General features: G+C 42.5%; 2 protein-coding genes across 6 annotated transcripts; one reads left to right on the top strand and one right to left on the bottom strand.

Moving 5' to 3' along the window:
* Positions 1-54,368: 54,368 nt before the first annotated feature.
* Positions 54,369-86,362, top strand: FAM168B (family with sequence similarity 168 member B). 2 transcript variants are annotated; one of them, XM_084638822.1, is made up of 7 exons: positions 54,370-54,576; positions 61,013-61,093; positions 67,546-67,629; positions 74,578-74,720; positions 76,862-77,039; positions 78,584-78,709; positions 81,192-86,362. In XM_084638822.1, the coding sequence occupies exons 2-6, from the start codon at positions 61,024-61,026 to the stop codon at positions 78,694-78,696; spliced, it is 588 nt and encodes a 195-aa protein (XP_084494948.1). In that variant the 5' UTR covers positions 54,370-54,576; positions 61,013-61,023; the 3' UTR covers positions 78,697-78,709; positions 81,192-86,362. The 2 variants fall into 2 exon arrangements, with proteins under 2 accessions (XP_084494949.1, XP_084494948.1); XM_084638823.1 differs by lacking the exon at positions 81,192-86,362 and having other exon boundaries at positions 54,369-54,576; positions 78,584-80,933.
* Positions 86,363-99,872: 13,510 nt separating this feature from the next.
* Positions 99,873-278,467, bottom strand: ARHGEF4 (Rho guanine nucleotide exchange factor 4). Of its 4 annotated transcripts, XM_084638300.1 has the most exons (13): positions 276,440-278,467; positions 269,134-269,454; positions 262,608-262,737; positions 169,036-169,175; positions 118,461-118,640; positions 113,517-113,711; positions 112,148-112,327; positions 111,125-111,357; positions 109,113-109,242; positions 106,934-107,065; positions 104,993-105,236; positions 104,109-104,186; positions 99,873-100,930 (listed from the first exon to the last, which is right to left on the bottom strand). In XM_084638300.1, the coding sequence occupies exons 1-13, from the start codon at positions 278,357-278,359 to the stop codon at positions 100,773-100,775; spliced, it is 4,041 nt and encodes a 1,346-aa protein (XP_084494426.1). In that variant the 5' UTR covers positions 278,360-278,467; the 3' UTR covers positions 99,873-100,772. The 4 variants fall into 4 exon arrangements, with proteins under 4 accessions (XP_084494426.1, XP_084494427.1, XP_084494428.1 ...); XM_084638301.1 differs by lacking the exon at positions 269,134-269,454; XM_084638302.1 differs by lacking the exons at positions 262,608-262,737; positions 269,134-269,454; positions 276,440-278,467 and adding an exon at positions 249,678-250,042.
* Positions 278,468-288,358: the final 9,891 nt, after the last annotated feature.

Below are 288,358 nucleotides of genomic sequence, written 5' to 3'. Positions count from 1 at the left end.
AGGGGTCACAAGGCGGCTGGCCCCTGTAAATGAACTAGGTCCATCGCCTGTGCCAGGACAGGTGCTCCCGTTTCGCCAATTACGAGGGCAGGGCAGCACCTGGGAACTGAAAAGGATTATGAGGTGGGGGGCAGGGAGAACGTCCTAGTGAATTAGAGCAGAGTGGTTCAGTCAGAGTTAGGTGAGAGCTGCCAGAGACCAGGGGGACTTGAGGAGGTCCTGGAAGAAAGCAGAAGGTGTTTGTAGGGGAAGGCTGAACAAGGCAGGAGATGAGCCCCAAGGTGAGTTGCTGGCTGATATCCCCAAACTAGAGAGCAGATGGCAGCAGCAGAAGATGGAGATGTCTGCTGGCTCTAAGCTGGAGCTGAGGGCCAGAGAGGGCTGAAGGCAGGGGAGCAGTGGAGGAGTTTACCCGTGGACATCTCCAGGGCTGGAAAGCTGGACCCACAGGAATCATGATAGGGCCAAGGAGCATGAGGTTGCTCCCTATCAGAGAGGCTATAGGTGACTCCTATTTGGAGGAGTGAGGATTACACTCCAGTTGGAAGGGCTAGGGGTGGCTGTCCTGGTAAAAGGAGAGGGGAGAACTGACAGAGTCTGGGTGTGGTCAAAGGCACCACTGTGTGGTATGTAGGACAGCAGGCAGATATCTTGAGACAACCTGAAACAATAATTCTGAGACCTATGAACTGCTCAGTTCATCTCAGTGGGTGTTCTCATGGCCCTCCTGAATGCTTTAGAGCCTGTGATATGCATGAAGTATGCCTGCTCTCAGCTTCCCACCAGAAGGGGCAGGACTTCCTCAGGTCCTGGCTCACGCAGGGCCGGGGGCCTCAGACCCTCCCACAGAACCCGGCAAACGAGGGAGATGGGGGATCTAACCCCATAGGTGGGCACAGCCAGCCACCAGATCCTGGCACATTCATTGGAGGATAGATAAAGGGGCTCAGATGCCTCTAGAGGGGCAAGATCTCCTGTATCCTAGCTCATATGAGGGAGCAGAGAAGGGTGCTCAGGCCCCCTTAGAGAGGCATGAACCCCCTAGATCTGGGCACACACAGGCGAGGGGAGAATGTGGGGCTGTCAGGTGTTTTTGCCCCTATTCTCCACCAGTTCCCCGCCACTCACCCTCACATCCCCCTTCCCAGGTCCCACCCCTCCACTCCCCCCAACCTCCACACCTCCCCCATCTGAGCCCCACAACCATTCTCTCTTCCCCATAACACCCTCTCCTCATTGCAACCCCAAACCCATCTCTATTCCCCCACCCCTTAGGGCCCTTCTCCTCTAGGAAGCATTCACACATCTAATTTTGTACCCCAGATACTTGGATTATATTCCCTCCAAAATAAAATTGCCACCCAGAATTCACAAATTGTAGCAACCTCCATTCCCTCAGTCCAAAACTCCTTGTGTCTTAGGTGTGGGCTTGTGATTAATTTATCCTTAAATCTGGGTTAATTAAGGGTGAGCTCACAGCCATCAGTCTCAGTGAGGTCTGTCATCTGTGACTCATCCACTCCTGACTAGTATTTCTCAGTTCCACAGTGCAAGGCAGCAGAAACTGGTTGGGGTGGGGGAAGGCTGTAACTCAGGAAAATGACTCCAAATCTGGATTGCAAATGTTGTTACCCTGTGCCCCCCACCAGGCACACCAAATTTTAAAGCAATCTGAGTAACTGGTTAGATTTTAGAGCACTTACAAGAGTCAAGTTTTAGAACATATCAAATGGAGGAAACAGAAATCCTCTATTCCATTTTCTGCATTGGCACATGCACACTGTAAAAACAAATATCATTTTCAGTCTGGGACCCCCCCAAAGATTTAGTGGGTGCCATGCACAACCTTGGGTAAAACTTAACAGATTGAAACCATTTTGACTCGCATCAATAGTGAAATCTCTAGGTCTATGCAAAAGAATCCACTTAGAATCTTTTTTGGAGAATGGCTATTTTTGGGGGCTTATATCTCTGCAACCCCTAGTTCAGATTAACCCAAATTTGGATGACTAACTCTACCCTGCAGCCTCCTGAGACACACCAAATTTCAAAGCAATCTGACTAAGCATGTTGATTTTAGAAAGGTCAACCTTAAGCAAAAGTTGTGATGTAACCTTAACTATAGGGTGCTACTGTGCCACTATAAAACTTCCTACCATCAGTCTATCTTCCTTCCTAGGCCTCTGCTTGGATGATGATGAACCACTGATCCTTGTTCTGACTGTCAAAAATGCTTGTCATTTTGGTTTGTTATTGAAGGGTTACTCAAAAATATTAGAAAGGAAATTTCAGTTTCAAGTAGCCTTGTAAAGAACAGCAAGCACTGGGCATAGGATTTTCCTCAAGTACCTAAGGTAGTTAGGCACCCAACTTGCACTGGCTTGATAATGCCAATGGGAGTTGGGCTTCTTACTTCTTTAGGAATCTATGAAATATTTGGCCAAGATACTTGATATTTTGGGTGGGGGGAAAAATATATATATGCCCTAATCCAAAGCCCACTGAAGTCAATGGAGGACTCCTGTTGACTTTAGTGGGCTTTAGATTGGTCTGTATATATTTCTCCCCAACCAAACATCAAGTATCTTGCCCAAATATTTCATAGATTCCAAGACCAGAAGAGACCACCAGGATTGTCTAGTCTGACCTCCTGGATAGCTCAGACTATAGAACTTCCCCAAAATAATTCCTTGAGCAGATTCCTTGAGAAATTCCTTGAGAAAAATGTCCAATATTGATTTTAAAATTGCCAGTGACAGAGAATCCACCATGACTATTGGTAAATTGTTCCAATGGTTAAAATTTCCATTGTTCCATGGTTGGAAAAAAGGTATAAAATTTCAGCTTGAATTTGTCTAATTTCAACTTCCAGCATTTCTATGCCTTATTGAAGAGACCATTATTAAATATTTTGGTGTATAGACTGATCAAATTACCCCTCAACCTTCTCTTTGTTAAGGTAAATAGATTGAGCTCCTTGAGCCTATCACTATAAGTAGGGCTGCAGGTTTGTCATGGGTAGAGAAAAGAGTCCAGGATACTGTGATTTTTCTGTTTGGCCATGACTTTTTTCCTGTCTGTGATTTTCTCAAAGGGTGGGTCACCAGCCCAGTGTGGAGGGGAGGCCCAGGGTGGGGGAGAGGGTGCTGGAGAGTGAGCCCACCCATGTACTCACTTTGCAGTGTCGTTCAGGTTTGCTGCCCCCCCCCCCCATCATGATGGAGGAACAGTAGGGTCAAACTTCAGTGAGTGGTGTTGTGACCTAGCATGCGAGGTCATAGTGCCACTCAGGTTTGGCCCACCTGTTCCCCCCCCCATCATGATGGGGAGATCTGGGGTGGCAGCTGTTCAAACCTAAGTGGCCCTGCAACCCCACATGCTAGATTGGAATGCCCAGAGTGGGGCTCCAGGCCCAGCCTCAGGAGCTGCCATGGACCGGGGTGAGTGTAGGGCATGCTCCCTCCCCCAGCAACCCCTCCTCACTGGGCAGGGTTAGGGTTCCAGTGTCGCTGGGGCAGAAAATGTTGCTGTGGCTGGTTGGGGGCCCCTCAGCAGGGCAAGGAGGCTGGCATATTTTAACCAGAAATCCAGGAACAGTCCCAGTACTGCAGTAACCCAGGACTTTTACTAAATTTACCATGACAGTGTCATGATTTTTGATTGTGACAAATCTGCAGTCCCAACCGTAAGGCATGTTTTCTAACCCTTCAGTCATTCTTAGGCTCTTCTCCAAACCCTCTCCAATTTATCGATATTCTTCATGAATTTTTGACACCAGAACTGGACACTGTATTGTAGCAACAGTCACATCATTGCCAAATACAGATACTCCTATTCGAGATTCCCCTATTTATGCATCCAATGATCACATTAGCCCTTTTGGCCACAGAGTCACACTGGGAGCTCATGTTCAGCTGATTATCCACCAGGAAACTCAAATCATTTTCAGAATCACTGCTTCCCAGGTTAGAGTCCCCCATCCTGTAAACGTGGCCTACATGTATACATTTACATTTAACTGTGTTAAAACACATATTGTTTGCTTGCACCTAGCTTACAAAGTGATCCAGATTGCTCTGTTTCAGTGACCTTTTTCACACAACGCACAGTCAACCTGTGGAACTCCTTGCCAGAGGATGTTGTGAAGGCCAAGACTATAACAGGGTTCAAAAAAGAACTAGATAAAATTCATAGAGGATAGGTCCATCAATGGCTATTAGCCAGGATGGGCAGGGATGGTGTCCCTAGCCTCTGTTTGCCAGAACAGGTAACAGGGGATGGATCACTTGATGATTGCCTGTTCTGTTCATTCCCTCTGGGGCACCTGACATTTGCCACTGTCAGAAGACAGGATGCTGGGCTAGATGGACCTTTGGTCTAACCCAGGATGGCCATTCTTACGTTCTTATGACCTGTCCTCTTTATTGTTTACCTCTCCCCCAAAGATGCCCTTTGACTGTGAACCATTCTGATAGTTTCAAATTTATCATATCACAGTGGGAGTTTTTGTTTTGCTTCTGCCTTTTATTAGAGCAAACTCCAGTATCTGCATCTCCCAGAAGCCTCTTCAGTCCTTTTGATTAAGCAGTAGGAGCTATGGCCAAGGGCAGAGCTTAGCAAACACCAGTGTTTTGTTGTGTTGTGTTGTTTTGTTTTTTTGGCAGCCAGGCTCAGACAAACTGTCCCCAGCTGTTTTGGATTTTTTTTAAAACAAAAATGGAATCTGATGGCTCCTTTCCAGAAACAAATGTGAAACGAACATAGTGTAAAACATACACTGAAACATATACATTCTGAACTTGTTTCTATATAATGGAGCCGTCAGCCATACAAGCCAGCTGGAGCTAGATTGTAACTTGGATTACAAACCTGTGCAAAGAAATAAGCAGGGGCAAGAATCCCCCTTTGGCCCTGGTTTGCACTACCCTGACTTAGATGCAGCTATGTGGAAGTAAATAGGTGTTGAATGCCAAATTATGTCCAAGCACAAGTGAAGAGGGAAGGGAAGGAGTGGACAGAGCCTTAGTTCCACATTTCTTTGCCCTCTACCCCACTCACAAGCCACAGTAGTTGAGTTATCACTCACAGGGTGCTATAGTTTGCTGGTGAAACAGGCCGGGAGCAAATCATGCCCCTCCCCACAGCCCGGAAAATGCAAAGGAGAAATTGTGTGTCAGAGCTGTTTCACACAATCTGGCCATTTGCAAATAGCCCAAATAGAAGATTATTCATCCCACACACAGTTCCATCTCCCTCCTTATGACTGGATAGTTTTACCTGCATCTACGGTTCTGAAGCCATCACTGGCCAAAAAGCAGGGCATTGTTATATTTGTTCTCACAGGGCTGGATTCGGCTCTAACGTGCACCAGTTGTACTCCAGCTACTGATTTCAAGTGTCATTCCTGATTTACAGTAGTGGGAGTTAGTGCAGGATCAGGCCCACAGACTGCAGCTATTACCCAGTTCTAGCTGCTTATCTTTTTAGGTCTAAAAGTGTTTGCGATTTGCTACCATGCTCTCTAAAAACCGTAGAACTTGAAAAGTTTTTATTTTAAAATACTGTCAATACTTCCCACGTGTTAGTAAGCTGGGCCAGCATGTCTACTAGAAGAGAGCCTTTTTATTAGGATGCAGTGAGAAACCTTGCAAACAATACCAACTGTAATTGACAAATCCCCAAAGGATAGAGACATCTATGTTGTATGTACTTTGTATATTCAAATGTTTGAGACTATAGTCCATAATCACGTGTACCTACCTTGCAGAAAGTGAATGCCAGGAAGTCATGAATATTAAGAAGCACAATCCAGGCAGTTCTCAAATAGGGAATTGATTCTGAAAATATGTACAGGTTTGTTTTTACTAATAACTCCCTATATGATCAAGGCTTTTGAGCACTGGAGCTCTTTACCTGACTTGCAAGGCAATTATCCTAGCTAGTAGAAAGTAGAGATGAAAAGACCTATTATAATATCATCTAGAGGCCCATTGTACAAGGTGCTGTACATACACATAGCAAGAGACAGTCCCTGCCCCCAAGAATATATCATCTAAATAGACAAGGCATAATAGGGTTAATTCAGCCCAACTCCCAAACCCATTTGGCAGCTGAAGGCCGTTTGCTTATTATCAACAGGTTGATAAATTGGTTCCAAGACTGAAAGCTGTTTTTCAAAACCATCCAAACAGGAAAAACAGGTACAGAAACTTTAAATGATTGTGGCTTTACTTTGGTTTTGTTACCAGCTGTTTCAATATTTCAAGGTGAACCTCCTGGTTTGCAGCCAGAATACCATTCCATAAACATCCATGTCTTCAAAGGAATTAATTTATACAGAACGTCAACTAACCTGCGTAATAAGAGTAAGGGGAACTTTTTCAGGAATTTTCTGTTCCAGAGAACTTCGCACCAGGTTATCAATAAGCAAAACATTTAGAAAATTGCTTGTCTTACAATGTGTTTGTACAGCGCCGAACACAATGGAGCTTCAGTCTCAGTTTGTCTGCTAATTGCTACTGTGATACAGGCAGATCATAAAAAAAATGCACTCCCATAGTTTAAGTGCATGGTCACTCAGAATCAACCCTGTTTCAGATCTAATAACTTACGCCTTGATTCAGCAAAGTACGAATCATACGCTAACTGTAGGCATTGACTTCACTGGGACTACTCATATGCTTAAGTTAGTCACATGCTTCAGCACCTCACTGAATCAGAGCCTTAGAAAAGCGCATTGGCCAAAAATATTCACAGCCCATATTCAATCAGGTTTTACTTTTATAAAATGGAGTCTGACAACCGCTGTGAGAGCAAAAGCAGGTCAGACAACTTAGAAGTAAAGAATCTCTGTTCAGGAAACCCATCTTTCAATTCATTTGTACACCCTTCTAGGCACTTATGCCACCTGCATCACCAGAGTATCTAAGTACCTGCTTTGACTTTGCTGTGAGAGTGTTTGTACCTAATCAGACCAGTTCCTAATCAGATGCAGTTCCTGCCATGACACATGGAATATCATGAAAATATTTTCTGTAGATATGATCTATGCTGTTTCTTGATCTGTTCTTTGCCATGAACTTCAGATTCATATTGATGATGCAAAATGCCCAAGTGAAAAATCAATCCACAGCATTTCACGTGGCTTTATGCTGAAACAACCCCCCAGCACACCAAGCTGGGGGAACAAATTATGCTTAAAACAGAGTCCTTCTCCCAACTCCTCCTGGAACAGTGGCCAAAAAACACAATCTGGCTTTCACATTGTCATTTTAAGCTAGCAATGAAAATACTCTTCCATTTGTTGCACGTCTTTTACATGTTCAAGAGAGGAAACAGGAGCTTCTCTTTGGGACCTCATCCAAAGCCCATTGAATTAAACAAAAAGGTTTCAGGGTTGGAATGGGCCCTGTCCCACTCAGAAACCAGTTCACACAGAAGAGTTACCTTCAATGTAGACCTGAAGAAGAGCTCTATGTAAGCTCAAAAGCTTGTCTCTTTCACCAAGAAAAGTTGGTCCAATAAAACATGTTACCTCACCCACCTGGTCTCTTGTATTCTGAGACTGACACAGCTAAAACAACATTGCAAACTTCAATGTACAATCTGAATCAATGATTTTCATGATAGGTGGGATTCATTTAAAAATTATTTAGAGCCCAATCTAACGTGGGGCCCAATCTAAAGCCCACTGAGGTCAATGGGAGTCCTTAAACTGGACTTCAGTGGGCTCTGAATTAGGCCCACACTCCTTTCACCATAACTCATTTTTACTTTTCTTCATCTTGTCTAGCCTTCATGGGCAGCAGGTGAAGCTTCCCCTGGGGGAGGCTAGTTCCCTGTCCCACCTCTTCTGCCGGTGGCCCTGCACACTCCACTCCCGCTCCGCCCCAAGTCCCACCTCCTCCTCACTCTGCCCTCCCTGCCGCTGCTCGCAGCGTCCCTCTTCTCCTCTGCCACGAGGCACCTGCAGTGTTCCTCCTCTCCTCCTCCCCCACCCGTCCTGTGGGGGTGAGAGTAGTGAGGAGGGACACTGCGAGCAGTGGGGGGCCTCATGCGGGAGTGGGGCGGAGGAGAGGAGGGATGCGGCAAGCGGCGGGGACCTCCGGAGAGGGGGTTGGAGTGGAAGAGGAGAGGAGGGACTCACTAGGCAGCGATGGGTGCTTTGGTGAAAGGGCGGAGCAGGGAGGGGAAGAGGCAGAGCACAGGCGGAGTCACCACGAACCAGTTAGCAGTGGAGCAGCGGCAGCTGTGCCATGGGAGACTTAGCCTACCCTGGCCTATTATACTCGTCACCCATGCTATCCTTCCTTTTTTGACGATCTGTTTTCTTTTTAGTATTATTCTCTTTTTCAAGTTGATAATAGCCCTGATCCAAAGCCCCGGTGAAGTCAATGAGATTCTTTCCATTCACTTTGGGGGGCTTTGGATCAGTCCTAACGTGACTGTCACAGTTGTGCTGCTCTCCCTTTGCAGAGGAAGAAGGATCTCTGTATCCACTGTCTGTCTGTACTCCATTTATATAGAGATATAGAAGCTGTTTAAGAAGAGTTTATTAGATGGCCAAAAAGCCATGCTTCCACAATGGTGAAAAAGGACAACTTGGGGTAAAGGCCCATCTTGATTCAGTGGGGAAGTGGGAGCAGCAATTGGAATTTAAAAAACATATATAAAAAATGGAAAAAAGGGGAAGTAGGTTACAATGTAAATTAGAAGTTATGAAGTACAGAAAATTGAGAAGGGAAGCTAAAGACATGAGGGAAAAAATCATGGCTGGCAGAGCAATAAGAAGGAGGTTTTTAATAGTACCCACTATGATAGAACAATAGTACCTAACTCTTATATAGCATTTCTATTCAGTAGCACTTTACAAGGATATAAGCATCATTATCACCATTTTGCAGAAAGAAGCATAAAGTTTTGATCACTTTATTAAAAATGTTACTATCTCCATCTAATAATGATTCAGAAAAGGAAGAAGTGTTCTATAAATATTTCTGTTCTGTATTTGGAAAGAAACAGGATAATGTACTCATATCACATGAGGATAAACTGCTTTTCAGTTCCTTAGTAACTACAGAGGAAGTTAAACAGCATCTAATAGGAATAAACATTTTTAAATCAGTAGCCACAGATAACTTGCACCCAAGAGTCCTAAAGAGGTGGCCGAGGAGCTCTCTAGCTTGCTGATGTTAAAAATGAACAAATCTTGGAAAACTGGGGAAATTCCAGAAGACTGAAAGGGTGCTAACATAGTGTGAATATTCAAAAAGAGCAAGTGGGATGGCCCAGTTAATAGACCAGTTAGCCTGTAATCAAATCACAGCCAAAATAATGGAAAAGCTGGTATGGGATTCAATTAATAAAGAATTAGTTCTCTTAGTATTATGGAAAATAGGTCTTGTCAAACAAATATAATTTCATTTTTTGATAAGATTAGAAATTTGATAACAGTAATATTATCAATAAAGCACATGGATTAACAACAACTGGCTAACTGATAGATCTCAAAAAGTAGTTGTCAGTGGGGAATCATCATAGCTTTGGGGTATTCCTAGTAGGATTAGTAGTAGGCCTGAGCCTAGTCAACATTTTTATCAGTGATTGTGAATGACACACAGATTGGCGGAATGGTAAATAATGATGAGGATAGGTCAGTCATACAGAGCAATTTGGATCTCTTGGTAAGCCAGGCCCAGTCAAACAAAATGTTTTAATACATCCAAATGCAAAGTCATATTGAGGGATATTTGCAATCTGATATTTGCAAACACATGAATGACAGGAGAGATACCAGTAGAATGGAGAAGGGCTAACTTAGTACCCATATTTAAAAAAGGGAAAAAGGAGGACCCAGGGAACTGTAGACCCATCAGCCTAACCTCAATACCTGAGAAGCTACTAGACTAGAGCAATGTATAAAACATTCAATTAGTGAATACCTGGAGGATGAAGGGGTGATCACTAACAGCCAGCATGGATTTACCAAATACAAATCATGCCAAACCAGCTTGATTTCCTTCTTTGACAAGGTAACTGGTTTGTTGGATGGGGGAATGCAGTGGACATAATATACCTGGACTTCAGCAATGCTTTTGACACAGTCCCACATGACATTCTGATAAGTAACCTGGAGAAATGTGGGCTCAGTGGAACTACCATTAAGTGGATACAGAATTGGTTAACAAACTTTAAACAATGAGTAATTATTAATGGCATGATGTCAGAGTGGAGAGAGGTCTCAAGTGGGGTTTCACAGGGATCTGTTCTGGGTCCAGTGTTGTTTAACATCTTTAATAATGACCTGGATGTAGGAATAGAGAGCATACTGAGCAAATTTAGCTGGGGGGTTTGCCAAAACTTTGGAGGATAGAGCTAAAATTCAGAGGAATCTTGAAAAATTTGAGAACTGGACTATAGACAACAAAATCAAAATTGAACAAAGACAAATGTAAGGTGCTACACCTAGGGAAGAAAAAAACCAAATGCACAAATACAGAATGGGGGGTAATTGGCTTGTCAGCATTTTTGAGAAGGATCTGGGAGTTATGGTGGATCACAATTTCACCTTGAGTCAGCAAAGTGATGCTGTTTCAAAAAAAGGCAAATGAAACTTTAGGTTGCAGTAACAGAGCCATAGCATGCAAATCACAGGAGGTGATAGTACTGCTCTGTTCAGTTCTGGTTAGGCCTCAGCTGGAGTATTGTGTCCAGTTGTGGTCACCAATGTATAGAAAGGATATAGAGAAACTGGAAAGTATCCACAGCCAAGTGACAAAGATGATCAAAGAGATGAAATCCAAGCCATATGAGCAAAGGCTGAAGGCACTGGGTATGTTTAGTTTGGAAAAAAAGATTACCAGGAACATGATAGCAGTCTTTAAATATTTGAAAGACTGCCATAAAAAAGATGGAGAAAAGTTGTTCTCTCTTGTCATGGCAGGACAAGAGGCAATACGTTCAAACTACAGCAGAGCAGATTTAGATTAAATCTAAGGAAAAACTTCCTAACTGTACAAGCAGTAAGGCAATGGAACAAACTGCCTTGGTAGACTGTGGAAGCTGCTTCACTGGAGGTTTTCAAAAGGAGGCTGGATAGCCATCTGTCTTGGATAGTTTAGACATAATAAATCCTGCGTCTTGGCAGGGGCTTAGACTAGATTACCCTGGCAGTCCCTTCCAACCCTATGGTTATATGATTCTAATGAAGGATGCAGGTCATACCTCCAGAATGGGGCACCATATTCTGGAAAGACAGGACTCTGAAAAAGATTTAGGGGTCAGAGTGGACAAGCAACTCAACATGCGCGCTCAGTCTGATGTTGTGGCAAAAAGGTTAATGTAATCTGTCGATGTGCAAACAGCAGAATAATGAGCAGGACTAAGGAAATGATTTTACAGCTGTACACAGCACTGGTGAGACTCATCCTGGGAGACTGAGTACAGTTCTGGGATCCACATTTTTAAAAGGACGTTGAAAAATTGGAGAGGAATGAAGCCACACGAGTGATTTGAGGGCTGGAGAAAATGCCTTATAGTGAGAGCGTAGGCACCGACTCTGTGGGTTCTTCAGCGCTCAAGCACACATGGAAAAAAATAGGGGGTGCTCAGCACCCACTAGCCACAGCTGTTTGGCAGGGCCACCGATCTGCTGTTTGGTGGCTGGTGGGAGGTGCTCGGGGGAGGGCAAAGAGCAGTGAGCAGCAGGTGGGGCATTGCGGGAGGGGCAGGGGCAGGAGCCGGGGTGGGAAGAGGCGGAGTGAGGATGGGGCCTTGGGGCAGAGCAGGGGGTGGAGCACCCACCAGGAAAAATAAAAGTCAGCACCTCAATGAGAGACTTTGAAGAGCTCAATCTGTTTAGCTCAGTGGTTCCTAAACTGTGGGGCAAGCCCGCCTTGGGAAGGAACATTTAGGAGGGCATACAGTGGGGCCAACCAGCCCCACCATGGGGGATGAGGAGGAAGCACCACACAGCCCTGTTCCGCCCCCAGCTGCAGCTCCGCTCCACCCCACGCCAACCCCCAGTTATGCCCTCAGTCCCTCTTCGCCTCCAGGCCAGTTCTGCCTCTTGCCCCAACTCCTCCCCCATCCCCAGTTCTGGCCCCAGCTCCTCTGCTGAGCCAACTGTGCAGTAATGGGGGAGGAGGTGCGGACACATTCCATTACTGGGAAGGGAGGGGGTAACAGGGAAATTTTGGGCACCACTGGTTTAGCTGATCAAAAAAATAGAGTGATAAATGACTTGATTAAAGAGGTTCCTTCATGGGAAGTAAAAACTGGGTGCTAAAGGGCTCTTTAATCTAGCAGAGAAAGGCATAACAAAAACCAATGGCTGGACGCTGAAACCAGACAAATTCAAATTAGAAATAAGGCACATGTTTTTAGCAGAGAAGGGGGTTAACCATGGGAACAAGCTCCCAAGGGAAGTGGTAGATTCTCCATCCGTTTGTGTCTTTAGTCAAGACTGGATGCCCTTCTGGAAGGTATGCCTTAGCCAGACACAAGTTGGGCTTTAGTCAAACCCATGTTTTTGGGCTCAACAGAGGGAAAGTTAATACCTTGTGATATACAGCAGGTCAGAGTACGTGATCTTATGTTCCTTCCTGGCCTTAAAATCTATGAAAATTATTGCTACCCTTTCAATTTATCAACACACTAAAGTTCATTAAGAGCCTCATCACTCTTCCACTCTCCTCTTTGAACCCCAAAGCTATCATATTAGCTCAATTCTATTGCTGATGTAATGCCAATAAAGTAAGTCAAGTTATAAAATATTACCTGGATGTATCTAATTTCAGATGCTTACTACTATTTGCAGGCACTGTACAAACCCAGAGTAAAAACAGGACACTGTTGCTCCAAAGAGCTTTCAGTCTAATTTTCTAATTTAAGACAGGATACAAGAAGTATGTGTAACAGGATGGAACAGGAGGAGGGAGCATGAGGGGAACAATAACATGAAAACGTATTGACATGGCCAACTACATATTCAGATGATTTCAAGTCAGTTAACCAAATTCTCTAGAATGTATCAAAACACATAAGTTTGAAAATCCCTCAGGAGAAAGCAATAAAGTGACAGATTTCTGAGTGACGGACCCTGCAGACAGAGTACAGGCCCCACTCTCCCCTTGCTTTGGTTTGGAATCAGTAACACCATTGACTGCCCAAGGAGTTTCTCCTGACTAACTAGGGTAAGTGAAAGGACAATCATGGCCTTTGTGTGTATGGTGTTCTCACCCACAGTTACAGGCTCTTCCCCTTCCACATACAGAGTCTGTCTTTACACAAGGGGCCAGATTCACAGAAGGAGGCAACTCACTCCCTACCCTTCTTAGGTGCCTTTGTTAATGTCATTAGGTGCCTTTCTGCGTCTTTAGGTGCCTTCAAAGATCTGGTCCAAAATGGCTACTTCTCTGGGGTGCTGCCAACTCACCAGCATTGACTGGAGGGCCAGAATTGCTCTCTGATACCAGCTTTGTCTAAACCAGTGGTTCTCAACCAGGGGTCTGGGGCCCCCTGTGGGGCTGTGAGCAGATCTCAAGGGGTCTGCCAAGCAGAGGCAACATTAGACTCACTGAGGCCCAGTGCAGAAAGCCAAAGACCCACTACACGGATCTGAAGCCCAGGGCCCTGAGTCCTGCCACCTGGCGCTGAAGCCGAAGCTTGAGCAATGTAGTTTCACAGGGCCCCCTGTGGCATGGGGCCCCAGACAATTGCCCTACTGCTACCACCTAACACCTGCCCTGGCTTTTATATGCAGAAAATTAATTATTGTGACACAGGTAGGCTGTGGAGTTTTTATAGCATTAGGTGGGGTGAGGGGGCTCAGAAAGAAAAACATTGAAAATCTCTGGTCTAAACAATGTTTCTTCTTCTGGACAGCATATAGGCCCACTTGAGTCCATTATGTTGCATGTAAGTATTAATCCCCCCCAAATCATACCTACAAGTCTATTGGGGCAGGGGAGAGGGCTAAGAACTACAGACAGTACCTTTATTACCATGAAAATGGAGGTAAGCCTGGTACAGGCAGCAAAGTTCAAGAAAGGGAAATATATCTTCAAGGAGCGCAAATTAATTAAATCATCAATATTTATATAGCAGGTGAAATTCACATAGAGCAGCTCGCCGCAAGGTTTCATTTATTTATGCCACAAATATATTTACAGCCTGCTTCTCACATGCCCTATTCTTACCATGTTGACTCGTGCACTGTTGTATTAATCATTCTCAGAGACTTCTGTTGTTGTCTTTGATGTGCAGCTGCTGTCATTGCCAAGTTATGCTGTTAATTAACTTGCACGCTTCCCCTTTGTTTTCATCCACTGAACCTCTCTATGTCATTACTGCTCAAACCCCCAGCCTCTGTGCTTTGAATTTCTGAACAGATGTTGACAGAAGGAGCTGTAGATAGCCTCTTGCGATGCCCTCTCCTTGCAAGGAGCTACCTTGCATCCCCAACAATTTTCTTAATAATTTGTCCCTTTCCTTTTCTCCTTTTCTCCTCCTTCTCTTCTCCTTCTCATTCATATAATATGTATGAAGGAAAGAAACACACTAGGTATACAGCAAATATGATCAGGGCAGAAACATATCAACATAATGCTTTGTATTTCCTCTGAAAATTAATTTCTCCATCTTTGCTATCAATGCCCGCGCTACAGATCTGATTCTCCATTGCCTTGTCCTTGTAGAATCACTTATGTCAGTGCAACGGGGATTTTAAATGCTACCATAAGTCAGAAAGGGAGCGTTTTGCACAGGTAGAAGGTGATCGGTCACAGGGGAAGGCGGGGAGAATCAGGTTCTCTAGTTTTGATACAACTTTTTTGTGTAAACTGAAAAATCGACAGTGTCAGAATTCAAGTAATAGGGGGTAGCCGTGTTAGTCTGGATCTGTAAAAGCGGCAGAGTCCTGTGGTACCTTATAGACTAACAGATGTATTGGAGCATAAGCTTTCGTGGGTGGAAATTTCCAGAGGCAGGTATAAATATGATTCTTGCTTGCATATTTATACCTGCCTCTGGAAATTTCCACTACATGCATCCAACGAAGTGGGCATGCACTTATGTTCCAATCGGTCTGTTAGTCTATAAGGTGACACAGGACACTTTGCCGCAATGTCAGAATTGTATTTCTCAACCTCAGCTGTGAGAATTGGCAAGGAGTGAGATACCCATTGAAGTGATGGGGACAATGGTTTAATTATTTTGTTGTCAGTAAACGCACAGAGCTTGATCGTTTTACTTAGTCGTAAAAAAAGCTTCTAGGGGGGCTGGGATTGCTGGGAAGAATTCTCTTTTCTTCTTGATTTCTATTTTCTAGCACTCTGGCCACATTTATAAGTACTATTCAGATAGCTTCACAGCACTATTTATTGTTATATAGTTATATTTATTTACACATAAAGAAAAGATTATTGCAGTCTCTAAGCACCCTGCTAATTTCTTTTAAAAACCTCAATCAGTCCTATAGAAATAATAAATCTAGTGGATAACTCCTCCCCGCCTCCTGCCCCCCCATCATGAAAAAGAACTTCTTAAACATGCTAAGTCCAAAATACACTCTGCTTTAGAGCACTCTCTGAAGATCAACAGATTTGGCTGTTTCAGACCTAGCAGGAAGTGAATTCCAACATCATAGATTCCAAGGCCAGAAGGAACAATTGTGACCATCTAGTCAGATCTCCTGTATTACAAACATCATAGAACTTCCCCAAAATAATTCCTAGAGTAGATCTTTGAGAAAAACTACAAGTCGACCATGGTCGAGAATCCACCAAGACTCTTGGTAAATTGTTCCAATGGTTAATTACCTTCTCTTTTAAAAGTTTATGCCCTAGAGCTCTAATGGAGAAAACCCTGCCAGCAACAATTCCCTGTTATCTAAAACAAGGGGACCCCAGTTCAAGTTTCTTTAGAGCTGGCAACTGCATCCTTATCATAGACGAAGAGAGGTAGTCGCTCGAAGCCAAGTGGCAGCTGACTGGTGTGACATACTCATGGTCAGAGTCAACAGTCAACATTTCTACATGGTACTTCTTAACCAGAAGGGACTCTTCTCTCTTTCAAATTACAGAAAGTATATTGGTACACATTGTGAAGAGCAATAAGAGATGAGCAAAACCTACCTGGAGAAAGGAAATGGGGACCCCATATAGCCAGCAGAACCCCTCTTTCTCCTGCAGCCCCCGTCTTCCATTGTGGGGGAGCCAAGTCCCCACTCTGAAGGGGTGGAAAGAGTTGCTGGCCAGACCCAGGACCCATTTCTCTTGGCTCTCATAGCAGATCAATGTCCGGGTGGTCAGTTCCAGAGGCAGTGAAGCTGGTGAAGCTCCCTGCCTCCATTTCTCCAAATACTACACCCCCAGGGGGCAGAACACTTGGGAGCAAGCTGCTGAGGCTGTATTTGGAACTAATTTTTACCTGCTTCTCTCTACTGGAAACAGGGATGCCTGTACTTTCACTCCCTGTCATGGCAGATGTCACTGGTAAATGTCCTTTATCCTTTGAACAGTATGGCCTTTGCTGCTCCACTCTCCTTCCCTTCAAGATGCACAGGACCCTGATTCTGATCCCCACAACTGCAGATAGCTTCTTTTCAGCAGCTAGACCGTCTGCTCCTTGCTACTGCCATGGGCGAAGCTCTAGATGGTCCCACAGACAGAGCAAAGATTGGGAGAGAGAAGATCCCATAAACCCTCCCTCCAAAACAAAGTAATTTTTTTCCATAGAGTCTAGAACTGAACATAACCCTCAATATTTTACAAAGTGATGCTCAGGGATGCAGCAATATTTTAAACACATAGTGAAGAGAGTATTAAACTAGAAATTTAGGAGGTTTGCACTTTTCTTTAATGAGCTGATATGCCTTTAAGTACTCACCCTACTGCATCCATCAAATGGCACCTATGATCCACCGCAGAACTCCCTACTGATGCCAGCACATGGATCAAGGGCAACAATCAAACATGGGATACAGCACAGTGGTACTTTAGCCCTTTGTGTACGGCACACTTGAGTCCAGTCCAGGGTATTAAAGTCCAAAAATAAAAGAATGCTAAGTGTGACATTGCACTCCATATGTTTTATGGAAATATGATTATGAGTGTGAATATGATGTAACTGGAATATGCTTTATGCAAAAGGTCTCTTGTAAGGTATCATAACAAAGGTTATAACCTACTGAATATATTCCTCCTATTTGTATGCATGTATCATTCTTGTATCAGAAGCTAGAAATATGGAGTATAACTCTGAGGTCCTATTGTAATTATGCAAAGTGTGGGCCGCTAATGGTGGTTTAAAATCTTGATGGATCCCATTGACTAGGACAATTGGTTGTAAATGGTTTATTTATCTGCAAACCTTCCTGTGTACGTGTGGGCCAACCCAGGAAGAATGGAGACTAGGGGTCTTACAGTGACATGTAACCATGTTACATGATACTGGAATCCATATTAATCCTTGTACTTTTCCATTGATGAGGTGGGGAGTGGGGCAAGCACAGACAAAAGATTTGTGCCACAGCTATAAAAGGGGGTGGAACAGGACAAAAAAGGCTGTCAGTCATGAGAAAATCCCTGCTTACCACCTGAGATATCTGCTGGACCTAACAAAGACTGTACCGGGGAAAGGATTGGGCTCAGACTAGGAAGGAGTCTAGTCTGTGAAAGAAGCTTATTGGAACATCTTTGAGGGTGAGATATTACCTGTAATCAGTTTCTTAATGTATTAGGCTTAGACTTGCATGCTTTGTTTTATTTTGCTTTGTGACTTACTTTGTTCTGGCTGTTATTACTTTAAACCACTTAAATCCTGCTTTTTATACTTAATAAAATAACTTTTGTTTATTAATAAACCCAGAGTAAGTGATTAATACCTGTGGGAGCAAACAGCTGTGCATATCTCTCTATCAGTGATATGGTGGGTGAACAATTTCCGAATTTACCTTGTATAAGCTTTATATGGAGTAAAATGGATTTATTTGGGGTTTTGATCCCATTGGAAGCTGGGTGTCTGGGTGCTGGAGAGAGGTAACCTGAAAAGCTGTTTTTAGAGAAGTCTGAAGCTTTGGGGGTGTGGCCCAGACCCCGGGTCTGTGTTGCAGCAGGCTAGCAAGTCTGGCTCAACAAGGCAGGGTTCTGGAGTCCCAAGCTGGCAGGGAAAACCAGCTGAGAGGTAATTTCAGCACATCAGGTGACAGTCCCAAGGGGATCTCTGTGACCAAAACCCGTCATACTAGAACTCAAAATAGGGTCATCCAATGAGTCTTCAGCAATACCCTGCCATTTTAGCAAGGCAGAATCACTCCCCTTTCCTCTCCAGTTCTCTCTCACCAAGAATGTGCCAAGAATTTGAGGAATAAGAATTACCCAGAGCGGGCTCTGTGAGACCATTTCTATTCTGGGTGACAGAATCTGTTTTTCCACCAGCAAAATCTCACTTTCTTTGTGAAGAGACCAAGAAATAAAGGGTTCACTTTTCCCCCATCCCTGCAATGTTTCAGCATGCTATTCGCCAGCAGATTCTCTCTCATCGCTATTCTGGAGATCTGCCAGGAGTGGATGATATCATGATTCATGGATAAATATGAGCAAATAAGACCTCCAAATATGCCTCATCCTTTTACCTAAATAAAGCCAGTTATTGATATGTAGTTTATCTGCCTGCACTCAGGGTGGATAAAAAAAAATTAAAAATTTGGATTTTTTAAATTTAAATTGGATTTTTTTATAAAATGTTTTTTGAGGAAAAAACCTATCTAAAGATAGTTTTAATTAAGATACATTATAGCTCAAAGATATCTCATCATGGAATAGGGATTATAAATTCTAATTCTATAGTATGAGACAATATATTCATGTAATGTTTAAGAAAAGTTTTGTAAATGAGTTCCAATAGTTCATGGATTATGGACCCAAGTTTATGGGGTTTCACAGGCTTCTGTATAGATTTAGGTTAATCTTTCTATCTACCCAATGGGACTCAGTGCTCGGTCTAGAACAGCGGTGTCCAATAAAAATTCGATGCTAACCACACTGCTAGCTACACTTGTGGTTTTGAATTTTTCTTATTAGCCACATTATAAAAAAGCCACATGCATCAGCCACAATTCAATAGCCTATTAGCCACATGTGGCTAGTGGTGAACATATTGGACACCACTGGTCTAGAAGATACCATCAGAGATGCTTAGTTTTGCAGGTCTCAGGCTGTGGATTTGTTCTCCAGAGGTAACATGCTTGTTAACAGAAAAAATGTTTAAAAATAAATAAAATAAATAAATAGAGGTGAGAAATAAGACCTCAACTCTATTGTCCCTCTGCAAATTTGTGTACACAGAGTCAATCCCTTACCTCTCTCTAAAAGTGCAAAGTTTCAAAAAGTTCAATGAATAGAAGATTGTTGGGGGTATAATAGATCTGGACAAGGAGAAGAAGTCTGGAGATAAATGTAAGAAGTAAGGGACATATGCTTGTTTTGTCAAAATATTATGTTTGTTGAAGAAAAAAATTCAGAATACTTAACGTTGTTGTTTTAGTTAAATAAAACAATTTAAATGTCTGTCTGGTGATGTTCTCCTCCTAATACAGCATGGCAAGAAAATCCTTCAAATATTAATGATTAACCTGTTGAATTGGAGATAGTTCACCTCCCAATGGCTTCATAAATATCTGCTTCAGTTACTTTTGGTAAATGAAATAACCAATCATTCATTTTCTGATATAGCTGTAAAACTAATCTGAAAAGTTTTCAAAATAAATCACTGTTTAAAAATGTATAGTGTGTACCTTCTAAAAATGAAACCTACATCCATCTGTGAGTTGTGAAGAATATGTATTAAGGTTATAACAACCAACAAGAATGCACTTTTATGTAGAAAATCATGACTAAATCGAGTCTTCCTGATTAGTGATTTAAATCATGATTTAAATCTTGATTAAAATTAATTTCAATTTAAATCAAATCTACCCTGCCTGTACTAATCAGTAATTTGCCCAGATGTGGTAGGGCCTGCCTCCATGGTGACCATCATGGCCGAACAGGGCACTACTCACCCTGTCACCGGGTCACCATTGGTCAGTCACCACCTCTTACAGCTCAGGCACACTTAAGTCCCATCCCTTCAGGGGTATCAGAGTCAAAAAGTAGGAGAATGCTAAGCACTCAAAATAGGGTTATCTGCTGAGTCTTCAGTGGGACCCTGCCCTTGTACTCCAGGCCTGTCTTTAATTAGCCAGTCCTTTGGTTGATCTCTCTAGTTGTCTCATCCACTGGGACACTCATCCAGGCAGCAAACTGTCTCAAACTCTTGACTGAAACCAGTCATCTCGCATCAAAGGAGAAGCAGAGCTTTGCTCTCCTTCCTTTTAACGCCACACTTGACATCTGTACAGGGGCAGGGCCAGTTGGGTCCCCAGACCTTCTTTAAACACCTCCTTGTTGGTGTACAGACTGTACACCCCATCACAAACATGTTTCAGAGTAATAGTTTAGCTGTATAACTGCTATTCCTTTGTTTCCTGTGTGTATTACACCTTTAAATCTCTAAGGACTGTTCCCTGTAGCCATTTTGTGTTCTACTTAGTTCAGACTGGTGCATAGGAGACACTCTGTGCTCTGTCATGGGGACTTTACTTTTGTTCTTTCATATTTTGTTCTTTATTAATTATTGTCATGGAAACTGTTACCTCTTTCTGTATAGAGAAAAAAGAACAGTTAGGTTTGAACAAGAAACTGATTGGAAGTCGTACTTGGAGAAAACAGCTTAAATTTTCAAGAAATGACATTCCTAGATGGGTCAAATATGGGAATTAATCCAGGGACTTCTGGATTTAAAAGCATGAGCCTTTAAAGGAATCTACTGCAGCTAAATATACAAGACTGGGGCTAAAATGTTCAAAAGCACCTAAGTCCCACTGTTTTTCAACAAGCCTCAAGTCTGATCTATAGGCAGCTTTTGTACCACTTTAACTACATCTGTTTAGAAACAGATTCCGTGTATGCAGTTATACTAGAATAAAGGTACTTTTATCAGTATAGTTCATTCCCCTACATTTAGCAGGGACATTGCTCTCTGACGGTTGCATGTACACCCTGCTTCTGGGGTGGTTGCTACTACATCACTTTTCCCCATTCCTCTCCCACACTGTCCACTGTAGTACTGTGTCCCCTAGTAAATTCTCATTTATCTTGGTGGCTTCTTCGCTGGCCTTTCCTCTCTTCCTTGGGTGCTGCTGACCCCTCCCCTTCCTTTTCTCTGGTAGCTCCATTTTGAGATCAGGTGAATAATTAAGAGTAATTGGATTAAATTAAAAATCAGGAAGACTTCTTAACAAGGGAATCTCTTGCAAAGTGGAAAAAAATCACATCCAGAATGTATGCACCGGGATAATATGAAGTATTTTCAGAAGAAATTGGCCCTCTAGCAGAAAGTGTTCACCAGGTGCGAGAATCTTTGTTGTCTCTGGTATAGAGCTGATCAGAAAATTTATCAAAATGGATTTTCTTCAGAAAATGCTGTTTCAATGCAAGCTAAATTGACTAGAGTGAAATTCCTGCAAGCTGCATGGACACTTTTCAAAGACACCATAATAGAGGCTCAACTTAAATGTATGCCCCAAATTAAAAAACACAGTAAAAGACCTAAAAAAGAGCCACTGTGGCTTAACAACCATGAAAAGAAGCAGAGAGAGATAAAAAGGCATCCTCTAAAAAGTGGAAGTCAAATCCTAGTGAGGTAAATAGAAAGGAGCATAAACACTGCCAAATTAAATGTAAAAATGTAATAAGAAAAGCCAAAAAGGAGTTTGAAGAACAGCTAGCCAAAAACTCAAAAGGTTATAACAAAATGTTTCTTTAAGTACATCAGAAGCAGGAAGCCTGCTAAACAACCAATGAGGCCCCTGCAGAGAAAGTAATCACAGAGAAACTAAGTGAATTCTTTGCTTCAGTTTTCACGGCTGAGGATGTCAGGGAGATTCCCAAACCTGAGCTGTCTTTTGTAGGTGACAAATCTGAGGAATTGTCACAGATTGAAGTGTCACTAGAGGTGGTTTTGGAATTAATTGAGAAACTTAACAGTAACAAGTCACCGGGACAGATGGCATTCACCCAAGAGTTCTGAAAGAACTCAAATGTGAAATTGCAGAACTATTAACTATGGTTTGTAACCTGTCCTTTAAATCAACTACTGTACCCAATGACTGGAAGGTAGCTAATGTAACGCCAATATTTAAGAAGAGCTCTGGAGGTAATCCTGGCAATTACAGACCGGTAAGTCTAATGTCAGTACCGGGCAAATTAGTTGAAATAATAGTAAAGAATAAAATTGCCAGACACATAGAACATAAATTGTTGCGCAAAAGTCAACATGATTTCTGTAAATGGAGATCATGTCTTACTGATCTATTAGAGTTCTTTGACGGGGTCAACAAACATGTGGACAAGGGGGATCCAGTGGATATAGTATACTTAGACTTCCAGAAAGTCTTTGACAAGGTCCCTCACCAAAGGCTCTTATGTAAATTAAGTTGTCATGGGATAAGAGAGAAGATCCTGTCATGGATTGAGAACTGGTTAAAAGTCAGGGAACAAAGGGTAGGAATAAATGGAAAATTTTCAGAATGGAGAGGGGTAACTAGTGGTGTTCTCCAAGGGTCAGTCCTACGACCAATCCTATTCAACTTATTCATAAATGATCTGGAGAAAGGGGTAAATAGTGAGGTGGCAAAGTTTGCAGATGATACTAAACTGCTCAAAATAGTTAAGACCAAAGCAGACTGTGAAGAACTTCAAAAAGATCTCACAAAACGGCAAATGAAATTTAATGTGGATAAATGTAAAGTAAGACACACTGGAAAAAATAACCCCAACTATACATACAATATGATGGGGGCTAATTTAGCGACAACTAATCAGGAGAAAGATCTTGGAGTCATCGTGGATAGTTCTCTGAAGATGTCCACACAGTGTGCAGCGGCAATCAAAAAAGCAAACGGGATGTTAGGAATCATTAAAAAGGGATAGAGAATATCTTATTGCCCTTATATAAATCCATGGTACACCCACATCTTGAATATTGTGTACAGATGTGGTCCCCTCATCTCAAAAAAATATACTGGCATTAGAAAAGGTTCAGAAAAGGGCAACTAAAATGATGAGGGGTTTGGAACGGGTCCCATATGACGAGAGATTAAAGAGGCTAGGACTTTTCAGCTTGGAAAAGAGGAGACTAAGAGGGGATATGATAGAGGTATATAAAATCATGAGTGGTGTGGAGAAAGTGAATAAGGAAAAGTTATTTACTTGTTCCCATAATATTAGAACTAGGGGCCACCAAATGAAATTAATGGGTAGCAGGTTTAACACAAATAAAAGGAAGTTCTTCTTCACTCAGCGCACAGTCAACCTGTGGAACTCCTTCCCTGAGGAGGTTGTGAAGGCTAGGACTATAACAGGGTTTGGAAGAGAACTGGATAAATTCATGGAGGTTAAGTCCATTAATGGTTATTAGCCAGGATGGATAAGGAATGGTGTCCCTAGCCTCTGTTTGTCAGAGGGTGGAGATGGATCACTAGATCATTACCTGTTAGCAGGGCTAGATTACCCAATAGGCAGACTAAGCACATGCTTAGGGCAGAAGCAAAGCAGGGAGCACCAAAAAAAAAAAAGATTTTTTTTGAAAAAATTTGATAGTTGGTATTTCAAAAAAAAGCATCAAAGTAGTCATCATGGGAAAAATCACAACTTTGTTAGACTTCCTTACACTCCACTACACACTCTTCTCCCATTTTTCTGTTCTCTTTTTATTACTTATTCCCACCTAAACCAGGGGGGCGTCCTACTAACGTAGATCAAAATTATGTGAGGAAATCAGATCCTGTCATGTATTGCAATAAATGTATGTTTTATTATTGATATATTCTTCTGAGTTACACATACTTGTATCATACTTATCCAAGACAATATGTGATGAACTCATTGGTCTAATGAGTGACAAAGTTCGTTCAGCTATTGTGGACGAAATAAGTACTGCTGGGTACTTCAGTTTATCTGTCGACTCTACACCTGATCTTTCACATATTGATCAATTGAGTATTGTACAAAGATGCGTCTCCCACAGATGGAAAACCAGTTGAACGATTTATAACATTCCTCAATTTGAAAAGCCACACTGGTGAAGAAATGGCAAATCAAGTACTGCATTATCTGTGCCAAGTTTGCAAAATAGATTTCTCAAAGTGCAAGGTCAATCTTATGACAACGCTGCCAACATGTCAGGGCGTTATCAAGGACCGTGCAGAAGAAGCTTTTAGAACAGAACAAATATGCCATATTCATACCACGTGCTGCACTCTCTCTCAGTCTTGTTGGCCACGGTGCTATTGATTGTTGTCCGGTGGCAGTAAGTTTTTTCTCAACAGTCCAGTTACTTTATACATTTTTCTCTGCCTCAACACACCAATGGGCAGTTCTTAAAACATAACTGGGCAACGATCATGTGTTGAAATCTCTTTCTAATACTCACTGGGAGGCACATGCAGTGGAAACAAGTGCAATTTTGGAGTCCTACTCAAAGATTGTGGATGCATTAAAAGTATAGCTGAAGACCAATCACAAAAGGGAGAAACTATACGAGAGGCAGAAAACATTGGAAACAAGATGCAAGAACTAGAGTTTGTATTCATGTTGACCATGTGGAATGAAATTTTACAACGCTTTTACCACACAAGTCAAGCTCTCCAAGAAAAAGAATTGGATTTGAAAACATGTGCAGAGCTCTGTCAATTAGCAGACCACTTACACACTTTGAGGATTGATTTTGAAAGATTTGAAGACATATCAAAAGATATCTTGCCTGATACTAACTACAAAGAAGCCCAGTCCCACAAGCAAATCAGGAAAAAACAAGCAAATAAGAGCAGTGCAACAGAAACAGCATTGAATCCTAGAGACAGCACTGAATCCTAGAGACAAATTTCACTTATCTACCTACTATGCTATAATTGATACACTTGGAGCTCATATGAAGAGGAGAGGTGAAGTGTACAAAGAAGTATCAAGTAGATTTTCTTTTCTAAATGATATGGACTTATCTGACGAACAATATTCAAAAGGTTCCCAAAAGCTAGTTGACTCATACCCTGTTGACTGGAACATGAATCTCTGTGGAGGAGTACGGCAGTTCCACTGTTATATGCGCGCAAAGTTTAATGAAATAGGAAAAATGAAATTCAGTCACATTGATCTTCATGACACAATATTGAAAGACGGAATACAATGCATATTTCTAAATGTAGAGATCACACTACGTATTTTTCTAACATTGATGATTACTAACTGCTCCGCAGAACACTTTTTTTCTCAGCTGAAAAGAATAAAAAACCCTCAGAGAACAACAATGCGTCAGGACAGACTTGATTCACTTTCCCTATTGTGTACAGAAGCGGACATGCTTCTTCAAGTCAGATTCAATGAACTTATCCAGAATTTTACAATCAGAAAATCTAGAAAGAAGCTATTTTAATTTCAGCATACACGTACGTTTTGTGTCATTTTGAAAAATAAAATTTTATTTTACAGGATAGTATTGTTTTTATTTTGAATTACACGGGGGGGGGAGGCAACCATAATCTTTTCAGTGCTTAGGGCCTCTAAAGGTCTTAATCCGGCCCTGCCTGTTAGGTTCACTCCCTCTGGGGCATTGGCCACTGGCAGTAGACAGGATACTGGGCTGGGTGGACCTTTGGTCTGATTCAATATGGCCATTCTTATGTTTAAATTCTTTGTGAAATTGCATCGATTTAGACAAAATTGTTTGAAACAGTTGGAAAGAGCATTTCAAAATGGTGGAAAATGTCTTCTTTTAACACTTTCAGAATGAAAAGTTAAAACTTTTCATTTCAAAGTGACTTTTTGTTTCAAACCTTACTTATTTTTATATATAATTTTAAATATAACAGCTGATATAGAAACAATGTTTCAATTGACTAAACTTAAAAAAATGGAATTTCATTTTATGAAAAATTTCAAGGTAGGGAGAAAGACAGATTTTCCATACTCCTGAGTGACGCAGACTGGAAGGAAGTGGCTGGATCTGCAGCAAAGACTCCGCCTGGAATGATCAGATCTGTTACTGAGCCTGCAGCGGTCCCAGGGGTCAGTGTTTTTTCAAAGCGTTCCAATTCAGAATCCAAGACAAACATGCATCCCAGGAACAGGGAGTTAGCTGAAGCCTCCATTTGAAAAGGTTAATTTTACAGGGAACCTGAACCAACTCTTATTCTGAACTTTAGAATAGGTTGGATAATTTTATAAATCCTTTTCAATTTTTGTCCCTCTTCACTTCTGCTTATGGCCCTTGCCAGAAATATAAAGTGCCAAAATATTACAAGTAACATGTGTTCTCATGAGACTTCCAGCCTACTTTTACAGACTCCAGGTGTTAAGACAAGCATTTAAACTCTTGGCCACTTATCCAAACTTTTTCATTCCTATTTTCAAACTGAGACATTAGTTATTCACATGACCCCATGGAAGAGAAGTAGAGCTCTGCCTCATTTGGCAAGCATGATACAGTATACTTGCTGGAATAAACAGTGCACAGTATGCTCATTCGATACAGTGTATAGGGAGCTCTCCTACTTGTCATTTTTAAGCAGATCTTCCAAGTAACTCTGAAATCTAAATGTAAAATCTGGGACATCATGAAGAGGTGATCCAGGCTCCTGAGAATTCTGGGTCCATAAATCAATGACTGGATTATGCTGATCCATATAGAGCTTGGTCATCTGTGACAGATGCTAGAGTGATATTACATTTTATTAAGTCATCCAAGTATAATTCTGTGGAAGTTAGTAATAGTCTTACCTTTATGTAACAGTTTAAGAAGAGAACACACCTGAACAGAGAACACTGCTTATACAAATATAAAAAAAAAATGCTGTAATCTTTGCTTATTTCCTTTACATTTTGCAATAGGTTTAAGGAAAGTGTCACACTAGGGCTTGTCTACTGGAGCATGCTGCAAAGCTAAATGGCATGTCCTACTTTAAAACATCCACTGGCAATATGCCTTTTCCTTCAGAGAGCAGCATATCAGAATGTGCAGTGTTTTTAAATATGTAGTGGGAAGCCAGTCAGGAGAGGGGGCTGAAGAAGGTTCCAGGTATATGCATGAAGCAGAGAGCAAGAGCACATGAAGCAGAATAGTGATAACATTTTTCCTTATTCTAATAAAGTTCCTTGTTCAGTGTTCAAACATGGCAACTCTTTGTAATCCTTATCATTGGCACATATGGTATGACACTTGTCCCAAACTGTTATAGCTTGCCCTGCAAGACACTTTGAGTAGATCCATAATAAAACCTAGCTCTTACTTCTCGTTAGTAGATCTCAAAGTGCATTACAAAATAGGCCAGTATCACGATCCCCATTTTACAGATAGGGAAACTGAGGTACAGAGAGGGGAAGTAACTTGCCCTAAATCAGTGGCACAGTCAGGTATAGACCTAGGTCTGCTGAGTCCCAGTCCAGTGCTTTATCCACTAGGCCACACCAATAATTAAAGGGTGGTGGTGATGCAGGGATGGAATCACTGAAAGTTACCAGGGTCAGTGTACTAGAGGGAGGAAAGAGCACTTGAAATACACTGGAGACTAACCAATTTATTAGAGCATAAGCTTTCGTGAGCTACAGCTCACTTCCTCAGATGCATCTGAGGAAGTGAGCTGTAGCTCACAAAAGCTTATGCTCTAATAAATTGGTTAGTCTCTAAGGTGCCACAAGTCCTCCTTTTCTTTTTGCGAATACAGACTAACACGGCTGTTACTCTGAAACTTGAAATACACTGCCGCTGCAATTCCTTCAAAATGTCATGACAGTCTTGCCAGTAATTAATATTTGCCCTTATGCAGTAAGTCTTACAGAATACCTGCTCTACCACTAAGAGAGCTTAGAATAGGCACTGCTAAGATGAGTCTATTAAGTGTGACGGTTGTTTCTACATTAAAGCATGTCAAATGTTTGTCTCGGTGATACAGGTATCAAAGCAGACATGTGGAAGGCATTACCCACTGAAATGTCTCAGCTCTGTTCATTTTAATAATTTGGAAGCACTAGGAACACACCATGAGAAGTGACTCTGCCACAGGGCATTCAGCTGTCAAATTATGTAGCAATTGGAAGTCAGTGTGAGTATCCAAAAAGAAAAGGAAGATGTGTAGGAGTTACTGCAAGTTATTTGCCATATACAAAAGCAAATTCCTTGCCCATACAAAAACCAGAGATTAGGCCAGATTCCCAATTGGTATAGCTCTATTGAATTTAATGGCGTTATGACCATTTACACCCACTTGTGATGGACCCCATGGGAAGCCACCTGACATGCTGAGATACCACTGAGTCTACCTGTTCTGTCAGCATAGGCCCCCTTTAACCTGTCTTGCTGAGCCAGGCTCTTAAAACCCCCTCTAACACACACACACAGCCACACACAGCTGCAGATCAGCTCTGGGAAGACTCGCTTAAGGGACTTGCTTGAGCACTCCGATGTCCACCTCCCTTGGAGTACAGACCCAAAGATATATTATGAAATTTGCCTCCTCCCTCAATGTGGGGCAAGAAGTGTGCACAACTCTCCGCCCAGTTAGAAGTTACAGAAACTGGGTTTAATAAACAAAACAAGTTTTATTAACTATAAAAGGCAGATTTTAAGTGGTAAAAGGGGTAATAAAGAACAAAGCAGATTATTAAGCAAATGAAATCAAACATGCAAACTAAGCTAGTTTCACTAAAGAAATTGGTTACAAATAGTATTTCTTACCCTAGATATTGTTGCAGGCAGTTTGCAAAGCTTCTGTGGTTCAGTTATATTCCTTTTCAGACTAGACCTCTGTCTGAGTCTGGACTCCCGCCCCACCTTCCCTTTTGCAGTCTTTTCTCTTGGGTAGACAGGCCATGGAGAGGAGGAGCCCAGTTTGTCTTCCTCCCCACCCTTAAATAGTATTTACATGAGGTGGGAATTGTTTGTTTCCCCAAACTTGACCCCCGCCTTCCCATGGAAAGGAACAAGAAGTCCCAGGTAATGTTTTAATATCAGCCAACAAGACCACATGACCCTGTAGCATCACAGCGTCCATGAGTCAGTGGCAGTATGGAGCGTCCACAGGAAGGCCAGGCTTTTCAGTCCATTGTCCTTGCTGATGGGCCATCCACCATGTCTGGTTTTTCTGTTGTACCTGAAGTGTTAGCAGTGGGCATCACCCAAAGTAGCATACTTGAAATACAGATACATAGTCAATATTCCTAACCTCAGATACAGAAATGATACAGGCATACAAATTGAATAATCATATTCAGTAAATCATAACCTTTCCAATGTTCTCACATGAGCCACCTGGCATAAAGTATATCTGTTATGTCATATTTTCATAAGGAATATTGAATGCAATGTCACACCACCCTTTGCTTGTGTAATAAAACAAAGTAGATAATATGGAATGTGAAGCAGTATCAAATCTCATGGAAATATAAGTGGGCTTGGCAGAATGCAATTTTAAAAATAATGTTGATAAGCACGTTTTCTATTTTCAGAGTTGTGCAAAATTATGGGTTTTAAGCAATTTTTTGATCAATTTAAATTTTTACTGTTGTGGGAAAATTATGAGGGGCTGAGAGGAATCAGACAATTGTAATTTACTGACAATAGATTCAAGAGGATAAATTTTTATAACTGTTTAAACAAATTATATACCACTATGTACAAAGTAAATAGCCTTAAACCAAGTTCTAATAAGTTCAGTCTTTACATTTCAATCATCATCAAGAGATTGATTCATCAGTTTGTATGTGTATACAGTGAAATCATTTATCTGTATTTACAAAAATGTAATCTTTCCAAGCTTTTAAAGATTTAAGACAAAAAATAATCAACATATGGATGAAAGCAGCAGAGAGGACAGTCAACACAGAACAGGGCTTCTGGTACTTTTCAGAAGCTATATTATTAGTGGTGGGTAAAAATTGGACAGATAATTTCTCAAAACATTTTGAAAGTAATTTTCATTCTGCATGTTTCACAAAGGAACAGTGTGTTCTTTTTTAAAAAAAAAACTTTCTGTAAAAGAGTTTGAATAAAGTATCTAAAAATGTTTCCCTTCCCCTCCCCACTTTTCCCCCTTTTGCTCCTAAAAGGGGTGAGGGAGCACAAAGGGAGGAAAAGGAAGGGGTGGGGGATGAAAAGCCAGTAAATATTTGCCAGTTTCACAACCACCAACATCCCCCAAAATTTGTTTAATTCACAAAAATTTCCAATTTTGAAAAAAAGGCCAGTTTTTCAACAAAAAACCTTTTCCTTTGGAAAATTGACCAGTTCAACATATATTTTCAGCATATTCTGTTTGTAGAAGGGCATAAAATACTAGTATACATTTCCAAGGATGCTTTGCCACTGTATTCTTAGTAATCTACAGTCAGATGCCCTTACAGAAGCCCTCCTGTTGACAGACCACAGGCGTTTGGTTGGTATAACTGCCTCACTCAGGGGTATGGATTTTCCACACCCCTGAGCAACGTAATTATACTGACATATGTTTGTAGTGTAGACCAAGGCTGAGTACACTGAAATCAATGGGCGTACTCATATCATAAGGTACTGCTCACTATGAGTAAGGGTAGGACAATGTGGCCCTGTAGAGCATCTCAAAATAGGAACCTTAACCCTCTTTGGGTGTCTTCTGCTTAAATCTTTGCTGCCCCCATTGCTTTATATTCCATGGGCTATAGCATGGCTTTTAAGCCACAGCATACAATAGGTGGAGGGAGGGAGGGTTCTGTAGGGATAGTCCCTGGAGTGCTTGGGGTGCACCTGAGGAGCTCATACAGCAGCATCCACTGTTTTCCTCTTTAGTAGGGGGCCTCGCATGTTCCCCCAGAGATAGCTCAGCTCTACCATAATGTAGAAGGCTGGAGAGAGCCATGGGCCAGGCCCCGCCTTCCCCTTTTAGGGTTAGTAGTGTTGCTGCTGCCAATGCTAGACACTCCTGGTCTGTTTCCAAATGTTTAGAAGGGAGGACAAGGACTATAATTTGGGGCTGGCCCCTATGCAAGAGCTTAAGGGCCGGGGGGGGGGTGATCATAGGCATAGTTTGACTTCTATATTTGGGGGACAACAGGCTTAATACTGATGACCCAATTATGGGTCAATATGGTCCCATATGATGGAATTTGTTATATATTTTTAAAAAGCATACTGAAGAAAGACAACATCCCCCCAAAATAGGGTAAAAGAACAAGAAAGTGGCAAAGTCAAACACTCAAAAAAGTTAGGAAATGCCAGAATTAACAGTGTCCGTGAACACAGCACCATGAAAGTCTTTAATTACATGATCACATACTTTTTTTCCAAAGGACTCCTGAGTTCAGATCCTTTCAGAATGTAGCAAACTGCCATAGCCTTCTGCTTTTCAGTCTGTCTCTCTGACTTACGCTCGGCTAGATTTCATGCCAATGTTAACTATGAACATCTGAGATCTAAATCCCTGGGGCAAAAAAAAAATATAACTGATGACACTATTTACCCAAATAAATAAGATACAATGCACCAGTTCATTTCAATACTGAACAGGAAGTGAAAAAAATGGTGGACAAGTAAATCTACTAAAAGAGAGGTGTGTTTGGTTTTCAAACACATTGAAATAGTGAAATTAGGGTTTCTTGTCCACCTTTTTTAATAAGGTCTACTTCCCTAGCCTGCCTTGTACAACAGATGCATCAAATAAAAACGGGATAGCTCAATGACAGGATATATTAATGGGCGTCCTTCTCAAAATGGTATACCCTTCAGTCCTTTTTTCAGCTCCAAACCAATTCTCTGCCTGATAGAACATTCCTGTCACCAATCATGCCATCATTTAGGGCCTGATCCTAAGAGATGCTGGCAAATATAGGTGTTCAACAGCCTTCAGAATTAGGACTGATCAAATATAGAAAAAAAATATATATTTTTCCATGAATCTCTATAGTACCCATGAACCTCCAACCTCTATTCTACCAATAATATGAGGTTGAATGCCCCAAAATCATATTCAGATAAATTTGACCAAAAACTGAAAAATTCACCAAATATTCAATCAGCTCTACTCAGAATCAGATCCTTATACTGAAAAGTTCTGTGGAAAGGAATCTGTCACTTTTGTTTGTAAAGACCCAGGCATATTTATGAAACTGTAACAATGCAGCCAGTTTTCACTGTGCCGAAATCACTGCTAACAGCCTATATCTGGGAAAGGCTATGTTCCACTTCTGCATATGAAACTGAAGAAGATTGTCCCATGGGTTTTCAACAATTTAATGTTTGCTGGGGAGGAGGGGGGCGTTGATCCTTCACAGCATAAAAACAATGCTTCATAACCATGTTAATCAGCACCTCAGAGGTTCTCCTAACGTGGGCTCAATCTTGTTATTCATGTTTGGGCAGGGCCGGCCCACAACATTTCGGCAACTGAGGCGGGGAGCTCAAATGATGCCCCCATGCCCGCTTGCTTGGGCCAAAACTTTGAAAGGTCTCAATTCTGCTTTCTCCTGTCTAATCCTCTCATGGTACTTGTCGCAGGGCGGCAACTCACTGCTGCAGCACCTCCTACTGGTTGTCCAGGGAATTAGCTCTTTTCAGCCAGGAGCACCCTCTGCCAGTTGCTGTTTCACCTGCCGCTGGCCCTGTGCCCCTCCTGGACCCTGCTGCCCTTCTAGATTAGGGTTCTGCCCCTGGCATTACCCCCTCAGTCTGGGTCTCCCCTCTCAGGGGAATCCCCAACCCCCTATCCCTCCCATGCCTTAGTTACTATCTACTGGCTATTTACTATCTACCGGCTACTGTCAGTCATCATCTAGCCCCTGCTCCCTGGGGCAGACTGCCGTCTGTACCACTCATCATGGCCTCTGTCTACATCTGGGCTGCTCCTCTGCAGCCTTAGTACCCTTTCATGGGCCTTTACCTCAGCCTGCAGCTCTGCTAGGCAAGAGCTCCCCAGCTCTCTCTGCCCTTCCCCAGCACTGCCTAGGCCTACAGCTCTGCTAGGCTGGCACTCCCCAGCTCCCTCTGCCCTTCCCCAGCACTGCTCTGCCCTCAGTACCTTCCTCATGCTTCCCAAGCAGCCAGGTCCTCCTCCTCCTCCTCCTCCTCTCTCTCTCTCTCTCTCTCTCTCTCTCGAGAGAGAGAGAGCGCGCGCGCGCGCACACATCTCTCCTTCTGGCCCACTGCCCTCTTATAAGGGCCAGCTGGGCCCTAATTACACAGGCTACAGCTGTGGCTGTTTTCCCAAACAGCCCAGCTTTTTCCCCTCTCAGCCCTCTCTCAGGGCTGTTTTAAGCCCTTCAAGGCATGGCGGGGGGGAGGGGAGGGAACCACCCCACCACGGTACTGCTCTGCTACCTACCCCAATAAAGGAGAACTAACAACTTAAAATGCCTTCTTCAAAAATTTTAAGTAACACTTAACTTTCAAAGGCCTGAACAGCAAATGTAACTTTTCTTGTCTGCATAGTAAACACTGGCATTTTTATCTGTTTGAATAATCAAAGTGGTGCTTTGTGCCTTCTTGGTTGCAAAGACTTGAACTGCTTCCTCAAGCTCCAGTCTGGGCCAGCTCATGCTCTATTGAGATGGTTGCAAGGCTGACCAGCCTCTGTGTCATTGTGGAGCGTAGATGTGTTTATTAACTTCAGCTTGGAGAAGCTGCGTTCTCCACCGGCAACGGTTACAGGAAGTTTTAGAAGTATGCACAGAGAAACAAAAGCATTTGGAAAGAGGGTGTTCATCTTATTTGTGCACATATATTCCAGAACAGCCTTTGGAGTTGATCCTGCTGAAATGTATCTTGAAAGGGCTTTTAGTTCATCACCTAAATCACTTGCATCAATATTGTGCATGTCATTGTGTGTCACTGTCTAGTGCCCTGCATTGCTGGTGTAGGTCTTCTTCAGGTATAGTGAGGAGTTTTGGAATATCATACAACATCCTAAATATACTGCTGTGTTCCTTGAGCTCCATGAAAGTTCTTCAACTGACTATTGCACAATCTAGCACCTGGTTAAAGAATTCAGTTTTGAATTGTCGTTTGCGGTCTCTTATGGGATTATCCCGTGTCTCACAATCAAAATGTCGTCTTCTTCAGTGACTTGAATGGGTGAGAAAATAGCTTCAGTGTGAATTCCTCTACCAACTTCTGTGCACTCTTCAGAACGTTTTGAAATCCCTCATCTGACTGGTAAGACTTTGCTTTGTCCAGTTGTTCCATTGCTCCAGATATATCAAGGTCAACACCTTGGAGTCTCTTGCTTACAACATTTATTTCAGACAGTATGTCATGCCACAACACTAAGCCACACAGTAATTTGGAGTTAGGTACATTTCTGGTGATTCCATTTCCCTCTGCCACTGTTCTCCCATGAACAGTTCCTGTCATCGCATTATCCTCCATACTGGCAACTATGGCATCATCTTCCTTCCCAATTTGGTGTTTGATAGGCTTTATCGCCTCCACTCGACTTTCCCATCGTGTGGCTCTGTGGTTTCAGTGTCAGAGAGGATGTTCCCAGATGTTGCTTCAAAATTTGCCATCAAAGAGTTGATGCAGAGAAAAATACATAGATGCTTTGAATTACATTAAAAAAAATCAGCAGCCTCACTAGAAGCTGATGCTGCATCACTGACCACCAAGTTCAATAAATGAGAACTGCATAGTACAAAAAAAGCTTGAGGGTTTAACTCTTGGATCCGTGTCTGCACTCCTCTGTTTTCCTCTCATGTTGGCACCATTATCGTAGCCCTGACTTCTCAGGTCAGCTATCGCAATTCCCATATCTTCCAGCTTTTTAAGAAGCACATTTGTCATACAGCTCCTGTAGTATCATCAATGTCAATACATTCTAGAAAATGCTCTGACAGTCACCATTGCAGGGACATTTTCACTAGGTTCTGTTGTTGTTACAAAATGCACCATTAAAGTCATTTGTTCAGTATGGCTGATTTCAGGTGTGCAGTCCAGAATAACAGAGTAATATCTTGCTGACTTCAGATCTGCCACAATCTTCTGTTTGACTTTTGTTGCCAGTAACTGTATGATCTCATTTTGAATTGTTTTTCCAAGGTAGCAGTGTGTGTACATTTCTTGGGCGGTGACTCTTCTTAGATGCTCCTGGAGTACAGCATCAAACAGCCATCAGCTCCACAATTTTAAGGAAGTTTCCACTGTTTGGCACATACAGCTGATCTGAAGTGCCACGCAGTGCTAGGTTTGGGGTAGCAAGCATTCTCACAATGGCAATGAGACTTTTCAGAACATTTTGCCAGTAAAGAGACTCTGATGCAATCTTCTCTTGATGCTGATCATCTATGGTGGCCTTTAATCTTAGTCCTATCTCAAGCTCTTTCCACCTATGGAATGCTCTCTGGTGATTTGCTGCCTTCTCATGGCATGCCGGATTTCTAGCCAGATTTTTCCAGTCACTTGTTCCTGTAGAACCCAATGTGGCTGGAACATTAGACTGGAAGAGTTTGCAACAAAAACAGGATGTAGCATTCTGGGTTTGAGTACATAAGCCATGGCCTCTCCACTTTGTCACCATTGGGGATTTCATGCCAGTAATGCGTTGGATGGAAACTTCTATTTTCATTGTCTTTGGGGAACAGAAGTTTTTTACTTGCTGTGGCTCACGCAGTACAAGGAAGTCCCTCAGGCTATTGCTCAAGTGGGTCCACAGTCCTGCATCATCTAGACTTAAGGAACTAAACTCAGCAGAAGCTGTTTCTTGCACCTTCACCACATTCTTCTCTGATCTACACTTCTTCAGGAATATGCATGGTTACATCCATTTGAGATGGAGATATGGATGCTGCAGTAGCTGCCAGGTCACCTGCACTCTGACTAACTGGAAAATAAGGCATCTCCTCACCACTCACATCCTCACTGGGGCCAGAAGGCTCGCTGTGAACATTTGTGTCTATGTATCTCAGGAGATCTCCTTCCTGCTTGGATAGAAAAGCTTCTTTTGCTTTCTTTCTTTTTCTGAATGCTGCCCCAGAGGGGCGTTTTCTTCTTTCACTCATGACTGCTGTTCTGTGCCAGCTGTAGTGGCTTTCAACACTCAGTTGAAGGGGACAAAAAAGCAGGCTGGTAGCAGGGCCTAAGGGAGGGAAGATATCAGCATCTTAAGGGCCTAACTGGCTCTTCCTACTTCAGTTGCCTGCCAGTTCTCCTCAAGTGGGTTCAGGGAAGCAGCAGGAAACAGGAAGCTCCCTGAGAAGCTGGTGTTAATCACTCCAGGCTCCTGGGGGTTCTAGAGAGGTACATAAGAGGCTCCTCCTCCTCTCTCTCCCTGCAGCTCCTGCTGCTTTCTGTTATTCCCTTTCTTCTTTTCTCCTGCCTGCCAGTTATGTCTCTTGTGCCCTCCTTCCTCCAGCACAGCACTCCACCATCTCTGTGCATCTAGAGCAGAGAGAATACATATGCACCAACAGCAGACAACAATTTTCTACACCCTGGGTCCTAGTGGTGCCCCCCACAGTCTGGCACCTGAGGCAGCCACCTCAATTAGCCTCATGGTAAGGCCAACCCTGTGTTTGGGGGTTCTTACTACAGTATTAGGATAAGAAGCTTGTCAGCCACAGAGAGTAGGCTCACCACAGCCCAGATGGTGAGAAGTATTTGACCTGCTCCCTAAATCAAACAGAGGTGTATTTGCTGAGTAGCCTTACAGTTGCTCCATATTTGAGCAGGGCTGTATCTTTAGTCTATAAGAAATGTTCAGATATTCCTCAATAAAACTAGACATGATGGGGGAAATCCTGACTGCACTGAGAGAAAGCCCCTCGTCTTCAATTGAGTCAACATCTCACCCCTTGTGTTTAAGCTTATCTATGCATATACAATAGTAAAGGTGTCATAAGTGATCTTAACAGTGTATTTCCAGGTATTTCAGTGTTTGGTTCTATTATATTTACCCTTAACTCTGAAATTCCTGGTTTCCAATGTTTATTTTTTGATAATTACAAAGTTCTTGTCATGTCTTGTATTAATACATAGTTGTAATCTTAATTCCAGTGATACAATGTGTTTTCTGGTTATTTAATTACTTTAATCATATTATGGTTAAGTACTAGAGCCAAATTCACTACTGGTATAAACAGATGCAACTCATGGAGAAGGAAGAGGTGGAGAGTAGCTGAGATATTTTCATCATGCTGGCAATGCCTGAGGTAGCCATGGAATCAAAGATAGCTGAGCCTGGGTCCATTTCCCGTGTGTCCCTAGAACAGACCAAAAGATATGGTTCTGCTGGTCCATTGACCATTCATGCCTGGGTTCTCTCACCTGGTGTAGGTGTCTTCATGTATATTGTTCTCAATCACTTCTGTGGGCAGTCAACTGGTTCATTACTTCCAAATAGCTACAGATTCTCTGGGTATAACCCAGAATACCATGGATGCTACTACAGCCATACTCTTGACCTCATATTTGGATTTATTTTAGCTATTTAAGAAGTTCAGATTACTAATAGAATGGTCCAACCTTACATGTTTTGATACAGAGGATATTCCACACCTAAATTAGCACCAAAGGAAATTTGTTTGTTTACAGCCACAGAGATTAAGGAATCCCATTGATTTTTGTGGTCTCATTGGTGCTAGGCACAGCTGAACACCCACTGCCCTCCTTGCCCGAATATCAATCAGCTTACCAACACACATTAGTAGCTGTCATCCTCCATTGGCTGTTTCCTGTCCCTGGAGGTTTAATGGTGATCTGAGAGCTGCAGTACTTGGGGTACAGACTGGAGAGGACGTGGCTGTGAAGCAGCCCAGATTTGGACCTGCTGTAAGACATTTAATATTAGCTAAAGTGCTGTGAGGAAGGCCAAGAAATATATCTTGTTCTAGGCCATACAAAAATCAATCCAGCAGGTTAATCCAGACTGCCTCATCCCTGTAACTGTTACATTAACCAATCCCTATGTTGAGTTTGGCATTTTCTTTATGGATAATACCATATTAACTAAAAAGTACTCCCCTGAAAATCAGAATTTGCCCTGCACCCCCTTTATTTAATTGGTTAATTTAATTTTAATTTAATGAATTGGGTTTCAACATATCTGGAAACTGAAGTTTGCATTTCTAATATATAGATAGACAAATATGGTTAATATTTATTGAATAGGTTTTAATGAACAAGAATCAAAAATCTTTTTGAAAAAAATTGTTTACTAATAATGATTAACATTTTAATATATTGTTAGAGATTGAAGAAGACATTCTCAATATGGCATATTTTTCAGAACTAAATCAGAGAAATGGAGGGCTGTGTGATGGGGCCCACTTGCGAGTGCCCCTGCCAGCGGGCGAGGTGCATCTATCTCAGTGCCCTCAGTACAGTCTGTCTACAGCCCTGTCCCTGAACTCAATCCTCAATCAGTCCAACAGGGCCTATCACAGTACCCCAGTGGTCTCTCAGCCCCTTCTGGGCTCTCTCTCAATTATCCCTGCTCTGGTGTGGAGCAGTGCCTCCAGGGCTTCCTCCCTGGAGACTCTTCATCTGTTGTGCCCAGCTTTCCAGCTGAGTCACTCTTGACAGTTTAGTCCCCTTCTGGGGTGTTATCAAAAGTCCTGCAAATACTGACCCTCTTTCTGGGGCTTCAGACCCTTCCCTCGGTTACTTCCCTTCTCAGGGCTTAAGCCATTTCCCTAGTGGCTTGGGGGCAGAGAGCGGGGGAGGGAGAAGAGGAGAGGGAAGAGGGAGAACCTAGGCCCGCTCACTGCTCTGGGTCCTGACTCAGGGACCCTATAAGTAGCAGCCACTTATTGTGTCCCTTTACTAATTGCTGCTTTTCCCTGGGCCACTTCCCCACAGCCCCAGTACCTTCACCTTCACCCTTATCTCAGGGCCAAAGTCTTTCTTGAATCCCTGCATCCAGCCAGGAGTACCAACTTTGCTCCTCTTGCTCCAGCCAATAACTGAATGTGCTCTGTCCAACAGCTCCTTTTATATGAACTTGCTGTACTCTGATTGGCTGATCTCTGCAATCTCTCTCCAATTGGCTACTTCCCCACAGCTGTTCTGCACAGGTTGGAAGACTCACTTCTACTGCTCTTTTCCTGGGGCATGGTGTGGTAGGACACGAGGCCTCCAGCAGCAGGCCTCTGAGCTTGGTATACCCTGTCACATGCTGGAAGGGACTTTAAGTGTTCATCGACTCCAGTGTGCTGAGGCAGGATTAAGTATACTTCATATATAAATATTTACTTTAGCCCCTCCTGATGTTTTTTGGTTAGTGGTGTTTGGGTCCTGTCAAGGTTCCTCCCCCGCTCTGAACTCTAGGGTACAGATGGGGGGACCTGCATGAAAACCTCCTAAGCTTACTTTTACCAGGTTAAAACTTCCCCAAGGTACAAATTAATTTTATCTTTTGTCCTTGGAATAACCACTGCCACCACCAAACTCTAACTGGGTTTACTGGGAAACGTAGTTTGGACACGTCTTTCCCCCCAAAATCCTCCCAACCCTTGCACCCCACTTCCTGGGAAAGGTTTGGTAAAAATCCTCACCAATTTGCATAGGTGACCACAGACCCAAACCCTTGGATCTGAGAACAATGAAAAAGCATTCAGTTTTCTTACAAGAAGACTTTTAATAGAAATAGAAGTAAATAGGAGTAAAGGAATCACCCCTGTAAAATCAGGATGGTAGGTACCTTACAGGGTAATTAGATTCAAAACATAGAGAATCCCTCTAGGCAAAACCTTAAGTTACAAAAAAGACACACAGACAGAAATAGTCATTCTATTCAGCACAATTCTTTTCTCAGCCATTTAAAGAAATCATAATCTAACGCATACCTAGCTAGATTACTTACTAAAAGTTCTAAGACTCCATTCCTGTTCTATCCCCGGCAAAGCAGCATACCAACAGCCACACAGACCCTTTGTTTCTCTCCCTCCTTCCAGCTTTTGAAAGTATCTTGTCTCCTCATTAGTCATTTTGGTCAGGTGCCAGCAAGGTTACCTTTAGCTTCTTAACCCTTTACAAGTGAGAGGATTTTTCCTCTGGCCAGGAGGGATTTTAAAGGAGTTTACCCTTCCCTTTATATTTATGACAGGTCCCATCCCCCCCTTTATGTCTTTTGCCTTCAAGAAAAATTCAGTATCATCGGTGATTAAAATGAAAAGAAGGGGTTACAAACAATTGAACAACCTTCTACAAGGAGTCAGCTTATTCCTATTAAGACCATCCCGGATTTAGCATCCCTGACACATTTGATGTAACCAGTTCTGCTTAAAATAAATCTCAATAAGTGTGTTGAATACTGACCGTATCATAATGGTTCATTTCAGGCAACAGAAATTAGTCCAGTATCCAACCTTTCATTATTAGATTTTCAAACTAATTAAGCACGTGAACAAGAACTTATTTGCATGAATGGCCACCAATTGTGAATAACACCTATGGTTTTCAACAGTAGATCTCAAAGCACTTTGTAATCTGTAATGCATTTATCCTCACAACACCCAGTGAGGTAGGGCTGTGCTATTATTCCCCATTTTACAGATGGGGAACGAGGCACGGAGAGGCTAAGCAATGGAGCAGGGAATTGAAGCCATGTTTCCCAAAACCTAGGCTAGTGCCCTAACCACTAAACCATTCTTCCTCTCATAAGAGTTATGAATGGCAGTTGCTCAGAACCAGAACAAATGTTCAGAAACTCTTTTTGCAGTATTTGCCCAGCTCTGTGGACAACTGAAATTCTTCAGAGATTATTTAAACTAAAGACACCATACTTATGGATATTTATCACTCACTGGATTCTTTTTCCAGTCTTCTTGAAGTATAAAGATAGCTCTCTCCCCTGGCAAATGCACCAAATATCTACATTATCAAGATTTATCACAAATTAATTTGAGCCCATGGCACATGTTAGCTCACACTTTCATCACTGGGAGGCTCTATTACCACTAGAAAAAAATTTTAAATGGTTTGTGGTAGCCAGAGCATGGCATAGAAAAGCACAAAAAATTAAGACCACAGTCAATAACCACTCATGACTCCCTACATATGGCTGGAAGATGGTACTTATAGATATTGTTTAGAATTTCTCCAGCTCTGCAGTAGCTTCTAGATTCCACTGGGTGGTGATTAAACAACTCAGTGTTTATATTTCCCTGTTCAGGTCAGGGTCAGGTTGCAGATGTCCTGTGTGCAGGAGAACAAAGTTCAGAGTCCTTCCAGACCGGTCAGCATGAAGCTTGGGGAATCCTGAGCTATCAGAGGTGAATTCTTGTAGTCTGTTCTTTTCAAACCTTTGAAGCATTCTTTTATGAGATGAAGAAACAATTTGATGGGGGGGGAAGGGAAAGTATTATCTTTTTCTACACAGTATATTTATCTCCTTCCCTCCTACGGAGATTGTCATCAGTTCCAGAGCTGGAATAGCTCAACCATATTTGCTCCAAAAAGTGATTTCTGTGAATGTGACGACTGATTAGATCTGTTCAAAAACCAAAAAAGGAATAAAATTTCACTGCACTGAATGGCCAGAGACAATGTCCCAGATTCCTCAACAAATTCAGTCTTGTAAAGATAGTAATGGTAATGTTCTTTTTGTAACGGGGCGTGGGTCAATATTATAAACACTCAATTTACTGTAATAGCCGTCTGCTGCTGGCCAGCCTTACTGATGTATGTCAGTTATCAGCTCTGGAAGTGTGGTACTGTGAAAGGGAGACATTCAAGGAGAATTATTTGAAAACAGAAAATTGTCCTGCCTGTCAGAAATGTCAGAGAACTAAGAATTGGTTTGCAACACTGCCGAGGGGAGGAATGTCACATTTAACTCTGCTACTAAAGAAATGAAATCCTGTGAATGAAATTCCACAAAGGGTAAAAAAAAAGCCTTCCTTTTTATTAGTTTTTTTAAAATGATTTCCCAACCACGCTCATGGGTTTGGCTTTTTGGAGGGGGTCAGAGGGTGGGAATTGTGCTAGCCACAGCTATCAGTCCCATGTATACCCAATTTATAAATAGTACTTTATTAAAATCAGTTAGACATATCAGGGAGTGATGGATTTACATCTGTGCCATTAATAGAAGAGTTCAGATTGTTTGTTATTTTGCTTGGAACATACGGGTACATTTTTCACTAACATACAAATCACTAGACAAATATTTATTATTTAGACAGTTTTTATATAATTGTATCTAATCTGAATAATAAGCCTGTGCTCTGCATTAGCAATAGAAGCTGGGATGGTACTAAAGGATATTATATCCGTATTTAAACAGAACTAGATTGTACTTTCATAAGAAGAGGAGATTCTGATTTGGGGGACTGACACAGAAGGAGAGCGCTGCCTCTCAAACAAAATCCTCCCATTCACCTTGGGAGCTTGCAGAAGTTCCACAGATAGAGCTGCACATGATTCATTCTCTGTAGAAATCTATAGGCAGAGAAGGGAGTTGCAGAGGTGAAACAGGGCCAAGCCGTGCTGTGACATCATTTCCTGCGGAGGCCATGGATATCCCAAGAGATACGTGAGTCAGAATCAATGCTGCTTCAAGAAGCATTAACTGCCAGTGGGTCTGACTATGGCACACAAACAAGAGGGAGCTCACCAATGGCAAAGTCATTTCTGAAGGAGATGGGGGCCAAAAAGCACCACAGAGGGCTCAGGCTTGTGCCTTGTCAGATATGAGGCTTCCTTTTCCCTTAATTACATCTCTAAACTCTAAAACATTGGGAAGCCACTCCCCTTGCCACACCCATCTCCTCCAGATCCTCTAGGTTATAGCACAGTTACTTGGAATGTCTTCCAGCCTGTGGAATTTCTGGATCTCTCTGCCTCCGCAGCCAATGTTTTCAAGTGAAATGGGCAGGAGAACTGTCCCTTATTTTCTTTAATTGTTACCACTCCATCAGCCTCTCTAAAATGTTACCATCCTTCATGTACTGTTACGTACAACCCAGTTCTCACCATTAGCTGCATCTGTATTTGACGAGTTTTATTATACAGCTTTTAAGAAACCCAAGATGTTTTGAAACAATACTCAACTTAGAATTGGATGCTAGATTGTATACTTCCTATTGGAGAGTCAGCTGATGTCTTTTCCACCTGCTGAGATCTCTATTCACAAGCTGAGAGCAGGACAAAAAATCAGACATCTTTCCTCAGCCCCAGAAATCAAATTGTTTTACTTCATATTAGCATCAGCAAAAAATTAATATTAAGATCTCCTACCCACATGTTTGATCAAGCATATGCATTCTCTTTCCTATTCTCCAATTCTTGTAGCCTTATTAGAAAGACAAACCATAACATCTTGCATGGTTTCAAAGTATACCTGTGACAAAAGTAAATACTAACTTTAAAACAATTCACCTCACAGAAACATAAAAAGCAAAACAAAACAAAAATGGGTAACTACATTCAATTTTACCTTTGTGAGATGATTCTTCTCAGGGGTTTGTCATTTATGTAGTATTTGAATTCAGTATAAGACTACTCCAGTATATTTGTTTTAGATAATTGGTGTAAATAATTTACTTTGGATTGACACTGCAGAAGAGATCAGAAAGAAAACCGTTGACGGGTACATACCACTGGCAGATCTTCAGGTGAATCACCTCCTTCTCACCTCACAAGAGAAAGTGATATGCTGACAGGCTGACACTTTGGTTATATCATCCAATACTTAGCAGACACATGGAAAGACTTCCTCCCCATCCCCAATCTTTCATAATGGGAAAAAGAATTTGTCACTTGCAAAATATACTATCTACACCCCACCACAGTCACTGCTGTTGGAGAAGCAGACAAAGGAACAAATTAGTTTTTTAAAGAACTGAATTTATTTTAAAGACAATTTGGAAGACTTAGTTATCTGTTTAAACCAGATTTCAGCCTATTTCAGGCGTTCTGAAATTGTGGTCCGTGGACCACCAATAGCCCACAGAGCACTTCCTGGTGGTCTGCAGTGAGCTGGCTGATCACATGGTGCTGGCTTCTCCTTATTTCTTAAAATACAAGAAAAGACATTAAAATAATTGACGATAAAGTTTGCAGATGAGACAAAATTGGTAAAGTGGGAAATAATGATGGGGACAGGTCAATTATACAGACCAACCAGTCTTGCTGGGTAAGGTGAGGAACATGAATTTTAACAATATGCACTTTAAAACAGCCAAATGCAAGAAACAAAGAATGTAGGTCACATTTACAAGATGGGAGATTGCATCCTGGAAAGCAGAGACTCTGAAAAGGATTTAGTGGTCACAGTAAGTAACCAACTGAACAGTAGATAACTAACTGAACATCAGCTTCCAGTGTGGTAGCTAAAAGGGCAAACACAATCTTTGGCTGAATAATCAGGGTAATGTCATATAGTAATAGGGAGTGGTATTACGCTGTCTATGGCATTAGTAGGGTTGCCAACCCTACAGGATTGCCATGGAGTCTCCAGGAATTAAAGATTAATCTTTAATTAAAGAGTATGTCATGTGATGAAACCTCCAGGGATACGTCCAACCAAAATTAGCGACCCTAGGCATTAGGGAGGCAATTACTGGAATACTGTGTCAAGTTCTTGTGTCAGCACTTCAGAAAGGATGTAGAAAAAATTAGAAAGCATTCAGAAAAGAGCTAAATGAATGCTCATAGGTCTGAGAGACCTGCCTGATAGCAACAGACAAAATAAGCTCAATCTATCTAGTTTAGCAAAGAAAAGGTTCAGAGGTGACTTGATCACAATCTACATCGGGAAGAGATTTCTGTTAGTAGACCACTCTTTTATCTAGCAGAAAAAGGCATAATGAGATCCAATGGTTAGCTGCTGAATCTAGACAAATTCCGATTAGACATAAGGTGCAAAATTTTAGTAGTCAGGATAATTAACCACTGGAACAACTTATCAAGGGACACAGTGAATTCTCTATCACTTGCAGTCTTTAAGACAAAACTGGACATCATTCTTAAAAGATATGCTATAGCTCAAACAGATGTTATAGGCCTGATGCAGAAATTACTCCTGTGTTATGCGGGAGATCACACTAGCTTATCATAATGGCCTTTTGCAGGGGGGATTAAAAATGATCTCTTAAAAATTTAAATTGGATTTTTAAAATTTAAATTAAATGGAGTTTTATTAATAAACCTATTTTAAATTCTGATAACCTATGCTAAGGCCCAAACATATTGTAATCTGTTAAAATAACTTAAAGTAAATTTTAAAAAAATTAAGCAGCACATGTTTGCTGCCAACTTATGAAGAAAGTCAAACCACTAAACTCGTGTAAGTCACTGGCTAAGTACCTGGAACCAGAGTTTGTTGAAGTGTGAAACCAGCTTTTGACAGCAGTAGCCTCTTCCACAGGTGAAGAGAAAATATATTCTTCATTTCAGTTTATTCAACTAACTCAGTTCAATGATTACTTCATTCAAAGTTAAGAAACCAATTGGAAGTAGAAAAAGCAGCTAACTGGTTTCCTTTTCCAATCTATGTACAAAAACTAGGTGTGAAAGGACAAGATCTACTAGTTCTAAAATCTTGAAGGATATGGGGACCAGAAACAATCAGTTCAATTAATTAATGACAGATAATACTTACTTTGTTTAATAAATCAATCAGTTTAAAATGTAAAACATGTTTTGATAAACTGTTATTTTTATGTTTTCAGCACTTTTAACGTAGATTTGTTTAATAAAAAAATTAAAATGCTGTGTTTGTGTATTTTTAATTGAATGTTATTTTCCATCCAAACAGAGCTTGACACAAATCACAAGTAAACAATTAATCATCTAGTAAATCACCATTTTCTAACATAAAAATATATTAAAAAAAGAATCTCAATAAAGATAAGGTAAGCTATACGATTGCATCAGTAAATGTATATATATATATATATATATATATATAGTAAATCCTCTAGGTTAGCAAAAAGAAGCACTACATTTGGTGTTAAGGCTATATTTATTCACAAATGACATGTTTTAATTAGAGCTGTCAATTAATAGCAGTTAACTCACGTGATTAACTCAAAAAATTAATTGCGATTAAAAAATTAATCACAATTAATTGCATTTATAACAATAGAACACCAATTGAAATGTATTACATATATTTGGATGTTTTTCTACATTTTCAATATTGATTTCAATTACAACACAGAATACAAAGTGCACAGTGCTCAATTTATATTATTATTTTTGATTACAAATATATGCTCTGTAAAAATGATAAACAAAAGAAATACTATTTTTCAATTCACCTCATACAAGTACTGAAGTGCAATTACCTTATCTTACTTATGCAGATTTTTTTGGTTACATAACTACGCTCAAAAACAAAACAGTGTAAAACTTTAGAACCTACAAGTCCACGCAGTCATACTTCTTATTCTGCCAATTGCTAACACAAACAAGTTTGTTTACATTGACAGGAGATACTGTTGCCCACTTCTTATTTACAATGTCACCTGAAAGTGAGAACAGGTGCTCACATGGCACTTTTGTAGCCAGCATTGCAAGGTATTTACGTGCCAGATATGTTAAACATTTGTATGCCCCTTCATGCTTTGGCCACCATTCCATGCTGATGATGCTCATTAAAAAAATAAGGCATCAATAAAATTTGTGACTGTACTCCTTGGGGGGAGAATTGTATGTCTCCTGCTCTGTTTTATCTGCCTTCCGCATATATTTCATGTTATAGCAGTCTCGGATGATGACCCAGCATACGTTCATTTTAAGAACACTTTCACAGCAGAGTTGACAAAACGCAAAGGTACTGATGTGAGATTTCTAAAAATAGCTAAAGCACTTGACCCAAGGTTTAAGAATCTAAAGTGCCCTCCAATATCTGAGAGGGAAGAGGTGTGGAGCATGCTTTTAGAAGTCTTAAAAGAGCAACACTCTGATGTGGAAACTACAGAACCCAAACCATCAAAAAAGAAAATCAACCTTCTGCTGGTGGCATCTGACTCAGATGATGAAAATGAACAGCTGTCGGTCTGCACTGCTTTGGATCATTATCGAGCAGAACCTGTCAGCACCATGGACTTATGTCCTCTGGAATGGTGGTTGAAGCATGAAGGGACATATGAATCTTTAGAGCATCTGGCATGTAAATTTCTTGCAACGCCAGCTACAACAGTGCCTTGCAAATGCCTGTTCTCGCTTTCAGGTGACATTGTAAACAAGAAGCAGGCTGCATTATCTCCTGCAAATTGTAACTAATCTTGTTTGTCTGAGTGATTGGCTGGCCAAGAAGTAGGACTGAGTGGACTTGTAGGCTCTAAAATTTTACATTGTTTTATTTTTGAATGCAGTTTTTTATGTACATAATTTTACATTTGTAAGTTAAAACTTTCATGACAAAGAGATTGCACTATTGTACTTGTATGAAGTGAATTGAAAAATACAATATTTTTTTACAGTGCAAATATTTGTAATAAAAATAAATATAAAGTGAGCACTCTACACTTTGCATTCTGTGTTGTAAATGAAATTAATACATTTGAAAATATAGTAAACATCCAAAAATATTTAAAATACATGGTATTCTATTGTTGTTTCACAGAACGATTAATTTTTTTAATCGCTTGACAGCCCTAGTTTTAATGGTTGCCAACTAATGAAACTCAATCTTTCTTTAGGAAACTAACTATAAAGTACAAATTAAAAACATTATTAAAATTGATAATTTAAATCAAGATTTCCTGCTTATTGATTTAATTCATTATTAAAATTGGTGATTTAAAGTCCTTTGATTTAAATCATTCCACCCTAGTCCTTTGTGGCTCTAAAATCTATGAATTACTCAAAACGATGAACAAAAATACCTTTTACAAGATTCCATGTTAAGTCATAATCCTTCTAATTAGTATCCGAAAGGAAATACTTTTTACACAATATATAATTATCCAGTGGGACTCATAGTCACAAGATGTACATGCTATGGGCTAGATCTTCAACTTGTGTAAATTGTCACAGCTCAGTTGGAATCATGACAATGTACACTAGCTGTGGATTGGACCTTAAGATTTGAGATTGATAAAATACTTCAATAGGTAATTAGAACACCCATTGTTACAATAGATAAATTCAGAAGATATAAAAATACTCATGATTCATGGTATAACTCAACAACTAACTACCTTGGAATAAGCAAGAAACTTCCCTACATGGGTAAGTGATTTCATAATTGACCTTCACAGGGCTTCTTGAAGTATCAGGTACAGGTCACTGTCACGGACAAGATACTAGAATAGATGGATTGCTGCTTTGACCCATTACGGCAATTCCTATGTTCCTAAACAGGATATGTCGGTTCTTAAAATCAAAAGGTAATCTGTTTTAAACAGTGTACTGCAACACCAAGCAACAGTTTAGGGCAGCAAACGAAGATGAACAGTATATTGAATTGAAATTGTAGGGGGAATTTAGGGAGGCAGCCATAATTAGCTGTAATGTAATATGGCTAGGACAACAGAGTTAGATCGTATTTCTTATTAAAAAATGTCATATGATCCTTAATGACTACAGAGGATCAAGGGCTTAGTTGCACATCTCATCTGATCCATCAACACAGCACTTCCTACCATCCTACTGGGACACAGATTTTGTACATTTACATAGATGAACACTAAAAAGAAAAAAACACTAGGAAAGTCCATAAAAAAGAATTATGCTAACTGGATATAAGAAAGGAACAACAAGAAGTAATGGGCTTAATCAACAGCAAGGGAGATTTAGGTTAGATATTAGAAAAACTTTCTAACTTTAAGGATAGCTAAGCTCTGGAATAGGCTTCCAAAAGAGGTTGTGGAATCCCTGTCACTGGAGATTTTAAGAATAGGTTGGTCAAACACCTGTCAGGAATATTCTAGGCTTACTTGGTCCTGCCTCAGCACAGGGGGAATGGCTGTCTCCAGTCCCTTCCAGACCTACATTGTTATAGTTGCACAGTTAAATTGCTGAAACTCAGGAGAATCCAGAGCTAAGGTTGCAAGTACAAACTGTCCTAGACTTTGTCTGCATGGTACACAGAGTAGTCTCATGTAAAAGATGCAGCATGTGTTCCTAAGGCTGCGATCCTGCCATGAGCTGAGCATGGGCAGTATGCAGATGGCAAGCAGTGGAGCTCATGGGAGGATCATGACAGAAAAGTCTGTGAGATGCTGTGGTGCAATGTGAGAAGCTGCATGTGACCATATAACTGGGGTCGCTGTCATGAGTGATGGTGGATGGTTAGGACACATGCAAACTTCCCACCTTTCGAGTGTCCAATAGGCAACCCCTCATTCTGTGAAGTAGGGGTTCTGTATGGAATCAGGGCCTGGTTCTCAGAGACCCCTCAGCAAACCCTGCCCACAGAGGATGGCTGTGCCTTGGCTGGGGCTGTCCCCGCCCTGACAAGAAGGTCGCCTCCCCATGACCTCCTACCAGGGAGGTCATCCCTTGCCCTCACTGAGAGTGAGGGAGCATGCCAGGGGGCAGCAATGCTGGGCTATTCCATGGCTCCCTCTCCTCAGGGAGACCACCCCCAGCAGGGAATCGGGGAGAAGGCCACACTTCCCAGCTCAGCCATCCAAAATACAGGACCAGGTAGTAATGGAGGACTTTATCCAGACATCTGTTGGGAAAGTAATACAGCAAAACAAAATTTTCAGTAAGTTCTTGGAATGTATCAGGGACAACTTTTTGTTCCAGAAAGTGGAGGAAGTAATGGGCGGGAGGGGAGAGCCATTTTAGAGCCATTTTCATCAACAGAGAGGAATTGGTAGTGAATCTGAAGGTGAAAGGCAATTTGGGTGACAGTGATCATGAAATGATAGATTTCATGATTCTAAGGAGAGGAAGGAGTGAGAGCTGCAGAATAAGGATAATGGACTTCAAAAAAGCAGACTTTAACAAACTCAGAGAACTGGTAGAAGAAAATGGGAAGAAAATCTAAGGGAAAAGGAGTTCAGAGAGGTGGCAGTCCTCAAGGAGGCCATATTAAAAGCGCAACTGCAAACTTATTTAATGCAAAGGAAAGATAGGGAGAATAGTAAAATGCCAATATAGTTCCATGAGGAGCTCTTTAATGACCTGAAAATCAAATAGGAACCCTACAAGAAGTGGAAACTTGGCCAAATTGAAAAGGAGAAGTACAAAATAACAGCACAAGTATGTAGGGATAAAATCAGAAAGGCTAAGGCACAAAATGAGTTACACCTGACAAGGGACATCAAGGGCAATAAGAAGAGGTTCCTTAAATACATTAGAAGCAAGAGAAAGACAAAGGAAAGCATAGGTTCTCTACTTAGCAGGGAAGGAGTGCTAATAACTGATGGCATGAACAAAGTTGAGGTACTTAATGCCTATTTTGCTTCAGTCTCCACTAAAAAGGTTAATGATGACCAGATACTCAACACAATTAATATTAACAACCAAGGGGAAGGAATAAGTCAAAATAGGGAAAGAACAGGTTAAAGAATATTTAGATAAATTAGATGTATTCAAGTCAGCAAGGCTTGATGAAATTCATCCTAGGGTACTTTAGAAACTAGCTGAAGCAGTCTTGGAGCCCTTAGCAATTATCTTTGAGAAAGTATGGAGGACGGGAGAGGTCCCAGAAAATCGGAGAAGGGCAAAAAAGTACCTGTCTTTAAAAAGGGGAACAAGGAGGACATGGGAAATTATAGACCAATCAGCCTAACTTCAATACCTGGAAAGACGCTGGAGCAAATTATTAAACAATCAGTTTATAAGCACCTGGAGGATAATAGGGTTATAAGGGAATAGTTAGCATGGATTTATCAAGAAGAAATCACGCCAAACTAACTCAGTGTTCGTTTTTGATCAGATCACTGGCTCAGTGGGTTGGGAGGAAGCAGTAGACATGATATACCTAGATAGTAAGGCTTTTGATACAGTTCCGCATGACATTCTCATAAGCAAACTAGCGAAATATAGTCTAGATACAATTACTATAAGATGGGTGCTCAACTGGTTGAAAGACCATGCTCAAGGAATAATTATCAATGGCTTGCTGTTAATTGGGAGGGCATATGTAGTGGGGTCCTGCAGGGTCAGACATGGATCTGGTACTATTCAATATTTTCATTAATGACTTGGATAATAGAGTAGAGAGTATGCTTATAAAATTTGCAAATGACTCCAAGCTGGAAAGGGTTAAAAGCACTTTGGAGGACTAGTTTAAAATTCAAAATGACCTTGACAAATCAGAAAATTGGTCTGAATTCAACAAATGAAATTCAATAAAGACAAGTGCAAAGTACTTCACTTAGGAAGGAAAAATCAAATAAACAATTACTCTGGCTAGGTGGTGGTACTGCTGTGAAGAATCTGGGGGGGTTTGTGGGCCACAAACTGAACAGGAGTTGTCAGTGTGATGCAGCTGCAAAAGAGGTTTATATAATTCTGGGGTATATTACCAGAAGTATCTTACGGGGAGGGATAGCTCAGTGGTTTGAGCATTGGCCTGCTAAAGCCAGGGTTGTGAGTTCAATCCTTGAGGGGGTCATTTAGGGGATCTGGGGCAAAAATTGGGGATTGGTCCTGCTTTGAGCAGGGGGTTGGACTAGAGGACCTCCTGAGGTCCCTTCCAACCCTGATATTGTATGTATGTAAGATACAGGAGATAATTATCACACTCTACGTGGCACTGGGGGGTCCCCAATTGGAGTACTGTGTCCAGTTCTAAGAGCCGCAATTTCAGAAAGAGGTGGAAAAATTGGAGAGAGTCTAGAGGAGAGCAACAAAAATCATAAAAAGTTTAGCAAACCTGACCCATAAGGTAAGGTTACAAAAACAGGGCTTGTTTAGTCTTGAGAAAAAATGACTGAGGGTGACCTGATAACAGCTTTCCAATATGTTAAGGACTATTATAAAGAGGACTGGGCTCAATTGTTCTCCACATCCTAGGACAAGAAGTAATAGGTTTAATCTGCAGGGAGGGAGATTTAGGTTAGATATTAGGGAAAAGTCTCTAACTCTAAGGATAGTTTCAAGCACTGGACCAGGCTTCTAAGGGAGGTCACGGAGCCCCCACCACTGGAGATTTTGAAGTAGAGGTTGGACACACAGTGGTGCTGGAACTAGCGGTGCTGTCATACCCCTTAGCTTGAAGTAGTAATAACAAACACCAAATAGATGGTTTCCATTATTAGCACCCCCACCATAAAAATTGTTCCTGAACCCCTGTGGGCAAACCCCATCAGGGATGGACTGGGGGTGGGGGTCCTGTCTCAGTGCTGGACTAGCTGACCTTTTCAGGCCCCCTCCAGTAAGGGTTACCACCTGGCCAGCATTTGAGCAGCCTGGCCAGTTTCTGAAACTATAGTAAAAAACAAATTGTCAGACACATAGATGAACATAATTTGTTGGGGAATAGTCAACATAGTTTTTCTAAAGGGAAATCATGCCTCACCAATCTACTAGAATTCTTTGAGGGGATCAACAAGCATGTGGACAAGGGGGATCCAGTGGATACAGTGTATTTAGATTTTCAAAAAGTCTTTGATAAGGTCCATCACCAAAGGCTCTTAAGCAAAGTAAGCAGTCATGGGATAAGAGGGAAGGTCCTCTCATGGATTGGTAACTGGTTAAAAGATAGGAACCAAAGGGTAGGAATAAATGGTCAGTTTTCAGAATGGAGAGAGGTAAATAGTGGTGTCCCCCAGGGGTGTGTACTGGGTCCAGTCCTATTCAACGATCCGGAAAAAGGGGTAAAGAGCGAGGTGGCAACATTTGCAGATGATACAAAACTACTCAAGATAGTTAAGTCCCAGGTAGACTGTGAAGAGCTACAAAAGGATCTCTCAAAACTACATGACTGGGCAACAAAATGGCAGATGAAATTCAATGTTGATACATGCAAAGTAATGCACATTAGAAAACATAATCCCAACTATACATATACAACGATGGGGTTTAAATTAGCTGTTAACACTCAAGAAAGAGATCTTGGAGTCATTGTGGATAGTTCTCTGAAAACATCCACTCAATGTGCAGCGGCAGTGAAAAAAGCTAACAGAATGTTGAGTATCATTAAGAAAGGGATAGATAATAAGACAGAAAATATCATATTGCCTCTATATAAGTCCATGGTATACCCACATCTTGAATACTGCATGCCAATGTGGTCGCCCCATCTCAAAAAAGATATATTGGAATTGGAAAAGGTTCAGAAAAGGGCAACAAAAATTATTAGGGGTATGGAACGGCTGCCATATGAGGAAAGATTAATAAGACTGGGACTTTTCAGCTTGGAAAAAAGACGACTAAGGGAAGATATGATAGAGGTCTATAAAATCATGACTGGTGTGGAGAAAGTAAATAAGGAATTTACTCCTTCTCATAACACAAGAACTAGGGGCCACCAAATGAAATTAATGGGCAGCAGGTTTAAAACAAACAAAAGTAAGTATTTTTTCACACAACACACAGTCAACCTGTGGAACTCCTTGCCAGAGGATGTTGTGAAGGCCAAGATTATAACAGGGTTTAAAAAAGAACCAGATAAATTCATGGAGGACAGGTCCATCAATGGCGATTAGCCAGGATGGGCAGGGATGGTGGCCCTCGCCTCTGTTTTCCAGAAGCTGGGAATGTGAGACAGGGAATGGATCACTTGGCGATTGCCTGTTCTGTTCATTCCCTCTGGGACACCTGGCATTGGCCGCTGTCAGCAGACAGGATACGGGGCTGGATGAACCTTTGGTCTGATCCCGTATGGCCCTTCTTATGTTCTTTTTGTGGATTCGTCACTTGCCGGAAAAAATAATTTAATCCTCCACTTTTTTAATGTAGGTCTCAAAGCTTTTCACTAGTATCACAATACACTGGGATATGGAATGTTAAAGGCTTCTGCGTCCAGCTAAAGATGCTACGATGTCGCTGTTAAAAATAAGAAATGGCTGGAAACAGCAAATACAAATCCAAGACACAGACCCGAGGGGCTGCCTTTACGTGTGAAGGGCCAAAGCGGTCGCGCTCAGACCCGTAGTGAATACAGCGAATCAATGCCGTCCGGGGGAAATCATCTCGAGGACGATGGTCGAGATAAGAAAACCAGGTTATTGACCTGACATCTGTGTTACCGCTCTAGACTCTACAGGTGGCTGCCGGCGGGGGGGGCTTTTTGCCGTTCAAATGTGACAGCCCCTCCAGCTCCAAAGTCTATGATTTTACCAAGGGAATCTCCCTGTCACGTGGCAGGGGCGCCTCAGACGTTTCCTTGCACGTGACCCTCCTTTTCCTTCCCTGGGAGGCTTCCGGGCCAGGCGCGACCCCCCCCCCCCCGCCGTGCGGAAGTGACGTGCGGCCGCTCGCTTGCTGCGCAGCTCTCCGGAGAGGGACGGGAAGGCGCCGCCGGGACACAGCCGCAGGAGACGCAGGCCCCAGCCGCCGCTCTAGCTCCCGCCCCCTCCGACCGCGAGGCTCCGCCCACTCCCCCGCCTGCAGCAGACACCGAGCGACAGAGCCAGGGCCGGGGCCGCCACCACGAAGCGCCGCAGCCCGGTGAGTGCGGATGGCGCCGGCTTCCGGACCCCTCCCGCCCCCGGTGGAGAAGGGGGCCGGGGCCGGGGCCGCTGCCTCCCCTGCGGCCTGGGGGGCGGGAGGCGCGAGCCGCACAGCCTGGGGGGCCCCGGCGGATCCGATGTCCGGGAAGGGGGAATCGCCTCCGGCCCGGGGTTTATTTACCTCCGTGCACCCGGGTGCGCCGCCCCCCGCCCGGTCTGCGGCCAGCCCCTGCGCTCCCCTCCCTCCTGCTGGCGGGGGTGACAGCGGCCGGACTCGTCCAGCGCCCGCCGCCGAGGCCTGGGGGGCCGGGCGCTCTGCCCTTCAGGCGGGGAGGCCCCGGGCCGGAGAGGCTGCCTCCTCTGGGGTTGAAAACCCTTCGGGCGCTAGCGAAGGGACAGGCCGCTTCCAGCAGCCATCGCAGGCAGCAAGCACGATTCGCAGTCCCAGGAGGCTCCTGGGCACGTTCTGTAACAGGTGTCAAAAATGGCTTGGCCTGGAGGATGGTAGTGGCCAAGTGATAGGCAAGGCATCCAGTGGTTGTCAGCCATGTTCTTTTCTTAGGCCAAGTCTACTTTTAATTTGGCCCTTCGTTTTTCTCTCCCTGCCCCCAGAGAAAGTTACTGCCCTAGGGTAAAGTCTGAGAAAAAGTTAAGTTTTAAGCTTTCCTGCAACATATTGTTAGTCCTCTATTGATGTAGGCTAAATGACAGTCCTGCCAGGACCTTTATGAAAATGAGATTTGCATGCTACCAGGTGGTCAGAGTCAGCAAAATTATGTAAATAATAGTTACAGCAAATATTTCCAGTGCATGCTGAAGAATCTGCTTGCAGTTGCTGAATGTGCAGCCATGATTTTAAAAAAATCTAATACCAATTGTGCTTTAATTAGACATTCCCCTGCAGTGTTTGAGACACACATCACAATTTTCTGCTGAAAAATGTTTTTATTATTCCATCTGAGAAATTATTTTTCCCTTTAGTAAAGTGCTGTTGCTTCAGAGATCAATAGTAGAACTGCACTTTAATATGTATTATTTTACAATAAATTTAAGGTGTTTGTGATCTAATTTGACTAGATTTTGTCTGAATTAATATAATTTTGTAGTCTTCTAATTGCAAGTGTCATAAAACACACAGCTTCCCCACCTGTGCTTTTTGTGGCAGTAATTATGTATTTCAACTTCTAGGTTGAAAGACAGGAAGAATTAGAAATGCTTTTTTAGGTTCCATCTCTGTGGGGAACTCATGACAGTTGCTTCTCATTTCTAAAAGGTGTGCAGAATCAAGTGAAAACTGACTTTAGAAAAGCACCCTTGTAGGCTAATAACTTACCAAAAAGAAGAAATGTTGTCTTAAGTATACATATATATTGAAAGGGTTTCATTCTTTAAGTATTCATTTTTTCCCTTCCACCTGAAAATCTGTTAACTGCCCAAAATCAGCAGAGGGGGTAGGTTTTTTTGTAGGACTCTGATTATCAAGGAACTGGAGGCTCAATTACCCAATCATACTTTCTCACAAATTATATAACATATCTCATCAATTATCTCATGAGGCACAAAAAAAAAAAAATCCTGTTAAACTCTGATTCTATGTGCGATCGGTGTACCACTGGACTAGTCTGAGAGGACTTCGCTTCAAATGTAGCTAATGGAAATTCTACATGAAGTACTGAGTTGAGTAGGTTAGCATTTTTCTTATATAGGGAGATTCATTGCCATTCTTCTTGAGGAAAAATATCCTCCAGCTCTTTTGCATTACGTATTTACGCTGCTGGAAAGGTATAATAATGTAAATAAATTACAAATGGTGTTTGTTAATCCTCAGGTTCTTGCACTGCTTGTCAGCTTATACCACAATTTGCTTTAATAACTGATGGGGTAAATCTGTACATGTAAATGGCTTCCTGTAATTTTAAAATTTCCTGTGATGCATAATCATAATGTTTTGTGTTCTCAGATACGAGTGCAAATAGAGACTAGATAATGTTAGTTTGTGTTTCAGCTTTGCAATTCAACCTGGGTGCTGTTCTCACCTGTGTCACACATTTTCTGTGCAATTTTGGGAAGTCACTTAATCCCTCTCCCTCCATATTTTTTTTAGTGGTTCTAAATTTTTTAAAGGTTGGGGTTTTTTTTTTAAAAAAATGGGGATAATACTTCTCATGGGGGAAAGTGGAGGCTTAATATTTCTGAAGTGTTTTGAGGTCCTTGGATGGAGCTATATAAATGCAAAGTATCCCTAAACATCTAAAACAGTGCAGGAAGTGCTCTCCTAGGCCTTGCCTATGTTGGAAATTTCCACCAGTGCAAACCCCCTAGTAGTGATAAAATAAATCATGACTGCAGCATGCATAGGGGTTTGCACAATTGCATGGACCTCAGTGACTGAAGTCTTGGCAAAACACCACATAGTTAAGGTTTTAGCCAATGTCCGCTGTTTCAGGGCAAAAGAATCCTGAATTCTAGTCTTTGCTTGTAGAGAATGAAGGAACTGGTTTGTAAAATTAAAAGGTCTTTAAACATTGTATTGCTGATTTTGGAAGTTCATTGAATTATTTAAAGCTTTACATTTCTTGGTTAAGCTTCATAGAGGTGAAATCAATGAGCAAATCTGAAAACACCTGATGTAAAGTTGGGCAAGGGTGGAAGTTTGACTGTAGTCAGAAATATATCGACAGACCAACAGACACAAATTACAAGTGGAAACTTAGAATTTGCAACGTGGATTCTAAAAGTGATCCAGAATAGCTGAATGTTAATGTTTCCTTGAACTCTACAGGTCAGGTGTTGAATGAAAATATAGTGGATTTTAGTACGCTTGTGCCTTTGGGAAGCAGCCTGTTTAAGTGAGATTCTTCCCAACTCCTGTGATATGGAGCATCTAATGAAATGAGTACAAAGCAATGTTTAGCAGATTGTTCTAGTTCTGCAATTGAGGTGTAGCCGAATTTTTGAATACTAAGCTGTGGTTAAATATAATAAAGCCACTAACCTTTTTAGAAGCCTTATAGTTTTGTTTTTTTCATGTATCTTTGTGTAGAAGTAGTCTTAGAAATACATTCTTAAATCCTATGATCCATTCTAGAAACACTTTCTCAGCTCTAACTGTAGCAGAGGTATTTTCCAGCACCTAAATCAGGTTAACCAAAACAGTTTCAGCTATAGCAGCCTGTCTGCATGTGTTCAGCTTCCTGGAACATTAGTTGGGGTGGGGAGAGGAGAAGAGGAACAAAGTTTTCTGCATGTTGGTCTGTGCCCAAAGGTGAGATTTGGCAAACTTGAGCAAAAAGGGAAGGGGGGAAAGAAATTTTTCCCTATTAAACATTTCCAAGCATACTTCAGAATTAGCTACATATAAAATGACTGAATAAAAGCTAGCAATATAGAAAAGGCCGGGGGGTTGCAACCCCCAGGAGGAGACTGTGTGATTTCTAGCACACAAACACGTTGGGTCCTTCACTGAAGATGTGGAAAGGATTATTTTTCACTGAGTTGAGTTGTGTCTAAGGCTCAGTCCATGCTTGGAAGACCTGTAAGCATTGTTCTATACTGATATAGCTCCATCCAGTGGTGGAAGCTGCTGGTTAAACACCACAATTGTACAAACACCTGCCGTGTCCAACTGCAGCTTCCTTTGTTGTTAGCACAAATGGGTGGGCCTACATTGGTTCAGATACATGTGTACAAACTTTCCAAGTATGGATGCCTCCGAAATGGAAGAACTTGACATAGTATTAATAACAGCTCTGTACTTCCCATAAGGAGGCTGTGTGATGCAATTTAAGGCCTTACTTGTCTGGAGTCCCCTTTGTGCTGACTCCTTACTCTGCATTTCAGTTGATGTGATGCCCTGCTGGAGTTGCTCTCTCACCTGTTTTTGTCCAGTTTCTATAGAATTCTCTTCTCTGGGTTTGTTTTTCAGCTTTTCCCAGGTTGCATGTTCTTCAGCTCTCTTGCTTATTTATGACCATGCCGTTTATTTGGTTTTTTTTTCTTTACTATTCCATCACCCTTCCATTGAATACTCTTACTGTTTCTTCCCTTCCCCAGAAGTCTCCCATGCTACTTAGCACTGTTGCCTCCCAGTTACTATAGAGATTGGGGAGGGCTGCACTTTGAAAGAGACGGTCACAGGGCTGAGGGCACCAGAGAGAGGGAGAGATTTGTGGTAGCCCTGCAGGTGTGAACACAGAGGAGTGGCCATCTCCCAGGGCATTCACTCCATGATCTGGAAATCCAAGGACTAAAGGAAAGCTGGGATCTCATGGGGTTTTTTTTAAGGCCAAAAAGGGCAGAATGTTTTAAAACATTAAAAGGGGGACAAAGATGGAAATAGGAAGGCAAAGAGGTGCAGGGATGAGAAGAGAACATACAACAGGAAAGATGTGCTGATGTGTAAGTGGATGAAAGTTAGTTGATTTACAGAAGAGTGAGAAAGACAAAGTAAAATGGCACAAGCTAGTGAAATATTAATCCTTAAACCCTACTGTGATTGTATGTAAACTATCCCACAGCTTTGTATGTGGAATAGAGGGTGAGTCAGGAAGTGTTGTAGAAATGTTGTTGCTAATGGGAATTAAGTCAAATTGCTCCTTTATAGTTTGGCAGGTAGTAAATGCAGCTGCAGGTAATGTTCCTTAATAGGCAATGTAAATTGTGGGTTACTGTTGTTTAACTTAGTTTTTAAATGGACTTTTTCCAATATCCTGAGTGATGTTTTGATTTTTCTCTGCTGGAGGTTTGCCTGCTCTTTTTAGAAAAAGTAATGTTTGTATTGGTATTAGATAAAATTGTTGAGTTCATATAGTGCCGTTTTCTATGGTATTTTGGATTTTCTGTTAAACTTGATACAGTAGATGCTTTTGTGGAAAGCATAGTGAATTTCTGTTTGCACAAGTTCAAGGGGCTGCTTTGCTTATCATGCTGTGTTCTAGAAACAGTATTTTAATGAACTATACTCTTTACTCATCTTAATCCGGCTGACTTTTTTTTTTTTTTTTTTTGCTATTTATACTGTTTGCTTGCTTGTACTCATTCATCTTAGGTAGTGACGCTATAGTGGCCAGTTTAACTTTAACTCCCCTATAGTAGTATAACAGTGAGTCTTTAATGCTGCAGGTAATGTTTTAGTTACTGAAGCTCTTTATTTAGCTTCATAAACTTTCTATACTCAAAGTTTTGTGACAGTTTTGGGCCTAAACTAGTAGTGTGTCCCTTCATATAACATTTACAGGTCAAGCAACAGAGAGAGGGAGGGACACAAGGATAATGGAATGGCTAGTTCTGGTAGCATGCCCATTTTGCTACCAGATATTATTTTAAGTGAAGGATTGGCACTAATGGACTGAAAAGAGGAGCTGCAAACATATTTAAAACAGAGGATTGGAATAATGTGACAAACTTAGAGAAACTCAATTTTTTAAAAATTAAAAGCAGTACAATTAACTGAACACACAGTCTTGTTTCTAAAAACCTCTAATAAAGAGAATTTTATTTTTAGAATGTGCCAAGCTGACAGTTTGAGACTGCAATCCCTTATAAATTGCAAGAAAGTCTCTAATTTTTCTGTCTTGCTAATACCTCAACCTTACAATATCAGCTCTAGAAGTGGGAGCATGGTTTAGCAACTGTACCTGTTAAGCTTTTTCTTTTCTGCTAATTATGGCTACTTTTGAGATTTGGGCACTTATCCAAAAACAACTGGCCTGAAACCCCAAATCACTTCTGAAGAGCCAGTAGATAACTTTTTTTTGATTGGTGCTGATGTAGACTAAACTTGAACATGTGAATTGTGGTGCTGTTTTCATACTAATTCTGAGCCATTTAGTGTAGAACCTTTTTTCCAGCTATTTTATTTATTTCTTAGGCTATTGACGCTTCAGGAACTTAAATTTGAGAGATTAGAATTCCATGCGAAAGAGATTCATTTATGTCATAGCACTTACTCCACAGTGCCAAGAGAAGCAGTAGCAGAATGTAACTCTTCGGATATCACCGACATAATCTTACAGTAGAGAAAGAAAGCCAAGATTGAGGTGGGGGTGCACATAAATGGAGAAGGCAAGGCGAGTGGGAAGCTGAAGCCGTCTTTTAATGGTAGTGAATGCTAGTTTGAGACAGTTAGGTGGTTTTATGCTTGTTTGGTTAGCAGGGGATATGGGCACAATTTGAAAATAGTACACTCAACCATTGGGGAAATACTTTGCTCATTAGTAACCACTCCTTTAGTGGACTGAGGGGGAAAAAACATTCTTAGAAACTTTTATACAGGTGTGTTTCTCTAGCTGCAGTTTAAAATGTTGATGGCTGGGATGGGATGGTAGAAATGTGCACTTTCCTTCCCACCAATTGCATTTAAACTCCTACAAGAATTCTAGGGACTCCATATGCTTGGTTAAGTTGATCTGATTATGTTCTTGTTTCCTTTTCAGTTATTGAAATCATGAATCCTGTTTATAGCCCTGGATCTTCTGGGGTTCCCTATGCAAATGCCAAAGGAATTGGTTATCCAGGTAAACAACTGAATTTCTGCTCTAAGTTTTCTTTCAAAGGGATGTCTGTGGGTTGTTGTTTATAACCCAGTCAGCGTAGACACTCAGGTGACTCACTTATGAATGTTTCCATACCTTCTGATAACTTTCAGTCACCAAGCTTATACTTCAAGAATAGATCACCTTGATCGATCGGTCCTTCAGCCTTCGTATAGATTGCACCGATCACATCAATAATAGATTGGGCATTTAAGTGATTTTGTGTTGTATTTTGTGTTCCTTAAACTAGTCTGGAAAAAAGTTACCTTAGGGGTTGTAACTAAATTTAAAATTGGTGGCCTGAAGGGAAACAATTTGGTCGACTATTTCCCCATTGTTGGCTGACAATTTCCTTTTATATCCTATAGTTCTTTTTTATTAGGCATTGGCAGTCGTGTGCCACAAATACAAAACAAAAAATGAGACACAGTGCCAGTGCCAAAGATTTTTAAACAATATTTTAGTGATGCCAAAATTATAGGGTTCTGTGCATTTCCCTTATTTTCTTTTTCCATTCCTGTTCTGAGGTTTTCTTTCTGCTTCTCATCCCCATGCCCTCCTCCTTTCTCACAGTCCAATGCTTAGTTTGAATAGGCGTGGCTTCTGAAGCCTCCAGGAATTCAGAAGTAACATAAGACCATTAAAAAGAAAAGTACTCCTTTTCTTTTTGCGGATACAGACTAACACGGCTGCTACTCTGAAATAAAACCATTAGTTAAGCCTATCCAGAGTTCAGTGAAAGTGTGTGATGTGAAGAAATATTAAACGTTTTTCTGCCATGAAGTATTTCAAGTGATTATTCTACTATTACGTAACTATAGATATGAGAAGTACAGCCCTTTTAGGGCAGGAATTGCTCTCTACATAATTTTTTTTGTTGCTTTGTCCATTCTGCTTTTAAATGTTCAAAGTGATACAATTTATAACTTCTATTGAAAACTGTTCTCCAATTTAATAAGTGTTACTGTCGGGAACTTGTTTTATTTTTTTCCTATTTATTTATATGCTGTTCAGTCTTACTAAATCCATTATTTGTGTTCACATCCTTCAAATATAGGTATTTGTGTCTCTGCTTAGCCAAATTATGCATAAAATTCTCATAATTAAATTCTTCCAGTACCCTAATTTTGTTGCTCTTCTCTGAATCTCTTTCAATTTACATATCTTTCTTGCACTGAGGTACTGTTGTAATAATTGGGCCTACCGGTTTACTGTAATTGCAAGCTCAATTGTAAAAAGTATGTAAATTTGTAAAATGTCACAATAACCTATAAAAAGCAAATGTTAATAGAAAAAATATGAGAAACTTAATTAGTCTAAACAAAAAAAGGCTTCTGATGATCACTCAAGGACTCTTAAGATCACTCTTGGAAAACAAAATGTGGAGCTGAAAATTAATAAACCAAAATTAGTGTGTCAAATATTAGATTTAATTAGTGGATGAAACAAAAAGTGGTAGGGCTATTCCACATATCTTTCCTTGTTTGGGTCCTTAAAAAAGATTTTTTTTTGGGTGGGGGGGGAAATAGGGAAGCACAGATTGAACCTTCTGGAGTGAGTTTCACCATCATGGTGGCCACTCCTACCATCTCCTGGGACCCTGGGCCTTCATACTAATGTAGAGGGATGTCCTGACCAGATTGGGCTAGAGCGGAATCCAGGTGACACCACCATCCCTACCAGTTACAGCTGAATTCCAAATACCACCAGAGATGAAACTGGATTAGACTTCAGCAGCAGCAACAGCTCCAACCCATCTCCACTAACTTCTCTTTTACCCAAAAGGACAGTGATTACCCTCTAAGCAAGGGTTTTTCCTTTTAAAACTCTCCAGGTAAAGGAAGAGGGAACAAAAAAGTTGGTTTTCAACTGTGAATGAACTAGTCCAAATAGAGAGTATTTTCTCTGCACCTGCTAGCTAAACAGAAGCCAGAAGAAATTGAGGCAAAATCTTTACTGTATAAGAGAAAGTATATACATTTCGAAAATGTATGTACTATATATACTCATTCATAAGCTGAATATTTTTGGTAAAAAAGTGACGCATCAAAGAGCAGGGGTCAGCTTATAAATGGGTCTACACTAAAATTTGATGATTTTAAACTCTGTGAAATCATTGAATTGAATATAAGAAAAGGAGTACTTGTGTTACCTTAGAGACTAACCAATTTATTTGAGCATAAGCTTTCGTGAGCTACAGCTCAATTCATCGGATGCATAAAGTCTTTATGCATCCAGTGAGCTGTAGCTCACGAAAGCTTATGCTCAAATAAATTGGTTAGTCTCTAAGGTGCCACAAGTACTCCTTTTCTTTTTGCGAATACAGACTAACACGGCTGCTACTCTGAAACCTGAATTGAATATCTAATACATTGTTGTTTTGTTTACTTGGAGCATCTGCAGGCATGGAACCCCTCAACTCTGGGACTCCATGCCTGCAGATGCTCCAGGTAAACAAAACGTCCCAACCTGCCAGTGGCTTATCCTGATGGGCTGGGAGTCAGTTTGCCAACCCCTGAAACATAGGCTCGGCTTATGAAAGGGTCATATAGTTTTTACTATTTTTACCTATCCATCTTGGGGGGTTGGCTTTTAAAAGAATGGGATAATGAAAAAGTATATATGGTAGTTAAAGCTGTACCCTGAAAATCTATTAATACTTGATGACTCTCTGATGTAGCAAATTTAATTGATTTTAGTAGATTATAGTACATTTAGTTAGTAACCTAAATTGTCAATTTCATCATTTAATTTTAAACAGGATAGTAACTTCAGAACTTTTACGATTTTTTTTCTTTTTAGTGTTTGAATATATATTTAGTGCCAAGCTTTGTTTACTGTTTTTATTTAGCTTTGTGTTGTATGAATATGGATTTTTCATATTTCAGTTAATCATTCAGGGAATTAAACAGGATGAATTCAGTTAAATTGATAAAATGACTTATAAAAATCACGTGTAAATCTAATGCCATAAAGTGGTATATTAACAGAGTAAATTACTATATCTTGTCTAGTTCAGGTTTAAAGGGAACAAAACATGCTCTGTTAAGTAAATGATGGAGGCTGGGATGTGTTTAATGAAATACAGACACTTTTAGTCACTGCATGACTAAAACATCTCTGGCCTCCTTTTTGATAAGACCACTGATTCTCTGTTCAAAACTGCTGAATTTAGCAGGATGTTCTGATGCTGAACTGGTCTCTATTTTTAGAAGGTACATTTTATCTAAAGGCAGTGATGTCTGTATAAATACCAAACACAGGGAAGGGTTTTTGGGACTAAAATTGTTAAGAAGGGTATTTAGGCAGGATTACAGTAACAAATGAGTAGTCAAGAATAAAAACATTTGATTTAAAGACTAGTGGGTTGTAGGAAGAAGTTGTTTAATCTGCTACTTACCTTGTGCTGTTTGTTGACATTTCACACAAGTAATTTCCTCTAGGAGTGTCTTATTTTAGCTCAGTAGGAACTCTTACCTATAAGGAGCCCTCTTTATAGGAGCTAAACGTATAAAATAAGGATCGATGATTGAAAAGCTAATACAACTTTAAAAATAGTAGTGTTAGGTGGCAAGTTATAATTAAAACATTTGGTTTTTAATTAACACCTGAAGTCAGTGAAATAACATAGTTTTGTAACCCTCAGTCAATTGCTGACACTATGGATAAAAATATTTGATTTTAAATACAAAAAAAAATCATTTTAAAATCAGATTTAAAAAACTTTCTAAAGTTTGAAATTGAGAACATATGTCAAGGCCTACAATTATTATCTAATACAAAAAAAGCAGTAGTTTTTGCTGCCAATTTTTTAAAAAAAGTCAGACCACTGAACTGATGAAGTCACTGGCTAAACACGTGGAACCAAAGCTTGCTGAAGTGACAAACAAGCTTTTGCCAGCAGTGCCTTCTACTGCAGATGCAGAAAGAATATTTTCTTTCCAGTTTATTGAACGGAACAAATTGAGTGACTGGTTCAAAGTTAAGAAACCAGTTGGGAGTTGGAAAAGCAAGAAAGCTTTTTTTCCTCTCCAGTCTATGAATAGAAACAAAGTGAGAGGATGAGAGCTGCTAAAATCTTGAAAGACATGGGGACCAAAAACAGTCACTTCACTGATATTTCTTTGTTTAATCATTTTTGAAAGGAAAACCATGTTTTGGTAATATTTTCTTGTGTCCAGCACATTTAAGCTAGTTTTATTGAATACAAAGCTTAAAATGCTGTTTTTGTGCATTTAGTTGCATTTGGATTTCCATCCAAATAGAGCTTGATACAGATGAGGAGAGGCTGAGGAAACTGGGATTATTTAGTCTGCAGAAGAGAAGAAGGGGATTTGATAGCTGCTTTCAACTACCTGAAAGGGGGTTCCAAAGAGGATGGATCTAGACGAGGGGTGGGCAAACTTTTTGACTCGAGGGCCACATCGGCGTTGTGAAACTCTATAGAGGGCCGGGTAAAGAAGGCTGTGCCTCCCCAAGTGGCCTGGCCCCCGCCCCCTCCCACTTCCTGCGCCCTGACTACCCCCTGCAGAACCCCTGACCCATCCAACCGCCTGCACCCCCCTGCTCCTTGTCCCCTGACCGCCCCCTCCCGGGACCCCCCACCCCTAGCCAACCCCCCCGGGACTCCACCCCATATTCAACCCACCCTGCTCCCTGTCCCCCAACTGCCCCGACTCCTATCCACACCTCCACCCCCAGACAGGCCCCCCAGGACTCCCATGCCTATCCAACCCCCCGTCCCCTGATCCCCTCCCCAGAACCTCCGCCCTATCCAACCTCCCCCTGCTCCCTGTCCCCTGACTGCCCCGACCCCTATCCATACCCCTGACTGCCCCCTGGAACCCCCCTGCCCCTTGTCCAACCTTTCTGCCCCCTTACCATGCTGCTCAGAGCAGCAGGAGCTCGCAACCCCACTGTCTGGTCAGAGCCAGCCATGCTGCCCGTGCCGCCCGGCAGGAGGAGCGGGCCAGAGCACTGGCGGTGCACTGAGGCTGTGGGGGACAGCAGGAGAGGGGTCAGGAGCTAGCCTCCCCAGCCGGGAGCTCAGGGCCTGGGCAGGACAGTCCCGTAGGCCGGATGTGGCCCACGGGCCATAGTTCATCCACCTCTGACCTAGACTGTTCTCAGTGGTAGCAGAAGACAGAACAAAGAGTAATGGTCTCAAGTTGCAGTGGGGGAGGTTTAGGTTGGATATTAGGAAAAACTTTTTCACCAGGAGGGTGGTGAAGCACTGGAATGGGTTACCTAGGGAGATGGTGGAATCTCCTTCATTTGAGGTTTTTAAGGTCAGGCTTGACAAAGCCCTAGCTGGCATGATTTAGTTGGGGATTGGCCCTGCTTTGAGCAGGGGGTTGGACTAGATGACCTCCTGAGGTCCCTTCCAACCCTGATATTCTATGATTCTGTGAAATCACAAGTAAAAAGTTATCTAGTAAAGAAGAAATAAATCCTTTTTTAATGTAACAAAAAATGTAAAAATTAAGAATTTGAATAAATGTAACTGAAGCAGTTACTGCTTAATAAGTGTATAGATATAGGTATCCTCCTGGTTAGCAAAAAGAAGCACCAAATTTAGCATAAAGGCTGTATTTAGTTGTAAGTTAACATGTTTTAATGGTTACTGACCAAGGAAAATAACTACAAAATACAAATGCAAAACACTATTGAAATGGACGATTTAAATCAAGGTTTCCTGCTTGCTGGTTTAAATTATCAATTTTAATTATTATTTAAATCAGTCTACCCTGGTGATCTTTCTGTTATCACCTTAGAACTTGGTTCCTGTCTTTCTTGCCATTGGTTTAGTCACGGTAATTGTGTAGATCAACGTCAAGGTGTCAACACAGCATTTTGCCACTGTGCCAGAGTGAATCACAGATTGTAACTGCTGAGTGTCATTGTGGGTGGTTGAAACAATAGGAGTATAACTGACATCTAAAAGCAGAGACAGATCTAGGTCAAATAAAAACAAGATATTTTGGAGGGTTAAAGTTGGCTTTTACTGTCCAGTTTGGGAAACTGTGATCCAGGAAATGAGTCACTCACGCTTGTATTTCTTCTCTTTACACAGTGAAAAAAGGGCTCACTATGAGTTCAGTAGTCTTATTGCATTTTAGTGTTTGATGTTCTTTCTGATTATTTTATACTAAAGCTTGCAATCTGTCTGCAATTACTAGAGAGCTGGCTAATTCAGGCTTTTGCTGAAAGTGTGTTTTGGGGCAGAAGGGGGGTTGAGAAAGGGGAACTGTGGATTACTACACTTCTTAACTTTTCTTCCCAACTAGTGGTCACCTGAATTTTGAAACATTGCAATGTTTTGTTGATCTTTGGTCAAAAAGTATCATGCACAACAAATTCTCTGAGAACAAGCATGTAGTCACACTGTGTTGCTTATCTAGAAAATAACCTGGAATTGTTCTCTTTTGTCATAGCTGGTTTCCCAATGGGCTATGCAGCAGCTGCCCCTGCCTATTCCCCCAACATGTACCCAGGAGCAAATCCTACCTTCCAAACAGGTATGCATAAAATACTTATTGCTTAGAAATACTCAAAAACTCTGTCTACATTAGAAGCATTTAAAATTGGGGGTGAGGAGACATGCATAAAGTTTTCTTTTACTTTGAAAATAGCATAAAATGGTGGTCTTCCAAACTAACCGGTGACTTCAGTTTTTGCATCTAGGGATGTTTACACAGTGTCCACATGCAGTCCCCTGTTATAGATAAGGGAGGACTTTAACTTGTTTTTGGGGAGGTTTGAGTTATTCAATTGCCAGTGACAAGTATTAGGTAGTTAAAATCCTTACAAAAATTTTTGATTACCTCTTTCCCTAGTCCCTTCTGACCTGACCCTCTGGATATTTCCCTTTATTTCCATGTCCCTCAGTAAGTCTCTTCCCTTCCTCTTTCAGAAAGGCGTCTGGAATATACCCTTTTATCACCTCCTCTGATCTTTCACCTCCTAAATTCTACGTGCCCCTTCCTACCGCAGGATCGTGCCTGTCATGTTCCTGCATACAGTGATTGTCCAACAATTCTAGCAGCAGGATGAAACAGCTATGATTCTGGACAGCTTTACTATTGTGTTCCTACTGGGTTGTGGGGAAAGAGCGGTGTTTAGGAACAACACTCTCATACTGCTCAGCTAAGGGGCCGGCAGGAGGAGGGATTTGGGGAGGAAAGAAGAAATGCACAGGGGCCAACGAACAGAAGTGAGAGAATCTCTGGAAGAATCCCTCAATGTGATGAGCATACTATTGCTATTGGAATGAATGAGAAACTGATAGTAGCTGTTAAATTAATCTCCAGTCGCAACAGAAGGATACACTCGGAAAGGGAACCATAGACTCTCTTTGAAAAGGGATATTACATTCAGATAAGAAATTGCAGAAATTGCTTACTGTCCTTTGTAAAATATTATGGCTTGCATAAATCTACATGAGCAATGAAAGGAAGGAGGAGAGTGGAGAAAAAGTAGCCTGTTTGTTGGTTTGCATATTGCCATACAACTTATCTAGAAAAATGTAGGATTTATCGATCAATGTGTAGCACCTACCAAAGATGACTTGGGGGTGAGGGGGAAGAGAAAGGGAGGGCAGCAATGACAAATTAATTGAGAGGATGGAAAGAGAGGAATTTGTATGAAGAGCCTAATTCATAAATGGGCCATGTAAGAAACCACTGGTCTCAGCACCTGCTATCGCTGGGGTCTTCATTTCCAGTGCCCCCTGCTGACCATTTCTTCGGCTATGCAATGGCCTGTCTGGCTACCTCTTCCATAGCATTGTTCTCCAGCTAGGTCACCTCTTTCAAGTTGTGTCCCCATCTGGAGTAACAAAAGTCCGACCAAAGAATCCACATCAACAACAGGGATTCTTCTGTCTCTCTTGGGCTACATTGAAGTTCCCTGCTCTTCACCCCTCTTCTTGGGGACTGCAGAATTCCTTCTTTGCTCCTTTAGTTGAGTAATGTCACCCATGCTTTTTCCCTCCCTGGAGGCTCTTATTCCAAGCAAGTTTCCTCACTGCCTTTCCTCCCCAAGGACTCCAGCAGTTTTCCCAAGGACCTCTCTGCTTCTTACAGGCCCTATTCCACAGCCTCCCAGAGGAACCTAATTGCTCCCTGTCTCTCCAGCCTGCCTTCGCCAGGCACTTCCCAGACAGAGGAAACTCTTCCCTCAGTGAGTTCTCTTTCCTCTTTATGTAGTTCTCCCTGACCTTTTCATAGGTGGGATCATTTGTTGTAATTGAGTCACCAGATGAGGATGAGCTGAAGATTAAATGCTATGTCACAAGCCAAGCTGAGCCTAACTCCTCTTAAAGGGCCAGCCAGCCTGGACACGTCAACAAAGTGTGATTCCACAACAATTTATTTCAGGCAATGTAAGCTTAACTAATCTTAATTTAACTCTTAAATTTACCTTAAAAAAATTAAATGATGCCTGACATTCTACAAACTGCTGCTCTAGGAAGTAGTCAGTAGATGTTAGGTCTGGCTCTGGGAGGCTTGTCATTTGTACTATTCATGACTGTCATTACATAAAGTATGGTGTTGTACCAATAAAATAAAACCAGCAGGATCTTATTAAAGGGAAAAAGGCAAAATACCACATTTACTGTGAATACAGAAAGAATCATAGTAAGCAGTTAGTTATAGCTATAACATTCCATTCAATCTCATATTTATTCACACATTCATTCATACAAACATACACACACACACACACAGGTTCTGCAAGGTTGTTATCATAGTTACCAGCCTTAGAGTTGCTCATGCCAAGCCACTGGCCAGGTGGCCTGGACATGAGGAGGGAGCAGGGCCTTGTCAGATGCTCATCTGATGCTCCTGGAAGTTGGTTTGCAGAATCAGACCCCAAAGTTCTCACTTTTTAGAGTCTATTTTTATAGGAATTTCTTCCTGTGCCAGTCTATGGGAATTGCTTCATCATGCTGTTGCTGAATCAATCAGCAGATAGCACATTCCTGAGGGCTCCAAGATGTTATCTTGTTCTTTGGTTCTCCCATTCTTGAGGCTGTTGGGTGGATTCCAGTCTGCCCTCCGGAGCGGGGGTCCTCTGGTTATTTCCACTTGACGCCTTCTTCAGTCGATGGACACTGGATTCTTAGGCTGGCACCTCCCTGATCATTCAGTTATTATCCACACCAAGCATCCATCCACATATATCCTCTATCTCTATTTTAATCACAATTGTTAATACAACAAAAGGGCGGGGAGTCTCTGGGTGCTGTTTCTGTTGTTAGAGTATTGCTTTGAGTCTCTCTCTCTGTGAATTGCTTTGAGAACAGACTCTGTCTTAGAATGTACTAACACAATTAGCAGCTTGCAAGTTTCACACAGCCATGCTGTATTAGGAGGAGAGAGAACATCACCAGACAGACATTTAAATTGTTTTATTTAACTAAAACAACATTATGTATTCTGGATTTTTTTCTTCAACAGCTGACACATATTTTAACAAAACAAGCATGTGAATTTTTTAATTTAGTTGAACATTCAAGTTTTTTAAAATCAGGTTTGTTTTTGTTAAAATTGTTTTTAACTAAAATAGTTAAATAAAATATATTTAAAAAAAATTAAATAGACTGTGTCAGCCAGGTCAACATGAGAAACTTAAAATATTGGCTTCTGCAGCTAACTCAGTCATCTGTCATTTTCACCTTCATTTTCCTGTTTGTTCATAATCTGGAAACGAAAAACAAGTTTTCCTGCTTTTTCAGGTCCCAAACGATTTCTCAATTTGGAATGAATTAGTCCAAAGGAAGAAAATATTCTTTCTACACTGGCAGAAGAAGCTACTGCTGTTAAAAGTGAGACTGTCACTTCAACAGTCCCTGGATCCAAGTGCTTAAGTGACTTCCACCAGTTCACTGGTGTGCCTTTCTTTAAAACATCATCAGCAAACCTATATTTCTTGAATGGCTCTTATTCCCAAACGGGGTCTCTTTTACGGCCTGCTGCCATTAGAGGTTTTCTCTTCTAGTGAGAGAATGGTATGGTAGATCTCAAATCAATGAAGGGTACACTCAGAAAGACCTCAAGACTTCTGGAATATGCTGCTCAAACAGTTTCTCTTTTGTTTCTACTGTCTGTCCCTCCCTTCTCACATTTATCTCCAGACTTCTTCTTGTCCAGATTTATTCCACCCCCAACAATCTTCTATTCATTGAACTTTTTGAAACTTCGCACATTTAGAGAGAAGTAAGGGTTTGACTCTGTGTACCCAAATTTGCAGAGGGACAGTAGGGTTGAGGTCCGTTATTTCTCACCTCTATATATTATTTATTTAAAAACATTTTTGCTGTTAACAAGCGTGTTATCTCTGGAGACACAAATCCACAGTTTGAGAACTGCAAAACTAAGCATTTCTGATGGTATCTTCTAGCTTGAGCACTGAGTCCCATTGGGTAGATAAAAAGATTAACCTAAATAATCTATACAGAAGCCCCTGGAACCCCATAAGATTGGGTCCCTAATCCATGAACTATTGGAACTCATTTACAAAACTTTCCTTAAACATTACATGAATATATTGTCTCTTGCTGGAGAGTTAGAATTTATAATTTCTATTCTATGATGAGATATCTTTGAGCTATAATGTATCTTAATTAAAACTGTCTTTAGATTGCTTTTTGAGGGGGAAAAAAACTTTTTATCAAATTCCGATTATTATTATTATTTATTGTTTTTAAATCATTGATTTCTATCCACCCTGGCAGGAGACCTGTCGTCCATGTCCTGGTCAAAACTCTTATCACTTTGCTGAGAAGTACCTATGCGTTGGAGTGTTAAGGACCATTGAGATAACTTAAGAGACCTCTGTTGTTTAGTTTTAATATCCAAGTCCTGTTGCAACTCCTTATAGTGGCTCCAGGGACTGCTGCTTTGTAGGCTTCTTAGCTTCTCCTTGAAAGCAAGGAGAAGAAGCCAGAAGCACCATGTGGGTCCACGGATGACTGGAATTGGTTCTGTGAACTGCTAGTTCTCTGCAGACAGTGGTTTAAGAGCCATTGTGTATGTAGATTTGGGCTCTGGATAGTCACACACAATCAGGCATAATTATCCTATATAAAAAGAAACAGCATATAATATACTTACCAAATTAAGGTCTTGATTAATTTTTATCCACAGCTCTTCAGTTCATTCTCATTTAATATTTGGCCATTTGTCTTTCTGACATGCTTTATTGAATGAGCTGAACTTGCAACATGTTTATTAAGGTAGAACTTGTTCTACATTTGATGAAGGAAATATTTTTCACTTTTGTAGGGAATGATTAAAACTGGATAGAACTACCTCTTTGTTCACCATCCTCAAGCATACTAATTTTACTGAACGCTAACACCATGAGTTTTACTGCTGAATGGGGAAACCGAGAGCTCTTCTTTCAGAAGTAATAGTCAGCCATCATTTTTGGTTACTTTTTAAAAATTATTTTAAAATTTTTAAAATATTAAGTCCAGATTTTTCTACTTAAGACACGTAGCTTCATTAGGCACTTGGTATTAGCCAGAAATTCCTGTTTAAAAAAAAAAACCTAACTTTCCCAAGGAGGATGACAGTCACCGATCCCTTGTGAATCAGTACATTAACACATAATATCCTCTTTCTTTGAAGCAAATACTTAAACTGCACAAATCTGATACAGAAACTCAAGTTTTAAGTAGCTGCACAACTATAACCAATGGACTTCTAACGTCTAAGGCAAGATGGACCAGTCACTAGATTCTGTTTTTGGCACCTGCTGATGGCTCTCTTAGAGTTAACACTGAGCGCTTTACATCAGCTCCATGGAGCCATACCACATGAGGCAAGACCAGAAAGTGCCCTTACTGGGAATGCCGATTATATAGTTCAGCATGAGGGACTTGTGTGTGTGACTTGAGGCCTTGGTCTCCTCCCTCTCCCCTCAGAGAAGTCAGTCTAGGGCTGTTCATAGTATGGCCCCACCTTCCATTGGCAGAGGTATGCACTGCTGGCAGAGGGCGTTCATTTTCTAGCTTCTGCCAGTTAAGGCCCACTGTCAGCAGTTAGGTTGCTGCTTCTCACTGTTTTCCTGCCTGCCCTGTCAGACATTGGCTCCATTATCCTAAGTCTCCTTACCCACTGAGTAGGCCCAAAGAACCTATGCCTTTTACGTGTTCGGAGTCTGAGCCAAGAGCATATGCCTCAGTCACTGCATATCTGGGTAATAACTGCATAGCTCCTAACATGCCTGAGAGGGAGGCTCACTTCTATGGACCTCACGAGATGTGTAAAAGCATTCTGGTGGCATCAAGCCTTTTATCAATCTATTTTAAAAAATTCATAGGAGATCATTAGGAGCTGGTCTGCACACAAATTATATAAAGGTCTTTATTACTGAATACCAATAAAATGTAGGGACACAAGTGCCATTTTTAAAATGGGATTTAAGCTCTTAAGTGACTTAAGTGCTTGTGTTACTTGTATCTTACTTTAGCATTTAACCACTGAAGTCCAAATTTTAAAAATTTAGTTTAGGCATCCAAGTCTGAAAATGTTGGCATTTGCTGTTAAATGGCAAGGAAATATCATTAAAGGTAACTTAAAAATGGAAGATGCAAGCGGGAGGTGTCACTGCACCCCTCCAAAATGTTTGAGAAGCCCTTCTAACCATTTAAAATAGTTCTAACCTGTAGAGTAGGGTAGTTCTGCCATTGCATAGTTTTCTGCTGAGATTTCTTCTTTGCAAAGAGATCACTGATTGTAATGATTATTGGTGTGTGCTGGGAACTTGGTTAGCATTTGATGCATTCCAAGCCATTTGGATCAAAACAGACGTTCTCATTATGGTGGAGCTAAACTTCTCATCAGTGTCACAACAAATGTGAGTTACAGCATGAAGTAGACTTGAAAGAGATCCTAGTTAAGACATGTTTTCTAGATGCCAAAAGCCAAATGTGTTGTACAACCTCCTTCCTGATTTAATTGGGGATTGGCCCTGCTTTTGAGCAGGGGGTTGGACTAGATGACCTCCTGAGGTCCCTTCCAACCCTGAGATTCTATGATTCCTCTCCCCGACATCAGAGTGTGGCCACATTTGGCACAACTCTTCCGTTCTGCCACCTTCCTTATGTTCATTGGAGCACTTGACTCAGTCCGGGAGGGTCTTTGGATTTTTCATAGTCTTCTGTAGGAAAGCAGTTTCCTTATGTCCATTAGTTAATTGGAAAGTGGTGAGTTATGTGAATTAGTTGATCGACAGGCAGTCAGGTATTACTGACTATATCTGTCCTTATGTGACTAATGCCTTTTAAGAATTTGTGCATAGGTATTGATGATAAAATATCATACTGAATAAGATAAATGTGAAACATGAGGGTTAAGAATAATAAATTCAATTATATTAGTCTTAAACTTTAGTACACAGTACTCTGTTCATTGTCTTGCCTATGGCGCTTTAAAGCAGACTTGCCTTTGTTTCAGGTTATACACCAGGAACACCATATAAAGTATCCTGTTCACCCACCAGTGGTGCAGTGCCACCTTATTCTTCTTCACCCAATCCCTACCAGACAGCTGTGTATCCGGTTCGAAGTGCCTATCCACAGCAGAATCCATATGCACAGGTAAAGAGTAAAGCTCAACTGTTTTGTGCCAGTTCAAATAGTATCTTGCTTTCAGCATGCATTGTAAACTTTTAAACTCTAAATGTTGTTTCATGAAATAAAGATGACCGCTTATTTCTACCTGTTTTGAGGGTTTGTTACCAGAATGCTTCATGTATATAAAAAAAAAACTTAATTCCCTGTCCAGCATGTAAATTTATGTTGTGCACAGTGATGGGCTTCTCCCTTGTAATTCTTCTGCTCTGCGCTGATTAGGCCTCAACTGGAGTATTCTGTCCAGTTCTGGGTGCAACATTTCATGAAAGATGTGGACAAATTGGAGAAAGTCCAGAGAAGAGCAATGAAAATTATTAAAGGTCTAGAAAACATGACCTGTGAGGGAAGATTGAGAGGTGAGGTGGAGGGAAGGGTTTGTTTAGTGTGGAGAAGAAAAGACTGAGAGGGAGGGGACATAAGTGCAAGTACACAAGGTGTTTAGAAGGAGGAGGCAGAAAAATTATTCTCTTTAACCTCTGAGAATAGGACAAGAAGCAATGGGCTTAAATTGCAGCAAGGGCAGTTTAGGTGAGACATAAGGAAAAACTTCCTAACTGTTTGGGTGGTTAGGCACCGGAATAAATTGCCCAGGGAGGTTGTGGAATCTCCATCATTGGAGATTTTTAAGAGCAGGTTAGACAAACACCTGTCAGGGGTGGTCTAGATAATACTTAGTCCTGCCATGAGTCCATGGGACTGGACTAGATCATCTCTTGAGGTCCCTTCCAGTTCTACGATCCTGTACTAGTACACTAAAGTCAAGAGTTTAAAAAACGGGTGCCTAAAATTAGGCTTCTGAGTCCAGATTTAATCTGAACATATGGCCTTAATTTTCAAAAATGTTGAGAGACTCATTAAAGTCCATGTGAGTTTGTGTTCAGCACATTTGAAAATGTTAGCTTTAGTTATCTAAATAGGTCACCTAATTTTGAAAAGTGTTTAAGCCACATTATGCAAGTTAGAAACATGAAAATCAAAAGTTGGAAACTTGAAAATGAGTGAGACTTAAGAGTCTAAGTGCCTAAGTCACTTGTGAAAATAGCACGTTAGCTTCCAAATCTCTTCGGGTAAAATTACAAAAGTGCCTGTGTCTGGACTTGGAAAATAAATTTTGGGCACTCCTTTTCTTAAGTTCTTAACCCCTGTTTCAAAGTGCTGCTATGAGAGGATTGTGGCAGCTGCTGTTGCTCCTTTATGCAGGAATAGCAGGATCACACTGATGCTGTCCTGGTCAGTTTCACTCCACTTCTACTGTGCCATGGTGAAAACAGGAACAGAAGCGTGATTGTTCAATGTTGTGGGGTAGAGACAGAGGTCTCTTACCTTTTTCCTGACCTTCCAAAGAGTGATGGTTCCATACAGAGTACTTCCCCCATGACCCAGCTGAAGCAGCATAATGAAACTGATGATAGCATCAGTTTCAGTCTTCTGCATCACTAGACAAGTATCTAGGATACAGTGGCATAAGTGTGATGCTATGGAGAGGTCAGAAGTAGAAGCAAGGAGGAAAGAGCTGGGGCAGGGCTAGATGAAAACTGACTCGGAAAAGTGAGCAGCCCTTAGGAGTCAGGGTACAGCATGTTGTAATATTTAAGTAAAAACTTGCTTGCAGGGCCTTGGCAGTACTCTGAAGTGGTCTACTTGGGCCCTGCGGGAAGAAAGCTTCACCATGTTGCACTCTAGTAACCTTTTAGGGCTTTTGATTCTGGAAGAAGACACACCCAATCCTCAGCCAGGTGGTTTATTGCCTTTAGGGAAAGCAACCTTGAAGGATCCCCAGGGCATGGGAGGGGAGGGGACAAAACCACAAAATCCAGATGCAGAGAAGAGACAAAACAGCTTAATTCTAGAGAGAGCTTGTATTTGGGAGTTTTGGCTGCCCAACCAGTAGTTAGTTGCTGAAAAACCCTCTTTTTCAACCCTGAAGTTTTAGTTTCTCTGTTTGAGTTTTAAGTATTCTGTCTCCAGTCCCTGACATACATCAGACTCCTATTTCTGGAATAACACATTGCTGCCGTGAACATTTCAAAGGTTGAATTATTGCTTTCAGTACATGTGATAGTGAAAATATACTTAGTAGGTTTACTTATTTTCTTTTCCAACAGCAAGGCACTTACTACACACAGCCTTTATATGCAGCACCACCCCACGTAATCCATCACACCACAGTTGTGCAGCCTAATGGCATGCCAGCAACTATGTATCCTGCTCCAATTCCACCACCAAGAGGAAATGGTGTGACTATGGGAATGGTGGCTGGGACCACTATGGCAATGTCAGCAGGTAGATTGATTTATATTGCTTACACTTTTTGATGAAGTATAGTTTGGGTTTGTGGTCCATTTCGTACAGTATGGATGCATTACATGTTAAGGCCTTACCAGAAATGTACTGCAGTTACAGGTTTCCCACAACCACTAATTTTGTTTGAGAGATGTTTGTGTGCTTGTATATGAATTTTAAGCCATTCTAACGACAAAATCCTAGTACTCTGGATCAGGCCAAGTAAGCAGCATAGAAACATTGAAACCAAGGAAATCTGACGTGGCATTCTAATTGCAGCACGAGGGGCTTTTGTTCCTCTAGTCACTTGGGGTTTGGGAATTAAAGAGTACAGTTCTCTTTCCCAGGCTGAGTACTAAGTAAACTCTCCATTCTAGTTAATCAGACAGAGAATCATTGGTCAGAACTGCCAAGAATGATGCCAAGCTGCACTTTCAGAGGGAAGGTTTTAGGGCCTGGACATAATGCAAGGACATCTGTGGTCAGCACATTTGACTGTCAGTTACTGGTGCCCATGTGCTAACATGTTTTTTTAGTGTTGTCAGAACAACATAGTTTTATAACTAAGACCAAGGTTGTAACATTGTTCCCTAAAACAGTTACAGAACACGCAGTCCTGGCCGTATTAGTCCTAAACTTTGTTAGAACTTGAGCGACTTTGTCAATCTGAAGAAATTGGTGTCTTTGATTGAATGTCTCAAAAACAAGTCTGTTTCTAGTACAGAATTATACACTTGGGGTGCTTCTCCCCAGAATTTTGAGTGATGCTGTTGTTTAATGATCAACAGTGTAAGAATTCTATTTTTCCCCGCGTCACTGCTGCTCTTCGATAACTTACAAGTTTTCAGATGGGCAAACCAAGGTGAACTAATGATTGTGTTACATGGTAGTCTTCTGGATTACTCCAACTACAGATTTCAGCTTTCTAACCTCCGGTATCCCACAGCCCTGGTGGGGATATTTTTTCAGGACCAGCACTGTGTGCTCTCTTCATTACCTTTGTATTTTTCCCAGTTTCTTTTTTGAGTGTGGGGTAAGCTGCAGCAACTAAACATTAGTAATTTGTATGTGAAGTGCTGTAGAAGGAAACTGTTAGGATTCTGGGGTCCCAGTCTGTTGCCTTCTACAGTCTCTCCATCTATAAAACCCATTTGCACAGACAGGAACTAAATTATACTTACCCTAGTGAATTTTCTTTTGCCTCAGGTGTTCCTACAGCACACAGAGCCTGCTGTGAGGAAAAGTATTTTTCGGTGTATAATGTGTGCTTATGATCTGGAGCTGCTGCTAAGTAGTTATTCGCTAAAAGTATCTAAACATGCATTGGAGAGAATATCAAAGTGTTCGTGTTGCATAAACATTTGAAGGAAGGTAGATGGAATTGAAAATGCTAAGATACAGATTCACAAGTTTCATATTGGTATATGTCAAAAGATGTACAAGTTCTGATTAATATGGTTTTGGTTTTCAGTTGACCATTTAATAAGTGTTGAAAGGCATATTTGTGAAAAATATTTAATATAAAAATGTTTTGTTTCTCCTAGGTACTTTGTTGACAACTCATTCCCCAACTCCAGTAGCCCCTCATCCAGTTACTATGCCCACATATCGGGCTCCAGGAACACCAACCTATAGCTATGTGCCCCCCCAGTGGTGATTATTCTGGCAGTGTAAGTTACCAGTGTCTACAGTTGAAACAGTGGCCTGTATATAAATGTCAGTTCATTTTGATTAAGTTGTGTAGAAGGAAGGATGTTTTTTAAACACAATGTGTCTGTCTTCTGCTGAGACTTCTTTTTTCTGCATATTCATCTCATTGGTGCCTGTATATAGAATTCAAAATGATCTATTTCTCAAAATACAGCATTTTAATTTACACAGCTGTAGAAATGTTAGGTCTGATGAATCCCAGGCCCTGTTGGGTCCATATGAAACAGAGGCTAGTTTGCTCAATTTGGGTTTTGTGACAATTCCTGAATCCAACAACACTCTGATTCATGAGTGGAAAAAATATGTAAAACATGGAAGTTGGATCAGCTTAAATAAGGGGGCTATTTGGATCAGCATAAATAAAGGGGCACTTAATATTTCCTTCGTGATGAACATTTCCCAGAAAGAGAGGCTGCTAACTAGTAAGCGTAAGAAACTGATAATTCCCATCACCCAAATTCAGGTGGGTTTAAATTTAAATTTGAACTGTTTACAGTTTTCATGGAAAAATCATTACAGCCTGTAGCACAGTTTAAACTATACATGGAGGAAAAAAAGACTTGTGAAATCTGCTTTAGATTTCTACTGATAAAACAATGTAGTTAACTAATTTATGAAGCCAGCATATTATACATTTTTTTTAGTTTTAATGGGGGAGTGCTGCTTAAAATTGACATGGCTTATTGTTCTTACTCTTTTGGGGGCCTGATTCTGCTCACGTTTCAACAGTGCAAATCAGGAGTAACTCCACTAGTGTAAATTACATGTTTATAAAACCAGTGTGAGAGCAGAATCGGGCTGGCTCCCTTCATTTATTGCTCTGTTCAATGTTTATAACAAGTTAAGACAAAATCTAACTGTCCCCTATTTTCAGTGTCCCTCTCTATGATTGGAAGTCAGGAGCTCGCTGATACGTTCTGGTTCTGCCGTGGGCTCATTGTGTGCCCTTTGAATAGGGCGTTTAATATCTGTTCCTCAGTTCTCAGATCTGTAAAAAGAAGCTATCACTACCCCCTCAGTGGTATTGGCTTAAATATCTGAAGTGGTTTGCACTAATAGCACATTTCAGCTAAGCATGCTATATGTGTACATAAAGGGACAATGTGCTGTGACCACAAGGGCAGAATTGCTAAGGATGATTAAGTTGCGTATAACAGTGTACACGTTGTCCACCAATAACCTTTCAATATGCAGCTAGGGTGCGGGAATGATTCTGTAATCCTCGCTTGCACAAAGTTTCCAGTGACATCAGGGAAACCTTGCTGGAGTAAGCTATAGGATTGGGACCATTATAATAAACTCTCATCTAGCATTTTTCATCTGCAAATCTTATTTTATGCTTTCCTTTGTTCTGTTCTTCTGAGGCAAAGAAGTAAAGTGATTCTTTTAGGGTCCCACAATAGATGATTGGCCGAGCAGGGACTAACACTTAGCTCTGCTGACCTATATATGTGGCTTTTGCATAAGTTGTGACTCCTGGCCAGCTTCATAGCAACTGGACCACGTTGTGACCAGTATAATTTCTGCAGTATCGCAGTGGAATGATTGTTAAACTTCACCAGTATAAGCTTATCTGAAGGGAGTGTCATTCGTATGAAACAGTGTGTGCACAGGTCTTTCTGTAAATATCTTGTTACTAAAACTGATATATTTGGAATGAAGTAACTACAGATTTTCTTAAGGTAATTTCTTCAGTTGCTCAGTGCTTTGTTAGCCTTTAATACTTAGCAACTTTCTTCAAATGAGATGTGAAAGAAAAGTATTATGCTTTGACTTAAAACATTTCGGTGGCGGTATTAAAAACTGCCTGCATTTGGAGCAGTTAGCCATTTTATTTGGATTTTGGCAAATCTGGAATGTCTGTTCTCTTTTGCTTGTGAAGTCCGTGGAACGTCAGTGAGGGGTTTGCTTCCTAAAACCTAGTCCTTTTTTGTACCAGATCTGTGCCAGCAATCATGTTATAAGTAGCATTTGAGGCAGAATTTGGGCTATGAAATTTGTAGGAAAACCTCTTCACTGCCAAAGCTACACAAAAATAACACCTCCGTGGATGTTGGGTGTATGAGGGAAAACAAAGGGTCTTACATTCAGAATTGCTGCAGTAAAGTACGAAGTACTTGAGTGCGCTACAAATTCCTCAGTGGGAAAATTCAAAAGCTAACAATAAATATTTTTTAAATCAAATACTTTGTCAGTGACCTTTTTTTAAAAAAAGTCTAGTCAACGTAAGATATTCTAGTAATAAAAACTGCTGTCCCTGATTCACCCCAGTTGGTGACTTAAAGGGCTGTGAGTGGATGGTGGGTTTACAGCATAACTGCTACAAAGTAGCATTAGGTTATAGTCTGTTTTAAATGCATTCCTGTGTAGAGTTTGCAGCATTAAACTAGATTCTGGGGTGTTACTTGAGTATCTATCTTGCCTCTTTCTCTCTGAATGTAGGTTTGAAGATGGGAGATATGCAATCAAGTAATTGAGGTTTAAAAGTTGGTGCTGAAGCCCTCATGCCTCCAACCAGGACTTTCTTTCTTCTGAATGCTTTCAACACTTTGCTAAACACTACTAATTCCAGATCACTGAAGATTTTTCCAGTGCGGCATATCTTACATCTTGGAACTCCAGCAGTTAGTCTTAAAGCAAATCCTGTTTTGTGGACTGTCTTGCAATTTTTTAGCTAATTATAATGATAAAAAAGGGAGTATAAACTTATTCTGATCCATATCTAGTTGAATGCATGTTTAAAAAAAAAAGGCAACAAAAAAACAAAGCTTGCTCATGCAGTGACTGATGCAAAAACCATATGCAAAATCCAAAGGAACCGAAAAGTATTTTACAACTTGTATCACTAATGCACTGTTGTAACATATGCAGGGTCTTAAAAGGTAGTATCGCAAAGGTGAATTTCTTTATAGAATACCATAATATACATTAGATAACTGCTTCAACCTTTTTGGGTTGATGCAGTTGCCAGTTAAAAGGAGGGGGAAAATTATTTAAGTTATGTATTCCTTTCTAATTAAATTCAGCTAACACAAATTGGAGCGACTGGAAATAGTCTGATGAGCTGTAGAAATCCTGCACAGAATTAGTTTACCACATTTACCTTTTCATTTCTATTGAGTGGATGCAGTGTTATGCGGACATTCTTAAGGATCAGAATGGAATGATAAATGAAGTTGTGTGGCCAGTTAATGAAAAATGTGAATAAAGCAGCCTTCCAAGCTGCCCACCTCCTTAAGGCAAATCTCTGCCATTATATGAGGAGGTAACACCATATATGTATGTATAAAAATGAATTCTGACTCCTGAAAAAAATACATGGTGATAGAATCAGATTTTTTTTGGCTTCAGTCCAGGAAATCCATTCTGTTTTTCCCCTAAAGAATGTTCTAATCAGCTGAAAATGTATGTGCAGTTGACGCAGCTTGCTTTTCTAATACTTAAGAAATGCTAGGGTTTTCCGCAACCAACAGGAGGAGTTCAACTACATATTATCCTGAAGAAAGTTTGTGTGCTTGTTAAGTGTATTAAAGGGGAACAAACCATTTTAACACAATTTCCTTTTAGCTTATATTACATGCCAATGTGGTTTATGGGTGCAGTATAGCAGGGCTGTCAGAATGTAGAGATTTCAGAAACTTTTTTTTTAAGCAAAAACAAATAGATCATAGTAGGAGTCATTCATTGGTTACAAAATTGTTGATGTAATTGTTGGGTTTTCCTTTTTTTACCTCCTTAATTGCACTTGGAAAGCATGCAAATTAAGACTGACTGTAGATTAGTGTTTCATTGCAATGAGTCATTTCTGGTATTCTTGCTCGCAGCTTCAATTTTTAAAAAGTACCTCAAAGCAAATGCTGTGAGGATAAAGGGCTAGCCTTGGAACCCATTTGTATACCAAAATCATTATGGGAAAGATTTTAAATTTTTAAATTTGAATATTGCACAAAAAAATCAAGGTTTTTTCTGAAACCTGCCTGATTTATGATTCCAGTAAGATGCAATTTTTTTCCAGATACATTCTGCCCGCAATAAATTATGCGGTAAATGGTTATAAAATGTTGTTCCCTTTTAAGAGTTTACATAGAGGTATGTCAGGCTGTAGTGTTTGTAGTCTAATTTCCATCCAAAAGTAATTTTTTTTTTTTTAAAGTTGTGTATCTACTTGGGCTTTGTGTTGGGGTGGTCTGCTCCTTCTACGGGTTTGGCAGCTACTTCAGGGTAGCATCAGTGCTGATTTAATGCTGCCGTTCCCATTCTCTACCCTGGTGGGAGGTGTAGGCACCTGAATGCCCATAGAGGTTAGAGTCTTCAGTAACTATTTTTTACAATAAGCACTCTTCGTATTTTTTTACTTCCATGTTTTGTTTTATAAAGTTTAGGATTATTTTGCATGGATCACTGTAAACAGACTACCCCTTATTGCTAATGCCTTTAACATAACTATGGTGTTAACTATAAGTACTTTAAAACTACTCGTGAGCACTTACTACAGCTTAAGGATTTCCATATATTTATATATGGAGCAGAGAATTACCCCAAACAAACCATTTGAATCTGTACTGCTTTGTTCAAGTCTGTTTAACAATTCCATTCGTGTAGTAGGTTTGCAGCATCGACTGGTCAAGTGCTCCAGAAGCTGTAGTGAACATTAATACAGTTTAGCTAGTTTAGAGTGAGAGTTTCATTGTCTTTGTATGTTTTTAATAAAAATAGTTGTGAGGTAAGAAACAATGCTGTCTTGGGGAGAAGCTATAGAGAACAAGTTTTAAGCTTTGCTGTCTCCTGTCTTGTTTCCCAGTGATAACAAAGCTTTGAAACCCTAGGAGAGAACTTTCATGAATGCTGTGATAGATAAATAGTCATGGAAAGAATATAAAGTCCTATATATTTGCTCTGACTTTAGATTCCTAAATGTTTCCTTGGAATTGTTGTCTCCTAATAGTACTATTCCATAACATTTAGGGGGTCTCGCTTGAGCACTTTTTTCTAAGTTGCATTATGGGATTCATCCACAAAGGGGAAATTGTACCTTGGAAAAGGTATTGCACCTTCCAGATGTGATATAAACTAATGGGAGGTTTGATCTGTTCTCCAGTAGTTTAAGGGAGTAACCAAAAGCACAGTGGTGGGGGAGGGGGCGGTGTGTATATAAACTATCGTAATGGCATTTTGTTGCAAATAGTGGAAAGCATGGATATGAAACTGGGATAAAAATCATACATTACACAGTGGGGGTCTTATGAAACATTCTCTCCTGCATTTTCTATTACATTCCCTATTTAAAATCCTGTATAGCTTTACACACACACACACACACACACACACACACACACACACACACACACACACACACACACACACACACACACACACACACACACACACACACACACACACACACACAGTATGTGGCTGCATTGGAGATTTCCAGAAAATGAAAGGGCTCTAGTGCAGTAGAAACCAGTTCAAATCAAGCTTCTCTGAAACTTTTATGGCAGCTTCATATAATAGAATAAAAAAGAATACTACTTTAAAAGTGTAGTTGAAGACGGCTATTACAGCAATAATACGAGAGAAGTCCAACATACATTTTCGATCTAACTTCAGCTGTTGTATTTAAACAAAGTATTAAGGCTCAGGAGTTCCCTGTGTTAGTAACATCTGGTTGTGTCTCTTAAATGTAGCAACGAAATCAAGTCATATTCTTGAAAATGGCTAAATCACTGGCATCAGAAGCTGGTAGCCCTAATCTGTAGTGTGGTCATTAACCAGCCAATAGGAAGGAAATAGAACTTCATTATTTTAAACCTTGTTTATTAACTTATTTTAACCAACCATTTCCTGTTGAAGTTTTAGAAGACTTACGGAATTGCTGTTCTTGAAAGCTTTTTGAGTGTACTATGCAAGTTAAGGGCTTAGATGCAGCAGTAGATGACAAAAGTTCATAATTTGGGATTAAGTTGAAGTCATTCCTCCTACGACCTCACTCACTGAAAAGCCCCTTCAGTATCACCATGTCTTAGTGTTTTCTGACTTATAGTTCATGGTGCAGATATGTACAGCAGGGTACTCCACATTGATTAGTCTTTACAGAGCAATCTAGCTTAATGTCTCCAGAGGGAATAGGCCTCTTACAGTATCTGAGCCAAAAACATTTCAGAATTTTGACTCAATAGCTCCCCCAGTGCTTGGACGTAGTATTGGATACCATTAGTTTTGGCTTAAACATGTTAATTTTGCCAGAATGGAGAAATGCAGCAATCTTTTGACACCATCATTAACTGTAGGTTTAAAAGCATATAAGAGAATAGAAAATACCTTGTATGTGAAATCCTCACTTACAGGCACAGAAACAGTGAGGTGATACTTCAGTTAAACTTCTGGGAAGAGAGGACAGATGTCCTGATTATTGTTTGCATAACTTGAAACTAACCAGAGAAAGAAGCTTGGGCCAGTGTCTGTAGAAAATACACACGTTTTATGCCCATTCTTCTCCAGCAGGTGTAAATTATCCTATAGTGACTATTTGTGGAGGTTTGAAACAATCCATTAATCCCCAGTTTAAAATGCATTCTGTTAATGGAAAACCTGTTAGAAAACATAAGGAAGAGTTAAACTTGTCGATGTATTTCTAATTAAGGAAGCATTAAGCAGATAAATTTTACTTACTGTAAGCCATCTGTACACACAGTTGGGAATGTTAATAAGGAAAACAGTGCAGGGAGACAGGATCATTTTTCACTAACATGCCTCATTCAGAATGTTCAGGCCTGTTTGAAGATTTCCTCTTCTAAGCTAGTGAGGACTTTCCAGCAGGTGCTGTTTACCCTGTGAGTGTGTAGGGAGGGGATGAGAAGTGATGAGGCCACTAATGTTGAGGGGAGGAGGGGGCTGCTGTGGAGGAGGAACAATGCTTAGCTGGGAGAGAAAAACCTCTTCCCTTGTCTCTTGAATGTGACATTTGGGATTATTGGACTACCACAGTGTTGCGGGTCCACTTGTAATATCAAATATTCTGAACAGTTTATAGCCTGAAGCTCCAACATCAAAAAAGTAAACGTGACTTTCCAGGCCTGTTGTGCCTTTGGGGAAAGCTGCTTTAGCTGGCTGCTGTACAGACTTGTTTCAAGTAGAATGGATTTGTTAATGGTTTTTTTTAATTATAGTGCTATTATTGGCTGCCCTCAGATCCTACAATTTGAAAAAGGGGGGGGGGGGAAGTGAGTGCATGCAACAGAAGTACAAGAGGCCCCAGTAATAGCTCTCTGTTTGTTACGAAATAGGCACAGGTTTCCTTTTTTATGACTTTTTTTAAAACTGTCTTACAAGCAGTTATATTGGTACTTTTTGAAGTTTAGGTAAATGTTGTCTTCCAGAATAAGTTTTAAACCATCACTCACTTCTGCATTGAACTATTGCATCAACACACAAAGGAGTGGAGATTCCATTCTGAGCCAGTTCAATTATGTGTAAATTCATACTTTTTTATTTTTATGCAATCCAACGAGTAGATGAGCTCAGATTTAAATTCTTAAAAGCACGTTTATTGTAACAAGAATTGTTATGTATTAATACTTCAGTTTTCAATAAAGGTTGACTTGTGTTGCTTATTATGGTCTCGCTATCTTGTTATTAAAAACACTGGTCACATTTTTTATTATTTAATTGCTGACAGCATAACAAATATAACATGTTAGAATAACTTCCTTATGAATTTTCAGGTTACTGAACTTAACTGATTAGCTGAATATTTTCTTCCCTTCCATCAGTTAGCTACACTTAAATAAACTCTCTTGTGGTGGCTTAAATTAATAGAATCCCTGCTAGAATTGTAGCTGTCCAGTTGGGTCCAGAGTAACATGGCTCCGTAGTCTGCCAAGGGCTACCCACAATTGCAGGTATTGCTCCCTAATTTCAGCCCTGGGTGTGCCTGGTGCCCAAAGGAGCCTGAGTGCAGAAGAGATAAATCTGCCCTGCCACCAACTAGCCACCAGAAACAATGGAGCACTTCACTTAGCAGAGTGGGAATAAGCTGCCCCGTCTGAGTATATAGCAGGGATGGTGTAGCTCCATGTTGTCCCCTTTGACATCTCTGTCTAATTGGTATGATTGAGTCCTTAGAGCATAAGGAAAATGTGTAACTGTATAACTTAGTGAAACCAATGAAATGCACATGCATTTTCACAATGCCTTAGTGTTTGTCTTGTATCTGGGATTCAGTGATCTCTTAAAGAAAGGCAACAAGCCTTGAGTAGGAGGAAGTTTAGGATTAATTAAGTTATTCTTTTGGGCTTTCCCCACAAGCAAATTCATGAGTAAGAGAGATGAAGACAGCTAATCTAGTCCTTTAGAGGGCAGGTGGCTGTAAACATTCTTCAGTTCATAGTCAGGAAGCAAGACAAAGAGTGAAACTTGAACATTATGACTTTTGGGTATAATGTTTCATACAAGAGGATCAGTATTTATTTTAGGTTTTTGACCTGAAATAGTTTGATAATACTCCATCAAAGCAATGTGCATTTGAAGACAGACGGGAAGGTAGTACGACATCATGGAAATCTTACTGCAAGTGTAAGTTGTCTGGACTTTGAAATTGCATAGGGTTCCCTGTTCCATTATGTACTTCTGCAGTTACCAACCAGCATAACTCCCCCATCTGTGGCTGGGCATTTAACTTCTAGGATGTGTCTTGATGAGTTTTTTACCTCCAGTTAATTGATTGCCAATAGATAAGGTAAACTACAAATGTTTGGATGGTTGTGGGGAGTGTCCAGACTGGTTTTTACAAACACACGTTAGCTGCATTGAGTTAATTGTCAGTCAGTTAACTTGAGGGAGGAAAAACTAGTGAAGACAAACCCTTCACAAAACTACCAGAACATGAATGGTATGTGGGGGGCTGATGTACAATTTTGCTAATCCCCCATCTCATATAATTAAAATAACAAACACTTTAGTGCAAAGGAGTCTTCCTGCGTGGGCCACCCCCCAGGGGTAATGGCCAGGGTAGGAAAATCCATTTTTTGGCCCAGGTTTAAATATATTAAGAGACAAAGCCTTCAACATTCTAGAAACATATCTGTGCAGCTTGGACCACTCTGACTGGTGTTTGGCTTCCCCCTCTGTTCTCTTAGCAGTATTTTCAAGGTGGGCCCCAGGGCAAGCCCAAGGAGTGCTCCTCCAGCAAACAAAAGGAAACCAATTTGCAAACAAAACAAAGGGGGATGCCTTTCCCTGACCTCTGGGGGATGGATCCTGGGGAGGGGAAGGGGAGGTTTTGTCCTGTTGTTCCCTGGTGTCAGTCCTTCCCCTAAACAGGCAGTCAGTTTGGTTGTTCCCCCCCTTGGAGAGTAGCAGCCTCTCACCCTGGAGAAGCCCATCACCCTGCAGCTATTATCCCTGCAGCAGCTTGTCATTCCCTCCCACACCAGAAGAGGGTTTTTAGACTCAGGTATCCCTAATTGACCTAAGGTAACCCCTTCTCAGCTTATAGGGAAAAGGTCCTTTATTATTCTAGGGCTGACATACCTCTCAAAGAAAATGAAAGGAAGCAAAGGAAAACGGCACTTGATTTGAACTGAAAGGCCAGCCTTCTCCACCCAGAGAAGCACACTTTGTGAGAACGAATGGAAACAGCTGCTGGAGCCAATTCCTTATGGATTCATGGCATAGTGTAATTGTGTCTATTTAGGACAAAATGCAAAAATAATAATAAAAATCACACTCTTGCATCTACCCAGACTGACTTATATATGCACACGCATGCGTGTTTGTGTGTAGCTTCCACTACATTGCCTTACCCTCACATTTAGCCTCACATTTACACTTAAGCTAATTTATTATTAACCTAAACACACCTATCTAATGTACTGGCTTTTCTTAACATAATCCATATCTTCACTTACTTGAGTGGTCTGACATTTGGGTGAAAATTGGTAAAATCCAAGTAGTAGCTTTTGTAAAACCTGGAAAAAAACAGGCCTGAACTGTTAGTTCCCTGAGAGGCTTCAGCCGTAATACATGACGAGGCGAGGTCCTGATGTAGTAGCTACATCTTGCACATGGGTAGCAAGCTAGCCCACATCCAAGCACCACAGGTGTGATGCTTTTGTTGTCCTATTTCACGGTCACATCAAGCCATTAGCTATGTGGCTTCAGATGTAATGGCATAGAATCTGGGTCCTGTGAAGATCAAAAGCATTTACACAATACTTAGAGGTCTCTGGTAGTTAGAAGAAGCTGTTCTCTGCTACCTGTATTGTCGTGATGGGTATTGCTGGCCTGTTTGGCGATGGGTGAATCAAATTTGTCAGCTACAACTATTATTCCTATTTGGCCAACTAAATGTTGCCAAACAAAGTGGACCTGAAAATTTTAGGCTGCCAAGTCATACAGTTAAATATCTGCTGAAAGCATGTCAGTCACCCTGTTGCTTGGTTTGGACTCTTACCTTCAGCTGTTCTGCAGTCATTTGTTGTAGCTTGCTGCTTTCTGGACCAGAGAAGAGAAACATAAGGCTGTTGGTAAAGGTACCAGCCAAAGCGAAGAAACCTAATAAACAGACTTGCTTATAAAAAGATGAATCTCCTCTCTGAAGTCACTCACTTGAGTGGGATGGGAAAGAGACTAAAATGCTGGAGAAGTAACATCCAATCTTTACCCCTCCTCTGACTTATGCTTTGGTTCAAATCTGTATACTGCACTGATGGAGCAAGCCGCGAGACTGAGTGTTCTGAGTGCAGAACTAGCAGCAGGAGCCTTTCTCTAGCACTAGGATGCAGTCAGGCACAGAGCCACCCTCATGGCCTAAAGCTGATGCTAACACAGGAATTATTGTGATTGTAATGGACAGGAGAGAAAAACAAAGGCTTGAACAATGCTGCAGTCAATTGAAACAAACTGACCGCCTAATTTCCCCATGACCGAATAAGGCAGTGGATACTCTAATGCACAAATGGTAATGTTGGTGAGGTCAGAGTTGGATAAAGTGGGTGTGTGAATTGTGTGCAGGGCGGTACAGGGGAGGAGGAAGGGAGCTCCTGGTGGAGGTGAGTCTGTCACCAAGGCCAGCCCTGCACTAGAGGTGCTGCAGCTATGCCACTGTAGCGTACCACAGTGTAGCTGCTGCCCACATCAACAGAAGGGGTTTTGTCTGTCGCTGTCGTGAATCCACCTTCCTGAGCAGCTGTAGCTAGGTGGATGGCAGAATACTTCCGTGAACCTAGCTGAGTCTAGACCAGGGGCTCGGTTGACTTTAAGTACGGCACTCGGGGTAGGGTGTGAATTTAGTGATGTAGCTTGGGTGATCTAAATTTTCAGTGTAGACCAGGCCCCATACTGGTTGATGGATGTGTAGGTGTTAAAGTCGTCAGCTCGTCACTTCCTTGCTTTCAAGGGCTTGTTGTGTGGGTGGGTTTGGCGCTTAATCATCCTTAGGGAGTTTAACCTGTTGTTGGGTGTACAATAAACCTTAAGGCGTTGTTTTACAGTCCAGTATTATCTCGAAACCACAGTCGAGGGCTGGGGCCCACTGTGCTAGCTGCTCTCCCAGGCTGCATGGCAAACAGGTGACTGAAACAGACAGACAGGAAGGAGGTGGGTTGAGAGGCTGAGATAACAAAAGAGAATTTAGCAGAAAAGCAGTAACCGCAACCCAGCACTGAGCTAACTGCGCCCACCCAGGAGTGATTTGAAGACATTACAGAAGAGGGGCTACGAGGCAAAGAGGGATTTAAGAGGATAAATGGTGTTGTGAGCTCTGACCAGGAGCTTTTCCCCAGAGTGCTACATGATCTTCCTTGGTTCCTTGTAATACTGTAATGTCATGATTAACCCCTCCAGCCAGCTTCAAATAGTCATGTTACGAGTTAGGTTGCTAAAGTGGCACATCTTTGCATGGAAAGAGGAATTAGTAGGCAAATGAAACCATGTTCTTCTGGAACTAGCTGTGCTGGGCAGCTGGAGTCCTGTTTGTCTGTTAGTGTTTGAAAGTTGTGTGTCCAGGATTCAACAGGCCCCTGATGTGGAGGTGCAGGGGAGCAAGGGGGAAGCCCATTTGGCTAATAACCGAGCTCTGAGTGGTTTATAAACAATAATCTGGAAGTGATGCAGATGTAGTGACACCTACAGAATTCCGGCACATCTCCCTTCCTTAAACTTTAGAAACACTGAATACTGAAAAGCTCAACAAGGTCCCACGCTGTAGTTTACTGGAGGATGAGGCAGACTACCTTGATCCCCGAGCCTACTGAGAGGATTATCCTGAATGTTATTACAATTAGATGGCTCAATTAATATACTATTCATTTCTTCTTTAGAGTGCCTTTTCTCTGATTCTAGGCCTCTCCTTTTTCTCCTCCTCCTCTTGGGCTTTATTTGATTGATGTTTCAGATTCCTAGATTGCAAGGCCAGAAGAGACTATTGTGATCATTTACTATGACCTCCTATATAATACAGGCCAGAGAATTTCTCCAAAACAATTCCTAGAGAAGATCTTTTAGAAAAAAACATCCAATCTTGAGTTAAAAATTGTCAGTGATGGAGAATCTACCACGACTTTGGGTAAATTGTTCCAATGGTTAATTAGTCTCGCTGTTAAAATTTTACACCTTATAGCCAAGACTGCCTCTCCATTTAGAACTTCTTGACCAAAATGAGATTGTGATGATAGAGGAAAAATTATTCTCAGCATTTGCACCATCAGACACTGGCAGTTCTAACATTTTCTATTGCAGATGTCTTGTTTTTTTCTCTCTAGTTCTCTTTCACCATTCCAGTGATCAGGCAGTTCTGTATCAGGGTCCAATGTGGCCATTTCACCCAGGAATGCTATCTTCACTTCCTTGTTCTCTCAGAGACCATCACCTGCATCTTCTGGGACTAGCGGCATGATTTCTGTGATGTTAGGGGTTCTGTTTCTCTGGGTATGCTCACTGAGGAAGCTGGGAATTCTTGGTCTATCTTCCTCATGTGGTTTTCAGTCTGCTGTTGCTTGTCTGTCTCCAGAGCCTTCTGGGTTGAGTTGTCATCTTATATTTGAGCTTTTTTATTTTGAACCTCTGCATCTGAATTTGCTTCTCCAGGCCCCAGCTAGTGTTCTGTGGGTGTTGCTTAATGGAATGTTCATCAGTGTGTTCACTGTTCCCTCCATGCTTTCCTGATCTGGAGTTTGACCTGATTCCAGCTGTATGTTGCCTACCTGCTCTCCCACAGTGTATATGAAGAAATGCTGCCTCTTTCTGCGCATCAGTCTTACAGCAGAGGTAAATGCTTTATCATGAATAGGTAGCAGTACTTCCTAATAGAGTGAGCCCTGCAACGTTAACTCTTTAAGCACCTGCCAGCCTTTACACAGAAATTAGTCAGCAACACTGGTGTTGCAATTAAAAAGTTAAATAGCTCTCAGTTGGGCAAATCACTCTCCAGAAACCTTGCCGAGAAGAGCATTTGTGGGAAACCAGTGATTTCATTGCTGACAACAACTGCAGGCTACAGTATGATCTTGTGGGACGAACCAAGGAACCAAGCAAACAGCCCTTTGTCCCTCTAGGTAAACAACGCTGGGAGAAGCCCAGACAGAATCATATCCCCCTCCCCCCCCCCCCCCGGACTCACAGGCAGCTCTTGATGTTTGCTTGGTTTAGTGGTTTTAGGTCACTTGTGTGGAAAGTACAAAAGTGGACAGGCGGAAATGTGGACACCTTGTTCATTTCCCATCTCATGAGTGCATATGTACATGTCTCGGTCAAGGATCATGCATGTGCCACCCACTGGGCTCTAAAACAGTGCAGAGAGCAGCATTGCTAGGAGAGCGCTGCAGAATAACAGCCCACCATGTACTGGGGTGGGAGTACAAAGTAGTTGCAGGGACAAAAATGACAGTCAATCTAAGTAAGCAGGACAAGCAGCCTTCAGCAGAACACAGTCCCTGTCAAAGCCATGCTTTTTTAAAATATCACAGCTCATGATTGTGGAAGGAGACAGGAGATGGGGTGGGTAGAAGGATTAAATGTGATGCGGGATGTTAATCCCACAGCAGGAAGGAGATTGAAAGCTGTGGATAGTGAGTGGGTATAAACCAGGCCAGGAAACCAGAATTCTATTGCTTCTCATGAGTCTGAAATTATGCAGCAGCTAACACAGAAAACACAAGTGAAATAGAGTTTGTGGCTCAGAAATGTACTCTTTAAACATGCTGACTGCAAACCCCATCCCATCACCCCCAAATTGGAACCTGTACACAGCACTCCTCTGAAGCAGCATGTGATAGAAATGCAGATGTGGACACTCCGGTTCCTGCCAAGTAATGTTTTTGGTTCACTTTGGAATGAAATTATGAAATGGTGGAGTTGCAGCAAGTGGTGACTGAAATGAGTTGCACGGATTTTCACTCTGCTGCTTTGGGAAATTGATTTCCCCTCACCCCCAACTAGGTAAATCAAACATTGCATCTCACACGAGTGTCCCAAACACTTATTTTTAAATAAGAATCTATCAACTCAAGACCTTATTCTTTAATCCATTACTTAGGAACTCCCTGATCCTGCAGCCCTGTTTAGCACTGTAAACTCTGTGGGGCAGGGACCACCTTTGTGTTGGAATAATTATATGCGGTCCCATTAGGTTACATTGGGCAATTAACAGGGAGGGGTTGCAGGATTACACCTGAGTGTTTAAAGCAGAAATATGAGCAGAAAGGGCTGTTCTGAGCGCACTAAAGGTTACTGCAATCTCAAACTCCCTGTTCCAACATTTAATGTGATGCAATAATCTCATTAGCAGGCATGTGGCTAAGCTTGCCAAGAGAGCAATGCAAAGAGAGGTAGTTGCAACAACATGGTCAAATTAGATGTATTAGCACTCTGAAATTTGCATTAGCCCTGGCACAAAGCAATCTATTTCACGGGATCAGTTTGTTTTAATTAAAACAAAAAAAAATTTGAATCCCAGGCAATCGATATAATGGATGTTTCACTGAAAATATAACCCACCAACAGTGATTTGCAATGCATATTTAATTCCATTGCTAGTAAAGGATCTAATCCTGCTGCATGGAACAGCAATTCAGTGGGGGCAACCTGGGGCCCTGATATTTTTCTTCAGTTCTCAAAATTAAAACCCTTAGTTTTCCAGAGAGGATAGAGTAATGGCAAACGCCCCGGACTACTAAACCAGGAGTGGAAATTTCTGCTTATGAAGTCACAAAGTTAGTCAAAAGTGCCTCTTACTTTTATTTGCCTCCATTCTTGGTTGACCAACTTGACCCACTGCGGCCCGGCTTCCTGACCCCACAGCTATTATTAAGTGAAGCACTTCTCAAAGTCACGGGCCCAATGGGCCTCAAGATGGACATCTAAATGTGTGGTGACTTCAAAATTGACTGCATCGCAGGGTCACAGGTAACAATTCATGGGATGCAAGTATTGCAGCATGATGCATCTTGAGCAATTGGAACTTTACGGATGGGGAATATGCCTTTTTGAAATAGACAAGAGCACAAGCTTCCATGCTCTTCAGCTGCAGCACAAAACCAAAAAGCTCCACTACTTAGACTAGGCAGATACATGTAAAAGTTCAGCTCCTATTTGCCATGGATATTCATCAGTTCATTATTTTGTTTGCTTTTGCTCTGGTAGGAAGTCTCATTCTAACGTACATCTTCCAGAAAGTTGTGGTGAACCTATGGGAACCATGAAGCTTGGGTCTGGCTACAACACCTACTCTAACATTTGCAGTCCACATAGTCATTCTTCCCAGCTAGTGAGCTTACGTGGGAAGATCAGTCAGTCATATGTTCTAAACAGAAGAGAGATTTCTTGGTAACCACACAAAGTCCACATTACACTGGCCACTTCAAGAATTTCTTACGTAGTCTTTTAACCAATTCACATTTAAACCATTCCCCCTCCTCCTCTCCACCATAAGTAAAGTCTGGACCAGTTGTACTCTACTATTAATACATATTTTTCCTGTAGCTTCTGACAAGGAGGTCCCACCTGGTGAGCACACTGAATTGTCTCACTAAAAACCAGATGGCAAGCGTTTTTTCCAAGATAATGGCTCAGAAAAATTCTAAGCCAGGCCAAATCCCTCTTATCTTCCTCAAGTGAGTAACCCAGTTTTGCAGTACATGAAGGAGTAGACTCTTTGGTCTGCAGTCTTGAATGGGCCCCTGATATTAAGGACAGGTGCTTCTGTCCAGATAGGACTGGCATGTGAAAATACAGATTTCTATGTTTGCTAAGGTGACAGGCTCATCTCTGGAGGAGAAAGACTAGCTCCTACGGCCCTGCTGGGATTGCCCAAATTCTTGTTATGTTTATAAGGTGCCTAGCACAATCTGGTCCTGGCCTCTAAGTGCCACTGCATGCAACCAACAACAGTCAAAAGCCATGGCTTGTTCTTCTCGGGCATAATTGTCAACATAATTGTTCATACCACCCTATATTAAATAATCCTTGGTGACTGCTTGAAGAAAAAGCTACTCTTTTCCACTGAACTGTTGCTGATACACTAGAAAACATGTTCCACTGTTAAGAAAGTAGATAATGTTCTGAAATCTGCTGGGTATATACAAACACTTCGCCCCTCCCCCCCAGTTGGCAGTAAATTGAATGATAACTCCTACCCAAGTATCAGGCTCCAGCGTGGGAGGAGAAAATAAAACTCACCTTGAGAATGTGGATGATTGTGTGATTTTTGACCTTTACCCAATAATGCAGGAGAAAATTTCTGACTTTAATCATAGCAAACCAGTCTATTTCATACATAGGTATCTGATAACACAATGGTCCATTCATGAAGGAATAGGTCTTGTATGATTAGAGAACACTGAATTATTACGGGATATAAAAGAAGACATGGGGTTGACAGTTACTTGCTAAATTCTGCCCATGTAAACTGCTTTCTATCCATTAGCTGCTATGTGAATTTGCTATATCATATATACACATGTTGGTGCATGGGAAGAAATCGTGGGAAAAAAATGAGTCCAATCCTTGTCTCAGTCATACAATTATCAGTGCTGGAACTCCACTGAATATAGAGCTAAACTCTGATTCTACTCAACGGCAAAGCTCCCGTCTTCTTCAATGTAACCAATATGTATCCCTAATGTTAGGCTTAAACTGAGGTCAGCCTCTAGTCTTTGATGTTTCTTACAAGGCTAAAATTACAGCTGAAGGAACTCTTTAAATATTATCAGTGACAGCAGACAATTAAGCAGAACACTTCTCTCTACCAGAAATAAATTACAAGTACTCAATACAATACATAAAAAGGGATAGCATTTGGCTGCACTAATCTATCTTGGCATCTATTAGAAAAGAGATGTCTAGAAAAGGATTCTTGTCACAAATAGTTGTAGTGTGCACTAACTAGGTGTGAACCAAGACAGGTAAAACAGTTAAAACTCTTCAGATTATGTCTATGAGGACAATAGGAAAGCAAGTCACTTAAAAAATTGTTTTTTCAAGACTCTTCCTCTCCCTTAGACTGGTTCTATACTTCAGTGGAATTACCGCTACTTATACCAGTGTACGAAGTTAGCCTACATCCCAAGGCTGACTGGCTTTAGAAATTAAAACCGAGTTTAAAACCAGGCCAAACCAGCTTCCCAGACTATGTATTATGAAACAGTCATGATCAGAAAATCATCACTTATATGCCAACCTATTTTCTTCCTGGCCAATCAAAACAGACATATTGCGGGGGCTGGAGGGAAAGGGGAAGAGATGCAGACACGAAGGGTAAACAGAAAAAGAACAGTGCCATCTGTCAAGCTGAATCTTTCTGCAACACAATCCAGCTCTGGCTGTGATAATCCCGTGAAGTGTGGCAAGCTAAATGCCGCAAGGATGCTTCAAGGCAGGAAATCACCATCAGCTCAGTTAAACGAGCTAGGGAACTGGGAGATCAACATGACTCCTCTTCTAATTGTTGGATAAAGGGCCCTTTTCTACAATCCTGATTTCTGTGAGTAATTCCATTGCTATAATGTGATTCAGCTCCCTAGCCATGTGAACCCCAAAGGCAGTACGTGTGTGGGGAACGATGACTCATGTGACATCCATTGGAAGCTTGTATGTCATAGATGAAGCTCAGTGCAGCAGTAACATGGTTATTGCCGTGATAAAGCAGCAGGCAGAGCACTAACCCCAGAGGAAAGGATTGTTACCAAGGCAAATGATGAGTGGTTCAAAATGTTAGGATGAAGTCGCATTTTTCAGGCCCCCACCCTACAGGGACTTGTGATCATGTTGAAAGCCAATTTCTAATGTGGCTGTAGTAGTCTGGGGTATCTACATAATTCACCTCTACCAGTGGTAACAATGATGGAGGGTTTAGTGTAGATACAGTCTAGCCCAGCTTCTTAACAGGGTTTGTAATCATGCCAGCCGTAGGCTCTGTGGGAACATGCACTGAAAATACCATTGCGAATGCTTCTTCAGCTCCACCAGTGTTAGCAACGTTAGGGGCCCTAGTGTGATGGCTGCAGGTTTTAACACCATCTCAGGTAAGCCAGTGCTGAACAGGTCTGATTGGTGTTAGGCTGCTGTCAGTGTGTTTAGTACCACAGTCATGAGGCCTACTCAGGACACGCTTTTTAAAAGAAACCGTGCAGCAGCCCAGCTCCGTGAGCGCCTCCTAGGTTGCTAACTCAGGGGTACCTGTGTAAGCAACCATGAAACATGATTAGAAAATGTAGACAGGGCCTAACGTAGACAGGGCCTACGCATGCATGTTCACAGTCTACAATGTACTCAAAAGCCTGAGGCTGGATCACATTAGTTGTCCTTAGGGCAAGTTAATAGTGAATAACGCTTCAGATTTTGGCTTATGTAGAGACAGGCTCAGTAAAAGCCATACTAGCCTTAAGCATTCAACAGCAGCAGCACTGGCTGCTGGTGTTTTCATCAGTATGCCATCTAGACCTACTCTGAACAAAGGCGGGCCAGTGGTAAATCCATTTTTAGGCCTCTAACTGCTGGCACAGACATTTCTTCTCAGCAAGTCTTTGCTAAGGGGCCAAGTCTATGCCTGGGTTCTAGCAGAGTGGCTGGCTGAGGAAAAAATCCACGTCCATTCATGGCCAGTGAACCCATGCATGCTCCAAGCAGATGGCCCTGGTGTTAGGACGTGGCTGTAGCTTGCTTGGTTCTGGTTCCCATAGCGAGTCGGAGTACAAAGTTGGATGGGCAAGAGGAAACCAGCAGGAAGACTATCGTCAGGTACTGCAACCAAGAGAAGCAAAAGGCCAAAGCATTAGTAAATTAAATATTTCCTGCGGTAAGCTTAGGTTAGTTGATTATTAAAAGAAATGAGACGAGGTGGGTGAGGTGTAACATCTCCTTGTATCAACTTCTTTTGGTGGAAGGGACACATTTTTGAGCTTCACAGAGTTGTTCCTCAGGTCTGGAGAAGGTAACCAGAGTGTCATAATCAAGTTAGGTCCAATAAACGCTATTACCTCCCCTGCCATGTGTGTCTCACAGCTTGGGTCCAACACGGCTACAGCAACACTACAAACAAGTATGAAAAGGAATGCTTGTTCACACCAGTAGTCATCAGAGGATGTTATTCTGAATATAGTAAAGTTTTCTAAGGGACCTGTTTACCTGTAGTTAAAGATGCATTTGCAAAAGTGACAGACTATGGCCCTGCAATTAATTGCATTGCTGCAATGTTGCCCAGACAATCAGAAGGTCAGTTTTGAGGACCCTTTTGAAATTTGGCTCTTTCATGGTATTTAAACCTTACGCTTTCCCCATGACTCGGAAAAATTACCTTGTGCAGAGATCTGTCCTTCAGCTGAAAAGCTCAACTTTCACAGAAAGGATTGCAAAATAAGGATCTCCTGGACCTGAGGAAATTGCGCGTGTGTCTGCAATTACAAAGGGTGGTGACCTTTGCATCAAGTTCACGGAAAGGCCACGCCCCATGACAGTCTCTGTACTGGGCTATACAGCTGCTGCATGGCTACATATAAGCTCTCTTAGGCAATTTTTTACATCTTGGAACAATGTTCCCATCTCATTCCTCACAGGAGTGAGAGGCAAAACAGAAATCCAGGGCTAAGGCATCCACTGCCACTTATTTAAATAAAACGTATCAATAGGAAATGGACCATCACGAATGATGCACTTGCTTTGAAGTGCCCGGCTGATGTCAGGAAATTCAGTGCTGTAACCTATCAAGGGATAGGACAGGAATTTGGAAGATGGCCTTTAATTCCACTGGCAGCCTTGAGCACTCAATTCCAACCAACTAGCATATTTCCAGGCTCCTCTGTATCTCTTGACAGATATGCCATCCCCAGGAGGACTTTGAAAGATGCCACTTCCAGAGTGGCCTCTAGTGACACATGGCCACCTATGTAGCAAGGAGAACAAGCAGCTAGGATTGTGAGGAGGCCGAACGAGGACCACACCGACAGACATGTATGCGTAAGACACAAACACTGGCTGTAAGTCACTTTTACAAGTTTCTTTATGAAACTAAATGTAGCCCCTGGTGAGGGGAAAGATATAGTGCAAGAATGACTTTGTACATGCTACTGAATTCAGATATCCCTGGATAACCAGACTTCAGTCAGCTACAGTATCAGCAAACATTGGAACTCTGAGCTTTGCAGACAGTTAGTGCTTACTCACAATAGCAACGCACTGGAACGAATGGGTGTTTTCCTTCCAACCACCCACAACTTCTCCTAAGCTATGGAATTCAGTCCTTATGGCTTCTAACTCTTTCACTATTGTAAGGCGAATCTTTCTTTTTACTAACCACAGATTAAATGAATTCTTGTTGGCCACAATTTACAAACCTGCATGCCTATTGCTAAACTCTCAATTCCACAGTTAGGCACCTTATAAATGGCCTGATTTCTTTTTTCAAAGGTGCAGGCGACCTGGAATACACCTTGATATGAGGGGTTTGGATGTATTCTCTGGTTTGGAAAAATCCATCCATTTTGTATGAAGGTGCTCAGCTGTGGAGTTAGGACCCTACCTTAAAGGGATTAAGTTTGCAAATATTGGCCTTTGTTTTTTGTTAACAGAAAAAAAGAAAGACAGACGAAACAGGCATCAAGTTAACAACATCTGACGGGACTGATTACAAACTTACAAAATACACAGTTCTGTATTTGCCATAAATAAACACATTACAAACGTTTAGCATTTTCATTGGCCAGGAAATATGGCAGGGTGACGGTGGGAAAAGTCTAAGGAGCTAAAAACAGTACTTATTTTAGGCACATTTTTCCCTAACTCATTTTTTTTACATAACTCAAAGAAAATCAACGCAATTGCAAGCTGCGTGTACTTCACTCATGCTGTGGGTTTGATTGGCACCATTTACCGGACTATGGTTCGGCGGTGTGTTGACCTCAGGGAAAGAAAAAGGGCACAGCGATATCATTGTTGCCTTCTCTGAGTGCCAGTAAAGGCTAATCAGTCCATGTAGTAAGATCATTTCTTTGAAGATGAACTCGGGGATTGGGGCAGTGAAAGGAAGGGTTTAGTCCCCCCAAAAGTGCATCACATCAGCAACAATGAACCATGGTTCTGAGCATGCTCAGTAGACACCAAGCAGGCAGGTGTTGGAATGGACAAACTGCCATCTCTGTGTGGGCAGCCGTGTTGGCTGAAGGCCAGAGTCTCTCTGGCAGTTGTCAGACAGCAATAATGTTCACAGCTGGGAGGACTGGGTCAAGATGCAGCTGACAACAAGGGTAAGATGAAAAATAGTTCAGGCTCCATCCTGTCGTGATCTCTTCCTGGGGGTTTGTATGGCTCCCGAGCGTTGTGCAGGGATGGCTCACTTCGACCGGCACAAAAACACGCAAGTGTCCCACTTCGGACCCATTCAAGTACAGTCAGTCTGCAGAATAAATAGGGAAGGAAGGAGCATGCGCCATCCTTTGCAGACAGAGGGGTGGAAGAGCCGGGGGTCCGTCAGCTGGAACTGATGGCTAAAGTGCTTTCTCAGAAGGGATTCAGGCACAAATAGGGGGCTGCCCCTCACTTCCGAAAGGGCGTCAGCCTGCTGATGTTCTGCCAGAAGTTCGAGGGCTTGCGCTTGGGCTCTGCCAGCATGAAGACTTGCTGCTGGGGGAGATTGGTAGGCAGGGTAGGGTGCTTCTGGCGCATCAGAAAGTCATAGTAGGGCCTGGTGACAGCTGTTAAGACAATGAGACAGGGAAGAGCAAACATTAGACTGATACAGTCCCGTGGCTGATTCCCACACAGTCATTCTCAAAGCGGAGGCAGAGTTAGCCATAATAAGTAATAGCCAGTTACAGATGACTCTGTTTTGAGTTATCTAACCTCAAAGGCAGTTCCGGGATTAAGCCAATAGTCTGGGAGTGCCCCAAATGTTGATTGGAATTCAGAGCTGCTCACATGCCCTCAGACTGTTGCCTGCAGCCACGCTCAGCAATGCGAGGACAAAGCCTGACACTTAAGGGATGTCTACACTGCAAAGGAAAACCCTCAGCAAGCTGTACCAGCCGACTTGGGCTCTCAGGGCTGTTTCATTTGCAGTGTAGACTTCCAAGATACAACCCGAGCTCTGGGACCCTCCCACCTCGCAGGGTCCTAGAACCCGGGCTCCAGCCCGAGCCTGGAAGTCTACACTGCAATGAAACAGCCCCAAAGCCCAAGCCCGAGTCAACTGGTACGGGCCTGCCACGAATTTTTCTTTGCAGTGTAGACATGCCATTACAGTGCTCTACTGCTGACAAACTTAAACAGAACCCAATTCTGAATGCTTGGGAGACTGGTTAACTGACCCGTACCTGTGCACGTTAGCCAGGGCTGTGTGGCAGGTTGTAAATATGCAAGTATTTGTAAATGTTTAAACATTGCAAAGTCTTAGTGAACAGTGGGCCCAGTCCACAGCATTTAGATATAGATCTGGATTTGGAAGCCCTGGGGGTTCAGTAGTGTTTGGAGTTAGGGGCTTGTCTAGACCACAAACACTATAATGGCACAGCTACGGCACTGCAGCCGTAGTGTCACAGTATAACAATGGAAGCGGTTTTTCCATCGCTGTAGTTAATCCAAGAGGCAGTAGCTAGGTTGACAAAAGAATTCCTCCTCAACCTAGTGCTGTCTACAATGGGGCTCAGATCAGCTTAACTACTTCTTTCGGGTGAATTTTACACATCCCTGAGCAACCTCGCTAGGTTGACCTAAGTTTTCGGTGTAGATCGGGCCTTGGTTCGCTGCACTAGAGAGAGACTGGGCAGCCTATGCCAACTGGATCCGGCTCCTGTTTCCAAACTCCCATGATACTTGGCAATATCCGGCTCCAAGTTTAGGTTACAGCCAAACTGTCCTCGGATTTTTGCAGGGTTGTGCAATAAACTGCCAGCTTGTGTTTAATTCCCCTCCCAGTACCCAGGGTTAAACAGTCGCCTTTGGAGGAACCATAGAAAGGTAAGAGACTGAATTCCTTGGCAAGCTACAGTAGAGGGAGTGCTGCCACAAAGTCTGGTTTCTCAGGGCGGTTATGTGAATCTTCGCCTGGAGGTAGCATCCATGATGAAGGACAGGACAGGCATAAGGAGGGGAAACTTCCCTGCAACTCATAGAGCTCATTCTCCCTTCGGCTACTGCTAAACCTCCCTTGTTAGGCTGCTGCTTTCTGTCCTTGGTACCTACAGACACTACTGAAGAACACATCATCTGCATCTAGCCTATCCCCATGTACAGCAAAGGGCAGGTATTTAATTAACTGTTCTATTGTGATAGCACCAATACTGTGCCAAATACCACACAAACATACAGAGAGAATGTCCCTGCCCCAAAGACCTCAACCTAGACATCCCTTTTCACTTCCCCAGGAGTTCCCCTAAAACTCCTCGTCATTATTCCTGCAAGCTGCCCCATTCAAATTGCTTGGAGACCTGGCTTCTAGGGCTGAGAGGGGGATTCCAGTCTCCAGCCAGATGCCATCCAACAGTCTCATAAGCAGAAGCTGCCAATTGTATTTAGCTACCTTGAACTACACTACGGGTTTTGGAAAATGAACCAATGATTAGACACACAGAATGACCCTTGTAGCCAGGAAATATTGGGTTGCTGAATCTCACTGGCCTAGCTAAGGCTGCCAAGTCTTCAACCTCGTGAGAGCTGCTGGGGACTGTCCTGCAATTTCCCACCACTCTGAGCCTACCAGCTGGCCTGTCCGAGAGCATCGTTATTGTCACTTGATTGACACTAATCACATGCAATAAAATCAGCTTGTTCAGGGAAAATTTCCATATAATGGGAAGCAATAGAAAAATACAGTGCTGAGTAATTTCCACAGCTTGGGGATAGTTCAATTAATTTCACCAGGATCCTATTTCCTTGTTATGACTCTTTCTCTGTATTTTCTTTCTCATCAGTCAGTGATGAAGGGCCTGATCCAGCAAAAATATTACATGCCCATAACACTGCATTTCCTAGTTCACCTAGGAGACAATAGCTCTCAATGTGGTAGTAGGCAGTTAGTGAGGTGTTAGTCACCTCCATCTTTAGCGTTCCTGTTCAACCCCAGTGGAACAAGACCAACCAGTGGAAATCCTTAGGCACTTCCCTCTTAACAGTATGAGTAGGGAGCTGGATCAAAGTTTGTGACAAGTCACGTCTCCCATCCAGCTAAGAGGGGTTATTGACTGGATGGCACTAGGGTCTGATTTATTTTCAAGGTCTACAGTCAATGTGAGATTCCTTAGCATTGTGTTTAGCTATGGACTCCTACTGGAATCAGAATTAACACTGTGTTCTTTATTTAATACTGAAATTCTACCTTAACCCGTGGAATAACTAACTGTAAATATTGTTATAAACAAAAATACCGTCACTGGGAAGTTACGCTGAAACATTGCTCACCTGTTTATTGACGAGCTCAGATTGCTTAATAGGGAGGCATGTTTATCGGTGAATCTGGATTTTTATTTAAACGTGACTTTACTAAAATATTTGTTTTCCAAACTGTATGTGCTGATCCGATTTACAGCTTGTATTTTTTACTCTTCATTTTGATCAAGTTTGTTCCTAGGCTCCATAAACCCAGAGTGACAGAAAATTAGAATGGCTATTGCTAAAACAGGGGCAATTGCTTCTCATTCATTTCCCTGCCCAGTTTTTTTCTCCACCATACCAAGTGACCCCTGTGCCACTGGAATAAAGATCTTAAAACCTACCCCCCCCCCACAGTGGTAGGAGAAGAGTAACACTTACCAAGCTCCCAAAGATGAACGAGCTGGGGGAGGGGGCAATTAATGCATTGATCAGCCAAGCTTATTTGAAGTCAGTACTTTTAGAGGTACTCATGTGCTTAGGAGAAAAAGAAAGGGCCACACTCACCCTTAGGCTTTCCGGTGTGGTGCTGTTTGTTGGCATTCAGCATCGCCTGCTTCTTCTGCACCTCTGTGATTGAAAAACCTTAAAGACAAAACCGAATCTCTTAGCAGCTGTACCGCTTAGGGCTCCACCTAGTTCCTCCAACAAACAGCAGGGCTCACACACAGATCAGAAGAGGGAAGTGTGAGGATGAACACATCACTATGGATTTGATTGTGCTCTTCAGGCACAGCTCCATATTGGGGTCTACATTGCCGCAGGAGCCCCGGGACACATTCTGGGTAGAATTCAGCCAGAATTGGCCCCGGCGCTGCGGGAGAGTGTATGCTGCACAGGGTGCTCTGCCAATTTTTTGCAAGACGCAACGTGTGCCTCACTTTGTGGCAGCTACGCCCCCACTCAGTTCTCCCTGCCTCCTTGGTTAGCATGGTCAGTGGCAGCTTACCATATGGCCTGCACTCTTGGCACACTGGGCTGGCCCTGCTTGTGTGGCCCTAGTCACATTAGACCAAGTATAAAAATGGTGAGCTGAATTTGCCCCCTAGAGAACATGTGGTCATGTATAGAATCCTGGATCGATCTTGTGCTGGGCTATTGACGAGTCTGTCTCCAACCCTGCCAATGGGAAGAATAATTGAAAACTAGCATACCTTTCTATTTAATGGTTCAAGCAGGCTAAGCAAAAGATTTTAGCAGCTCCCTAAGACCTCATTTCACGGCTTGCTCTCTGCTCTATTCTTTGTGTGATGAGCAGAGGGGAAAAGAAACATCATGCAAAATATATACATCTGCAGCCCAGCCATGGGCCAGAGGGGCATGTATTGCATTTTCACATATTTGTGTTCAGTGTGATGGAGGGCCCTGCTAGACAGACAACCTTTCCATACCAGTTTCCTGGTCAAGCTGAACCTGTTTCCTTTCATTCTCGAATGCCTTGAGCCAGCGCTGTTTCTGTTCAGGCTTTTTCGCACAGAATAAGTGGACTTCTTCAGGGTCCCTGCAGAGCAGCTTGAATGCATTTTTAACACTGATATTGAAGTCCTTATCCTTCCCATCCTCCACGTCCACTATTTCCATGTCATCCATGTTGATCCGACTCTTATAATAGAGGATGTCCCGGCGCAGGAGATCCTGGAAGAGATTATTTTCATTGCAACTATATCCAATTTCCACGCACACACTTCCTTTCTCTTCCTAGCCACAACAGACGACCCATTACCTTGCTGATGAGCACTACTGCCTTATGGGAAAAAGCAATGACACCTAGGCCTCTTCGCCCTGACTGTGGCTTTTTGGAACTCGCTTTCTGATGCTGGCTGCAGTCTTATAACAAGCAGGTGGGGCCCAGGAATGGTTTCTGTAGCTGATGGAGCATGTGTCTGGGCAGGACTATACTTACAGCAGTGTGATAATATGTACTGCACTACTGTCAACTGCACTAGAGTGCTTCTGTAATTCACTGTCACTTTCCCACAATGTCTGAAAGGCAAGCTCAGATTCCTGTCACTGCCCTGACACGGTGACTCTGGTTACTTACGAAGCCAGACAACTAGTCGACGTTGTTCCTCCAGATTTCAGACAGTGTAATGGAGCAGGATTTGGCCCCCACAATCTATCTCAAGAAGCCACGCAATGCAGGATTGGATTTTCCTGCTAACGTCACTGGTGAAAAATACAGCCAGCTCTAGTGTCCGAGGCAAGGCCCTCATTAGTTTAAGCCACTTGGAGTAAGGAATCGTGGGTAAAGTGAAGGGGGTCATGTGCTCAGTGAAAAGCTTTGGTGCGGTCACTTGACGTGCTGTAGAAAGTTCCTCCGCACTAGGCCACAACCACAGCTGAGTCTTTGCACTTACGCGTGTAGCTGTGACCAGCCAGCATTCCCAATGAAAACAAGCCAAGTGATGCTTGGCCTACTGATGTGGGGGCCTGGCTTTCAGTGGTGCTGAGCTCTTTGACATCACCTGGAGCTGGGAGAGCTCAGCAACCCTGAAAATCAGGCCTGTGAATTAGCTCCAACTCCGAAAGAGCTTTCAATAAAGAACAACATATGGGGAGGGCACATTGTGCTTCCCCTGAACAAAATACAAAACTGATCTTTCAATACAGCCCATCCAGGGGAAAGTGCCAAAAGGCAGGACCCCAAGTGAAATGTCTTGTTCCATCCTCACTTAGAGCCTAAGCCAAAGCCAATGGAAGACTCTAATTGACTTCAGTGGGCTTTGGCTCTGGCCCCTAAAGGGAAGACAGACAGTTTTAAGTCCTGTGATCCCTCCTGTTATTTAAATAGGCCATCTCCTTGGGTTAGTAACACACCACACTTTCCCTCTGAGAGCAACATATCCAAACTAATTGAGCTGGAAGTTAGGTATACAGCCACAGCCATATTTGTCTTCTGAGTACCATTTCAGTAATCTGGCCCTAAATTCCTGCTGATGACAACCGTTTTAGAGGAGAGCGAAAATAATGATGGCAATGTTGACGCATTTGATTTTAAGCCTCATACTGATCCTACAAAAGCCAATGCCCAGCTGTCCTCTCTCACTGCAAGAGACCTGCCTGCCAAGAGCCTGCTACTTCCATTTATCATCTGCAATCAAGTGCACAGTAGACCAGCATGGTAGGAAAAAATTGCTGTGTATGCACATAAACCACCCCAGCCCCCTGACTGATAGACCAACATGTCTAGCTTGAGCCTACCAACCTACGTACTGACTTTCTTTAAAAATATTCTGGGGAGGGGAAAGTAAAAAGTAAAACTGAACTGAGCTGGGATTTGACTTCAGTGGACATATCAATTAACAGAGGTAGAGACAGGCTCCTCAAGTTACCTTCTTACAGCAGACCAGCTGGTGATCAAAGAGAAAGAACATTCTCTGTTGGCTCTTCGCTTGAGGCTGGGAGATTCTGGTTAATTCCCCAGAATAGATGAGTTCTGAGCTTCTGACTAGGACGTCTTCACCCTGGTGGCGGCAGCAGCACCACAAAGAGCATGTCAGTTTGTACCAAGAATCACAAGAATTCAAGCTGACTTGAGCGCCTGGGCTTGACTGGTTAAATAGTGTGGTCCTTTATCTTTACCGTCCTGGATCTGAGGTGAAAGTTCATAAGATGTCACAATGACCTAGAACAACAAATGTTGATGGGAAAAGGTGCAAAGGGAGACAGACTGAATCACTCCAAACAAAAAGGCCTCTGGATATAACTCAAGAAGTGTGTTAAGATTATGCTTGGTAAACAAGAGAAATGTGCAACCAAAAATCAGTGAACCAAAATTGGTGCGTCCTGGATGCAGGCCTTCTCTGTGAATGTGGATGGAGTGAAAAAGGCGAGAGGGCTGTTGTATGAACTTAGATGGAATAAATGGGCCAAAGGTGTTAACATAACCCAGTCACTGTCCAACACTCAACAGCATTAAACAAGGTTCAGGGTTTGGTATGCAGAGACCTCTGCCTGCGTAGTACTATGGCAAACACACCATTAAAAATCCTTAGGCTTTCATTAAAGACATAGAGAAGAAGGAAAAACAGTTAAAGCGGTTGAAATATAAAGCATTAAGTAAGGCTTTCATTTTAACAAGATTTCTTGTTCTCTTTCCCTTTAGCTGGAGAGAGTTTTTAGAAGGAAAAGCCCCATTGTCTGACATCTCTTAGATAGCATCAAGGATGGTCATAACTGTCCTTTTGGGGAAGAGAGAAGAAGTTAGTGGAGATGAGCTGGAGCTTCTGCTGCTGCTGTTAAAGTCCAATCCTGTTTCATCTCAGGTGGTGTTTGGGATTCAGCTGGAGCTGGCAGTGGTGGTGACATCCCCTCGGTCACTCTCCCTGGCCTGTCAGGGCATCTCCAGGATCAGGATGATGAAGGCTCAGGGTCCCAGGAGATGGTGGGGAGTAGCAGCCATGATGGTAAAACTTGCTCCAGTAGCCAATTTCCCCACAACATCTTTTTCTTTAGGGACCTCTGAAAGGGAGTTATGGGTGGATAGTACATCCCCTCATTATTTTGTCCACCAGTTAGGCCTAGTTTCTGACACACCAATTTTGGTTCACTGATTTCTGGTTGCACACTTCTCTAAACACACTCCTTGAGTTATATCAGGAGGCCTTTTTATTTGGACTGATTCAGTCTGTTTTCCTGTTACACCTTTTCCCATCAATATTTGTTGTTCTAGGTTATTGTGACATTTTATGAACGTAAACACACTATTTTACAATTGAGCTCTCAATTAGGGTAAATCTGTAGACCCAGTTACCACAGCATGATCTCATTCCATCACAACACTGGAGCACAATCCCTGACTCCCATCAGGGTGAGGGATGCTGTCCCTCTCACATCCATTCAGCACCAATTTGGCTGGGCATGTGCAGAAAAGGAAATTTTGTTATGAATTCAGCCCCATTTGCCAGATCTGCATCAGCTGCTCACAGTAGATATTCTGAGCCAAATCCTCTGCCTTCAGAGGAGCTACGTTAGTTTACACCAGCTGATGGGGGGGGGGGGAAGGATAACTTAATCAAAATACATTTGTTCAGCTCTAGAAAACAGGCAGTTTTGTTTATCTTAAAAATAAATAAATAAATAAAGCTGGTTTTAAAAAGAGTTTTTCTGAGCATGTACAAATACTATAGGAAAATTCAGATGCCATTTTATCTGTCAGGGCCTGGTAACCCTCTCATAGATATCATTTAGAATACTAGATGCCAAGTCTGCCTGCCTCAGTAATGCTTGAAAATTGTTCAAACAGTAAATGATTTATTGGAATTTCAGTAAGCAGCTGTGCCAATTTCCTTCTGCAAAGAGCAAGGACGGATGGTAAACAGCACCCAGAGAGCTGTACAAAGCTGTAGAAGGGTATCAGGCTAGCTCAGGTCTTTCAGAGTTCCTCCATCCCTATCAGGAGAAGGTGAATCAACAAGCATGAGTGTGACAGAATGTGATTGGGCTAGTGAGCCATATAAAATAATCACTTGGGGGCCCCATTCACTTTGTGGGGCACTTGAGTCCCCTCACCTCCCAGTCCTCTATGGAACTCTGCCACTGGGCAATTTTGTCTATGTTCTCCAGCCTCCTCTTTCTCTCATTGATCAGTCGAGCAACGTTCTTCATGGCATTTAAGGCAGCTTCAACATCTTTAAAATCCCTAGGGTGAAACAGATTTCGTTAGGCATGCCTACATGAGCAGACGGGAATCCAAAAGTGCTGCAACACTAGAGTCTAGTGAACTGGAGCACAGAGCTGGAAATCTGGGTTCCATTTCTGGTTCTGCCACTCACTTGTGTTGTATTTCTAAAGCATTTGGAGAATGTCACACAAAGAGCCCTGTGGACCACGTTTTCAGAAGAACTCATCTCCCATTTAGGCATGAAAATAGGTCAGATTTTGAAAGGAGCTGAGTTCTTTGGAAAGCCAGGCCCGAATGGTGAGCGCCGAGTATCTGAAACTCTGACCCAGCAGGAGCAAACTATTCTTTAAGTGAAATTGTTAAAGTCACAATGTTTTCATGCCATTAAATTTGAAAGTTTTAATTGTCAGGCATGGGGCAAGACCATTTAGAAATGCTTGGGTCCCTTTCAAACAGGAGGGTAGGACAGAATTTCCCCCAACCAACCCACACACCATCTGCTACCCCCATCTCACTCACTTCCTCTGGGACTTAGTGTTCAAACTAGCCCTGGAAGAAGAGGGCTGGAGTGTCTTGCCTCACACACCATTTCTAAAATCTCAGAGCACCCACTGTGCCATGTACTCCCTTCCAGATATACTTAGTTTCACTACACTGTGTTTAAAAATTTAATAAGACACACACATAAAGTAATTCTGAGAAACAGCAGTGTGGTCATTAGGAACTTGAAAGTCCAGCTCAATTCACAGTGTGTCACTATGATCGCTTTCCTCCAATACAGATTGTCAGGTTTATTTGTGTAACTCTAGTTATACCAGGTGCATTATTTAGGGACACATTTTATTAGGCACAAATATGTTCCTCTTACTGTGATTCCTTAAAAAAACAGTTGATCGATGGTTGCACTATGAGAATTTGAATAGATTCTGTCAAAACTGTAAAGAGATTCTGTTTAAAAACACAGGCCCCAAGTTTGCCGTGCCTTAAAATTGTTATGATGCCCTAGGGAAAGTTCTTTAGAGCCAAAGGGCCACATCCTTAGCAATTTGCATAGCCCCACTGAAGACATTTTAAGTGCAGTGATTCCCACCAACTGAGGATCTGGTCCTAAACAGGTAGCTGGGTATTTTTTAAGCTTATTACCCTGACTCCATAAAATCGAAAACATGGAACCAACGTGCCCATGCAGTGTGTCCCAGGAACGGGTTTCAAAGCTGGGGGCTGACTATGCGAGGGTGCTGAAGCAGCCCAGACCTAATATATGAACTGTGCATGCCCCCTGATGCTATGGAGAAGATCTCCATAACGGTACACAGTTCCTGCAGGCAGGGAGGGCAGGCTAGATACCTGAAGGTGAGTGTCTGTGCTCACTATGAATCCACTGGGCCATAGGACAGCAGCAGGCCAAGTCCACTACTCTCCTTATACCCTGCAGTATCAGTCACAGCCCAGCTGTTCAGACAGCCTGGCTAATTCTGGCCAAAGAACCCATCCTTTCAGACATGATACTTCTAACTCAGGCTTTGTTCAGATTCCCATAAAAACAGCCTCTGTTTTGGTAGGACCTACAGCATTTTGTGCTGTGCTCCTGCACAGCCAGCAAAGGAAGCAAAAATTGACTGTTGAGGCCTATTGGCTGTGCTAATATCACTCTTGGGGCTCAAATAAGGAAGTGAACGCGATACTGATCAAACAGTAGGGTGGTACCTACTACACAGGTAGAGAAAGCTCAGTGTTTGCCTAATAGAAAAGGATCTATCTGGTAAGAGGGCACGCTAAACAACTGTGAATATAACATACAGCTACCACGAGTATCCTTTTTCTGTAACTCTGAGACAACTGTTCTCAAATTGCCCATTCCCATGTGCATCTAAGCCGTTCCCCAACATGTTGCACCTACCTGTGCTGGGGGTTGGTATATTTGAGCAGTTCAGCCAGCTGCAGTGGATACTTGCAGATTTTCTGCACTGGGGTCAGCAGAAACCCATCCAGAGAGATGTCGATCATCTTCTGAAGCAGGCGGCACGCTTCAAAGAAGTAGACATACTTGTTGACTTTGGTGAGTCGGGACAGCTCCACGCAGGCGTTGGGGTGGTTGTTGCAGTACTCGGAGTAAATCTGGAACTCTGTTTGCTGTGATGGGAATGAAAAGGCAACCCCGAGTAGTCATCTCTCTCATATCAGAGTCTGGGCCTGAAAATGCTGCACAGTGCAGATCTCAGCCACTGCAGGCCCCTCTGCCCAAAACAACTACAGTACCTACACTGCTTCACAATAAAGGGACTCCACCCACCTATCCTGGTAGGCAACCACTAGTCTCTTCCACACCTCACCCTGGCCTTGGCAGTGGTGCCTTTTGGTAGTGGGTACTGCCAGGTACGCTGATATACTTCTCTCCCTGGTGGGCCTATACGCTCAATGATGGATTTACAAGTGCCCCTCAGGCCACTTCCATTATGCCAACCCGCAGTCTCCTCTTAGGGAGAAGAGGCCCATCTGATACATGTCCTATATGTTTGCCTGGCCGAGGCCAATTAAAAATTATGGTAATTGCTACTTATCAGACAGGCTAGGATGCGTCCAACATCCCATGTACCCCACAGGCCACTCTATCCCCTACCCAGATGGATGTTTCTGATGAAATGATCAGCAGTGAAACACTTAAAATATTGGCCTGCAAATGGCAACATTAGGCTACAGAGTTTTCACCCCCAATGGAGAGGTATTGCACTCAGCAAGGCAGCTTTTTAGCGAGTCACATTGGGAAGGTCTTCTTGGCAACCAGAAGGGCTATAAATTTAATTCTAAAAAACCTAAAGCTTAAAAATTCCATCAGAGAAATATCAGACTTCTCTTCTGGTCCACCCCAGCTAACATCTGGCCCACTAGCCTTCTCCCACGTAGACACTGTAAATCAACTCACATATTCCAGGAAGCAGGAGCCGACCTCACTCAAGTGTGGATGGTCTTTATTGAATTTCTTCTCCAGAGCTTTTACAAATTTTTTCTGGCATTTGTAAATGTCTTCAATGTTCCCAAAGATTGTCTTCAGCTGTTCTTCTGTAAACATGTCAGCCCTCTTGCGGCACTGCTTAATGTAACCCTGGAAAGAAGTCAGATTTTCAAGGGGTGTTGGGTACTTGCTCAAGGGCCTGGTCCACAGACCACTGGAGTCAATGAAAGTGGGTTTTAGAGCAAAACCCTATACTTTTCTAGTATGAGTCTGCTGTGCTTTTATTACTATTTCTGAAGGTACCATGCCTAAAAATGGCACACCTGGAAATCAAACCATAGTCAGAAACATGCCTTGGATGATACCGTAACCCATGCTCAAAGGTACGACCTGCCCTATAGAATCTTCTCCGGTAAATAACTAGCTGACTGTATGGGTACCAGATACTCTGGTTAAACCCAAAGGGCCAAATCCTCAGCTGGTATAAATTGACATAGCTCCATTGATGGATTTATGCTGTTTTACACAAGCTGAGGATCTGGGCTTGAATATGCTAGAGTCCTTAGATAAAACTGTCTCTGTTTTCCCTGTTGGGTGCTCTGATTCTCCCCAGTTGGCGTCCTTCCTCCATCCTGGAGGAGGCTGCAGATCAGTGGTGTTTTAGGTATGTATTTTGCGAAGTGTTTGGGGAGGAAAGGTGCTATGTCCATGCAAAGCTGTTATCACCAATTATCACTTATTCAGTGCAATTCACCAATCAGCTGTTATCACCAATTATCACTTATTCATTCAGACATGGCATGTCTCTTGTGAAAGGAGATGTCAGAATATTCAGCATGTTCAGAAGTGAATGCTCTAATAGGCCGAACAGTCCCCACGGTTTGGGTCTGTGAGTATATGATTTGCACGAAGGTGGGTATTTCTGATCATGCCACCTCTCACCATTTATTAATAAAGAATATAGTGGTGCTAGTATTCTAGTCTTCTTGGCTTGAGAAATTCAGTTAATTACATTTAATCAGGACTCCTCTGTGTGTTCCAAATAAAGGAGCATTTGGGATATTCCTGGAATGAATCAGTATTCTCCATTTCCTGAACATGCACGGTGATTACACAGGGGGTAGGCAGAAGGTATATGACAGAGAGACAACTCTGCTAACTGAGGGTTCTTTTCTTAAGGGAAGAAAAGTAGTTTGCAGCTAGAGAGAGAAGAAGAGCACAAGACAGCTTAGTAGGGTGGGGGTTGGGGATCTCTCCCTTCTGAAGTGGGTTCAGTTCATGCATTTGGGTCACACCCATTTTATATGCCCCTCATTCTCTCCTTTCACAGCCTGGTTACCTCACAGATGTCCTTCAGGTGTTTGATGTAGTCTCTCTCTGTGCTTATGATCTCATTGATAACATTGGTCCTCATTTGGTCCTTGCTTGTCTGCCCCACCCCATAACGCCGGGCGGCGGTGCTGGCATCCTCCTCTTTGCCGTCCTCTGCCTTCATAGGGTAGTCTTCCATGGGTTCATCTTGGTTCACTCGGAGCTGTGTCAAACACACATGGGTTTCCATTGGGTAACAGTCCCTCAATTCCCTGTTTTTACTCTCTCATCTTGCCTGCGTCACTAATTCAGCTCCTTCTACCACCAACAAGGGCATGTTGGAGGACAGCAAGGCTGTTGTGATCAGCAATTCCTCCCTGTCACATTCCTAGAGCCCACACACTGGTTAGTCAGTGTCCTCCAGAATTAATTCTATGAAATATCCAGAACCTGGGCCCAGAGATTGGCCACGGGAGGGTGGAGGGAATTCTAGTGATAGGGATAACTAGGTTCAGTCAGTAGACCTGGCCATTTGCTCTGTAGACCTTGGAGGGGCTGAGAATACGGCAGATGATAGCTATTCAGCACTTGGGGGATGCCTTCACATCACCCAGCCACTGCTCCCGTTAACTGAGGTGTGACATTGATGGGCTCCCTCTTGGATGGAAGGATCACAGGTGTGATGTGAGGAAATACATATAAATCCAGGGCAAGCACCTCAGTAAATGATTTACTAGTCAAGACTGAAGGTTTTTTATGGGGCTGGTTTAGGGTAATAAATCACTAGATACATTCTGCTTTGATAGTCTTTGTTAAGGAGTAAATTAGGGGACACTCATTACTACAAGGTAAATAACAGTAATAAAACATTTCTTTATATAAATTGAATATAGATGCCAATGGGAAAGTAATTCCGTATGAAGAGACAGCTCAAGGTTATGAGACTCATGTGCCTTTCAGAATGGCCACTAGATGGCAGCACAGCATGAATATTGGCAAAAATATCAGACATTTTCCTAGAAGACTTGCTGTACACAGTCTACTTCATCAGCTGTACTAAAACCACTGTTAGGTAATTCCAGGCAATTTTCAATTCAGTTCATACCAGTTCAGTATGCCATAGCGCATATTTAACTGGTCTCAGGTTACCCCATTTGAATATCTAATAACATTTAGAAAAGTATCAAACAAAATGCTTAGGAAAGAATAAAGAAAATTCAAGTAAGGAACATGCAACATCATTTTGCAAATGTCCATTCCACTTCAGCCATTTTAGTGCTACAGATATTGCAGTGAACACAAAGAGTCTGTTTAGATTTCTATGTAGTTAACATTTGTTAAGATAGGATTATCACATCCATACCCACACATTGCACACATCCACATTCATATGACCTATGTGTACTCAATTATAGCTAAATGTAGTCATTCCGGTCAACATTATTGACAAAAGCTGATGGATCAAAGATGTGGGACGCCGATTTGCCTTTGTTGCTAGCAGGAGAGCATGGACCAGGAAAACCAGTGCAATCTCCATGTTAGACCCACAACTAAAACTGGATTGCATAGAATCAAGGAAGTCTGAGAAGCCCAGGTTAGCTGGAATTGCTTTGATACTCCATTCCCTATAGCTCTTCCCTGAAATAGATCAGAGGTCAAGTGATAATTGGCAATGCTTGAGTTGCTGGAGCAAAGAGCCATTAATTCATTCCCTGGAAAAATCATGGAGCAGGTCCTCAAAGAATCAATCCTGAAGCACTTGCATGAGAGGAAAGTGATCAGGAACAGCCAGCATGGATTCACCAAGGGAAGGTCATGCCTGACTAATCTAATCGCCTTTTATGATGAGATTACTGGTTCTGTGGATGAAGGGAAAGCAGTGGATGTATTGTTTCTTGACTTTAGCAAAGCTTTTGACACGGTCTCCCACAGTATTCTTGTCAGCAAGTTAAGGAAGTATGGGCTGGATGAATGCACTATAAGGTGGGTAGAAAGCTGGCTAGATTGTCGGGCTCAACGGGTAGTGATCAATGGCTCCATGTCTAGTTGGCAGCTGGTATCAAGTGGAGTGTCCCAAGGGTCGGTCCTGGGGCCGGTTTTGTTCAATATCTTCATAAATGATCTGGAGGATGGTGTGGATTGCACTCTCAGCAAATTTGCGGATGATACTAAACTGGGAGGAGTGGTAGATACGCTGGAGGGGAGGGATAGGATACAGAAGGACCTAGACAAATTGGAGGATTGGGCCAAAAGAAATCTGATGAGGTTCAATAAGGATAAGTGCAGGGTCCTGCACTTAGGATGGAAGAATCCAATGCACCGCTACAGACTAGGGACCGAATGGCTAGGCAGCAGTTCTGCGGAAAAGGACCTAGGGGTGACAGTGGACGAGAAGCTGGATATGAGTCAGCAGTGTGCCCTTGTTGCCAAGAAGGCCAATGGCATTTTGGGATGTATAAGTAGGGGCATAGCGAGCAGATCGAGGGACGTGATCGTTCCCCTCTATTCGACATTGGTGAGGCCTCATCTGGAGTACTGTGTCCAGTTTTGGGCCCCACACTACAAGAAGGATGTGGATAAATTGGAGAGAGTCCAGCGAAGGGCAACAAAAATGATTAGGGGTCTAGAACACATGACTTATGAGGAGAGGCTGAGGGAGCTGGGATTGTTTAGCCTGCAGAAGAGAAGAATGAGGGGGGATTTGATAGCTGCTTTCAACTACCTGAAAGGGGGTTCCAAAGAGGATGGCTCTAGACTGTTCTCAATGGTAGCAGATGACAGAACGAGGAGTAATGGTCTCAAGTTGCAGTGGGGGAGGTTTAGATTGGATATTAGGAAATACTTTTTCACTAAGAGGGTGGTGAAACACTGGAATGCGTTACCTAGGGAGGTGGTAGAATCTCCTTCCTTAGAGGTTTTTAAGGTCAGGCTTGACAAAGCCCTGGCTGGGATGATTTAACTGGGAATTGGTCTTGCTTCGAGTAGGGGGTTGGACTAGATGACCTTCAGGGGTCCCTTCCAACCCTGATATTCTATGATTCTATGATTCTAACTATTCCAGTAGGAGAAGTTGGCATCCTGCCCTTTTAAAGGCCAGCACTGACAATGCCTGTCAGCAACAGATATGCTGTCTCACCATAGGGTTTTACCACGCCGGAGGGACATGGGTCCAACTTATAGGCAACAACCTGAAGCTCCTCCAATGCAACCTCAGTGTGGTGCTCAAGCAGAAAAGACTCTCCAGAAACAGTTCTGTCCCCATGGAAGGTCAGAGCTAGGTCCACATCCAAGTGATATTATTTACAAACTACAACGTTTTATCATCTGGAACAGGTCTTCTGCTAGGGACTAAGGATGCTAAGGAGGAGACAAGGAACTTCTTCTTTGCCTCCTGCACAGCCCTAGCAAAAGATTTCAAAACTTTTATGTCCCAATCAGTCAGACTCCCGACCAGGACTTTTGCTACAGGCATAAATACATAATTTGTATCAAGTAATTTGTGTGAGGACAAATGACTGAGAATCCAGGTGTCCTGACAGATCTGAATTTGCCCATATAAATTCTCAGTTAATGTAGTCATGCTGAAGAGACTGCCCATGAGCAGTGAATGCAGAGCCGGGATTCCATACTGAGAACTGCAGCTCACACAATGGCATTTAAATTCCCTCTTACTTGGAAAGAGAAGGAAAATATGGGACCCATGCACTGAATCTGCCTGGACTCTTGTTCTCCCCCATAAGTAAGGAGAACACGGATGTCCTGGCAAACTAGCAGTAAGGAATGAATCCCACTTCTGCACTATCCAAACCACAGACTACACTTCTGGAGCTCGCATTTTGTCCACCAAGTCTGTTACATCCAATAAATGGGGCTTGTAGGACCAGATCCTCAGCTGGGGTGTAGGTTCAGCATGGCTCCATTTATTTCAATTCAACTATGATGCTTTACACTCGCTGGGGATTTGGTTCTACCTTGAGAAATGGAGAGATCCACTGAGGCTTCAGTTCAGCACAGCATAGGGTTGCCAACTGTCTAATCACACAAACCCAAATACCCTTGCCCTGCCCCCGCCTCGTGACCCCGCTCCTGCACCGCTCCATCCTCCGTCACTCGTTCTCCCCCACCCTCACTCACTTTCAGCAGGCTGGGGCAGGGGGTTGAGATGCAGGAGGGGGTTTGGAGTGTGGGGTGGTGTGGGGTGGGGTGCTGGCTCTGGGAGGGAGCTCAGAGCTAGGGCAGGGGGCTGGGGTGTGGGAGGAGGTCCGGGCTCTGGGCTGGGGCCAAGGGGTTTGGAGTGTAGGAGGGGGCTCCGGGCTAGGCCTGGGGCAGAGGGTTGGGGTGCAGGAGGAGGTGTGGGGTGCAAGCTCTGTGAGGGAGTTTGGGTTGGGAAGAGGCTCAGAGCTGGGCCAGAGGGTTGGGGTGCAGGAGGGGGTTTGGGATGTGGTATGGGGTGCTGGCTCTGGAAGGGAGCTCAGGACTAGGGGAGTGGGTTGGGGTGTGGGATGGGGGAGGGGGTGCAGGCACTGCTCCGCAGCTCCCATTAGCCACAGTTCCCGGCCAATGGGAGCTCCGGAATCAGTGCTCAGGGCAGGGTGAGCGCATGGAGACTCCTTCCCCCGCCACCCGGGGCAGCAGGGACATGCTAGCCGCTTCTGGGAGCAGGGCGGGGCCAGGGCAGGCAGCAAGCCCACTTTAGCCGTGCTGTGCCACTGGACTTTTAGCAGCCTAAAATCCCTCACTTTGGCTTCAGTAGCCTCCGGGAGATAGAGCCCAATTCCGGGAGACTCCTGGTGAAACCGGGAGGGTTGACAACCCTAGCACAGCATTATTAAAGGGAAGCAACAATGTACATGGCTCTGATCACCAGTGCATTCTACACCAAATCACCTCCAGCCATGGAAGTGCTTGGGGCACTCCTATCAGGAAGCTGGTGTCAATGGACTGGGGTTAAAAACAATGTTTAGGTCCTTACCCGTACAAAGCTGGCTGGAAACCAGCCTTCGCTGTCGAGGATCCTCCCCCACCACCACTCCTTGTTGGTAGCATCCATCACTTCAATGACATCGCCGGCCTTGAATCCCAGCTCTTGGTCATCCATGGTGACGTGATCCCAGAGGGCTTCTGCGTACACCACGCTGCCATCGCTGATGAGCTGGGAACAGAGCAAGTAAAGCATTGACAACCTGTTACCTCCAACAGAAGCATTTCACTCAACTAGCACAGGCCCACATGGACACTCAGAGAGCTTCCATCCAAATATTCGAGGCTACATTGTAGTTGGCTCTGTGTGGGTGCTCATGGGAGGTGCGGGAGACATTAGCCACAGTCGCAGTCTTTGCACTCTCTGAGCACCGGCCTTCCAGATCACTGCCACAAATGGCACAAGTCACCCCACTGTGAACAGAGGAGGACAGAACCATGTCACCTTCCCTGCACACACACTCACACTGTCCAGCAGAGTGAATCTGGCTGGAGAAGACAGCATGTTGCAAGCTTTGGAAGGCTGCCATTCTTGTGTGAACTCCTGGTTTCCAGGGGTTCATGCTGCAGTGTAGCCCCTCCTTGTCCCAGTACAGGCCCAGTTTAAAGCCTCAGTCTGGTTCTTATTCTAGTGTGACTAAGAACCTTCAAATCCTTGCAGTAGCACAAGAATTTAAAGCACATTCATTTCTTAGTGCAGTTCATAGGGCTGAATAATGACTATTTCAAATGGCATCTCCTTGCTGAAATGACCTGCCCTGCACCCTGTTTGTATTCAGAGCCATCTCCCCCCAATCAGATTTTATTGCTTTAGAGCCCTTCAGAAGCAGCAAAGTGACAAGAAGCCAAGTCCATTCTGGCTCATGCTTCATCAACAGAATTACTACATGCCAGCTGCAAAGCCAGATTGTGCCCTCTACTGCATCTGCTCCACCCCAGTTTGAGACAGTGAGAGGGGCTTGGTAACTGAGGCAGATTTTGGATCAAAGAGTTGTTATTGGTGATTATGCATTAGCCAGAAAGAACAGAGCATGCACTTTAGATCTCAGAGAACATTTGTGGCACCAGGTCATATTTGCTACAGAAGCCCTTGAGATACAAAAATGGAACCCAATGGTAGCATTTTTACAGAGCCACTTTTCAGAACAGAATGTACCCCACAGTGACCTAAGATTGTATGCTGCTTTAAGTCTTTAGGGTGGTTAAAATTAGCACTTAAGCCACTTTAAATAAGTCCTCAAAGTAACACAAATGCTTAAGCTTAGGGTCAACTGGTTACTAACATATCTCAAAAAGTGCTTACTTTGGAAAAAATGCACCCATGCACAACCCATCCCTCGAACAATCACTTGAATTTAAGGAATGATTCTACTACGGGTATTCAGTGTGTAATTTTCAAATGGTCCCAACTTTCTTACTTTCCAAACAATATTTTTTAAACTTAGTCTTGGACATACTCCTCACTGGGGACTATTTACGTGCCATGGTTGAGTCATTTTTCAACGATCTGTGTGATAAAACAGAGCAGCAAGTCCTTATAATCATGGGGACAATATCCCCTCCCTGAACCCACTCATGATTAAGTAACATCAGAGGAGGTTCACTTCAAACATTCAAAGTAAAAGCTATGCTCAGGCAGAGACCAAGCCTGGAATACTTCAACCCTAAAAGATCATTTTTAAAAAATGCATGAAGAAATAAAAGCAAGGGACTACTGTACATACGGGAAATCTTTGTATCCTGAACTGTGATAGTCACTACCAAAGGAATGTCCATCTGACTTTTCCCTACAAGTCCATCCTGATTTGTTGGGTCAGAGACTTTCCCATTAACCTTAACCTCTGGAGAATAACACTTACGGGCTTTCATCAGGGCCTGGACATGACTACGAATGACGGCTTAGACATCTATGCGATTCTGAGAACCTTTGGGGGCTCCCTTGCTGAGAGGTCAAAGAAAACACTGGACTCTTCCCATTACGATTGGTTAGGGAAGTGTCATCAGACAGTCAATCCAATGTAGGGGGCGTGTGAATCCTGATTTTCTCTAACCCCATTGTGCAGTGCTAGCCTCTGGAAGTTGGGTGGCGTGAACAGCCCCAAGGAGGATCGGAAAGGAGAAAACTTGTATGTACGTGTAACCCCCACACCTTCTGGGTGTGGTGTTCTGTCCCATCTAGTGGCACTGAAACCACTTAGAGAGAGATCAGTTAATGAGTCTGATCTACAGCCTTAGCTAACAATGAGTTTGCTTTTAGCTCATGTGGTAGAGGCTCATGCACTAAGCTCCAGAGGTCCCCGGTTCAATCCCACCTGCCAATGACCAGGGTCTGTCAGCATTACATATTGTTCAATGACAAAGTTACTTATTATACCCTGTCTTCAATACTCTGTCTTCAGTCATGTTAATAACCTCTTCTGAAATATTGTCTCCGTATCCATCCACTGTGCTGTATAGCCCAACATTGGCTATGATATGCACCTGAGATTGATTACATTTTTCCAGGCACAGTTGATCACATCCTGTGTTACTGTTTTTTTGGCTTGGTACCAATACAAATAGTACATAAAGAAAAAAGGCAGGGGATCTTCTGCATGCTACAGGATGCAGAACAGGAGGCATTACAGCTGGCTGCATTTAAAAAAAAAACCTAACTATTTTGGACAGAAAATGCTATTTTATCTAAACCAAAATGTTTTGTGGCAATGTATGGGTTTCGCCAAAATGTTGCACGGAAGGCTTCTCAGGTCCAGGTGAGGGAGGGAGAGAAAGACTCCTGGAATAGCCAATTAGTTTGGACACTCACTTAGGTGGTAGGAGACATAGGGACAAGTCCCAGCTCTGAATACGGCTGGGTGGGTACTCTAACCTGGGTCTCTCACATCCCAGGGGAGTGCCCTAACCAGTAGGCTATTTTGTGGTGAGAGGATGGCTCACTCTCTCTGGAGGTTTTTTGCAACATGTTTTGAAATATCTCCATTTTGTTCTGCTCTCTCACAAACAAATTCCCAAACTGTGACATATTTCATGAAATCAAATTGTTGCTTTTCTGACCATCCCTAGAATTAATATAGCAGCTAAAATGGTCCAAAATGTTTCAGCCATGCCTCATGTCTTTTCAGCACTCCAGCTATTGGGGGTGCATTATAATAATGCTTAGCAGGAATAGAGCACTTCTCATCTGTGCATCTCAAAGGGACCCATAAGAGTGGACAAGTGTCATTGTCCCCAGTTTACAGATGGGAAAAAAGAGTTACAGAGAAGTTAAGGGACATACCTAAAGTCACACACTCTATCAATGACAGAGCCGGAATACAATCCAGGACTCAAATCCCAGTCCTGTGTCTTATCTACTGGACCTCACTACTTCCCATCTACACTGAGTTAGGATGAGTTTGGATCATACAACTGGTATTAGTATGGGACCATTTTCTAGGTAAGAAAAGCGAGGATCAGATAGTGGTAGTGGGTGACCCAGAAAACCAACTGCTACCATAGCTAGTGCAGCAGTAGAGAGCTCTTTTCACACTTCTAAATGCATGGTATACAATTTGTCCTATTAAGCTGTGTGTGTGTGGGCGTTCAGGCTTGATAATTAATCAATAATGCTGTTAGGGCTATTTACCACGCTGCTTACTCGTGGTTCACATAGCAAAGGGGAATAGAAGCCTACTGCTGAAATGTCTCCTCTCCCTTCAGGCATGACTCATTTGCTCCACTGTCACATAGCTATGGAGTAGACTAATTAAGAAATCCTTGAAAAGAACAGAATTCAAAGGGCCTCTCAAGACACAAGTTATGAAGAGCTCATAAGATAAAATAACTCCACTATGGCCTTAAATCCCCTGCTCTGAGTGTAGAATCAAGGACCAGATACATTCACGTCATAGTCCGTGAATGGGGCCATACACAGCTATATGACGCTTCTTTACAAAATTGCTGCTGCAACACAAGCAAGATTCAGCAGGCGTTAATAAATTAACACTGTAAGCACCAGGCAGTCAGAACTGCCTATCTTTATAAAGAAGACAGTATGGCCAATCAGACCCACCAATCAGACCCAACATTAGCAATGATCTTGGGTTGAGCTGTTGACAGCTCACGAAGGGATTTTACACACAGAATTCCTATAGAAATTGATGGGAGCCGTGTCAGTAAAACGCTTAATCAGCTTTGAAAAGCTCAGGCTTCGGCATGGGTGGATGGCAAAGCTGTCCTTTAGTTTAATGCAGCATCTAGTATTAATACCTGAAGTCTTCTACATTCAGGAATGTAGCTATAAAGGTGGTTGTGTATGTAGCTACAGAGTCACAGCTGAACTACCAAATACCCAGGAGTAGGCAGATAAATCCATGCCAAAGGTGTTTGGGACTCATAGTAGTTACTCAAAAATGGTGGTGGGGATTATAGACCAACTATTGTTTCATCAAAAGTTAACACCATTTCTACACTAAGGGAAAAATGAGAGGAGATTAAGGCAGAAGAGTGAGGAGAAAAATGTTTTATTTAGGCTCTGGACTTTCCCACCCCATTTAGTCCCGCAACATTTGAAACACCACCTTGACTGAAGGCTACAGCTCCCTGATTCAACGCCACTTTAACTCCGGGATCTATTTGGCCTTTGGGAGGGGACAGGTACTGAAAAATTCAATAGTTCACTGATTATTACCAGCATATTATGTACTGCCTTTTAGTGCATCATGTCTTTGATCTGCAGCTTTTTAAAAAAAAATATTTTGTTGGACTCTCATGGAATGAGTACATGACTCCTTGTTTTAACAGACCCTCCTCTGAGATAGATCATTTAAGAGTAGACTGTGCCACTACTCAACATCAGTCATGGTGTCACTGCCATAAATATTATTAAACTATTGATATTATTTCACATAGTTTCTCTGACTTGTAAGTGTAGCTGTTCCAGACATGGCGCTGAACCACAATGGACACTGTAGAATTCAACAAAGCTTGTTCTGGCAGAGACATGTGGCTGGGATAAGAATGGGATGGTTAAGACTCTCCTTTTGTTAATTAAGAGGAAGCACAATAGGAGGAGAAGGGTTTTCTGCAAGATGTCCAAGAACACTGCACAGTTAGGCAGGTAAATTACAAGTGCTTCTTGCCTTCCACAGAAGCATCACGCTAGATGGAGTATTGAAAAGGCTCACAGTTACCACATCACATGCCCTACTCTTGCTATTTACCATAGTCACTGAGAAACAAAGGTCAGCTTCCATACAAAACAATGTTTAACTGGTCCATTCTGTGACTTCGGCAGCTTTTCATTCTGACCACTCCAGAGCTTTTCTTAAAGGCCTGCATTTCCTACAGCTAAACTTGTTCTTGGACCTAAGTAAGATGACCAGACACCCCGATATTAGGGGCTTTGTCTTATATAAACAACTATTAACTCCTCCTCCCCCCACAAAAAGTGACCTGATTTTTCACACTTGCTACCTGCTCACCTTAGACCTAAGCAACGTGTGAACCAGAGTCTCTGGAAGGGAAATCGTAGAAAACAGAATGCAAACCTTGCCTTCTTCAGACCTGCTCTCAGTCAGTTTTGTTTGCAACTCTGTAAATGAACAGAAACGAGGGAGTTCTCTTTATTTACACCCAGGTTGAGTGTGCAAAGATACATCAGCAAGCCAAATGCAATATTATCAGTGTACCACTGACACTGAATATTGACCGTACTGCAGGTGCTCTAATACTACATTAGCATTTTTATTCATCTGCAGCTGCTTTTAACTGTCCACATAGCTACAATCGGCTGTAATTTGTTAGCTGCTCATTTACAGTTCACCAAAGAAGCACTGTGTATGTTACTTGATAGTCACAAAAGTGAACAATAAGGTACGTTAGAGGCTGCTGCATTAGGATCCCAAGCTCCGTCTCTTCTAGGGCAGAACAAATATGACCAAGAGGGGCGAACAAACAGCCCGGGGTCCACCGCAAATCCACATAATTACACTGAAATTAAGCCAATTATATGTATGCAAAGAAACTGAGTTTGCCAAGCACTGCATCTATATGCATGTTTGTATTTTGACTGGTTTCAGAGTAACAGCCGTGTTAGTCTGTATTCGCAAAAAGAAAAGGAGGACTTGTGGCACCTTAGAGACTAACCAATTTATTAGAGCATGAGCTTTCGTGAGCTACAGCTCACTTCCTCAGATGCATATCGTGGAAACTGCAGCAGGCTTTATATATACACAGAGAATATGAAACAATACCTATTCCCACCCCACTGTCCTGCTGGTAATAGCTTATCTAAAGTGATTTCCAGCACAAATCCAGGTTTTCTCACCCTCCACCCCCCCACACAAATTCACTCTCCTGCTGGTGATAGCCCATCCAAAGTGACAACTCTTTACACAATGTGCATGACAATCAAGCTGGGCTATTTCCTGCATAAATCCAGGTTCTCACATCCCCCCCACCCCCATACACACACAAACTCACTCTCCTGCTGGTAATAGCTCATCCAAAGTGACCACTCTTCAAGTTAAAATCCAAGTTAAACCAGAACATCTGGTGGGGGGGGGGTAGGAAAAAACAAGAGGAAACAGGCTACCTTGCATAATGACTTAGCCACTCCAAGTCTCTATTTAAGCCTAAATTAATAGTATCCAATTTGCAAATGAATTCCAATTCAGCAGTTTCTCGCTGGAGTCTGGATTTGAAGTTTTTTTTGTTTTAAGATAGCGACCTTCATGTCTGTGATCGCGTGACCAGAGAGATTGAAGTGTTCTCCGACTGGTTTATGAATGTTATAATTCTTGACATCTGATTTGTGTCCATTTATTCTTTTACGTAGAGACTGTCCAGTTTGACCAATGTACATGGCAGAGGGGCATTGCTGGCACATGATGGCATATATCACATTGGTGGATGTGCAGGTGAACGAGCCTCTGATAGTGTGGCTGATGTTATTAGGCCCTGTGATGGTGTTCCCTGAATAGATATGTGGGCACAGTTGGCAACGGGCTTTGTTGTATTTTGACTGTTCAGCTCTTGTTGGTCTAAGGCTGTATACCTCAGCATAATTGCCTCATATGTCCCAGGCTTGTTCTCGCGGAAGCTCCAGGCAATACTAACAGAGATAAAAGATCTGTGAACTGTGTAGAAACCCTATGAAACCAGGGATGGTTTCAAGCCCCCCAAAAGGCAAAACCCACAGACTGCTCCAGCTGCTTCACTCTGTTAATCCTTCCCCTATGGAGGAGCTCACCTTCCCGCTTTTATGGAAAGTGCAGCAGGGGAGTTTTATATAGCATGTTATTTCCCATCATGCCCAGAATCATGGCTGCACTCACTCTAGAGATTCTTGTAAATGTACAGGTGTAATCTAACCAATCTCTGCCCCTGACTTAAAAGTTTCTCCTGTAGTTCAACGCTTCCATCCCCCTCATCCCGCCCTCCAACTCTCTGTGTTCAGGGAAGGAGAGAGGAGAGAAGAAAAAGGTCAACAGAGACTGTGCAAGCTGGTTTTCACAAAAACAACAGTAATAAAAAAGAACCAGCCCCCTGGCATGGGCCAGGCCCAGGCAATTAACATTCCCCTACCCAGGAGCTTTAAGAAATCATCTTCCCCTTTTGTTACTAAGAAGGGAACCTCTAGACGGTCATTTATTCACAGCATGTAAGGCCTGAAAGGTCCATTAGCTCTTCTAGTCTCATCTCCTGTATATCACAAGGCACTACATTTCACACAGTTACCTGTGTATTGGCCCAATAACTTGTATTTGGCTAAAGCATACCTTTCAGAAAGGAATCCAGCCTTGATCTGAAAACATCCACAGATAGAGACTCCACCACTTCCCTCAGTAGTTTGTTTGAATGGTTCAGCACCACAACTGCCAAAATACTGTGCCTAATTTCTAATTTGAATTTGTCTGGCTCCAGCTTCCAACCATCGGTTCTTGTTCTGCCTTTCACTGCTGGATTAAAGAGCCCTTTAGTATCTGAGATTTTCTCCCTGTGAAGGTACTTATACAGAGTAGTCATGTCACCTCTCAATCTTCTGTCGAATAAACTAAACAGACTGAGCTCCTTAAGTGTCTCACTGTTAGGCATTTTCTCCAGCCCTGCAATCGTTTTTGTGGCTCTTTTCTATACCCTCTCCAGTTTTTCAAAATCCTTTTTAAAAAATGGACACCAGAACTGGACACAGTATTCCAGTGTAAGCCATACTAACCACATTAGCCCTTTCTGCTACAGCATTGCTCTAGAAGCTCACGTTGAGTTGCTCATCTACTATAGGGTGACCACACAGCAAATGTGAAAAATCGGGATGGGGGTAGGGGATAATAGATGCCTATATAAAACAAAGCCCCAAATATTGGGACTGTCCCTATAAAATCATGCCATCTGGTCACCCTAATCTACTGTGACCCCTAAATCCCTTTCAGAGTCATTGCTTTACAGGATACAGCCCCCCATGTAGGTGCAGCCCTGCATTTTTTGTTCCTAAATATATGGCCTTGCATTTGGTTGTATTAAAACACAGTTTGTTTGAGTGGGCCAAGCTTACCAAGTGATCCAGATTGCTCTGTATGACTGACCTGTCCTCATCATTATTTACCACTCCACCAATCTTTGTGTCATCTGCAGATTTTATCAGCAGTGATTTTATATTTGACTCCAGACCTATGATGAAAGTGTTGAATAGTGTTGGGCCCAGAACTGATCCATGTGGAACCCCACTAGAAACAACCCCATGTGATGATTTCCCATTGATGACTACTTTTTGAGACCTGTCTGTTAGCCAGTCCTTATTCTATTTAGCATGTGCTCGATTGATATTATATAGTGCCAATTTTTTAATATCAGAATGTCACATGCTACTAAGTCCAATTCCTTACAAAAGTCTATTACATTTACCAGTTATGTTTATCAACCAAACTTGTAATCTCACCAAAGAATAAAATCAGATTTGTTTGACAAGGCCTATTTTCCATAAAAGCATATTGCTTGTCATTAATTATATTCCTATCCTTTAATTCTTTACCTACTGAATCCTGCTTCCAATTCTTCCTGCTCCCTGCGGTAATTTCCTTCTCAAGGAATATGCAGCGGTAGGTGGTTAAAGTAGATTGAAACAGGAGGGGGAGCTCCCACTGCGCCACCCAAGGAGGAAGGGGAGCTGTAGAGAAACAGGTTACCCAAGCCAGGGGGAAGAGGGATGCTATCCTTGTTTTTAGCAGAGTAGGCAGAGCGGTGCTCGCCTTTATTTGAAGCTATGTGTGTGTGTTGGGGGAAGTGGTTATAGGAAAGAACTACAACCCAGGCATCACTTGCAGTGCTTTGCAGGTTAGGGATCCACTACACAGCACATACATGCACCTTTTGGGGGAAGTCTTCTCTTCAACATCCATTCTAAGGACAGCTTTCCCATAACTTTCCCCTCTGACCTTCCATGACCGATCACTTTCATCAACCAGAAACAAATTCGGTAATGCTTTCTCCCAGAGAAATCCCATTCACTCCTGGTAGAGATATGGGAGTTTCCTGTTTTTATCATGTGTTATGTAGTAACAGAGTCTGCTAACTTTCTAGAGCTAATATCCTCAGTCTTAGGCAAAGGAAACCACAGAAGATAAAATACCACTGAATCCTTCCCAAGGTTATCATCATTCTATAAAAGACAGTTCCTGCTATCACGCCAGGTAACAAAATGTTAATTTATTACAGAAGTTGCTGTTAGTTACCACTCTAATTAAGGTTGTAAAATGGCTTCCAGAAACCCTTGTTATCATTCACTCAAGTTTCCAGAAGACTATTCTTTGAAGATGAAATTTTCCATACTCTTTTCCCAGCCTCAAGCCGTATTTTTTTCTGGTAATTGTGAACTAATTTTGTTCAACTGTTTTTGAATGAGACGATAGTAAAAACAAAACCAAAGCAATTTTCTGTTTCCCATTCTCACCATCATTGTACTAACAAATGGCCGAACTCTGAACATTCAGACTTGATGTGTAGGCTCCTCAGTGAGGAATAGCAAAACCTGTGCTAGGCTGGAAAATGTGTAGTTCATCATTTAGTAGTTATGAGGGTTTGAAAATGCCCTCTGTGGAGCATGCAGAGTGGGAACACTCTCCTATCTATGAATGCACAGTACAAGTAGGCATGCGTATAAAACTAAGGAAATACAGTGTCGTTCAAAAATGTTCAAAAGGCCTTTGGCAGTTAAGTGATTGCTTAAAGGACCACACCATCTTAAAACCACAGGGCCCAAGAACTTAAGTTGCTCTAAAGCCTTAAATCAGCTTAAGTTTAAACCCATCTAAAGCCTTAAAGTGACTTAAGCAGCTTATACCAGTCTAAGGCCTTTAAGTGGCTTAAGATGCTTCAAATTTTGGCTAGCCTGCCCTGCCCTCCCCTCCCCCCCCCCCCCCCCCGCCACACACACACATGCACCCACACCCAACCTCTCTGGCCATACAGTTTGGGAACAAGCAACAGGCACCATCTGCTAAAAGCATTGCCTGGGATTTCAAAGTATCCTACATGCCAAACTCATATTGACTTTGAATGGCAAGTGGAAACCTTACTCCCTTAGGTCTCTTTGAACTTCTTAAGCTTTGACATTTTGCTGCACACCACAGCCACTCTAAAACTCAACATGAGACCAGGACAGAACTCAAACCCTCCTGCCCCTTGAGCTGAAGACAAGTAGAACCTCAAGTCGCTGTTCTAAGTGTAGGGCCAATGGCATACAGTTGACCTGTTCTGATTCTCTCCAGTAGAGGGAAGCAACACATAGGAGCTAGTCAGTGTATTACAATATTAACTAGAGAGCAGTCACAACTAGAACTTTGAAATCAAAACACCTGTGAGTTTCTTCTCTTTTCTTCTCTGGAGGTGGGAAGGAAGGAGGACTGGATTTGAATCCCCATATGTGAACTTTCCATTGTGGTCTTGATTGTGGGTCAGATCCCAGACAATAAGGGACCTATTTTCCAGTTCTAGCTTGGATACAGCTAAAATGTTGGTTGACCTCATAAAATTTGAAGCCCAAACAGAGGGAATCTCACAAGAGTAGCTAATTGTACAACAGCAGCTTGAACGATTTTGGCACCTTCAAACTTGAACCTTACTTTACGCCTGGCTTCAAACCCTGTGAAACCGAACCTATACCTAACAGGAAGGAATCCAGATCCAAACATCACCTCCTCAGCCCACCTCTAATTATTTGTGACTGGCAAAACTGTTGCAACTTTTAATTTTATCTTTACTCAGGGACACAATTGGGAATGCTAGTTATTGTCTTCATTTTAATGTTATGTGCCTGTGATTATACTACATATACATGCTGCTGTGTTCTGTATTCTAGTCTCTCTCCATGGTCCTTCCCCATCCCCCGCTTTCTTCTTTCCTCGAGGATCTGAATTTCTCTTTGAGCCTCTCCTACCAATGTCCCCTTTACTATCCTCCATGATACCACCTGTCCCTCTGTCTCTTTGTTGGAGTTCAAACTTCCCCTTAAACTCCTGTCCCTAAAGTGGGCTGCTGCCAAGTTTTGAGGTTCCTCCTTTGTACTCCCCGCCCCCCCCCCCGTTGCTTCCTTCTCCCTCTGCAAGGTATTGCTGCCATTTTTGACATGTGGGGAGATCAGGTGCCCTTTAGCTATGGGCCAGCAGCCTGCATCTTAGCTGGCTCCCCCATACAACCGCCGCCCCCTGTGGCTGGAGGCCACATTGACAACTCAGGAGACGCCAGCTCAGTTTTAGGAAAGCAGCAACTGCCTGAGAAGCTCATAGTGCCCTTATCTCCACTGGGAGAAGTCCAATTATTCCCCTAATGGATCAGGAATCCCCTGCACCAAAAAAACAAAAAGTTGGTAGATACACAGCCAAAGAGTTCCTGGGCATAAACACCTGGCCTTAGCTCTTCATCTGTGGAAAGACGAGGGAACCAGAAAGACTCACAATGCTCTAAGCTTTGAGCCAGACCTTTATTCCTTCCCCAGGAGACTCAGTAACTTACAGAATCAGCTGCAGGTTGGAGGTAAATTAATCTAAATTTGTTTTACAAATGAGGCAAGAGGAAACATTTGCAAGAAGCAAATATAACAGTGGTGTTTGCAAACCACTTCAAATCAGCAAAAGGTCAGCATATCTCTGGTTCTGGGATAGGCAGCTTGCCAGAAAGTAGCCCTCATTTGTCTTTGTGTGTAATTTAATTTTAATGGAACACGCTGCAAGGAACACACTAAAATGATTTTTATTGCTACGATCGTCTGTAAAAAATCCCCTTTGGATTAACAGTCATGTGCCAGATCCTGCCCCAAGTTAATGGGAGCTGAGGACACTCAGCACCTAACAGGAGGAGCCCCAGAATTTTCAGGATTTGACCCTTAGTGGCAATTTCCCCAGCCCCCAAAGAACTATTCAAGAATTAGCCTCTGCCTCCTTCCTTTGGCTTCTTCTGTAAAAACAACTGCAAGTGCCCAATGACCCAAAAAATTAGCTATAGTGGCAATTTCTCTATTTGTATCTCTCTTACGCACAAACATATACTTCAGGCTTTCACCTTATTATGCTAGTGATCAAATAGACCTTGTCCATTCTTCCTTTCTTAGGTGGCCATAAGAAAATCTCAATATTAGCAGGGCTGGGGGGGGGGGGATCAGAACTGACGCCGTTTCACATGTTCGTCATTAGGCAAATGTTAGTCATTCTTTTATTATTCCTTATCTGATTGGTTTCTGTGGGAGTAAAAATGTAGTCACTCACTTTCTCCTTTTTTATTCTAACAAGAGCTCCTTTGTTCTAATCAAGTTCTCTCCCTAACTCCTTCTCTGAGTAAATATATGTTGTTGTTTTTAAAAATCCTATTGATGGTACATGTAATGGGTAGATAGAAGTAGCAGCTGGTTGGAATCTTTTGGGCTCCTCTCATGCTTATGCCATTTAAATATTTCCCATTTTCCTCATTCATCTGAGGTGTCGATTGCCATTTTGGTCAAGAAAGCCAGTGGATTCCCTTGGTCCATTATCCATATTGCTGCCTCTAGTCCATGCTGGAAAATAAGGCAGCTGAGCTGGGGCAGATCACAGGTTCTCTTCCTCCTCTTGTGTAACACTATTTCTTTACCCTAGCCAAACACACAAGTGTTCAACAGATTCCTCCTCCTCCATGGGACTGAATCCCTCAGCAATGGAAGAGGTTGCAAAATGAATCGTGGGCCTTGCAATAAGCAGCTTTGCAAGGCAATCAGAGGCAGTGTTTTTGAGTGGCTAGGGCACTAGACTGACCCAGTGGACCTCCGCCCTATTCCCAACTCTGACACGGACCTGCTGTGTGATCTTGGGCAACGTCTCTTCCCTTCTCTCTGTCCGCTTCCCTTCCTGCCCTTTGTCTGTTTAGACAGTGAGACATTTGGGGAAGGGGCTGCATCTTACTATATATGTGTACAGTGAGACACTGATTCCTATTGGGGCCTCTAGGTGTTACTGTAATACAAATATAATAAATACTAAAACATTCAGTTACAATTTCTTACCACATTCCTCATGGTAATTTTCAAATCCTGCTTTTACTTATCCACTTATGAAACTTTTTTTTTGGGGGGGGGGGGCTGATGGGGGAGAAAAAAATCTTCTCTGTTAGGTTCTTTGTTCCAGATCCTTGATTGGTGTAAACAGGCATAACTCCTTAAACTCAACAGAGCTAGGCCAATTTACAGCAGCGGAGGAGCTTACTCGGTGTATTACAACAATGCTGAAAGTGGTGGCTGTTTTGGAATGCCTGAAGTAACCCCAGCACAAATCTGTACTGAGGAATAAGTCAATAGGTACAAGAGAAATGCCATTTTATTTCATACTTTGCAGCTTTTTCATTAGTTAACATGCCCAGGGATGCAATATAAATACAAACATTCCTCATTTTTTAATCTTATCTAATCTGTGCAATGGGACATTTTAAAAATCAGAACAGCAAAAGCATAAATTACAAATAATAGTTGATGGTATCATTCTAAATACTTAACGTGTTTCTTATCTGGCCAGCTCCATGCCTTAGAGCCCAGGAATAAATCACAAAGACAGCGGATGGTTATCAAAAGTCACCCTACAAAAATGAATCTAGCCTTGGAGAATAGACGTAGACCAAAACATGATCAAAAGCAAACAGCTCCCTCCTTGACATAGGTCCAGTACTCCGGAACGGAAGGGAGCAAACTTTTGTACTGTCTACATTTAAAGCAAAGAAACAAGCTTAGCAGGCCCTGCTCTCTCATTGGACAGGCCACTGCCAGTGAAATGTTCTGGTGCATTAGAGCTAGACCGCTTCTCCTGGTCCCATATTGCTGTGTAGGGGAGTGGAAGACAGTAAGGACACACCTCTGTGCAGCCCATGCGGGTCGCTTCTTGCAATTGGGTAAGTACAGAGGTTGCACTTGGAACATTCCCCCCCAGGAGCAACAAGGAAGACAGTGAGTAGGGAGTGAGGGGAGCTATGGCTTTTTGCCCCCATGTATGGACCAGAGAAGCTGGCTAGCTGTGGGGTGTGGAAGAGTGCACTGTACCCCAAAAGGTGCATCAAGGCATTACTCTCCAGCACAAATAGAGAGCCAGGGGAGACACTGTGCCTCAGAAATTTGTCTGAGGCTCAATATCACTGGGTGTTACCCCTTGCACTTCCACACTGCTTCTCAGTCAGGGCTGTGCCCAAAAGCACAACTGAGCCCAACATCTGCATTGCTGCAGTGAAGAAAACGAACAGTCTCAGTGCTGGGTCTTCACCTTTGATGACAATTAAGTGAAACTAGCAAAAAACAAACACACAAACAAAACTGAATGCCAACTTTGTGCCTTCAAATCCCAAATCACCTTCCTTTCCCATCAGTCTTTTCAGCATTGCCGATGCTGTTCGCACCCAACACGACTCCGGAATCCTTGGCCTGATGTCATCTCTCCGGGTTGTTTCTTAAACTAAGATTTGAGGCAGGTTTGAATGAGTCACGGTTTCTAAATACAGGTTGATTAACTTCTATAGGCCAGAAGTGAGGCTTTCAAGGTGAGAAATCCCACTTTCAGAAACAGATGTGATGGCATAATTAGCTGTACCCAGCTTGAGACTGTATATATGACTGTAGGCAAGGCTGGGGTGGAGCAAGAGAAACAAATATAAGTGTTCCCCTTCCAACCATAAAACTATGCCCAGATACCATGAAAATGGCCATCTTACAAATAACTGGATAAAGAGATGGAAATGCCCAAAAAAATTCATCCATCATTTCCTCATTAAATATTAGGGGCAAAAGACCCAGATTCAGACCCCTACCCTGTATGCCCTGGCAACCATCCAGGGCTGCTGGAGTCTGGAGATATACAGTAACTCCTCACTTAACCATTGTAGTTATGTTCCTGAAAAATGCGACTTTAAGCGAAACGACGTTAAGCGAATCCAATTTCCCCGTAAGAATTAATGTAAATAGGGGGGTTAGGTTCCAGGGAATTTTTTTTTTTTGCCAGACAAAAGGCATTATATACATTTTAAACAATTTCAAACAAGCAATTTAATAAAGTTGTGCAATGCTTCGCTCTAACATTGTTTGGCCGCCTGCTTTGTCCACGGCTGGCAGCCCCCATCAGCTCCCTATGCCCCCGCACTCCAGCGCCTCCTGTCCGCTAGCGGACCCCGCAGATCAGCGCCTCCCCCTTCCCTCCCCTGCCTCCTGCCCGCTGCAATCAGCTGGTTTCCAGGGGAGGGAGGGGGGAGGCTGTGTGCTGTGTCCTCGCTCCTCCCCGCAGCCTCCTGAATGCCGCAAGACAGCTGATTGCCGTGGGCAGGAGGCAGGGGGAACAGGGGGAAGGTGCTGATCCACGGGGTCCGCTGGCGGGCGGGAGGTGCTGCGGGGGGGGGGGGGTGTAGGGAGCTGATGGGGGGCTGCAGCTGTGGACAAAGCAGGCGGCCAAATGATGTTACAGTGGAGCATTGCACAACTTTAAACAAGCATGTTCTGTAATGGATCATGGACGTAACATTGAAACAACGTTAAGCGAGAGGACGTTAAGAGGGGAGTTACTGTCTGTACCTCCAATTAGCACTTTGCTCCAGGATTTCAGACTTGCACTGTCTTTGTAACAACTTCCTTTTTGACATAAGGATTGTTGGGCCCTTCAACTCCCATCTACGCTGTGAAATAATTATATACAGCATGTACCTAGCTCCTTCCACTGAAGAGCTGAAAGAGCTTTACAAACATTGATTCATTTAGTCTCCCACTTCCCCTGTGAGAGAGAAGTCTTGTTATCCCTATTTTACTGTGGAGGGAAACTGAGGCAGAGAGCTAAAGCAATTTCCTCAAAGTCACCCAGAATCTATGGCAGAGCCAGGAATAGGCGGCAGGCCTCCTGACTCTCAGTATTGTGCTTTCAGCCCCAAGACACTTTCCCCAGAAATCTTTTTCTGGGTACAGCAATGCTTGCCTTCCAAGGATATCATTACGGAAAGAAGGAAGTGGATTAACTGACATTACAGAACAATCAAAGGCAGCGTACAGATGAAGGCAGGAAAAGCCTTTGTACACATTTCACAAACTCCAACCCTGCTATCTTTACTGAAAAGTGTGCCCCTTAACACTCCAGCACTTGGGACCACAGCCTTGCTGAGCTGAGGATTTTCTTCCTACAAAGGATCCAATCTGAGATAAAGAAAAGGACACGCACACATACAATTCTAGCACCTCATGGCTTAAAAGGTAAGGCAACTATAGTTGGAGCCGGAGGTTGCCATTGTTATTCACATCGAGAGATACCCTTAATCCACATGTAGTCTCAATAGTTTCAGGGGGGCATTTGTGACGTAAGGCTCTCCCCAAGCCAATTACAGAGGGCAGAGTCAGGCTTTATGGGAGAATTTTTATGACACACACACAAAAAACATTGACTTGTTTTTCTCTCTCTTTATTGCATTTATTAACATTATCAAGGAATTTTAATGTAAAAGGCTGAGTTAATGCAGTGCTAAGATTGCAGATTTAAACATCAACAGTCAAGAAATGCCAGAGTTAAGGTTCTCATAGCAACATTAAACGGCCCAAGGGTGCACATGTGTAGTATTCTGGATAACTAGCTATGCTGTCAAATGTGTGCCTCAATATTCAGGACTGGGTATGTTAAATCACTGTAAGAACCTTCATTATTCCATCTCCTGGATTTTGTGTGTTTAAATTTGCAATCTTAACATTGCTGTAATGTAGTTTTATATCCAGTATATAGTGTGTGTGTGTGTGTACACATATACATACTGTACATTCTTGATATACAACCACACACACACACAATATACATATGCAACGGAGTCAAGTGTTAAAGAATTCTGCTACTAGCTTAAAAACATGGGTGATAATAGCTTGCATTGCAAGAAGCCTTTCCTTTATTTGTCTTTAGCTTGCTCCCAACCCTATTTCCACAACTCTGCTAGGCTCTCTCCACTGCTCACTAATGGCAGCTAGCACTTTTCAAGTCAGAAGCGGTCCAGGAACCTTTGTGTCAGAAGTTGCTGCATGTCAAGAACAAGGGAGCTGCCATGGCAGTCAGCAGTGGGGTATATCAGTGCCCTGGAAGCACCATCTGCCAGAATTATGCTTCCAACCAGACATCTTGGTTGTCTCCAGAAGCAGACCGCTAGCAGAAGCAATGACCACTAGCAATTTTAGGACTCATATGCTCCCCAGGATCCACTCCATTGGCTGCTGCTGCATCACCTTTGAAGGGCCACAAAAGTTAATGCAAATGGTATTAGAATGGTTTCAGAGTAGCAGCCGTGTTAGTCTGTATCGGCAAAAAGAACAGGAGTACTTGTGGCACCTTAGAGACTAACAAATTTATTAGAGCATAAGCTTTCGCGGGCTACAGCCCACTTCATCGGATGCAGAGAATGGAACATATAGTAAGAAGATACACACACACACATACAGAGAAGGTGGAAATTGCCATACAAACTGTAAGAGGCTAATTAATTAAGATGAGCTATTATCAGCAGGAGAAAAAAACTTTTGTAGCAATGATCCAGATGGCCCATTTAGACAGTTGACAAGAAGGTGTGAGGATACTTAACATAGGGAAAAAGGTTCAGTATGTGTAATGATCCAGCCACTCTCAGTCTCTATTCAAACCCAAGTTAATGGTATCTAGTTTGCATATTAATTCAAGCTCAGCAGTTTCTCGTTGGAGTCTGTTTTTGAAGCTTTTCTGTTGCAAAATTGCCACCCTTAAATCTTTTACTGAGTGGCCAGAGAGGTTGAAGTGTTCTCCTACCGGCTTTTGAATGTTATGTTTCCTGATGTCAGATTTGTGTCCATTTATTTTGCGTAGAGACTGTCTGATTTGGCCAATGTACATGGCAGAGAGGCATTGCTGGCACATGAATGCATATATCACATTGGTAGACGTGCAGGTGAATGAGCCCCTGATGGCATGGCTAATGTGATTAGGTCCTGTGACGGTTTTACTTGAATAAATATGTGGACAGAGTTGGCATCAGGTTTTGTTGCAAGGATAGGTTCCTGGGTTAGTGTGTTTGTTGTGTGGTGTGTGGTTGCTGGAGAGTATTTGCTTCAGGTTGGGGGGCTGTCTGGAAGCAAGGACTGGTCTGTCTCCCAAGATCTGTGAGAGTGAGGGATCATTTTTCAGGATAGGTTGTAAATCTTTTATGATGTGCTGGAGAGGTTTTAGTTGGGGGCTGAAGGTGACAGCTAGTGGTGTTCTTTTATTTTCTTTGTTGGGCCTATCGTGTAGTAGGTGACTTCTGGGTACTCTTCTGGCTCTGTCAATCTGTTTTTTCACTTCAGCAGGTGGGTAGTGTAGATTTAAGAATGCTTGATAGAGATCTTGTAGGTGTTTGTCTCTGAGGGATTGGAGCAAATGCAGTTGTATCTTAGAGCTTGGCTGTAGACAATGGATCGTGTGGTGTGTCCTGCATGGAAGCTGGAGTGAGAATGCATCTCACTCCTAAAGCCATCAGCTACTGTGGCCGAGCAAAAAAGGGCAAAAGCTGCTTCCCGGGACAGATATGAAACTGGTGGTGGCAGTGGATGGGAGAAGAGTGGAAGAGGAGGGTCACTAATATGTTAACAAGGGACAAATTTTCCCCTGGATTTAGCCTGTGACAAACACCATCTGTGACTGGAGAATTCCTTCCTGTCAAGAAACACTTTCTTATAACCAAGAAAACAGGTAACATCACTTGGCAAATCGTTAAGTGCAACGTTAAGTGTATACTAACTTCCTGAAAAGCATAATGAGTATATTCCCTGCATTCAGTGTTCAGCTTGTGAGATCTGAAGGACACCAGGGTGGGGTGAAGACCTTGGTAGGGAGTGAGGAGCAGTGGGTTTTTATTTCTTCTTTGACATATTTTGCAATCTGATTCCTTCCACAAGCAAAGGCTTATATAACCCACATACCTCCTGGATGTGGTGTTCTGTCCCACCTAGTAGGCAGGCACGCAGGGAAGGAGGAAGAGACAGATGGACGTCAGCGTTAGTTAACAGCAAGTTGGCTTTCAGCTCACACAGCAGAGGCTCATGCACTAAGCTCCAGAGGTCCCAGGTTTGATCCCCATGGTCCCGACGACTGGGGTCTATTGGTGTTACACTTACTCTACAGAAGTATTTTTATGAACTCCCCCAGAAATAAATCATTTTGGTACAACTGAGCAAATCAAGTTGGTACAACTGAGTAATATCTAGAGGAGGGCAGAGTCCTTTAGAATCAGGGAAACCATTCTAACTCTCCCGCCAATTTTGTGGTAGATATTTTAAAAAGGGGGCTTCTGGGACCTCCCTCTGGCACATCACTGGGCAGTGTGTAATGGACAAAAACAGACTGCAACTGGGTGATGAGAGTCCTGATATTGAATTCCAGCAACTGCTGACCGGCTGAAAAAGGAGGTGGGGAAAAGCCGAAGGATCGCTGGCAAATGGCTAAGTGACCAATAGCATGATCAACTACTGATCAGCACAGAATTATTTTGGTTTCATGACTCTACCTTAACAAACAGGATTGTGTTTGGTCTTCAAAGATTGTAATCAATATTTCAGGGTGTATGCATGTCACCCTGCCCAGACATGGTTTGTGTATATTAAGACAAACGATTGGGAGATCAATGGATGCATTCTAACTAGGACTGTCAATCACAGTTAACTCACGCGTATAACTCAAAAAATTAATTGTGATTAATCACACTTATAACAATAGAATACCAATTGAAATGTATTACATATTTTTGGATGTTTTTCTACATTTTCAATATTGATTTCAATTACAACACAGAATACAGGGTGAACAGTGCTCACTTTATATTATTGTTTTTGATTACAAATATATACACTGTAAAAATGATAAAAGAAATAGTATTTTTCAATTCACCTCACACAAGTACTGAAGTGCAATCTCTTTATTGTGAAAGTGTAACTTACAAATGCGTATTTTTTTTGTTACATAACTGCACTCAAAAAAAAAAAAACAGTGTAAAACTTTAGAGCCTACAAGTCCACTCAGTCCTACTTCTTATTCTGCAATCGCTAAGACAAACAAGTTTGTTTACATTAATGGGAGATACTGCTGCCTACTTCTTACTTACAATGTCACCTGAAAGTGAGAACAGGCATTCGCATGGCACTTTTGTAGCTGTCGTTGCAAGGTATTTACATGCCAGATATGCTAAACATTCGTATGCCCCTTCATGCTTCAGCCACCGTTCCAGAGGATATGCTTCCATGCCGATGATGCTCATTAAAAAAATAATGCGTCAATTAAATTTATGACTCTACTCCTTGGGGGGAGAACTGTATGTCTTCTGCTCCGTTTCACCCGCATTCTGCCATATATTTCATGTTATAGCAGTCTCGGATGATGACCCAGCACATGTTCGTTTTAAGAACTCTTTCACAGCAGATTTGACAAAACACAAAGAAGGTACCGATGTGAGAGTTCTAAAAATAGCTACAGCGCTCAACCCAAATTTTCAGAATCTGAAGTGCCTTCCAAAATCTGAGAGGGACGAGGTGTGGAGCATGCTTTTAGAAGTCTTAAAAGAGCAACACTCTGATGTGGAAACTACAGAACCCAAACCACCAAAAAAAGAAAATGAACCTCCTGCTGGTGGCATCTGACTCATATGATGGAAATGAACATGCGTCAGTCTGCACTGCTTTGGATTGTTATCAAGAAGAACCCATCATCAGCAAGGAAGCATGTCCTTTGGAATGATGGTTGAAGCATGAAGGGACATGTGAATCTTTAGCGCATCTGCCATATAAATATCTTGCAATGCAGCTACAACAGTGCCATGCGAACGCCTGTTCTCACTTTCAGGTGACATTGTAAACAAGAAGCTGGCAGCATTATCTCCTGCAAATTGTAACCAACCTTGTTTGTCTGAGTGATTAGCTGACCAAGAAGTAGGACTGAGTGGCCTTGTAGGCTCTAAAGTTTTACATTGTTTTATTTTGGAAAGCAATTTTTTTTGTACGTAATTGTACATTTGTAAGTTCAACTTTCATGATAAAGAGATTGCACTACAGTACTTGGATGAGGTGAATTGAAAAATACAATTTTTTTGTTTTTTACAGTGCAAATCTTTGTAATAAAAATATAAAGTGAGCACTGTACACTTTGTATTCTGTGTTGTAATTGAAATTAATACATTTGAAAATGTAGTAAACATCCAAAAATATTTAAAACAAATGGTATTCTATTGTTGTTTAACAGGGAGATTAATCGTGTGATTAATCGCAATAAATTTTTTTAAATTGCGCAATTGCTTGGCAGCCCTAATTCTAACTAATATTATCTATAGCTATATTTCTACGAGGGAGTCACCATAAATATCCTTGGTTCTTATCCAAAAACGCCAGAGGTGTACTGCACCTTATCAAGGCATAGAGCAGGACAGGTATTAATAGGTGAGACTTCTAACTTTCTGTAAGCAGTTCTGATACCCTGTGGCCCAGTACTGCTCCCGTTACTGTCAGTGACAAAACTCGGATTGACTTCAGGAGGAGCAGGAGCCAGCCCTCAAAGGCATCAAAGCTTGCTTAAGCCTGGTGAAAAATGAAGATCAAATTCTGCTCTCATTCGTTCAAAGGCATCTGCCAGTGACTTCACTGGGAGTTGGGACTTGTGCACCCGAGAACAAAGTTTAACGCTGGACCTTTAATATTTTGAGGGATTTGCTTGGCTGTATCTATAATTCACCCCTACCTATAAACAATCCCTTTTCCCTAATACCTCTGTAAAGTTATAACTTTAAAAAAAATTACGATCACAGAATAATCGCAAAGCTAGAATGGGGAGAGCTCTTTGAAAAGCAGATTTGTTTTTTAAACAGCTTGAGAAAACAATGTATGTGTGAGAATTCCAAGGGCTGGATTCACCATGCTGTCCTCTAAGGAATGTTTGTATATTTTGATCACTGACATTAGATCACTGATGGTACTCAGAAAAGCACCATGGGATCTGATTTGCAGTATCTCAGCCCTGTGATCCACAGGATAATATATGGGTGTCAGGTATGGTTACAATGAAAGACAAAGAAATACACATTTCATTTCTGTGTGTGCTGAAGTGGCAGGATTTTGGCACAACATCTATGTATTACTCATATGCATGCAAATAATCAGTACAGAGAACATCATACGTGATATGACACAGACAACACCACAACCAAAGCTCTCCAAATATCAGCTCAGACTCCACAAGTCATTAATATTCAGGTCTGAAAAAGATCATGGCAGCTCCAATAACATCACAGGGAAATGCACTGCCCTTATGAAACCTGCATCTCATTTGCATGCTGCTTGCAATTGCAAAATGAAGAGGGAGCGTGTTGATTTTTTTAAGGGCTTGGACATTTTACTGAGCTTTTGCTGTGCCAGTAAAAAACCAGTCCCATGGCTTCCTTTCTAGTGTGTCTTCTCGAGATTCATTTGCCTTTAATGCTACCAGTTAGAATGTTGCTCCACTTACGTGCCACTGTGTATGTCTGGAATTTCATGAAGTAACAAGCCTGGTGATATGACATCACCAAGCTGAAAAAGCTGTGTCGGGGGCTCAGCTTCATTCCCCTTCTCTTCTAACAGGCCTATTTCAGTGCTCCTGGAGCCAATGATCACGCTGTGAAGGGATATTGTGTTTCTACGAGAAATAAGGGGCATGAAAGCCGTTTTCTGTCCAGTGATTTTGCCAGCCATTTTAGCAGACATGCACATCTATACAAGCAAGGGGTGGTAATTAAAGAAACAGGATAAAAGCCAACAAAATGCTCTTTCCACACAGCTGCAGCTTTGTGTCAAACATGGATTCCTGATGCACTCGCAGGATCCATTATTAATCAGTTACAGTTAATTGGACATTACTCACATCCCACCACACAGCACATATTTCACAGTGGCAATTAGAAAGCAATGCAGGTTTAAATGGATCAGGTTTTTGACAGCACCTGTAGCCGTTGCTTGCACGATGGTTTGCTATAAAATGATTGCCACTCAACAAGCAAAGAGAGTGCACAGTCTGTACAGCACTTGGGGATCCTGTGGGTTGAGAAGTGCTACGCACAAGTATGGGATCACCATTGTTCTGAATGGGGGCTGTTTAGCACCATGGGTAGCACTTATTCAATTGCCAGGGCTGGCTCTGTTACATCTTTCACTTTCAGTGGTGTAACGGTGCTCCGGACAGCAAGGCACAGACGATGACAACAAGGAGTGGGGGGTTGGGGAAGGAGTGCTGACTAATCAAAACAACAAGGGGTACTGTCAGACACACGGGCACCGTGATGGGAGACAGGCAAACCAGAATCAGACAATGACAAGCTGACCTGCTGATCTGTCGCCCAGTCCTGGAAACCCCCAATCCACCACCACCACGCAACAACTGTCCTCCTTCAGTGAAACGCCAAGAGGAACATCAGCACCACATTAATGAGGATGAGGAAGAGCAGGATTACAAAGACCACTACCCGCTGGGTCTCCGGGTTCATGTTGCAGCGGAGGAACGTGTGAAGCGCGCTCCATTTATGCCTACTTCGGTCTGGCCCCTTCGCCATGGCCAGCGATGGCCCGCTCAGCCCCCAGACAAAAACAGTTCTTTAGCTGATTACTGCACGGTTCCTGGGGCGGGGAAAGGAGGGAGGGAAGAAGGGAGTTACACACAATAGAGCTCTTCTGCAGCTGTCAGGAGAAGTCTAATGGACTCGGTATAGCCATTATCGGTACATAACGAGATACAGCACATGTGCCAGAACCCCACTTCCTCCCACCAAGCAGTCCAGCTTATCTCCTTCTAACTCAGCACAGCAACGGGTTTCCAATTCTTCTTCAGCAAAGCAACCGCCTCCGCTGCGTTAGCAGAAAGAAGACATTAAATTCCTTATTGCAGGAAGCCTGCGCGTGCTGGTGCACAGCGATCCCAGCTGCGATACTGGCTTTCCAAAGAGCCACTCAGCTATTTGCTCAGCTCGGTATCCAGGATACATGCAGGCCCTAGCAACAAGGAGAGCAGGGAGGAAAACGTGGGGGGTGAGGGCTCTTCTAAGGAGGGTCAGGAGTGGATTAGGCGGCTGCTTTTTTTAAATCCTTGCTCCCGTGCTAAGAGCATGCCACAGTCGGAGAGAAGGCTAATGGAGCTCCCTCATAGGGGCTATGTAACTAATGTCCACACAGTGTGACAGCACAGAGGCGGGGCACATCTAGGGCTGCAAGGATGCTTCAGTTAAATCCAAGTTCTAAAAGCACAGGTGTGGATTAGAGGAAGGATGGATTTGGGGTTAAGGCACCAGACTGGGATTCAGGAAAACTGGGTTCAATTTCCACCACAGCCTTTCTGTGTGGCAGGCAAGCCACTTAACCTTTCTGTGCCTCAGCTCCCCATCTCTAAAATGGGAGTAATAATATTTCCTGTGTCTGTCTTTTCTATTTAGATGGAAAGTTCTTCGGGGCAGGTGCTGTCTCTTACTCAGTTTGTGTACAAATTAGAAAGATTTCAAATTTAGAAATTTAAAAAAATTAGGAAAATATGTAGTGATTTTCTAGTGCCCGCCCCCCGCCCCACAGCTGTATTTATTCTTTTTCTTTATATTACAACAGTGGCTGGAGGCCCTAATCAAGATCAGGACTCCCACTGCAGTAACAACAAAGCAGAGGAGGGGTGTGGGAAGGAGGGGAAGAATAGGATGCTGATAAATGCTCAACTTGCTTCCATTATTGTGATATATATAACACACAAACCACCTTTTTTCAGCTGTTGGCAAGATTTGCAATCAGGACATCACCTCACTGAAGGTACCAACATTGAACATCATTTCTTCTTGAGGATTTATATTGCTCAACTTCCTTTCTGAGAGTTGCCATCTGGTTTTGGGGGTTTTTTTTGTTTTTTTTTTAAATTGTGCTACTTTTGGGAAAGCGGGTTTTGGGTAGGAACTGCTGTCCAGAGAAATCATTTCCTCTCTGTTGTTATATTTTGGTAGTGTGTAAAATATCTGTCCTTTGCAGATATTGTTATAAAAAACAAGTCTGTAACAACGGCAGCTCACTGGTATCTGCATGTGAAGAGTACTGTGAATCATCACTGACACCTAAATGGAGAGCAAGATATACAACGCCCAGGTGGAGGGGGCTTAAGACTCCAATGCATATTTAGTACATGGCATATAATGCTCCATATTGTCTTCAAGCCCCATTAGCAGTTTTGGCTGGGAATCAGCAGCTTTGCCATTCACTGCCTCACATACCAGGGGCTGTGTATCCATATCACATTTGAAAATCTATTTGAGGTTGTCAGATCTACGCTGTTGATCTCCACAATCTATTTTTTTCTGGTGCATTTCAGCATGAGGATTTGCTGGTACGATGCCTTACTGGAAAAGAGTAGGTTATTTACTTGTAACTGGAGGTTCTTCGAGATGTGTGGTCCCTATATGAATTTTAAATGTAGGTGCTCACGCAGGCCAGGCGCTGGAATGATTTGTAGCAGGGTCCGTTGATCCACACGTGCATCGTGCGTCATTCTCATGTCTGCAGCTGAGACTATAAGAGGCCGTGTGGATCAATGCTACTCCAGTATCCCTACCACCAATAAGCAGTGTCGTCTGAAGCAGAAGGGATGGAGGGCGGGTATCGAAATCCAAAGAGGGATGACATCTTGAAGAACCTCCAGTTACAGGTAAGTAACTACTCTTTTTTTTTCAAGTGATGGTGCCTGCTATGGATTCCAGACCTGGGTGAGTAGTAGCAGTGATCAGCATGGAGAAAGGTGTGAAGACTCGTGAGGAATTATTGTCTATAGCAAGTGTGGCCCAAGGCTGCACCTGCAGCTGCCGCCCGGGCAAGGAGATAGTGAGAAGTGAAGGTGTGGATGGAGTGCCACGTGGCTGCACAGCAAATGTCCTGCCATGTCACGTCTGCAAGGCAGGCTGACGTGGCCGCATATGCTCGCGTGGAGTTTGCTGTGACTCTAGGAGGTGGAAACACATTGGTGAGTATGTTGAATTTGTGAATGCAGCAGGAGATCCATGTGGAGATGCACTGTGAGGAGAGGGCTTGTCCCTTGCATCAGACTGCAATGGCAACAAAGAGCCGGGGCGATACACAAAAGGCACGGGGGCGGTGGATGTAGAAGGCCAGTGCACGCCGGACATCGAGGGAGTGTAATTCTCTTTCCCTGTGGGAGGCATGGGGTTTGGGATAGAAGAAGGGGAGGTGAATGCACTGATTAAGGTGGAATTCTAACACCATCTTTGGTATGAATTTTGGGTTCAGGCGTAAGGAAACCTTGTCCTTGTGGAAGACTGTGTGGGGGGGGTTGGCCATCATGGCCACCAGTTCACTAACGCATCTTGCCCATGTGATGGCCACCAAGAAGATCACCTTCATGGAGACATGGGAGAGAGAGCATGTTACAAGGGGTTCGAAGGGCGGCTTTGTGAAGGCAAAGAGAACAAGATTAAAGTCCCAGGAATGTGTGGGGTTGAGTATTGGGGGGTATATATTCAGCAGACCCTTGCAGAAGCCAACTGTGGTTGGGGGTGAGAAGACAGAGATACCATCCACCGAGGGTCGGAAGGCACTGAGTGCCACCAGGTGGACCTGTTTGGAGTTAGTTGTGGGCGAGGTCTGATGTTTTGAGCTGGAGAAAATAGTACAGTACGACAGGAACAGCTATGAAGTCCAGCGGGTAATGGTGGCGGTGATCCCTGGAGGTGAATTGTTTCCATTTTCCTTGATAGAAGGCCCTGGTAGATGACTTCCTGCTTTGCATGAGGATATTGTGCCTTGTTTCTGTGCAGGCTCCATCCAAATACCAAGCTGTGAAGTGCAGTGGGCTTGGGTTGGGGTATCAGAGCTGGCCCCCCACCTGTGTGAGGAGCTCCAGGTGTGTGCAGAGGAGGAGCGGGGTGTGAGCAGAGAGGTGGAGGTGGTCTGTGAGCCAACACTGGTCAGGCCAAAAGGGAGCTAACAGTATAACCATCGCTCAGTCCTGGGAAATCTTATGCAGGACTTGTGGGATGAGCGGAATGGCATAGCATAGGTTACCAGTCCAGGGGAGGAGAAGGTCATTGCCCCATGAGTCCTCCCTCACACGCCCCTTGGAGCAATAAAAGTGGAGTTTGTGGTTCTTGCTGGTCATGAAGGGATCCCATCGTGGAGTGCCTCACCTGTGGAAGACAGATTGGAGTGTGAGATCGTGCAGTTTCCACTTGTGGTCCATGTAGAAGGACCTGCTGAGCATGTCTGCAACGGAGTTGTGGGAGCCTGAGAGGTATGTGGCCTGGAGTGTGACATAGTGTGAGATGCACCAGTTCCACAGGTAGATGGCCTCTGCCCAGAGAGAGGGGGACTTGGTGCTGCCTTACTTGTTGACATAGAGTACTGTTGCCATGTTGTCAGATAGCAGTTGAATGTGATGGGATCGTATGAGGGGAGCAACTCCCGGCAGGCAAGGCAGATGGCCTTTACTCCAGGATGATGATGGGCATCCTGGCTTCTCATGGTGTCCAGATGCCCTGGGCTGTGTGACCATTCAGGTGGGGCCCCCAATCGGTGACAGAGGCACCTATGGTGAGACTAGCATGCGGGGTGGGAAGTGTAAAGGGAGTACTGACCATGATCTTAGAAGGGTCGATCCACCATGTGAGGGAGGCCAAAACAATCTGGGGGGAGCAGGCGGTTTTGTCCAAATGATCTGTCTGTGGTCCGTAGATGTACAGGAGCCACAGCTGAAGGCAACGCACATGGAGGTGGGCATGGTACTGAGGTACATGCCACCATGTGGCTGAAGATGGAGACACATCAGCAGATGGAGGTGTGGGGGTTGCAGTGCAAAGCCAGGATTATAGAAGTAAGCGGTCTACGGGGAGAAAAGCTCAGGCCATGATAGAGTCCAAGCGTGCACCAATAAAGGTGATCAGGACGAGGACCGACTTTGCCTCGAGTGTTGCCAAGAGTGTTGAGGAGATTGTGAAAGGCCAGGATGGCCAATAAAAGGTGTTGGTAGGAAGGCACAATGAGGAGCTAGTGGTCCAGATAGGGAAATACAGAGTGGCCGAGATGTCACATTTACACTCTGACAACAGTGAAGACTTTGTGATGACCCAAGGAGCCACCACAAAACCGAAGGGGAGGACATGGAACTGGTAATGGGAGTGTCTGACTGTGAAACGGAAAAATTTCTGGTGGGCTGGGTGAATGTCGATGTGAAAATAGGCCTCTTTCATGTCGAGAGCCACAAACCAGGCACCCTGGGAGAGAGAAGGGATAATCATGGGGAGTGCCACCATCCAGAACCTGAATTTCCTGATGAATCTGTTGAGTACCCAAAGGTCCAGAATAGGACAGTGTCTGCCTCCCTTTTTTGGGATGAGGAAATATGGGGAATAAAAACCGTGTCTCCAATAAGGAAGGGGGACATGCTCTATGGCGCCCTTGAGGAGGAGGCCATGCACTTCCTATCGGAGGAAGTCTCGATGGGAGGGATCTCCAGGGTAAGTGTGGGGTGGACAATATGGGGAGGAATAAGAGGAATTCTATGGAGTACCCGTGATGGATGATCTCCAGTACCCAATGGTCCATGGTGATCTTTCCCCAATTGTGGGCGATCAGGGCAAGACAGTCCCCAAAGATGATACAGGGCACCAGGGGAAGGGTGGGAGAAGGTTTACAGTTCTCAACCCGTGAGTCAAATCTGATGCTTGGACTGGTGTTGCAAGAGAATTGATGAGGTGGAGGTGATGGAGGCGGAGTAGTGTGATTGTTGAGGTTGCTGGCAGCAGCGGGGTGTCTCCTACTGGTGTGGATAGTAGGGCGGGTAGGAGATGTGGGGAAGGGGCAGAAGGACTGCTTCTGCTGCCTTTGCCTCGGGGCCGAGGTGTAAATGCCAAGAGATCACAGAGTGGCACAAGAAGGCAGTAATGAGGTGTCCAGGGATCCAGAGAAAAGAGGAGAACCCAGATATGGGAGCAGTCGCTCTTCAGTGGGCAGTAGCGGTTCCAGGTGGCTGGGCGTGTGCAGAAACAAGTGTGGCAGGCTGGAGAGTCTGGGTGCCGTCAACAGTGCAGATGGCACAGGTGGCAGCTGCATCGGTGATGATGCCAGAGTGCTGACTGGGGCCAGTGGCTGTCCTGGTGGATCACGCTGATTCTTGTCCTTGCCCTCTGTCCAGGGCCGCTTGGGACCTCTAGTAGCTGAGTCAACACGCGACTTCTCACCCAACCTGGCTTGACTTGGCAACACTGCAATTTGTGGGCAGTCCAGGTCTGCCCTTATGCCCATGGCCATACTTCTTGTGCTCATGGCAGGGCCTGTTGGACTTCGGTGGTATCGATGGAACCAGAATCTGAGAATGGTAGACAGAGGGGTGCTCGCCACCGGAGATGGATGCTGGTCCTGGATGTGACTGCGCATGTGGACATATAGCTTGCTCCATAAGGAACTTGTGGGGACAAAGTTCCCTGGCCTCCCATGTTCGGAGAAGAAACAAGTGGGAGATGGTGCAGCTGGTAGCAATGTGGGCTTTCCCAAGGCACTACAAACACCATTGATGCTCATTGCTCACAGAGAATGAGTGAGAACACAAGGGATAGTATTTGAAGCCAATTTGCCGGGGCATAACCAATTTGCCGGGATGCCTCCCCAACAGAGGCAGAGCTCCATTATGGAGCAAACCTAACTGTAACACTAAAGGATGCTACTTTTGGTGGGGAGGGGAAAGGTGGTTGCTGCCCTTGATGAGGTTACTCATGCCTTTGTCTCCTCAAGACTGTGTTTCCTGCAACATGCATTGCATGAACACTTGAACCTCAGCGAGAATAGGATATGGCTGCCTGTTTGTTACAACTATGCTCTGGAGTCTCTCCTGGCTTCCAACTCATTTTGACCTTTAAAGTCCTAAGTGGTTTGGATGCTGACTACATAAGAGCCCACTTCTCTGTATGTGTGACAGCACATCAGCTGAAGTGAATGAGCCCATTTCTTGAGGGATTTCAGAGTAGCAGCCGTGTTAGTCTGTATTCGCAAAAAGAAAAGGAGTACCTGTGGCACCTTAGAGACTAACAAATTTATTTGAGCACAAGCTTTCATGAGCTACAGCTCACTTCATCGGATGCATTCAGTGGAAAATACAGTGGGGAGATTTATATACATAGAGAACATGAAACAATGGGTGTTACCATATACACTGTAACAACAGTGATCACTTAAGGTGAGCTATTACCAGCAGGAGAGCGGGGGGGAAGAGGGGGGGAGGGGGAACCTTTTGTAGTGATAATCAAGGTGGTTCATTTCCAGCAGTTGACAAAAACGTCTGAGGAACAGTGGGGGGTGGAGGGGGGGAATAAACATGGGGAAATAGTTTTACTTTGTGTAATGACCCATCCACTCCCAGTCTCTTTTCAAGCCTAAGTTAATTGTATATGGTTTGCAAATTAATTCCAATACAGCAGTCCTTCGTTGGAGTCTGTTTTTGAAGTTTTTTTTGTTGAAGAATTGCAACTTTTAGGTCTGTAATCGAGTGACCAGAGAGATTGAAGTGTTCTCTGACTGGTTTTTGAATGTTATAATTCTTGACGTCTGATTTGTGTCCATTTATTCTTTTACGTAGAGACTGTCCAGTTTGACCAATGGTACATGGCAGAGGGGCATTGCTGGCACATGATGGCATATATCACATCGGTAGATGTGCAGGTGAACGAGCCTCTGATAGTGTGGCTTATATGATTAGGCCCTATGATGGTGTCCCCTGAATAGATATGTGGGCACAGTTGGCAACGGGCTTTGTTGCAAGGATAGGTTCCTGGGTTAGTGCTCCTGTTGTGTGGTGTGTGGTTGCTGGTGAGTATTTGCTTCAGGTTGGGGGGCTGTCTGGAAGCAAGGACTGGCCTGTCTCCCAAGATCTGTGAGAGTGATGGGTCGTCCTTCAGGATAGGTTGTAGATCCTTGATGATGCGTTGGAGGGGTTTTAGTTGGGGGCTGAAAGTGATGGCTAGTGGCGTTCTGTTACTTTCTTTGTTGGGCCTGTCCTGTAGTAGGTGACTTCTGGGTACTCTTCTGGCTCTGTCAATCTGTTTCTTCACTTCAGCAGGTCGGTATTGTAGTTGTAAGAATGCTTGATAGAGATCTTGTAGATGTTTGTCTCTGTCTGGGGGTTGGAGCAAATGCGGTTGTCTCGTAGAGCTTGGCTGTAGACAATGGATCGTGTGGTCTGGATAAAAGCTGGAGGCATGTAGGTAGGAATAGCAGTCAGTAGGTTTCCGATATAGGGTGGTGTTTGTGACCATCGCTTATTAGCACCGTAGTGTCCGGGAAGTGGATCTCTTGTGTGGACTGGTCCAGGCTGAGGTTGATGGTGGGATGGAAATTGTTGAAATCATGGTGGAATTCCTCAAGAGCTTCTTTTCCATGGGTCCAGATGAAGAAGATGTCATCAGTGTAGCGCAAGTAGAGTAGAGGCATTAGGGGACGAGAGCTGAGGAAGTGTTGTTCTAAGTCAGCCATAAAAATGTTGGCATACTGTGGGGCCATGCGGGTACCCATAGCAGTGCCGCTGATTTGAAGGTATACATTGTCCCCAAATGTGAAATAGTTATGGGTGAGGACAAAGTCACAAAGTTCAGCCACCAAGTTTGCCGTGACATTATCGGGGATACTGTTCCTGATGGCTTGTAGTCCATCTTTGTGTGGAATGTTGGTATAGAGGGCTTCTACATCCATAGTGGCCAGGATGGTGTTTTCAGGAAGATCACCGATGGATTGTAGTTTCCTCAGGAAGTTAGTGGTGTCTCGAAGATAGCTGGGAGTGCTGGTAGCATAGGACCTGAGGAGGGAGTCTACATAGCCAGACAATCCTGCTGTCAGGGTGCCAATGCCTGAGATGATGGGGCGTCCAGGATTTCCAGGTTTATGGATCTTGGGTAGCAGATAGAATACCCCAGGTCGGGGTTCCAGGTGTGTCTGTGCAGATTTGTTCTTGAGGGGTCTTCAGCTCCAGAACTTACTCTCCCACTTGATTTGCTGACCTTCAGGACAGCCTGCAAAGCTTATTTATTCTTGCAGACTTTCCATGAGTGGATTGGGGTTGGACACAAGTGAAATGAAGGGGATGAATCTTATTTGTGGGGACTGGGGAAGTTTTGGAGAGGCTAAGAAGAGTGAGTGGAAGAACTTTCTTTAGGGTAGGAGAATGATTACATATATTTTCATAAAACAGGATGCAGGCACAAAAGAAGAAATTTTTTTAACACAAAAGTCTGTGGAAGAAAAATATATTTTGCATACAACTGTCATCACAGCAGAGCTTAGAAGACGTCCTAACCCAAAGATCATATCTGTCATGCCTCTTACTTTATGTTACAACCCCTATTGCATCAAGCTGGAATGCATGAGTCAGGTATAATGTATTTAATGTTTGTATGTCTTAAAGTTCAAATAAAGTCACACAGCCTCCTTGCTGACCTTACATAATGGATAATCTGACTGTGAAGGCATGAATGGCACAGATACTGCAATCTGACATTGGTTGTGATACATCTCTTGTTTCTACTACCTTGGCAGGTCATCCAAACCATCCAACAACATTTCTTGATCAGGAGAATTTGTACCTGGAAATAATTTCCATGGCAACTCAAACTGTTTCCCTGGTGCAGACAGCTAAAATACAATCGCTCAGTTATTAGCTATTATTTTGTGCACTTTTCATTACAGAAATCTGGTTCTCTCTCATCACTGACCATGCATATGCCTATATGGTAGGTGTTGTCATTGTCAGAGGAAATGACTTAAAATATTAGCCTGCAATTTGGTATACTCTAAAATGTTATTCTTCTAATGTTCACCAAAACAGCACATATTAAGTGAATAGTGCAGAATATTCATGGAAATTATTTTTTAATTGCAATAATCCACATCAGATAGTGTATCTGATCCACCAAATCAGGGAACAGAAACATGCCAAGTGATTAATGTGTCCACTCAAAACAGCTCAAATTGGGAATACTGATCAATCCCAACGATCTGTTCACAAACAAGTTACCAACCAAGCTGTATTTGCAGAAGATATTCAGTGACTAAAATTTCAAACAACGAATACATTCAAGAAAAATGAAAATCTGTTACTGGGTAACGTGGGAACAGAAAGTAAAAAAAAAAAATGTAATCAATCTTTGCTAAATTATTCCTCCAGCTCTTCATTGTTTCTCTGTACACTTAGTGTGGTGTCAGCCTTTAAAGATTTGGCTCATTGTTCCTTTTTGCAAGGCCTGTTAGTCAGACGTAATGAACAAACAAAACCACTTGCTTTCCAAATGAAAGAGAAAATTTCAATATTGTCTCGGCTGCCCTGGGACATAAAAAGCAGCTGTATATAAATATGAAAAAATTAATAACTGCAATAAATAGCACAGGTGCTTCTGCAGAAAAGGGGATTAAATAACTTTATTATTGGTCTTCTCAATTATACTGAACTGTGAAGGCAAAAAGCATGGGATGCAAATTGCAAATCCAGTGAATAAAACAGTGCAGTAAGAACAAATATTGGTGTCAATACCTCTGCTTCTATCCACAACAGAGCTAGAAGGGAAAAAATGTGGTAGTACTGTGCATGATGCTGAACCACAAGTCTTTCCTCTATTCCTCTTAGCACAAACATTTCAATCTAGAAAGACAAACATGATATTTGTGGGCCAGATCCTTAGATCAGTGCTTAATTTGTGCCAGGGCTTGCCAGGGCTGAGCCCCAGGTACCTCTAGGCTTGCTGCATCAGGTTTTTTGGGCACATAAGAGTTTCAAGCTGCAATGTTCCGCCTCCACTCACACGTCATTCAGCTGCCAGAGGAACGTTCCTGGAGCATTGCGCTGCTGCTTGCATGATACTTGAGCCCTGAACCTCTTGCATTACAAATTAAGTACACCCTTAGAAGGTGTAATTTGGATTAACTCTGCTGAAGTCAATGAAGCCAAGTTACATCAACTAAGAATTTGGCCCAGCATGTAAATAACATGAAGGCAAAATAATGATTGGGGACAGAACCCCTAGGAGTCATTCGTGGTACTGTAGTAAAGTGAATTTCTAGGATTGTCTGTGTTAGATATAAAATGGGAGAAGGCATCGGAAGGGGGAAGAAGAGAGCTTCCTATAAGAAAGTGGAAATAGAAAGATTGAGGATTTGATCCAAATCCCATTGACTTTTCATTTATTTTATTTGGGGTTAGTTTGGGCCCCTTTATACTTCAGGTACTACAAATATTGGGGAGGGATAGCTCAGTGGTTTGAGCAGTGGCCTGCTAAACCCAGGGTTGTGAGTTCAATCCTTGAGGAAGCCATTTGGGATCTGGGGCAAAAATTGGGGATTGGCCCTGCTTTGAGCAGGGGGTTGGACTAGATGACCTCTTGAGGTCCCTTCCAGCCCTGGTATTCTATGATTCTATGATTCTAAATAACTTGTGCTCTACAAATCATCAGACGAAACAGGCTTACAGTCGAATTTATTAACACACAATTAAAAATCAATTACACAAAAATAACTATATTAAAATAATATTAAGGTAGCAAGGCCAAGCAGTCAAAGTAAAGAAATGCTACAATTAAGGGCTTGTCCACACAATCAATCATGGCAAGCTGGGGTGTGAATTTACCTCACAGTAGCCTGCTGCTCCTGTCTAACTGTCTGTGGACCCTGGTGACAGGCATTAACAGTTTATTAATGTGTTTTGATCTAGTCATGTTTCTGAAAACAGAGACTTATAATTGAAAGTGTCAGGTAACCTTAATCATAGGCAGTGCTACCTGCAGCACCTGTAAGAAAGATAAAATGTTTCCTTATTACAGGGATGTTGATCATTGCTTAAGGCTAGATAGTGGAGCAAAGTGTAACAGTGAGATTTTGTACGTGTGCTGAATTAGCTCTCAGGAATCAATGTAACTAGTAATTAGCAGTAACTAGTAATTCACGATTGAGCCAGGGCCTAAAAGTGTCAGAATGGAAAAAGTTCAGCTGTTTAAATTGCATATGGCCAAACATTTCCATAATGGAAAACGATTTTTATAGGTCCAGAATGCCCTCTGAAGTTTACAGCCTGTAATGTTCCATGGCCACTATGTTATGAGTACACTGTGAGAGAGTTGTTTCTCATCATTCCGGATAGAGCACAGCGTGTTTTTCCAGCAAGTATGACATGGCATAATTCAGTTTCTATAGCCAGTACTGCACTGGACAGTTTACAGGTTTTCTACCATTAGTATATTACAGATGGTTTCATTTCTAGAGTGCTAAGATATGGTACATTGGTTGTCAAAGAACAATAAGCTAGTCCACAGATTTCTCTGTATGATCCACAGATTTAGAGATTGTTGCATGGGGTGGGGGATGAAGGGTATGACGTTCAGCCATTTCAACCATGTAGTTATAACTGAAATCCTCAAAAATTAAAGGATTCTGGTGACATTTCCGTACCTTTGTTCCTCCTCACTTCCTCAGAATGGAACACTTTCTGAAAGTGACAACAACTCCAGCCCACAAACAATTTATTCAAGGTTGGAGGAAGATGCAATAATCCCACTTTGGAGCAGTTCTCTACAGGGGACATCCCTTGTATGAAGAAAAAATCTTAACTGGGGATAATCTAGAAGCTAGAATCAGTTTTGAAGGAGACCTTTCACCTTCAGACCTCTGTAGTAGAAAGTCTTCAAAGTTCTGCTGAAGGGATAGTTCTTGCCCTCCATCCCTCCCTCTTGCTCTCTCTGATTATATAAGGGTTTTCAAGCAAGCCATTTAGTTTTGTGATGCTCAGCATATTTAAATGACACTACCCAGTATAAAGGATGAGCATTTGTGTATCTCTTTTCTTTACACAATGTGTTTTACTACAATTCAGGTCAGAGAACTGCCATGACGCGCTCACTGCGTTGTCTTGTTGCCCACCTCTGAATATCCCAATCTTGCCAGTTCTGTATGTGAAAAATACTGAATTCCGTTACACCGAACAATGCTGTAAAGAATGCACAACTGGCATGTTATCGTGACTCCAGGGACCCCTCAATGCCAATCAGGAAGGGGGTTACAAGAAGGTCCTGATACTGGTATGTACATTCTGGTTCACCAAAGAATGTCACGTGAGGTTTAAAATGAAAGCCAGGGTCATGCTGGTTGTGGATATCATTGTGAAATGTATGTACAGAGGTACTATGCAGGAGTTATGTATGATTATTGTTCTTATCTTCTGTGTCACAGCAGAGGTGCAGAAGCAGGTTTCCTGTCAGACAAAAGATTCTTATTCACCTGTCTCTCTGTCAGCATGAACAGTTACTTTGCGAACCACTGCTATCATCTTGTGCTTCTCTATAGTAGAGTATGCATGTCCATTGTGGGAACAATCTGTCCATGCTAAGAAATTAGACTCTGTTTTAAGCAACAGGTGTCGTGGAACAACAGGATTTCTAAAGCCAACAGCAAAGGATAGCCTATCTGATATCAGGAAGAAGGTAGCAAGTCAAAGGGAAAGATCTTGGCAGATGGAAGAGCCAAAGCATCCATTATACGGTCACACAGGAATAATCAAATGCCTTAAATCGCGAAAAAGTTTTATAACCAGTTTTGTGCCTTTAGATACGACTGAGGTTATGGAATGAAAGACTACTCACAGTTGGACGCACTGAAATAGATCTGGAATTCCAGGAGGACTTTCCAGGAGGGGCTGATATAGACTGGTCAATGTGGCTATGCCTGAACCACCTGTGCATGCAAACTGGCAGATCAAAGACTAATATGAATAAATGGGACTATTTTAATGACATGATATAAGCGAGTGTGGCAGGGTGCAGACCATGGAGCACCTGCTCATTTACTGACTCTTTAGGGAGACCTGTACAAAGGAGGACCTTGCTGCAGCGATGGAAAAAGCCATTGCTTGTGCATGGTTCTGGAAAAACATCTAGTTTGTGACAAGGACACGAGAAGCAGCAGCAACATGTATATTAAGCATTGTAAGCAAACACAATGGAGGCACATTTACATATGAATTCAACAGCGAAATATGATGTCAACAAGGAAGGGCACACAGCAGGGGATGAGAATCTTATCTTGTGATACACTTCAAAGATTTGCTACACTGTATTTGGGGAACAAAGAGGAAATGCTGTCATCTGGCCCCTAAGAAGTAAATGGGCAGTGCATATACAGTCATAGAAATAGAATCATAACCAGGCTTGGCTGAAACACTGCAGAGGATATTTGGGGTGAGAAACTCGAGACAGAAGGTTAGCCTGTTAAGTCTGGTCTCTAGAAAATATGGTATGGTTTTGTTTTATATGTAACTTTTTGTTTCCATTATCCTCACTCACTATCTCTTGAACCTTTGCTCAACTTATCCTTGTTTTCACTATAAATATATCTCAGTACTGTGCTATTAAGATAGGTGCTGATCCCAAATTGAATCTTACAAGCTGGTGTGCACACTGTTTCCTCAGGGACAGCAGACCTGGTATTTCTGAGCGTGTCCAGTGGATAAGGGGCTGAACACTACAGGAAAATGCTTCAAAGGAGCTTAGTGGTCACCTAAGGGTGCACCTATTGTTAACCTGCAAAGCAAAATGAGGGCTGATGTTGTCCTGAGGAGAGTGCTTGTGAGGTTAACAGGCTAGTGGCATCAGGAAGCTGACACCCACTTAAGCACAAGCAAGTCTCCCTAATGATGGAGGCAGGGGTGTAACAAGGTGACTCACAGTCCTGGGTACCCCGAGAACCATCACAGTAATACACATAGGGCCCTATCAAATTCACAGTCCATTTTGGTCAAATTCACAGTCATAGGATTTTATAAATCATAAATTTCATGAGTTCAGCTATTTAAATCTGAAATGTAATTGCAGGGATGCTGACCCAAAAAGGAGTTGTGGGGTTGCTGTAAGGGTTATTGTAGGGGGGTTTGCAGTACTGCTACCCTTACTTCTGTCCTGCTGCTGACGGCAGCACTGCCTTCAGAGCTGGGCAGCTGGATTGCGGTGGCTGCTGGCCGGGAGCCCATCCCAAAAGGCAGAGCTGCCGCCAGCAGCATGGTAGGGTATTGCCACCCTTGTTTCTGCACTGTTGCCAGCAGAGCTAGCCCCTCAGTCAGCAGCTAATACTTTCTGGTCACCCAGCTCTGAAGGCGGAAATGCAGAAGTAAGGGTGACATGGTATGGTATTGCCACCCTTACTTCTGCACAGCTACTGGTGCCCGGCCAACAGCCACCGCTCTCCGGCCGCTTAGCTCTGAAGGCAGCACAGAAGTAAGATGGGCAATACCATGACACCCCCTCCCAAAATAACCTTGTAACCCCCCTGCAACTCCCTTTTGGGTCAGCACTCCCAATTTGAGAAACGCTGGTCTTCCTTGTGAAATCTATATTGCATAGGGTAAAAGAACACAAGAGACCAGATTTCACGGGGGCAGACCAGATTTCACAGTCTGTGACGCATTTTTTATGGCCGTGAATTTGGTAGGGCCCTAAATATACAGTAAAGTTTGCGTGGTAACTGTTTTCACCAGCCTCTAATGGAATTTAAAAAAACTGGAAAAAGTCTGAGTTCTCTGGAGTGTTTGAGTGAATAGGATATTTGAAGGCAATAACATAAATGAGTTGTGTTCAAAAAAGAGACTACTAGACTGGATGAAATGTTACAAAGCAAAAAAGCTCGACTCAGAGAAATTTGAGGGAGACAAATGTATTGGTCCAAGTGGCCTATTTTAGTCTAGCAACTATTGATGCCTCTATTCAGGCCAACAAGTTAGGGAAAATGCAGCGAAGTAATGTGCACTGAAGAACAAATAATGACAGGCGGTTCCTGGTAATGTGCCCCATTTGTTTTGCCCAAGAAACACAATAACGAGACACACAACTCTTGATGATTCCCCCATAAACACTCCAGAATGTAACTTTCAAACAGGTCAACAATGCAGACTGGAGACATTGTTGCTTTGTGACTCTACTGATACACAACTCCTCCTCTGACCTACGGTAAATAAATAAGTCATTCTTGTTTGTATTACTAGCAAAATATCCATGAGGGGCTGGGAAATTTGCTGAAGGTATGTCTGCACAGAAAATGCTATTATGGCACAGCTGCACCACTGTAGCATTTCAGGGTAGACACTACCTATGCCGATGGGAGGGGTTCTCCCATCGGCATAGGTAGTCCACCTCCCTGAGATGTGGCAGCTTGGTCAATGGAAGAATTCTTCCATCACCTAGTGCTGTATACTTGGAGACTTAGATCGGCTTAACTATACTGCTCAGGGTGTGGGTTTTTTACACCCCAAGTGACGTACCTGGGTCGATCTAAATGTATAGTGTAGACTAGCCCTGAGACAGCACATTTAGGGGAAGGAGTGAGTTACCTCCCTCCATTTGTTCAGAGAGTCAGACTGACTGGTCCACTTGGTGAGAAGATGGGTTGGCCAGATGCAAGGACTTTGGGAAAGGATAAAATTTGAAATGGGTTGGGGGGGGGGGGTTTGAAAACAAAACAGAACTGAACAAAACATTCTACAGGACCACTGTCATCCACCTCAAACATCTAAATCTAAACAAAGAGATTGGGGACTAGATTCTGAACTAGCATAAATCAGTGCAACTTCAATAAAGGCAGTTGAGGCTCGATTTACACCACCCGAGGATCTGGACAATGATTAAATGTCTCCATGAGTCTGCTTCACAGATATGCAACATGTGGAGATTTGCCAATCTATTCCAAGGTTATATACAGGCAGAGACAAAGGAAGCTATTCTCCCCTCAGGGTCACGTATGTATGTGTATGGGTGGGGGAGTAATTGGGTTAATACAAGTAACTTCTATTCATTCTAAAGGGAGTAGCAGACATGAATCACGTGACCAGCAAGAGAACAACAACACTCAGAGCATATGGTCAGGGTAATCTAATGGGGCTTGAAACAAAGCCCGCTGAAGGGAATAGAAATCTTTCCATTAACTTCAATGAGAACTGGATCGGCCCTTGAAGAACTGACATTAACACCCTCTCTGATCTGCAGTTCCTACAGTTTGATGCTTTAATCAAAAGAATCAAATATGATAAAGGCACCTTCTAATCCTTTTATTACATTAAAGTGCTCTGGAGCTTTGCTCCTCTGCCCCCAAACTCAGGCCAGTTCTGCTTCCATTGTCCTCAGTCCACACAGCACTGGCCCTTTGTCCCGAAGGTCACCAAAGCCACAAGGGAGGGTCTGCCAGGGGATAAATAATACTCTCTGAAGTTCCAGAAGTCGGGAATGAGTCAAAGACTTTTGTTTCTCTGCCATAGGATTCAAACAGATTCTACAGTGCAAAAAGAAAAATAGCTTCTCAGTCAGAACTGGATGAAAAATAATCTCAGAATTTTTCTGTCACTAAAACCATCCCAAAGGAAGTTTGAGATAGAAAAGTTGGTATGAAAAGCAGTTTGTTCCAGAGAAACTCCCTCCTGCTTCCATGTCAACACTTATGTCTGGAACTGCCTAAATCAACCTTCACCAAGTGCTTTTTCACTCTTTCAAATCACTTCCAAAACCCCATCTCTTCAGAGACCATATGTGCAGAAACATCCAAACCTGTTGTGCTCCTACTAGCCACTACATGCGCTTCTTGAACTAGGAGACCCATCCTACTCTACTAACTCTACTTAGTAGTGACATAGTATGGGTGCGGCTGTATCAGTAATAACTTGGAAGCTAGCCTTGCCTGTTGCACATAGTACACTACCCCTGTACTACAAACCTAACTATGGTTATGTTATTTTTTCTGAGGTAAACAGGGCCAAACTCTTTTGCCTTCTTAAGAAGAAATCTTTCCCTTGATGTTAGGTGTAATGTTGGTGACAGAGCAGTGTGGACACATAGTGGCTCCAAACCACAAATTGCTAGCGCACAGCAGGATGGTTCAGGTTGGGTAGCCACTCCACACATGGAGTCTTTGCTACAGAGTACACCTAGGGATTTTCAGCCCAAATCAATATTCCTAGCCAATGTTGGGGAATAAACTAGAGATTTATATGGAGTGTGAAAATGAAGTTTTATAGTGGAAGTTGACTACAGCCTTATCTGTGAAGAAGCTACCATCTCTCCAGAGCACTAGTAATAGTTTTAGAACAATTAACAAACCAGTTTTCTGATTCTGTTATTGTGGCAATGGTTAGATTAAATTTTGGGGGGAGTCCCATATAATTGAGAGATTGGTTTTACAAACCTATAGAAATACTGGATAACGTACAGAGACTGCAAGGTGTTTTGGCACAAAAAGCTTTTGGAATCAAAAATCTGTTTGGATATTTTTCCCCAAAGGGAAGAAGTGCTCATCTGTGATAGGGTGCTCATCTCTTCCCCCAACTCCCCAAACTAGGAATGCATTTAATACTAGCAAAGAACAGAAGTTATTAACAGTATCTCCTAGTACTTGCATTGCCCTTGACAAGCCTAACAAAGCTGCTATAGCCTTCACAATTTAATAGCTCACATGAGATTGGCAAAAACATTTCAAAATACATTGCTCTATCTTGGGTGTCTTGTTTTTATTTGGAAGGAATCTGAGAGAATGAGGATGCTACTGAGGAAAAGCCTGGGGTGAAGCTCGATTCAAAACTGTCTACGTCATTAAAATGAAAACACTGATTGGGTGGAATTAATGTCAATTTGTGCATATTTGTATACAGAAATCTCATATACCTGCATACAAATATGTGTGTATATACATATAGGGCAAGACACATGGTCTTTTGCGTGACTGGAAGGGTGCAAAGAAACCATCAGCCTGCCCTAAAAAGGCTGACAAGGATTTCTCTGCCCTAAAGAGCCTAGGATAATCCTCAACTCACATAAAGCAGGCATAGTCCGCTTTACATCACCAACTCCTCATCTCTTGTTGTAGAGGAGGGGGCAAAACGAGGAGCAGAACTGGGCAGGACCATAGCACACAGTGTTCTGTCTGATCCTCAGCTGGTAGAGAGGTCCCTGTGGGATTCCTCCAGACAGTGTAACTTAGAGCAACCCGGAACCACCTGTGGCTGCGCCAGGATTGAGAGTGCAGAAAGGTGTCTCGACAGCTACCTGGGAAACCTGTTCTACCTCCCTAATCAGGTGCTCTGGACATGTGAGGAGTACAGCTAAGGATCTGGCCCACAGTATATACCATATTCACTATGAAGTATTTGCATATACTGAAACTTTTTAAAATAAAATGCAAAATACCTCTGATGCAATATTAAAAGTTTGCACATTTAAGAATCTCTCTCTTTCTCTCTCTCACACACACACACAAATCTGAAAATGTAGAGTTTTTAGAACATGATGCTGCAAACATGTATGTATGTGCTTAACTTTAAGCATATGAGTAGTCCCAGTGATTTTTATCAGACTGCTCACATGTGTAAAGTTACTTATATGCTCACACCTTTACTGGATCTGGGCATTAGACTACAGGATCCTCAGGGAAGAAACTGTCAATTTCTTGTCCTTTACAGCGTTGAGCACCCTTGGTACCTAATAAATAAATGATTGTTGCTTCCAAACCATAGTTGTCTCTGTTCAAATCTTGGCCACAGTAACATGTGGGATCTGCAAACAGGGACTTGAGCCAGCAGGAGGAGGGAGGGAGGGCATTTGTTATCCGGCTACGTTTGCTTTAGAGTCTGGCTATCAGTTGGGAGAATATACTCACATGAAGACATAAAAGAGGCAATAAATCATCTCTCCTAGACTATATGCATGAATATAGTGTATCACTTCCAAAAGATTGATCTATCTAATTATGTATGTTGTAGCTGGAAGTCTAGTCTGACAATTTCTTTCCCAGGTTATTTTGTATCCTTGAGATTGATTATATCCTTCCGAGGCAAAATGTTACACGGAGAATGGTATGTTTTAAAGACTTATTTTTTTTCATATTGTTCGCTCATGAAGTGTATGACAAATGTATAATAAACAAAATATCTTAATGATTCTAGATGTATTATTCTTAAATGCAATGGACTATACTCTGTACATTAGTTACTGTTTATGCAGTCTTTTGTAATATTGAAATTTACCTGAATTATTTGATGGTAACTTAACCTGTTTTAGTAATAGTGTTACAGTGCTGAATCCCATGGAATGACTAAAGATGCAATTTTAAAAACTAAGTTTCAGAATCAAATTACAGCTTCCATTACTGTATTTACTAGGGCTGTTGATTAATCGCAGTTACTTATGCGATTAACTAAAAAAAATTAATTGCGATTAATCGTACTGTTAAACAATAGAATACCAATTCAAATGTATTAATTCTGGATGTTTTTCTACATATTTATATATATTGTATTCTGTGTTGTAACTGAAAATCAAAGTATATCTTATTCTTGATTATAAATATTTACTCTGTGAAAGAAAAACTAAAGAAATAGTATTTTTCAATTCACCTCATAGCAAGTACTGTAGTGCAATCTCTGTCATGAAAGTGCAACTTAAAACTGTAGACTTTTTTTGTTACTCAAAAACAAAACAATGTAAAACTTCAGAGCCTACAACTCCACTCAGTCCTACTTCTTGTTCAGCCAATCACTAAGACAAACAAGTTTTTTTACATTTACAGGAGATAATGCTGCCATCTTCATATTTATAATGTCAACAGAAAGTGAGAACAGGCATTTGCATGGCACTTTTGTAGCTGGCATTGCAAGGTATTTATGTGCCAGATATGCTAAACATTCGTATGCCCCTTCATGCATCCGCCACCATTCCAGAAGACATGCTTCCATGCTGATGCCACTCGTTAAAAGAATAATGCGTTAATTAAATTTGTGACTGAATTTCTTGCAGGAGAATTTTATCCCCTGCTCTGTTTTACCCGCATTCTACCATAAATTTCATGTTACAGCAGTCTTGGGTGATGACCCAGCACATGTTGTTCATTTTAAGGACACTTTCACTGCAGATTTGACAAAACGCAAAGAAGGTACTAATGTGAGATTTTGAAAGATAGCTACAGCATTAGACCCAAGGTTTAAGGATCTGAAGTGCCTTCCAAAACTTGAGAGGGACGAGATATGGAGCATGCTTTCAAAATTCTTAAAGGAGTAACACTCCAATGAGGAAACTACAGAACCTGAACCACCAAAAAGGCAAATCAACCTTCTGCTGGTGGCATCTGATTCAGATAATGAAAATGAACATGTGTCGGTCCGCACTGCTTTGGATTGTTATTGGTCAGATGTATGTGGTTGAAGCATGAGGGGACATATGAATCTTTAGCACATATGGCACGGAAATACCTTGTGATGCTGGCTACAACAGTGCCATGAGAATGCCTGGTCTCATTTTCAGGTGACATTGTAAAGAAGAAGTGGTCAGCATTATTTCCTGCAAATGTAAACAAATTTGTTTGAGTGATTGGCTGAACAAGCAGTAGGACTGAGTGGACTTGCAGGCTCTAAAGTTTTACATTGCTTTATTTTTGAATGCACTTATTTACTGTACATAATTCTACATTTGTAAGTTCAACTTTCATGATAAAGAGATTGCACTACAGTACTTGTATTAGGTGAATTGAAAAATACTATTTCTTTTGTTTTTTTACAGTGCAAATAGTTGTAACCAAAAATAACTATAAAGTGAGCACTGTACATTTTGTATTTTGTGTTGTAATTGAAATCAATATATTTGAAAACGTAGAAAACATCCAAAAATATTTAAATAAATGGTATTCTATTATTGCTTAACAGTACGATTAATTATGTTTAAATCGCACGATTAATTGCGATTCATTTTTTTAATCGCATGACAGCCCTAGTATTTACCTCTTTTATAGAGTGATGCACATAATTCATACCCCATAACATGAAAGAAATCTCTTTTCTGTGCATTAGTTATTTTGTTAACTAGAAGCATTATATATATTTTCTGGATGTACTGATCAATGTGTTTTTCAACTGAAGCCAATGAAACAACAAATAAAATATATTTCAAACTATTGCAAAACTGGTGATTTAAACTAGGAGTTCTTTTGGAAGCCCCTCAACATGCTATAAAAACTCCATGGCCCGGGGGGAGGCCTTTGGGCTTCAGCTGTGAGTGGGGAGGCTTCTGCCCCACAGGACTGGGGTGGTGCTTGGGAGCCCCGTGGGATGGGGGGCTCCAGGCTTCTGCGCTGCAGGGCAGCTTCTGCTCGGCCTCGGGACACCTGGGCTCAGAGCTTCAGCTCTGCAAGGTGCTGGGACTCGGGGCTTCAGCCCCATGGGGCGCCAGGTTCTAGCCGCCTCACAGGGATCACAGGGCTTCCACCCTGCAGGATGCTGGGGCTCGGGACTCCAAGCTTCAGCAGCTGGGTGCCTGGACTTGGGTGTCGAAGTGGCTCTGCTTGGCAGACCCCCTGAAACGGTTTGTGGCCCCACAGTGGGCCATGGACCCCTGGTTGAGAATCACTAATCTAAACTATATGGCATGATCACAGAATCATAGAAATATAGGGCTGGAATGGACCCGGAGAGGTCATCTAGTCCAGCCCCTGGCGCTGAGGCAGGACCAAGAATACCTAGACCATCCCTGATAGGTGTCTGTGTAACCTGTTCTTAAACACCTCCAGTGACTGGGGTTCCACAGGGTCCCATTGGAAGCCTATTCCAAAATTTAACTATGCTTACACTTAAGAAGTTTCTCCTAATATCTAACTTAAATCTGCTTTGCTTCAGATTAAGCTTACTATCCTACCTTCAGTGGACATGCAGAACAGTTGATCACCATCCTCGTTGTAATGGTCCTTAATATATTTGAAGGTCCCTCCTCAGTCTTCTTTTCACAAGACTAAACATGCCCAGTTTTTTTAAACTTTCCTCATAGGTCAGGTTTTCTAAACCTTTTTTTCCCCCTCCATCTTTGTTGCTCTTCTCTGAACTCTTTCCAATTTGTCCACATCTTTCTTAAAGTGTGATGCCCAGAATTGGACACAGTGTTCCAACTGAGACCTCACCAATGCAGAGTAGTGCTGGACAATTACCTTCCATTTCTTAGACATGACACTTCTGTTACTATAAAATAAACTATAACCCCTTTTCAGCAGTACTACTGCCTAGCCAGTTATTCTCCATTTTGTAATTGTGCATTTGATATTTTTCTTCTTAACGGAAGTCTTCTTAACTGAAGCATAGGTCTATATTGAATTAAATCTTGTTGATTTCAGACCAATTCTCCAATTTGTCAAGGTAGTTTTGAATTCTAATGTTGTCCTCCAAAGTGCTAGCAACCCCTCCCAGCTTGGTGTTGTATGCAAATTTTACAAGCATACTCTACTCTATTATCCAAGTCATTAATAAAAATATTGAACAGTACTGGACCTAGGATAGATTCCCTGCAAGACCCCACTAGATACTTCTCCCCAGATTGACTGTAATGTAATACGTATTAGATTTATCATTGACTTTAATGGGGCCAGGTTGTCATAAAAATATATTAAGTCCATTGACAAAACTAAATAGAAAAAAATGACCAGTTTAGTCATTGCTTTCAAAGATCATTTCCAGAGGCTTGATTCCTTCCTCTGTACCCAACCTATCAATGCTGTTGATCTTGGAAAAATCATCTAGTAAACAAAGATATGCTCAGGTACAATAGTGAATTTTCCAATTTATGCAGAAACATGCTCCCCACAGCACAGAGTGGGAATGAGCCCTTTGTCTAAGATCTGATATGTTCTAAATCAGTCATGCCTAAGTCTACTTGCCCAGTTTGATTAATTTTATTTGATGAGCAAATAAAGTATTATTGTTTTCTTCACTATTGTCACCGTCATGGTACGGGTGAGTAAGTAGATTTTGTGCCTAAACCAGTCAAAGTTTTAAATAATTTTACAGTGCTTAAATTAAATACATATGCTTCAATTTCATGTAATTTATAGCTACAAGTGTCCAATTTATTATGTTTCCATATCGGAGGACTGAAAAACTACACAGCATTAGTAATACAGCTTCCCCTTACCATATTTTTCAGCTGATCATACTTTGGATCTGTGTGGATCTGTTGCCTGGAACTACCCCAAACAAAAATGTAATCTCAACCAAAAATCTCTTTTAAGTACATTCTCTCTGCTCATGAAAAAGCTTTGACAGGGCCTCCAAGAAAATATTTTTCCCCTTTTCTTTTCTTAGGAATTGGTTCATATAATTCAAACCCATCCTCTATTATTACTTTTTGATTGGTTTCTTTCTTGGCTCCTACACATCCTCGACCAGTTCTTCCTAGGTGGGCTCTGTAAGCCTTCCCCCTTTTCTTCTATCCCGCAAGCCCCTTTGTCAATAAGTCATTCTACTTCCATGAAAGGCTTCATTGTCATTTCACAACCATTGTCTACTGATCCCAAACTGAAAAAAACTGAAGTTAAAAATAAGGAACATTTGGTCTGCCAAACGTTTAAAAATACATTTCAATCTTTCTCTGTTTATTTAAAGATGGCTAAGAATGAGGATATCTGCAAGGAAATTGGCATGGTTTCCTTCCCCTAGACCAATGAAATACCAGTGGAGATGCAATAAAGCAGGGAAAACACAGCTTGGAAAAGTTTATTAAATGATTATATTTTAGCTTCTTCACTTGTAATTCCCCCAAGGCTATTACTGAAAACCTTCAAGAAGATCCTGCCTAGAAATATTTTTATTTTATAGAGGCTATGGGCTTTGATGCACCACTGAAGTTCATCAAGATGGCTGGGAACTGGGAAGGTTTATGTTAGAAATGTCCATTCTAAATTTTCAGGTATTTGTTCATTTAAAATTCCTGCATTAGAAATTAGTATTCCATCATAGTGTGCCATTCCAGAAGTCCATCATGCAGAAAGGCACTTTGCTAATGCTAATTGATGCTAAATGATGGAATCATTATCCATCAGAACCAGTGGACAAGGTAAATAATGTGCTACCTGTTATTGGGCCAACAAAACAAGTTGCAATACACAAGCTTACAGGGCACAGGTCAATAAACAAATAATCAGTGTTGACTGGTTGACCTGATAAGTCTATGGATCTGAAATGCCAACAGATCCAGAAATGCTTCAAGACCTTCACAAGTTACAACTGCTCTGGACAAATCAATATCCTTTACTCATCCAAAGTTACATAAGCAGTTAACAAAGACAATGAACTCTAAAGAAAAAAAAATCTCTTGTCCTCAGTAATAAAGAATGAAGAAAATGAAATACAGAGAATATCTGATATGGAAACAGAACCATTTCCAAGTGAAACAAAATATTTTTCAGAATTTATCACAAGGTATAAAGACTTCTTTAAGGATATCTGTAATCCCTACAATATTATATTTTATCCTTTTCCTTTAACCTCCCTCCCATCACAAGAACTAGGAAGTTACCTACAAAAACTATGTTAAAAGAATGTTATTTAGGTTGCATACTCAAGCACTTGAAAAATCAGAAAATGCAGTAAACACCTTATATAGTTCGAAATGTATCCAATATATGTTGTGGAATACATTTCCTGTGCTGCTAAACATATCAGAGGCTACTGGCCAAATACACCTCAAGTACCAGCTAAATGTGGGTGAATGCATTCTTAGTGCTGTCATATGTATCATGTCACTTCCAATTCCCTTTCATTACAAAGTGAAGTGGATGTAACAGCACAGGAAACTGAGCAAGAGAGTAGTTTTGTGGCAAATCTTGTTTTATCCTACCAGTTTTCCCATCTGTATCACAGCAGTAGATGCCTTGGTGTTCTTCTAGATTCTTTATGATTACTTGCCGATAATAAGGGGAAAACCAGTAATGGGATGAATTCTTAGTTCTATGCTGCTGTGGTGACATGAAGAGGCTGTAAAGTGGGTGGAAACAGTGCTGGTAAGCCGCTTTCATTAGAAGCCTCCTCACCGGTATAGAGCTACCACAGAGACCCCGTGATGGGCCTGCTCCTACCCCCATTGTAGCAGTGTAGCTGGAGCATGCTGTATTCCAATTATTCTCTGCTCCCTATGATGCACAGGGGGGTGTGGGAAACAGAGTGGAAGTTAGAGCAGCTCTAAGGCTTCCACTTTCCCAATAGTACAGGGAGACTGGTACTGGAAGGAGTATATGCTGTACTGTTTTAAAAGGGTGTTGTACCTGTTGTTTCTAAGTATGTACCTCATACAGCTCCTAGAAGCTTTATGGCTGCCTCTGACACAGGCATAAGGTGGAGCCACCACCATTCCAGCCATAGCTGACCCCTGAGAAAGTATAATACATCTTTTATCGGTGGCCCTCCACCTTGTGCAGGTCACAAAAAGGTAGCAGAGCATATAGCACACTCAGTACAGCAGTCTGTGTTATAGTTCATAGGGAGCATGTCCTCAGCTCCTCCAATGAAATGTTTATTAATTCGCCCAAAGGAAAGAGCATTCTATATATTGTGTAATACTGCAAAGCACGACACCTATTTTAATGCACTAGACAAGGGCATTGTACTTTTGCAGCCAGACAGATCCTGTGTGTTGACTAATACTCATCACCCCAGTTAGACTATGGAACACGTTCTAATTTGAGACAAGCAATTAAATTGATGTCAGCATTATAAGAACCCTTTGCTAAAAGCATCCCCTTCACTAATGTGCTACTTGTTTGGACATACGTTTGCATTCAAGGTGAAAGGTTTGAACATGTGTTCAGAACAATCCTTTCAAGGACTTCAAAATCATCATTCTAGCCCCACTAAGTAAAAATGCTTACCACACTTCAGATCACACCACCCCGGAAAGTATTCCAGCTGTGCTGCTCACTCATGTCTGTATGTTCCCTTTCTGCCTAAAAACACACGAGAAGAGAGGAACTCCTAACTGAAGTTACCTGCAGTTTAGGGAGCTGCAGTTCCATTTTATATCACATCAGCATTCCTTCGATGCTGGAGGCAGCAGCTATATGGAAAACCCAAATGTGAGTTTGGGATGATAATGGAATTAAAATGGTGACCGCAGAAAGTGAATACTGAAGCTGTACCCATTTAACCAGGACCCTATTGCAACGGTGATGCCTCACTACCAAAAACCAAAAGCAGCCTCCTTTCTGCTTCTTCACAGACCTACAGTTGCAATACCTCATTGATGGCAAGTTGTTCTCCTCCTCCTCCAGGATGGCCGTAGCGGTGACTGGAACTCCGAAAGTCCTCATACAGATCCTCCTCACTTCCCACATCGTCTGTAAGAGCTGTCTTATCCAGAGCCCCATCAGTGATCACTGCAACAACAAGAAATGAACTGCTTAACAACACTGCTGAGCAGAGACATGAATGACAGCAAATGGAAAAGATCATTAATCTTGGATTTTAAAGTAAATTATTTTAAAATTGTTCTGCTAGCATGACTGAGAGGTGCTGATTGATGTCACTAGAAATCAAAGTTGTCGGTTTATACAGAGACCATGAACAGCAAAGGCACTAATAATGCAAACTGTCACAAGCAGCCGCACAAAAATGGCTAAAACACAATGTAAAGGAACTACCAGTGCTGCAAGAGGACAGTTCACTACTCATGCCCATTTCAAGTTCTATCTCACTATGGCCCTGATCCTGCAAACCATTATGAACATGCGTGAATACGCCCACTGAGATCTGTAGGACTACTCACATGCCCATTAAGTTGAGCACATGCACCAGCGTTTGCAGGATTGGAGCCTAAGTGAAGAGCAAAACAAAAGCTATTTTCACACAAAATCTCAACCTCTGTGCAGGTGAGTGAAGAACTCAACCATCATCCTCTTCCTATTTTGGCAAACAATGCATAGAGTTAGTCAGAAAAAAAATAGGAAAGTCAAGGGAACGTAAACTTAAGTTTGGATTCAGGTAGAAATCCTGGGTGGTCAGAGCTGTTTCACCTTTGCTAAAGCTTGACTGATACCAGCTTATACGCATCTGAATTTATTACCATCTTTGCTCTTTCATTTTGATAAATGGAGGTTACTTACGTGTAATTGGAAGTTCTTTGAAATGCACAATCCCTATCTGTATTCCACACATGGGATACGCATGCCCACTATGCACCTGAGTCTGGAATATTTTATAGACAGTGTCCATTGGCCCACAAATGCACCATAGCTCTCCTCATTATCTGAAGCAAGGGCACAAAAGGTGGTGTGCGCCAACACCTCTCCAGTTCCCATTCTTATTGCAGTTCAAATAATCTGCAGCAGCGGGGACAGAAGGTGGTGTGACAAAGCTCTGTCCTTGCCTCTGTGGGTCCCATGTTTCCTGGTGGATTTTGCTAGCCTCAGAGGCTCACTGTGACCCCCCCCCATAACCCTTCTTTCTCTCGAGACAAGGGTCATAGTCTACTGAGCCATTTTCATCATAGGCCAGTGAGGGAGGTGAGGAGAAGTTATCCTTCCTTGCACAGTCTCTGTTGTCTCCCAGTCTCAGTGATTAATCAGGGGGCAAAGGTGGTGGGGGGAGCCCGGGCCCACCCTCTACTCCGGGCTCCAGCCCAGGAACCCTAATAGTATCAGCTATAGTAGCTGACCTTCTAGAAACATGACATGTACAATTCCCTGGGCTACTTCCTCCCACCCAGCAGCCCTCACTTCCTCAAGCTCCACTTCACCCTTACCTCAGGGCCTCCTTCCTTGTGCCTGATATGGTGTGTACTACTCAGCCTCTCCAACAGCACAACTTCCTCCCACAGCTCCTGACATGCACACCCACCTGACTAACTGGGAGGCTTTTAACTAGTTTCAGCCAGCCCCTGATTGGCTTCAGGTGTCCCAATCAACCTAGCCTTCTCCCTGCCTTCTGGAAAGTTCTTAATTGGCCCCAGGTGTCTTAATTGACCTGGAGCAGCTTCCATTTCACTTAACCTGGTACCAGGGATTTGTTTAGCCTGGAGCTAATATATCTATCTCCCACTACTTTTCTATAGCCATCTGGCCTTGCCCCGTCACAGTGGGTAGTAGAATAGAGATAGGGACCATACATCTGAAAGAATTTCCAGTTACAGATAAGAAACCTCCATTTCTTCTTTGAGTGTTGATGCCTATGTGTATGCCACTTGTGGGAGATTAACAAGCAGTAGTCAAATGGGGGGTGGGTGTGAGGACGCAGAAGTGATAGCTGACTGTAGTACTGCTGTCCCCACTGCTGTATCTGCAGCTGACGACTGGACCAGAGCATAATGTCTCACGAAGGTATTCACAGAACTCCAAGTAACTGCCCTACATATCTCTAGAAGGGGAACATCTCTCAGAGATGCAGCCGAAGTAGCTTGCCCTCTAGTGGAATGAGCTCTCACCCCCCCTTCTGAGGGGGAATATGAGCTAGAAAATACAACCCAAAATCCATTTTGAAACTGTCTGCATTAATATAACTTGACCGCTTCATCACTTTGCTAGGGAAACAAATAGTTTATGTTTTTCTAACAGACTTTGTTCTTTGCAGACATACAGCAAAGCCCTTTGGATGTTCAGAGAATGGAGTCATCTCTCTTCATTTGAGGCATGGGGTTTTGGAAAACATACTGGTAAGTGAATTAACTGACTCTTGGAAACTACTTTAGGAACGAAGCTAGGGTGGGGTCATAACAAGACCTTTTCTTTATAGAATGCAATATATGATGGGTCCATCACGAGCACTCCCAGCTTGTTGATTCTTCTGGGCTGACGTTATGGGTACTAGAAAAGCCACCCTCATGGACAGATGCGCCATAGAGTATGTAGCTAGAGGTTCCAAGGTGGGGTGGGGTGTGAGAGACGATAAAACAAAATTAAGGTTACACTAAGGCATGAACTTCACCAATGGTGGAAAGGATCTGAGAATCCCATTCAGAAATCTCGTTGTGACAGGATGAGTGAATACAGTACGGTTATCCATCGGAGGATGGAAAGCACTGATCACTGCTAGATGCACTCACAGAGAACTGAGTGCAAGACCTGAAGACTTAAGGGTAAGTAAAGATTCTAAGATAGTAGGGATCCCAGCTGATTCTGGAACTGAGTTTCATTGGTGTGTCCAAGAGGAGAAACACTTCCATTTTGCTGAGTAACAGCTTCTTGTAGAAGCTTTTCTGCTTTGGTTAAGGATGGATTGCACCCTTTTAGAACATGAGTGCTCTATTTCTGATGTCCATCCAAATACCAAGCCCTGAGTTGCAGACTGAGGTGCTTGAATCTGCCCTGTGCTGTGTTAGAAGGTCTGGTAATGTGGGCATGTTCTTGGGAGGGTGAACTGAGAGCTTCAGCAGATCCATAAACCAGAACTATCTTGGCCAGATGGGCACAATCAGTATGTCTCAAGCTCTGTCTTGGTGGATCTTCTATAGAACTTGTAAAACATCTAATAGCACTTTTCATTGCCTAAATAAGCACTTGCCACTGAAGGAGTATCTATTACCACCATAGGCATGTAATTCTACTCTTGCAACTTTACGTAAATGAGGGCACATCTTCTGAAAGGCTGTCTCCTTCTATTGGATAAAACAAGTGCTAAAGTCCTGAGCATGAGTCTGAAGCCAGTGGAAATACAGACTAGATATCAGAAGAGAATAAATGTCATTTATGCTACTTTTACACAAGGAAAAACTGGTCATCTTCTTTAAAGAATAGAACCCTTTTGTATGGTTTTCTCAAGGTTAGTTGCAATTTTCTGAAACTCTCTTTTTACCAAGTACATTCTGAGACGCATGTCCTGGGTGTTGACCAATAATCACTCACTTATTCTATGCTTTTATAAGATATTGTGTATATGTTTTCTGATTTGTAAACTCAGAGGATATCATCTTCCTGCTTTTCTGAGACAATGGTAATAACTGAATGCTGACTGGCATTTGTATTGTGATTAGCAACTGGTGTTCGAATAAAGCATATGCCGTTTACATGACAAAGAGGTATACTCCAAGGAGTCTTTCTACAAAGGCAATAACATGATGCCTACAAACATAATGCAGATAAAATACACCTGATGGAAGATGTCAGTTCAATGGATTCACTAGTATTGTAGTACTAAAGCTAAATGAAATTAAGATCTCAAGAGATAACACCATCTGAACTCTTGGTGATCTCACTGACCAAGTTACAAAAGATGTAATGCTCAAAATCCTTGCAGTAGGGGAAGGGCAAGCGGGGTATGACTCCTGGGCTCAGAACCCTAATCTAGTCCATTTTCCAAGAACTAGTCCAGAATCATTCCCTACAGGGTATTTTCTTGTAGTTTATTTGCTTTCCAAGGAAAACCACCATCCAGAAGTGACACTCTAGTATCATCAGGAAATATGTAGGAAGCCTTCAGCCTGACCAAAAGAAGTCAATAATATCCAAAGCACAAGCTGCAATGATAGGTGGTCCAGAAGCAGGTCCAAAGATGTAATCTGATATATCACTGTGAACAACTTCTAATTCAAATCAAAGTAACAGATGCCATGCGGTACATTTTGAAAGGCCCCCAAACATGGGAATTTAGCCATATGACTAAGAGCCCAAAGGAGCTGAGCTTGTGGTCTTTGAAGCCAATGGCAAAGCACGCACTGAATTCAGTGGTGCAATATTAGGTCCTTAATAGCTCTATGGGCTAGACCCTCAACTGATGTGTACCAGTGTAACTCCACTGAAGTCAACTGCACCAGCTTAGGATCTGTCCCTGTAATTCCAAGGCAGTGCTTTGGAAATATAGTTGTAAATTTCCTGCACAGCAGAGATTACACCAACAACTGCAATGACAGTTCCGTCAGTGCTTCCATTGTATACCACATTTTGTCAGGGTTTCACAATGCAATCATTTCCAATCACATTGTGTTGAAACTCACATGTTAGTAGTCAGCGAAATGCATTTATTTTACATCATAATGACTGAAGTATACATCAGATCTGAATGAAACATTTGAAAAGTTTACCCTTTGAATGACAATTTACTAAATTCAACTGAAATTTGCAAGGTGACAAAGATCTATTGATTCTCACTTTCATTTGCACACAAAGCTTCAATTAATTTTAGTGGAAACTATGTGCCTGGGGACAATATGCCCTTACAATTAAAGTAGAGTTTGCTGTGGAATGGTTTAACTGCCCAAGAAATAAAATTTATCTGTGTTAATAAAAAACCCGTGGACGTTGCAAAAAAAAAAATCAGTGTTTTAAGGGATGCTTGACAAAAGCCTGAGTATACATCAAACATATTTCAAATATAAGCTACCAGCACCCTACTGAATGTATGTTAAAAGTATATGTTTCACAGAAAGCCATTCTCACATCTAGAATACTACATATAAAACTCAAAAGTACTGAAACTGCCACCTTCATAATTGTAATCAGTGCAGTTATAAAGGATTCTATTCTGATATTATTTAAATCAACTAATCTACCACAACTGATACATCTACCATAGTTTGAGAACCGCTAAAAGATAGTGTGTGCTACACGCTGTACTGTTAATGAACTATTTTGGGGGAATTTGTGTAATGACGGAAACAAAAGGTACACTTTCAAGAACATAATGGATTGCTTTGTACAGGAGTGCATCACTGTTTAGCCCATCAAAGCTCCTCTTCCTTTGTGTTCTGTCTCCCTTAGCATGGTACCTTATTGATTCCTGCAAGCTTTCATTGCTTTTGCTTTATACCCCCTCTCTGCTGGTTGCATTACATAGAGTATAATTTTCAGCCTGAAAAATGTTTCCTGACATCTTTAAAGCTTTCTGATTTTGTCATGTTTTCCCAGTTGTACTATGATCCGTTTTATATGGGGGGAAAAAAGCTTCATGGAGAATAGCTCTATTACTTAAAATATTCTATACCTCAGGTAAATCTCTGGCCAACTTTATTTATTTTTCTTATATAGATTTGTTTTTCTTACCATGTCTTGCTTAACTTTGACTCAGGGGTCAGCCTCATTAGCCTTGAAAGCTGTTACTACATCTTGTATTGGTTGTCCAAACTTAACTAAACAAACAAAAAGCCATAGGCAAGTTTCACCAGAGAACTCTATTGCTTGTGACAGGTTTCAGAGTGGTAGCCATGTTAGTCTGTATCAGCAAGAACAACGAGGAGTCCTTGTGGCACCTTAGAGACTAAAAAATGTATTTGGTCCCAAATAAATTTGTTATTCTCTAAGGTGTCACAAGGACTCCTCGTTGTTTCAATTGCTTGTAATAATGCAAAAGGTTTTTGGTTCTTAATCTGTGATGGAAATTTGTCCAGGAAAGAATTTTTTCATGATATTTTGTCAAAACTGCTCATGGTTCAGAAGGCAGGAAGAAAGCGTTAAGAAAAATGGTGACAAATGAGACTTTGTTCTGAAGCAGCTTATTCAAGAGGGAAAAAAGAATCCTGAGAGTTGATTATAAAAAAATAAAAAAACAAAAACACCCTCTGAAACAGTGACCCAATACACTAGAAATCAGTCAAGGAAGTAGGGCAAGTGAAGGCTCTTAATATAGGTAATGATTCAACATGCACAGTCGTAATTAGGTCAAGCAGGAAAGAAGTAAGCTTGAGTCTAAAAATCTTTTAAGTGGACCTGATAAAAATTGTTAAAACAGTAATTTGGTTTCTTCATTAGTCTCATCAAGTGCACAGTACTAGTTGGACAGGCACCCATTATGCTTCACAGGAAGCAGAGGCAGCCTTGCTGCGCCCTTCTCCCCAGTCACAACAAATGCTTGTTTTCATCCGTACTTGAATGCACTGATGTGGTCACAGCTGGCTGTCTCCTTTTCTCACTGAGCCCAATAATCTAATCTGTCACGGGAAAACACAGAACAGTAAAGAACAACTTTCACCCCAAAACAAGACTCTGAACTATGTCCAATTAATTTTAAACCAATTTCCCCAGAATTTAGATGGCTGTACAGATAAATTCTACTAACTATGACAACAGATTCTACTCTGCAGAACATGGGGAGGGAAGGAGGCCATGATTTACCACTACGGCTGCCTGCCAGAGTATCAAAATCCTGCTTTGTATTGCTGCAAGTCTGAACCTGAGCTCAGGATTTATGTCACAAAAATACTACGGCAAATAGAAAACTTTGTCATGCTAGCTCATAAGTTATTCTTCTTAGTCCTGAAGCAGACATTCTCTGGAGAGAGGAGAACAAAACCATATAAACCCTTCTGTGTGCTGCTGAAACCAGAAGCAGCAGCATTGGGAGGAGGGTTCAGGGATCTGAGCCCCATCATCACACGTGAGCAACAGCGGGGGGTTACAATAAACGTCAAACTCAGAACACTGATCAGTGTTGATAGCACTAATTACATTGGCTGCCACCGGTTACACTCACCGTTACCTTGAAGACGGTTAGAGTCGAGAACACATTTGAGTAAATACGAATGTGGCTTGATAAAAATTAAGCTTAATTAAATATGTTAGAAACAGAAAAGTGGAATAAAGAAAAATGGTTCACCTTTCTTCCGGCTGCTTGGGTAAAAGTGATTTATTTTTCTCTGCAGTGTGAAGAAATGGAGGGGTTGGGGGAGATGGCGGAGGGGAAGGAGCATGCTGTGCTCTTTAAACGGGCTGTAGCAGATTATTTCCCACACACAGCACTATAGAGGAGCAAATGGAGGAATTATGCCTCAGAGGAACACCTCCCAGGGCACTGCAGTGGGTGAGAGGTCAGTCTAGCCTAAAATGATGATGATGAGACTAATAATTACATAATTATTCCCAACTCCAATAGCAGCTCACTTCATGACTTCAAGCTACTCTCTCTGCCTACAGCCTTGTCTATGCTGGCAGCGGAGTGTAGAATACATGTAGCTACAGGCTGCAGCGCAAACCGGCTGCGTCCACACTGGCGTGTAGCTACACATGGAAGTGAAAGTCTCTGGCAGGGGGAGGCAGTGGGGAAAGTCTGTGGCAGCGGGGAGCTGCCGGTGCTTTTCTCCACTGCCTTCCCCGCCAGAGATTTTTCCCACAGCTGAAGTCTTTCACCGAGGTGGAAAAAGCAATGGGACACTACACTGCTAAAAATAGCAGTGTAGACATGGGATGCACTGGTTGGTCATGTCCAGAGCTGCGTAGGGCACACAGCCACAGGGTACAGGTGTGTCTTTAGTCGCCTAACCAATGCCTCACTGTCTACACTGTTATTTATACCCGTGCTAGGCGGCATATGTACTCTACATGCCACCATAAGTGTAGACACAGCCTATGTGCATCTGTCTATATAATGGATATATAGTTATCCATCTCACAAGAGTGTTATTTGTTTGTTTTATAGCCGTGCTGAGGTTTCATCTGAGATGGGGCTAGGGCACTAGGCACTGTGCATGCACCTAGTGAGAGAGAGCAAGCCCCCCCCCTGGAAAGCTCATAATCCAATACAGACAAGACAGCCAAAGGGTGGGAGAAAAAGCATCCTCATCTCCATTTAGATGGGAAACAAAGGCACAGCAAGTTTAAGTGATTTGCCTAAGGTCACAGAGGGAAGCTGTGGCAGAGACCTCCTGAGCCCCAGTCCAGTCTCATAGTCACAAGGCAATGTTTATAGAATGTACAATGCAAGGGCCAAACATTCCCGGGCAGTCATCTTTTTTTTAAATTTTGCAGCTACTCAGCAGGTATTTTAAACCACATTTTACAAGCGCAAATAAAACAGAGTAAACCATTTAATTATTCAAATGCATTGGTTTGGTCCCCCTTTCCCCAGAGAACATGCAGGGTTATTTTCTAAAGGGGAGTTTCCTTGTTAGGGCAGGGGAAGGGGTACTCTAAAATCTGGAATTTCATCATAATTGACTCTCTGAGTCAGATGGGCCTGATGCTTAGCTGGTGTACATAGATGTGGCTTCATTGTCTTCAGTGGAACCATGCTGATACATTCCAGTTGAGAATAAGGGCCAGGGATGTGGGGAGTGATCCAGCATTGATGGTGAGTGAGTTAAAAGAAGCCGTATTGATAACCATCAGATTCATTTTCACAGGGCGTTTTATAGGAATGCAAGGGAAATACTCCACAACAGTTATGGGTTGCTTTCAAGGCTGATAATTATCCAAGAGCATCTATATTTAACTAGAAACAAATGAATGAAAAATAACCTCCAAGGGGATTTGATTTTTTGCTCATTGGAAGGCTGTCTGATAGAAGCTGTTTTCTGGGTGCCATAGCCACCTGCTTAATTTATCTCTGTGCAGCATTAAATCTAAAATAATGCACAGAAATAACATTAGGAGTCCAATTTACACTCAGAGAGCAAATGAATTCAGAGCCACGGACGTCACTCTCTCTCTTCCCCCCTCCCCACCCCCCATGCCTCACGCCCCCAGACTGCTGGTGATTCTTGATTTTGGAGCTGCCAGGGTGAAACAGTTTACAGTTAGAGTTCACATGGCCCAGGAGGCTAAAAAAAATGTATGCAAAAGAAAGGCCAAACTGAGAATTAGTTGCTCAGCTGAGCTGAGCTAAAGGCCTCTATTCTCTGCAATCTAGACTGCTAAATTCTGGTCTCCTTTAGAAATAGTGTATAACAGCATTCAGCAATACTGCTTTGACTTATGTGCTTCATTTATCATCTGCTTGATATATTGTGATCCCTATGCAGCTCCCACAGTAAAATCCATCAGACAGTGATGTCATCCCATTTCTGTTCCATCAGTACAATTCCTCTGGCTCTTTATTGTTCCAATGGACCCTCTTCCATTACTGTCCTCCTGGTTGTGGGCTGGTGGAACAGGAAGAGGGTAGTCTGATGGGAAATGGATGACAAGGGCAGAGGAACCAATAATGTTGCTTTGTGAGAAAAATGAAAGCGTGGTCCTGCAAAATAAAGCCTCGTGGAGTTAATCCATTCCATGTGCAATTACATGCTGGTCATGAAACAAGATTTTAGGAATCTTTGGAGAGAAAATTATGTATGAGAGAGACATACACACAAAATACGCAGAGAAAGCAAATGATGAATAGAACCCCTCATATTAAAACACAAATTAAGAGTAGAAAAAAAAACCATCAAAATGAAATCAGCCTTTCAGTAAAACTGCCATTACCCAGCACTGTTGTGCATGAGCTAGTTGCTAATTAGCTGAAGCAGGGTGCAAATCCACTTTTTGGAACAAAAAAATGGTGCAGCTCTTTAATAAAAACATAGTGGGGTCTGGTATTGGTCTGCAGGGTTGGTAGCTCAGGGTAACATCCATCAACTGTAATGCACTGAGCCACCCACTCAGATTTCAAGAGTTTTTTAATCCCAATTAGAATTCTAAATGACTCACAATGAGGCTTGAGGGAGCTTTTGGCTCTCATGTGTAGTGTAGATAAGTATGGGCAATAGAGAAACACAGGTTAAGAATGGCTCTGCAATTTTGGTCTCTAGGGTTGTTGCTTGCAATCTGCTTCCAGCTCATATGCTTCTGCTCCTGCACACATCAAAGATGACAAGGAAGAGAAGAGGTCTGGGGTGCTTGCATTTGATTGGGAACACTGGGTTTAGCTGCTTTTCAGCTGGTGATTGACAGAGCAGAAGCTTGAGAGAGAATGGAAATATTAGATAAACTGAAAAGCAGAACAAACATTTACATCAAAACAATTGTATCTCTATTTGATCCACAGCCCAGTCCCTCCTGAAAACTCACCTTTGCCATAATGCAATGGCCAGGCTATTAATCCTATTGGCTGATGAAGCATAGGGTGACCAGATGTCCTGATTTTATAGGGACAGTCCTGATTTTTGGGTCTTTTTCTTATATAGGCTCCTATTACCCCTCACCCCCTGTCCAGATATTTTACATTGTCTGGTCATCCTGCTGAAGCATTACACACATCCTGTTCTCTTTATTTGTTACCATGTCTCTCCTTGCCCACCCATGCCTATTTGTTCCCATCCATGTGTTATATCTCAACTTTCAACTGTAGGGTCTTTGGGGAAGGGCCTATCATTTACGATATGTCTGCACAGTGCCTAGAACAGTGGGGCCCATGTGGTTGAGGCCTTTAGGTACTATCACAGTGTGAATGTTAAATAGTAATATGCAGTACAAGCAATCCCTTTCCTCCTGTGTTCTGGCATTGTTCTTTGCTGTGTCATAGGTGAGACATACTCACTAGGATATAAGCCACATTGTTTAGTCTCCCATTAAGGGGACTACTGTGAAGTAAATTATTATTTAGTGTAAATAAAGGGTGGAAAAATCTAGCTCCATGATTTTGCTGAGCCTTAAATAAAATAAAAAAAAAAATCCAACTCCCAACCCGCCAAAAAAAAAACCAAAACAAAAAAACCCCACAACAACCTAGCAACTAACCAGCCCCCATAAACCTCCACAACTTGCTGGTTTGGTTATTGTGGGTTATACGTAAATTTGATATTGTCCAGTAGAAAATAAACTTGGCCAACTCATCTCAGCTAGAGCCCCAGATGAGTTTTCAATGCATCTGCATAGATGAAAATGCCACTTGCGTCTCTAACCATCCATTTCTACCAAAATCAGTACAAACGATCAAGGAAATTAAAGCAAATGAGCTGGGAAACTAGAACAACAGCTATTTACATTAGGCAAACATAGGAGGGGAGGACAGAGATCAAACATGTTTAGTGCAGCTGACAAACCTAACATATTTTAACTGGTATATGAATTAAGGAGGACTTACCAGCAAAATCATGGGCATTTTATTTATTTATTTTTAGAAGAGCATCTGTCCAGCTTTTCAAAGCCTTACAGATATGTCCACAAATGAGAGGATTGACAGTGTTGGAGTCAGACGCATCTGTTTCCTTAAGGATTATTTCAGGGGAATCTCCCTAGCTGATCTGAATACCTGCCCTCAATCAAGCACTCCTCTTCATTTCTTAGAGATCACTTTATGCTTCCCATGTCTCTTTTCAAACTGGTTGTTTGCATGGGGGGGGGAGGAACGGAGACAAACAAACCAACCATACAGCTTTACTGCTGTGCCATTATTTCATCCCAGTTGAATGTTTCAGTTCAAATGAGCTTAAGTTAAATCCAGTCAAGCTGATTTTATTCTTTTTAAATTTATCAGAAAACAACTCAAATGAGATCAGGGAATAAACAGGAGCTTACAGCCATTTCTGACTGCAAGGGATATAGAAGTTGAGAGAGAGAGAAAGAGAGAGAGAGAGAGAGAATGCAGCCTAGCATGGGAAAATTTGGGTTGTAAGTGCACTGTAGAAGCTTGTGGAAATGTCATTCATTTCACCTTTACTTTACTCTCAAAGGCTTTAGTGGGGCTTTAACTCTGATGGAGTTACTCTCCCGGTCTCCCCCCTTCCCCAAAACGTGGCACAGCTCTTGTCTGTTTTAATTATATTGATCCAAATGTGATGTTTGGTTCTCTAAGACCAGTTTCTGCTCTAAAACCACTTCCTAAGTGTGCATGGGGGGAATCCAAACTATTAAGGACTCTACTTTTCTATTTGATTTCTTGTACCATTACCTTATTAAATAGAGTGGAGAGTGTAAACATGCTTTGCAGAAATCTGATTGGTTTGTATTCCGAGAGTTCCTTCATTTTTATTATGCTTTTATTTCCTATTGCTCTGAAGCACTGGGGGCTTGGAAGCCAACTCTGCAACAAAATCTCATCATCTAAATGACACAGTATTTTTCAATCTTAAGTCACACAATGGAAGCATGGTGGTTCTGCTGCATATTGGGCCTTCCATACTTGCTTGGAAACAGTCTCTCTATAAAGCCTCTCTATAATAAGATTCCACAATGGTCTGTGCATTATTCTGAAGCCTGTTATGTCTGTAGAGACGGCGTGAAGTGACAGAAACAGCTACAAGCATGGTCAAGGGCTCTTGTTGTTCAGAATATCATCAGGTTGAATTGTCACTGGGTATCGCAGTCTATTACTGTCCAGCTGGTAAATTCTCAGACATTTTGACTTTACAAATTACACCCAGGTAGTGTACAGCTACATTGAAGCATGTATTTACTAGCCCATAATGTCATTCCTATGCAGTGTTCTCTGCTGACTCTAGAACGCTTCATATTATAAAATATTGTTTATAAAGCACCTTTCAAGTGTAGCATCCTAATGATGTACTTTGCATGGAAATATCTAATTTCTCTCAGTGTTTTCAAAAATGGACAGATTCAGAGAACAGCAAAGATACATTTTGTTTTTCAGAGTAAATCCAAGTGTTCTAACTCAACAAGTAAACAAAGAATGAAAAGTTAGCTAATGATAAAAAATCCCCACATTTGTAAGCACATCCAGCCTTGGACATTCTGAACCAAAATTACTAAGTTTGAATGCCTAAAATTAGGCACCTAAATCCATATTTAGGCACCTAAATAAGCAAATGAGCTTTTTTTCACAAGTGCTGAACACACACCATTGACAGCAAAATCAGTAGGAGTGGTGACTGCTCAGCACTTCTGAAAAACCAGGCCACTTATTTAGATACCTAAATAGGGATATAAGAACCTAACTGTATCCCTTACATTTGAAAATTTTGGCCTGAATTTCTCCGCAGAACTCTGCACCTCAAGTATAAGATCTGCTCTTTATTTTTGAGAAGTTGTCCAGTCTTAAGATATATATATATATCCCAGTTCTAGGAAAATCCCTGGGATCAAGCTCTGAGAACATTTTTGTGGAAAAACAAATTTAGGATTAGGGGTTAGTATATTACAATTGTTCTATGAAGAAGGGATCTCAACCCTTGTGAACTGAACACACTTGAATTATGAAAGGTTTCAGAGTAACAGCCGTGTTAGTCTGTATTCGCAAAAAGAAAAGGAGTACTTGTGGCACCTTAGAGACTAACCAATTTATTAGAGCATAAGCTTTCGTGAGCTACAGCTCACTTCATCAGATGCATATCGTGGAAACTGCAGCAGACTTTATATATACACAGAGAATATGAACCAATACCTCCTCCCACCCCACTGTCCTGCTGGTAATAGCTTATCTAAAGTGATCATCAGGTGGGCCATTTCCAGCACAAATCCAAGCATCACATGAGTAAGTGTGGCAGAATTGGGCCCTGTAAAGCAATGGTGTGACAATTAAAGATATTTGGAAGAATTATTCTGAGTGAGTTGCAGGATGGCTGTTCATTGTGACCAAAAGTAATGCAGTCTTTTAATTAGACAAACCAGCAAGTGTCTCTCCAATAAAAGGTCATTGCAAAACAAGTTGCCACAGTAACCTAGTTTAGAGGGACCTAATTCAGATGTAAGATAGAATTTTCAGAAGTACTCAAATGATGGCTTTTTCTGCTCCCACTGAAGTCAATGGGAGTTTTACTGTAGACTCCAATGGGAGTAGAATTAGTCCAACAATAACCAGTTTGAAAATCCCACCCCTAAATTTCATGTGTTTAGGACCAGTTGTACAAACAGATTGCTAGAATGAACAGCTCTGTGGACTATGTAAACACCCCTTGCACTCTCAAAAACCTCTGAATTTTCCTTCCTAATGTATACATGTAAGCAACTTTTTTTCAAGGCTTTTCAAAGTCCAGAATGAAGTGTAAAGTGGACAGAATTAGCCTTAACATATATTTAAAAAAACCTTCCAAGGCTGGTCCAAAGTCACTAAGGCATTCAATTCTGTTCAGAGAGAAGTAAGGAGACAATAGAAATTCACTCTAAAGGGCTAGTCCCTGAGGATCTCAGGGCATGCAGAATACGTCATTTCTTCATGGTTCTGACTGAAACGAGTATGCTGAAACATGGCATTTAAATGGTTAACTATCACAACAGGGTTAAAAGCAACATAAAAGACTTACGGGCTCAAACACAAGAGCCTTACAAACAGAACTTACATTCAATAAGTGCATGTTTTCCAGTAAATGGAAGTGAGAATGATAGTCACATTATTCGTGGTCTTTTCACAATATTCTATACAATGTCTGAACTGAATCTAAATATGTTAGATACAATCTATATTGGCACTAGCAAAATTTCTCCCAAGTAGAGGATGTATTCCTAGTGGAATAAGTACAATAAAATACAACATTCCATTCAGACCGATTATTAATCATAATCCTGGAAAAAAGAAAGCTTTCTGGCAAGGTCACCAGGCTGGTCAGGCTGCCTCCAATTGTGAAATGTATTACTTAGGATGTTAGCTGAAGGCTCCAGCACAGGATTAAGAAAAGTGAAATTGACAGGGTCAGCACTTTATGGAAGTGTTTAGCCTGAGATGCTAAATATGCACATCCAGGAGTTCAAAATGACACACTGCAACTTACAGATCATTAAACATAATGACAGTGAATAGTTTGAAAGCTTTGGAGATTGGCTGAAAGTAAAAAATGCTAGGAGACAGGAAAATAAATAGCAAAAAAAATATTAAAACAGCAAAGTAACCCCACCACTAAATGAGAGGTAATTGCTAAATCAGACTGGTTGAACTATCACTAATATCATAAAAGGTAAGAAAAGGGCCCTATACAAAGCAATATCTGTTAAAAGTGGCAGCAGTGAAGGTAATGTAAGCAAGTTTGATCGAACAGTGCAACCCTAATAAGGGATAAAACGCATGCTGAAAAAGAACAATGCCGCCTATAGTGAAGTCTAACATATAGTGTTGTGTTTTGTTTTGTAATTTTAAATAATCAGCAGGGTGCTCAAAGTCTGCCTCTGAGCGCATTTTATTTATTCTGTATCCAAAGATAAGAAGTTAAATTTATCATGTGATTAGCCAAAACTCAAAGCAGTGAACTCAACAGATCCCTCAGTGGGGTCTATCCAAGAACCAATAAATACATGGTCCTATGGATGAAGATGAAAAATGATTGGATTCCCTTGGTAAGTAGTCCGGTAGAGGCAAAAATGAAATAAATACAGATGCCAACCAGAAAATAATTAAATAAAAAATATACATGCCAAATGCCTACACTTGTTTTAACTCAGGAAATCAGTTGTAGTAATCTCTCCAGCCACATTTATCTAACTAACTGAACAAAACTGTTCTTCAATCATTTCTGGTTTCTGAACCTGTAGCTCTTCTGAGATAGTAATGATAGTTTCCCTGAGCCCAATCTATCTGTCTAGAGTGACTCAAAGTAATTGTAAGTCACTCTCCCTCCTATCTCTGTCATACATACATCAGTGCCAGACATGTTTTTAGCTTTCCAAACACATCCCATCAGCTATAAATGTGTCTGACTAGATTTAGCTTTCAAAGAGGTGCTCATTTAATAAAATACACATTTACTCCCCAACATTGGAATGCACTGAAGGATCTGTTGTAGCTTGCTAGGTGATGCAATCATTATTTTTTCTTGAAGGTTCTAAATACACAGTTACCAAGAGTAAAGCTGTGCAGATAATGAAGGAGTTATTCAAGAAGCATTTTGCAAATCAGAAATGAAAGTGATATTCTCCATAGTTTCCTGTAGCTGAAATTTGCTTGACTAAGAAACAAAATTTGTGTTGGGTGAGAAGCGTAAGTAGATTTCTAACTTCTCCTATTCATTTGCACAAGATGCCTTCTGTTTCTTTTCAGAACATTGTCATCGCCTACCATTAGCAGACATGCCAGGCTGTGATGACAAAACTATGTGGATATATCCATATAAAAATTGTCCCTAAGCATGTTCTTTAGCAGATCTCTTTTTGTCTCCACCTCTATCCATCATTCATCATGTGTGCTGGTGACCAATATAAGTAGTTACAAATAGTACAATGGTTGGTAAACACAACTGAGAAAGGGGAATATTGTGGTGTCCACCAGCCCCTGGACCAAAGATCCTATAATATTTAGGTGGCTGTTAGACTCAAATGTGTTCACATAAAATCTTTGAACATTTGTAATAATCAAACTGTGTGTGAACAAATCATGAACACAGATGTGGGTGGAGTTCATCAAATAGATTTTAAGTATGAATAGTTCTACCCTAGGTGTTATATGTTTTTTTTATTTGAAGTATATTCAAGTCTGGGAGAGAGGCATCCATGTGACAAAGAACAGAATTTGGTCGAGAGGAATGAATCTGGGAGCAAATCAAGGAGAGGATCATTTTCCCTATTCCTCTCCAAGCTGGAAAAGAGGACAATTCTCATGTGTCAAAAGTCAATTTGAAAACATCCTAGACACAGCCACCAAGAGTCACATTCCACAGTCATTCCATGCATTGAACTCCCATGGACATCTGTGAAAACGGAGACATGGCCCTGAATATTTCATCCCTTATCCCATGGGCCCTGATGCAGTTTTTAGAATTACAGCTTAGAAGACTACAGCTGCTGGTAACATTGAGTTTAGAAAGGACTCATCTGAATGTCATTTCTATTATGCTGTGTTGTCACACGTACTGTACATTCCTTTGAGGAAACTTTTTGTTCTACCTCTAGATTGCATAGTATATGATTATATTTCAACTATCAATCATTCTTAAGGGAGGATGTAGGAGAAGGGGTTAGTTCTGCAATCAGGAAGCATTTTACACTGTGATAATAACAACTTCATTGAACCTAAAAACTTAACGTCAATCCTAGATATTGCCATCTGACAGTAGTTGGCATTTTTAACACACAACAACTTTCTACACACATAGCACTTATATGTATGCAGTTTGCATGTAGAATTCTTATAACAACTCATGCTACAGCTTGGAACTTCAGGACGTGAAGTCACATTAGGGAACCACAGCTAAGTGATATGAAGTATCTTAGGCCTTGTCTACACACAAAAGCTGTACCAATTTAACTATGCCAGTATAGTTAAAACAGTGCAACTCCATCAGCGTGGACAGTTATACTGATATAAACGTGTTTCTACTGGCATAACCTTTGCTGTATGGGAAGGGGAATAAACTATACTGATATAAGGTACCTTTTTACTGCTGTAATTGCATCCACACTTGGGATTGTGCCAGTATAACTATACTGATTTAAAAAAACCCAACATGCCTCTAACAGAAATACATAAACTGGTACAAAAACTGTGTGTAGCCTAGGCCTTAAGAAGCACCATCCACTCACCTAGAGCACTGGGCAGAAAAACAGGTATGATTTAGCTGGCTGTTTTGGGGTGCACAGGGGAGCAGGATGGATAAAAATCAATTTAAAAGAAATTGGATTTTTTAAAATTTAAACTGGATTTTTTTGATAAAATGCTTTTTGAGGAAAAATCGTATCTAAAGATAGTTTTAATTAAGATACATTATAGCTCAAAGATATCTCGTCATGGAACAGGGATTATAAATTCTAATTCTATAGCATGAGACAATATATTCATGTAATGTTTAAGGAAAATTTTGTAAATGAGTTCCAATAGTTCAGGGATTAGGGACCCAATCTGTTGGGGTTCCACGGGCTTCTGTATAGATTATTTAGGTTAATCTTTCTATCTACCCAATGGGACTCAGTGCTTAGTCTAGATAGAAGATACCATCAGAGATGCTTAGTTTTGCAGTTCACAAACTATGGATTTGTGTCTTCAGAGAAAACATGCTTGTTAACAGCAAGAATATTTTTAAAATAAATAAATAATATAGAGAGGTGAAAAATAACAGACCTGAACCCTATTGTCCCTCTGCAAATTTGTGTACACAGAATCAAACCCTTACCTCTCTCTAAAAGTGCAAAGTTTCAAAAAGTTCAATGAATAAAAGATTGTTGGGCCAGAATAGATCAGGACAAGGAGAAGAAGTCTGGAGATAAATGTGAGAAGGGAGGGACAGGCAGTAGAAACAAAAATGAAACTGTTTGAGCAGCATATTTCAGAAGTCTTGAGGTCTTTCTCAGTGTAGTCTTCATTGATTTGAGATCTACCATACCATTCTCTCACTAGAAGGGAAAACCTATAATGGCAGCAGGCCATAAGAGAGACCCAGTTTGGGAATAAGAACCATTCAAGAAATATAGGTTTGGTGATGATGTTTTAAAGAAAGGCACACCAGTGAACTGGTGGAAGTCACTTAAACACTTGGATTCAGAGACCGTTGAAGTGATAATTTCACTTTTAACAGCAGTAGCTTCTTCTGCTGGTGTAAAAAGAATATTTTCTTCCTTTGGACTAATTCATTCCAAATTGAGAAATCGTTTGGGACCTGAAAAAGCAGGAAAGCTTGTTTTTCTTTTCCAGATTATGAACAAACAGGAAAATGAAGGTGAAGATGACTGAGTTAGTTGCAGAAGCCAATATTTTAAGTTTCTCATGTTGACCTGGCTGACATAGTAGATTTAATTTTTGTTTAAAAAAAAAAGATATTTCATTTAACTATTTTAGTTAAAAACAATTTTAACAAAAACAAAACTTGATTTTAAAAAACTTGAATGTTTAGCTAAATTCAAAAATTCATCTGCTTATTTTGTTAAAATATGATATATTTGCTGTTGAAGAAAAATATCCAGAATACATAACATTGTTGTTTTAGTTAAATAAAACAATTTAAATGTCTGTCTGGTGATGTTCTTCTCCTAATACAGCATGGCAAGAAAATACTTCAAATATTAATGATTAACCTGTTGAATTGGAGATAGTTCACCTCCTAATGACTTCGTAATATCTGCTTCAATTACCTTTGGTAAATGAAGTAACGAAGCAATCAATCATTCATTTTCTGATATAGCTGTAAAACTACCTGAAAAGTTTTCAAAATAAATCACTTTAAAAATGTATCGTGTGTACCTTCTAAAAATGAAATCTACATCTATCTCTGAGTTGTGAAGAATATGTATTAAGGTTATAACAACCAACAAGAACGCACTTTTATGTAGAAATCCATGATTAAATCGAGTCTTCCTGATTAAATCAAATCCACCCTGCTGGGGAGGGAAGGAGACAGCAACCCCCAGATGGGATGTTTGTGGGTAGAGTGAGAGCCCTCGAGTCCTACACACAAGGGTGGCTTCAGGAGGGGAAATCCTTGCTATAGCTGTTAAACAAGTATCAAGAGAGACCCTCTGCCTGCAGTCCCAGTAAAATTATTATCTCACTGAAACACTCCTCTAGGCACTGAAGTTTTAGGGTGCACCAAGTGAAACATAACAGAACATGTAGCATTTGGAAAAAGGAGACTCCTCAAAAATTGTGTGCTCTCCAAAAAGGTAATTGTATTCTTGCTGAACGTTGCAGAGGCCCTGCTGCAAGTGCAAAGAAGTAGAGGAGGGTTCGAGCTTCCCTTTTCCCTGCTACCTGACTTTTCTTTGAAGAATAAAGGAGCCCTGGAAAGTTTACATTTACCTCACAGACAAACTCGGGGTGTGACATGGAGCAGGCTCTCTCCACAGAAGGAGTGAAGGGAGGGGAGCAGGAAATGGGAGAAGCTGCGGCTCAGTATAATACAGGCTCTGCTACCTCATAGTCCATGCTAAAGAAAGCATGAGATGAGAAGGTGCTATCTGCAGGACTTGGAAAGTGGGCCATATACTCAGCTGGTGTAAACTTGTGTCGCTTCACAGAAACCAACAGATCTATGGTGACTTCCAACAGCTAAGGCTCTGGAGTTTGAAACTTAGCCCAGACCATGACAGAAGAGCTAGCCTTAGTCTATGCATATTTTCAATACAAATTTCATAACTTTAAAAGGTGCTGTGTACTCATTTTCAGATTCAAATACTTAACCACATTCTTATGACTTTCTAATTTTACTTCATGTATAAAGAGAGGATCACGGAGGTCTCAGACTTACATGGAAATGAACGGCATCATCTCTGCATTGTGGAAAGTAAGACACATGCTTTGCTGCTCCCCATTAAAGTCTGGACCCAAGTTCCGTATTCCAGCAAAATGAAATAGCTTTAGTGGGCTCAATATCCAGGGGGCTGGTGGTCTTGGTACCTTTGTAACATTTCCAAGTAAGGTTTCAAGAAAAGCAACAGTATTTGCAAAAGGGAAATCTGCCTCAATGAAGGAAGAGGTATATTAAAAACTGTCATGCAGTCAAAGGGCTATTTATATGGATCTGTGCGTTGGTGAATTGGTTTATGGACTAGCCTGAATTGAGTGTAAACATAAAATCCGCATCTGTTTATAATTTATTTCTGTGGAATCAGGTTGTTGGCCAGTGTTCATATTTAACATGCACTGTCCTTTGACGCTCATGTCAGTAACATCATTCTCTCCCCGACAGCACAGCTCTTGCACGGGTCTTGTATATTTAAATAATTATTTTATCTTCTACTTCAGTGGTATTTATCCTGCATCAGAAGCCTGATTGTATCATCCATGAGTGACAGCCTATGCGATGCAGGACTATTAAATTAAAGGACAGCACTGAAATATCAGTAAATGAAAAAGCTCCCAAGGGAGTTGCTGTCAAAATAAATAAATTCTTCCTTCAGACAGGAAAAATAACCCCCCAAAACAAACCCTTTCATCCCTTCCAGAACGCCGCCTGTCTCTGTCTAGACAGTGACCGATGATGCTCCACACCTAAAGCATTTGTTTTACTTGACAACCAGTATGGTGTATCAGAAAAGGGGAGTTACATCATAATACAATGATCATTAGGAAAAAATAGTGGTGAGAGCTATACAGTAACTTGTCAGTTACAATGGTGCAAGTCTGAAGCAACTCCACGAGCTTTTCCAGAGTTACCCCAGTGTCACTGACAGACAAATCTGGCCCACTGAATAGTGTGAAACTCTGAGTTCAACAGCCCGAAGGACTCTAGTTGTAGAATTGCAGCTCTGTTCTCACAGGGCTTGCGCTGCTTTAAAAGCTGATTATTCATGTGATTAAACCTGAGAACGAGGCAAGTGGTGTGTACTCATGATCATGAAGTTTATCATGCTGCAAAACTAATGAAAATTCAGGATGCATCATCAGTCCATAGGGCTATGCAGGTGCAATCAAGACAGATATCCTATATATATATTGTGGTAGGTTGCACTCCCCTCTTGAGCACCCCCTTGTTGTCCGATTACAGTGCTGCCGTTCTCTTCGGCTACCAGCACCTCCTGAAAGCTGTCGGCCTGCCTCCATAGGTCTTCTGTGACTCAGCCCTCTGATCAGATGTTGCAGTCCAAAACTTCTTCCGGGGTATAAAACGCAAAAGAGATATAAACAGTTCCTTCCCTTCCAGGCCAATTATAAACAAAACAGCCTTTTGCCCTTTCTGTGTTATGTTCCCTCTCCAGGACTGAATCAGCAGGGTTCGTTCTGGCCCAGCCTGGTTCCTCTGGCAACAGCTTAGGGAGCATCCCTCTTCAATCCTCCGGCTCCATCTAGGAACTGACCTGCTGAGAGCTAGCAGCTCCTTTTACTTTTGCTTGCACGGCCTCATAGAATCATGGAACCCTAGGATGGGAAGGGACCTCGAGAGGTCCTCTAGCCCAGTCTTCTGCACTCATGGCAGGACTAAGTATTAGCTAGACCATCCTTGACAGGTGTTTGTCTTGATTGGCTGTTGTGGATCCCCAGCCCTTCTCACTGCTAGAGGACCAGATATCACTGGTTTCCAAAATGGCTGCTCTTTCCCTCCCAAAGATAACTCTTTCCTGGGTGGGGTGCAGTAGAGCTGCGGGGCCTCCAGTAGAGGACCATGAAGGCCCGGTACATCCCGTCAGACATATACATCATACTAGATCTGTCATAGTGCATAAAAGATTTAGGGCAGAATGGTGTCATAGCATCAGCCCCACATTTGCGGTGGTGTACAAGCGTGCACTGCAGTGGGAGCTTGGAGAGGCACAGTGCTGAAAGGCCACCATTCCTGAACCTTACTGAGCGTGCCCAGCATTGCTACCAGCACTAGTTCTGCGAAGCGGGGCAGTGAATGGTCAATAGTTGTGACTGGCCTCTGCCAGGTAGGTGGAGAGGGCAAAAGACTGGTCTTTTGGGGCCACCCAACTGAGAAGGGGCTGCCCACAAGATGGCCTGAAGGCAACTGACTTCCCTTTAAGGGTAACCTTTGTTTTGTTCCATGTTTGTACAGTAGGGTCCTGTCCATGACCAGGGCTCATAGGAGCTATGTTATACAATGAATAATTAATAATAGTAATGTGAAAACTGTGACTCTGATCCTCGGAGGCACACAACCCTTTTTTGCTCCCCAATCCCTGTCACTGGTTCATCCCCCAGCACACTTTAGAGCAGGCTCAAAGCTGTACTAAATTCCATTAGCTTGTAAATCCCCCACCCCAACCAGGGCTGTTTGGCTGGCCATGGATAGCTGAAGAACACTGTGCTCACGCCATGCGCCTTGACACTGGTGGGAGGTGATGAAAGGCAGCTGCTTAGAACCAACTCTGTGCCAGCCACAGACTCCCCCAAGCAAAGGGAATCTCCAGCTGCCTGTCCAGGGCAGCTTTTAACGCTCCCTTTGCACGGCACCAGCATAGGGCCGAATTTGGCTCAGCATGCATCTGATGTCCATTCAGCTCTCCACCATCTTTCCTTTGAGTCATTACATTTGTGTCTGCCTCCTTTCCGTTTTAACATAAATTGAATTGTGAGACTTTACAAAGGGGATTGTCTCTGTGCCAAATCCCCTTTGGAGCTCAGCAGGTAGAGCTCCATTGAAAGCAGGAAATTTTCCCAGTGTCTGCTTGTCTTTCCTGCTGAAACTTTGATGGTAGTCATCAAAGTGTATCAAAATTTAAACACAATCTCCCTGCCTCTGATATTCCTTTCTTATAAGTAAACCCTGAGCTTGTTTGAACAGTAAAATGTTGTTCTGAGTCGTAATTGCTTTCCATCCAACATTTTCTCTCCAATTGATTCCAAGGCACATTTCCATAGCTGTGTAATTCTCATTTCGAGCCTAACAGGAACCTTAAAAGTTTGAGCTCATTCCCTTTGTCAAACAGCTCAGATCCTGCAGTTGCATAATCTTGAAAATGTCAGCAGTACAGACCAAAGCAATCAAAGCAAACACAACTTGAGCTGGTCTTGGTTTCCATAGAGCATGACATTTCCAAGCTGATAAAGATTGGAAATCATTATCTCTGAGCGGTGAAGGAAAGATGCCTTTCTGTTTACATACATCACTTTCAAAGGTGAAGAGATTGACACAAGAGGGAGGGGACACTAAGAGTCACAACCATGCAGAGTATTAGCAGAGCTGTGAGAGTTTATGAGAAAAAATAGTCTGGCCAGCTAGCTTGATTTTTCAGTTTTAATTAGTAATCCCAGGCCAAGTAATATTATCTGAAGTCAGTGGTAACTGAAGTTCAAACACAGAAAGTAGGAGGTAATAGAAAACAAGCTGGTTTAAATTAGATGGGCCTTAAATGAAAAATCTGCACCTCTATCCATCTATGTTCATTAAAGGCTGTGGTTGCTCAGATCATTTGTCTCAAACAATAGGGTTAGGAGCTGGCTACTATCTGTAACTCAAGATGTGAGTTTGGACTCTGATCATCAGAGTCCAGAAGTGTTTGGATGTGGGGTTTTGCTTTGGACCAACTCTAGTTTAAATCAGCCTTGAACTTAAGGAGCTTATTGTCAAGACCTCACTCACTGAGTGATATATCATGGGCAGACTTGGAAGGATTGAATTTTTATTGGTAAATGTCAGTAAACATTGATTTCACTGTATACACTCAAAAAAAATATTTCCATAATGCTAACTGAAATTTATAGCTAGGCAAATTAAGAAAAATGCTGCTTGAGAACATATTAGATTTTGTTTTAAGGATAGTAATGTCATATATTTAACATGTGATATTGACAATTTGTATTTTAATGGCTGTAAAGCTTTAACTTTAGGAATCTCAACATCTACTCTTATTAATGAATGACTGTGTGATTCCCTTCATTGTCTACTCCCCCCATAAGTTCCCACAATTGTGAAAATTGAAATCAATAACCATTGAGAAATATGCTTAAAACCCATGTCATACAACTGTGAAAATGTAAATAAAAATAGAAAAATGCTTAAAAATAAACATGAATATTAATCAAAATTATTTTAAAAAATAAAAATTGAATTCTGCCAAGCCTACTCACGGAGTGGAGTTTGGGGATGAAGGAATAAAACACGTTTCTTTTAGTTCCAAACCAAGAAAGTCTGCAAAATTGTTCTGGGTATCTTGGGGAACAATTTCCTTGTGGTGACATTCCTGATGCTACATCCTTCCGGTTGAACTTGAAATATGAGGACATAGTTGGACGTTTGGTGTTTCTGGTCCCAGCTGGCACCAAGGAGTGCAAAGACACATAAGGAGAAAATCTTCAAAGTTAACTGGACTCTTTGACCTTTGGTAACAATGCAGGTTTGGTTCACCTATGTGGGGACGGTTTGGCTTGATTCTCCTCACTCCCCTTGCATGTTCAACTGAGCTCTTTTGGGGGACTGAAAGGGGTGATAGAGAGAGACTGGAGAACTCCCAACCACCAACAATGCTATTTTCCTAACTGGAGTGTCAGTCTCGTTCATTCTGGTCCCTAGAACAATCACAATCATCTCTTGTTATCATGAAGCAAAAAATATAATGTACAGGAAGAGAAGAATTTGTTCTGGGGTTTTGCTTTTGTAAACCTAACTGACCTCTTAGTCAATACTCTTGCAGTCAGGAAAATCAGTTGTTCAATGTTCTTATGATACCAATTAATTTACTGAAAAAACAAGAGTCGGGGTTGGGACGAATTTTTATATAAACATTCCTGGCATTACTTCCAGGCCATAAAGCTAACAAAAGCTGAAACTACAGGAGATACAAACATGGTAGTGAGAAAAATCTACCCCCGAGCAACTGAAAATGGTGTCATCTACAGGTGAATTAGTAACAACAGAAGTGCCCATACAGATGTGCACATCTGATGCACAGATTATTGTCTTTTCTTTTACCAGAAAGCAAGCTGTGGACAGCTTTTTTTCCTCTCTCTTGTGGCAGTGGCTCACCCACAATTTCCTGACCAGCCCTACCTCACATAGCAAAAATCCATTACAATAGTCTTCTGCTTTCCTGAATACTTTGTTAAGCATCCAGCTAATAGTAACTGGCGCACTAGAAATATCATAGTCATGTAATCACTTGCTTTCCCTAATGTGAACAAAGAAGAGCAAAATAAAATATTTCTAAAAAGGGGCCCAGGCAGGACGGGGGGGAGTGGCAGCAGCAGTGGAATCCTGCACAGCATTGTTTTATTTTACTCTAGTCTGTAGAATCAAGTATTTTTTTCTTGCCCATGCTTATAACTTAATTATACCAATCTGAAGCTTTTTCTGATCAAGGAGAAATGGACCCTAAAATTGCTGCTTTTGCGCTCATTCTACATCTCCTTCCATGCACTTCTTTTTTCTTGCTGACACCCTCTGTGCACTTCTTACTTGCACTGGTCTTGTCCACTACATGTAATATTGTTGTGAATATTATACCTTGTTGCTTCATAGCTAGAAATCCCCAGTACAGAAAAAAATTACATAGAGTACAGGAAACTCTCAGTTTCCACTCATGGTTTTTCCACTGCATTGTTCCATTGGGATTCATCCATGAAGAAAAAGGTAGAGAATTCAACCTACTAAACCTGCAGATCCTGGGATATTGGAAGCCAGGGCCCTCCACCGTTCTTCCTAATGTACAGTCCCCTGGGGACAAGGGATTGTATATTGCAGAGGGGGAACTAAGGTGACTTGGAATGGCTCAACATAATTTTTATTCTTGTATGTCCTATGGGTTTTCAGAGTGATGATACCAGAACTCAAGTCTTCCCCACAAGCCTTCCCCCTCTTCACTGATGGCATGTTCCTGGGGCTCACAAACATTACATATCTACAGGGTCCAGACTGTCACCATACCTCTAATGCTCTAGGAGTGGTACTTTTCCGCTCCCCTTTCCCCACCAGGCCATCCATTCCATAGCTAACAGAGATGGACTCCCTCTGTATGCGGAGAAAGAGAGGACGACCTGGCCGTTAGAAATTCAGAGCTTGGAGCAGGCTGAAATTGTGCCAGAAACCAATTTGCAATGACACAGACAAGGCAAAACTCTTCATGCTCAGACAAATGGGTGACGTTCATCCAGTGATGATGATCAAGCATAAACAGGTGAACTTCAACTTGGGAGGGACTTGTAAATTGCCTTTCATAGGTCCTGCAAGCAGCGCGCACTGGCTCTAATTAGGAGTTTGTTGAAACAATGTTTCAATTTTCTTTTTTGCCCAGGAGTGTTGATTTTAATCTACTTCCACTTTCCACTAATTACATCCCCACTGCAACAAGAGTGACTCTGCAGCTGCAGGCAGAGACTTACAGAAAACATTCAACAATGCTTTGTACAGATGGCATCAGAGGCATCATGGGAGGATGTAGAACCCTTACTCTGAATGGATAAAAACAAAACAACCATTGGCATGTGTTGAAGAAATAATGGGGTCAGGAGAACAAAGGTACTCAGAGGCACTGGCAGCCAGCCGATTGTCAATATGTGGCACAGCTACCAAAAGCAGCCTGTACAACTTAGTAAGCAGGAAACTCATGCTGCTGGAAATGTTCCCGGATAACTTCTGACATCTGGATTCTGTCTGTAATGCACAAGGAGTGGGTGATGCCATGAAGTGGGCTAAGTTGTATCATGTGATGAGTGATTTTCAGAAAGTATGGAGACTTGCTTTAGATAATTCCCCAAAGTCTAGATACTTAACCAGCCCTACAGGGTCTCAAACACTGACTTAAAAATCTTAGAAGACCAGGTTTGCAAACTACCCTTTTTTGGAACCTCAAAGGTTGGGTTTGAGATGGAGGCAAAACTGTTTATTTTCTTATTATGGTAGCACTAAGAGGCTTCCACTGAGGCTGAGGCCCCACCATGCTAAGGTGAGGTATGAACACACAGTAGGAGACAGTTCCTGGCTCAAAGATCCTGCAGTCTAAATACAGACAAAAGACGGGAAGGTAAACAGTGGCCTTGCTCAAGATCACATGGCAGATCAGTGGCAAAGCTAGGACTAGATGCCAGTTTTCCAGACTCTGTGTCCAGTGCCACAGCTTCTGGACTACATGGCCTTCTCCTAGTTTAGCAATGTGCCCATCCTTAATGGATATTCCACTGGGCTTTAAATTGTTCAAAACTATAGAATAGTGGTGGGCAACCTGTGGCTGGCCCATGGGTCGCACACGGCCTGTCAGGGTAATTTGTTTACATTTGCACAGCTGCCCACAGCTCCCAGTGGCTGCAGTTCGCCATTCCCGGCCAATGGGAGCTGCGGGAAGTGATGTGGGCCACAGGGACGTATGTGCTGGCCGCTGCTTCCTGTGGTTCCCATTGGCCGGGAACTGTGAACCACAGCCAGTGGGAGCTGCAGGCAGCCATGCAAATGTAAACAATCTCGTGGCCTGCCAGTGGATTACCCTGATGGGCCACGTGCAGCCCACAGGCCGCAGGTTACCCACCACTGCCGTAGATAAGATGTTACTAGAGGGTGGATGCTTACAAATTGCTCCTGTGTCTCTTTTTAAAATACAAATAACTGTTTCAAAATTAAAAGATTAGGCCTTTTCTCCAGGACAGCTCTCAGCACCATTGCTGTGCTTCCACAACCATTACAATGAAGTGTAGCAAGCCACTGTGAGAACTGCAGCAATTTGTTTATAATCAGGGGAGTAATATGTACATGTAACCCTTCTGCCCATCAGAGTTGGCAGCAACAAGGGCCGGGTTCAGTATCTAGGGGTTCCATTCCAATAACACAATGCAAAACCGGCTCAAGCCCCCACCCAGTGACCTGGGACAAATATATACCACCCCTACTGGGCGCCTCCAAGAGGCAATACTTCCCCTCTTGCAAGCACTGAGTCTGAGTGTAGCAAAAAAGCCTTTCAATAACAGAGAGAAACAATGTGGCATTATGTTGGGGAAACACCACCAACAGGATTCATAACACAACCCATGAGCAAAAACCCACCCCAAGCAAATTGGGGCGTGTCCTTTCCCTTGGGTTCTTGAGTCCAGCAACCCGAAATCACCCAAAGTCCCAAAAGTCCAATGGCCCAAAAGTCTCTGTCCCTGGTCAGGGCAGCCCCAGAGTTCGAAAGTTTATCTGCAGAGTTTTACCTCCCAACCTGGTTGGAAATGGGGCGAGGGAAAGGGGAAGAGGTAAGGGGCACCTTATATGATCTGAAGCTGACTGCCCCACAGCTCCATAGGGCTCCGCTCCACCAGCCAGTCCACAAACTGCTCTGCGTCCCACAAGCAGTTCCCATTGTCCCATGAACTACTCCACCAGCTGGTCCACGAACTGCTCCACTCGGCTCGGCTCCGCATCCCACAAGCAGCTCCCGTCATCCCATGAACTGCTCCACCAGCCGGTCCACAAGCCGCTCCAGCTGTCCCACAAACTGCTCCACAATATATCTTCAGGCTCCCCCACTATTTAACACAACACTCAGTGATTTCTGCTTGTAGTAGGGGAGCCTCAGTGCTGGCGCACCATTAGCCCAAAGTGAATTCAGCTCAGCAGCCTGTAACTAGACTCCTAATGGAGTCAACATTAGCTCTGATATTCCACAGTGGAGAGAGGAGGAAGTACAATTAGCATGTAAGGCCCTCACCAGGGGGCCCATACCACCAAGTATAAATACCTATCCCCAGCCTTTCTCAATTCACAGAGTTTTGGAACCCATGTCCCTTGCCTAGCGAGTGCCACTTAGTTGATGGTGAATCCCTCCATCATAACAAAAGGCCCAGTACAGTTCCAAGCACAGTTCCCATAATCAGGGTAATAACAATTTATTCTTCCTGCCCCAATAACAGAGACACTGGGGATCCCACAGCAGACAAAGTGACCACTTGGGCAGCTATGGGCTCATGCGAGGCGGGGTGGGTGTGCCTACGCAAATGAGATCAGCCCCTGAAGTTCTTTTCCACAACTTGCCACATCTCACCACCAGAGGTCAGGGTGGAGCTCATTCTGACTCTGCTTACATACAAGACTGCAAAAGACTTACAGGTCGTCAGTATTTTGTGGTGAAATTACTGGTGCTTTTTTTATTTAAAGGATTTTGAGGAGTGACCAAAATTATTTACCCATGCAGTCAAAATAAAATAAAATAATAATAAAAAAATTGCTGCACTTGCACCTCAGAGCAATTAAAACCCTGTAATTTATAGGGGCATAAGTGGCATAAATAATTACACACATGTTTAACTTTATGTACATGAGTAGTCCCACTGACTACAATGGGACTCCTCAGACACTGAAAATTAAGCATGTGCATAAGTCAGTACAGGACCTGGGCCCATAGGTGTAAAACTGCTCTCGTTTAAGTTAAGGGCAAAACTCCAATTGACTTCATTCATTTCAGATGAAGTCTAGAGCTGGTCAAAATATTTAAGCTTTGTGATCACTTGGGACACATTTTTCAGGAACACTTTTCCAGCAGCTCTGAGCTAATGCTGTGGGTCTAATCCTGGGCACTGGCAGGAATTGCCCCTTTCCCAAGGTTCTGCAATACATTCTCAAAAAGGTGCCACCCATAATCACGCACCCACTCAGCAAAGCCAGAAGAAAACATTCTCACCAAGTTACATGCTAAATACAGAGAAATCCCTCTCATTCTCTGTGCCTGTCTTGTCTCGGGCTGAACACCCAAAGCATAGTCTCTGTCTAATACCCACTCTGTCCTGAATTTTGCACACATCCCTTCCAAGAGCTTTGCTGATCCAGGCTGTCTCTCATTTTCTCTTATTTACCGCAGCTCAGTTGGCTCCTAGAAAAAGGCCTGTCAGTTCTGGTTGTGTGCAGCTCAGAGGACTCTCTCACTGCTGTGTGCTTTGTTTATCAGAGAAGTGAGTCTCTCAGGGGAAAATACACAGCAATGTCTCTGTCTTGCGAAGAGCTGTACAGCTTGATGTTCTGCTCTGCCTAATCCCAAAAGGCACCTGGAGTACTCCCTTCCTCTCCCCACCACTAGGCTGGCCTGGGTATAAATACAATTGCACTGGCAAACATCCACAGCTAGAAGTAATTTACCCTATCTAATTAATTGCTGCCACCAAACCCACGTACAATATGTATTCAGGCAAGGCACAGCCCACAGAGTCCTACGACACTGTGCCTTTAACTATCAGTTGCTTGCAAAATTGTTTATGTTGTTGTTATCTGTGTTGGTTAAAGTTCCCTGTGTGGTCAGAAACGTGGGCCTCTGACACTGGCTGTCAAATACTGTTTCTGAGACACTGGGGCGCTGGAGTTAGAGGCTGCTGCTTGACTCCTCATGCACTATAGGCTACATCAGGGAGAGCTGGCTCAGTAATTAGTCCCAAGTTCTTGGCAGGGTTTCGATCTGTCTCACTCAGACCAAAGGGCTCGCGACTCACATCAGCTCCCCAAGGCCCCAGAGGCAAAGGGACGTGGGAAGCAGGGAATTAGGAATATCTGACAAAATATAGCAGATCAAATGGTCAACAGGGGTCGCAGCCCAGAGACAGGAATGTTTAGGGCAGGAATTCATGCTAGCAGACTACTCCCACTCATGCTTGTCCCTGATACAGGGGGATGCTAAGCAGATAAGCCAGAAGCAAACAGAGGAAAATCTCTTAACCTTGAAAACTCACTGTGTTTCTAAGAAATAGTTACAGTTTCTAGCCATGTTTGGTTTGCACTTAGGGAAATTCAGCTGTATGAAGGATGACTTAGTAGCTGTGGTGGTGAATTGTGTCTTGTTCTAATTAGTGAGTGCCTGCTAATTAGCAGACAGTCTTGGAAATACAGTAGTACACAGATGGAGAGTGACTTCCATTCTCACTCCAAGCATTTCTCTACCACATACCAGTGAAAAAATTGCTCTGGTTGGGTTTGGGCTCACAGTTAACTCCCTCCATATATCTGCCCCCATAAATTCTGTTCTTATGCAGCAACATCCCTATTAGACAGAATAGAGACCATGTAACATGGGGTGAGCAAACTTTTTGGCCTGAGGGCTGCATCTGGATATGGAAATTGTATGGTGGGTCATGAATGCCCAGTGTGGGAGGGGGACTCTATAGGGTGTAGCATGTGGGGGCTCTATAAGGGATGTTACTGAGGTGGGGGGGACCTCATGGGGTGTGGTGCGGGGGGGGGGTTCTACAGGGGCAGTACCAGGGACTCCTAGGAGCCCTGCCGGCAGTGACACCAAGGCGGCCATACCAGGCATCACCATGGGCAGAGGCACCCTAGCTGGGACAGGTGCAGCCCCTGAGCGGTTCCAAGGCTCTCAAGGTGGGGCTGTTGGAGACCGGGAGGGGACTGGGAGAGCTGCTGAATTGGGAGGGGGGAGCTGCTGCATAGGGGCAGAGTTCCGATCCCGGAAACAGCGTGGTGAAGTCGCGCCTCAGCAGTGTGGCTCTGTGTGCCAGAAGATGGTGCTCATCAAGGGAACTGTGAGTCGGCTAGGGAGTGCCGGATGGGCACAGCAGGGCAAGCTCCCGACTATACTCCCCAGTGGGAGCTCAAGGGCCGGATAAAAACATCTGATGGGTCGGAACTGGACCGCGGGCCACAGTTTGCCCACCCCTGATCTAGCTCCTGGTAGGCACTAGAACAAGGCCGGTGGAGGAATGCCTGGCCCCAGGCTCATGGACGGATTTCCTAAATAACTGTGGGTAACACCTTGTGAGCTTTCAAGAAGAGCGTTTGCAGTCTGAGCACCTCACATTGTGAGGTGCTGATGTGGTGCAGTGCTCTGGAAAGTGGGGGTTTCTACAGAAAACGTCACATTGGAAATTGGATTAATACTTAAAAGCTTTTCATCCACAGATCTCTTGGTGCCTTACAAAAAGTGGATAGTCATGGCAAATTTCAAAGGGAGGTACCCCTCTTGCAGATCAAATGCCACTCGGGTCAATCTCTAGCTAGGTCCTTAAGTGGGTCTGGCTGGATAGTCAGTTTATGTCAATCATTAGTGATCTTATTGTGCCATCGAAGCTGTTGGCTACCATGTGATCGCTGGTTAGGTAGGAGCATTCCCTGATGAAGTGAATAAGCATAGTATCCTCCATTTTAAAGACAGGTTTCAGAATAGCAGCCGTGTTAGTCTGTATTCACAAAAAGAAAAGGAGTACTTGTGGCACCTTAGAGACTAACCAATTTATTTGAGCGTAAGCTTTCGTGAGCTACAGCTCACTTGATCGGATTCCGATGAAGTGAGCTGTAGCTCACGAAAGCTTATGCTCAAATAAATTGGTTAGTCTCTAAGGTGCCACAAGTACTCCTTTTTTTAAAGACAGGGTAACTGAAACAGAGCTTTATGTGATGTCTAAAGTCCCGCACTGAAGACCAGGTGGTGCACATTTTACTCACACTGGTGTGCGGTCACTCACTAGAGTTGTCCCACTGAAACCAGTGAGACTACCTCAGTAAGTAACTACTCACCAGTGTGAGCAAGGGGTCCCAACTAGCTCCGAGGCAGTAGCAGGGTCTGGAACAGAACCCAGGGCTCCTGACTCCCCATGTTCAGTACACTAGATCAGCGGTTCTCAAACTGTGGGTCAGGACCCCAAAATGGGTCACGACTCCGTTTTAATAGGGTCACCAGGGTTCGCTTAGACTTGCTGGGACACAGGGCCGAAACCAAAGCCCAAGCCCCACCATCTGGGGCCAAAGCCCGAGGGCTTCAACCCTGGGTGACAGGGCTCAGGTTACAGGCCCCTTGCCTGGGGCTGAAACCCTTTGGCTTTGGCCCCCCCACCTGGGACAGCGGGGCTCAGGTGTGCGCAGGCTTCGGTTCCCCTCCTGGAGTTGTACAACTATATTTCCAGTTCCAAATGTGCTTCAGACTCTGATGGAGTCAGAGGAGAGGAGAATTGGGCCGTGAGCCCTGAAAAACAAGACTGTTTGGGTTTGTTTGTTGTTGTTTTTTACTTTGCTTAGGCAATCAGTGTCTTGAAAGCCCTGGGAGTTAGTGCCTGTGAAGCCTACTCAGACTGCGGACTAATTTTCAAAGTAATTGGGGAAGACAGCCCTCTGCATGCTCAGACGATTTAAGCCATAACTACTGTCTTGCTCTCGTCCATATATTCTTCAGTGAATGAACATGACAAATGATCAGCGATACAAGAACTCGGCCACCTCCTGGAATCTCTTGGTTTTAATGTGAGTGCATAAAATCCAGGGACAATAGAGCTTTCTGTAATATAATCCCAAAGCTGTTTATAGGGTAAGCTAAAATAAAATTGTCACTGTGCTGCTAAACTGTTATGCTCAATAATATCTGGGATGCCCATGCTACAGAATATTAGATTGATTTGTGAATGTATTACATGCTTTAAAAGGGTACGGAGGTACACTTCATCATGTTTTAAAGTCGCATTTTATTTACCGTCTATAATCACTCCTTGGAATCTTGAAACTGAAATCAGTTTCCTCATTTGCTCTCTCTCCATGAGTGTGAACAGTGCTTTTTTTTTTTTTTAAATAGGGTTACTCATTTACAGCTTGATGAAAAGACCACTGAAGTCAATGGGAGTCTTTGAAGCCATAGACTTCACTGGGTTTTGATTAATATTTGTATTATCCCCATGGTGTCGAGAGGCTTAAATACAGAGCAAGGCCCCATTGCACTAGGCACAATACAGATACTCTTTGGTGCAAGGACAGTCTAAAGATGAGATGAAATGTGAAGGGGGAAAGTAGTGCAGAGAGGTAAAGTGACTTGCCCATAATGAACAGACCCGAGATCTCCTGAGTCCCACTGCAGGACTCTCTGCTGGACCACATTGCTCCCCCTGTGCATCTTCATCTGGGTTCAGGCCCTAAGGTAGAGTTGCTTATTGATTTTTTAAAAATAGATCCTGAAGCACTTACCTTTTGGGGGAAAACTAACAACTACACGGGCTTTGTAAACAGGCCTAAAATCTGACTTGTTTTTCATCATCTTATACAGCAGCTATCAACCATGACAGCATCCCTTCAAATTAATTCCTTAAAGAGGCAGAGAGTAAAAACTAGCCTAAGGCTACTCTTCCACCTCTTGTCAAAATATTAATAAAATAACCAAGGCAGGAGCTCCAATTTCTATATGGCTGGAATGAAAAGGCAGCTTTACAAAAGGTCTGGCCACAGTAGGAAGGCTGTGTATTGATCTGGCTATTGTCTGATCACGTCAACAGTGGGAGTCTGTTATATGGTCCAATTGTCTGTAGTACTTAAAAAAAAATCTGCCCAACTCAGACAGCTGAGATGCAGAGGTTGGTCCAGTGCCTAGCACAATGGGGCTCTGGCCTGGCTGGCCCCTGCTGCTACTGCAATTTAAAGTTTTAAAGTAATAAAAATTAGCTACTTTTGTTGAACTTTAGGAGCCTGAACTCCTGAGTTGCACAGGGAGCCCTGGATGGGAGCAAGGCCATCTGCTTGTGCCCTTTGCCTCAAGCGTGTATGGCTGTCCAGCATGCAAGGGAGGAGCTGCATGGCTGCAGCATTCAGTGCCCGTTGCTCCCATGCCTGTGCTTTGTCACAGGGAACATGTCAATCCAAGCTGCCCCTGAGTGCTCCAAAGCAGGCAGAGAGCAGGGCGAAGGAGGGAAGCATCACACACAGCCACTTGAGGAACTAGCCAACTGCGTCACAGACACAAGAAAAAGAGAAATGAGCACAGGAGAAAGAAGAGAGGCAGCCCCCAATGTCAACCAGTGTGCAATGCAAGCACATGGATAAGCACTCTGTCCTGTCTCCGAGTACTTGCAGAGCCACCTTTATCATTCAGCCCACATTCTCTGTTCAACCCACAGCCAGGCCAGATGCTCCCTGTGACCTTGCCTAGAACGTGTCTGGCTTGCATATGGGGACACTAGAAGTATAAGTAGCACCCTTCCTCCCTACTCTGTAGGCCATGAGGCTACAGTTATCCCAGACTAAAGCTGGTCAGGAAAAAGTCAAAACTGCTTTGAAAAATGAAATTTTCCCTCTTCCAACCAGCTCTGCCCCAGACACCTTTTGCTCAGTCTGCCAAGATGCTGTTTATTGTAGGGTTTGAAACTCTTTAATAAACATCACCATATAAGCAGGTGGCTACTTAGTTGGCCCCTTCCTGCACTAGCTCTGTATGTTGTGACTTATGCTCCTTCAGGGGAGCAATCACACGTTTTCCACATAGCTGGATATGCATTGCCCTCAGATATATATTTTTACATTACTAGTATGATCTGGCCATAATAAATATAATATAATTATATGGCAAATAACTTAACTCTGACGAGCCTTTACAAACCATGCTGTGAATTCATGTGTCAAAAGCAATGATTTGTAAAATTAAGGAAATAAGAATGTTCGAGTCAATAGAAAAGTTCAGTGTATTTGATTGCAAATTAAAGATGGCATCATCTTAAAGAGGAGATATTTGGAAACTGACTTGTGTGGGTAAAGCTCTGCCTATGTTTTTACTCTTCTTGTTAAAAAAATATGTTCATTTTGGTGAGAAAATGCAATTCTAAAGGCTGGTTAGTGGAAATGCAAAGCTTCTGGCCTGTCTTACATTAGACCACTCAGAAGATGGTTTGGCGAAAGAATCTCTTTGGTGATGCTACTGCATATGCTGCTATAGGAATGCAACTTATTATCACACAAACTAATTCGTTAAAGGCAATGTGATGGGGTACAAAAGCATCACCCTTTCCTTGGTAAGCAAAGGGTTAATACCTCAGACTTAAAAACAGAGGCCTTAAAAACAGGTGCTCCAGGAACAGGAGACACTACCTGGAGAGAAAAGCCCCAGGGCTGAGAGTCTGCATTAGAAACCCCAGGCTGGAAACATCTTTCATTATATTTCTGATGTTGTCTCAACTGTTTTGTGATTGGTCTATAAAGTCCTTCCTTGTGGGAGGGGAAGGAAATGTGACTGGCTGATCCTAAAGTGGTTTTAGGGGTTTTTTTTGTTTTGTTTTTTTGTTTTTTTTTTTGCTGAGTCTCCTTTAAGAGCCTGCAGGAAATAAATGGGGGCAAAACATCATTTAAAAAGCCAAATTCACTCAGGTATATATATAGAACGTCGCTATTATAGGCTGATGATATAAATGTCATGCAATATTGTTCTGTGAGACTGAAAGGATCTGCTTTTGGCTGACCTAAAACGCTAAAGAGAAGAGGGGCCTCAGACAAATTTGAAAAGATCAGATCTAACTTTTTACAAACCTTTGATTAATCCTGGGCAGATGGAAACCGAGGTCTCTCTCTCCTTTCACCTCCCTACCTCCCTCTCTCATTCCTTTATCTTTCTGTCCTTCTGCTTTTTGGTCTGTTCTCCCCTTACCTTTGACAAAAATAAATCTCCTTTAAAGTTCAGGTTTTGTCTAAAGGTGAAGGGAGGTGGAAATAAATGGACTTGCAGTTTCTTAATGTTGCCTGAGCCAATGTCTGCAACTGCAGAGGAAAATGTGTGTCCTTAGCATCCGATATCGATTACACTGTAATATAGCTCTTACATTCCATTTATCTATACACACACACAGACACACACACACACATTTTCATTCTGAAGGAACTGACTGTCCACACTCCCCTTGTTGGCCATGAGTATCGCATGCCTAAACTTTAGGGTGCACATGAAGCACAACTTTGCATTAATTTTACATTCTTTCTGAATCAACTTTAAGCAAAATCCAAATCTGAGTTTCCTTACACTGTGATCTTCCCATTAAAATCACTAGAATTCTGTGGCTGGCACACAAATGGCTCTAGAGATGTACAAAACTTCTGCTAGCATGGAGTGAGAATTATTGTTGCTGAATCATCTTTTCCCCGGTAGACGGTGGTCCCAATCAAAGCACAAGTTAATCCTATGCAATGAAGGTTTGCCTGGGTTAGGATCTTGACCTGCAAGGCCTGGTTCAGCATATGTCTTCATTTCCGGTCTAACCTTCCTAAGCATAACAATCCTCAAGGAATGTCAAGAATTAAACAGAGCCATCAATACAGGGCTCAGAAGCTCTAAGAGTGTGTGTAATATTAAGGCTGATCCTTCTTTGCCATTAGTTATAATTATCAGAAAAGTATGTAAGGAAGAGCCTGCCAGGTGCGATAACCCAAACCACTTATTTGCTTACCTTGTTCCTAGAACAAATTCACACTCATTATGCAAATATAAGCGTAGGAGTCTTTCACACACAGAAGGACCACTAAACAGGAGTAAAGTTAGTTACGAGCTCACTGTTACGTCTCTGAAACTCTGACACTCAGACATTTGCTCCATTTGGAAACACCTCAGCTGCAAGTTACCCAAGGATGCTCTGATGTCTGACAGCAAAGTCAAATACTGCAGGAAACAAATCTCAGAGATTTTGAAAACAATGTATCCCCTTCATAAAACTCCACTGACATAAGGCAACACTGGTGTCCTGGCCAACTTTCCACACAACATTCCTACATTATAAAACTACCACTGATGAAAAAGGCAGTCCGTATTCTGGACCCCAGTTCTGTTAAGGTTATTAACACTGGAGATGTCCCTAAGACTGGTCATACAGCACTAGCCAACTGTTCACATGCAGTGCTGTTAGAATACCAATTTTTCCCTTTAGTTTGTGGAGCATCATTATCTAGCAAGTAGTTGAATAACCCTATCTTTGAGGACATCAGTTCTGGTGTGATCAGGAGTACTTTAGTCCCTTCTTACAAAGGAACATAATATACCTCTCAGGCATAGTGGAGCTATTTTTGGAGGCCATGCATTTTGTTAAAATCTATCGATTACAGGGAACCAAGAATTATCATTCCTGCATTGTATGCTTAGCTCTGCTACAGACTACCTGTATCAAGCCATTTAAACCTCTGCATTAGCCCCCTCATATGTAAAAGGGATAACAGGTGTCTGTAACGCACTTTGAGATCCTCGGATGAAAAGCACAAACTAAATGCAAAGCACTGTTTAGATGTTAGAACAGGGTGGATTTCTAATGGTACATAGTAAAGTACAAAGGAGATTGAGTAGACACAATCCCTCTACAACACACATCCACTACACCCCCTTATTATACAGGGACTCACATAACTTCATTGAGTGTCCTGGACTTTTATTTGCATTGTATGGCTGAGCATTCCAACTACCAACTCAGTGTTTCATGCAAACTCAGGTTTGCTAAGGTTTCTAGGATGGGACCCTTAGTCCAGTGCTTTACTAAACCTACTGAATGGTCATATAATTTCTTCCCCACCCCTACTACTTACAAGAGCATCTCTATATAGTATCTTTCATAAATTGTCAACTTTCTCCTTAATTCATTGGGATGTTAAAATCTATGATTTCTGACATCACAGTTAATCAATCACAGAAACAACTGATAACAAAACCCTTGTGACTACCCTGAAATAATGAAATGGCTAGGTGAAGAATGGTGGCTATTGAACATTTGTATTCACATGGACCTCTTAGTAATCAAATTATACTAGACAGAATAGGGAAAAGGTTCATGATAACTTAATGTAATCTTCACTTTATATAAGTATGCCAGGATACGATTCTGTTCATTTTACAAATATTATTATAATCTACTTTGTGTAAAATGCCAACTCAATAAAATATCATAAACCTATAAGTCCTTTAAAGCAGTGGTTCTCAAAGCCGGTCCGCCGCTTGTTCAGAGAAAGCCCCTGGCGCGCCAGACTGGTTTGTTTACCTGCCGCGTCCGCAGGTTCAGCTGATCGCAGCTCCCACTGGCCACGGTTCGCCGCTCCAGGCCAATGGGGACTGCAGGAAGGGCAGCCAGCACATCCATTGGCCCACGCCGCTTCCTGCAGACCCCATTAGCCTGCAACGGCGAACCGCGGCCAGTGGGAGCCGCAATCGGCTGAACCTGTGGATGCGGCAGGTAAACAAACCAATCCGGCGCGCCAGGGGCTTTCTCTGAACAAGCGGCAGACCGGCTTTGAGAACCACTGCTTTAAAGGAAACTTCTCTAGAATTTAATAGGGATGAAAGTAATAGTCTCCTACTGAAATTGAATTGATACCATATTCTTTATGTAGGCCTCTTCACCCATCCCACAGAAGGTTAAAGAAGGCAATTATCATTTTATGCCTTTAGGTACAATATCTCTGGCTGGTGCCCCACAGGACACTAGAGTAGAATCTTGATCAGCTGTTGTGTGAGTGTATTAAATCTCCCTGCACCTTCTTTCAGTGATGTTTTTGTCACACACAAGGGTTTTACCGCAACAATTTTCTGCCTCAGTCATCAGCACAACTGACACTGCCTGGTTAAAGGAAGCTTGCTCCCTTGAAATAAATCATTCACTTGTATATTCTTCTGCTCTACAAAAAAAATCCATGAGTCTGTCTATGCGTCCCAACTTCTCCCACCCATTGAGCTTCCTCACAGCAACTCATGGACGCTGCTCTAGATAGCTCTAGATAGTTCTCCTAACCTGGCAAGTGTTCCCTGCAGCAGCAATAGGTGGGGCAGCCTCTGGTTGTTGGGTGACTGGGTGGATTAGAGCAGATCCCCCCTTCTGGTCAGCTGGGAAATGGACTTCTGATCAATGCGGTGGTGGGTCTTCCCTGACTACTGGTTCTTCAAACTGCTGGCAAGAAGGCGCTGGTGAAGAGAGACGTGAGGAATAGCTACGGCAGGACTCCCGCCAATATAACAGCAAAAGCATCTTAGCTCCACCACCAGCACCACATCCATTGCTGGGGCAGCAGGCAAAGAGGACGGGAACTATATGGTGTCCTCTGGGCTCCTATAGGCACTGGTGAGGGACACAGGACCGGAGTTTCCCTGGCAGCAAGTGCAACAGCAACAGCAACAGCGGGTGCTTCCTGGTGCATCCGCTGTCAGAGCAACAGCCAGCTCAGTGCCAGCATCAGGGAAAATGATAACTTTCAACAAGAAGAATCTGCCTGAGCATCTTTAGGGCAGGTCTAGGAAACAACTGATTGCTTCCTTCCCCCTCCACCCAAATGCAGTTAATTTCTATCTACCACAGTCACAGGCCTGGACTAACAGCGAGACTGACACTCATCTTACATCGCAAGTGTGGGGCGGGGGTTTTGGGAGGAAGATTCTGAGGCCACCTGCTGCAGAAGAGGAGCCCTGTGATCAGTTTACATCAGCCTCCGGCTTCCAAAACTCTCTCGGTCAGGACAGGCTAACATATTTTTAATAAAAGCTGAGATTCCGCTTGTCCTAAAAAGGTGGCTGCCAACCAACGTCCCTCTAACCTCAGTAATGTACACATGCAAAAGAGGGCAGATTTATGCCCTAGGTACAGTATGAGTAGCTGAAAAGCCTTGAATCCTAGCTGGGAAGAACATTGCTACATATTACCCTTTCTGGTAATAGTTATGTCAAATAATTCTGATTAATGACATGCTGTGATGGTAAAGCCTTCCTTTTTTCAGATTTGCAGACTATCTTCTGAGTAGGGCTCACCTATTTTAGTTGTTGATTTTAAATGTATCAAAACACGTAACATATGTCAAATTTTGTCCTGCCAGTTCATTCCCTGCCAGTACAAAAAGATCAGTTTGCCTGATAATTTCCATGTAATGAACTCACTGAAGTGCAACCATGCCATTTTTTTCCATTGAAACTTTTTTTTTTAGAGCCAATTGTCTGTTTCACAGGTGTTTAAATTCACGCTGTTTCTATTAGCTAGCATCCAGTTTTAATGGCACAATGTAGGTGTCTTCACATCACAGTTCATCCTCCAACAAAAATGCATAAATCAAACTGATGTTGAAACTAATGCTTCTTTTGCACTATGAAGATTTCTACCATTAAATTAGTTGTGTATAGCAATCATGTTTTGCATGTTCTAGTGTGGTGAGGGAGGGCTCCATCTGTGCCTTAGAAGCTAAAATAATGTAACATTTTCCCACATGAAGAAAGTTATTAAAGAAAAAATAAACAAAGCTGACATCTGGGACTGGATGGCTGAAATTAGTTTTGTCCCCAACTTTTAACAAAACCCAATAAACAGACCTTTATTGTATCAAGGTAAATATAATAAAAAATAAGGTGGAGTCTACTGACAGCAAGTGAGACTAAATGTAGACTCAGATCTTTTTATACTAATCGAATTGGAAATACTACCTGAATTGGTTTAAGTTGTAAACAAACTAACAGATTGTTCGCCACATATCTACAGTACCGCTGGCTATACTTCAGTTGTAAAATTCTAACTGTAATGCTTTCTAAAAGGCCTGTGAAGGTCCTTGAGGAATATATCCTGAACAAAATAGCTTTCATGAAAAGTCAACTTTTTTCAGATAACAGCTTTTTACTTCAAAGTTGAGCGGTCAAGCAGCTCTACAGATAGTGATAGATGTAAAGGGAAACTTTGGTCAAGTATAACTAGATAGCATAGCACATAGTTGTCTAATGCAACTGCTTTTTTTCTTTTAATTGGCCTTTGGAATTTAGCCGCCCAAAGGTGTGAAGTCCCAGTAAGCTCACAAAGTCCTGTCTCATTTTACTTGCTTTCCAAATTGCCCAATTACTTCACACTGGCACTCAAGGGAAGTTCTTGATAACATGACTTGAAAACCAAACTGTATAATACAATCCTTACTTCCTGTCTTGTTTGAGCAGGATTGACACATCTGTGGTCCAGCAATGATCCTTGTTTGTAGAGACAATTCAGAGACAGTGATCTTCTATAAAACTATACTGAAACTATTTGGAGACAGGCAAGCAGGGGTAAGTCTGGCACTTCCCAGCTGGCAGATGAGAGGACTACAAACTGCTGTTCAACACTATGTAAGTCATATCTGCACACTACCCCACTGATCTGGATTTAGTAGCGTATTTTACCGGGAGACAAACTACATACTGGCCAAAACAGGTTGCCCCCAATGTCCCATGGTCACTGGGAGTTGCAACTGCAGAGTTCAGTTACAGGATAAACTCCTCAGTCTCCTTGATAATTTTGCTTAATTGACATTTGAAAGCCTGATTAGATGATACAATGAGCCAGATCTCTGAATGGTATGAATAAGCACAGCTCCATTTAAATCAATGAAGTTATGCTGATTGGCAATCTGGTTCTGTCTCAAAGTGATTGCAGCAGTGTTCGTACAACATCTAGCTAAAGATACCTAAGCTGAGAGTAGAACAACGTTGCGGTTCAATAGATTCGAAAAGTTGCCACAACATTTAAAACTATTAAATCCACAATAGCAGCTGTTACCATTGCTGATTTCCTGTTCTTGTCTTTATTCTCCACATTAGGTGCTGTAATAGGTTCACGACAGAGGTGATACACCCAGAACAATCAACCAAATGGATCCTGGCACCGACTAAAAGCTCTCAACCAAGTCAAAAGAAAACTGCCAGGCTGCACGGCGGCCTTTGAAATGGATGGTAAAAATCATTCTAAAATTAAAATAAATGAAGGGAAGGATTCATTGTAACAGACAGGTGGACAAATGAAGTGTGGCACTCTGGCTCCAGCTCTCCCTGGAGGAAGAGACAGTGGCAGCCTGGCTGACTTTTCATCATGACTTCCTCAGGATATATAGCTCTTCTCTCAGAACAGAATAGGGGAAGATACGGTATTTGTCTCTGTATCTCTGCAGTCCAATTAAATTAACAATTCGCTAAAGAGCTACGTTTTTATAATGAATAGTGATGCACAAGGCTAACAGCACTGCAGAAAAGCACTGTATGTCTATTTTCCAGAACTAGCTGACTAATCGACTTTTGTGACCATTTCAATAAGAATTTCAATTAGCATTTTGCCTCCTAAACAATTTCCAAAATATTTGGGGTTGGGGCCTCTGCAGAAGCCATATACTTGGTTTTCATCTTTATCTGCTGATTAACCTGCTCTTTTAGCTCATTTGTCTGCTTGCTATCAGATTGGATACTTTCCTTGCACAAAATGTTCATGTAAATTCCAGATGAACCAGTAAACTGCTCCTGATGGGCATCTTAAACACCAGGCCCTGGGTGGGGAAGGGAGTGAATTTTGGTTCACAAGCCATTTAAAGGGTTGGTTACTAACTTCACTGCTAGCATTGTGCCAACTCAGTATGGGATGCTAAACACACAGGGCACAATCCAACATCTATTGAAGTATTATGGGTTGGGTCCATAATAAAAGAAAACATGTCAATATCACAATGTAAGAAATTCTAGCATGTCATGAACACAATAGTCTCTCAACAACATAAAAACCCTTAGTGAGTTTATAAGAAATGTGATCTGGGTGCTGCTCAAGGTAACATCTACATGGACTTTCAATTGTTTTGTACCAGATCCTGAAGTGCGGAGTGCTTGCATCTCCTTTGGAATATAAAGTGAACTTCAGGTACTCAGCACCCTTCGGTGTTTGATCTTAAATTAGCAGTGGTGATTAGTGGTTCCCAGTTAATGTTTCTTTCTCTTTATTCACTCTGCTGTGTACTACTCTAGTAAAGTAACAAAGTTATGCCCATTCACTACTTTCCAAGCCAAGGTCAGACTGTACAGTTATACTGGATTCAAACTTCTCCAGTGGCTGGGATGAATCCCAGAGCAACCTGCAACTTCTAGTTTGTAGAGCATTCCTATGAGGAGAGATTTGGTTCAAAGGCAGGCACTTGCTATGTTCAGTCAAAAAACCTGGTAGTCTGAGATACCAGTGACAGGTCAGAATGTGACTCCTTACAAGCAACCAGGGCTAGAAATGAGTGATCCATATTGTTTGGGAACTGAGGTTGTTTCCTATGGCATGTGAGAGTGACAAGATTGGACTTTACAATCACACTATTCTGGATCACTTTCATCTTCCACCCCTTACATTTCAATGTAATTTATATCAGCTGCTGTCAAATTCCTAGAATGGATCCAATGCTGTAATAAGCTACGTAAAAATACCTTGGAGTCCCAGTTTTCATTCTTCATATAACGAATGAATCTCTAAGAGTGAGATTCTCCCTACAGCAATAGGCACATTGGAAGGGATTTGGAGGGGCCACGCTCCAGCAGAGTAACCATCTACCCAAAGAACTTGGAATGAACCATCCAGGGAGCCCAGGTGGAATGCTCAGGACATGCATGCCTTGGGGCAGCTCCATCACCCTAGCTATGGCTGTGGCACAAACTCCCCTCCCCACCCATGAAGAGGGGACTGGCATACCCTCACTTCACCCTTTCTGGTCACCTACCATCACCACCACCAGGGAACTGTTTATATGTTCCCCAACAGGACTGTGCCCACCCTGAGATGGGGTACAAAAAGGGATGAGGCTCGCTGGACACCTTCTTCTCCCCTTATGCACCAAGATCCTGATCCTGAGAAGACTTATGCATATGCTTAACTTTAAGCACAGTAGTCCCATTGCCCTCCACAGGGCACAGGCTCTTAAGGGGGATAGTTTTGATAGAGTTGGGTTCCAATGCAGATCCAACAGTAGCCTATCCCTGAAATGAACAGTTACTAGGGTGGGTATTTGGTAACTTGCTATAAGGTAATATGTGGTGGAGTTTGCTGTTGGATTTGTCTTTGTGTTGCAATTTGTGTTTCTCAATCATTCTCAAGGGCACCTAGAACCTGAGAAAGGCTCTTCTTCCATTTAGTTTTATAAATCCAAATAAACATAGGTGGACAAACTGCTACAAAGGCCCATTTCTCACAGCTGAGTGGGAGCTCACAGAAATAGCTATGAAATCACAGAATTTCTGTGCTTCCTCGGAAGAACAATTATTAAAAAGTTCCACCCAAGGACAGACTTAATTCCTTTCTCCTCGGTGGCAGACTCTTAACATAGCACTTGCTAGCAAGGAATTTGCACACTTTAATGTTACCAGCTTAGTAGTAAAGCTTCACTGAGTCTTGCTAGAGTTGAAAAGAATGATATATTTTCAAGCACTACCAAGCATGACCACTGCTGAAGAGAAATCAGTGGGCCTACAACTGATAAGTGCCAATAATTCAAAACCTTCCAACTACTTGCTTCTCATTTTTGTCCTCCCTTTTCCGGTAGTTTTCTACCCCAGCTTGACTTCTAAAGCAAAGTTGTTTATGGTGAATTGGAGCAGAATATTTAAATCCCTGCTGATCACTTCCAAACATCACTCATTCTCTTGCTTTACAGGCCTAGAGACGTTAATAAGGCTTGGTCTATTGCATGCAGAGAGGCAGGCTTTCCAATATCTTCTGGAGCTTAGAAACTCTATTTCAATGCTTGCTGCTTTTTTTTTTTTTTTTTTTAAGAGAACAGGTGCTCAAATTTGGCTGAGGGGCTGGTAACAAGGTCTTGGACTTGTGGAAGCTCCCTGAGAAGATAAAATGATCAGCTTTGAAGTACTGTGCAACTGAGAGGGAAAATGAAAGTTACTGCTATCTATTTGTTGTTTGATAGTCTGTGAGCCTGATTCTTGGGTCTGCTATGGTCACTCCAGCAGCATAAAGACCATAAAGCCTGTCTAACCAGCTGCCCAGGAATTGCCCTTATCTAGTTGCCTCTAATTGCCTGGCTCTATTCTCACACACTGACCCTAGGGCAGGGAGCATGGTCAGAATGCCCTTTCGCTATGGCTGTCCCCAGCTCCTCGAAAGACCCCTTGGGGCTATGGGCAGGCATACGTGAAAGCAGCCCCATTGTGACTCTAACTTACATGGGGGATTTAACTAGCCTTCAGCTAGCCTCAGAATAAGGGAACCAGAAAAATGGCAGAAAGCCCCCTTTGCCCCCTAGTTCTATTCTTGGACCCTGTACTGAGCACACCTTGGCTGGACCCACGCACCAGGGCTTGGGTATGTACATGAGTGGAAGGTCTCATTACATTTCCTAGGGGATAGATGTCTATTTCAAGCCATAGACACTGATGTTCTTCTTGGCAATTTCAGGAGGAAGCCAAGATTTGAACTGGCACAAAGACTAAGCTATTGTCACCACAAGACATGGTCCCTCCAGATCAAAATGGAGGTAAAAATGAGGGATGGTTGTATCAAAAACCATCTGTCTACTCACAGAACAGGAGCAGCACAGATAGTATCCAGCATTGTTATTCTAGCGATCTGTATCAGTACTATATTTGCTTTCTAACACTGTGACAAAGAAGGGGGAAAAAATGTTTGTCTGAAGGAAAAAAATCCTAGTTCATCAGGGTCCTTCTGAGCAGCACAATTTCCCTCAGACTTCCCTTGTCATCTGCAGTCTACTAATTAAGAACACTTGCAGCCTACAGCTTTAGCCACAGGAACATCAGACTCTCTCAGCTCCCACAGTGTCTGGTGGGCAAATGAAGGAAATACAGTCAGCTCCTGGAATCATGCATTTAGTGATGATGTGTATAGAAAATAGAGTTGATAGGCTGAGTTAGGATACCCCTTCAGAGGAAAAACAAATGTACATAGTCTGAATAGTTTACCCTGGGCAGCACTCAATCTGTCAACATGGAATCTAATCTCTGACCAGAACTGCCTCCAATTCTACCCTGGTATGTTGTCCTACGGTGTCTCTGACAAGTATAAACGTAGGAGTTTAAGCAGCTAGACTGAGGTCCTTCCTCAAAGCTGGATAACAGTGCTGAGCTTGGCTTTCATGAGCAGGACCTGTAGCGGAGTATAGGTGTCTGGAGAGTAAAGATACTCTAGTCCCTAACTAAATCCAGCACTATAATCTCACTAATATCTGGCCGTGCCTTAAGTCATGTCCAAGCAGTGCCTCTCATGAGACATGCTGATATGACTTTAGGTTAAACCTTTTTAAGAGCTCTTCTGCAGCTGGATGTCAGCACTAGTCTTGACAGTCCAGGAAAGCTCAGCTGTTACCGTACCCTGTGGGGAGTCTCTTTTTACTTGGGAAGACTACACTCAGCCAGCACCTGTTTTAATTTACCACTGAAAGTTCACTGCTTTTGTCCACTGTTCTCTCACTCTGTGGTGAGGGAGAGGATTGTGGGAAGAGAGAACACCCAGTACAGTCTCTGGTGGGGCAAGAAGAAATAAGTCATTTTGCCATCCACGGACAGAAAAGCACCTCTTTTGGGGAAATGATTGGAAGTATTCTATTTTGTTAATGACACCCCTCACCCACAAATACACATTGAATAGGAGTCCAATGCAATACAAATAGATTTGCAGTGTCAGAAGGATTCGTTCATTATTGCTAAAAACAGGAAAAGAGCTCAAAGTTAAGGAACTGGAGGTATAAAAAATGTCTAACAAAATAATGCCTATTGGTAAATCAAAGTCAATGATGCCGTTTGACTAAATTAATCTCAATTCCCTAAAACAAATATATCCTTAAATATCCACACAGCTATGCTAAAACCAGTTGTTCTGTGATGTCCAAGGAGTGAGTTTACATTTATGAAACTAAAAGAGCTCCTAAGCTGTGTCTACCTCTGCATTTCCCAGTGCAAATTGTGTCCGTCTTTGAGACAAAGGTCTCTGGGATGGGAATGTCATTTGTGCATTTTATACCACTTGGTAATAATCTTGAATTCTTGCACATCCCAAACTTTCTATAAAGTCAGTGGGACTGTTGGATGTGCAGAGAATGCAGGGTTAGGTCCTCTAATTATAACCTGGATGGGCCAACACATTCAGTGGATGAGAGAAGCTGGGCAAGCCATAAGCAATTATAATTAGAAAATGCCAGACATACAGTCTATGGTATCAATTTTGCATACCTACAGTATCAAGGGACCGTTGGTGATTTCAACAACATTTTTAACCCATTTTCCCCTCCAAAATGCTGACCTATATTCCGTATCTCGTCTCCACAAAATAATACAAATATCCCAACTCCCTTTGTGCAGTCTTTTTTTAAGGTCTAATTTTGTACTGGGGGTACATAAGCAGTCGACGCTCAGATGGAATCTTGATGGAGAATGCAAAATATCCCAGCTATTTAACTACTCCCAGTTGCTTTTTTTTTCAGCACTTTTCCTCGGTCACCTCAATGTTTTCCCCCAAAAAGCGTTTTAGAAGTGGACCCTACCACTTAGAACAGGATCAGGAGTTGTGACTGCAAGATTGACTTTCTAGGTTTTAAGATCAAAGATATTGCACAGGGCATGCATCCTAAAAGATTCATTTATAATTTACCATTTGATTAACTAATTATTGAAAATACTGTTGTCACAGAAACTGTTCCCCAGATTTAATGATTTGGCATGTACTCGGAACACTATTAAATAGCATGCTTTGTAAATGAAGATAGATGAGATATATCATAAATAGTCAACCTAAAGCATGTGTATGAATTTGTCTTGGTAAATAGACTCATCGGTGACCAAAATGCCACTCAACTAAACAAACTTTGCTTAGAAAGTCAGTTGAACTTGTGGCAAAAATCAGCCCAGTCTAAGCATTTCTAAAATGCTTGGAAAGTAAAATTTGGATTTAAATGCCATATTTACTTTATTTTCCTGTTCTTAATCTCACTCATTATTTTGTGCAAAAGATGAAAAGAAATCCTAGAACACGTTACCAGTCTTTTCTCCCTCTCTTCCTTTTAACGTAAAGGGGAAGTGACAGCACTAAGTTTGGACAGCTCTACTCAATTTGAGAAGGACTTTGCTCCTCATGTAGTCCCACTGAAATCAACAGGACTATTCAGAGCATAAGGTACTATTCGGCACGAGGACGGGTATCAGCATCTGGTCCAAAATGTGTACTTATATTCTTTAGGAAATCTATGGATGTCTGAAAATCCAGAAAGGCATAAACTTTGAAACATTTGTCCTGTGTTGGTACAGTATAGCTACAGAGCCCGACTGGAAACCTTGGGGCGCCTACATTTACCCTGTAAATGTGGCACTCAAGAGGTTGACGTTTCAGACTGAAGTGACATAATGAAGACCATTTCAGGGTGTGTTAGTCATGCTGTATTTTCAGTATTGGTTCCATCTGACAGGTGTTTCATAGTCTCAGACCCTTGGTTGCTGAACCCCACCTCTTATTACTGCTGTATCAACTCTCTTTTTACTCTGAAATGCTATTTCTCTCTAGTTTCTCTGGAAGACTTTTTCTAATACAAATAATCCAGAAATAGCAAGTGCTTTCTAGGTGGCTATGGATTCAGGGGGAGTAGAAGGAGTGTGTGTGTGTGTGGGAATTTCAGATGGAGCTTGTCTCTAGTTATTAAACAAGTCAAAGAAGTTGAGAAGCCAAAAAGAGGTCAGCTAAAAAAGGGAGGTATTCCTCACTCTAATGTGCAAATTGCATTCATTCATGTACAAAATGGTAACTTTAATTCTAAAGTGAACAGCACGCTTGAGAAAGAAGGAAAGCAGCTCTGAAATGTGAAGTCCATTTATCACTTATTTGCAGAACAAGTGCAGCAGGGATGGTAGCCATGTAAACTGCCAGCAAAAGCTGAGTGTGTCTTAATACTGTTCAGGAGGGAACCCTCCCAGGGATGAGATGCTGAGGTGTCATGCCTACTCAATTCTTGGCCTCTCCAGAGTTTGATAACAAGGAACACCGCTTGTTCTTAATTATGATGTGGACAGCAGCCACTAGGAACTGGGCTGAAACAGCTCATATGCTCCACATAGATCACCAAACAGCAACAACTTTTGCTTACTATCACTAAGTCCATCTTTGGTCCATAGTACATTTTTAATCATTATTTAGGGGCACCTTTACACTTAGCTGATGCAAAGACTTCACTGGATTTTAAAATTAAGAGTTGCATGTGAATTTAAGGTAAGATAGTTTCCATCAATGATCTACTGACTGTAGTCAGTTGCAACTTCTGATTTAAGTTTTAAAATACTATTTCCCCATTGTCATAAATATAAGGGGAAGGGTAACCACCTTTCAGTATATACCCTCCTGACCAGAGGCAAAACCCTTTCACCTGTAAAGGGTTAAAAAGCTAAGGTAACCTCGCTGGCACCTGACCCAAAATGACCAATGAGGGGACAAGATACTTTCAAATCTGCAGTGGGGGGGAACAAAGGGTTCTGTCTGTCTGTGTGATGCTTTTGTCGGGAACAGATCAGAAATGCAAGCCTTCCAACTCCTGTTAAGTTAGTAAGTAATCTAGCTAGAAAATGCGTTAGATTTTCTTTTGTTTAAATGGCTGGTAAAATAAGCTGTGCTGGAGGGAATGTATATTCCTGTTTTTGTGTCTTTTTGTAACTTAAGGTTTTGCCTAGAGGGATTCTCTATGTTTTAAATCTGATTACCCTGTAAGGTATTTACCATCCTGATTTTACAGAGGTGATTCTTTTACCTTTTCTTTAATTAAAATTCTTCTTTTAAGAACCTGATTGATTTTTCATTGTTCTTAAGATCCAAGGGTTTGAGTCTGTGTTCACCTGTACCAATTGGTGAGGATTATTATCAAGCCTTCCCCAGGAAAGGGGGTGTAGGGCTTGGGGGGGATATTTTTGGGGGAAGACATCTCCAAGTGGTCTCTTTCCCTATTCTTTGTTTAAAACCCTTGGTGGTGGCAGCATACTGTTCAAGGACAAGGCAAAGTTTGTACCTTGGGGAAGTTTTTAACCTAAGCTGGTAAGAATAAGCTTAGGGGGTCTTTCATGCAGGTCCCCACATCTGTACCCTAGAGTTCAGCATAGGGAAGGAACCTTGACACCCCTGTTAGCACTATAGAGCTATTACAGCCATGGGAAGGTCTCTGGAATCTATTCTGACTCAGACATAATCAACAGAATTGTCAGTTAAATCCTAATTGCTGAATCTTTATTCCTACTGATGACCAGCCCAGAGAAATTTCAGCTTGACTTTCAGATTCCAGGTAGCACTTGCAGCTCTACCATCCTTGTTCTCAAACTGAGAATGTGTTATGGAATCTCACGCACACACATGGCAACTGAGTCACTTTCCATGCTAAGGTCTGTGTAGCAAAAATAAATGATGAACTGGACCATCTTGTGGATTATATACATTATGTTCTCAGACATGTCAGAAGTTTTATATTTATGTTCTTCAATTGCCACATATAATTTAATCAACTAAGGCAACCTAAAAGAAGTAGGTTGACATATTGCCCTCCTATCTACCAAAAGCTTCAGGAGTACGTAACTGAGCACCAGGATGCTGATTGAGATAGGGTCACATTATGCCATGGTTTAAAACATAATAAGGCTTTGTAAGGTGCTTGAGGTCTACAGAGAAGGATTGCTGTATAAAATGCAAAGTGTAAAATAAGCATTTATTGCAAGCTTCTCTGCAGCTTGCCTTGATTAGATTTGGCATTTTAGGTGCTCAAATCTACAGGTAAACTGAGGCACTGAATTTAAGGACTCAACTTTTATAATGCCCCATTGATTTTTGGTGCTAGATTTGACAGCCCTGGCACCTAGTTGAGCACTCACAGCTCTAGCTGAAGTCAATGGGAGCTAGATTAGAAAAGCTGAGAGCAAGAGAGAATTCACAGCACTTCAGTCCAATGATATCAAATGATGCAAAGCAAAAATTTGGCAGACGTTTATTCTGAGAAATGTAGCTTGTTTGATTTCTCTTTAAGTGAGAAATCCTACCATTCCAGTTTACGTGACAGTCAAATAGTTTCCTTCTCCCCATAGGAATCAAATCAGATCTCAAACTTCTCATGTTCCTGTGCCCTTGCTTCCCCTTATATAACTCAGTGCAATGTGTAACCAAGTGCTATTTTATGCTTTAATAGCAAACAATTTCTTCTGAGGGGAAAAAACAAACAGGATGTGTTGTTTTGGGTAACTCTGCCTCTGGTGACAGTACAAGATCTCACCCTTATGAGTACAGTAATAGAATTTCCTCCAGAGAAAATGTTCTGATTCATAGTACACCTCTTAGATTCTTCTTGCTTAAAACATTTTCTCCACTTTATTTTTCCACTAAGCACACACTAAGCTCACTCGGGCTTTGGTTGGCTGCCTGATGTGTTGGTTTTTTTTTTAACTTCACTAAAGCAATTTCTTTCCAAATATGCTTTCATAAAAATTCCCAGGCTCATTATTTTTCAGAGCCAAACAGTGCATCAACTTCTTGGGTGTTATGGACATTATCTCTGGGTCTCACGTCTGTTGAAGCCAAGGCTCTATTTTACTGCGGCATCTGGACACAAGAGGAGAAAACTATTTGACTATCACTGACAACGGGAATGTTAGGATTCCGCACTGAGCTTCTTCCTTCCATAAATTATAACTGGCCCGAGATACACCTCCTGGACTTCTTCCTCTTTGTTAATATAACCAAATTCCAGAGTACTAAGGAAAATAATATTGCTGATCACAGTAATAAATTAGCCTCAGAAAATGAACAAACTTGAGGAGAGACTCATTGCCATTTCTAAAGAGAGGCTGGTTTAAGAGGCTAACACTTCGTAGCTTTCATTAATCTCTCCTTTAGGTATTGGGATGATTGCTCTTCTCTGTACTCCATTTCAGGTTGTCAAACACAGAATTTCAAGATGCCCTAACATTAATTTCTAGAATAAAAGACACACAACCAAAAATTCCTGTAGGCCTTCAAACAAAATTGTTCAGAATCACAGATGTGTTGACTACATTAGGTTACATCTGGGAAAAAGGTAACCAAATCCTGCAGTCTTCAGACATGCAAAATTCCTTGTGGGAGTTTTGCCTGGGTCGGAACTGCAGGATGTAGTTTTTGGCATGGACTATATAACCCCCCATCCCATAGCCTAGCCTTGATGGGCCAATCCTGTGGTGGAGAAAGTCTTAAGAACTTAGATGCAACTTCGTCACCCAAAAAGTGTACCTGATTGTGGCGTGTATGCTGAAACGGCGAGGCATCCTGTGGTAGTGCAAAGGGGCCACAAATGACCTTACGCCAGGGCTGTGTGAGTAGCAAATGCAAGTCCCAAAAGGGAGGCCTCATTGAAAAAAGAGGCATACTCCAAGCAAACTGCATCCACGTTCATCCTGAGTGGCACAGGGAAAGGTTACATAAACTGGTGCATATTAAGGAAGCCCTAAGGCACACTCACAACACTGCAGCCATCAAAAGTCATGCAACGCACCCAGTCAGAATGACAGAACCCACCTCCAACAAGAGCCAAGGACTGTCACAGAGTTCAACCACCAGGTTCAAGGACAGCATTTCAACTGTGGCTATTGTTGCACTTCACCATCTGGCACAGAACTTCCATGGACATAAGCACAAAGGAGCTCTAAATAATACTCCTTCCATCTCCAGATCTTCAAGAACTCTGCAAATATTAATGAACGAAACCTCACTTCAGACTCGGGAGGTCTGGTAAATGCTATTGCTTGCTTACAGAAAGAAAAACTGTGGAATGGAGAAATTAAGTGATTTGTTTATGGTTATGGAGGAAATTCATGGCATATCTCCTGGCTCCCAGTGCTTTCTTATTTCCTTTCACTGAGAGCTGTGCCACCAACTGAAGCTGGGAGGTAGCTGCTTCCTCACATGGACTGATTAAGGGCAGTACATACCAATGCAGAAGCAAGTGTCCAAGCAGCAGGGGAGGGAGCAAAGTATAAAGAGAAGAATCTTTGAATGAATCAAAGTCTCAGTGTGACCCAAGTGCAACATAAAGACTCAAATAAAATAAACCCCAGAAGGCAAATAAAGACACCCAAAATGCTTTTTTTTTCAAAATCATGATTTTTGGGGTCCAAACTCACGAGTTTACAATATCACCAACTCTAGGCATTCAAATCACTCACTGCTGATGTATCTGATTCTGGCACCGTGCTTCTAGTGGGAATGAAATGTTGTGCCATAAATGTGCTCATTATTCTGCCACGGACAACAAAAGACAAGTGCTTATCGTCTTTCTACCTCACAACCTTGTCTATCACAAAAGAGAATCTGAAATGTCCAAAAGCCTTGTATGTCACAGAAGAATGGAGTCGGCAGATGAAAGCACACTACCCATCAGAAACATGCAGCTTAGTATTCCATAGCTCTCTTCTGTTTCCCTCAGTACGGTGGGCCTCAATAAGTATCTGAAATGGACAGCTACCTCTCATTGGATTTTCTCTCTGCACGAGCAATGCCAGAGGGTTAAAGGCTTGTGTTGTCTGGGAGAGGAGACACAAGACAGCTATCCCAGCATCACAGTGAACAAATCCACCCCAACCTGCTTTGCAAGAGGTTAACCTGGTGGAGAGAGACTCCTGTCCATTTCAAACTCCATCTTGCATGTCACATACAATGCCCTTGCTTTTTCTCTGCCTCTTACTATGTCTCCAGCAAAGCTGTCACACAACATCAAAGCTAGATAAGCTAGAATTATGTCATGAATTAGTGTTGACTGCAAATTACCTGACCACAAAGCCAATGTATCTCAGAATTCTAAGGAGCCAGAAGATAAAAGCCATTTTACAGGCATGGTCTGTTTGTTTAACATTGCAGTGCTAGAGAGAAGCAGAGTATCTTAAGTGATTTAATTCAGATTGCCCTTCTGTGGGCCTGCCCATGTTTCCTACCTGTCATTTAACTAGTGCCTATTTCATCATATTAACAATAAGAAGTTACCCCACTGTAGAGTGTATTAGCATTTAATATTTCCTGTTGATTCCACAGAAAGTCATCACTTCCATGCACTTAACTGGCGGCTAATGTATCTCTCTAAAAACATGGGCCTAATCACTGAGAAAGTCACCCATTTCAGAAGTATTTCCCTGAAGGCCAACAAAAGCAGCTTTGTACACCAAACAACTGAGCAGATTGGTTCATATGTTATTTTAGCCTGTATTTGAGCAAAGGCATTAAAATCACAGATTCAAAGTGGGATGTTTAAGATCAGAGCAAGAGACAATGACCTTAATGTATGATGTAGAAAGAAATTATGACTGGAATAAAGACATACCTACCTAGTTTGCTACTAGTCAACTCCACTCACTTGTTAAATAAAAGAATTTGACCATAAAAAGAGTCAATAATTGACCGATCTTCCAGAACATGAAGGTCTTGGAATGAAATCACCTTTTGATAGGGATACTTTTAGTCACATAAAAATGTTAAGAGCTGGGTGGAGTACATCTTAATAAATTTACTTTACTATGGGGCGATCTATAAGTGGGTCCAAAAGTGGGAGATCCTAAGCCAAAACGAAGGTATGGCCCATGTTTCTAGGAAACCTGTTAATCAAGCCACTTTCTTCAGTCTGCTAGTAGCAGAGCTCCTATGTACCCAAGCAGATTTAAAGCGGTCTTCCTCAGAGCTCTCAATTAGCAGAACCAGGGCCGGCTCTAGGTTTTTTGCCACCCCAAGCAAAAAATTTGCTGCCCCAAGCTCCGAGTGCACAACTGCCCAAGCAAAAAAAAAAAAAAAAAGGATGGTGAGAAGGCCGCCCCTGGCATTGTGCCTCCCCAAGCATGTGCTTGCTTTGCTGGTGCCTAGAGCCGGTCCTGAGCAGAACTTCAATGACAGGTAAAGTTGGAAAAACATCCTGCCTTTCTCAGGGACAATTCAGCTCTCAGGTACAATGAGTCAGGTTGGTACCATAGCATCATACCTCCTTATGCCAGATTTGCTGAATTTACCCCTGTGGGTTTTAGCTTATGTTACACAGACCCCTGGTAGAGTGTCCTGATTTGTGAATTAGCATAATCAGCAATGCTAACTCACTGCAGGTGAGAACAGCATGTGCTAGTTATCACCTGCTGCAGACAGAGCACAAACCATTATGTTCTTGTTTAATGGAAACATAAAGCTTAAAAGAAAACTCTGACCACTGAGAATTTCAAAGGAAGCTAGAATTCAGACATATCTACCAGGCCTGGGCATGGGCAGTCTGACTCAATGGTTAGAACCGTGCTGAGGAAAGCAGCACTAAGGGTTGGAGTCAGGAACCAGGATCAGGGCAAGGGCAAGGCTGGAGCAGGGATGGAACAGGACAGAAGTAGTGCCTGCGCTGATTCAGGACAGGAGCAAGAGCAGTTGCAGCTGTGGGCTCAAGCATTGAGTAGCCAGTGACCTGCTGTTGCTGACCATACAAGCACATCTGCTGAGTTCTGCAAAGCTCATTTAGCTGCCTGGAGGCTGGTCTTACTAGTCCTCAGGCTCAGCTGAAGATGCTCAACCCTGACAACATCTTCCACTAAAATATCTGTTACTTTAAATTGGCCTGCTATTCCTAGATTATAACAGAGGTGAGATTACCTATTGGACAGGAACCCCACCTCTCAAGCTACATCCAGAGCCACTGCAGCAATCCTGCTGGTAGCCCTATAACTCAGCAGGAGCAGCATGGTCTAAAGACAAGGCGCATGCAGCCTCCAGCCCAACCCCTGACACTTGGGAGTCTCAAACTACAAGCTGTTCCCTCCAACCAGTACAATGGAGAATAGTAAATTCCCTGCTACTTCTTCCTGGGGAGGTAAAGAGCACAGCAATTATCTGCTGTTCTCCTGAGGAGTGCGGATCAGAGCAATAAACAGTGATTTTAGCAGCTGCATTCTGCATGGATGGGAGAGGGTAGATGTGCATGTTAGGGAGGAAGCTGTTACAGATTGGATGGGAAGCCTGGACAGGAATCATTGTCTGGACAGAAAGAGCATATCATAGACAAGTTATGAAGGAGGAAGTTGCAAGATTTGGATACAATCTGAATGGGGAGGAGGAGGGGTGAGAGGGGAAGAGTGGGAGAAGTTGAAGATGACTTCTAAATTATGGGTTTGGGTGACTGGGATGAGGCTGGTGACAACAGTGACTGAACCAGGGGAAGGGAGAAAGTTTGGGAAGGAAAAATGGGGTGAGAGTTGGCCGTGTTAATATACACTGATGACAAGACATCCAAGTGGCTGAGATGCAGGATTGAGTGTAGGAAGAGGGATCAGAAGTAGTAATGTAGATCTATGAGCCAGTATCATAAAGATGGTAACTGAAGCCATGTGAGAAGATGGGAGGGGAGCTGGGTGAAGGAAGAAAAGAGGTAGACCCCCTGGAGAGTGAGGCAGAAAAAGAGCCACCACGGAATGGCACAGATGCCGGAGAGGACAAGATTCCCCCCACTGAAAATGTGAGGGGAAGATACCATAACCATAAGATCCAGTTGTGGAATCAGACTTCAGTATGTTGACTTCACTTGACTTTAATGCTAAATCAGAAATATCGAATGCTCCCAATATTCCCTTCCCCACTCTAGCTGCAAAAGTTGTGGTGTCCAAGAAATGTTCTGCCTTATTAATGAGAAGCCAGCAATCACAACATTTTAGTGGTAAATCGTTGCCTATGGAGAATCTGATTACAAAGCTTTACAGTACTCCTTATGAATGGGCTCCCAACCTCAAACTCTGGCCAGTAAAACTTGTTTGTGAGCAGCTCTGATTGGACTGGATGCCTGCCACTGCTGCATCTATTAAACACACACAGCAGAACAAATCACTATGTAACAGAGAAGAAACTCCCATTGAAACTGGTGGGAGCTGCATTATGTAATTGAGCAGAATTTGGCCCAGCTAACCAGTTAATATGTCAAATGACTCACACTGCTAAATACACACTGGGCTTTCTTAATCAGCCAAGTTGGCACTCTATAGTAACAACAATGACATTTTTGCATTTGGCATTTTCTGCTCCTGTGCTTTATCATATTTTCCACTACAGTGTCAGGTAAGATTTCTATCTGCTTCAGCTGAAAGAAGCCAGATAACGGCCAACAGCAGCCTTTGTTATCTTTAACTTTACAAAAAGGTTGTTTTGCATACTGCCTCAGTTTTCTACTAGACCAGTGGTTTCCAAACTGAGGTTCACAAACCCCTGGGGATTCGCAGAACGTTACAGGGGGTTCACCAGAAAAAATTCACTCATGGCGGCCAGACGACCTCGGGCATTGGCGGCAGCAGGTGGGACCCGGTTGCAGGGCAGACCGCTCGAGCCCCAGGGAGAGCGGGGCCGGGCAGTTGGGGCCGGCAGCCCAAGCCCTGCCACCGTGAGCGTGGGAGCCGGCTGCCCGAACCCCAGTGCTCCGCACGGGGCTGGCAGCCCGAGCCCCAGGGAGAGCGGGGCCGGGCAGTTGGGGCCGGCAGCCCAAGCCCTGCCACCGTGAGCGGGGGAGCCGGCTGCCCGAACCCCAGTGCTCCGCATGGGGCTGGCAGCCCGAGCCCCAGGGAGAGCGGGGCCGGGCAGTTGGGGCTGGCAGCCCAAGTCCTGGTTGTCAGTGGGACCTGCAGCCCAAGCTCAGTGGAGCTCAGTTGACCAGGACGGTCAACGGGGTCCAGCAACAGGAGCCCCACGGAGTGCAGAGGAAATTTAAACTTAAATCCCTGGAAATATTCATTTTTAGGAGGGGGTTCACGAGATTTCACAATTTAGTGAAAGGGGTTCACGGGCTGTTAAAGTTTGGGAACCACTGTACTAGACTAAAGCACACAGTTCAAATGAGATATGCATCCTGCTTCATCGCCATCCCTCCATCTCTTTGGTCAATAGCCTATCAACGTGGCGATTAGACCAATATCAAATATTCGCTTGACGTTTGTCTCTCTGAGCACACAGTGCAAAAAATGAAGTGTTGCACGTGTAATTGCCAAGACACCCATTTGAAGTGCAACTGTTTAAATGCAGCTGTTCAAATGCACCTGGTTGAGGTATGTTGGTTGGTACTGGTCACACGGTACTAGATACAGCTCCCGGATAGGGGGACATTACTTCCTGAGGTCAGGAGCTGCAGCAGAAGCCATTTTACCTCTGTTTCTCTAAAATAGTCTGCAACTGGGCTGTTCCCCAAGACACATTTTTTTTTCTGAAGGGAAGTCTTTCTGCCTGCAGCTTTCCCAGCTTTTTACACTCAAAACAGCTTGGGCACTCATTATGATTAGACAATATTTCACATTTTAGAATTGTTCATCACAGTTGTACAATATAACCATATCCTGAAGGTGATGCCCCCAGGAGATTCTGGTCAGTTGTGCCCAGGCCATTAAAACAAGCCTAGTATCCTCTAATATAGTAGTTCTTAACCTTTACTGCAGCCTGCACCCCTTTGGTTCTCAAATATGTTCTTGCACCCCTTATCAAAAATCGTTGAAGTAGGTCAGGTTTTTAAACCTAGATATATCATAACTATAGAATGAAAGAGATAGAATTATATACATATAAACATAGATTTGATTAAACAAAGTAGTTGTACTTAAGTGTCTGTGCTTCATATGTGTTTTTGATGATTTACCTACTACAAAAATCTGGCATATCTCGCACCCCAGAAAGGGCATCTTGCACCCTCGAGGGGGTGCGTGCACCCCAGGTTAAGAACCACTTCTCTAATACAAATCGAGGGCTAGCTTCCTGGAAATATGAACAACAAATTAAACTGCTGCCTTATTTAATCTACCCTTGATTATGTAGCCAGGGAGCTGAATGGCTTTTAAGCTACTTGTCATTTTACTTCAGGCTCAGGCTTAGTATCGAGTCTTCAATATTTGACCTTATCCAAAGAGTATCTGCAGTACCATGAATACTGTTAAGTGCTAAGTATTTAATGGGTGACCATTGTAAAACAGGAAGATAACACCCTGAGGAAGACCAGAGGTCTTCTCTGGGACAAAACAGCTCTCACACACAGCTCTAATGTTTACACTGCAGTTAGAGCTGTCCACCATTTTCATATTCTTCAGATTTGACTTCCAAAAAGAGTCATTAAATGGCTTTGTACATCAAAGCCACACAAAATCTCAAAGGCTCCTTTCAATCACAATATCCCATTCCCAGATAAAAATCGGAGTCTTCCCTTCAACATTTGCAGTGTTAGGATTTGCAAAATACGAAAACACAACTTAGAGGGGGGTTTAATTGTAGTTACGAATACGTTGCATACCTCGAAGTTGCAATCTATTGCTCAACCATGGGAGAGTGCTATTTCCATTAGCTGGAAATACAATTAAATAGCAAACATTCAGCATCAAAGTTAAAGATGAAATCCATCAAAGGGGATGGAGTGGTTCTGAGCATGGTGGAGCTTGGCTGCTGGAGCCATAGTATTGAAGTGGACTAGGAAGACCCCAGTGCAGAACCATGGCAGTTTGTCCAGGCAGCCTCGGGATTTATGTGTAGCGCAGATGTACTGTCAAATCTGCAGAGGCCACCATGGAGAATGGGGTTCGGAAATGGACCTGGGAAGAGACCCTCTGTCTTTGATTCTTGTGGATCTTAGTTTTGGCACATGCCTTTTTTCTGAATTGGCAAATGTGTGGCTGTACTGGGAATAGGGCAAGGTTTTCGCTAGGCATATATCTCATCTATTTCCTTACTTATGATTCAGGGTGAAAGACTTGCTTTCTGCAGTAAAATGCAAACAGCACATTGTAGTCTACAGAACAGGCTCCTATACAGTGTGTCTGGAATATGCACAGGAAGACAAAGGGACACTTCCTGCAGATGCTGCCACAGAAAGAAAGAACCCCCTGCAGAGTTAAGTTCCCAAATTCAGGATGCAGCTTCTCTCTTTCCTTCTGAAGTTTCTTATCTTGAGATTCTCCTTCATGGTAAGAGGTTGAGCCAAGCAATGACTTGTTAGAATGCTTTTTATGTGAGGCAAATAAATGCAACATTCCTGTTACAGCCCCCATGTCCCCCCAACCCCACTTCTAATTCCTTGAGCTCTTTCTTTGGAGGGTGCATAATTCTCCAGCACTAGTTGCAAGGCCCACAAGAGTCATAAAATTTGACTGTCTAAGTAACTAATTTGTATTTTTAAATGACTCTCATAACATCTCTTTGATTAACCCTTAGGACACCAGCATTTTCCAGGCTTCCAGACAAATTAAAGCTAAGGAAGACACATGACCACAATCCCCAAAGAGTTCAGTTATGTATAGTGTTGAGATGTGGGGCATAAGTGATGAGAAAACAGGACCCAGCATTTTCTCAGCATAACCACAGTGATACAAGGAGACTGGATCTAAGCTAGAAATACTTGGTAAAATCTACTGATATGAAGTGATTTGTAACTGGCATAAGGTATACATTTATTTTAAAATAAAATCAATTAGTACCTCAAATGAAAATGGTTTACCTTTCCTGGTTGAGATAGAAGGCCCTTTAACGTTCTCGGGAGACTTCATGAGGGCCTGCCTTATTCCACTACTCATGGCTGATGCCAGTGGACAGGGTGTTGTGTTCTGGAAATGGAACCCTGCCAATGTGCAGGCCCATAGCTTCACAGCTGTGTGTCAGTTTAAGAGGGCTAGGTTATTCCTCCGTCACTTCCTACAGCCTGCCAGGCATGGTAAACCTCAGTAATTTAGGGAAATCAATGAGATCATTTTGCCTACAAATCCTTAAACTCTGAGCATAAAATGTGTGGTGCTGCTGGAAATTCTAAACTGCAACCATTCCAATCCATTTTTACTACGAGTAGCATATTATGGCTTCCAGGAGCAGCAGAAGGGACGTAGCTGTTGTGCCCCAGGGTCTTACCTGTTTGCTATTCTGTGCAGCTTTAAATTATACTATTTTTTACATGTTGGGTATAACTTTACACAGCTCTCTCCACACTCAAGTTCAGAATGGTTAATCACGCATCACACACCTCCAAATGCAGCCGCTGGTCTGAAGCACCCATACCGCTGATGGCTGAGTGTTTAGAGCAAACCTCCATCCTTCCCACACAGCATCTTTCGGATCCTTCTCCACAGAATGAAGTCACACTGCTGTATCTGTGTCAATACAATCATCTCCATGACAACAGACTAGAATGTTCCAAATATAGACGTGTGACTTCACTGCACAGAGAAGGAAGAGATGCACAAAGGCCACAACTCTCTACTGAACTAACGAGATCAGACAATTGCCTGGGCCGCCTAAATATTCAGAATTAGATTAAGCCCAACATTTTCCTGAAGACACATCTTTTGTATTTTCTACTACAGGTTTCACTTGAGTTTCTGGAAAACATAACTGGCAGGGTCAATTCAAGCACAACTGGGTCTCACTGCAAAGAGTTACAACTAGGTCTCCAGCTGAAAAGCCCAAGATACAGCACGAGACCTCGTCTATGCTGTGTTAGCTTGGTGAATTCAGTGCTATGACGGTGGGGAGTAAAATGGGCAACATGTACACAGGGCTCAAGTGATGAGCACCACAGAGCGCTGTCTGCATAGAGTGCCTTGTTCTTCACACTTCAACACGACAGCCTGAATAGTAAACATCACCCGAGTACTGGGACCCTCCCCTCCCCCCGCTATGATAGGTAAATTCTCTGTGGCTGGAGGACTGACAGCACTGTTAGAGCCAGCCCTGGTTTTATTTGTTTATTTAAAACTGGAAATGGACTCACACAGCCAAATTCAAATCCAAACTATGAACGCTCCTAAATTTGGGGTGTTTGGAATCTGGGTTCTGGCCCAGCTCATAGTTGAGATGGGGCCAATTTGAGAAATTCAGATATGAGTCAGAATGATGGTTTGGGTGTTTGGATTTAGATCTGAGCTTTCAGTTTGTTGCCCAGCCCTGCATTCCTTTTCTTTATCATAGGGGCAGTGGACAACCATCAAAGTCAGCCTGCTCCTTTTTATTTAGGCTTTGCAAGGGAAGGAAGTAGAGGGAGTATGAAGTTCATGGCACCTACTGGCATGGGAAAGAGTAAGCAAAGTAAATGCTTATCAATGACATTCTGTGCCATGCCTTCTGTTCTGCCTTCAAATGGAGAACAGATCTTCAGGAGAACTCCCAACTTGATGCTTCCTTGCATGCTTGGGCAGGGAGAGGAAGGAACAAGATTGGACCAGTGTTTAAGAAAGAAGGCACCATTTAAATACTGTCCTTGGAAGGGTCTTAATTCCATAACAACTATTGCTAGATCGCATGTATATACACTCTTTATGCACCACATGCTTGGTGACAAAGGACTCCATTCATAACAGAGGGCTGCCGTGTTTAAATTGGGTTATCCATGGAATTTACTCATAAGTGCCCATTCTTACTAGCACACTGGCCTTAACATGGCTTTTGGGGATTAACAAATAACTACAGTATTGCAGCAGTGGAACAATGGGCAGCTGTGTCTAACATGGCAGTTCTCTTCTATGCCATGACTTGTTTTTTATTGAGTGCTGTAAACAGAGAGGCTAAATAAAATCTGTATGTCTAAACACAGAATCATAGACATTTGGGACTAGAAGGGACCTCAAGAGGTCATCTAGTCCAGCTCCCTGAGCTGAGGCAGGACCAAGTATACCTAGATCAGGGGTAGCCAACCTGAGGCTGAGAAGGAGCCAGAATTTACCATTGTACATTGCCAAAGAGCCACAGTAATATGTAAGCAGCCCCGCATCAGTCCGTCCCCCCCGCACTCCCAGCGCCTCCCACCCACCAGCAGCCCCTCCAATCAGCACCTCCCCAACTCTCCCCATACCTCCCAATCAGCTGTTTTGTGGCATGCAGGAGGCTCTGGGGGGGAAGAGTGAGGGCAAGGCGGCTCAGGGAAGGGGGCTGGAAGGGGCAGGGCCTGTGGCAGAGCCAGGGGTTGAGCAGTGAGCACCCCCCAGCACATTGGAAAGTTGATGCCTGTAGCTTCAGCCCCGGAGTTGGTGCCTATACAAGGAGCCGCATATTAACGCCTGAAGAGCCACTTGTGGCTCCAGAGCCACAGGTTGCCACCCCTGACCTAAATCATCCCTGACAGGTGTTTGTCTAACCTGTCAGTACAAACCTCCAGTGATGGAGACTCCCCAACCTCCCTTGGAAGCCTATTCCAGAGCTTAACTACCCTTATAGTTAGAGAGGGTTTCCTAATATCTAACTTAAACCTCCCTTTGTTGCTGATTAAGCCCATTACTTCTTGTCCTACCTTCAGTGGAGATGGAGAACAATTGATCATCATTCTCTTTGAAACAGCCCTTCACATATTTGAAGACTGCTGTCAGGTCCCCCCTCACCCCAGTCTTCTTTTCGCAAGACTAAATATGCCCAGCTTTTCTAACCTTTCCTCAAAGGTCAGGTTTTCTGAACCTTCTATCAGTTGTGTTGCTCTCTTCTAAAGACTGCAATTTATCCTTGGACCATCTAGTTACCTCAGGGTAGAACCTCAGTACTTCCAGGTAATTTTTCATACAGATCTATCTGCTCATAGCCAGGATCCATTTCTGGTGGACCTCGGAATCTGGCCTGGAATTTGCCCAAGGCTATGGCTCAGGTAAAAGCCTGCACTTCTATCAGAGTGCACTTCTATAGCAGTTATCAAATCTCAGTTCATTCGTGGTTTAAGTCTGCTAAATGCTGAGCACCTTCTTAATGTTGCTCAGGGACTCCAGTACCCACTGGAGTCAATTTGGAAGCGAGGCCATGCAGAATAGCTGAGGAGATGCACAGCAATGTGCATGATCAGATTCATGGACCGAAAAGGGGGAAGAGCTGCCACTGTTTGACACTGAATGATTTATCTGTGGATACAACATCCTGTCTGAACAGGACAGTAAGAAACAAGAGGAGATCAGAACTATTACAGCAAAACCAACACAAAAAATATACAATCTTACTTTTACACTAAGAAAATCCAAGCCTACAAATTCCAATTTGCTTCTCCACTTAACATTGTTTATTCAGAGCTCTAGGCCCCACACAGATTTTGAAAGAGCATATACAAATTCCAATGCATCAAGAGCCATATGACCCTACAGCCTCACTAAAATTGTCCCTCTTCAGTCCACCTCATATCCACAGACCTCCTCTTCCCTCTGTGTACTCACCTGGTCAACACACCGCCCCAGAAAAAGGCAGGGAGACCCGCAGCATGTTTCACGGTCAACAAATACCAAGTTATTTAAAATCAAGCTTGGGAAGTATTCTTGAGGCACAAGTTCATACTGGAAATGCCCTTATACCAGCCCCCTCCACTTAAACAGAGAAGCTGATAGGTTAAGCAACAAATGTGATCACAACTCCTATGGTATCCCACAAGGAAAAAGGCTGTCTCCTGGAGTAGTCAGGAACCAGACTAGGATTTTATATGTCAAAACCAGTCCTTTAAACCTCATCCAGAAACCAGCTGGCAGCTGGTGCAAACTATGCTACCCAAGTGTAACATGCCCCCCCTAAGAAGTGCCTGCATCAGGCAGCTACTTTCTGTACTAGCTGAAGTTTCCAGGAGTGGCCCACTCTAGAGCACAACTCAGCTTTCTAGTCTGTAGGTGACAAAAACATGTGTAACTGAGGACAAACAAACAACAAACTAGATGCAACTTTCTTGACAAGCACAGATTGATAAAGGTCCTCTGTCCCTGCTGCTACCAGGTCAGGAAGCAGACAATGATCCAACACTATTCCCAGGCAGTGAACCTGTGTAACGACTGTGGAAGCCGTTGACAATATCTTTGCCGCTTGTTCTTGTTACTCCCCCTGTCTTTAAGAATCATCTCAGCCTTTCCAGGATTGAGTCTGAGCCAGACAGCTCTCATCTGAGCCCCATGCTCTGCTACACTCTGAGTAAATGGCTGAACTGCACCCTCTAGGCCCAATAAGATGGATACTTCAGTTGCAGCTGCACGGTGGAAGAAGTGCTCTGCCCCAACACCTAGCTCAATCTCTTAATACAGGGGTTCTCAACCTTTTACTTTCTGAGACCTCCCTCCCCCCCAACACGCTATAAAAACTCCAAGGCCCACTTGTGCCACAACAACTGTTTTTCTGCATATAAAAGCCAGGCCGGCATTATGGGGTAGCAAGGAGGGCTATTACCTGGGACCCCAAACAACAGGGGGCACCGTGAAGCTAAGTTGCTTCAGGCTTTGGCTTCAGCCCTGGGTGGTAGAGCTCTGGACCCTGGGTAGCAGCTTTCTGCCCTGGGCCCTAGCAAGTCTAATGCCAACCACACTTGGTGGACCCCTGAAACCTGCTCGTGGCCCCTCAGAGGGCTCTGAGAACAACTGCCTTAACAGACCAATGTGAAATATTCCTTTCCTCTTTGTGAGCCTTATGTTACATAATTGGATCACAAATTCAGAGTTAGGGTTCGGTTTAAGGTTAGGGTTAGAATTCAGAATTCTTCCCCACCCAGAAGTGGGCCCAGACACTTAATTTTAAAAAAAATCTGCATAACTTGCTATAGATCTGATCAACAAGTTGCATTACTTCTGGTTTCTCTGTATTTTTAACTTAAGTATGCTCTTAAGAACAATAAAACTACCAATTTCAAATTCTTACAAATCAGGGTTATTTTCAGACAAGCCTTGAGGAAGGATTGGAAAAACTTTAGCCGCCTAGGGCCCCATACGATGGATGGGTAACCTCTGGTAAGCTTTTAGCAAGCATAAAGGAATGTTTAAGGGTTTGTATGTGTTTTTCTCTGTAATGCTTTTACCTACAGGAAAAAGGTGCTTGCTTAGAAAGAGCTGTGTGGTAGCTTGTAACTGCTGGCAAATACACTGTGCATAGCCCTACAGGAGAAAGTCCTGCCCATCGGCTAGATCATGAAGAGGAGCCCCGAGTCCATTTAAACTCAGGCTACTTCTCCAAAAGTCCCTTCTTTGTCTCCTGGTCTCTGGAGAATCCAGTTTGAATGGATATATGTGAGCCTTCCCAGGAGTGTGGTACTGTGGTAGCCCTCCCCTGTACAGTAGAACACAACCAGTCATAAACCATTCATTTAATAAAATGAACCCCCCAAAACACTTACATTTAATTCAACAAGGTCTCCCAAGAATATGGCAGGAAGTTGCCATATCAATCACAATAGCATCACAACAAAGTTTATGTGCTAACAGATGATCTTCCCAGCTCCACAAACATAATCTGTCTCTAGAATTACAGTGCACATTATGTCCAGACTCTCCTCCCAGTCTCAGGCTTCCACTGTATTTTTGCAGTCCTGATTAAAAACGAGGACAGTGCTGAACAGCTGAAATTATGCCTTTAAGATTCAGGCAGGACCAAAAGCAATAGCTAAGTGCTGTTGCACTATATATGATATGATCAGGGTCAGGCCCCATCCCAGATCTGTGGTGTGCACTGCAATATATCTTAAAAAAAAAAGCTATTATGCTTGTGTACGCATGCACAAGAATGGATATTTCATGACACAGCAAAACTGATGCAGGTTTGATATGCCTGATGGGTACTTGCTCAGCAGGTTACATTGACTCTGACTGCATTCATTATATGAGTCCTGTTGTTACAGAGCTGAACTCTTTACCCTTTTCTTACACTGTAAAGGATAAACAGGTTTCCGCCCACCCCCTCTGAGGCACATAGCACTGCAGGGAAAATGCCCATTCTTCAGTGAGTCTATGCTAAAATTGCACATTGGCCCCAGCAATGGGATAGAGCATACTGTACATACTATATTTCCTTTTCTTCTTAAAGCCTTCTATGTATTGCTATTTCCAAATGCCAATTTGTGCCTTTCTGCAAGTGTCTCATCTGAGTCATGAACTTGGCCCATGCTCAGCTGAAGGCTTTCAGCATCCATCGTGGGAATGTTTAGTTGGCAATCAGAATGACCATCAATAACCTAATACAAAACACCCCCTATCCCCGTTGTTGCAGCAGAACAGTCACTGAGTTACTCCTCTTTGCCTACATTTATAAAGGCAGTTTTCAACAGGGAAGAGACATTTGTAACACTAATTAAAAACTACCATGTGGAAAATGTTTCCATTATCAGGATGACAAACTCTTGCCCTGCTATCTCACTTCTACTCAGAAATATGTCTGTGCCAGCTGCTTTAAAACAAAAGTAGCCTTCACTTTAGTATTTTTCCTTACTGTGTAACGAGACACGTTTGTGATACTGTGTTGTTCTGTGATAAAGGCAGTGAATCCTTGGTTCCTGTCCGTCCCAAGGCAAGCCTATCTTAAATTTTGTTTGAGTGTCTAAAAAGGAATCCTCCCAGAAGAGTACATTCAAAATGGATTTAAACTAAAATATCAGGAGCCCATAAAAGTAAGTCAGAGCGAAGCCTCTACACACTCGTGGGGGGAACAAGTTTAGACTCGGTTGGAAGCACTTCTGAGTGCAGCAATTGTATGATGAGTCCAAGATTCATAATTAAAGACAAAACAGTACAACAGAGTAGAGAGATTCCCTGATTGCTAATGCAGTTCCCTTCCACTGTACCTTACTGCGAGGCCTTTGAACAATCTAAACCTAGTAGTCACTTTAGTGAGTTATAGGGGAGGGAGGCCGCATAGCTGATTTTCTGCATCTCTTATTATCCCAAGCACCATCATCCAAGGGTGATGGAGACAAGAGTGCCTCCCAATCCCTTTCTTCCATAAATGAGCTCTGCTACCCCACTTTTCACTCCAGCAAACACCCCTTACAAACCTTGAACAGGCAGTTTTCTTTGCAATGTGTTAAATCAGTGGCAATATTCCTATCATCATCATCGTCAACATCCAGGGAATACACATGTTGTTATAAAACTGCCCTAGAATGCATCAAGTGCAGCAGTTAACTTCTGCATCTTGCTCTGTCCCCAGATCTGTCTTTTCACTACTGACATTGGCAATAGCTTAATTTTATTCACTTATTCATTTAAAACATTTTGAGCCATAACAAAGTAAAAATGTTCTGAATCAGAAAAAACAGATGCAAAATAAATGTCTTGGTCACTTTTATATTAATTTCTAGAATAATGGATACATCTAATGCACATTATGTCCTAATAGTCTGCATATTACGAGCTGAAAAACTGAAGCACTTTTTTTTTTGTTATGGCAACACAAAACCCCTATAACTTACGCGTGTAATGGTGCATATTTATGTGCAGCTCAGCATATTTCATGCGAATTCCATTATAAGTGAATTACATTCATACACATTGTAGATTCGGTACAGTACCAAGTTTGCATGTAACAGGCCAAATATTCAGCCAACATCAAAACAGGCTTCCAAACTGTGCCCACAATTTGCGTGCTTCAGCTTGTATTCACAAAGCTAAATTTGTGAATGTAAACAGCAATGATGAGAGCAAGTTACAGCATCCAACCAACTACTTGAATCAGAAACCTGATTGCCGTGTGCGTGCGCAAGAACTGCAGATGCATTTTTAGAAGCCAATTTTCAAAACCGAGCCTAATATTAATGCCCTCTAAAGGCGTTTAAACTCCTAGAATGCTGAGATTTTTCACACTATCGGCTAAAAGAACAGTTATGAGGACATAGGGGTGTGTGTGTATATATTATCGATATAATATATATCTTTGCAGACTCTAAAGGGTTAAATTCAAATGCTCCGAAGAAAGTGTTTGGATTTTAATGTTGATTCTCCTCCTGACCCTTTTTTGGAAATTATGAAACAAATGTGGCCGTCTACAATTCTACCAACAACTGACAACCATCATGTCTGTGAAATACCTATTGACAATATACGCTTTTTAATGTTGAGCCACTTAGAGAGAGAAACATCTCTTGTATACAGATTATGGACAAAAAATGATTTGGCTCAGATAACCAGTCAGAGTTTAGCTAAACGTCTTACTTTTGGCAAATGGTGCTGAAATTTTATGAGAACAGTCTCTCATTACTGTTTATGCGAAAAACAAGTTTGCATAAATTAAGAATGCCTCCATCCAGAATTGAAACCAAACTTGTTTAGAAAGCTGAAAAAATGGGGATAACTTTTTCCCCTCTGCACTTTTTGTCTGAATAAATGGAAGGGCAGAAATACTATGAGAAAGGCTGGTCTTATGCTATGTTCCATCCAACTGAAATAAGGAGGTAATGAAAATGTCATGAGGAAGACTTTGTCTATCCAGGAGCTAAAGCCACGTAAATTAAACACAGTCAACCAGAGCTTCTAAACTCAATTTAAACCTAGTTTGCTCATGTCCACGCTTAGTTAACCTGAACTGCTGATTCAGCAAATATAATTTTAGGTCTAGTGTATAAGGGACCTACATTTGCTTTGGAGATTTCCTACCCAAACCTGCATACTGAAGAGGCTTAGATAAGCTTCTGGCAAACACTGAAACTGTTTTACGTTTAATGTTTGAACGGTTATGTACCATATAGAAAGCTCCAAAGATTAGGCAGCGGAAGGGCATTTACCACATAAAAGATATTGAACTTGTGTGTGTCTATACGCACACGTGCACACGTGTGTGTAGTTTCCAATGAAACACAAGTCAGTTACTGTTACACTGTCAATTCCCAGCTTGAAAGGTACTGGTAGATTAGACACTGTCACTGGCACATCGAGCTTGCATAAGGGTTCTTGAGACTATGGCACGGTTTGGAAAGAGTTCAATTACTCTGGGATAACAACTTAATAACTTTCCAGATTGCACCACATCATTAGCAGCATTATTAACCTGAGCTCCTATGGGCCATACTCCAGGGGAGTTCCTGCTCTTGCCTCTGTGATTTCAGGGGACTGAAAACAACAACAAATAAGTTTAACTTCAGTTTTGTGTTGAATGGTCCCTGCTATTTGGGGCTTTCAGTACATAAACTTACCATTGCAGCTCATCACTGAACTACAGGTATACTCAGATGAATAATATATTGTGTAACATCCCCTTAACCTTCAGCACCTGTAGACATACCACTGAACAGTTGGCTATTAACGAACCCTATTCAGAGAGAAGTTTCCGAGGGGTAGCTGTGTTAGTCTGTTTCAGCAAAAACAACGAGGAGTCTTGTGGCGCCTTAAAGACTAACAAATTTATTAGAGCATAAGCTTTCGTGGGCCATGACCCTCTTCTTCAGATGAATGGAGTGAAAATTACAGTAGGCAGGCATAAATATACAGCACAAGAAAAGATGGGAGTTGCCTTACCCAACTGTAATTTTCACTCCATACATCTGAAGTGGGTTATAGCCGCCGAAAGCTTATGCTCTAATAAATTTGTTAGTCTTTAAGGTGTCACAAGACTCCTTGTTGTTTTTATTCAGAGAGTCTTAGATGAGACAGGATGCCAACTATTGAGCCAGCAGCCTTTCCAGATGAGCATGAACCACCCGAGGGCCAGCTAAATTTCTCTAATTCTTAAAATGTGCAACTACCATTATTATTTGGGCATAAGCTTTCGTGGGTAAAAAAAAAAACACTTCATCAGATCTGCATCTGAAGAAGTGGTTTTTTACCCATGAAAGCTTATGCCCAAATAAATCTGTTAATCTTTAAGGTGCCACCGGACTCCTTGTTGTTTTTGTGGATACAGACTAACACGGCTACCCCCGATACTTGGTATCATTATTATATTTCAACTGGACTTGGGCAAAGATACAGAAGCAGAATACCCTAGCTATACACGGATTTACTGTGTCAAGGAGTATGGGTGAGAGGGGCTAGCCTGCACCATGATACCAAAACACACCAAACTCACCTTGTGTGGGTTTTTCCATTTTCCAATTGCCCAGAAAGGTTCAGGTCACAAGCACATCACTTTATTCCTATTGCACTGGCAGGAACTTGTCTAGTTCAGCCTCTCCTCTTATTTACAAAAAGTCTGACTTCCAACTTCCACAAGACCCAACAGCAAGGTATGTTAAATCACATAGAACAAGGTCTGAAAGGTGTGGGCAGAGGACAGGAAAAGTAACACACACACACAAATACACACACGTATGCAGGGGGACACATTAAGATTGCATCTAGTACAAATTCAGAATCCACCTCCGCCCAACAAACCTATTCAGCTTTGAAATGCCCCCTGTCCCCTGCCCTGCTCCTTTTGCCATGCAAACAAAATGGCCGTCCTACCATATGTGCCACTCTCTCCTTACCCCCTCACTCCAGTCTTCATAATCCAGCCCCATTTCATGTCGAGCTGCAGTCACCAGCGGCTCTCCCCATGTCTTCACCAAATCCCAGTTTCTCTACCCCCTCTTCACATCTCTGGGAGCTCTACCCATTCACATGGGTGTCTACTGCTCCCTTGGACAGCTGGCTGCCTTCCCCCATGATTTAATCCCACGGCCTGAAGCTCAGGCTTCTAGAACAGCAGGATGGAAGGGACAGCAGGAAGTCGGAAGAGCTTCGAAGATGCTACAGCTGTTTTACCAGCTCCATTGCAGCAGTAGTGCAAGGACTGCTCCACTTCCCCCACCTCTTGCTGCCACTCCTCGCCATCTGCAGGCCAGTCAGAGCCAAAGGGGAGTATAACTGGAAGCATAACTCCTCCCCCTGCAACCACAGCCGCTGCAACGTGGGGACTCTTCCCACCCCATCCCCAGTGCCGAATTGGCACATTGTGAAAAACAAGCATTTTCTCCTTTAAAAAAAAAAAGAAGGGAAATTCAATGCAATACCCCTCCCCCGCATTAATGCATAGTTAAAACTACAAAAAGCCAAGGAATGCTTCTCTTAAAGCTCCAAAAATCAGTATTCACTCAGCTCTATTGCATATCCATGCAGAAATGTTGTATTTTCTATTCTTGTTTTTATGGTTAAATATTCAACTAAATCACCGTTTGTGTTGAAAAATATATCCAATGTGCAACATGGCCAAGTCAATTACATAGATTTAGTATTATTGCGATAACATTAAATACAAGTAACTCAGTTAGTGTTAATATACATGCCCTAAGTATTTGATGAGGATTCCCAATTGCAGTTCAGCATTGGTTAATGAACAGTACCTCTATGTAATTATCTGAAATTATCCCCACATCAGTTTTACCTAATGGCCAGCAAATCATCATCCCGAGGCTGAGGTATCCCTGCAATTTTTCCCAAAGCATTCAGGATCTGTTTACCTCCTGCCTAACTCATCTGATATAAACTATGGCACATAATGAAAATCCAAGTTAATATGGCATGGCTTGTTTCTTTAAATCCTGGGTTTTGCCCATATTTTAAGCACCTCAGTTGATCACTTAGAACACTAGTGGGAGCTACTTTGGCAGGTGGCTCATAGAGCAATGCAGGGGAAATATATAAAGAAACACATCTGGGGAGTTTGTGAGGATGGAGTTGATTAATCCAACTGAAATCTCCTAACTCACAACATGCCACATCGAGCATAAAACAATGTCAACATGCACTAGTGTATGCTTTGAGGCAATGAATGTATTTTTTTCTTTTTGTCTCTTGAAACGTGCTGAAAGACTTTGAACTTTAAATCAATCTCCTGTTGCGTAACCTCTTCAACTGCAGCTAACTACACAACCCTGGAGAAAAGGGGTCAATGAAATTATACACTGTCGTCCACAAACACAGCTGCAGACATCAGTGCTGCAGGGAAGGGCCAGAGGAAAAAGAAAGATGCCTCAAAAGGAAATCTCTCAGACCAAACAAGAAATATGCAAACAGTTTGCTGCAGCTCTGCTAACGGGTCCCTAGTCAGCAACAATAATGCAACAAATGGAAAGAGAAATGAATAGCTCAGCTCTCACGCAGTTTTCTAGCTGTGAAAAAATTACTTCATGGTTCCCCCTCCCCCGCAAGTTTAAAGGACCACATTTTCAAGGAGGGGATGGTGGGTGCATTCAAAACTCCCACATGCACATACACAATCAAGTATATACCTATGGAAATCTGGACACAGATGCACAATTTGTGCAAGCAAATTGCAACACAGGCACAAAGGCAAGGAGGATTTGTTGTGAAACCATAGTGGCCTCCTTTAGTCAAAATATTGGTTTTCAGTGATCACCACTTTTCCATGCTCTTTTTCAAGACATAGGACAACTGAACGAACAAGAAGCACTATTCATAAAATGAAGGACTAAGCCAGCAACAAATGGACTAGAAAAGCAAAAAGACTTACCTGCAAAACTGAAACTGAAAATATCAGTAAGCAAATCCAAACTTTTCAGCTGGATAATAAAATTAAAATGAATGGGTTTGGGGAGGCACGCTAGTTTGGACAGAGAGCGTGGTGCAATACAAATTCTCAACCAGTAAATCTGGTTTCTAGTCCCCATGATACCACATACTCATTTATTGCCAAGTGTTCACAAGCAACTTTTCAAGATAGTTAAGTCCAAAGCAGACTTCAAAGAGTTAAAAAGGGATCTCACAAAACTGGGTGACTGGGCAACAAAATGGCAGATGAGATTCAATGTTGATAAATGCAAAGTAATACACATTGGAAAACATAATCCCAACTATACACACAAAATAATGGGATCTAAATCAGCTGTCACTACTCAAGAAAGAGATCTTGGGGTCATTTTGGATAGTTCTCTGAAAACATCCACTCAGTGTGCAGCAGCAGTCATAAAAGCTAACCGAATGTTAGGAACCACTAGGAAAGGGATAGATAAAAAGACAGCAAATATCATAATGCCATTATATAAATCGATGGTATGCCCACACCTTGAATACTGCATGCAGTTCTGGTTGCCTCATCTCAAAAAAAGGTGTATTAGAACTGGACAAGGTACACAGAAGGGCAACAAAAATTATTAGGGGTATTGAACAGCTTCCATATAAGGAGAGATTAAAAAGACTGGGACTTTTTAGCTTGGAAAAGAGATGACTAAGGGGGGATATGATAGAGATCTTTAAAATCGTGAATGATGTGGAGAAATGATTAAGGAAGTGTTATTTACTCCTTTACAGAACACAAGAAAGAGAGGGCACCCAATGAAATTAATAGGCAGCAGGTTTAAACAAACAAAAGGAAGTACTTTGTCACACACCGCAGAGTCAGTCTGTGGAACTCATCATCAGAGGATATTGTGAAGGCCAAAACAATAGCGGGGTTCTAAAAAGAATTAGATATGTTCATGGAGGATAGGTCCATTAATGGTTATAAGCCATGATGGTCAGGGACATAACTTCATGCTCATGCTCTGGGTGTCCCTAGCTTCTGACTGTCTGAAGCTAGGAGGGGATGACAGGGAATGGTCACTTGATAATTTCCTGTTCTGTTAATTCCCTCTGAAGAACCTGTCATTGGCCACTTGTTGGAAGACAGGATACTGGGCCAGATGGACCATTGGTCTGACCCAGTATGGCCGTTCTTATGTTCTAAAATTTGGGTGCCTCAATTTTTGGTGCCCAAAATTCATAGTTACGGTCACAAAAGCTTCCAATTTGGGCCATGTAGCGGTAAGAAGGAACTGGAGTGGTGTTGGTCCGACCTGCCTCTTATGCCCTCGGTTTGGAGCATGAGGAGGGCAGCTGTGCAGGTTCAGCACAATGGACATGACTTGCTAGAAACCTCTGGTCTGAGGCACATGGAGTGCTCGTGTACCCGAGTGTGGAATACACATAAGGACCAGCACATGAGGAAGAATCAACCCTTTACATATTTTAAGGCAGACACCCAAACAGTGAATCATCCAACATTAAAGGCTACTTTTGAATATTTGGATCTCAAGCTCTTGGTGCCACCGTTTCCTATTTGTAAAGTAAAATAAGGACAGTAATACCCCACAGTTGTGTTGTAAGGCTGAATTCATTTATGCTTTTAAAGCCCCTTAATATCCTTGAATGAAAAGCTTGATAGAATTGCAAAGCATTCTTCCTCTATATTTAGAGAGGGAGGTTCTCCACGTAATGGAGAGTGACATTCAGACCAAAAATAGCAAGGTCTGACAATAAAAAAAGACTACTATATTTGAGCCTATGCAAGTCCAAACAATGCTTTGCACAGCTTCTCCAGCTAACACTGGTGTGCACTTTTATGCTGTTACAGTGGGTCTTTTGTCTTTTAGATCTTTTTCTCATTAGTCATTCCCCCTCCAATAGCAAATTTTTAAAAATCTGTTCCCTTTATTGATCACACTAGAGCGAGATTTCTACCAAGACTAGATTTACTCAATTTGTAAAGTGGAAATACTGCTATTTACTTTCTCCACAGAGGAGATGTCTGTTTATGTTCCCTAAAGTGTTAAAATTCACCAGAAGTCTCACATAAACCTCGATTGGCCCCCTTGAACTCCAGCTTATTAAAAGAAACAATTAATTTATTTATTTTAAATGTTAGTGACTGTGCATGGAACCCAACACAAGCAATTGGATTCCACTTTTCCTGAAGATCCCCCCAAAACTTTATCAGTTATCTCTGGCTGGATCCCATCTTGGTAAACCTCCCCAAAGTCTCAGACTAGCATCAAGCACAGCAGCGAGATCATCATGGACAAAAGTCTACTGCATTTTGCAGTGGGATAGAAATATTGTTCCCCAGGTCCACCCAAAATTGTTGAGGTCGACTCTGGAAATGTGTAACACCTTTATTAATTCTCTGTAGGCTGACTCATCTTCCAACCTTCCATTTCTGCAACTCTGAAGCATCTGAACGCGCTTGGTGCATACACACACTTCCTATTCATTCTTCTGTTGGTCTCCCTAAGTGACGCAGCAGGATCTCCTCATGTACCAATTGAGATGACATGAAACCATGACAGAACTCTTGCCTTGAACCTCAGTTTACAATCCAGACTCTAGCAGTCTCATGCTTGGCCAGGTGCTTTTTAAAAATGAAATATTAAGATTTGCAGTAGATAGCACTTTAAAGTATTTAAAAAACACACTTTCAATGCAAATCTTTGAGGTTTGATTTTCCTGCTGCTCCATAACAGCACTTTGGTGCTCCTGGCCACATTAGCTTCAGCATTACCCCAGTCAGGAATAATGAGATAATAAAATCTGAGTAAAACAAATTATTTTAGGGGGAAACATGGTCTACAGTTCTAATCTTAACTCCGACATGGACTGCTTCTGTGGCTTTGAACACATTTTGCAAACGGAAACAATGCTTATGTAAGGCATTTCCAGTAGACACAGAGAAGTATGAATGCCCTTGTACAAGGCATGGGTAAGACCTCATTTGGAATAGTGTACAATTCTGGTCATCCATGTTCAAGAAATATAAACTGAAACTGCAACAGGTGGAGAGAGGAGCTACTGGGATGATCAGGAGAACGGAGAGCCTATCTTATGAGGGGAGACTGGAAGAGCTTGGCTTGTTTAGTCTTGCAAAAAGAAGGCTGACATGGGACAGGACTGTTCTCTATAAATACAGGAGGGGGTAAATACCGGGGAGGATGAAGAACGATTTAAGCTAAAGGACAATGTTGGCTCAAGAACAAATGGATACAAACTAGCCATGAACAAATTCAGCTGGAAATTAGGTTTCTAACCATCAGAAGTGGTGAGGTTCTGGAACAATCCCCTAATAGGAGTTGAGGGGTCAAATAACTTCATACATTTTGAGAGAGAGATGGACAAATTTCTGAGTGCAACTGTTTGGCAGGTTTGCTTGTGATGGTGGGGATAGGGTTCAACAGCCTTGTGGTCATTTCTGGTTTATGTCTTATGTTCCTAAAGCTCATGCTTCAGGGTTTCAGCCATCCACCAGGAAGGGTCAGAAAGGTATCCCCTCCCAATGTACTCTGTGAGGTTTTTTTTTATCCCCTTCCTCTGAATCAACAGGGAAGGCCATGGTTGAAGTCAGAAAATTGGACGGGATGGGGCAGGGCTCTGAGGTGACACCAAGCATTCTCTCTCTCTCTCTCTCTCACAGGTGCTTGCTCCCATACTCAGAGTCTAACTGATCTCTGTATGTGGGGTCAGCAAGGAATTTTTTCCTAGGTCAGATTGCCAGCGACCTGGGGATGTTTTTGCTTTCCTCTGCAACATGCGGATGCAGGTCACTTGCCATGATTATCTGGGTATATCTCACTTAATCATTTTCCTGCTATTTCAGGGGCCTTGAGCTCTAGTGCACCTCAGTGCCTCCTCTTCATAAATGATCTGAACAGGGGGTAAACAGGGAGGTGACAAAATGCAGATGATTCAATTTTTTTTTTGCAGATGATTCAAAATTATTCACGATAGTTAAGACCAAAGCTGACTGCAAAGTTACAAAGGGACCTGACAAAACTGGGCAACTGGGTGACAAAATGGCAGATGAAATTCAATGTTGATAGCTGCAAAGTCATGCACATTGGAAAACATCATCCCAACTACACATACAAAATGATGGGGTCTCAATTAGCTGTTACCACTCAAGAAAGAGATCTTGGAGTCATCGTGGACAGTTGTCTGAAAAACATCTGCTCAGTGCGGAGCAGCAGTCAAAAAAGCTAACCAAATGTTAGGAATATTAGGAAAGGGATAGATAATAGGACAGAAAATATCATAATACCACTATATAAATTCATGGTATGCCCACACTTTGAATACCACATGAAGTTCTGGTCGCCCCACCTAAAATAAACACATATATTAAGACTGAAAAAAAATACAGAGAAGGGCAACAAAAATGATTAGGGGTATGGAACAGCTTCCACTTGAGGAGAGATTAAAAAGACTTGGACTGCTCATCTTAGAAAAGAGACAATTGAGGGAGGGATATGATTGAGATCTATAAAATCATGAATGGTGTGGAGAAAGTGAAAGCATTATTTACCCTTTCACATAACACAAGAACCAGAGGTTACCCAAAGAAATTAATAGGCAATACGTTCAAACCAAACATAAGGAAGTACATCTTCACACAGTGCACAATCTGTGGAACTCATTGCCAGGGGATGTTGGAAAGGCCAAAACTATAATGGAGTTCAAAAAAGAATTAGATAAGTTCATGGAGGATACATCCATCAGTGGCTATTAGGCAAGATAATCATGGATGCAACCCCAAGCTCAGGTCTCCCCAAACTTCTGACTGCTCAAAGCTGAAACTGGATGACAGGGAGTGGATCATAATTGCCCTGTTCTGTTCATTCCCTCTGAAGCATCTGGCATTGGCTACTGTTGGAAAACAGGATACCCAGCTAGATGGATCATTGGTCTGACGCAGTGTGGCCATTCTTGTGCCAAGGCAGAGAACATATAGCAATCTAGTCTCCTACGAGTCTAATTTACTTGGTCTCTTTTCCATTGTTAGATTCAGGGTGCAGGTGCTTGGGAGTACTGATGTTCTGTGATATACAGAATATCACACTAGATGATCTAGTGGCCCCTTCTGACCTTAAACTCTATGACTAGGATTAATGGTAGCATTCTTGAGGAGCAGAGTCTCCTAGGCTTCAGTGAATTACTTCTCTTAAACTATTACATCAAGAACATAATGATGAAACTAGATTTTTTTCTCCCTCAGAGTCCTCAAACTTTGACTCCGTGCCTCACTCACCTCTGTACTTCCTGTTAGATGCATGTGGTGCCCACAAAACAGCCCTGTGCCGCACGTACGGCTGTACCACAAATGAATGTGTATAGAAAACCCTTTGAAATTAAAAATAAAAGTATCATCCCAGTGCTAGGCACGATTCACACCTGTTGATTTAATCTGATCCGTTCTGAGTGCTCTTCCCAAAGAAGAAACCTGAGGGGGCAAATGCTCAAGGGCCTCAGACAGGGCAGTGCAGATGCAGCCATGCTCTGTTCAGTGATAAAAAGATTGTATTGAACAGCATGCCATTTACAGCAGAGTGACGCTTTTACAAGGCCCTTCATGATCTAACAGTATACACACCTAAGGCAAGATATACCACCACAGCTAAAATTTCTACCTAGGCACGCCTCTGGCTGGTAGCACAGAGCAATGCTGCCTGGAAAATGGCAGTCAGCTGACATGCTTGGAGACACTTGTCTGAACTGGCTTAAGGAAGAAACTAGTTTGCTGCAGCCCTGCTAAAAATCTCCCCAGCCTGCAACAGTCAGGCAACAAATGTGAGAAGAAACGAACAGCTGGGCGATCTCCGCGGCGGTCTCCCTGCTAAACTGTCAGCCAGGAATGACAGTCTTCTTCCCAGGCTCACAACTCATGTGTCCAGACCCTAAACACACAAGACAGTGACCAAACAACGAGAATTACATATGCAGGCAGGAGTGAACATCCCTGAAAAATCCTGAGAACACAGAGAATCGACCCATGAGTCGAGAAAATAGATGCACAACTTGTACAGTCAGCTCAAATGCCTTGCTTTCCCTAGCCTCTGTGTGCTAGAATGCAAACCTTGCTGTCCCTCTCATCTGGATATTTTATAAAAGAGAAGATACACTCCACACTGTCATTTAAACAGAAAAATGACCGCACTGGAGACTAGGTCTGTATATTAATAGTGCAAAGAGAAAGACCATTCCAAAGGGAAAGGATAGCTTTGAGTTGGTGAGAGTCTAAGCAATGTTTCTGCAGCCTTTAAGAACCCATTTCTTGCTACCTGATCCAAGAAGTGTTCCAGGGTTCTCTGTCATTTCACTTACAACTAAGAGACCACGCAGCCCACTTCCAACTTATGGAATTTCCCCAGATGGTCTGATTTTGTTTCTCAAGGTCACTGCAATATCACGTAGCAATAAAAGAGCTTCTCTTACCTGTAGCTGAATGGAGACTCTCCAGACTCCAGTATCTTGACAGTACGCCTCTCATCCCACCACCACCACACACTACCCCGCTGCTATCCGAATCTGAACCCGGAGAGAGCCCAGAGCTTCCACTGCTACTGCAATTTTCTCCACTGTGTGCCCCACTGGACTCGCTGGGGCATTGCTGGGTCCTCATGCAGACAGGTAAAAGTGAGAGCCAAGGGCTCTGCTGGGCTGGAGGAGGAAAGAGGCTGAGCACTCTGTGGCTGCACTCAGGGCAGTGGTACCTGGTACTGCTGTCTAAGGGCTGAGCTGCATTCCTAGCCCCTTCCCCGCTAGTCGGCTGCACGATGCAACCTGACATCATAGGGGTCCACTAAGGAGGCTCCCTCTGTGGCAGCTGAAAAGCTCTCAGCTGCAGTTTCCTGAAGCAGTTTTGTACTAAAGCCAGTCTCAATGCGTTAAAAAACCCAGGGCGGGACAGAGATCTTCGTTTCCAGTTCCACAGAACTGTCAGATTAAACCACAAATGGGGACAGCAGAATTCATACATCTTTAAAAGGCCCAAGCAAGAAAGACCTTGTGTTATCTGCTTCCCCAGAGAACACTCAGAAAGGACTTAACATGCAAACTAATCATGGTCAGTACTGGCTGCTGCTGCTGTTGCTATTAAAAACTATTTTAAGTACTTAGAACAAGAATTGAAAATGAAAAATAAATGCTCAAAGCTGGAACAGAAGATTGGGATTCAGTGAGGCTGCTGCTGCGAGCATGTGAGCTTTGAATAATATCATTTATCATCCGCTCCCATACTATAGAACTGGGATGGTCTCTCGGTTCAGTTATGTGATTGCTTGCAGAAGACCCAAGTTAAACTGAATGATTGACTCCCTTGTCTTAGTTAATTAAAATATTCTTGTTAGCTTCCAAGTGCCAGAGTATGTCGATAGCATGGAAAGAAGAGGTGATCTGCAGGGATGCCATTTTCCTGGAAGATGAAGCAACAACTGTTCTGTCCACAAGAGCTTTGAAGCATGGCACAGGTTCCAGTGCAAAGGGACACTTCCAGACCAGCCTCTCCTTGCCACACCCATCAAAAATCCTGCCTTGAGGCTGCAGTTTTGTCAAACACTTTTAAAAATAAGCCAGCAGTGAGCACACGGTTTGCACTGTAGCAGAGATTGTGCAAAACTGCTCACACCGGTGAGAAATGAGGATTTCACATTTTTTGTTTATGTAAAAAGAAGGGAACTCACAGTTAGCAAAACCAGCACCCTTTAAGGTGTATCACGAGTATTTTCATAGGGCCAGGTCAACCCATGAGAGCTATGCTGAGGGTTCTGAAATTCTCAAGCCTACCAGTCAAAGGAAGGTACATTATTGCAGACAGACAGCCTGACTATCCCATTACCTCCAACTATTTCACATCAGTGGAACCTGATCGACTTCAGTGAAGTTATTCCTAGTTTACACGGGTGTAAGACCAGAATCAGGCCCACAATCGGCTGCCTCCTTCCTCTACCCACAAGGTTCCAGGCACTAGTGGCAGCTGAGGGAGCCTCAGGCACTATGGCTCCTGCAGTGAATGGAGTTACTCCAGATTTACACCACTGGAACTTGAGATCTTGCCCCTCCGCTCTGTATTGCCAGTGATAGTAAGATATTTCTGGAGGGTTCAGGGAAATTGCCTGTTAGTTTAATGCTTCCCATTTCCCGTAACACGCAGAGAGATGGAGGCACATCTCTCTCATATGTAGAGCTTCGTGGCTGACATTAGTAATAGACATATCAGTCACCCTGGGCAGAGCTCTGAAGTGGCAAGGGCCCCTGTAGTAAAACAAAAAAGACAAGCCTTCAACCAGATGGGTCAGCTGCGACAGCCACCCCATCATGCTTCCATTAGTAGGGCAGACGGATACGTCTTTAAAAGTGCCCTTTTTCTAGGGTTTTTATTAGACTAGGATGAAATCTGGGGATTTGGTTCAGCAAACCTTAAACAAAGTTTTCTAACTCTTCACATGTAATCCCTGCCGAGGAAAGACATTTTAAAAAGAGGTGTTGTCTAGTGGTCTGAGAACAGGCATTGGATCCAGGAATCCCAGAGTTCAAAATCCCACCCCTGATACCACCTGCCTTTCTGGCCTTGGATTAGACATTTCACCTTCATTTCCCTACCTGAAAAATGGGGATAACGTTTACCCCCCTCACTGGGTCTATGAGAATTACTGTTTATAACAGGCCATAAGGATGAAAACAACTCTTTAGTGTGATTGTTTTTGCCCTTTCCCCTTTGGTGTTCCTCCTAGGGTCCTGGTCCAGCATGTACCAGGCTCTGTGTAAAACCTTGGATGGTTCTCTAGAGGTAGACTTTTCTTTGGTTACTCCAAATTTTTGGAGAGGCTAGCCTTACGTCATTTCATCCTTCTTTCTCAGAAAAGATATCTGTCATAATGATGGTCCATGCAGCTATATAATCTATGCCTTTGTTTTCTCTGAGGAGTCTGTGAGCTGCCATTTTGTGCCTCTGTTCAGAAGCAGAATGTTACAGTGTGAACATAGTGTTCTCTCATAAGACTTTATGTTTGTTCTCCATTCATTGTTCTCTCAATCCAACATAAAATACACGGACTAAAATACACACACTTTGGCCTTTGTATATGAAAAAGCAAAACGATGGTGAGGATCTCCGAAAGTGATAAAGGAAAGTCAGAACAATGAATTTATGGATAAAGCTGATCTGGGCTCTGATTAGCTGAAGCACACAACAGATCAGCTCTAAGCCAGTCAAAATCCAGCAGGTTACTCTACGATATCAACATCCATCAGATAAAGTAATCAATGTTTACGTCAAGATTTTCCTAAATTCTCCTAATACCATATTTAGGTTTAATAAGGGTAATTTGATTTTCAAAGGTGCTGACAAATCCCACTGAAATTAATGGTAGCTCCTTAGAAGATTAAGCCACTATTATTGAGATTCCTAAATACAGATCTAGGACCCTAACTTTAGATACCAGGGTTTTACATTTTTGGCTTTAATAATTCTATCAAAGGGAAATAAAGATGTTATCCCACAGTCACTTTCTCCTGCTTTGACATAGAAATCACTTTGGGTTTGCCTCAGTAGTGGGGCAGGAGAATATTTTCCTGGGATAGAGTTCTATTCCACTGATGCTTTCTCAAATGGAAAACCTATTGAAAAAAACACTTCTGGTTATGACAAAGCACTTAACATTGTCCAGCCATTCAGACAGCTTGTCCTTGAACAGACCACTATGTCTTTATAATAAGCAGCACTTGGAGTAGCAGCAATAATAATGTTCCCTTTCCACTGGGGATGAGGGAGTTCCATTAAATTATCTTTTAAATACAGAAAAATGAAAGACACCTGTGGTTTCATCATATTTGAATACATGGACCCTACTGTGTCTCTCAATATAGAAATGTCCCTGCATCCTCAGGTTGACTGAAAAAGAACTACTTCCTCTTTGCTGTCCAGTCAAATCTAACCAGAATTGCTCATATTATAACACACACTAAAGGAAGCATTGATTGATGGGGACATATAACAAGAACCAATATCAATAGTGGGGTTACACACATTAAGTATAACTAGAGTGAATCAGAGAGGCAGTGCGGTCTAGGAGGACACTTGATGTGGAATGAGGAGATCTAGATTTTACTCCCACCTCTGCCACTGATCCACTGTAAATCATTCTCTCTGTGCGCCTTTGTTTACCCTCCCACCCTTTGCTTGTCTTTTCTATTTAACCTGAAAGCTGCTAGGGACTCTTACAATGTGTTTGTACAACCCCTATCGCAATAGGTCCCTAATCTCAGGTGGAACCTGTAGGTGCTATTGTAATAGTAATAATAAAATAGTGACCTCATGGTGTCAGGGGATAGGCACATTTTAATACAATGTAAGGAATATATAAATACTATAAAGCATGGCTGCAGAAATCCCACTCAGGAACCCCATCCCACCTTGCAGAGATGCCATCTACTAACACATTTCAGGCAGAAACTTTTTCTTTGGATTGGTTTTCTTCTGAGAGTTTTGGGGGAGCGCAAAGATGGGATAAAGTATTATCTGTATTGTAGCAGGCCTATGGACTCCAGTCACAAATGAGGGCCCTTTTGTGCTAGATGCCGTACCACACATAACAAGAAGGCAATCTTTGTCCAGGAGACCTTAATCAAATATCCCCTGTGTTTACCTATTCTAGTCTTTTGTGTTTGAAGATGGCTAATTTGGGGGAGGGAGGCAAATGGATTGTCTACAGAGCCGTTTATACTTTTCTAGAATTTGCTTTCACTTTCCCATAAAAAAAATGGATAAAAAAGGTTTTGTGGATATACAAAAACATTTTTCCCTAGGTAGGTAGTGCGCACGTTCCCATTTAAACCCTCTCTTATACACAGGTACGCAGTAATGTTTCACACTGGGAACCAGCTAGCACAGCTTTCAATATAGGATACATGTGGCAATCTTTGAGAGAGTACACATTGCCAGAGCAAACACCGGTGGTTAAGATTAGACGCAGTATGTCAATCTTAAATCCATTTAATCTTTCTATGATTTATAGACAGAGTGCAAAATAAAGATGACATTGCAATTAGCTTCCAACCATCTAAACTCTATAATACTCTCTCCATGGTTAAGAGAGGAAGGAATTGACATTTCAAGGTACAACACTAGCTTTTAAGTTGTGCGAGTGAGAACACACACACACACACACACGTGCACACCCCTCCTACACACACACTTTTTTTGTTCTATAATGTCAGTTTCATAACCACTTTGCCCTTCAAGAAGAAAAAGGACAAAAAACTATGTAAGTAAAACAGCCCATCTTGTTATTTAGCTAAACTACAAGACTGCTAAATATTTATAAAATATGATGAAGACCTCTTATTAAGCTATTATTTCCCCCCTTGAATAGATTTCTCCAGCAGTTGTCAAACATCTTCATATTAACTGTTGCCCAGTGTGAGCATAACAGCCTATCCAGAGCTGGGAAACCAGGATGAAAGTCAGCCACAGGATGCTGAGTAAACAAACAGTCTCTCTGCTGAAAAAACACTTTCCTGTACCCCAAGCAGATCATCTCACTAAGCGAATCCCTAACTTTGCTTCCATTGACACTGCTCTCTGTGTGTCTATTTAATGCAGATGTAAAAACTCACTTTACATGGGGCTTATACAAAAATAAAAATGGGCCAGGTTTCCCAGGTGCCATGGCCAGAGCAATGTGGCCACTGGAAAGAAGGGAGCGAGCTCAGGGCTCATTCCAGCGTCAGTACTGATGCTGCAGTGCACCCTGGTGAGCAGCTGAAGCATACCCAGAGGCACCATTCTTTAGTTCATCTCTTGGATTGTCACAGGGCAGTTAAGTTAAATATCCTTTGGCTCTTAATGCTGGTCTACATGGAGGAAATTTCCAAAAAAATCAACCTGGTTTTAAAATTGGTTCAGCTGGGCCAGCGTTAAAACTTGCTGGAGAAATAGTGTAGACCAGGCTTAAGAGGTATGAACTGGTTACAAGAATAAGGTGGTCTCATCTGGTTCACTAAGAGTGATCCTATCCCCCTAAATCAGGTCTACACTTCAACCATGACCAGTTTTAAAACTGGTTTAGCAGATCCAGTTTGAATTTAGGAGGAAATTTTCCCAGTGTGACAGGCCCTTATCAAACAGTGTAGATGATATCCTTGCTGTCTTGGTTAGCTGAAAGAGGTTTTCAAATTGAAGGCTACTGTCTGCTGTTTCCGAGAACATGAGGGATGTTTCATTTGCCTAGAGAGGCAAGGCAATGCCAGCCACTGCGGTAACACATTACTTCAGAAAGTCCTTAGACCATTCCTCGGGTAGGAACTCTCCAGCTGCCATTATGTTTTGTTTTGTTCACACTGAGTTCCAACACTTGGTTCTAGACACAGCCCTGTTTTATTATTCACAGCAAGTGTGGCATAAGATGCATCCTTTTATAAAACATTTACTTTGGTTTCAGTGGCGGCCTTTTGATCTGACATTCCACCTGTCTACACTCACCCCATGAGGAGAGAACAAACTCTGTTGATTTTGATTGACCTGGACTACATCATCCAAACGTTTCATGACAGTCTGGCAGTGGAACAACCCCTAACAGGTTTCCTTGGACCAAAACCATCAGGACAGCCATCCCCTCAGGGCTCTCCTAATGCTTTTATCCATCCATTCTTCAAACCATGGCCCCCAAAAATGTCACCATTCCTCTCTTCTAGGAGGTCAGTGACCAGCCCTCCTTCCCTTCTTTGTACTGGGCCCAGCAGCCCCTCTTTGGGACCTTCAGAGGGTGCCAAGTAGCTGCTTCTTCACATCTTCTAGAAACCAGGCTTGGGCTGCTCTCTCCAAACCACCAGAGTCTTGATGAGAGGAAAAGCGGTGTTCCTTGTCGTCCCTTGTACTCACACACTGGAGTGGGAGATGGGAAAACACTCCCTTTTCTACTTTAGGAAACTGCTAGCATCATAGACTCCCATAATGCCCAGTGTGCAGATATTAGAGAATACATTAAGTCTTGTGCAGTGTCAATATTCCTGTGATGAGCCAGCTGTCATGGTAGAAGAAATGTTTCCTTTCTTCTCTCACCCTATAATGGAATGAGGCAGGTATTTTCCTGGACCACACCAAAGACTCCAGCAGTTTGTGTGTGCACAGTGGGCTATGCCAGGATGCCACCCCAGAAGCCAAATGATGGGAGGACAATTCACATAACACGCCCTGAAAGTTTGGGAGAGAGTACTCAGCCTCAAAACAGGGAGGTGCTGGCAAGGCGAGAGGCAACTGGCCCACCTGAAGAGAGCAACGATAATGCTGGGGTTCGGCCCTGGTGCTTTGAAGGAGGGAGGGAGAGATGGGCCAGCTGACAGGGAGGGGAATGTACTTTTCAACTAATCTCATCCCAGGTCTCCAAACTGTTTGTGGATCTAGGATGTTTGCAACTAGGATCAGAACCTGAATTTTGCTCCCAGTCTCCAGACAAGTTGATCTTGTCCTCTGAGGCAGCATACTGAGACACAGTTTCTCAGGAATATAGGGCCCAAAACATAAAGGATTCATAGATCAAAGTCAATACCTGGAATTGCAGCAGGTAATGGGTAGGAAGCCAGTAGAGCCTCTGGAGAAGAGTTGTGTTATATGTCCTATGGTCGACTTTGCTAAGCAGGTGGACATCCATGTACTGCACTCACCGAAGCTCCCAATTTGTTTTTTTCAAATATACCATCACCTGTGGTACACTGCAGTAGTCCAGTTACAGCAGCACAGGTAACTGTTGCCAAGCATCAACTGGAGAGGAAAGGTCATAACCATCTAACTAAACACTAATGGCAAAAGCACTTAGTGTAGCAACCAATGCCACCTTAGATTCCCAGAGCAGCCAGGAGTTCCACTTCAGATTGCAAATCTCCTTGACAAACCATGGTCCTATCTCCCTCAATAACCTTTGCAGAGCACAACCACTTACCAGTATCACCCCACACTTGTCTGGACTCAGGCTCAACACACACATTTTCATTCAGACTCCACCGCACATCGGGAAAACAATACACAAGCAACTGATTTTTAGTAAAAAGTAGTTAGAGCTGCATCTCCTCCACCTAATAGTCTCTCATAAGCTTTCCTAGTGGCCCCATTGAACAAAGGGGTGACAGATTGGAACTTTGCAGAACTTTACAAGAAACTGCCCTTGGAACATGCAATTAACTGTCCGACCCCAACCTCCGGAGTCTCTTAGAGAAAAGAATCAAACTATTGCATCTCGTTTATCCCAGACATGAATGGCAGGCAGGCAAAACATTGCCTCATGGTCAACAATATCAAAGACTGCTTGGAAGAGGTCTTCAACTAACCAGAAGCTTGGTTTGGCATTATAGGTCACGACCTCCTCCACTCCACTCCTCTCTGGCAAAGTTGCCATGCCTTAGTTGGGAGTAGCTGGTCTCGCACCTTCTAAATTGTTAGAAGACCATGCACAGCATCCTCTTGTCCTAGTACAAGCAACAGAAGCATGGATGAAGATCACACAATTTTTCCTGCATTAATCAAGCACCCTCAATGAATGCCATGCATCATGGCCATCATCCTGCCATACAAGGAGGACTGGAGGGAAGTCTAGGAAATTTCCAAACTCACAGAAGCCTCTGTAGTGCCCCCTGCCCAACCTGACGCACGGAGCAGATTCTGGAAGTGGGATTTTACCAAAATCCACCACGTGGCCACACACAACACAACCGCAGGGGGCCCTCATTTTCCTTGCATCAGTGTATACAGTAGCTTTCCATGCATTAAATGATTATTAATACAGAAGCTATTAAAACTTTAAAGTCAAGAATAACTATTAAATGATATTAAAAAGATCTGGTAAATGGTCATATTCGATTTTGTTATAAATAACCCACAGCTCTGTCCAGGGCAGCAATTAAATAACCAGAGCTGTGTAAGAAATGAAATGTACATATTTCTATACTGTAGCCGCATCCAAGATGTTTTTGATCTTAAGATTCACCAGTGAGCCTGGAGCATTGCCCAGTCAAATGGCTTCAGAGAAACATCGTACCAGGATGAAAATGGGCAAGCAAACACAAACAAACATACACACACACACACACACTCCTTTTACATGAAGCCCTACTAGTAGCTGATCACTGAGATGGCAACGCTAGGAAAAGCGTCTCTCTCTCTCTCTCCAGAGGATTTTGTTAATATGAAAAGGTTTCGTTGTGGAATTTCATTCCAGTTTGCTGCAGCTTCAAGCAGAATTCCTGAGGTTCATGTGTAGGTCATAACATTAAACATTCACTCATATTCACTGCTGATCTCAGAATATTCTGTGCCTCCCAGAAGATGCAACTTTAATTGTCCGTTTTGCTAGGGAAGTGTTTTCTAAAAACCCAGGGCACCACCTATTGGTCACTCCAAATTCACTTTTCATTTTACTTAAAAAAAAATAAAAATGAATAAATAAAGTTGCTACTATTTCAATATAAATAACCCCCACTGGGGGCTCCTATGAATTTCAGGTTCTCTGAGCCAACTGCGCACAGAACATCAGTATTATTCATTTCTATTGTGGCAGTGCCTAAAGGATCCCAAACAGGGATTAGGGCTTTATTTGACTAGGCACAACACTGACAAGCTCCAGAATGGTCACAATCAGAGCCTAAGATTTAAACAATATACAACTGGTGAATAAACCAACACTCAGGATGGAGGCAAGACAAGGTAACAGAGTTATAGTTATAGTCAGTAGTCACAGGTGGCTCCTGTGATCTGTAGACATCTCAGAAAAGGTAAGGATTTGAAACAGGCTAAGGCAGTAGCTTTGTGAATTGTGTTGGGGAGTTCTTCCCAAGCCTAAGGGGCAGCAGGGGAGAAATCACAAAGGTGCTTGTGGGAATAGCACACAGGCCGGCAATCAATGCCATCATTGTTGGCAGAGCAAAGGAGGAAGGGGGTGACATTGCGATAAGAAATAGTTTGTTTTCTGGTCTCTAGGGCTAATCTGCAGCCTCTGTGTTTGAATTTTATTAACCACTATAAAGCAAACAATTTTTAAACCAACTGTTCCTAATACTCTGCTTACGTAGATGATTAGTGCAGATGTCGGTCATCCTGATAAGGATTAAAATCTGTATACCCAGTATATAGGTTTCAGAGTGGTAGCCGTGTTAGTCTGTATCAGCAGAAAGAATGAGGAGTACTTGTGGCACCTTAGAGACTAACAAATTTATTTGAGCATAAGCTTTCATGGGCTAAAACCCACTTCATCGGATGCATGCAGTGGAAAATACAGTAGGAAGATAGATAGATATACACAGAGAACATGAAAAAATGGGTGTTGCCACACCCACTATAACGAGAGTGATCAGTTAAGGTGAGCAGGTGACTATATTGCTGAAATCACAGGGCAGATTTTCAAAAGCACAAACGGCATTTCTGCGTCCAATTCCCACTGACTGTAAATAGGAGTTGGGTACCTAGCTACCAACTGTGCCTTTGAAAATCTTCTACATATTCTTTCTTCTGTGCCTTTCAACTGTATTCTTTCAACTGTGCCTTTGAATATCTTCTACATGTTCTTTCTTCATCCCACTCTAAAACTGCTACAGTTATCAGCTTATCTTTCTGCAGATATGGTTATCTGGAGAACACAAGAACCTGGCAGGGATACTTTTCCCTGGTTAATAAAGTGTGAGGCTTGTATCTGAATTTTAAAAAAATTCAAGTAACTAGAAATTAAGTAGACATCTGATCTCATGCATATTCCACATAAAAATACAGCACATATCCTTCTTTAATGTGATCTCTTAAATACTGGAGACATTTAGTCCTCAAGGCTCATTTAGCTGTTTTAGTGCCTACTTAGCAATTTAGAGACTCTTACTGTACCTACCCCAATTATCTCCAGCTAGCATGAGGCAGAGACTCTGTTATGTTTGTTGGAACCTAATTAAACCTGCAATTTAGGTGAGATCATCTTGAGCTAGCTGGAGTTCCCGTGAGACAGTAGAACATCCCCTTTCACCACCCAAGTCTTGCCATACATTATTACTATTGATCTATTTCTATCAGTTGCAGGTTCACACTTTGCACTTACAATGGGACTTGCAATGAGGGATGCTTACAACGAATCGGGGACAAAGTGCATTCTTTTGCTCCACGCTGCGGGAGAAATAACTCAAACAAGTCCCGATGCTTCCCTCCCACAGAAACCCCACAGGGAGGACTCAATGCAGTTAACAACTCTGCAAGGTTCACCCTTCTGGAGTCAATGTCACATCGGAGGGGTTTGCAGCCATGCAGAGATGGCATGGCTGACAAACCGGGCAGATCCTCTGGGAGAGCACAGCGCAAGTATCAGAATCCTAAGGCAATCCCCATTGCTGGACTCTCCTCTGCACTGCCCTCTGCAGTCCTCTCTCCTCCAGCAGCAAGGCTCAGTTAGGAGCTGTGCTGCACCTCACCATTACCCTCATGGCTACGCACTACTCCCCTTCTGCAAGCTGGGGGGAATCACAGGGGGAAGTTAATGTTGCATGTGGCAATCTCTTTTGCAGATTTCTGCTCCGAAACCTACAACGTTAAGATAGACCAGGCCACCTAGAGGGGCTCCAAACCCTTCCATATCCCAGTGTTGCTCCATTCCCACCCAAAAGCCAAAGAGCCCCAGCAATATCTGGGGTAGGGTGGCAGGCAACAGCTCTGGAATCTCTCCAGGATGGAAAGATTTCACAGTGGAGCTGCTGCATCAGGCCCCCTTTCCTCTCCATTTCCATATCTTTATGGTTACCTCCACCTGACTAAGCAGACAGGAGCACCTGGGTCAGAGACGTTTTCTTCAGGGTTTCTCAGTCTCTCAGCGCAAGCCATCACGGTACACTGCAGCCACCAGAATGCAGGGCCTGAAGCTCTGGAAGTATATAATGTGCTGGTGTGGCCAAGTACAAGCCTCAAAATTGAGAGGAAGCATGGTCCTCTAGTTAGGGCACTAGCCTGGCACCCAGGTTTAACCTGGGTTCAATTACCTGTCCTGCTCCAGCTTTCCTGTGTCAACCTTGGGCAGGTCACTTGGTCTTAGTGCCTCAGTTCCCCATCTATACAAAGGAGATAGATGGGGAATCCCTATTTCACAAGGGTGTTGTGAGGATAAAGTTAATAACGATTGTCGGGTGCTCAGATACTACAAAAACCAGGGCCATTGAACTACCTAAGAGAGAGAACTTCTGTGTTTGTGTCAAGTATTAGGAGCAATCCTCTTTCCCCTAAACCTCTTCTTCACTCACAGACATAATACTCATTCCCAAGATGCACTGGGAGAGTTACTGAGACGTGTCCTTAGTTAGTTGAGTGAGCACAGAGAACCCACTGATGAAGAAAAGTAGGATTTATTACACTGCATCAGACCATTCATTCAAGTATCCTGCCTTCAGCCACATCCAGCACCTGATGCAAAGCTTGCAAGGTGCATCTAATCAACTTTGCAATGTGTAGATGGAGAAAAAAATCCATCCTGCCCCCCACAGTGATTAGCTTATACCATGAAAGATGACATTTGGTTGCATTGTTATTGCTACAAGGGCTGTAAGTACTGAGGATGCATTCAAACTTTCAAGTCCACTGACAGGATCTACATAGCTATAGTGAGTTATACTAAATGAGGCACAGTAAAGCAAAGAAAACGATTATCAACTACTCCCTTCACTGTGGCCCTTAGGGTATGTCTACACTGCAAGTAAACACCCACAGCTGTCCCGTGTCAGCTGACTTGGGCTCACAAGGCTCGGGAACAGGGCTGTAAAATTGTGGTGTAGACATTTAGGCTCTCAGACCCTTCCCCCTCACAGGGTCCCAGGGCCCAGGCTCCAGACCAGGCCTGAATGTCTACACCACAATTTTACAGCCTGCTAGCCTGAGCCCAAGTCAGTTGACCCAGACCAGCTGCAGGAGTTGTATTGCAATGTAGACACACCCTTCTATTCCATAATACTCTTTGTGAGGGGCTGGATTCTCTAGTGAGTTTAAACAATGCTAAGCCCGCAATCTAAGGAACTAAATGAGAGAAGGAGACACTGTTGTCTAGTATTTAGAAAAGTGGACTGTGAGTCAGGGGATCTGGGTTCTATTGCCACTAACTTCCTGTGCAACCCAGACTTCACCTGTCTATGCCTCACTTTCTTCATCTGTAACATGCTGGTAGTAGTAGCCACCTGCAGAAAGAGACTTAACTGCACAGCTTTAGCCTGAAGATATGTGAACTGTAAGGGCACAGACATTAATATTACTATAACAGAATTGGATGATATTGCCGATACTATACAGTGTCTGTATTCAATGAAACAGAAATTAATTCTTGCAAAATAGTTGTCAAAGTAAGAAGGACGCAGCATACACACCAGGAAATGAGATACGCCGTTTCCAGCCCACGCAGTCTAAGCCCGTTGGGGTGCTCTGGGAAAATGGATGCAACTTCAGGGGAAGAATCTCAAAGGCAACTGGAGAAGTGATGGACAGACTCATTCTAGCCTGCAAGAAAGAAAAGGAAAACAAAGGAGACATTAAGCTTAGGTACCCAGAATTATAGGCTTCATCCTGAAACATTTCCTTCCAGCTGTAGTGATTGCTAGTGTAAGTAAGGTAAGGATTTTCAGGATCAGGAGATTTATACTTAGGGAGATGGATCTGTACCATCAAAAAGAGCCTTTTCTTTAAAATGGAGATTTAAACAGTAATGGAGAGGACAGAGCTGCAAGGGACAGAAGGAAAGGTTAACTGAGCCATGACGACATCTTGCACAGGTATAGTCACCATGTTAATAGGTACCCTGTCATTCTTAAGTAGCATCTATTTTGCGCTAGAAACACATGAAATTATTTCCCTTCTGTTAAACACCTTGTGAAGGAAGAAGAAGAAAAAAGACAAGAGATTTCTTTTGAAAACTGAGCAATAGATGGACTAATATATTAGTCCCAAATATGGACTAATTCATCCCATGACATTTTTACCCAATAAAAATTAATCAGAGCCAGTTTTGCCAGTGCAAGCAGCTTTCTCCATGGATAAAAATGGAAGAGGGACATTCATCAAGAGAAAAGGCAGTTTTCACCTGCCAAACCACCTCCCCCGCAAAAAATCCTGAAAGGAATGTTCATTTGCTTTGTTTATTGCTATTGCAAGAAAAACTTTATTTTTTTTGTAACTTTTTCCATAGCAAGACATGTTCTTCCCAATTCATCCCCCACTACCTTGAAATAGGAACTACCAGCTGTCAACTTGAACTTGGTAATGGAAACAGGATATGGTAGATTGAGCCGTATTAGTCTTAGAATGGGTCCTTTTTTCCCAGTAGAATTCATACTAAAGCTCAGCAATTCAATAGGTGGGAAGGAAACAGACCTGGAGGACCTGGCCATCATGATTTGCGATGAAAGTATGCTGAACTCAGTATGAGATAGCATAGGTAGATCTCATGAGATTGAACAAGCAGCCCTTTGGATCAATAGGACATAGAAATGACCTGCTGGAGCCAGAATACTCGGTCCACTAAGGAGCCAAAGGAATGCTGCAAACTGAGTATCCCTCTACTAATTCATCAGGGAACACAGATGACACGTACCGTGCTACAAACTGATGAAAGTTAAACCCTATCACATTATAGATCATTCAAGATCTTAGCACAATATACAGTGTGATCAAAGACACCAAACGCTGGAGTTACTGTAGCACAAGCTAAGTTTGCTTTCACTGCATATTTTTTTCTACTTCATTTTTATTATTTCTCCATCTCGTGTCTCTCGCTGCTGCTCACTGGGTAGACTATTAGTGACTGCAAGTGTAAATTAAATTAATGTGACAGCAGCAGGCCAGCAAGGGTTAGTCTCATGGGTATGGCAAGCCCCCAGCCCACTACCATTACTGCCCTTTTCCTTTACTACTTCTGAGCTTTTCACAGCAACAATATTTTCATCCATGACCGAAACAAAGGTCTGGGATACTGAAGTCCAGTATTCCAACTAGGATCCTTCTTCTTTCCTGCTAATACACTGGTCTGTCACCAAAAGCATAATCTTTGCTTCCTTGTTCACCCACAATACCGTAAGTAACCAAGGGTGTCATGCAAACCTGGCTTCCTGCCAATGGCTTCTTTAAGAAAACAGGTTCTTAGCAAAATGTTCTTCCGAAAGAAAAAAAGCAAAGCAACCACACTGCTCAGGTAGCTGAAAGTAATAGTATTCCGTTCCAGTCCATGGGGTTTACTCTATTGGAATACACAGAACAGAGCCAATGTTTTCGCACCAATCGCCTTCTCCAGAGTAACGGAGTAAATCCTGTGCAAATTAACCTAAGCAGTGTCTGTTTGTTTAGACAATAACAATGAAGCCCCACCGGGGGCACACCCACTTCAAATGACGACAAGACAGCACAAAATAGGCAAAGCACAGAAATGCAAATACCAAGCATGACGTCTAGGATATTTAGTTGTAAACAGGGTAGAAGGCATTACTGTGTTGTGCACACGCTGTAGTTTCATAACGGTTACAGCAGACGCTATGGACCAAATGCTGCTCCTTAGAAAAATGCAAGCTTTTGTTCCAGCTGGGCTCTTCCTATGGCAGCAAGCCGTTAAATACCCCCCTAAGGAATTCTATACCTATTTGGAAAAGGCCTTTTACCACATCCCCATCTCTGTGATTCTTCAGATGCACAAGAGAGGCACCTTACCTGGGTCCAAGATCTGCTCCCAAACAACTTGGTTATCCTCCCAGAGTGAACCTGATACAACCACAATGCACGTGATCTGGCTATAATCACAGATCTTTATAGAAGGATACCTCTGTGTGTTAAAGGAGACACATCCTCTTTACAATGGGAAATTGTACGTTTTTGCACACTTTAACAACTCTCCGGGCCAAAGGCTCTCCCCATTTAACTGACTACTGAAGTTAGTGGGATTGCAAATGGCGTACCTGAGAAGATAATTTGGGCCTGTATGTGTATATACATTTCCTGTAACATGGGTGCTATATTTTATTTGTTACATTAAGATAGGTTTCCTTGTGTTCTGTGTAGAGAGTTTAGCTGGTTAGCAATGAAAAGGGAGATTACAGTGTTAAAATGTTCTGCACGTTATTGGTGTTGATTGTTAAAATTATAATAGTCTTCTTCATTCTGCTGTTTTCAATTGTTGCTTACAAGCCTAAGGGGTTATCTGCACAGTGGGCAATGTGCTCTATAAGAGTGTGATTTCTAAAGGCACTAATGTGTTATGCATCAGTTGGTCTGTGTAGACCCTGCTGGTGTGCACTGAAGGTGCCCTAGCATGCTTTGATGTAATACTGTTTCAAACGTTAAAGTGCACCAGCAGGGTCTACACAGACCAATTAATTTGCAACACAGTCTGCTCTGGAAATCACAACACCCCCATAGTGTGCATTACCACACAGTGTAGACATACCCTAAGTTTCTGTTGTTTCACACATGTAAAATGCATGTGTTTGGCATGAGGCTCTGATGGGGACTCTGACAGGAGTCTGCTTAGCAAGGTGAGAGATTGGATTTGCTTTTCCCACTGTTATTTCCATTGAGAGTATAAAATGGAACTGTTTGGCATAACCATCCTGTGCTGTCCCGTTTCTGGATTCCTCAGAAGTCCAGCAACAAGGGATTTGGGTTCTGCTGAATTACCCAGAAGCTGTGTGCTACCAGATGCACTTTTGACCGCAGTCAAGTTCAACAGTCAGGGTTTAACGATGTGTTGAAGTAGAGAGGGGAAGAGAGAATGACTAGATGCTGCTAAAACAGCTCCTCCAAAAAGAATTCTGAAAACAGATGGGGAGTGGGGGGTCACAGGTTTGGATTGCCCCTAAAGAATCAATGGACTACACAGGACTGCGGATTGGACACTGATTTTTCTCTAGTCTTCTGAATATAGGATTGCATTAAAATACATCTGAAATACTCCAGACTGCATTGAGAGACCCTGTACTATGTAAATTAATGCAAGTCAGTTGCCAGGCAAAATGAAACTGATTTACCAACAATGGTGTGAATTTCTCTCATTCCACTTCAGGCAGTGTTACTTCAAAGGCTAGCTGGGACCAGTTAAATGTTAACACTTTAAAACAGGAGATCAGCATATACTCAGCTTATTATGGGTGGTATTTCATTGTAAGTGACAGCTGAGTCCAGCTTCATGTCTGGACTCCGGGGATTTTTGTAGACTCCCCCGATTCAAGGCAGGTCAGCATCTTACTGGTCCTGAGCAAAACAAAGCAAACTGTGACAGACTATGCCCCTGTGTTCACATCCTACTCATAATAATGTTTGTAAAAGGTATGCTGTGTGAGGTGTCATTTGGAAACTCAATTTGCTGATCAATAGTATCATGGCAAAATCCATGTGGCTGCATTATATGTGAAGATATAAACACAAGCTGAAATCATGACTAAAAGTATGTTTTCCAGAGAAGTCTGGGGAGTGACCAAACCGTTTCCTCAGAGACAAAGGGCAAGCTGACACCACAGACAGGTGTAAACAAGTGGCCATTCTTTGGCAGGAAAGGGGGCAGGGGCAAAAATCTACAATTTAGCAAAGAAACGGCATGGAGTTTCTTCCCCCACAGACTGCCTGTCGTCTTGGAAATATTTTTCAACAGTGGGACTGAAACTCTAAAATCCAGAGGCAAACACCCAGGACACCCCTCTCTCTCTCCCTGCCCATCTCATTTACTGCACCTGAGGAGACAAAGGAAGCAGCTGTTAGACTCTGGGGGAGGGGTCCTGACCCAAAGGGTTAGGTAAGTAAGACTGCTAATAGCATGTGGTGAGAAAACTGTTTTGAATCTGATATAGTTTGTTAAGTTAGGCAACAGTAAGTGTTTTATCTTTATTTTTCTTGTCACCATTTCTGACTTTTACGGCTCATTACTTGTACTCACTTACAATCTCTCTCTTTGTAGGTAATACACTTGTTTTACTCTTTTATCCAAGCCAGTGCGTTCAAGTTAAAGTGTCTGGGTAACTCCGTTTGGGGTAACAAGTTGTGTGCAAATTATTCCCTTAAAGGAATAACGGATTTATAAATAGCCCTTATGCTTACACATCTGATTGCAGTTTAAAGTTAGCAGCAGAAAAAGAAAGTGGAAAGATTCAATGGAGACAGTGTTTATTGGTAGCAATAGTTTTCAGCCTAGGGAACAGATGAGTAGAACGAAGAGCATCTGGGCTTAAAGGGAGAAGTGAAAGATGATGAAATAATTCATCACCCTTTCTACAAACTTTAATATTCTAGATGCTGGCTAACATTTCTTGTAGCATTAATTACATTTCTACCGCCGTCTACACTGTCAAGCAATTATTTTTTAACACATTTTACTGCCTTTTGTTTAGAATGGAGTCTATGTAAGTCTAAAAATCATTTTTCCCCTTGAAAACAATCAGTCATTTCCCCAGCATTTTAAACAATGCTGAAAATGACATGATCGCTTTTACTAAAAAACATCAGCAAGGTCACGGTACACTGTATGCCCAGAATGTCATCTTCAGAGCCAGCAGCATCACTCATTGTCAGCAGAACCTGCCCATGGCGAGCTAAGGGTTTACAGCACATCATAGGATTGGCCCAATATTTGTTAGGACCCAGCTGTGGTAGCACCAGCAGATGAGCTCATGTTGTGTGGGCCTACAGAAATTTGGCATGCAGAGTTCTTGAGGAGAGAATGGAGGATAATTTTTCATCAATTATTTTTAGAATCAATCTGGCTGCCTTAATCATTTTAAGGTAGATCAAATATAGGGCATAAGGCCCGCAATCTTGCTAGCAATGGAAACGCTGAATGTTAGGCATTCAAGTAGTCTCACTGACTTCAACAGGACTGCTCATGCGTATAAAGTTAGGCATATGCTTAAGGGTTTGCAGGATCAAGGCCTAAATTCTCAAAGAAGATCTCTTTAATACAATGGCAGTCAGAGACATTCTATTAGCATTTCTAAGAGTCTACACAGAGAAAGGGAAATAATAAATGCAGCAAACTCACCAACACACAATCCCTGACAGGAGCTTTTTTATTTGAAAACCTACATCTTGCTTCCAAAGCTAGGCCTGAAGTGTTTCCATTTTATTAGCAGAAAGCTGCACACAGATGCCTCCTTTCTGAGCTTACTTTAGCTCTCTCAACATATAGGCCAAATTCTGCTCTTGGATACATACATGGCTCTCACTAAAGTTCATGGAAACCTTGGTCTTGCTGCCGGGAGTCAAGCAGTGTTGTCTGCATGAGTCGAAGTGGCAGATGGTCTCTGTCACAAGCAGCAATAACACATTTCCTAAAGACGCTACTGATGGGCAATAATCAGAGCAGTTTTCAAACTAATAGTATCAATTTACTGGCTCCCATGGAGAGTTTCTGTCAAGCACTTTTTGCTCTCCTTCCCTCTGGGAGTCCATGGGAATTTTGCCTGAATAAGGAGTGCAGCATTTGACTCAGAGGTTATGGAACAGAGGGGGGTCTCTCTTTGAAGAGACGCAGCAGGTCCCAGGGAATAACACTGCATAGTAATGGATTTCATGAGTGTATTTTTATTGACATTAGAAGACTGATTTGTTCCCCCCTCCTTCCATCTCCCCACCCGCCGAGAGAAAGATTTGATGCTGTCGCTCCCCATCACACACCATGTGACAGAGCAGAAGCTGCATGCTTTTAGCAACAACAGAAGCCTCCTGTCTTCAAGACAGTCACTGGGCTGGTGAGAGTTTCGTTTTACATGCTTGGTTGCCACAGACCAGAGGCCCAAAGGGAAGCAGACAGTGCTGCCACGAGACGCAGCCTGAAGAGAGAAGATGACAGCAGAAAGAAGCAGCTGAAGAGGAGGAGGAGGAGGACAGTGCCAGAGAAGAGAGGAACGATGGTGTCCGATTGCTTACTTTTAACTGGTCCTCTGGGAGGTTCCTCAATTGAATCTCTCTCTCCGGCTGCGTCTCCATCTCTAGATTTCTTTTCCGATACCTCTCCAGCCACATATCGTCACAGCTGAAGCGCTTGTACAGGGGTTTGAGTCTCTTCCTCTGCGATGTTTTCTTGGCTTTCCCATCTGGGGTGAGGAAGGGGAGCATCCAGACTTTGCTCTCAATGCTGGAAAATGGCCGTGGGGACAGCAGGATCTGAGGAGACCTCTTTTTGCGATGTAGAACCCATTTCTCACTGGGCCTCTTTTCAGGTGGCGTTTGACTTTGCTGTTGGGGATCCTGTGTTATAAGCAGCAGGTGAAAACACAGGGTGTTTTTTTTTTATCATGACTGAACAGCAAAGCTCAGTGCCAGGGCCCAGAACCACTTGGAGGGCTGAGTCTTTACTTGAGCTCTGGAAGACTGAAAGCCCACCCTATCCGCCCCACCTCCATACACAAACCTGAGAACCTGACCAGAGCAGCAGCGATTGCATCATACAGAGGTAGCTACCAAGGTGTTGCACAGATTTGATTTTTCTCGTTTATTTTAAAGGCCCAGCAGAAGCTTAAAGCTGAAATCGGGTTCCATAAGTGGGAGGGAAGGAAAAACACTGTGGCGTTAAAACAAAAATCACCTATGGTTCATTTGCTGGCTTTGGAAAAGAGAGTTAATGGGGAAAATGATCAGTAATGTTCTGAGCCTGCCAAAATTTTCCCCTTTTAAAATACCATTTAGTAGCTGCCTCACACACTATAGGCCAGATTGAGACAACAAATGACAGCCAACATGCAGGGAAAGTAGACAGTAGAGGAACCTTGACTCACTTAGCTAGGAGTGCTTCAGGGCTTTCAAGGTACTGCACCCTGGAGCGGCAGCTTTGCTGTCCTTTGATAGAGTCTAACGCAGGTTCCCTTCTGCCCTGAGCGATACCTCCCTCAACCCCCACTAGCTGAGTGCGTGGCCTCTGTTCCCTGCGCAGAGCCACCAGGGAAAGAATCATCATGTATACTCATCTTTGTGCACTCATACAGGGCCAGTCACAATGGTAGTCCTGTGGTTTATTACAATCGTGCTACCAGCAGGGATTTCCCTACACGCCCCCCATGGGAGTGTTCACCCTCCCTGAATTTCCCCAACACCCCCCCCCAGTTTTGTGAACTAGTTACATACAGTGTTGCCAATTTAGTGATCGTTAGGAAATTTGAATTGAAATTGAAACATTAATACACACTTTAAAAGTATATACAGTGTATGAAAAAATACACGTATCTGAAAAAGTATAATAGATTTTAAAAGTATGAACATAGACTAGCTTCCTTATACAGCTGTTGTTTTTATGACCATGTCAGTGCATTCATTTCGGTGATGTTGGCCAACCTAATAATTTCATATTATGATTTGTAAGCAAAGTCTAAATGAGCTCTCCCTGACAGCTAGTGATGAGCTGGGGGGAAAGGCTTCAGGACCAGTTTGTATTTACATTCACACCTAATCTACTTAGGTATCCAGCAAACAGAGCTGTGTTGCCCAAGTGATAGATTTTGGTTGGGGATGGGTTATAAATCACTTGAATGCGAGTGTTAATGAAATGTTGTTATTCTTATTGTATGAGTAAAGGGCAGCAGAACTGTACTTAGCCTGTGCTGATTGAGGGCATCAAGAGAGAGTGGGGAACAGGTGTTTTGCTTGATAGTCTGCCTGAGTCACAAGTACTATTTGACCTGGCCCTCTCCACTGTCTAAAGACAGAGCTGATTAGGCTCCACAGATAGTCTTTTGTTGTGTTAAGTGACCACTACAGCTGAAATCACTGATAATCAGGTCTAAGTGCTAAGACCTGTTGTGGGACAGTGTTTCTGTGGAAGAGACGGCCCAGACTGCACTAGCAGTGAGGTTCCCCCACTGAGAGCTCAGCTGAAATCACTGAGAGCTGGGTGGAACCTCAAGAGACCAACTTGCAGAGGTCACAGTGGCAGCAGAAGGTGACAGCGCAGGGCCATTGGCAACAAAGCAATGGAGTGAACGGTGGCACAATGAACAATAGTGGCCAGAGTGAACAGTGAGCAGTTGGAGGAACGAGCAAGTTGCCTTCTTGCCGCCCACCTCTGAACTCTGAGTCTCCACTGACCGAGGACAACACCGGTGAGTGTTAATGAGGCTGTTACACAACATAGTTCATGCGAACAAACATGGCTGTGGCATCATACTTTCTATTTAGGCAAGAGATACCACACACAACAAACTGGAGGCCAATGTTAAATGCATTGTCACTTGTTCATCCTGAAGCTGAACACTGGTTCCGAACAAGACCAGCAAATGCTCACTATCTTTCTGCAAGAAACTCAACTGACTGGCTAGACGCACGTGGTGCAACAGTGAAAGACTCAACAGTTGAAAAAGTGAAGACCTCTCACCATATTCAAAAAATTTGCATACATGGCTGATGAATGCACCAATGCAAATGGTCATCAAGTATTAAGTCATTGTGTATGTTATCTTGATGTCAGTTGTAGGCTAATAGATACATTTCTAGATGTTCAAGTTATAGAAGACAGATTGGCTGTATCTGTGATAACCCACATCTCAGAAGAGTTACATGCTTGTCAATGGGACCCCAAACAGATGGCTGCCTGTGCATTTGATGGAGCTGCAAACTTCTCTGGAAGACTTGGTGGAGCACAAGCTTTGCTCAGAGAAAAGTGTAACCCTAGTCTCTCCTATACACACTGCAGAGGACATCTACTCCAACTAGTACGAGCTGCAGACTCTTCAAAAGACATTTAAAACGCTAGAAATTTAATGTCTTCATTATATTCTTTTTTCAGCAAGAGTCCAAAAGACTGAATATTTTGGAAAATATGGAAGATACATTGGGACTGAAGTTCAAATTAGTCCAACTTGGGAAAACCCTCTGGCTTTCTCATGAGCGATCCTTGGCTGTTGTCTTAAAATTACTCCAGCCATTATTACTGGCTTTGGAAAGTATCTACCAAGATGGGATGGATCTAAGTAGTGAGGCTGGTGGATTACTTTTGCTACTACATTCAGAGAAGACTATTGCCATTCTCTCTCTTCTAAGTCTAGTGTTGAAACCACTTGGGTCATTAAAAATGCCATCCAGGCATCTGCTACAACAGTAGTAGATCTTTGTCCAGCAATAGAAGCTACATTTGGATCAATCAGAGAGCTATCCATTGAAAAAGTATTGGAAGAAGCAAAGACTTCACTCCAGAAGTTGACAAATGAAGGCATTTATACTGAAGTGAAGAGGACAAGAAGTGTTTTTTTAAGACAACTGAAAAAGTACACAGACTTGATTCTTAAAAATCTACAACAGCAACTTCTAGATTCTACTCAACGGCTACTTAGCTTTTACAGAACCCTGTCTTATAAAACACCGACAGTTGAGTGGAGTAAGGCACTACCAGTAATGGGGCTGCCATGTGCTCAGGACAGAACAGAGAATTTGAACACAGAGTGGAACATCATACGATGAATGAATGAAGATTTCACTTCAGCTTCTTTGTTATCATCACTAGTGGCTCAACCCGATCTTTATGCTATGTTTCCTGGGCTGAAAGAAGTAGGAATTCATCTCTTGCTACTCCCAGTCACAACAGCTACAGTTGAGCATTCTTTTTCATCATTGAATAGAATTTTGTGTTTTGAAAGAAGTCGCCTTCTGCCTGATCATGTGAATGAACTAATGAGCATATCAATTGAAGGAATGGAAGTACCGGACACAGGAGAAGCCACCAAAGATGAATGCATTGCATTCAAGAAGTTCATTAACAGAGTTGTGCAAAATTATAACAAGAAACCAAGAAGGATGTAGATGTAGTGCTTCATAGAAGGCTTGAATAGCCAACGTTAATTTGTGTGAGGATTTTAAAATCTAATAAAATAGTCATGAAACATTTTTTAGTTTTTACTATGGTGCCATACAGCCCACCTTCACCCTCACGGTCTCACCCCTCATTGGCCCTGACACCCCCCTCCCCCGTCAATTTGAACACTGCACCTAATTTCAATTCCTGGGGAAAACCCTGGCTACCCCCCAGCTTTTACATAGGAGCTATGTAAAAATGGAGCTGTTACAAGGCATTTCACCATTAATCCATGCCATATCAATGAAAGTTTGATAATATGAAAGGTAAGAGATTAGCGACATTAGGGCAGGAATCATCTCAGAGCAAAGGAGGTGAAGTTTATCCTCCATGTCAGGGAGGGTTGATTTCTAGAGTGACTGGGGTCTCCCTGCTATCCCCCAGTTTGTTTGAAGAACTCAAGTATGGAAAACTTTAAAAAAAATAGTAATTTTCCATCTGTTCTTAAACCAGGCCCCCACATAAATAGCGCTGTGCCCACTCAGTTCTTGCTTCCAAATGGCATGTGATGCCACAGCCTGGCAACAGTATACATCCTTACCAACACCAATGGGAATGCAGAGAAAGAAGTATCAGCCTGAGATATATGAGGCCCTAGACCCCAGTGCCTTAAGGAAGGGCTCTAGAGGGGAAGAGGAGATGTATCGGGACTGCCTTTTATTGCCTGCTGAGAACACAGTTACATAAATAAGTAAAAGCATGTCAAAAACAATCATTCAGATTGATTAAGTCACTCGAAGGCCCATCTAATGTGATACTCTGGCCACAGGGCAAACTGTCAGCAGTGCAGAAGTGGGTCATTCTATACTTTCAGCATAAATTCTTCTGTCTTAGAAATAAGTTTGAAATAGTTAACAATTTTTGAGGGGAAGTTGGAGGTTTTGGGGTTTTTTGTTTTGTTTTACACAAGAATTCTACATTTATCCATCTGTCTAGCCATCCCTCCAGTTATAACACCCACTAATCAGATACGGGTGGGGGGGGGTGTAGTCTTTTAATCTATTGTTGGCTGTATTTTTATATAGCAACAGATGTCCAGAGATATAGTCCTGAATATATATTTAATTGGCAAACCCATATTGGAGAGATTTAATTCTATTATTTTATTACAATATGTATCTTATTAACATTTACTTTGTTCGGCACCTGTCCTGGATATTCAGAGTTCCCCTGTGAAAATCACCCTGCATGTTGAACCCCTTTAGCCATAATGTAGGGTTCAGGGCTACCCTCATTTCACAATGTCCCAAATCAAACCACAGTGCATAAAATAAATCTACCTTGGTAGCAGTCAAAGGTCCTATGTACTTTCATGTGTCAGAATTCATATCTTGGAAGCTAGGACTTTAATTTCTTTAAGACAATATAACTCCACCTATTTATATTCTGCAGTATGAAGAACAGCCACCAGAGGGAGGAATATAACTGCTCCAAACCATCCAAACTATAGCCTGGGAGCAATTTTAATTTCCATACTTCCCTTTCAATTATTTAATTTAGCCCCAGTTTTAAGTAATTATTTATTTGCTCCTAATGGTTGGATTTCAGAGTTTAGGCTCACACAGTCAAGGCTTTACATGCCTTCTCTCGCCATCCTAGCTATATGATCTTTGGGATCATTTACCAGTGCTTTTTTGTTCAGCCTCCAGAAGGCTCTCATCTGTTGGCAATGTGCGTTAATAGCCCCTTAGAGGCTCTTTGAGTCGCTATTGAAATGTTTTGGAGAGATGTGAATTTACCCTTATTTGCGGAGTGCTTGGAGATCCTTCTGTTACCTGAAACATATTGTATTTATTACACATTTTGTGTGAAGGAATTTATGCTCGTGAAAACAAGAGTCCCACAGTACTGGCTAGAGTAAGGCATAGAGTAACTTGGGGATGTGCAAATTCCTACACACTGCTCTTCCAGTACTGTGCCCCTCATTGTGACATGCAACCAGCTTCCTTTCCCAGTTTCCAGGTAGCATTAGCTGCAAAATCTTGCAGTTGTTTGGAACACAAATGAAATGTCCACTGGGAGGAGGCCAGGCAAATTCATTTTATACATCTCAAACTCAGATTTTGAATTGGGACAGCAGCAGTGAAAGATCAATGCTTTAGATCAGCGTGCACCCACACAAGGGCCAGTCAGAGTCCTTTGCAAGGAGCCACTTGCTGAGATGGGATTGACACAACAAACCCTGGGTTACAGGGCGGATCAACAAATTTTAGACTCAGAACTGTGTGTGCATGCACATGGGCCAGAGCTGGTGGACAAGACAGAAAATCTGACATCTAAACCCTGTAGTGGTGCTGGTGCTGAAAACACGGTTCAACAAAATCATGTTGCTTTTTTCTTAAACAACACAGAGTTTTAGCAAGTCCTCTCAGCCTCAGCATAACTGTAAGATGAAGCTCAGCCACACCAGTTTCTGAACACCCTGCTCCGAAGCATTCCGCAGAAGGATCTAGTGCAAGCATTCTCCTGTATGCTCTTTGCTTTGCCAATGAGGAAAATCAAATGGGTGATTAGGAACCAATGGAAACACAAGAATTGCACTTGCATTGGCTCCAAACTGTTTCAATAGAAACCCCTTCTTCTGTCCCTATTGGAAATATATTCTTCACTTTGAGGTCCATTCTCCAGCCATTATATAGCTCTCTCATTACCAGTATTAGAATTATCCACACACATCAGCTGGAGATACAGCCCATATTTATTTTCTTTTTGCTGCAGGGATGGCAGGGGAGTGTCCATATAGGGTATTTAAAGAGAAGCCATAGTGACAGTAAGATCCTTGTGGTATTCTGAATGATAGCAGCTTACTGTTTAAAATAAGATTTCACTTCTTTTTGCTCCTGTTAGCCTGCAAAAGCAACACAGCTAACAGTGAGTCAATTTCTATTTTGCCTTATGAATCAATAGAATTGTTTACAGGTGCCAATTACAGGGCCCAGTTTTGCCTTGAAGACCTGACTGAAGACAATGGCTTAGCATGGGTGTAACAGGGAAGTATTTGATCTGTGCAATTTGTATGATACATAAGCCAGAAAGAACCCTGATCTTTTTACTTGTAAGAGGAGTAAATTCTAATCTAAAGGCATTGCGAGGCAATAAATATAAAGAATCATGATGCCAATTTCACACAGTCACCATTTGAAGTAAAGCTTCACTTTAAGGAGATGTAAATGAGCTTAGATGCAAAGAAGCATCTCCCACTATTCGCTAGGAACAATCACTAGCGTTGAACTACTGTATTTACACAAAGATGTGTTTATCCTAAAATCTAACTAATTTGCTCATTCTTCTATTAACGGAATACCACTCTTGGCATTTGGGATTCCTTAACCCCAGCAGGAGAGCACTACAAAGCAAACCATAACTAAGTCTGATAATTCCTACAGAGCAACTCACCTCATCTCTGAGTATATCGCTAACTGAAGAAGCAGTGTTTAAGCTGATCTGTGACTGGCTGCTTATCCCACTGTCTTCTCTCAGGTATTCATTGTCCAATGAGTGCACAGAAAGCAAGAGAGTACCTCTGGGCTTCAGTGTCTTTGGCCTCTCGGGTGCCTCTAAATTGCTGTCAATAGCAGAGCTGTTCCCAAGAGAAATCATGGAAGTGGCACTTATTCTCCCGGGATAACGGAAACTCTTGCGTTGAGAGCTGGGTCTTGGACTTTGTGGTTTAGGGCTCATGGGCCGACAGGGCATGTCTTTACCTTCATATATCGATAACTGGGGGCAAGAGGGGCTTAGCTGAGTAAACGGTGATTGGGGGTCACTGGGGCTAAAGGGAGATCTCAGCCAGTATTCCTCAGAAGTATCTAAACTGTTGACCATTGTTTCCTGCTGCTCAGCATAGTCTGGGTATTCTGGACATTTGACAGTCAGATCATAGGATAGTACTCTTTTTCTTCTCATATCTATAGGTGTATAGACCTCAATGGATTCCACAGAGGTGTCGGAATGGTTGGCATCTGTGAAGGTGGCATTAGACTCATATGATCTCAAAAATGCTTGTCCATTAGAGATCTCCTGCTTCTCTGTGGATGTTCTTCTTATAACATTACAAGGACCTTGCTGGTGGCCCCTGGTTGTTTTAAGACTCTCCTGTGATGGCGATAAACTTGCAAGGCTGGGCTTTTTCAGTCCATCAGCCTCCCTGCTTTTCAGAAATGCTTTCCAGGAGCTCTGGCGAAATTTGGCTTTCTCCTTTTCAAGTTTCAGTGGTCCTTTGGGGCTTTGTTCAGGATTTTCCTTCTCCAGGGATTTGGATTCAAAGAAACTTGAGAAGGATTTATGCGCCAAGGCCAGCCTTGTCCTGAATTTTTTACCCTCTGGGTTTTTGTTTCTTTTACACTCATTCTCACTCAGGGATTTCCTCACCCCAGAATACTGTGGCACTTCACTGTCCTTATTTTCAACTGATTCTAAGACTCGTGCTTCAGAGTGTTTGACATTCAACAATGAGGGGGAAGTAGAATTTGTGTCTATGTTGTCCATCAGTATCCGACCAGAGCCAGAAGCCTTCCTCAGACTGATTCTGCTGAACAATCCAGCAGGTCTTACATAAAATAAGTCATCATCGTCAGAATATTCAGAGGTGTAGCTTTCCTTTCTTTGGAAGGTAGAACTGGATGAACTGCTTTTAAAAGACTGCAAGCTTTCTGTGTCTTCATCCTCTTTCCCAGTGTCAAGTTCTTCTGTCTTTGTCTTGCTGCCAAAGAAGCTACTGCTACCTTGGTTTTCAGCATCCACTGTCTTGGTTTTCTTGAAGGATGCCATTTTTGAGAACACTAAAAACTTGGAAGGTTTCCCAGTCTTGGTCTGTTTCTGCACAGCTTTATAGAGACTGCTGTTACTCCCCAAGAAATGGGACAAATTCTCATCCATCTCCTCACTGTTAGCACTGCTAGTGCTCACATTGTCTAGACCCAGGGCAGAGGCCTCTTGGCGCTCTGTTTTCACTATACAGTTAAAGGCATCGGTCACATTTGGATTCTGTTCATTGTCTTTGTTAAGGCTCACCAGCTCCCCCACAGCAGAGCCCAGCTTTAGTTCTCTGCTGGGAGACTCTTCACCAATGCCTATTTGTTCCTTTGACATATTACAGCTTTCAGTTTCTTTCTTTTCTAGCCTTTGTACGCAAGAGACAATGCTCCCGAAGGTGTCACCATCCCCCTGACACAGGCCACTAATCCTGTCAGTTCCCAGTGCTGTTGCACTAGTCCCACATATGTCTTGCTCTAGGCCTTGACTTATATTGAACTCATTTTCCTCAGTCACTTCGCTGTCTCTTGTTTCGAAGCGTGATTTTTTTAGCAGCTCCATTTCTGACTGCACCCCACCGTTAGTTCTGCAGGGCTCTACCTGAGAGATTCCCCCACTAGTTAGGCGAGGTGATTTCAAACGTGCTCCAGTGCGGGCACCTGCCTTTTCTTTCGAGGGAACGGTAGCATCTTCCAACTGTAAATTCACCCCACTGGATTCATTTTTTATAGTGGTTACTGGGAAGCCACTGCAGCGGAGTTTTAAAGACAAATCTGGATCGGTTCTCTCCACTTGCTGCAGCGCAATTTTGGATTCTTCTTGCCCTGTGCTCCCAGCAGCGCTCACCTCTTCACTGCCAGAGAGGGGCTGTACAGGCAGAGTGTGCTCTTCACAGCTGGAATATGCATTCAGACCTCTCTGTGACTCACTGGGTTCTTTGATGGCAATGGGATGAGACCCCAAATCCTCATTGGCTAGTTCTCCTAATGTTCCAGTTATTATTTCAGCAGGACGGTCATCATTCAGCATCTTGGACTGCAAGCCCTTCTCCTCCACAGATATTATAATCAGAGCAGGTTTTAACTCTGAAAGTTGCATCAATTTTTTCCCCTGGTGCATGTAATGTGGTTTGGTAGTTATTTCAACAGAACAGGCATCACCACCATCATTCTCATCCTTTTTTCCTGCATCAGCGAGATGTCCGTTTATTGCTACAAGCTCAGAGTGATTCTGTAAGGCATTGTTTTTGCAATTCAGGTTTTGCAGCACTGAAGCATCCTGCTCTCCTGCAATGTCTTGGCCACCGGAGTTCAGTGTAGTCTCCAGGGATTTCCAACCCAAATTCAGTTCAGAAGAATCCTCTGAACCTCTTTCTCCCACACAAGCCTCAGTACCTGGTGATTCAGGGCCGATCTCCTCCAAGTTGTTCAGCTGTGTTCTACCAGCTGGGCCATAGTTTGCTAAATGGTTATCACCTTTGTTTTCTGCAACAGCAGAAACAGCTACAAGACAAGTTGCTTGGTCCTCACTGATGCCAGATTCAGAGTTAATGCTGTGAGAGAACCCATGCGCTTTGAAACCCCTTTCAGATTTGCATTTAGCTTTTCTTACCTCTCCTTCAGCATTTACGCTCATTGGCTCTGAAGCCAAGGCAGAGGGAGTCTCCCTTTCTATTGAATCCCACTCAGAGATCTCTCTCAGCTGGACCTGTGCTGAAGATAAGCCATCAGCACACATGTCTGCTTCTGTGTTAAGGCCACATGTCTCTGATTCAGTGTGCAAATTAACTTCAGCACTTTGCTGGGAGCTCACTGGATGAGATAGCTTACTGTTATTTGAGTCTAGGCAGGTACTAAGAAGTGATCCTTTTATGCCAAATTTCCCCTCCACTTTTATTGCTTTTTCAGAGCTCCCACCAACCCTTTCTATGTTTTTCCAGGTGTACTCAAACCCCAACCCTTCAAGATGTATCCTGGAACATGACAACCTTAATTTATCTGTAAGCTTAATGCAGTTACCCAAGTAGCCTCTCTCACCCCCGACATTTATGTTTTCAGGTGCACTGTGCCATGTTTTACTTTCTGTCATCTCTGGCCTCGTGTGTGGAAGCTGAAATTTGGATTTTAGGCAGTGCTGGTATAAGAGTGATTCTGATTTAAGGGTGGCCCCTGGAGTTCTGATTCTTGTCTTTGTAGCTGTAGTTTCCTCATTGTTAACTGAGTTCCTCCAATTGCATTTTATGTGGGGTCTAGAATCTAGTTCACAGTGAAATTCAAATGCCTCAGAGTTTCTTTTACTGTCAGTTCTATTTGTTTCAAAATTAATATTAGGCAAACTATGGCTTGATCCTACATCTGGCTGCAAAGGAAATTGCTGAGTCTCGGGAAAAGTCAAACAGCTTTCAGAGTTTGCTTTCAGACAAGCAATGCTTAATCCTGCTGGACTTTTTTTACTCCTTGCAATAGCATCTTCAGCTGGTTCTGAGCTGACACAGGATTGCACTTTATTGTTTTCAGACTTTGCTTCACCTTGCAATCCATCCACTAGCAATTTAGTCTCTGTCTTAGATATAGTGTCCTCGCCACTAGTGCCAGACCCTGTATTGGAGGGATCACTAGTTAATATTAGTTCTTCCTCTTCTTTTCTCGATTTTGTAGTGTGTATCCAAAATTCACTTCTACTTGGTGCTACTTTTAAGTCAGAAGACAACTCCAATTGTGCCTTTTGACTCAACTCCAGTTGGCTCATGCAATGAAGTTTATGAGGGGGTATTTGTGCATTGGTATCAGGAAAAGTATGGCATGGTTCTTTTTTTCCAGAGGAAAGGCAGTCTGAACTAAAGCAAGTTTCTCCACTTATGTCACTGGCAACAGACTCTGTGTCTGACACACTTTCATAAGGCTCAGTCTTTATGTCTGACAAGGATTCACTTTGATGCGACTGTGTCTCAAAATAATCTTCATCTGTTTCCTGGCTTGACCCGCGTATCTCCAACTCTACCGTGCTTGGGGCAGAAGAACTCTGGTCATCTTCAAACTCTCCTTCAGTGATGTAGTTTTCAGTTGGCTCTGGGGTCTGCAAATAAAGAGACCAAAATTAGTCAAGAATGAATTCAGCAGCTGAGTATCAGAGAGAAAGATGAGGAATACTAGTGGCACCTTAGAGACTAACCAATTTATTTGAGCATAAGCTTTCGTGAGCTACAGCCCACTGCATCGGATGCATTCAGTGGAATGTTTCTCTCTCTGATATTTCTAGAAAAAAATAACGTGTTGGGATTTAAACACAATAAAGATACATTTAATACAAGTATACCCCTTTCCTCGGGGATTATATCTGATGTTTACACAGGGTTGGACTTGATGCCCTTACAACTTTACTATAAACTATTTTTAATATAGCATCCAAAATGCAGCAGAAGCTCCAAAGACTTATGATCTTTTGCACCCTTCCAATCCAAGGGCACTTTTCACATTTTACATAAATTAAATTAACATAATTCCTTCCATGTAAAAACTATTAGTGAATCCACCTTTGAATCTCAGTAGAGATTTACTGCAGAAATCATGGGCATAGATATTACTATCCAATTATGTAACCAGTGCTTCATGTGGGTGGGGCAGACCTGACTTTTTTTTTTTTTTAATCAAGCCAATCACTCAAGGGTGCACTTTAAGCACTGTCTTACCAAAGCTGATGCTCCGAGATTATCAGAGACCCCCTACTTTTTTCAGACCACTTTAAACACTCTTTAGAACACAGTGTAGTTAATTATTTGGACACTGGAATGTGAACCAAGTTTGAAAGTGATGTTTGAACTCAGTTCAGGGAAGATACCAAGTAGTGAATCAAGCCCAGCTCAGCTGCTTACAGGAAGAGAGATCAAAGCAACACTGTCAACCTCAGGGATAAGTCTTTGTCCTAAATGACCCTGCTTAAAGGGCCAAATCTCAGAGGTCTTGTCTTTTTCCGTTTTTTACCATCAGAATGCAAGCTGAAACTTCCCCAAACTGAAAGGAGGAGAGCCAATCCTGATAAAGCTGGATGAGGGGAAAATGTTAGCTAACACCCACTGCCATCACTGGTTATAGCTGCATCCAACGATTCTACATGGTTGAGACTGATCAAGGTACATATGGTTTCAGACTCATATATCTATGTATGTACTTCAACAAATTAAGCTCCATATAATCTGTATCCTGTTAACTCTCACACAGCACACCTGTGAGGTAGATGGCTCCCTAGGTTCTTATACCTCAGACCTTTCCAAATGGAAAAACAGAGGCAAGAAGAGGTGGGGACAAAACAGAAGATGAATAACAGAGGTGCAATTAGAACTCAGGATTCCGGGTCAATATAGCTTTGAGGGATGTCCACAGCCGCTCCATTGGGGCACAACTCAATGGAAGCCCTAGAGAAGAACCAAATTTAAAAAAACAGAGCCAAAGGAGAAATGCCAGGGTTTCTGAGCCCTGCCACCACGACACAGAGATTAAGATGGTTTAGGGACAAAGCTGGAGGTTAACTAGGGAAGCTAGTAAAATGGGGTTATTTGGCAGAGGAAGGAGATCCTTGTCTGAACAGACTGGAACCTGATGAAAGTATGGCTAGAGGAGATGGGAGGAGGTTTGTGTTATTTGAGGTCTTTCAATAAATGTCAAGCCCTGCTATTAACAGGACAGAAATGACCAGCATTCCAACAGTACAGGCTTACATGTCACATGCTGATCAATGGTGCAGTCAGCCATCAGGAGCAGTTGGCTCACGCAGCGATGAATACAGGAGCAGCTGCTCAGCATTAGCAAAGCTGAATCTTGAATGATGCACTAAACAAATTTACAGATGGCACTGAGGTCAGCTACAAACTATTCAAGCAAGTGGGGTCTGAGTAAGGAGGACACCTGATAGTCCTGAGAATAATTATGAATTAAATTACACCCAAATTATGACACAGATCAATTAGAGTCCATCTACACGACAAATACAGATGTGCCAGCGTATCCCGATTTTGGTTTTGGTGTTTATGGGCCTTACTCAATATGCACCAAGGTCGACAAATCCTTCTATTGACTTCAGTCCACATACCAAATGAGGAAGACAGTTCCAGATACAAAGGGCATGGATTACTGTTTTCATTCATAGCTCATAGGAGAGTCCCAAAATTGCATGACCTGTGCTCTGTCCCACAGAGCTGCTGATTGGGACTGCTGAAGTCCAGATTTTAGCTGGCAGCCACTTTGTGGAGACATGTACAGGGCTGGGGCAGAGCCAGCTACTGCACACTAGTGGGAAGGGTGGCTCACAGGCCATACCTCCTCCCGTGTCTGTCACAGCAGCCACCCCTGCAACGCTTGAGAGCAGGCCCAGAACTGCTGCCTTCTACCCTGGACTGTCATGGGGCAGCAGCATTTTCTGTGCTGATGAGGAAAGGAAGACAGATTGGGGCAAGTATAGTGTGGTGGGCTTCATTCTCCAGCTCTGTTATGCATGCACCAGCATGAACATCCACAGAGCAATTATATGCAAATATGCAAACAAACAAGTATTTATGTAAATACCTCAACAGCAAGTATTCTATTCTACATAGGTTCTTATACCACCCCACCACTATAGAATCTGAGTGCATTCCAGTGGTGCATTAATCTGCATGATTAACATGTATCACACATGGTTTCTTCTCTCTCTCCTCTTCTCAGGGAGAGAACTGTATGTAGAGTGGAGGGGTGTGCTTTGGTAAGCCTTTGGAAATGTTTTTATTTTACTATGTATATGCTATGCGTTTATATTGGAGAAGTGTTTCTTGCACTTGGAACAGAAGGTGGTGAGGTTTCTAATGGCCCTTAGTTCCTGTAGTGAGTACAAGTTCCTCCCCCCTGCGGTGACAATCCCAAGCAACAGGTTTGAGAACTGACAACACAAGCCATGTAGTACTACTCCTCAAACAACGAGCTGATCAACAGTGAGTTAGGATGCCAGTAAATTCAATAGGACCAGCTGTTTCAGGATTCAAATGATGCTCCCAAATCAGGCCCAGAGGGCTCCTTACTGAAATTCTAAGGACAGAATGTGGCCCTAAGCATTTATGTGAAATGTGAAAATAGAGAAGCAATGTAAAGGCAAGGGTATGGAAGAAATATGCAAGACTCATGGTTAGAACCACATTGTGACACTGGTCTTTTCTGAGAATAGCCTGTAGCAGCAGCACAGTTAGGCCCTTGTCTTGCAAAAGGTTTACAATCCTGACCAGCTGTGACGTGCATTATTTTCTCATTTCCACCAGTATCAGAAACTCAAAAGACATTCCTCCTATTGTTGAAGATGCATCAACCAGGCAAGCGACGGTAAACTTGTGAAAAGAAAAAACTAGCAAGCTTTGAAGGCGGGGGATAGATTGTAGCGAAATAGCTACCTAGCATCAAAAAAAGAAATAGCAGTAAAATAGCATGTACTGAGGGGCGAGCAACAGTACATTAGCGACACTCTGAAGGGCAGGGGCATAAATTCACAGGCTGAAAAGGTGGACATGATGGAAATAAGATAGTTTCATAGGAAAGAGGAAAGAAGATGCCTCAGAGGGAGATAGTTGGCTCATTGACTTGTACGTAGTGGTGGGACTTGCTAAAGCACCACATGTATCCGGTCAATAGGAAAAGGTTCTCAAGGAGGCTCATCCTCTCAGTTTGACGAGACATATTATCAAGAGTGCAAAGACTAAAAGCAATATAAAGCTTTTGCATGTCTGCTAGAGCTGGGAAAATATTTTCAGTGTACATTTTTTTTCACTGAAAAATGCAGATTCGAGTCGACTGAAGTGTCTCACCAAACCATGTCAAATTTGCCACGTTGTTTCAGTCAAAAAAAATTCCAAAGAAGTCAAAATGTTTCAACCTTTTCTAAATGCAACATGTTGACTTTTTGATTCAAAACGACTTTGTTTCAAATTTTACTTCTAAAAAAATTAATAAAATTGAAGTAAAAATAATCTCAAACACTAAACTAGATATCTCATTTCAAGTTAAACAGAATGTTATGTTTGACCTGGAATTAATTTTTTATAAACTTTTAGTTCACAAAAAATACTAAAAAAATTTAAACTTCCTGTTAACCCTAAACTCTTTGTTGTTATTTTTCTAGTTTTCATCTCAGCTACCAAACCAAAAAATCAGTTATTCACATAGCTCCATTCAAAACACTCACTTTACTAGGAATAAAATGTTACCTTTTAGTGACATTCTGCAAGGAAAACACAGGATACAATTGCTGATTGCATTTTAAGATGCAAGAATCGTGCTGCTTAATTGTTCCCCTTTTGAAACAAGTTATATTCATTCTTGCTAAAATCTTCATTTGAACTGGAGCATGCTAGTTCAAAGAAAGTTATTTTGGTTTAAGGACGCCTTCAGGGAGCATCCAGGAACAGGAGAATGTTTCTGCAGCTGTCATAAACATACAACTAAGGGTAGCATAAAATCCCTCCTTTACCTGTAAAGGGTTGATCAGTTCCACTAACCTAACTGGCACTTGACCAGAAGGACCAATGGGGAAAGAAGATACTTTCAAATCTGGGGGGGGGGGGGTTTGTTTGTGCTCTTTGTTGTTCTCTCCAAGACAAAGAGAGAGACCAAGCAAGTAATCCAGCTCCTACTGAACGATACATCTAAAATTACAGAAATAGTAAGTAATAGCAAGGAAATGCGTTAGAGTATCTTTTGGTTTAGCTTGTGAATTTTCCCTATGCTAAGAGGAAGGTTTATTCCTGGATTTTGTAACTTTAAAAGTTTTGCCTAGAGGGGAATCCTCTGTGTTTTAAATCTTATTACCCTGTAAAATTACCTTCCATCCTGATTTTACAGAGGTGCATCTTTTACTTTCTTTCTTTATAATAAAGTTCTGTTTTTAAGAATCTGATCGGGGGTTTTAGTGTCCTAAAAACTCAAGGGTCTGGTCTGTGTTCACCTTGTTTACTCTCAAGCCTCCCCAGGGAAAGGGGTGAAGGGGCTTGGGGGGATATTTTGGGGAAACAGGAACTCCAAGTGGTCCTTTTCTTAAATCTTTGCTAGCTCACTTGGTGGTGGCAGCAATAACGTCCAAGGACAAGGAAGAATTTGTGCCTTGGGGAAGTTTTTAACCTAGACTGGTACAAATAAGGATAGGGGGTCTTTCATGTGGGTCCCAACATCTGTACCCTAGAATTCAGAGTGGGGAGGGAATCCTGACAGCAGCATTTGTGGAACATTTGCCAATGGGTTTTGAGTGACAGGTCATGGCAAAAAATGGACTGATTGAAAGTTTTCACTTCTGTCTAATATCTCCGTGTCTTCCTCTAGCTCTACAATGCCTTGTCACTACTCCATACAGATAAAACTGATGGACCTTACATGTGTGAAGAAAACAGATTGAAATTAACAGAGTTAATGTTTTTGTTGGGGGTGGTGTTGTGGATGCAACCCTGTAAAATGCATAACCATGCATAAGCATGACCGACCTTGAGCCTTGCAGTGAAGGCTTCTAACACCTGAGGTTTGGAATAACTGTAGGAAGAGAAGGGACTACTCTTGGTACAACTATGCAGACCACCACTTTGAATGGGATAGAACACTGCCAGTATGTTACATCTGCTCTCATTGGACTCTTGGGCCCAGTCCTGCTCTCATCAATGACAATCAGATATTTTTGCCATTGATTGCAGTGGAATGGGCTGAATTTCTATGGATCACATTCTCCACTTGCACCATTTCTGTATACTTGATAGGAAAAATGTGTTCATGATGTGACCATTGTAAGTCCTTAACTATCCATTTCCTAGCTTTCCTCTGTTTTGAAATCAATGGGATCCAGTGACACTTGTCACTTAGCCTAACTAGCTTTTGAAAGAAGATTTGTTTTTGCAATTCAGACTCACATCCATCCCGGGAGGTAAATATTACTGTATCCATTTTATTCTGAGTCCCAGAGCAAGTCTGACACAGACCCCTACCCTAAGCACTAGACTGCACTCCCACCTACACGTTGTCTTACTACTGCAGTGACAGGTATAGGTCAGTTCTTCGTGCCAAGTCCAAACAATGTGAAAACGTTCTCATTATAACGTGGCAACTGACCCTTCTGATGGCCATTGTTCCCAATGGATATGATGGTAACCACCATTCCTGAATTAGCCCATTACAGTGCACAAATCCTTATTATTCCTTGCGCGAATGGAAGACGGTGTGTGGCACTGTTGCATACTTACCACCTGCACTGAATGAGGTAATAAACCCGGCACTGCTTCACGTGCAGACACCACTCTCTAATAATAAGGTTGTTTTTATAGTTAATCATGAGATAAGATTGAAATGCAATACTTAATAGCACCACAGCCAGCTATCATGGGGTTGCCAACCCTCCAGGATTGGCCTGGAGCCTCCAGGAATTAAAGATTAATCTTTAATTAAAGACTATGTCATGTGATGAAATCTCCAGGAACACAGTCAACCAAAATTGGTAACCCTAAACTATCCTCTTTGCTCATTGAGCCTCTACACTTGTCATTGGATTAAGCAAATAAAGATCGGCATATGGGTATTGTTTACCAATGGCCCAATCCTGTGTGGTGCTATGCATTCTCACCGCTACTGTTATCAGTGTGAGAGAAAACTCAGCACCAAAACCAGAACAACACAGAGAAAGCCCCCAACTAGCGGTGCAAGTAAGCCAGTATGGTCAGGTATGCCATACCATTAAGCCATTTATGCCAGTATGCCGTACCGGAAAGGCACATTTTCAGAACCCCAGGGCTTTCCGAGGAACCACAGTGGCAAAAGGAGCCCTGGGCCGGCAGCTCCTCCGGCACAGCTGTACCACCCCCAGCCCCGCCCCCAGCCCTTCCATGCAGCTGCATCTCTTGTCTGGGGTCTGTACAGCCCCTCCGGAGGACAGGGCTGGGGGCAGGGCTGGAGGCAGGACAGCCGTGCTGGAGGAGCTGCCGGTGCGGGGCGCTGGCTCCCGGGAGCGGCAGCCCCACATTCTGCTCCTTTCACCGCGGCGGTTCCCAGGAGAGCCCGGCAGTTCAGCAGATACTGACTTCTATCTGTGGATAACCACATCCACAGGTAAATCGGTATCCGCGCAGGGCTCTAGTCACAGAACAGTTTTTGTGAGGGGGGTTGGGATTGGTACAGTACCGGAAAGAGTTAAAGTCTACTTGCACCACTGCCCTCAACTGTCTGCTTATGGGTTATCTAGTACAGTGGTTCCCAAACTTGCTCCGCCGCTTGTGCGGGGAAAGCCCCTGCCAGGCGGGGCCGGTTTGTTTAGCTGCCGCGTCCGCAGGTTCTGCCGATCGCGGCTCCCAGTAGCCGCGATTCGCTGCTCCAGGCCAATGGGAGCTTTCTCTCTCCCTCCCTCTTTGAGAAGGACAGTGCTATTATTATTATTATTAGACAGAAAAAAATAATAGAATGAAAAGTAGATGTGTCTGAAGACTGTCTGGCAACCTGAAGTTCCTGACATGACAGACAGCATTAGTTGAGAACTGTGGTATGGAACTACAGTTTGATCTAATTTGCATTTTATAAATGG

The sequence above is a fragment of the Lepidochelys olivacea genome (genome assembly GCF_965140295.1).
Source record: "Lepidochelys olivacea isolate rLepOli2 genome assembly, chromosome: 9".
Classification (NCBI taxonomy): Eukaryota; Metazoa; Chordata; order Testudines; family Cheloniidae; genus Lepidochelys; species Lepidochelys olivacea.
Note: the sequence above shows the minus strand (reverse complement) of the source record. Positions and strands in the feature narration are given on the sequence as shown.

Excerpts from the sequence above, each read along its gene's own strand:
- ARHGEF4 (XM_084638300.1), bottom strand. The coding sequence starts at position 278,359 with ATGGAGCTGCTAAAAAAATCACGCTTCGAAACAAGAGACAGCGAAGTG. Across the intron at positions 262,738-269,133 it reads TCCCAGAGGACCAGTTAAAA|GCTAGAATGAGTCTGTCCAT; the intron begins GTAAGCAATCGG and ends TCTTTCTTGCAG. Across the intron at positions 109,243-111,124 it reads TATACCAACCCCCAGCACAG|GGATTTTAAAGATGTTGAAG; the intron begins GTAGGTGCAACA and ends GTTTCACCCTAG.
- FAM168B (XM_084638822.1), top strand. The coding sequence starts at position 61,024 with ATGAATCCTGTTTATAGCCCTGGATCTTCTGGGGTTCCCTATGCAAAT. Across the intron at positions 61,094-67,545 it reads CAAAGGAATTGGTTATCCAG|CTGGTTTCCCAATGGGCTAT; the intron begins GTAAACAACTGA and ends CTTTTGTCATAG. Across the intron at positions 74,721-76,861 it reads AGCAGAATCCATATGCACAG|CAAGGCACTTACTACACACA; the intron begins GTAAAGAGTAAA and ends CTTTTCCAACAG.